Source organism: Hemicordylus capensis, chromosome 1, assembly GCF_027244095.1.
Source record: "Hemicordylus capensis ecotype Gifberg chromosome 1, rHemCap1.1.pri, whole genome shotgun sequence".
Classification (NCBI taxonomy): Eukaryota; Metazoa; Chordata; class Lepidosauria; order Squamata; family Cordylidae; genus Hemicordylus; species Hemicordylus capensis.
The window spans coordinates 88,715,183-88,978,756 of record NC_069657.1 but is presented as its reverse complement, the minus strand read 5'-3'; the positions used below and the strand labels follow the sequence as shown (position 1 = coordinate 88,978,756).

General features: G+C 43.3%; 3 protein-coding genes across 4 annotated transcripts; all 3 read left to right on the top strand.

The window, feature by feature from the left end:
- Nucleotides 1–33,676: 33,676 nt before the first annotated feature.
- On the top strand, nucleotides 33,677–159,008 carry HSD17B12 (hydroxysteroid 17-beta dehydrogenase 12). The gene is made up of 11 exons (XM_053271030.1): nucleotides 33,677–33,944; nucleotides 83,142–83,188; nucleotides 85,282–85,357; nucleotides 112,656–112,766; nucleotides 122,385–122,449; nucleotides 123,899–123,943; nucleotides 128,773–128,807; nucleotides 136,859–136,940; nucleotides 148,743–148,808; nucleotides 158,260–158,406; nucleotides 158,577–159,008. Exons 1-11 carry the CDS (start codon nucleotides 33,779–33,781, stop codon nucleotides 158,679–158,681), a joined length of 945 nt encoding a protein of 314 aa, XP_053127005.1. The 5' UTR covers nucleotides 33,677–33,778; the 3' UTR covers nucleotides 158,682–159,008.
- A 9,758-nt stretch (nucleotides 159,009–168,766) lies between these two features.
- Nucleotides 168,767–205,021, top strand: ALKBH3 (alkB homolog 3, alpha-ketoglutarate dependent dioxygenase). Of its 2 annotated transcripts, none has more exons than XM_053283094.1 (10): nucleotides 168,767–168,920; nucleotides 171,527–171,656; nucleotides 172,670–172,785; nucleotides 174,011–174,045; nucleotides 174,310–174,357; nucleotides 176,306–176,409; nucleotides 177,881–177,969; nucleotides 181,404–181,613; nucleotides 201,691–201,789; nucleotides 202,801–205,021. In XM_053283094.1, the coding sequence occupies exons 2-10, from the start codon at nucleotides 171,578–171,580 to the stop codon at nucleotides 202,891–202,893; spliced, it is 873 nt and encodes a 290-aa protein (XP_053139069.1). In that variant the 5' UTR covers nucleotides 168,767–168,920; nucleotides 171,527–171,577; the 3' UTR covers nucleotides 202,894–205,021. The 2 variants fall into 2 exon arrangements, with proteins under 2 accessions (XP_053139069.1, XP_053139070.1); XM_053283095.1 differs by having other exon boundaries at nucleotides 168,789–168,924.
- Nucleotides 205,022–231,286: 26,265 nt separating this feature from the next.
- Nucleotides 231,287–233,100, top strand: C1H11orf96 (chromosome 1 C11orf96 homolog). Its single transcript, XM_053310533.1, has one exon. The coding sequence runs from the start codon at nucleotides 232,040–232,042 to the stop codon at nucleotides 232,421–232,423; it is 384 nt and encodes a 127-aa protein (XP_053166508.1). The 5' UTR covers nucleotides 231,287–232,039; the 3' UTR covers nucleotides 232,424–233,100.
- Nucleotides 233,101–263,574: the final 30,474 nt, after the last annotated feature.

The following is a 263,574-nucleotide window of genomic DNA, read 5'->3' as shown; positions in this document are numbered from 1 at the left end:
AGTGCTCCCCTTCACAGTTTGTTTCAAAAATGGGAAGATTCATTCTAAAAGCAATGTTAACATTTGGAAAACTTGCCCCCACACCCCACAATACACCTCCTTGTGAGGAAATGATTCTAATGGATAATCCAGCCCTGCAGATGACCATTCTGACACATTAGATATATTATGAGACTTCATAGGGGACTTATACATTGTACACAATGCAAATATTTATCTATAGATCTATCTTGGGGGCCTGCCATTATGAGAGTGCCTAGGGCTTATAAAGACTTTAATCCGGCTCCAAATCAGACACTGAGGCACCCGAAAAGACTCAGGCACAAGGCTCAGACTGGGTCCGAAGGACTTCTGAGGAAGAGAGTGGGGCCAATCTGAGAGAGATACCCAAACAGACTTGGGGAAAACTAGACAGGAAAGCTCCCTAATTCTGTGGCTTCCAGCCATGGTTTGACTTCGGGGGCATGTATTCCTCCAAACAAAACCACATGGCTCTGTGATCACCAGAAGGCAACACCGACTCAACAGCACAACTTTACCTTTAAATGGAGTAGAAGCTATGTTTCTGGGCTGAGGTGCGCTGGAGAGAGGTATTCCCTGGCTTGCAAGGTGAGCGCCATGAGTGGAATGGGGGACTATTTTAAGTTAAAAGGGAGTTTAACATTCAGGGAAGGTGCTTAGCTGAGAAAGCTGGGGTCCACTGGGATTTAAAGAGATGTTGCTCAGAGGCTACTGGAGGGGGAAATTTGCCTACTTGAGGGAATTCTTGATCCTAACCTAGCTGTTTGTACCTTAAAATTCACACAAATGCACCCATTTATTCCCAGGATGGGAAGTGGGTCTTGGGGAAGAAAAACAGTAAGTTCCCAGAGTCATGGAAGGGTGTGTGTGGGTGGGCCTCCTAAATTACCTGTTTGAAGTGAAGTGCAAACAAGACAGGGTTCCAGGGAAGGACGTTGGGGAATGATGAGAAGTCCAGAAGGGCAGCAATCTTGAGAATGAATCCCAAAAATTGTGCATTTGAGGAGGGGCCAGTGTACAAGTTTTATAGGGTAAACATGGGACATTCCAGGGGCACTGAAAAAGCCTTTGGTTACTGATTATCGAACACACTTCCTGTGTAGGACAAATTTTTAAAAGCAGAGTAACAAAAGTGAAAATTGGAAACCCAAAAGTGCTAGATAGGGCATCTGCGTATACTACTATGGATATTTATATGCAGCTTTTCAACAAAAATTCTCAAAGACTTTTATACAGAAAATGCTAATTCAGGAGCCAGACAGAAATGGGAAGAGAAGTGAATGTGGAATCACAAAAACAGCCAGATGGGGAAATAGTTTTCCCAGGTGATCAAACTGTCTTCCAAAAAGTGAGACAAAAAGGTAATCTCTGAGTGACCAAACTGGTTTCTGAGGAGTGATCTGAAAGATATCCTGTTTGCCTTTGGGCTTCGGGAGATCCAGAGATGACTCACTGGAATTGCTGTCTGAAGTAGGGATGTGCATGAATCAGGATTATGCACAGATTTGCAGCACAGATTCAGCTCTTTAAAAGGGAGGAGAGCAGGTCCCTATCTGCTCCTCCACTGCTCCACACAGCTTCCTGCTGTGGCAGAACTCCTCCCAGCAGTCCTGGCATGGCAGCGGCATGCACATGGCTTCCACGCATGCACAGTGGCCATTTGCATGGCCAATAACCATGCTGGCCATGCAAATGGCTGCCATGCATGTACGGAGGCCATGTGCATGCTGCTGCCACCACCACACCAGGGCTGTTGGGGGGAGTGCCACCATAGCAAAAAGCTGCTTGGAGCAATGGAAGAGCAGGTAAGGACTTTCTCTCCCCCCTTTTAAAAGTGCTGATTGCTGATTGTGTGCTGTGAATCTGTGTACGGATCTCGATTTGTGCACATCTCTAGCCTGAAGCAGAAATGTGAAGGAATGCAGGGATGTACTGGAAATGTGCAGACAATGGAGAGTCAGGCCTCATGGGGTCTCAAGAGTGGCTACATAGAGGTGTTATACAGGGTATCTGTTTTGCTTATTGGGGAAGGCTTTTACAGACCATCACATGTGTAAAGATTTCCTCTGTTTCACTCCCTAGGCTGCACCTTTGTGTTAGTGTAAACGCAGTTTCTCATGTGCCATAATACATGGATCCACTCACCATTCTATTCCAGGCACCTCATGTATATTTGCGGGGGGGGGAGGTCCAGACAGTCAAAAAATGAACCTCCATAATGGGGGCTGTGTGTGTGTGGATAACTTTTTATATACACACAATGTCTACTGCTGTTCTGAAGTTCAGTAGCTGTTTTTGAATTGTGCTGCACATAGGACGGGTGCAGCTAGATAATTTCAGACTCTGGACCTCATGACCTTATGGGGCCCCTCTTATCCATAAAAGTTCTCAAAGCAATCAATCAATAAAAGTTCTCAAAGTTTACATAGAAAAATAAATGAGAAATTAATATATGATGAGAGTGAAGAGGGGGGTGTCTGGCCAGCTAAACTCAAGGTTGTGGCTTCGCGTGAATCTTCCATTGTGTTAGACTACCACTCCACCTCACATGCATGCCCTATCTTGCAAGTCGCAGCCAGATCTAAGAATGCTGCTGCAGCCTTTTGAAAGCCCCGCCCTTCGAGACACCAAAAGGGAGCCTAGGAGTTGTAGTTCAGAATACAGGTGAAACTCGGAAAATTAGAATGTCGTGCAAAAGTCCATTAATTTCAGTAATGCAAATTAAAAGGTGAAACTGATATATGAGACAGACGCATTACATGCAAAGCGAGATAAGTCAAGCCTTAATTTGTTATAATTGTGATGATCATGGCGTACAGCTCATGAAAACCCCAAATCCACAATCCCAGAAAATTAGAATATTATGTGGAACCAAGAAGACAAGGATTGTAGAAGAGAACAATATCGGACCTCTGAAAAGTATAAGCATGCATATGTATTCAGTACTTGGTTTGGGCCCCTTTTGCAGCAATTACTGCCTCAATGCGGCATGGCATGGATGCTATCAGCCTGTGGCACTGATGAGGTATTATGGAAGACCAGGATGCTTCATTAGTGGCCTTCAGCTCTTCTGCTTTGTTTGGTCTCATGTCTCTCATCCTTCTCTTGGCAATGCCCCATAGATTCTCTATGGGGTCAGGTCAGGCGAGTTTGCTGGCCAATCAAGCACAGTACACTGTATACTTTTTGGAGGTCCGATATTGTTCTATTCTACAATCCTTGTCTTCTTGGTTCCATGTAATATTCTAATTTTCTGGGATTGTAGATTTGGGGTTTTCATGAGCTGTATGTACACCATGATCATCACAATTATAACAAATTAAGGCTTGACTTATCTCGCTTTGCATGTAATGCGTCTGTCTCATATATCAGTTTCACCTTTTAATTTGCATTACTGAAATTAATGGACTTTTGCACGACATTCTAATTTTCCGAGTTTCACCTGTAACTGCAGGATGAGAACCAGGCACCACCTCTGACCTGCAGCTCATGCTGGCTGCTGCCTTTCAGCTTGGACTGAAGCTGGCTCTGTGGCTCAGTGGGAGAACTTTTTCAGGGGGAGAAATGTTTCAGGTGCTCACTCTGCTCCTCCAGAGACAAGCCAGGGGATCCTCCACACACTAGGGATAGGCAGAAGGCTAGGGAGAGCTCTGGACTTGTGCTTGAATGTCCAACCTTAGGGGTTCCACTAGCATAAAATGGCAAAGCTGGTGTGCTTGCTTTCACATTGCCTAAGCACAGGGAACGGCTTGCATAAGTCTTGCACAGGGATGATGCCTGAGGGAGAGGCAGACCTACCTAGTGTGGGTGTTCTTCAGGTACAAATGGATTCTTAATTTGCTAGTTGGCTGAATTATCTTTTAAGTGCAAGGTAACTTTCATTAAGCACACCCATATCTTTTGTAATTTTTAGAGAGGCTCTGGCTTCTCTCAACATGTCCCTGTGGCAAATATTGGTGTTGGGTTACTATTCCCACGTGTATTCTATTGAATTCAAGCAACTACTGGTATCTTAAGCAACTGATTCACAAGGTTATAAATAGCTTCATTTAGGAGGGAATTTATTGTTGATTTTCTTATTATATTTTGATTCTAATTGTATGTCACCTGGATGCTCCTCAAATGATCTAAATCCAGGATATTTAAATCCACATATGCCTACTGTTCCTTCACAGAAAAGCAGCAGACCCTTAGAACTGCTACAGCCATATGTGGCAAATAAAGTTGGTAGCAATAAGGAATTCCCTCTTTGATAGCAAAGCCTGAACATTTATACAGCAAGAATTCTAAAATAGTTTCATCTTGCTAGTTGGGACAGCTCCTTGTATAATTATCCCACCTGCAGTTGTGCACTCCTTACAATAATTGCCACCTCTGATTGCCTGCGTACTTAAGGGCTGGTCTACACCTTACACTCACCATGTGAAAGCAGCAGGACTGACCTGCTGAGAATTCTGACAGCAACCCCTGCATACAGTTACACTGAATGGAGCTCCCCCTCCATTGCTCCATACAGTGAACTACAGAGGAAAGCAAGGGCTGGCCGCCACCACTCTGCATTTGCTTATTCTCCTTGTTCCTTCCCCTCCCAGCTCAAGAGAAGTATTTGCTTCTAAGGAGAAATAAGCAGATTGAGAAACGTAGGCAGCAGTTCAACATTCTTTTACATGATTGTGATCTTTAGTGTTATATGCCTGTAGGTGGAGGAATTTTCAACAAGCAAAAATGGGCTGGTCTCATTTAATCAGTGTAACATGTAGCCTGGTTCTTAGAGCAATATCCTCCTCATCACCATTTGTCTGTTTCATTTGCTGTTGCATTTGTTGCCTCACGTTTCTGCCCCCACCTATACCCAATAATGTGGCTCTTCACACATGCAGCCTAACCTGGGTTAGGGATGCCCAGCCCTGGTTAGGCTGTGTGTAAGAACCACCAGGATCTGCACAGGTCCTGGCGGCATGAAGATGCCATGGAATAGAAACTGAACATAAGAGAAATCCTCATGTTCAATTTCTACTATGCACACTTACCTGAGAGAAAGCTCCCTTGACCACTGCAGGAAATATTTCTGAGTAAAGGATTGCTCTGAAGAGTTAGCTCTCTGCATTAGAAGCAAGATCAGTTGTTTTTTTTAATTGCTATAGATGCTTTCATTCTGGCAAAGAAATAAGCCTGTTTGCATAATATTTTATTTAAATGTGATGTAATTTGCTTTCTTTGATAGAATGTAATTAGTTCCCTCAGTATACATATGCTTTATGTCAACTGTTAACTAAATGTTGAGACAAATGAATGCTATTGATTACTAATGCTATCTTGTCATGATTTGTGTTCAATTCTGAATAATAAACAATAAAACAGAGATGGTAGAGTCACTTATTTGTTCCCTTTATACAGTACACACATTTTGTAGAGGACACCCAGATGTTTTTATAATCAGCCATAACAAATTACTATATAATTAAGCCAAGTTTAAATTCACCATAAAACCACTTAGTTTGTGGATATGCACTCATTTCTATAACTTGTAATATGGTTGTATTATAATTGCAACAAGCTCTCATCCAAAAGATACTCATTTGCAAGGTAAACTTAGATGGTTTGATAGGAAAGTAGGCCTGTGCATGTTCAGAACATTTTGATTCAGATCAGACAGATCTGACTTTGACAATGTCAGATTTGGATTCTATGGGCTCTGGCGATGTCAGATATTGGATCAGATTTGACTTAACTTCGGATTTCCCTCCATAGCGATCAATGGGGAAATGTAAAAAAAAATCACAAAAAATCAGGGAATGGTCCTAGGGATTAGATATTGGGCACACATGTGGATGACAAAAGGAAACATGCAATTTGAAGCAGTTTTGGTGATCTTGTAATTTATTGATTTAAAAAAATAATCTAAGAATTGCCAAAATCCCGACTTTATGGTTCCATTTTGGGTGGGGTGGGGTGGGGTGTCAGATTCTGATTTTACCGACCTTGTGCAATTTGGATAAAATCCAAATTTTGGAATCTGAGTTTGCACAAGACTACAGGTGAAACTCGGAAAATTAGAATATCGTGCAAAAGTCCATTAATTTCAGTAATGCAAATTAAAAGGTGAAACTGATATATGAGACAGACGCATTACATGCAAAGCGAGATAAGTCAAGCCTTAATTTGTTATAATTGTGATGATCATGGCGTACAGCTCATGAAAACCCCAAATCCACAATCCCAGAAAATTAGAATATTACATGGAACCAAGAAGACAAGGATTGTAGAAGAGAACAATATCAGACCTCTGAAAAGTATAAGCATGCATATGTATTCAGTACTTGGTTTGGGCCCCTTTTGCAGCAATTACTGCCTCAATGCGGCGTGGCATGGATGCTATCAGCCTGTGGCACTGATGAGGTGTTATGGAAGACCAGGATGCTTCATTAGCGGCCTTCAGCTCTTCTGCATTGTTTGGTCTCATGTCTCTCATCCTTCTCTTGGCAATGCCCCATAGATTCTCTATGGGGTCAGGTCAGGTGAGTTTGCTGGCCAATCAAGCACAGTACACTGTATACTTTTCAGAGGTCCGATATTGTTCTCTTCTACAATCCTTGTCTTCTTGGTTCCATGTAATATTCTAATTTTCTGGGATTGTGGATTTGGGGTTTTCATGAGCTGTACGCCATGATCATCACAATTATAACAAATTAAGGCTTGACTTATCTCGCTTTGCATGTAATGCGTCTGTCAGTTTCACCTTTTAATTTGCATTACTGAAATTAATGGACTTTTGCACGATATTCTAATTTTCCGAGTTTCACCTGTATAAAAAAGCAACTGCAATCAAAGCTACAGCCTTGAGGTGGTATGAAACTACTTAAATATTACTCATTAGTTATTGCAGTCTACTGCAGAGGTGTCCAGCAACTCCTCTTGTAGGATTAAGCCGGATCACTTTCAGTTTGTTAATCCTGAAGATGTGGACAAACTGCTTTGGACTGTACATCCCACCACCTGCTTTCTTGACCCTTTCCCAACTTGGCTTATTTCATCTGGCAGTCACATTATTAGAGATGGTCTGGTAAATATAAATGTTTCTCTGAGGAAGGGCAGGATGCCTCCTTGTCTTAAGGAGGCTATTATTAGACCTTATCTGAAGAAACCTTCATTGGACCCCTCAGAGTTGGCTAATTACAGACCTGTTTCTAATCTTCCTTGACTGGGCAAGGTGATTAAGCGAATGGTTGCTTCTCAGTTCCAGGCAGTTTTGGATGACACAAATTATCTAGACCCATTCCAAACTGGCTTTCAGATGGGCTATGGGGTTGAGAATGCCTTGCTAAGCCTAATGGATGATCTCTAATTGGCTATCAACAGAGGGAGTGTGACTCTGCTGATACTTTTGGATCTCTCAGCGGCTTTCGATACCATTGACCAGGGGATCCTGCTGGGTCACTTGCAGGAGGTGGGATTGGGTGGCACTGTTCTACAGTGGATCCGTTCCTACCTCTCTGTCAGATTCCAGATGGTGTCACTTGGATACTGTTATTCTGTAAAGAGAGAGCTAATGTGTCGAGTTCCTCAAGGCTCCATACTGTCTCCAATGCTTTTTAACATCTACATAAACTGCTGGGAGAGATCATCAGGAGGTTTAGTCTGGGATGTTATCAATATGCTGATGACACCCAGATCTATTTCTCCATACCAACTTCATCAGGAAATGGCATGACTCCCCTAAATGCCTGCCTGGAAGCGAAAATGGGCTGGATGAGGGATAACAGGTAGAAGTTGAATCCAAATAAGACGGAGGTAGTGTCTTTAGGGTGTCAGCACCCGAGAGATTTTATTTATTTATTTTATTTATTTTTACATTTCTATACCGCCTTTCGTTAAAAGAAAACCCCAAGGCGGTTTACAAAAATTAAAACATACAATAAAAGCAGTAAAAACATCAAGCAATAAAAACATCAAGCTAAAAACATATAAACAAGCATAAAAACACGATGATAACAGATAAAAACACAGAGAAGCCGCAGTAAAAACGATCATGTAAAAGCCTGGGTAAAAAGCCAAGTCTTTAAAAGCTTTCTAAAAGCCGTGATGGAGTCTGAGGAACGAATGGCCACCGGGAGAGCATTCCAGAGTCTAGGGGCAGCAACAGAGAAGGCCCTGTCCCGAGTGCACGAAAGCCAGGCCTCCCTCATTGTCGGCACCCGGAGCAGGGCCCCCTCAGATGTCCTTGTCAAGCGGGCAGCAACCCTTGGGAGCAGGCGGTCCCTCAAATACCCCGGGCCCAAACCGTTAAGGGCTTTAAAGGTCAAAACCAGCACCTTGAATTGGACCCAGAAACGAACCGGCAGCCAGTGCAGCTCTTTCAAAATGGGGGTGATATGTTCCCAACGGGCAGCTCCAGATAACACCCTCACTGCCGCGTTTTGCACTAGCTGCAGTTACCGGATATTCTTCAAGGGCAGCCCCACGTAGAGCTCGTTACAGTAATCCAGCCATGACGTGACTAAGGCGTGGGTAACCGTGGCCAGATCTGCCTTCTCAAGAAAGGGAAGCAGCTGGCGCACCAGCCGAAACCGTGCAAAGGCACCCCGGCCACCGCCTCCACCTGAGCTTCCAAAAGCAGAGCCGGGTCCAGTAGTACCCCCAAGCTGCGTACTTACTCCTTCAAGGGGAGTGCAACCCCATCCAGAACTGGTAAAATCTCCTCATCCCAATTGGCTCTCCTACTGACCAACAGTACCTCCGTCTTATCCGGATTCAATTTCAGTTTGTTAGCCCACTTCCACTCCATCATGGCCTCCAGCCCCTGATTCAGGACATCCACCACCTCCCTAGGATCAGATGTCAAGGAGAGATAGAGCTGAGTGTCATCCGCATATTGCTGACAACTCAGTCCAAATCCCCGGATGACCTCTCCCAGCGGCTTCATGTAGATGTTAAACAGCATGGGGGACAAGACCGATCCCTGCAGGACCCCACAGGCCAACGGCCACGGGGCCGAGCAGTAGTCCCCCAGCACCACCTTCTCGACCCTCCCCTCAAGAAAGGACCACCGCAACGCAGTGCCTCTGATTCCCGTACTTGAGAGGCGGCCCAGAAGGATACCATGGTCGATGGTATCGAACGCCGCCGAGAGATCCAGCAGAACCAACTGGGACGCACTCCCCCTGTCTAGTTCCCGGTGTAGTTCATCCACTAGAGCGACAAAAGCAGTCTCAGTCCCGTACCCGGGGCAGAAGCCAGATTGGAAAGGGTCCAGATAATCCGTATCATCCAAGACCCTCTGCAGCTGGGACGCCACCACACGCTCCATCACCTTGCCCAAAAAGGGAAGGTTAGACACAGGTCTATAGTTGTCCAGGTTGGAGGGATCAAGGGAGGGCTTTTTTAATAGTGGTCTTACCACCGCCTCCTTGAGGCACGATGGCATCCTGCCCTCCCTTAATGAAGCATTAACGATCACCTCCAACCATCTGCCTGTCCCCTCCCTGGCAGCTTTTATTAACCATGAAGGGCAAGGGTCAAGAGCGCATGAAGTCACCCGCACACTGCCCAGGATCTTGTCCACATCCTCAGGCTGCACCAACCGAAAAGAATCCAACACAACGGGACCAGATGGTACCAAAGGCACGTCTGCCGGAACTGCCAAAACTCTGGAGTCCAGGTCAGCACGGATGCAAGCGACGTTATCTGCAAAGCGACAGGCAAACCGATCACAAAGAGCTGTAGATGACTCCTCCCCCATTGTCTGGGGGGATGTGTGGAGCAAGGTTTTCACCACACGAAACAACTCTGTTTGTCTGCACTGAGCAGACGCAATGGAGGCGGAGAAAAAGCATTTCTTCACCGCCCCCCCCCCCACCACGGCATAGTCCCTAAAATGGGCTCTAGCCCGTGTTCAGTCGGATTCGTGACGACTCTTCCTCCAGTGTTGTTCCAGCCGTCGTCCGAGTTGCTTCATTGCCCTAAGCTCCGAGGAAAACCAAGGAGCCGAACGGGCTCCACCAAGCCAGAGAGGGCGTTTAGGAGCACCGTGTCAACAGCCCGGGCCATCTCTCCATTCCAGAGATCAACCAAGGCCTCGACAGGGTCACCAGCTCTGGACACTGGAAACTCCCCGAGGGCCGTCTGAAATCCGAGCGGATCCACAAGCCTCCGGGGGCAGACCATCTTAATTGGCCCACCACCCCTGCAGAGGGCAGACGGCGCAGTCAAACTAAACCCCACCAGGTGATGATCTGTCCATGACAAGGGAGTGGTCTCAAATTCCCCCACCTCCAGATCATTTATTTCCCAGTTGGCAAAAACCAGATCCAGAGTGTGTCCCGCCATGTGGGTAGGGCCCGATACCAATTGAGACAGGCCCATGGTTGCCATGGAGGCCATGAAATCCTGAGCCGCACCCACTAGGGGGGCCTCAGCGTGGACATTGAAATCCCCCCAAACAATAAGCCTGGGGGAACCTAAGGCCACCTCCGAGACCACCCCCGCCAGCTCAGGTAGGGAGACTGAAGTGCAGCGGGGTGGTCGGTACACCAGCAGAATCCCCAGCCTATCTCGGAGGCCCACCCTCAAGGACAAACACTCAAAATTCTGAGATTGCCTGACCGGGCACCTGGAAACAGGGAGAGTCTCACGAAAGATGACTGCAACGCCTCCTCCCCGACCCTCAAGGCGGGGCTGCTGCACGATCTGGAAACCTGGAGGACAAAGCTGAGAGAGACCGACCCCGCCCAGCGCATCCAACCAGGTCTCCGTCACACATACCAGGTCAGCACGCTCATCCACAATCAGATCGTGGATGAGAGATGTTTTTGCGTTAACTGACCTGGCATTCAGCAGCAGCACCCTAATCCTCGAAGGAGTGTTCTCAGAGCTCCCTAGGGTCAGAGGGTTGGGAGAAGGGCCGGAAAAAGGAACAGACCTCAATTGCCTGGACCGTTTCCCCCTGTAACGGCCTGCCCAACTCCCACCGCCATACCTCCCTCTGCCCGCTACCCGTGATATTGCCGCCCCCACTCCAGACCCACTTTTTCGCTCTCCCAGACACATCTCCCCAGACTAACCCACCACGGCCACTTGGCTTAATAAAAACCAGAACCAGGCTTATGTAAACTCCTGCTAGCTTCTCGATTAAGGGAAGACGGATCTTCAGGCAGAGGAGAGAGATCTTCTGGGCCCCCAGGCAGAGGAGAGAGATCTTCTGGGCCCCCTGGCAGCTCGCCCCACGGACGAGAGCCACAAGGACGAGAGCCACAAGGACAAGAGCCCTTGTGCTCTTGCCCTTCGGCTCACGCCAAGAGGCTCACGCCCCTGGGCCAGCCTGCCCTATATAATGGCAGAAGCCCCAGCTCAGCAGCAGCCCAGGAGATGTAACACACCTGGAGAAGAGGTGGTGTAGAAGCAAAAGACAGTCAGTGCCCCACCTAAGCTGTTCCCGTCTTCCTTCTTCTGGTTTAGATCTGCCTATTCTGGATGGGGTTTCAGTCCCCCTAAAAGATCAGGTTCGTAGTCTGAGAGGGCTCCTGGATCCTAAACTCTCCGTAGTTTCTCAGATTGAGGCAGTGGCCAGGAGTGCTTTTTATTAGGTTCAGCCGATACGCCAGGTACATCCAATTCTGGAGACAAATGATCTTAAAACAGTGGTACATATGCTGGTAACCTCTAGCCTTGACTACTGTAATGCACTCTACGTGGGACTGCCTTTTGTACATAGTTCGAAAACTACAGTGGATACAGAATGCAGCAAGATTGGTCTCTGGGTTTACCCGAAGGGATCATATAGCACCGATTTTGAAAGAACTGCACTGGCTGCCAATATGTTTCTGAGCAAAATACAAAATGCAGGTTATTACCTATAAAGCCCTCAACGGCTTGGGTTCAGGGTATTTAAGAGAGCGCCTTCTTGTGTCGTGAACCCTGTCACCTATTAAGATTATCTGGAGAGGTCTGGTTACGGCTGCCACTGACTTTGGTGGAGACTAGGACCGGGCCTGCTCTGTGGCTGCCCCAGGGCTTTGGAATGCACTCCCTACTGAAATAAGAGCATCTCCTTCCGTTTGCTTTTAGGAGGACCCTGAAGACATACCTGTTTTCTCTGGCTTTTAATTGAAATCTGAATTTTAATGTGTTTTTATTTATTGAGATTTTATCTGTTTAATGAATTTTAACAGTTTTATACTATGTTTTAATTTGTACACCACCTGGAGAATTCTGTATCTGGTGGTATAGAAATAAAATAAAATAAAATAAACTGCAGTCACGGTGCACTGAGAAAAGGAGGTGAGGAAACAGAAAAGAATCCTGCCCAAGCTACAATACCAAAGTGTAGGAAGGATATATTATGTCTCCAATATAGCCATCGATGTGCTTATTGCAAGATAGGTGATAAGAAGGGCAATTGGAAGGAGAGAGGGAGGAGTAAATGCCCCCTCCTTTGTAATGTGCAACTCTCAGTTGGGTGGACACAAGAATGAGGAGAGCTGGTCTTGTGGTAGCAAGCATGAATTTCCCCCTTTGCTAAGCAATGTTCCCCTTTGCTATCCTGGTTTGCATTTGAATGGGAGACTAATATGTGAGCACTGTAAGCTATTCCCCTTAGGGGATAGGGATGCTCTGGGAAGAGCACCTGCATGCTTGTATGCAGAAGGTTCCAAGTTCCCTCCCTGGCATCTCCATGATAGGACAAGATTTTTTTTTTATAGGACAAGATTTTTTTTATTGAACCAACAAACTACCAAAGCATACAGTACGTTGCCAAAGCACAATTATATACAAAGTGGTTGTTTGTACATGATATATCTACAAAGATTTACACACAATGATTTGGAAACCCACAAGGTTATGAAGTATATGCAGGTAGTACTGTAACTCGGGGGTGGGGGATTTCAAGGCACATCAGGTAATGGGGGGGGGTTTACATCCGACGTCCATTTCCACAATTTGTCCCATTGCTGTTTAGAAGAGATATTCTTGTCTTTTTGCACATAACCATACAAACTTTTCCAGAAGAGATTTACTGTCTCATCTGCATGAACCTCTTGGTCGCATCTTCCCTCCCTATTCCTATGCAGGAGCATTGCATAAATGACATACAGGTTTACTAACCTGATTACAAGGAGGGGAACATTCCAATTCCCTAGTATGAGGGCACCCGTTTCCTTGAAGGTTTCTTTCTGGGACCTCGAAAAGAGGTTCTATCGCTCAAACCCGATGTTAGTTCTTCCCAAGTCTGTTTTTCCAAATCAGGCCACTCTAACAGCTTGCTTACTCCCTGCCACACTCTTTTGGCTACCACACACTCTTTTAAGAAATGTGAGTGGGTTTCCCTGAATGTTTTACCTAGCTCACTAGCTTTCTGTTTGCAGGTGATTTTAGGGCACTCTTGCTGGTCCTCTGGGAGCCATGGCTTAGCCACATTAAGTGATAGTACTTGATGGTATAAGCGCCACCTTGTTTCCTATAAATGGAAAGGGACTTTTTTCTCCTTAAAGAGAGCGATAGGGTGATCGGGTTGCAACAAGTACTGTGAAGTGTGGTGTTCGTAGCGTTTATGTTCTAAATCAGGTTTTAAGAAACCCACTTCTAGAATTTCTCCATAAATTGTTTTCCTTAGCTGCTTAACTGAGGAGGATCCTTTAAATAGATCCAGTTCAACCTTCCATTTTTCAAGTGTGAATAACAAATCTCTCAAGTAGTCCGGGTGTTCTCTTTTTAATACTTGTGTGATATTACCGTTGAAAGATCCTTTCCCCCACCATGCTATGCCCCATGTGACTTGCGCCAACGCAGAGCGAAAAGCGAGACCCAGGTTTTTTGCAGGAGGTTGGACATATTATGGACATTCACGAAAATCCAGTTTCCAAAATTGTAGGACATGAATTCAGTTACAAAATAGGGTTGCAGGGCAGGTAGGCCTAGGCTTCCCCGCTCAACCTCCTTAAATGCTACTGCACGGGCCAAAGGGAAGGATGCTGTGTGCCATACTAGATGGAAGATCTGGCTTTCAACTCTCCGAAGGAGATCGAGCGGGGGAGGATAGACAACCGCCAGGTTATGCACTGGGGGTATCAGGTACGTCAGGATGTAAACCGCTTTCTGGTACATGGCAAGGCTCCATTTTTTCCACATGGTGATTTTAAGCATTACTTTTTCTTCCCAATCTGTCCAATTCCCCCCCAGACTTTTTCCTTAATCCCATATTCAATCCCCAAAATGTTTACTGTATCTACCCACTTCAGTTTGGACTCTGGGGCCCCTTCGCTTTTACATTCAGAGATGGGTAGGCACGAGAGTTGCTGGTGTCCGGGGTCCATTTTAACAAATACACTTTTGTCAGCATTTAATTCTGAGCCCGAGATCTTGCCATATTCCCAGAAGAGGTCTAGTATTACAGAGATTTCATTTTCATTCGATAACAGTAATGTAACATCATTGGCATGAGCTACAAATTTTACCCTAAACTCAGAGTGCGGTTCTGAGTGGACAGGTGGTTTGGCTATCCCCTCACTCTCCCTCCTCCTCCCTCCCGGGAAGATCTCGCAGGGCGGAGGGATAGAGACTGAGAGTCCTTGCAGATGGGGTTCTCTCTGAATCCTGATCAGGATCGGATCCAGGGCCAAAACATAAAGTAATGGGCTCAGTGGGCATCCTTGGTGGACACCCGAATGCAAAATGATCGGGTCGCCCCGCCATCCATTAATCTGTGGTGTCACCTTTGCATTAGTATAGAGCAGCTGTATCCAAGTCACGAATAGGGGTGGTATACCCTTAGCTTTCAACAATGTCCACAGATAATTGTGGTTCACTTTGTCAAAGGCCTTAACTTGATCCAATAAGAGGAGGTGACCTTTCCAACTTTCATTCTGTATAGAGTAAAAAAGTTCTCTCAGCAGACATAATGAGTCTGTCATCTTTCTTCCCGAGATAGCGCTTGTCTGCAAGCTGTGGACCAATTTAGGAGCCACTTTCGCCAATCTATTATTTAGGATTTTGGCAAAGATTCTGTAATCGATATTTGTGAGGGTTATCAGTCTCCAGTTTTGTGGTAAAGTGGTGTCACCTTTCTTGGGGGAAAAAATTAAGAGGCCGTCCCCAAAGGACCTATTTAAACGCCCATTGTCTAGGACAAAATTAAATAATTTTACTAAAACTGGTAGTAGCTGGTCTGCGTAAATCTTATAGAAAGGCTATGTCAGACCATCAGGCCCCGGGGCCAATGTGTTCTTTCCCGCTGAGATAACTGCTCTGACCTCTTCTATCGTTACAGGATGGGTCAAAGAGCTTCCCTCCCCACCCAGTGAGGGAATAGCCGAGACCATATTCATTCAGACTGCAGAACCTATCTAGATAGGATTGAATGTCCTTTACAGAAATATCCTTCAATGCATACAAGTTTGTATAAAACTGGGCCATGATCTTTAACATATCGTGGGGGTCGGCCATTAGTGGGCTACTTCCATCCGATCGCAGGCCTTGGAATGTCAAACTAGATGCATGCATCTTGTCCTTTGCCCACTCCCCCTTTTCAACTACAGACCCTTTGAAGCAATACCGCTTATTTTCTAAATGCCTGTGCCGCAGCTCATTTTGAAATGTCCGGATTGTATCTTTGTAGCGGCGGCATGATTCCACGTTGAAGGCTTCTCCCCTGTTCATCTTATCAACAATCCTCAGATGTTGGGTGATCGCTTTCTGATAATTTTTGACCCCTCTCTTATATGTCCGGCTCCATGATAGGGCTGAGAGAGACTCCTGCCTGTAATCATGGAAAAGCTGCTGCCAGTCTGTGTAGAGTAGACAATACTGATCTAGGTGGACCAATGGTCTGACTTGGCATAAGACAGCTTCCTATGTTCCTATGTAATAATCTTGTTGAATCAGACCATCTTATCTGGCATCCTGTTTTAACAGAGGTCAGCCACATGCTTCCAGCAGCTCACTAGCAGGACTCAAAGGTGATAACTCTGCCTTTCTGTTACCACTTCCAGCAGTTACTAAATTCATTCATTCATTCTTTCAATTTTCTAAATGAGTCTCATGCAGCAGCAGCTGCCTCCAAAACACTTGAGCTGGAGTGAGGACTATTGCCATCTTGTGTGTCTTCTCCCACACTACTCCCCAAGGCCTTGCTGTTACTCAAAGCTTCTATGGAGATTAAGAAATGGCAGCCAGGGGCCACATCTGCAGTCCTACAGAGGAGAAGCCCCACCCCCTGCATCTCTGTCATCTGGTGCCAAGTTCTTCTTGGTTGCCGTTTTCTTGGGGTTTATTTACATTGAGCTAGTTGCAGCTTTAAGACCAGCAGCCACAGCCAGAAACACACAAATTTAATTGTACACAAACTGCTTTGAGGAGATTTGGCCTAAAATGAAGCTCACAAATCAGTCAAATGAATAAATACTTCAGAGGCATGCGACTTCTGGATGTGGAGCACTCATGGCCAATAGTTTTTTGGTGTTTTTTTTAAAAAATCAATTTCCCTTTTAAAGGCCCTCTAAGCCAGTGGCCATGCCTGCATCTTGTAACAGTGTATTCCATAGTTCAATATGCATTGGGTGAAAAAAATTAACTATTGCTCATCTGTCCTAAATGTATTGCCAGTCAGTTAACAGGGTGACCCCAAGCTTTAGTAGAAGAAAAATAAAAAGTTATTTTATACTGTTCATAATCTTTGTCTATTTGATCCTCCTTGGGACAAAGTAAACCTGATGAGAGAGGTTAGAGCAGGGATTATTCATTTTAAAAATGTATACATCTTTCAATAAAAAAGCTCTCAAGATGGTTTATAATAGAAAACAAAGCTATGGTGGTAGGGCAGCATAGGGCAGGGCTTGACAAATCTCAGGCGCCAGGAATCATGATGCCTAGAAATGTAACCATGGTGCCTAGACTAGGATTTCAGAGGTAGAGTTCTTTAATAAAATATTTATTTGCACCAGGTAACCCTGTCTCAGTTCCTAGTATGTTGCTTGTAAAGGGATAAGGAGAAGCCCTCCACAATGTCTGTCATTAAGTCCAGTAATTTTGTCAGATGTCCATTGTCTAGCTTCCACATTTTTGGACTGGTTCCTAGATCCAAATAAAGTTTGTCAAGGGCTGGCTCAGTGAGATGATGAGTCAACATGATTTCTGGTGTACCTGCTGTTGCTGTCCTTAAAGACCTGTGGCAAGTCTAAGGAATAAAGCCCCACTCCAGAAACCATGTTGCCATTCAGCATCAGAAGACTCTTGCCTCCCACAGATCTTCATACATTAATTCCACTTAATTGGTCTTGTACAAGTGAGGATAGGATAATTGTGAATAAAGTTATAACTGCTGCAGTGATGATAGGCCCTCTTATCCAACTACAATGACCACCTGGTGGGACTGGAAATGCTTTTTATCCACCCACACATGACAATATTCCACAGATAGTAGAACAGATAGAAACTTTCTTTAAGGTTCACTGCACACCTTACACAACTTTTGTCTGTTTTTCATGATACCAGATGTATAGGTTATGTGATCACGTCTGTCCTGTGTGGTGCTCTTACAGCAGCTCTTCTATTTCTGACTGTAAAGTGGAAGTGGGGTGAGGGAACAGGCTGTCTAGACATCTTCAGAAGAGAAAAATTAATTAGAAAATCACTTCTGAGTTATCCTGCTGGGGTGGGTGGTGGAGCATAGGAATTTACTACACCTGGCACCTATTTGTCTGAAGAAGAAAACTGGGTCATCCAACATCAGCGTCATACCTTGATGCTCATCTTCAGAGATATATTGTGATATATCTCTGATGATATATATGTGGATAAAGGTGATCTGGTTGGCACAGAATACCTGAACTTCCAAAAAGCATTCAACAAAGTTCTTCATCAAAGACTCTTGAAAAATTTAGTAGTCATGGGATAAGGGGACAAATACATGTGTGGATTGATAACTGGTTGAAGGACAGGAAACAGAGGGTAGGTATAAATGGAGAGTTTTCACAATGGAGGGAAGTAAGAAATGGCATCCCCCAGGGATCTGTATGGGCTTTTTAATTTATTCATAAATTATCTAGAAGTTGGGGTAAGCAGCAAGGTGGCCAAATTTGCAGATGACATCAAACTATTTAGGGTAGTGAAATCCAAAACACATTGTGAGGAGCTCCAAAAGGATCTCTCCAAACTGGGTGAGTGGGCAACAAAATGGCAAATGCGGTTCAATATTGGCAAGTGTAAAGTGATGCACATCGGGATGAAAACCCCCAACTTCATGTATACGCTGATGGGATCTGAGCTGTCAGTGACTGACCAGGAGAGGGATCTTGGGGTCATGGTTGTGGGCAGCTCACTGAAAGTGTCGACTCAATGTGTGGCAGCAGTGAAAAAGGCCAATTTCATGCTTCAAATCATTAGGAAGGAGTTTGAAAATACAAATTTGAATATTATAATGCTCTTATATGGTGTGGTCACATCTGGAGTACTGTGTACAGTTCTGGTCACCATATCCTAAGGTGCAGAAAAGGGCAACCAAGATGATCAGGGGCCTAGAGCACTTTCCTTATGAGGCAAAGCTACAACACCTGGTACTTTTTAGTTTAGAAAAAGGACGACTGAGGGGAGACATGATAGAGGTCTATAAAATCATGCATGGTGTGGAGAAAGCAGACAGAGAAATTTTTTTCTCCCTCTCTCACGTAACACTAGAACCAGGGGTCATCCCATAAAATTGATTGCCAGGAAATTTAGGACCAACAAATGGAAGTCCTTTTTTACACAATGCATAATCCACTTGTGGAATTCTCTGCCACAAGATGTGTGGTGACAGCCAACAACCTGGATGGCTTTAAGAGGGGTTTGGATAACTTCATGGAGGAGAGGTCTATCAACAGCTACTAGTTGGAGGGCTATAGGTCACCTCCAGCCTCAGACAGGATGCCTTTGAATACCAGTTGCAGGGGAGCAACAGCAGGAGAGAGGGCATGCCCTCAACTCCTACTTGTAGGCTTCCAGCGGCATCTGGGGGCCACTGTGTGAAACACGATGCTGAACTAGATGGGCCTAGGGTCTGATCCAGCAAGGCTGTTCTTATACAAGTAGGTGAAATAGGATCAGCGTACTTGGAATTATTTTAAACAAGTTGTTCTAGTAAGAACTAATCAGCCTACTTTCCTTTCACTGTCTCTACAGCTGGACTAAATTTGGTTTAAATCAAGGTCCACAAGTTAGATCTCTTGCACCTCAAATGTTCATGCATCCACCATTTTGGGTCGGGGTGGATGGCATTATTACAAACTATACCATTGAGGTGTCCCTGTGTGTCAGTCACTCAATTCAACTTTGTCAAATTTGGTTCAGATTTGTTAGACAGTTCTCAAGTTAGTGCACTTGTGCCTTAAATGTTCACATGTCCATCATCTTGGATCGGGGTTGGTGAGATCATCACAGACTACACCATTGGGACATTTCTATGTGTCCCTACATCTGTAGCAAATTTGGTTTAAATCTTTTAAGCGGTTCACAAGTTAGCCCACTATGCCTCAAAGGTTTACGTGTCCATCATCTTGAATTGGTGTGAATGACATCATCAAACACGATTCCATTGAGGTGTTCCTGTGTGTCATTCATGCAACTGTACCTAATTTGCTTTCAATTGGTTAGACAGTCCACAAATTAGCCCACTTGCGCCTCAGACATTCACACAGCCACCATCTTGAATTGGAGTGGATGACATCATCACACACCACACCATTTGGACATCCCTATGTGTCCATGCAGCAAATTTGGTTCAAATTGGTTAAATAGTTCACAAGTTAACCCACTTGAACCTCAAAGGTTTACACATCTGCCATTTGGATAGGGGTGGATAACATCACAAACTACACCGTTGTAGGTGTCCCTATGTGTCCCTACAACTGTGCCCGATTTGGTTCATATTGGTCCAGGTGTTGCAAAGTTGATGGGGGTGGGGAGAACATGGACAAACACAGAGACAGAATGCCGGGTGATCTCATAAGCCTACTGGAAAGTAGGCTAAAAGGCTTATCCATCCCTACAGAGAGACCCTGTGGCAAAATTATTTGATGACCAGCTTCTTAATTAGTTTCAGAGGCTGTCTTGAAACACCTTCTGCTGCTAAGTTTATTTATTAGTATTTCATCTTGTTGTCTCCACCTGCTGTATTCATAACAAATGCCAACAGCAAGATGGAATACTAGCATAGAAACTGTTTATACAAAACAAACTGGGCCGCAATTAGTTTTGACAAAGGAACTTTTGAAAGAAGGGAGCAGGGAGTGACAGGTGATGTCTTCAATGCAGTGGTGGATGCTCTAGGCGATATGAATGCATTAAGGGTCAAGATAATTCTGCTGTGTCAGTCAATGAGAAATTTTTAGCAGAACCCACATGTGAGCATTAGGCAGATTGTTTTGCAAAGGAACACATGGCATGTGTCATAGCTACCTCTGGGGGTGGGGGAAAACCAGCAGTAAATAACCCTTTATCTTTTTTCAAATAATATACAGAATACATTTTTTTCAAATATAGATGATACTTTAGAACTCCTTTAAAGTGTGTTTTTAGATGGTAATGACATAGCCATCACACTGGATATAAGGAATGTTGTCTGGGAATCCCTGAGACAGAGCTGATTGCCACAGGGAAATGTGGAAAGCTCCAGGGTAGGGCTTCCCCCACTTGGGTCTTGTAGGGCTGTCCTGATCAGGCGGGGGAGGAAATACACACCAAAACACCCACATGGAGACATTGTCACTGGCTCAAGCAGGGAGGTTTGGCCTCACCATCAAAAGACGAAGAGGCCTCGCAGGATCGGGAGTGGCTCTAGCGAGATCTTGTGATGGGATCTTGCGAGACTTGCCCCAGCTGTCAAGGGCTATATAAGGGAGAAAGGAGGGCTCCTTCTGGAGAAGGGATCTGAAGTGGAAGGAGCACCGGGACTGATTGAGCAATGAGGGTAGCTAGGTTAGGGTGGGGCTGGTAAATGTAACAAGCCCTGCCCAGAAGCCTAAAAAGCTCCCCCTGGCAAGAAACTCTGAGACCACCTCAAGCCCTTGGCTCAGTCGAAAGTGTTGGAAATGGACTTCTAGTGCGTTGACCTTTTGCACCAACTATCCTAATGACCACTAGGGGCATTGGGAGTAGAGATAGTGAGTAAGGGTCTCCTTGACTGTCTCTGCTCTAACATAAGAACAGCCCTGCTGGATCAAGCCCAAGGCCCATCTAGTCCAGCATCCTGTTTCGCACAGTGGCCCATCAGATGCCGCTGGAAGCCACAGGCAGGAGTTGAGGGCATGCCCTCTCTCCTGCCATTACTCCCCTGCAACTACTCAGAGGCATCCTGCCTTTTGAGGCTGGAGGTGGTCCACAGCCCTCCAACTGGTAGCCATTGATAGACCTCTCCTCCATGAGGTCATCCAAACCCCTCTAAAAGCCATCCAGGCTGTTGGCTGTCACCACATACTGTGGCAGAGAGTTCCACAAGTGGATCACACGTTGTGTGAAAAAGTACTTCCATTTGTTGGTCCTAGACCTCCTGGCAATGAATTTCATTGAGTGACCCCTGGTTCTAGTGTTGTGTGAGAGGGAAAAGAATTTCTCTCTCTCCACTTTCTCCACACCATGCATGATTTTATAGACCTCTATCATGTCTTCCTGCAGTCGTCTTTTTTCTAAACTAAAAAGCCCCAGGTGTTGTAGTCTTGCCTCATAAGAAAGGTGCTCTAGGTCCCTGATCATCTTGGTTGCCCTATTCTGTATGTCTTCCAGTTCTACAATGTCCTTTTTAAGATGTGGTGACCAGAATTGTATGCAGTACTCCAAGTGTGGCCACACCATAGTTTTGTATAAGGGCATTATAATATTAGCAGTTTTATTTTCAGTCCCCTTCCTAATGATCCCTAGCACGGAAATGGCCTTTTTCACAGCTGCCACACACTGAGTCGACACTTTCAACGAGCTGTCCACCACGACCCCAAGATTTCTCTCCTGGACAGTCACCGACAGCTCAGGTCCCATCAGCATACACATGAAGTTGGGGTTATTCGTCCCAATGTGCATCACCTTACACTTGCTAACATTGAACCGCATTTGCCACTTTGTCGCCAACTCCCCCAGTCTGGAGAGATCCTTTTGGAGCTCCTCACAATCCGTTTTGGATTTCACTACCTGGAAGAGTTTGGTATCATCTGCAAATTTGGCCACCTCGCTGCTTATCCCTGCTTCTAGATAATTTATGAATAAATTAAAAAGCACAGTACAGATCCCAGGGGGACCCCACTTCTTACTTCCCTCCATTGTGAAAACTCTCCATTTATACCTACCCTCTGTTTCCTGTCTTTCAACCAGTTATCAATCCACACATGTATTTGTCCCCTTATCCCATGACTGCTAAGTTTCCTCAGGAGTCTTTGATGAGGAACTTTGTCGAAAGCTTTTTGGAAGTCCAGGCATACTATGTCAACTGGATCACCCTTATCCACACACTTGTTGACACTCTCAAAGAACTCTAAAAGGTTTGTGAGGCAAGATTTACCTTGTAGAAGCCATGCTGGTTCTCTCCCAACAGGTCCTGTTGTTCTATGTGCTTTACAATTTTATCCTTGAGGATGCTTTCCATCAATTTGCCTGGAACGGACGTTAGGCTAACCGGCCTGTAATTTCCCAGATCGCCCCTGGAGCCTGGATCCCTTTTTGAAAATCGGCATTACATTTGCTACTCTCCTGTCCTCTGGTACAGAGCCCGATTTCAGGGATAAATTATATATTTTAGCAAGGAGATCAGCAAGTTCACATTTGATTTCTTTGAGGACTCTTGGATGGATGCTGTCGGGCCCTGGTGATTTGTTAGCTTTCAGTTTTTCCAGACAATTTAGAACATCATCTCTTGTCACTTCTATCTGACTCAACTCTCTAGCCTCCATCCCTAAAAAGCCTAGTTCAGGAACAGGTATATATATACTCAGTATCCTCTGCCGTGAAGACAGAAGCAAGGAACTCATTCAGCTTTTCTGCAACTTCCATATCCTCCTTAATAATCCCTTTCACTCCCTCACTGTCTAATGGTCCAACCGCCTTCCTGGCAGGTTTCCTGCTTCTGATGTATTTAAAGAAGTTTTTGTTATTCCCCTTGATACTTTTGGCTAAATGTTCCTCAAGCTCTTCCCCACCCACCCCTTATTGTCACCTTGCATTTCTTTTGCCAGAGTTTGTGTTCCTTTCATTTCATTTGGACAGGCCTTCCAATTTTGGAAGGAAGTCTTCTTTCCTTCTATGGCTTCCTTGACGGTACTCGTTAGCCATGCTGGCATCCTCCTGGACTTAGTTATACCTTTCCTCCTTTTGAGTATACAATCTAACTGGGCTACTCTATGACCCCTGATCTGACTCTTCTGCACTTCCTGTGCTGAGTCACAATCCTTCTTTTCCTCCCAGTCTGAGAAGATAGAAACATCTCTCTCCCTCCTTACCTATCCATTACGTAGTCCTTTAGATTAGGTTTAGGTCTTTCCTATCCGTGTATTTAACCAATAAATATTTAGTATTTAGTTCTACAAGAATATCCTTGTGTTTTCTCTAAATAACTGCAACAACTAAACCATCCTCTGCTACCTACTCTGTAACTGGAGTGTGCGCTCATTCTTTAGTGCACTGCTTTTTTACCTATTGAAGGTAAAAATTAACAACCTCTAACAGAAAGTGGATGACCCCATACTGAAAGCCTGACAAATGTAAAACAAACATACCCAATATGAGATGAATGCATTGTACTCCTTACAAGGGGGGGGGAGAATAGCTAGGGAGAAGTTTCCCTGATAGATCAGCTCTATTGAGCCAACTAAAATTTAATGTTTACAGTAATAAGTATCAGAATGAGATCCAGATACTGTACTCATAATTTAAGAAGAGGAGGAGGAAGCGATGACATACTAATATTTTTCCTGAAGATTTTTTTCCCCTTTAATGCAAAAAGCCAAAAAGTGTTCTGGAACCTTAGAAAAGCTGATTTATTGGGGCATACGGCTTCACATTTTACATCTTTCAATACATAAAGAATAATGAGATTGATGTGAGCTTTGGTAAAGTGAAGGCTAAATAATGTAAATAAGGTGAACAATAAAGATAACAGAAATATCCAAGCCACATCTTCATGGCTGGCGGGCTGAACATGAATACAATACACAATCATTCTAAGCCAAAAATAGCTATTATAGTACTACTCTACAATTATTTTATGCAATAAGAGACCTACTTGTAATAGGAATCCTGAGAAACACAGTCAGGTTGCATGAACTCTCTTTTATATGTTCATGTTTTATGTATTTAACATTTGTATCCCATCTTTCTTCTAAGGAGCACAGGGCAGTGTACATAGTTTCCATCACTATACTTCAAGCTAGTTGGAGACAGTTCAGATGATACTCTGACTGTGCCTTCCAGACACCTGAGACACTGCTGCTTAACTGGACAAGGAGGTTTGTCCAAATTAGGCAATGGCTGCTGTGGGGTGGGGTGCCCATATTCCTCTCCCATGTGTTTTGAGGGCTGGTCAGAGTATTGTCCAAACAGGCTCAACGTCACCAAGTGAGCTTCATGGCTGAGAGGTGATTTGAATTCAGGCCTCCCAAGCTGTAGCCTGACATATTAACTACTACACCATGCTGTGCTAATTAAACTCTAAACTCATGTTCCTTCCTAAGCTCTATGAAAACAAGTTGTTCTAGTAAGATCTAATTTGTCTGCTTTCCTTTCACTATCCCTATAACTTGGCTGGTCCAAATCGTTCACAAGTTAGCCCACTTGTACCTTAAATGTTCATGTCTGCCACCATGAATTGGGTTGGATGACATAGTCACAGACTATACCATTGAGGTGTCCCTATCTGTCACTCACCACAACAGTACCAAATTTGGTTAAAATTGGTTAGACAGTCTACAAGGCCCTTGCGCTTCTAATGTTTACATCTGCCATGTTGAATTGGGGTCGATGACAGTCACAAACTCCACGGGTGAGGTGTCCCTATGTGTCCTACAACTGTACCAGCTTTGGTCCATATTGGTCCAGGCATTTTGTTAAGAACATAAGAACAGCCCTGCTGGATCAGGCACATGTCCCATCTAGTCCAGCAGCCTGTTTCACACAGTGGCCCACCAGATGCCTCTGGGGAGCCCACAGGTAAGAGCTGAGGGCATGCCCTCTCTTCTGCTGTTGCTCCCCTGCAAATGGTATTGAGAGTCATTGTGTCTCTGTGGCTGGAGATGTCCCACAGCCACCAGACTAGTAGCCCTTGATAGACCGGTACACCATGCATCTGTCTAAGCCATTTTAAAGCCATCCAAGCTGGTGGCCATCACCACATCCGATGGCAAGGAATTGCATAGATTAATTATTCACTGTGTGAAAAAGTACTTCCTCTTTTCGGTCCTAAATTTCCCAGCCTTCAGTTTCATGGGGTGACCCCTGGTTCGAGTATTGTGAGAGAAGAAGAAAAATGTCTTTGTCCACCCTCTCCACTCCATGCATAATTTTATACACCTCCATCATGTCTCCCCTTAGTTGCCTCTTTTCCAAGGTAAAGAGCCCCAGATGCTGTAGCCTAGCCTTATAAGGTGCTCCAGGCCCCTGATCATTTCGGTTGCCCTCTTCTGCACCTTTTCCAGTTCTACAATATCCTTAAGATACGGTGACCAAAGCTGTTCACAGTACTCCAGATGTGGCCTCACCATAGACGTGTATAAGGGCATTATAATATTAGCATATTTATTTTCAATCCCCTTCCTAATGATTCCTAGCATGGAATTAGCCTTTTTTACAGCTGCCACACACAGAGACAAAACTTTTAATGAGCTGTCCGCCACGACCCCAAGATCTCTCTCCTGGACAGTCAGCGACAGCTCAGATCAGCGACAGCTCAGAGCACATTAGTGTATATGCGAAGTTGGTGTTTTTTGCCTCAGTGTGTATCACTTTACACTTGTTTATACTGAACCGCATTCGCCATTTGTCGCCCACTCCCCCAGTTTGGAGAGATCTTTTTGCAGATCCACACAATCTGTGGTGGATTTGACTACCCTAAATAGTTTAGTGTCATCTGCAAGTTTGGCCACTTTGCTGGTCATCCCTACATCTAGATCTTTTATGAACAAGTTAACAAGTTTATGATCCCAGAACCAATCCCTGAGGAACCCCACTTCCTCCCTCCCTTGTGAGCACACCTTAGAGGGAACAGTGCTGGGGGACCCCACTTCTTAATTCCCTCCATTGTGAAAACTCTCCATTTATTCCTACTTTATGTTTCCTGTCCTTCAACCAGTTACCGATCTACATATGAACCTGTCCCCTTATTCCATGACTGTTAAGTTTACTTAAGAGCCTTTGGTGGGGAACTTTGTCAAAAGCTTTTTGGAAGTCGAAGTAGACTATGTCAACCGGATCACCTTTATCCATATGCCTGTTGACACTCTTGAATAACTCCAAAAGGTTAGTGAGGCAAGACTTTCCCTTGCAGAAGCTATGCTGGTTTTCCTTCAGCAAAATCTTTTCTTCTATATGCTTAACCATTTTGTCCTTAAGTATGCCCGTCACCATCAATTTACCCAGCACTGAAGTTAAGCTGATCGGCCTGTAATTTCCCTGACGCCCCCTGGATCCCTTTTTGAAAATTTGAGTCACATTGGCTACTTTCCAGTCCTCTAGTACAGACTCTGATTGTTGAGACAAGTTTTAAATTTTTGCTAGGAGATCGGCAGTTTCACATGTCAGTTCCTTCAGAACTCTTGGGAAGATGCCATCTGGCCCTAGCAATTTGTTGATTTTTAGTTTTTCAGGACAGTTTAGAACATCTTCCCTTGTCACCTCAAATTGTGACCTTCCCTTGTGACTTCTGCCTTTAAAAGCAGGGAGAATTGCTCCGGCCCGCGCTGCCCAATGCAGCGCAGGTCAATCTGCCTTCGAAATGGGGCCACATGGCCTCATTTGGGAGGGAGACCACACTCCCACGTCTGACATCAGATGCAGGGCCAGGGGCCATGGCCGAACACGGGCCACCGCCAGCCTTGCTCCGTGGCTGAGCTTTCCTGACTCTACTTGTTAGCCACACTGGTGTCCTCCTGGACTTGGTAGTACTTTTCTTCCTTCTTGGTATACATTCCAACTGTGCTTCTAGGACTGCGGTTTTAAAAAAATTCCATGCTTTCTGGAGTGATTTGACTCTCCTGACTTTCCCTTTCAGCTTCCTTCTTACCAGTCCCCTCCTCTTTGAGAAGTTTCCTCTTCTGAAGACCAACGCATCTGTGTTGGACATCCTTGATAAATCTCCACTTGCATATATGCTGAATTAGATCACATTATGGTCACTGCTACCCAATGGTTCTGCAGCTCTGACATCTCGCACCAGGTCTTGGGCACCACTGAGGATTAGCTCCAAGGTTGCCATTCCTCTGGTTGGTTCAGCAACTTTCTGTTCTAAGGCACAGTCATTTAGCATGTCTAGAAAGTTGGCTTCAATTTCCTGAATGTGAATTTACCCAGTCTATGTGTGGGTAGTTGAAGTCATGCATTATTACTGCCCTCTCTCTCTTTGACGCCTCTGTTATCAGTTTCTCTAACATCCCGTGTCCACAAATTGATAGAGGACACACACGGAATTGTGGGTGATCTCATAACCCCACCAGGTCCTGCTATGCTGCCTCATCGTGGCGGAGGTGGTGGTGTTCCTGGGAGCGATGAGTGAAATACGCCGGGGAGGTATACTCCCAGTAGGATCACCCAAAGCGCAAAGGTAATCCCAGCTGCCAAGGTAAAGCAAGCAGGCACCTATACTGGGCAGCAGTGATAGAGGAAGGTGTTGGAGATGGACGATCATTTCAGTGACAATGACATCGGCATCATTTCATACTGAGTGGGAGAAGGCAATGGTAAACCACTCCTGTATTTTACCAAGAAAACCACATGGATAGACAAAATGGAATGATTGTTGATGTAGTGCTGGATGATAGGCCCCTCAGGTTGGATGGTAGTCAACATGCTACTGAGGAAGAGCTGAGGATCTCTCACAGTACTGATGGTCTTTATGACGTGGTAAGACTAAAGCCTTTTGGACATCTAGCAGCTGATGTTGCCATGTGGGAAAAGAAAATCCGAAGACAGAATTACAATGGGAATGTGGAACGTAAGAAGCACGAATATGGGAAAGCTCGACACAGTGAAAGATGAAATGAATCGACTACAGATTGACATCTTGGGCATCAGTGAATTAAAATGGATTGGAATGGGACACTTTCAGTCAGAAAACAATACTGTTTACAACTCAGGACATGAAAACCAAAGAAGGAACAGTGTTGTTTTCATAGTCAGGAAGGATATAGCAATGCCAGTACTTGGATACAATGCAGTCAGTGACCATCTGTCTAATATCAATCAGATTTCATGGACAACCCTTTAAAATGATAGTTCTTCAAGTCTATGCCTCAGTGGCTGATGCAGAAGAAGAGGAAGTGGATGAGTTTAATGCTCAAGTCCAGTCTGAAATTGACAGAACATGCATGCAAGATGTTCTGCTGGTGGCTGAAGACTGGAATGCCAAAGTTGGAAAAGGTAAGGAGGAAAACATAGTTGGCCTATATGGCCTTGGAAACAGAAACGAAGCAGGAGAACGACTGATTAGTTTCTGCCAAGCCAATGATCTCTTCATTGCTAACACATTCTTCAAACAACCAAACTGGCGCCTAGACACATGGACGTCACCAGATGGAGTACATAGAAATCATATTGATTACATTACTGGTGCAAGGAGGTGGAAGAGCTCAGTTATAACAGCAAAGACATGCCAGGGGCTGATTGTGGAACAGATCACGAACTGCTCATGTGCAAGTTCCAAGTGAAGCCAAAGTGGAAAAACAAAGCTATCCAGCTTCCATGATATGATCTCTCTTCCATAGCGCCTGATCTTGAGAATGTACCCACCATTTTCAAGGAGAACATCAGGAACCACTTTGAAGTTCTGAACCTCATTGATAGGGAACCAGAGGAACTGTGGAATGAAATCAAAAAAGTTGTTAAGGACGGATGTGAAAGGAGACTGCCAAAGACCAAGAAACAGAAGAAAGCAAAATGAATGTCAGAACAGATGGTGGAAATTGCCCAGAAGAGGAGAGAAGCCAAAGTCAAGAAAGATAAAGGCCTCAGGAAGGAACTTAAGTTAATAGGGAATTTCAGAAAGCTGTTAGAAGAGACAAGGAGCAGTACTACAATGGCATCTGTAAAGACCTTGATGATGGAAAAAATAAGGCAAGTTTTCCAAAAGATCTCTGAACTCAGAGGGAGGTTCCAACTTCAAATTGTTATGTTAAGGGATGCCAAAGGACAGAGAGTAACTGATTCTGAGAAGATCAAATAGAGATGGAAGGAGTATACTGAAAATCTGGACAGCAGGGACGTCAACATCCAAGATACTCTAGACTAGAAGATCTACTTGCAAGAACCTCTTTACAGGAAGATGAAGTTAGGTCAGCACTCCGATCATTACCAAGTTGGAAGGCTACAGGAGCTGATGGAATAGCTACAGAAATATGGCAGGCAACAGAAGAAGAACCAGTCAAGGTTCTAACAAAACTATGCCAGTAAATTTGGAGAACAACACAGTGACCAACAGATTGGAAGAGGTTGGTCTACATACTCATACCAAAGAAAGGAGACTTAACAGATTGTGCAAACTACTGCACAATATCCTTAATTTCACATGCTAGAAAAATAATGCTCAGGATCATCCAACATAGATTAGAGCCCTACGTGGAAAGGAAAATGCCAGCTATTTGAGCTGGTTTCAGAAAAGGCCGAGGAACAAGAGATGACATTGCTGATGCATGCTGGGTAATTGAGAAAGCCAAAGAATAACAGAATGAAATCAATATGTGCTTTATTGGCTACAGAAAAGCCTTCAATTGCATCAACCATGTCAAGTTGTGGAATAGCCTTAGGAAAATGGGCATCCCAGAACACCTCATTGTTCTCATGAGAAACCTATACACAGGACAGGAAGCCACAGTCCAGACGGAACATGGTGAAACAGATTGGTTCCAGATTGGTAAAGGAGCAAGACAAGGCTTTATACGTTCTCCTTCTTTATTCAATTTATATGCTGAACATATACTGAGAGAAGCTGGATTGGAAGATGAGCGTGGTTTTAAAGTTGGAGGAACAAACATCAATAACCTGCGCTAAGCTGATGACAGCACTCTGATAGCTGAGGATGTGGATGATCTGCAAGCTCTAGTAATGAAAGTCAAGGAGCACAGTGAAAAAAATGGGACTAAAACTAAATGTAAAGAAGACTAAACTAATGACAACGGGTATAGCAACTAGACTCAAAATTGACAATGAAGACATTGAAGTGGTGGATAGCTTCTACCTTTTAGGATTGACTGTCAACAGTAAAGGATCCAGCAGTCAAGAAATACGCCACAGACTAGCACTTGGTAGGGTAGCAATGAAGGCCTTGGAATTTAGATGTTGTGACATGTCTACACCTACAAAGATTAGAATTGTTCGGACAATGGTTTTTCTCATGACACTCTATGGATGCAAAAGCTGGACTTTGAAGAAGTAAGATAGAAAAAGCATTGACGCTTTTGAATTTTGGTGCTGGAGAAGACTTTTGAGGATACCATGGACAGCCAGGAAAACAAACAAATGGATCATAGAACAAATTGTTAGAAGGGAGAGATTCTCCCTGTCACTCGTCTCTTGGTTAGGTAATTTTCACTGGACACCAGTGTCAAGTTTCAAAGATTTATTTCATGCTAGCGAAAGCTTCTGGGTATGGCTGCCTCCACTCTGGCAGTTCATTCATCTAATATACTGACCTGTAAACATCTTTCGCACCTGCATGCTGTATACAAGCCAAAGCATTACTTACCCCAAAGGTTCCGATTTGCTTCCAAGTGCGATATTTCACACTTTCTACTTCTCATGGCATCTGGCTTGTGGCCCTAGCCTGGTTCCCCTCCCCGTGGAGACATACTTTCAAACAGTGTCAAATATCCTCAAGGTGAGAGTGCTGTTGATAAGGCGTCTGTGCAAACCAAATGTGCTTTTTGGCTGTTTGAGAGCTATTTGCAAATAATATTCCAACAAAATCAATCCAGAATTTTCACTTGAAGCACAAATGACCAGGCTCAAACTATCATACTTCTGACACATTATGCGAAGATCCAACTCCCTTAAGAAATCCATAATGCTGGGTAAAGTTGAAGGAAAGAGAAGAAGAGGACGTTCAGCAGCAATGTGGATGTACTTGATTACAGCAGCAATGAATGCACCACTGAGAGACTTTAAAGGCCAAGTTGAAGACAGATCATCCTGGAGAGAATCTATCTATGTAGTAGCTAATAGGCTTGTGCCCGAAACGTTTCGGCGGCCATTGAAAAGGCCGCCGAAACGTTTCAGGTGTCGGGGCAGATTTGGTGATTCGGTGCCGGTGGGGGTAGGGCTTTAAGGGCGGGGGAGAGTGTACTCACCCCCCCCGCCGTGTTCCCCCCGCCGGCGCTCTCCGAATTTGAAGCCCCTCGGGGCGGCAGCGTTCCTCCTTGCCACCCCGTTTGCCCCGTCGGCCGGAAGTTCCGAGCGCGCGTGCGCCCGTTGTGCGCATGCGCGCACGGTGGGCGGGCGGGCACGCACAACGGGCGCACGCGTGCTCGGAACTTCCAGCCACTTCCGGCCGACGGGGCAAACGGGGCGGCAAGGAGGAACGCTGCCGCCCTGAGGGGCTTCAAATTCGGAGAGCGCCGGCGGGGGAAACGCAGCGGGGGGGGTTGAGTACACTCTCTCCCACCCTTAAAGCCCTACCCCTGCCGGCGCCGATAAATATCGTGCACATCCCTAGTAGCTAACAGTCGACACTTACTTGATAGCACTTAATCAGCCATAAGCCTACTGGAAAGTAGGCTAAAATTCAGATTTTAAAGTCATTTTTAATAAGCCATGGAAACTAAGTTAGGCTGCACTTCTATAGAGTACACAATCAGTTACTGAGAGAAGGTCAATGATAAAGTTAGTATAAAGGTTTTAGATTCAATTCCTGGCTTCTCAACTTTAAAAGTTCTCAGGCAGCAGGTCTGGAGTGATCTTTCTGTGAGACCCTGGAGAGCTGCTACTGCTTGGATTATACAACAGTGGACTAGCTGACATGTAGAAAATTCATGTAGTCCAATTTATGTTAACATTTTCTATCCTGTTTTTCTCAAGACCAGCTCAAGGAGGTATACAACAATGCAATACAGTGAAATAATAATAATATACAAAAGGGCCAGGGGTGTAACTATAATAGGGCAAGGAGAGACAGTTGTCTGGGGGCCCCCTGCCTTGGGGGGCCCCCAGAGGCAAATCACGTCTGACTCCCCCACCTTCCTTCAGTTGTATTCACCCTCCAAAACTGATGTGAGTGTTAAGACCTAGAGCTACCAGAACAGCATATCTTTCTCTAGTATCATTAAATGACTTGCATCTTCCACAAGTTACAAAACCTTTAAAAAAATAATTTAGGATGATGTTCTATTGTGGCACATAGGATATATATACACACATATAAATTTTACTATGCTTTTTGTTACCACTATTCAGCCTTGCTTAAGATTTATTTACTTCATGAGCTGAGCTTCAGTGAGTGGGGGGGGGGCATTTTAAAATCTTGTCTCTGGGCCCACTACAACCTTGCTACACCCCTGAAAAGGGCTCAACAACTAAGAACTTTGCCAGCATGTATGCCCATGTAAGAGGATGGAGGAATCTTGTAGATTTGTACAAACGAAATAGTGCAACTGGTCAGGTGAATCAGCTATCAAAATTACTAGCATGCACCCAACTCTGCCTCTGGCTCCAGCCATATGAAATTCTGTTTCCTGGGAGGTTTGGCTGGTGTCTTTTTTGGCCGCCTTGTATCGGGCCTTCCCACAGTTCTCAGAAAGTCGTCTCTTGAACCCGAGACCTATTTCAGTGGAATGCTGAAAGCAAGCAATCCCTTCTATTGCCAGCACAACTAAGCCCACTAGCTAAGTTTCCCCAACGAAGTCTACTAGCCTCACCCCTGCATAGAGCGTAACTTTACAATCTCTGCTAAAAATAGATTACGCCTGTGATTTTCTTAAGCTCAGAATCAAGCTGAAAGGGAGAGAATCTGCACAAATGCACCTCCAAGCACGCAAATGGTTGAGTAGGGAGAAATAATACCGAAGGCAACAGTTACAGCTTGGCAGAGTTCTCAATGGGGCCGTCCTCCCGTGTCCACAAAAGCAGCGTTCACGCACAGCTCGCACCCTTCTCCCAATCTAAGTCAGTGCCTTCCTCTTTTCCAGCATTCCCCGCACATTGGACTCAGCACTGTGAGCCGCTTGATTCTCCCATGCTTTCACCTTACCCACCCAAAATGTTACACTTTCGGCACAACCTGCCCGCCCCATAAACAGGTCTCAGCCAATAGGAGCCGGACACCAAGCTGCGCCCTGTGGGGCGACGGAACCACGTGCGCGCAGAGGCGACCAAGCAGGGTTTGGCTCGTTTTTCCGCGAAGTGAGGAAAGTGGGCCTTTCCCATAGGACTCCGCGAGTAGGAGCGGCCGGTGCGCCACTCAGCAGCCAATCGAAAGCGCGCGGGGGATTGAGCGAGGGGGCTTCCAGCCAATGGTGGCGCTGCAAAGGCAGCGCTTCCCTGTGGGACCGGGCCGGCGGAAGCAGCGAGGGTCCAGTCTGGCTGTAGTCTTCATCTTAGTCGCACCGTGCGAAGTGCAATGGAGGCCTCTGGGTCATCTTCGTTGTCTGGCATCCTTTATTGGGCTGGTTTGCTGACCATCGCTTACTGTGTTTATCTGCCCATTTCCTACGCAGTGAACGCCTTCCGCCTGTGGGTGCTGGGCAACCCGACATTCGTGGGCCCACACCTGGGCGCCTGGGCAGGTGAGTTCGCCCTGCTGCGTTTCTCTTCCTCCTCCTCTTCGGATTAACCAGCTGTGCATCGGACGCTCTTTCTCTCTCCTAATTACTTTGAAGCCTCCCACCAGAATAGTCCGTGCCGTCTTTATTTTTATTTTGAAGGCCTTTGTCACTGTCCGCACCTCTTGGCTGCCTTTAGGTTTTTTCTCCGCTCCTCTTGTGAAACACACGCACACACGCTGTTCTCTCCCACTTTCCATCCAGTCCACGCGTGTTCCTTCGTATGCTGGGCGTTGCCTTGAGCTTCTGCCCGGTTTGAGGCTAGACTTTCGCCAATTCTCTTCTCAGTGGAGTTTGACAAGAATTCCGAGCGGCGTACACTCAAGGTCACTTACCACAGATTAGTTGTTCACTTAATTCGCTGTCCTTTTGTAGTCTCGTAGTCTCTGTCTCTCTCACACACACACCGTAGATTGTGAAAAAGATCAAGATTCTACTTCCGTCTTTAAAATTCCCTTTTCCATGCATGTTTAAACGCATGCATTAGATCACCTAATAAGGCCATTCTGCATTTTGCATATTTCAGAAACTTTTCAATACTCTTCTGCTTGCAAACAGAATCTTTAAAAAATGGGTTTTCCACTCTTACAACGTGTGCCTTTCAGCCTAGTTTTGAATGGTGTTATTGGAGTGAGTGATGTCTGTTCTAGACATACGCAGAGTGAAAAAGGATAATGAAATATGTATTGATTCCTTTTCAGCATGGTTTGTAGGGTGATCCTTTACATTAATGTAAACAATCATGTTTACTCAGATTTATGTCCTATTGTATTCTAGTGAGTATGTTTTGGATTGCAGTTGGTAAAATGGAGTTTAATGGCTTGATTTTATGCTATATTTACACTCCATTTAAGGTTTCAGACAGTATTTCATGTTAGGGTTAAAATAATGGTAAGTATGGACTGGGAATGATACTAATATGTGGAAGGGGCTGCAACTCAGAGCATATGCTTTGCCATGCAGAGATCCCAGGGCCCGAACCTGGGTTCTTATAGGTAGGACAGGGTGGAAGAGATTTCTCCCTCTAACTATTTATCCCTTCTAATATGATATGACAAATATTTATATACCGTTTTCCAACAAAAGTTTCCCAGACGGTTTACATAGAAAAATAAATAATACTTGAATGAGATGGTCCCCTGTCCCCAAAGGACTTGCAATCTAAAAAAGAAACATAGGATAGACACCAGCAACAGCCGTTGGAGGAATGCTGTGCTGGGGATGGATATGGCCAGTTGCTGTCTCCCTGCTAAATAAAGAGAATCAGCACTTTTAAAAGGTGCATCTTTGCTCAGTTAGGATTAACATTATGAAGCAAAACTGCATTTTAAGACTTGTGATATCTTCAGTGGTACTACATTTCTTTCTGAGTTGCTTCTTGGAAGATGTGGTTTTTAAGCGTTCAGCTGCTTGGCAGTTCAGTACATTTATCTAGGAATTTTACAAGTGCTTATTGGTATGTTAATAGCTTTCCCTACAACTTACATATAAATATAACGTTGTGCCGTGTAGTTGGTGTCGACTCATATACATCTTTAGCATGAGTCTATTCATGCAAGGACGTGCAACTTAAATTGCTCTGAGGACCCCTTCTGCATCGTGCTAATTTGAGGGCTGCACTCCCGTGTTATCTCTATTTTCCCCCATCTCTTTGTGGAATGAGTTTTGTTCTGGGCGGCAGTATTAAGGCTGTGTGTGTGTGTGCGCATTGAGTGGGACCTTCCAGATTCAATCTGAGAGGGATCTAAAATAAGTGAGTGGATATCGTAAAACATGTGAGTGCGTTTGCATGCCTTGGAGAGAACATTGGCTGCACTGCTATGTTAACTACAAAAATGAATACTTTAAGCTGATATGTCTAAACACTTTTAAGCTCTATGATCTATTCCATTGCTCGCTCGCTTTCCACTCCCATCATAACTTTCCCACTTTTCTCTTGGTCCTTGATCCATCTGAACATAACAAAAACATTGTTGGATCAGACCAAAACATTGATATAGTCCAGCATTCTATTTCCAGTAGTGTTTTGCCAGGTGTCTCTAGGGAGCCAAAAATGAGCACAAAGGGAATGAGTCTCCATTTTGTATTTTCAGCTTCTGATATTTAGAGGTAAAAGGTAGTGTGTCGACTCCTGTGGTTTTCTTTGGTAGAATACAGGAGGGGTTTACCATTGCCATCTCCCACACAGTTTGAGATGTTGCCTTTCAGCATCTTCCTATATCTCTGCTGCCCGATATAGGTGTTTCCCATAGTTTGGAAACGTACCAGTGGAGATTCGAACTGGCAACCTCAGGCTTGCTAGTCATTTCCCCACTGCGCCGTTAGGTGGCTGATATTTAGAGGTATACTGCCTCAAACTGAACTTTCATATTTGAACTATTATGGCTGACAGTAATTGATAGACTTAAAAAAAAAAAAAATCCGGGTTGGTTTTAAAAGTAATATGAGGGTGTGTTTGTGAAATGTATTTTGACACAAATACTTTTTACACTTGCTTACATTGAATCTAGTCTGCCATTTTGTTGACCATCGCCCCAGTTTGGAATGATCCTTTTGGAGATATTCAGTCCTTTCCAGGTTTCAATACTTTGTCTTCTACACCCTTGGCCTCCTCGGTGCACAACCCCAGTTGCAAATAATGAGTGTCAGATGGTGCCCCTCTTCACTCTTCTTCTCTTAGCACTCTTTCAGGTCTCTAAATCCCAGGGTGGATTTGATTTAAATCAAACTGATTTAAATCATGATTTAAATCACTAGCAGGGTGGATAAAAATAAAAAAATTCCAATTTAAATCAAAAAATTCCAATTTAAATCAAAAAAATCAATTTTTTTATTTAAATCGGATTTTTTTGATTTTTATCCACCCTGCTAGTGATTTAAATCGTGATTTAAATCAGTTTGATTTAAATCAAATCCACCCTGCTAAATCCCCATCTATTAGTTCCTCTTCCTGCAAATTCTTCTTGCTTAATTTATCTTTCATTTTTCCTCCTTGTTTCTATCTCTCCTGAAAGCACATGTGACTGATTTTCCCAGCAATTGCTACAGAAAGAGACACAGATGTAGGCAGACTGTGCAGTTTGGCTGGTTGTCTGTCTGCCACAAACTAGAAAAACTGGCACAAACTGCACTGTGCACTTCTGAATCTAGGGAGTGGAGAAGTAATGCAAAATAATGCAGACATTATCCTACCCTACCCCTACAGCTATTGAGTTTGTGGGCCGCAGATGTTCTCACAAAGAAGTGGGAAAGAGCTGCAAATAGGGAGGGGAATGTGATATGTTGTACGGGCCTATATAAATGTAATGTTTCTCTTCTGTACAGTGGGTGATCTGTATAAGAATAAACCTCGGGAACTCATAAGAATAGCCTTGCTGGACTATAGCCTTGCAAGGCCTATCTAGTCCAGCATCCTGTTTCACACAGTGGCCCACCAGATTCCTCTGAGAAGCCCACAGGCAAGAAGTGAGGCCATGCCCTCTCTCCTGCGCTTGCTTCTCTGCAACCGGTATTTAGAGGCATCTTGCCTCTGAGGCCGGTGGTGGCCTATAACCAGCAGACTAGTAGCCATTGCTAGACCTGTCCTCCATGAATTTGTCTAAGCCTCTTTTAAAGCTAGTGACCATCACCACATCCTGTGGCAGAAAATTCCATAGATTAATTATCCACTATGTGAAAAAGCACCTCCTTTTGTTGGTTCTCATCTATTCATACCTTTAATGGATGTGTAGGTGGAAGGGAAAGTGCATGGTGCATGCACTTTCCCTTGAATCCTGTGAAGTTGCATACAGTAGAACCTCTGTATTCGCGGACCCACCATCTGCGGTTTTGCATATCTGCAGTCCCAACCTTGGCATATGCGATTTAAAAAGGGCAAAAAAGAGGTTAACTCTGCATATCCGCAGGTTGGAGGCAGCTGGAAAAATCTGTGGAGGTCATTTGTGGCTGCCATTTTGAGGCTTGTTTATTTGGGAAAAAAAACAAAAACTGGGAAAAATCACTGGAAAATGCTCAAATGGGTGGTTTCAGACTTCAGGGTGGCTTTACTGAATTGCTGGAGGCCCACAGAGCACAGTAGGCACTTTAATTTGCCCTTCCAACCCTTTTTTGGGCTTTCCCCCCTGATTTTTTGGGCCTCTGGCAACCTAACCCCCACAATTCCATTGCCTCAATAATCCAGAATTTAGGGTTTCCATATCTGCGGTAATAGCAGAGAATGGAACCCTGCAAATACTGAGGTTCTCCTGTATTAGATAGCACACTGCAAAAGTGCATCAGAATATTTGTTGTGGTGATAAATATTCTTATTAGGTTGTAAAACTCAAATAATGTCTTCATCATTTTAACTCTAGGGACCAGTTCAGCCACTTCTTAATCGAGATAAGTTGCATCTGGTATAGTAGGCCTTCTTATCAAATAAATAAATTAAGTAAGTAGGTGTTTTGGTGGAAATGTAAAACATTGTTTCACAAGAAACTTAATTAAAATTGATAGTGTTTCAATCAGCCTTGAAACATTCCAGCTTTCACAATACCAGTATATGTTGTGTCACAATACCAAAACCAACTGTTATACTGCCATTACTTGAGGATTGTTCAGTCAATCTAGGTGTGCTCTTACACACACCTTGGTTTACTTGCCTGACTGGACATTGCTCTTGTTACTGCTACCCACTAATGTCTTCCTGGTGCTGTTTTGCCATTCCAAGTCCCTGCCTATCTTTTGAAAGGCTTGGTCTAGCTCACACAAATGTATGTATCAAGCTAGTAAAGTGTGCCGTCAAGTTGATTTTGACTCCCGGTGCCCACAGAGCCCTGTGGTTTTCTTTGGTAGAATACAGGAGGGGTTTACCATTGCCGCCTCCTGCGAAGTATGAGATGATGCCTTTCTGCATCTTCCTATATCTCTGCTGCCTGATATAGGTGTTTCCCATAGTCTGAGAAACATACCAGTGGGAATTCGAACTGGCAACCTTCTGCTTGTTCAGCATTTTCCAGCTGCGCCACTTAAGGTGGTTTATCTGTCAAGCTAGGAATACTATAAACAGGTCGGTCCAGAGTATAGTGGCACACAACATGGTTCTGATGCATGTACACGCACCCACACCTGGCTACTAGGCGGGTGCCTTGGGTGCTTGCTGTGATAACTTTGACTGGCTCTGCAAGCTGCTTCTCATTTAATGTAGCTAATTTAGTGCCTTAGGTTGTCTCTTACAGTTGGGAGCAGTATAATGCATAATGAAGTACTTGTGTATTAATGACTCCTTTACTTGCTCCTTAGTACTTCATACATCCAGTACCAAGAAGTTAAAAAGAATCTTTCTGGATCAGGCCAAAGGCCTATCCAGCCCTGCATCTTATTTCCCACAGTTGCTATCCAGATGCTTCTTAGAAGCATCTGAAGCAGAAAATGAAGACTCCTTCTCCCACAGTTACTCCTCTGCAACTGCTATTCAGAAACACACTGCCTCTGAACTAGGGATGTGCATGGAAGCGGTTCGAAGAACCGGTGGTTCCACTGGTTCGAAGGTGGCAGGGATCTCCCTTTAAGAACGGGGGGAGGGTGCACTTATCCCTCCTGCCGCTTTCCCTCCACCGCCGTCAGTTTTTTTAAAAAGCCCATCGGGGTGGCAGCGTACTTCCCTGCCACCCCACTGCCCTTGTCTTCCAATTATGACCTGAGGTCATTGACGTGCCTGCGTGCGCCAGCAGAAGCATGCACATGTCATGCACGTGTGCCGGTACCAGCGTGTGCAGGCGTGTAGGCGACTTCTGGTCATATCTGGAAGACGAGGGCAGTGGGGTGGCAGGGAGGTATGCTGCCACCCCGATGGGCTCTTAAAAAATACTGAGGGTGGTGGGGGGAAAGCGGCGAGAGGGGTAAGTGCACCCTCCCCCTGCTCTTAAAGGGAGATCCCTGCCGCCTTCAAACCACCCTGCTGCAGTTCTGTGCACAGCTGTACTCTGAACCTAGAAGTAGTACGTAGTCATCCCAACTAATATCAATGTATGGATTTGTTCTTCGTGAATTTGTCTAATTCTCTGTTAAAACCATCTAAAGAAACATTTTTTCAGCCAGGCTTTTAGTACTCTCTGGATGTCTTAATTTTTTAGATTGCTGTTTTTAATAGTTTTATTTTGTTTTTCTTGTTTGTTTTTTGTGAGCTGCCTAGAGCCTTTGGAGTCAGGTGGTATATAAAAAATATAAATAATAAATGAATTAATGCTATCACCATATATTGTGGTAGCAAGTTCCCTAGAATACTGATATACTATTTGAAGTAGTATTTTGCCAACTAGTTTCATTGAATAACCCTGTTCCTAGTGTTGTGAGAGAGGGAGAAAAACTTCTCTCCATTCACTTTCTCCACACTGTGCATAATTTTATAAGCCACACTAAACTCTGCTCCACCCCCCCAATTAGTAGCATTTCTTTGTAAGGAAGGTCTTCCTGCCCCCTCATTATTCTGATTGCCCTCTTGTGAGCCTTTTGCATCTCTGCATTATACTTTTTGAAATGTGGTAGCCAGAACTGTGCACAGCATTCCAAATGTGTGTGTACTGCAGGTGCTGCATCCTGGGTAATCATTTTCACTGAGCTGTTCACCATGGTCCCAATAACTTGCTCTTTATTGGTTAGTTACTGACATCTCAGTCCCCATCATTATGTTATGTGAAGGTGGGATTTTTCCCCTCAGTGTGTGTGGAGATGCATTTGCCATTTTGTTCTTTATTTTATGTATTTTATATTTGATTGCTATACTGCCCTTCCAAAAATGGCCCAGGGCAGTTTACATTAAAACAAAACTAATTAACTATTAAAATCAAAAACTTAATATTAGCAGGTTGAGTAGATCAAAATCATGTTTGTAAGGTTTAAATCTATGTTTTGAATTATTATTATAGCAAGGGTTAATTCTATAGTTGGTGATTCACGAGGAGGTGTGAGCGGGAAGTCCATATTTGTTTAATGTGTTGTGAATGATTATTGTTAAAATTAATAAAAATTTAATATAAAAAAACTATTAAAATCAAACACTGTAAAAACAACACCAAACCATTATTAAAGCAATTAAAACAGTTTTTAAAGTGCTGGAGAACCAGGCCAAACATTTACGGTTTTAAAACAGTTTAAAAACCCTGGAAGGCCAGGCCAAACAGATAGTTCTTAAGGGCTCTCTTGAAGGCCAATAATGAACTCAGATTACAGATTTCTGCTATGAGTGCATTCCACAGCCCAGGAGTACCTACAGAGAAGGCCTGCCTCTGAGTCACCACCAAACGTGTTGGTGGCAACTGAAGACAGAACTCCTCAGAGGACCTTAACGTGTGGTGGGTATCGTGCAGAAGAAGGCGCTCTCTAAGATAACTTGGACCTAAGCCATTCAGGGCTTTAAAGGTAATAACTAGCACTTTGTATTTTGCCCGGAAACGTATCAGCAGCCAGTGCAACTGTTTCAAAACAGGCATAATATGGTCTCTCCGGGTTGCCCCAGAGACCAATCTGGCTGCCACACTTTGAACTAACTGAAATTTCTGAACTACATACAAAGGCAGCCCCACATAGAGTGCATTGCAATAGTCAAGCTTGGAGGTTACCAGCTGATGCACCACTGTTCTCAGGTCATCCTCTTCAAGGAATGGATGTAGCTGTTGAATCAACCAAAGCTGATAGAAAACACTCCTGGCTATAGCCCCCTACCCCCAATTCCCCCAGGCGATCCAGAAGAATACCATGGTTGAGGGTATTAAATGCCACCGAATGATCCAAAAGAACCAGCAGAGTCACACTCCCTCTGTCGATTCCCCGGTAAAGGTCATCTATCATGCCGACCAAGGCTGTCTCAACCCCATAGCCAGTTCTCATCCACTTTGGAGATATGCCTTTGGAGCTGTGCAATCCATTTTAGTTTTCATCAGTCTTAAAAGTTTTTTGAGTTATGCAAACTTGGCCATCTTGTTACTTACCCCTAACTCCAGATAATTTCAGAACAAATTAACATTCTAGCACTGCATAGTTTTCCACCATATGATACTTGGTGAAAAAGCATTAGGTCACAGAAGAAAAGCAGAGTAGTATGGAAACTCATTTCTTTACCTTCAGCTTCCCCTGTGTAGAAAGCAGAGACAGAAATTCCTTCTTCCTCTGTCAGAGTATACTGTATCTAGGAAGAGGTAAGCAGGGAGGAGTGACCTGGACCCAGATTTAAAGATGGCATAAAACTTGTGGTGAGTGATCTAAGCAGCACATGGTCATCTGAGCTTGAGTTCTGGAAAATCAAATGTGGGCCATTGGGCTTCAGTTATGGTGTAGTCTCTGCAGTCTAAAGATAATGCCTATACCTTGGAGGTAGCAAGGAGGGTGTAGCTCCTGTGCCTTCCACCTTGCTTTGCTATTGGTTTTTTTGCCCTTGCTCCTACATCTGCTATAACAATCAGGAGTCCAACTGAGCCCTTAAGGAGCAGGAAAAGAAAGTGAGCAAAGAGGCTGGTTGTTTGATTTCCAATGTAACTACAGTTACTCATAAGTGGAACATCTATGTGTGGAGGATTCCCATTGAGATCTTTGTCCTGTCAACTACCTCCACCAGGACATGTATACACGGACCATATGGGTAATAGAGGCACACACAGGCTTTTGTATTTTCCCTGAAATTGAACTCTAAATTTCACAATAAGTGGTTCAATAACTTTATAAATACATACATAAAAAATGTATGTGCTTCAGCATTGCACATACGGTGGTGAGAGCCAGCATGGTGTATTGGTTAGAGTGCTGGACTAGGACTAGGGAGACCCGAGTTCAAATCCCCATTCAGCTGTGATACTAGCAGCCTAGCCTTTTTCACAGAGCTGTTGTGAAAGAGAAACCTAAGTATGTAGTACACCGCTCTGGGCTCCTTGGAGGAAGAGCGGGATGTAAAATAATAAATAATAATAACATAATTCATTTTCAGGTGATTATACATACAGTGAGGGAAATAAGTATTTGATCCCCTGCTGATTTTGTCCGTTTGCCCTCTGACACAGAAATGACCAGGCTATAATTGGAATGGTAGGTTTATTGTAGCTGTGAGAGACAGAATAACAACAAACAAACCCTCAAAAGCCCAGTGCCCAAAAGTCAGCGATGGATTTGCATTGTAGTGAGGGAAATAAGTATTCGATCCCTTCACAAAAGATGTCTTAGTACTTGGTGGCAAAACCCTTGTTGGCAATCACAGAGTTCAGACGTTTTTTGTAGTTGGCCACCAGGTTTGCACATAACCCAGGAGGGATGTTGTCCCACTCCTCTTTGCAGATCCTCTCCAAGTCAGAAAGGTTTCGAGGCTGATGTTTGGCAACCCGAACCTTCAGCTCCCTCCACAGATTTTCTATGGGATTAAGGTCTGGAGACTGGCTGGGCCACTCCAGGACCTTCATGTGCTTCTTCTTGAACCACTCCTTTGTTGCCTTGGCTGTGTGTTTTGGGTCATTGTCATGCTGGAAGACCCATCCACGACCCATTCTCAATGCCCTGGCTGAGGGAAGGAGGTGCTCACCCAAGATCTGACGGCACATGGTCCCGTCCATCGTCCCTTCGATGCGGTGAAGGTGTCCTGTCCCCTTAGCAGAAAAACACCCCCAAAGCATAATGTGTCCACCTCCATGTTTGACGGTGGGGATGGTGTTCTTGGGCTCATAGGCAGCATTCCTCCTCCTCCACACACGGCAAGTCGAGTTGATGCCAAAGAGCTCGATTTTGGTCTCATCTGACCACAACACTTTCACCCAGTTCTCCTCTGGATCATTCAGATGTGCATTGGCAAACTGCAGACGGGCCTGTACATGTGCTGCCTTGAGCAGGGGGACCTTGCGGGCACTGCAAGATTTCAGTCCTTCACGGCATAGTGTGTTACCAATTGTTTTCTTGGTGACTATGGTTCCAGCTGCCCTGAGATCATTGACAAGTTCCCCCCGTGTAGTTCTGGGCTGCTTTGTCACCGTTCTCATGATCATTGCAACTCCACGAGGTGAGATCTTGCATGGAGCCCCAGACCGAGGGAGATTGACAGTTATTTTGTGTTTCTTCCATTTGCAAGTTATCGTGCCAACTGTAGTCACCTTCTCACCAAGCTGCTTGGCGATAGTCTTGTAGCCCAGTCCAGCCTTGTGCAGGTCTACAACCTTGTCCCTGACATCCTTTGACAGCTCTTTGGTCTTGGGCATGGTGGTGAGTTTGGAAGCTGAGTGATTGCTTGCTTCTATGGACAGGTGTCTTTTATACAGGTACTGTAACAAGCTGGGATTAGGAGCACTCCCTTACAGAGGGTGTTCCTCATCTCAGCTCGTTACCTGCATATAGTGAAAAGACACCTGGGAGCCTGAAATCTTGCTGGTTGAGAGGGTATCGAATACTTATTTCCCTCAGTACAATGCAAATCCATCGCTGACTTTTGGGCACTGGGCTTTTGAGGGTTTTTTGTTGTTATTCTGTCTCTCACAGCTACAATAAACCTACCATTCCAATTATGGCCTGGTCATTTCTGTGTCAGGGGGCAAACGGACAAAATCAGCAGGGGATCAAATACTTATTTCCCTCACTGTAAGTGTATGTATGCACACATTTTAGTTAGTTAGTTAGTTAGTACATTTCTATGCCACCCTATCCATCCAAAGGCTCTGGGCGGTGGGTTTTCTGTTAAGTTTTCCAATTCAAAAAGTCTTTTCAGATGTTTTGAGTTGCTCAGTATAACAGTTAAATCACATGAAGTGTATTTATTCCTCCCCCACCCCCGCCCTCAAATATTTCTGTTCATCTACTTAAAAAAGTTTGAGATACAAAATGAATATGGAAATGAATATGGTGGAGGTGTATTTTTACTGTATACATGGGCCAATTAACATGCCAGATCAGATCATAATATATTTAGACCATCAGGAAAATTTGTATAGTAGCCTTTTGGGGGAAAAATAATGCAAGGTTTTTGCAAATTCAGGGGAAATTTGCATGGGTAATTTTTTCCTGAAAATACCTGACCAGGTATCTCAGGTTGTGGCAGCTTGTAGGTTGATCTCTAGAACTACATATAATTGTAATGTAGTGTATTAAAATTCAAAATTTTCTTCAAGATGTACACCTCTGATTCTATTACTATCTAATATGTGAAATCTCAGATGCATTTTGGCCATTGCCCTTCAGAGGACACTCTGAGCTTGTTCACATTACACGAGTTGTGTGGGTAGAAAAGAGTTTACCCAAGCAGCCCATGTCACCTGGGATGCGGGGGTGGGTGGGTCCCAACAGCTGCTGCAGTCTCAAGTTGCCCAGATTCACTACCTGGGCAAAAGAGGAAAAGGAATCCGTTCTACTCCACTTCCTGGTCATCTGCAGCCCTGGGGCTCTGAAAAAGGCTACCAGGAGTGGCAGCCATAGAGTGTCCAGTGCAGCATGGCCAGGAAGAGGAGCCCTGCTGCACTGACAAGGGTTGCCCTTCCACTGCCCTTGTGGTGTATTGTGGGATGCGGGACGACTTCCTCCTCTCAACCCGCTTCAGGCTTCCACTGCCAGGCATGTGAGTGGTAGAGCCCCGAAGAGCCATCTGAGGGAGGGTAGGTAGGATCTTGTCTTCCTCCAAGCTTTTTCCTCTTTGGTCACGTGAAGGATCTCTCTGTCATCTTTACTAGAGGAAAACCCAGACCTAGGGCCCTTGTTTGCTTGTGTATTATTCCTTAACTTCCTCTGTGATCTGAAGGGTGATGGATATGCTCTCTTCCTGCCCTTAGCCCTGTTCATCTTGGCAGTATATGCTCACCTCCAAGAACTGTGATGCTGCGTTTCACCCTGCTACAGGGAAACGAGCATTCTGTTGCCCTGCCACCTTGTGTAGAGAGAGCTAAAAGAAAGTGAAAGGGGCAACTACTGCAAGAGGTTTACTGTGAATAGTCATGCTTCAAGAGAAACCTGAGCATTTAAATTAAAGGTAAAGTTGTGCCATCGAGTCGGTGTTCACTCCTGGTGAGCACCACAGAGCCATGTAGTTTTCTTTGGTTGAATACAGGAGGGTTTTACTATTGCCATCTCCTGCACAGTATGAGATGTTGTCTTTTAGCATCTTCCTATGTTGCTGTTGCCCGATATAGGGGCTTGAAATCTACTTCCTTTTGGTCCCATTCCTGACCCCTTTGCCACCAAGATCGATAGAAAGAAATCCATGAAGGATGCTGTAAGATGCAGTTTTAACTCCCCATTTCCAACTGGCAAAATATCAGACCTGACCAGGTATCTCAGGATGTGGTAGCTTGTAGGTTGATCTCTAGAACTACATATATTTGTAATTTAGTATATAAATGAAATGAAAATCTTATGTGCTGAATAAAAAGTACATAGTTCATTTAATTTCTTTAAATGATAAAGTGTAAAATACGATATTATGTATATTTTGGTTTCCCCAAAACATTGTTTTTTTTTTTTTTTTAAACAAACCCCAAAGGGTTTTTTTCATGACTTCAAAATTTCCAGAAACGTACATCTGTATGCAGGGTAGATATGTATTCTCTAGCCATGCTGTAGCCTGCCAGAGAGGAACCATTTTGGGCAAATGAGCTCTGAGGAAATGTCCTGGTGAAGATCTTCTCTTCATGTGTTTAGCAGGGATGAATCAAGATCTTTCAGTGTAAAAAAGATTGAAATGAAATTTTAGTATGAAATATTACTGCTGAACACAAATAGTCTATTACTTACTATTTGTGTATCAAATTATGGACTCGGCATGAGCCCACTGATAAAGTAGACTGTCACAAAGACTTCATACAAATAACATACAGTAGTCCTGTTGTATCTAGAAAAGATAAAATACCAGGCATTGTGGGATCTCAGAGCCAATAAGCAACGTGTCTGCTCTCTAAGGTTGCTGCCATTATGGCTTGCAAAAGGTGATATGTCACCAGTGTTGCCTCTTAATTTTTTTCATCTGTGCACAGAATGAGTTTTGTTCTGAGTGGCAGTATCAAGGCAGTGTGCGTGCACATGCATTCAGAATGAGGCCTTCGTGATTCAACCTGAGCGGAATCTAAAATTAACTGAGCGGACATCAAAGAACTTGTATGCGTGTGCATGCCTTAGAGGAAACGCTGTTTGTCACAATTATTTGAGATGCCAGCACCCCTAAGGTCAGACAAATGCTGGGCCCTAGACCAAGTCCTGGATTGATTTTGATGCTGAATTTCTCAATTCAGGTTTTGAAAATGTGTGAAGAGAAATATGAGCAGTGGTCAAAGGCTAGGTATCTTTGGGATGAAAGGAGGAAAACGTGCAAACCCTTGTAAATCGCAGGGCTCCTCTACATCTTCTAAAACCTAGGGAAGAACCAAAGAGATTTCTAAGAAGTATGACATAATTGTTGGTTCTGTCACAAATCCATGCATCTCCCACCACCTTTTGACTGTTTCCTTGAGTTAAACCTTGGAGAAACCTAATCAGAAGCAGTCTCAAACACTGAAGCCTGGTAATTGATCTAACTGCTTATATTTATTTATGTCATAGTATTAATATAGGTCACGTATAATTTAGGATATTTCAATTCAGTTGTTACATGGGCTGCTGGGCAGTAAACAAGGACAGTCTCCTTAAGCAGTTTTTCTATCGAAACTTGAAGGCTGGGTTCAGGTGTACAGGATGACAGCAGTTAATTGTGGCTAGGGTTACAATTTGTGCCACAGTCATTCAACAAACGCTGGCCAGCAAAACCGCAGTTGCAGAAGAGGGGAGCCCCTCCCATCCCAATCCCAGCCTCCTCTGCGTCCAGTCTGTGGGCAAAGCATCACAGTGTCAGTGGGATGGCTGTGTTTGGCTACAATCTTGAAGGGGCATGCTGAGCGTGATTGTGCATTTTCAGAGTGCTCTGCCCAACCTCGGCTGGGAAAGGACCATTCGAACCGTTTTTATGCCTGATTATTCCAGCACTGCTTCTGCCAGCCATGGCACTGCTGCCCCCGCTAAGTAGCAACACAAACTTGAATTCCTGGGGGAGGGGCCTGGGGGGGTGGAATCCTGCTTTCAGTACAGGTGTGGGGGGGGGGAACCCACATTTGCTAGAATGGGATATGCAGATGGGGGAGGACAAAGGATACGGAGTGTGTGGGTCTGTCCCACCATGACCAGTGTAGGTGGCGTGAGGGGAGACCCCGGCAGAGCATTCTAGGCAGACTCACCACAAATCCGCTTTGAGCACCTTGCTGCTCAGTGGGCTATTACTCTAATGAGAGGGCCAGTCTACTGGGAATATGCTGTGCCTGCCAAAGTGCTATCCTCACCTGTGGACTGTGAGCTCATGATTTAAGCTGCCCACTTAACCATCAATGAACCCAAGGGGGTCCCATCATCATAGGGCCTCCAACTTTCTCTGTTAAAAAATAGGAAAAAATCTCCACTACCTCCCTCTTGCCAAATCACTCTGTGGATATCATCCAGAGGCTATCCTCACAGTTGATGTACCATAGCCTGGCCACATGCACAGCTGTGGAGTGGGCCAATGGGACCACACATTTACACAAACTTTAAAATCCCGGGTCTGCTCCGTCTGTGTGCTATATGCAAATAAGCAGATGCTGGAAATTGTGGGAGAGGGCATGTCCCTCTTCTCCCCTGGCCCTGGGGCAGTGGGATCAACTGCATGGGTTGCAGGTGAGGGCACACCTGTGCACAGGTGCGGGCAACCAAGCAAGGGGACTTGTTTCCAAGGCATCTTGGCTGCCTTCCCTGGGATCAGGAAAGCAGTCTTTGGGATACCCCTGCCCACCACTTCCCAACACACATCAACACAGCTCTATTTAGAGCACCCATGGCCTGACACTCTCATGAGAGGGTGTAGTCCTCATGGGTTTTGGTAGCCAGCCTCATCACAGAGGAAGTATAGCTCCAAAACATGGAGTGATTCTGATCCTGCTGGCCCTGCTCATGAGTAAGCCTGGGTTATAAATGCCCCACCCCTGGGAAGTGGCTGGGCCCCACTTCCTCACCATTTATTTGTAAAAAAATAAATAGAACAGATCCCCCTAAACCTCCCCACCCTCCTTCCCTGTGCAGACTTCTGCTAGCACCTAGAGGACATCTAGATACTCCATGTGTCATTGCCCAGATGGGAGTGGAGTGGGAGGCACTGGGATGGACCTTTAAATGCAAGCATGATCAGTATTCTCTCTAGTTTTTCTCATCTGTGTGCGGAATGAGTTTTGTTCTGGGCGGGAACATCAAGGCAGTGTGTGTACACATGCATTCAGAATGGGGCCTGCCTGATTCAACCTGAGTGGGATCTAAAATTAACTGAGCAGACATTAAAAAAAAAACTTGTGACCACAGGCATGTGCACACGCCTTAGAGGGAGTGCTGATCATGATCCTGGGTCCTGCTCCATCTGTGCACCATACGCAGATCTGTGTGCGTGGGGAATTGCGGGAGAGGGAAGCCCCCATTCTCCAACCACTCTGGGATAGCATGGTAGCCATTCCAGGGTGCTGGCAAGGGTGCACATGTATACATGGGCAGGTGTGCTGGCAGGGGCATGGTTTCGCAGGAGCTTGTCTGAGGCGCCCAACACTAGGTGAGCAGTATCCGGGGTAACCATCCCCACAGCTTGCCTGCATATGGCAACCTGGCTCTATTCAGAGCCCCCATGGCCTGACACTCTCATGAGGGAAGTGTTGTTGGGGAAAGGGGATGTATTGCCCTTTTGATTCAGTTATGCTTTGGCCGTGCATTTCTTGCTCTGCCACCTTTCTCCCCCAGAATGGTCCTTTTCATGAGTTGTCTGAGGGTGTCCTTGCCTTTTCCTCTCATGCCTGGCCAGTGAGCCCTGAGCTGGATGGCTGTATCCTTGAAGAAGGAACTCGGTTAACCCAAGACTGACCCTGGTGACCAGCCTTGATCATGAGTAAGCCTGAGTGAGGCATGGACCCCCCCAAAGAGGAAAGGATTGGGCCCTTTTCCCCAGTCTTTCTGTGAAAATAATAGAGCTCAGTTGTTCTGGAATCTCTGCTGGGGGGCTGCCTTTCAAAGCCTGCCAATAGCACTCCCCCACCAAAAGCATGTGCATGGATAGTGCAGACATGGGGCTGTGGGACTGATCCTTACACCCGTTCAAAATTCCTGGGTCTGGCCTGGCCAGGCACTGCATGCAGATCTCCCGGCGCAGAGATTCCCAGGAGAGGAGAGCCGCAGTTTCCAGCTGCCCCAGGATGGTGGGCTCGCCCTTTGGGGCTGTGGGCAGTGGCGCACACCCACACATGGGCGCGCAGACTGGCAGGGCACAGGGTTTGACAGCGACTTGGCAGCAGTTGCCGAGACCAAGACAGCACTTGCCCAAGTGCCCTGTCTCTGCAACTGACCTGCATAGAGCATCCTCCCTCATTCCCCTTAGCCTGCCCCTTTTGTGAGAGAGCAGTCTGTGGGATGATGGGGCACTGTGCAGCATACATTGAGAATACTACCTTGTGCAACTAGAGTAGCATCTGGTAAATGTTGCATTAGTGCCCACATACTACACAAGACTTAGGGAGCAAATATCCCCACCGGGGGAAGGGCTGGGCCCCCCTTCCCCACCTAACAAATAGAACTTGGCTGCTACAGCTTCCCTGCTTGGGTCTGCCTTTTATACTCTCTTCCCCAGCCATTTGTCCCCCTCCGGGTGCCATGATGGGGTGCCCTGTTTGTGCTGCCACTTGGAGTGTTTGTGCTTGTGAACACTCCCTTATCGGGGAGCAAAGCACTGAGTGCCCATCCTGTCATCTTGTACCACTACCACTTGTCAGGTGAGGGGAGCAAGGGATGGAATGGGAAATGGGGTTGCCCCCCTGAGTGGCTGTGCGGCTTGCCAGTCTGGGATAAGGCATGGCGGTGTCCCTGTAGCCTGGCAACTCCATAGCTGACAGGAGGGGTATGGCTGGTTTTCCAAGAGGCTGCAGGCGTGAAGTGCTGAAAGCATGGAGCAGCCACATCCTCAGGCCAGACTGTTCTGTCACCTCTATGATCGCAGTTTGGAAATGGGTGTGAAACTGTGGTTATAGCTGAGTTAGCAGTCAGGCGTAATGCTTCGGTGGCAAAACTGCTATTGTTGGCGAGGCAAAAGGGAGTTGGCTTTCAGCCCGTAAGTGTGGTTTTGTGTATACTGCAGTTACAATCTTGGCCACCTATAACTGCAGTTATCCTGTAGGTCTGAACTCAGCTGAAGAGTGACCAACTTAATAAAGAAGCTGTTAATTGTCATTTCTGTTGGCAAAACATTTTGGTCTGAAATTGATTGTCCCTTTAGAGATAGTATATTTTAGCTGTAAAAGGAAGCTCTCGGTGTATTGCTAGATAGCATCCTCTGTTGGTTAACTTGTGAAATTACATCACTATTTTTATGTATACAGCTGTAAAATTCCTTTCAAATGACTGCTTTCTCTGCAGTTATATAACTTCTATCAATCAGTTCAACACAACAATGAAAGTTACTGTGGATTTCGCATTATATCTCTAATGTTGGAATTTGCACTGAATATTGCACAACTGATATTTTCAAAATATGTTGTGTTTTCTTTGCATTTTAAATTTAGCTCATGTGCCTCTGTCTTCTGAATGCAGACACTCAGAGTGGCCAAAATGATGGATCATGCATCTGGTGAGGGGAATGGTCTCCTGATGGATCAGAACAACCTACCTTGGTTGCGCTGAACACAAACTTGGTCGGCATAACTTGAGTTTTAAAGCACCTCTTTCCTTCAATCAGGTCTCTGTGGTGCATTTCCAGGATAATTTCCTAGATGGCCATGATCTTCCCATTTACTGATCTGGCATTCAGCAGGACAAGGTTGCTACTGGGGTCCGTTTGGATGGGAGAAGGGGCAAGAGCTTTAACATAGCTCACAGGCCTTCCCCTCACCTGACGAGCCTGATTACCAATCTCATCATCACATTGTCCTCTGCCAAGGAAAGTCTTGATTATGTAAACCCCCCACCCCAATAAAGGTCATTCTGCCTCCAAGACACATTTTCTCTGCACTCAGTTGGTTTCTCTGCTATTGGCCTCGCTCCTCCACATCATTTGCAGATGATAAAAGGTGCTATAGGATGATCTGATGAACATTTCAGAAACAGATGGAGTAATGGTCCTGCTTCTGCTACTTACAAATCTTTCTGTCTTCTGAGCCACAGGGAAAGAGTCCCGTGGCCCTTGCCCTTCGTCTCATGCCTAGGCAAGCTGCTGAGCTTATGAGTTGGTTGGTTTCCTGGAAGGGCTCGGCAAACACGGCACGGTCAAGCACATGCGGTTTCTCGAGACTAGGTGTTACAGCTTCTTTCCAGCAGCCCTTTGCCGTCTCTTTGCTGTATCTTATGAAATTGCTTGTACTCTGACACTGAAATACTGATTGGATTCTGAAGCTTTGTCTTAACTAATTTGAGAAGACCACTTTTATTTTATTTTCAGGTTTGTTTTGTTAATCACAGTTAAGTCTCCACTCCCCCTCCCCCCTTGAGATTAGTAATGTGAAGCAAGTATCACGAATTGACCATTCTATAATGATTGCAGAGGAGCACCGTTCATGTGTTTTGGCTGCTGGCATGAATGTGGCTTTCTCTCGGTGAGCAGCAAGACTTGGCTACATGAAGGGGTACTAGATGTGACTGAGCCTCAAAGAAAAGAGCTGTCACGTGACAAGGACACTGTCTAATGCACATGTTCCTCTCTGAGGAGGGAAATTCTGAGCATAGTATTCTGATGTGAGCATAGTATTCTGATGTCTGAGGCCTCTTTGAGTCGTCCTGCAGGGAGGTAGGATATAAATTTTTAAAATAAAATTGATGATACACTCTGGGATGGAGAGAAGTTGTTGAATCCTGAAATAACTCAAATGGTTACTGGCTCTAAGTCTGGTTCTCACTGAGATGGTAAATCTGAGTCTGGCTGTACTACTTTAAGTGGGGGGTTCATATTTATTTACTTGTACTATTTTATATATCATGTTGAGGCAAACAATAAACCCCAGTGAGGTGGTGGTGGTGGGGGCTTTCCTGCTTCTGGCTCCATCAGATAGTTTCTACAGGAGAGATTTTTCAGTCCCTCAGGTGGAAACTACCTGATGGAGCCAGAAGTTGCTCGTCCCCCCTGCCTCCCCAGGGTATATTGTTTCCCTCAGGATAGCTGGCGCTCGTGACATCTACCTGGTGAAGTCAGTGAGCTCAAGGAGGACAGAAACCTCCCATGGAATAGCCTTAGGCAGATTCAGTGGGAAATGTGAGTTTTCACTTGATTCAGTTTAGAGATTCTCAAGATCTGTCCAAAGGCTCTGTGGGATTTTGACTACTTCTCAGTGAATAATTTCTCAAAGTGGTTTACACAGAAAAAGAATAGGTTATTTCCCTTTCCCCCCAAAGGCCTTACAGTCTAAAATGAAATAAGGTAGACACCAGCAATGGCACCTAGAGGGATGCTGTACTGGAACTGAATCCATACAATTGATTGATTTGCCATACAAAAAATTTTCTGCATATAGAAAACTAAATGTCAAGGAGAAGTGTTCTAAACTAGCCTCGTGCTCAACATCTAACTGTCTCTGTTCAGGGCATGTTTTGTAGGAAGGAGCATTGTCATGTGAGCCTCCACCTGTAGTAGTCAGAAGTGGTAGAGTCCAGACACAGGCATATCACTCAAGTGAGAACTAGTGCTTACAAGTGGCTTTTGAGAACTCTGGTGGTTTGGACTAGGACCAGGAAGACCTGAGTTCAAATCCCCATTCAACCATTAAACTCACTGGGTGACTTTATTATTATTAATTTTACATTTATATCCCGCTCTTCCTCCAAGGAGCCCAGAGCAGTGGGCTCTTTGGGCCAGTCATGTATCTCTCAGCCTAACCTACCTCACAGGGTTGTTGTGAGGGTAAAAATAAGCATGTACACTACTCTGAGCTCCTCAGAATAAGAGCGGGATATAAATAACAAAGGGAGAAGTGGTAGTATTATGTATCTAAAATGTGTATGCCCAGAAATCTGAGAGAGATCTTGAAAGCCCAGTGGATACCATCTTGATAAAAATAAATGGAGAAGGAAATAAAAATATTGTAACAGACTCCAAATACAGGCCACCATATCAAGGAGAGGATGTGGATGAGGCTTTCCTGGGGGAAAAAAACCAAAAGACAGATGCTTCAAATAAGCAAGGATCAGTAGCAGTGGGGGACTTCCAGCTAACCTGATATCATTTGGAGACTAGCTTTGCTAATCATCTAATCCAGCAAATTCCTGACATGGTTTGCTTCTAGCTTGATCTTTCAGAAGGTGGAGAAAAGAATGAGCTCTGCTGTGCTCAGTCGTAAGCAATGGAGAAGTGTTAGTCAGTGAGGCTGAAGTAATGAGAACTTTGGGGGGAAAGTGACCATGTAAATACTAAAATTCACAGTCTTATAGATGCCAACAATGAATGTAGTCTAACATATCTCATAGGTTTCAGGAAGGCTAATTTTAATATTCTCAGACACACAGTCGGTAGGATTCCATGGCTGACAGGAAAAGGAACCTACAATAGGTGGGAATCCTTGACTGGCTTGAAAAGCAGAGTCACAGATAATTCCAGTGCGAGAGAGATCTTAAAGCCAATGTGGCTGCACAAAAAACTTTGAGTTTAAAATAAAATAAACCTTATAAGTATAAAAAAACTGAGGAGAAAAGAAAGCAGGGGCAGATCACCAAGGTTGAATACAGGACAGTAGCCCAGACTTGTGGGGTCACTATCGGGAAAACTAAATCTCAGAACAAACTGGGGCTGGCAAGGTATGTTAAGAGCATCAAAAAGGGCTTCTTCACAGTTGTTTGAAATGAGGAGAAGGAAACAGTCAGTCCACTGTAGTGTAAGGATGGCAAATTGTTAGCGGATGACAAAAAGGTGGAATTGCTTAACTCCTGTTCTGCCTATCCCAAATGGGGGAATATAACCCCACAAAAGCATTAATAGTGCAGGGTCTGGATTACACTTCAGAATTGATAAGAAGTTGGTCAGGAAATGCCTACTTTAAATGAGCATCTTCAGGGTTGAATGAATTGCATCTGACAGTACTAAAGAGCTTGCCTGGTAGTTCTTTATCACTTTTTAGAAATCCTGGAAAATGGGTGAGGCCTGCACTCCAAGATATCACCCATGAGCTGCTAATATTTTCCCAGTTTTCATGAAAGGGGAAATAGAAGATCCTGGAGCCTATGGACCAGTTAGACTGACTTCGATACTAAGAAGGATAGCAGATTAAAAAGCAGTCTGTCTGTAAGCACTTGATAACATTGCAATAATTAGTAGAAGTCAAGATACATTTATCAAATTCTGCTGAACTTAATCTCCACCAGGTTAACTTCCCCTCACGGTATCTCAACAGTTTTTCAAGTAGCCAAGTAGAAATTTCATAAATGAATAATTTTCCTCAGAAAACTATAGTGTGGGCATCTCTGCCTAGAGGGCAGGACTAGATCTAAGTGGCTTAAGTTGTAGAATGGTAGATTGGAAGAAGTTGCTTTAGTGCTCTGTCTTGCTAAAAGGTCTTCAAGGAGAGGTTGGACAGCCATCTGTAGCTCTCAATTTCATGCACTGAGCAGGATATTGAACTAGATATATAAGTCCCTTTCCAACTCTGATTTTATATTAGTTCAGTGTAAGAGAATAGAGTTGTAAATTTGAGGGTTCAGGCCGTAAATGTTCACATGGGAATGTGTTTATTTTTAAAATGCCACACTTTTTAGCAACACTTTCTAGAATTTGTCCTCTAGAATTTGCAAGTACACAATGTGGCTTTGCTGTTAGTGGGAAAATTATTATTTTCCTCCAATCCTTTTCTCAAGTATTTGATTTTTTTAGCTTCTCTCATCATATGGATACGTTCCTACTTGGTCTCTGGGACAAATGCCTAGGCCAATATGGTTAATTTTATCTTTTGCCTCTATTCCCTGGACAGTAGTCTAGGGACCTAAATGGATTTTTGCCTTACAAACTGACTCCTTTCCAAAAGAGAGAGCCTTAATGTTTATGACTCTCTTACAACTCTCTTTTCTTCTAAATGACTCTCTTTTCTTCTAAAAAAAAATCTATTATAGTGGAGGAGAGAATCCATTCTATGACTTACATGTTCCACATGCTCCATGTAGACACGATTCGTATCAACCAAATTTTGTCCCAGAATGCCATGGGAGTTAGACCTACCCAGTTCTGGTCTTGTTTTGTTCCTGCTAGCAGGATTTGGAAAGCGCTCCTTCTCTTTCAGGAAGTCCTATCTACTTAACTACCTTCTTTCCTGTCACTTTTCCTCCCTCTCATTGCCTTTAGTGGTTGCTTAGGGCAGGAAGGGAATCTTCACATAATGTTGGATTTTTTAAAAGGAAAGCCTTTTAAGCCTCTTAAAATCTAAGCCTTGCTTAGATTTAAGGAACAGAGAGGTCCTTTCTGAGCAGTCAGTCCAACCCAACCCTAACAGAGGCAGAGCTCGAGTTAAGTTGACTGCAGGTCAACACACCTTGCCTGTCCAGCTCTCAACCCAACAAATGAGTGCTTCCAGCAAAGCCACTGCCAAAGTGGCTGTGTGACACATGACTAAGGATTGTTCCTGACTGCCAGCCTTGATCTCTTGAGTGCTCCGTTGCTGGAACTTCTTCTGCCCAACCCAGTACACCTGTCCCAGAGGACTCCATCGCCATTGGAACCTTGGAAAGTATTGCCCAACCTGTGTCTCAGTCTCTCCCCGCAAATTCCTTAAAGAATTTCATGGGAACCTGTTGCTCTGCCCCATAGCAGAGGGTTTGCTCTGCCAGGGTTTATTTAGAGAGCCCGTGTGGTGTAGTGGTTAGAGTGCTGGACTAGGACTGGGGAGACCTGAGTTCAAATCCCTATTCAGCCATGAAACTAGCTGGGTGACTGGGCCAGTCACTTCTCTCTCAGCCTAACCTACTTCACAGGCTTGTTGTGAAAGGGAAACTCAAGTATGTAGTACACCGCTCTGGGCTCCTTGGAGGAAGAGCGGAATATAAATGTAATAATAATAATAATAATTAGGGACAGCTCAACCTAATGCCCCTTTCTCTTACTTTAACAAACTGTTACCAAATTGTTAGCCGGGGAGAGATGCAGTCTGACAAAGCCTCCACAGGCATTCTGCTGCTCCTGCTGGGAGTCCTGGCCTTTTAATCCCCCTGGGTCCAAGCAATTCCTTTCAATGCCAGTGAACTCACAGGTAGGGGTGTGCACAGAACCGGTTCCGTGCACACCAGGAAGGCAGGAGGGGGTCTTTTTAAGACACGGGGAGGGTGTTCTTACCTCCTCCGCCGCACCTCACCCTCTGGCGCTGCATCAAAAATCACTGGCGTGTATTCCTTGACGCCCTGTATTCCTTGACGCCCTGGTCAGTGTAATGCCGGAAGTGGCCACTTCTGGTATTACGCTGACCAGGGCGGCAGGAGGGAATACAGCTGCCCCGCGCCAGTGATCTTTAATGCAGCGCCAGAGGGGGAAGCGTGATGGGGAAGGTAAGAACACCCTCCCCATGCCTTAGAGACCCCTGCATTTAAACTGGTTCGAATGTGGGGGTTCTGAACGTGTTTGGCGGTCTGTGTATAGATAGCCGAACAGGTTCATGAACATCCCTACTCACAGGATGATGCACTGAATAGGTGGTCATCCCAAGCCTCTCTATTGCCTGCCCCCCCCCCATAATGGGAATAACACATTTGGCTTACTCTCCCCTCCTCCATATTTACATGGAGAAAAATTTGCTTCAGACACTCTCTACATGGATTAGGGAGCTGGTGTTGGCTGAGCTCAAAAAGCAAACAAAGGCAGGAGGCAAAAACAACAACCCTCTTCCACTTAGTAGTGTCCAGGAGCTAATAGATTCTTTGGCCACCCCCCCCGCCTGTCGCTATTATAAACCCAAGGTACCCTTCTAGCTGCAAAAGTCTATTATCTTCTGGACTTGCTCACAGAGTCATTTTCCCCACTATAAGAAGGGCCAATTTCATTCCATATCTGCCAGCTGTTAAACTGCTCCTGAGGCAACCTAAGGGGGCTAGAAGTCCCACTTCTGGTTCAGATGCAAATTCACTAGAACCTGTCCCTGTGGTTCCTGGGAGAGCTTGACCAGGTGGAATGGAGCAGTATCTTCCAGTGCATCATTCTCCAGTTTGGAACTCCAGTGCTTGGATCCCTTTGCTTCCTCAGAGAATGTCAAGTTTTTGAGGTTCTTCATCTGGTACCTATGCATCCAGGCAGTGGGAATCATTGCACTGACAGCACTCTGGCCTCCAAACCTCCAGTATGCCTTCCAAGAGGTCAAGAAGTGTTGGCTCTGTTCATCAGCCAGACAAAATATTTCACTCATCAGTTGGTTCCTCAGGCTATGTTGGTACATTACTCGTCAGGAATTTTTAAAACTCATCAGCCATCATTTTTTCATTCATCACAGACAAGTAGACTAGTGGATTTTCTGAGCCCTCCGCATTTCCTCATACAGCACTTAGTGGATATGCTATTTGAAATATAGCAGTATATAGTATACACAGTATACAATATAGCTGTTAAACTGTAACAACATTGGGAGACAGAGAAATTGGGATGGGGGTGGGGGTGAGCCAGCTCTGGCTCTGCTTTGAACCTGTACATTCAGTCTCACTCAAACTGCTGTCATGGAAGGCTCTTTTCTTTCTTTCTTCCTTTCATGGTAGGGTCATTACATCAGCACACACAATTTTGGAATTAGATGCACCCTTTAGCTTTTTTGGATGTTACTTCCTGGCACCCCTCCTCCCCCCAGCCGGGGAGCATTGTCACACTCCCCCACCATCTGGGTCGCCACTGTGCCACCTCCTCCTTCCTTCCCTACCCACCCGCCAAGCCGCCACCACCTCCAGTTCCGGCTGCAGATCTCACAGCCAGGGGAGGACAAGAGGTGGCAGTGGCTGATCCTCCCCCCACCCTGGTAGCTGCAGATGGAGCAGCCAGAGGGCAGGAGGTGGCAGTGCCCCCCCACTCCCACAGCTCAGACAGAGCCCAGAGAGACTGGAACTGTGGGGTGGGGACAGGAGGCAGTCGTGATTTCCCCTCCTCTTGTGGCTCTCTTTGTCCCCCTCCCTGGGCAGTGAGGGGAAGGGGGGGGAATTGCGTGCATGGAATTACAAGGGGTTTTGCCTTCTGAATTAATTTAGTTCTGGGCTTGATGACATAGTCCAGGCTCTTTCCCTCAGGGGTCCCAAGAGAAAAAAGTGCATGCCTTTCCCTAGATTGCTTCCTGGATTCCTGATTGATACTGAAGCACCCAACTAGAAGCACAGGAAGACACAGTCTGGATAAGACCTAGCACAACCAGGTATTTATTTAAATGATGGATCAAGGATCTCATTGCAAACAGAACTCTTCCTCCAAGATCACTGGAGGTGCAAACGAAACAGAATATCCTTCCCTGTGTCAGTGATGTCATAGTTTGTTATGTCTCTTTGGTGAATTCTGAAAAATTGAAGCACTTGAACTGGGAACCATAGGCTGCCATTTTAATCATATGGGTCAATGGAGGCAGATAGTGATCTTGGTTTCCCTTTACTGCATTGCTCACCTCTTCAGAATGTGTTTGCAGAAGAAGAATAGCAAGCCAGAAGCTAGTAGAGCTCTAGAAGAAGAACCTAGTACTGTAAATCCAAATTGCTTCTAAACTGGAATCTGTGGGATTTGCCCATCCCTCAGTAATATGTTTGCATTGCAAATGTGTTAATTGAAAGCTAAGAAATGAAACACCTTCACTTGTTTTGCCCTGCGAAACAGGCATCTGATGTTTGTGTCCAATTTGTGTGTGTGTGTGTGTGATTATAAAAATTAGAGGGAACACTGGTGATGGTCCTTCTTTGGATAATCTTGGAGGCGTTTTAAGTTATTCTTATTGGCCAGCGCTAAACTAAAGCTGACTAGGACTTTCACACAGATGCATTTCCGTTCTCTTCGTCCCCCCACCCCCCAATAGGAGCCAGACTGGAAGGGGAGAGAGACCTGAGTGCAGCACTGAGTTGATGAACCTTGTTTGTCAGTGCAGTTGGGTCTCCCCATCCATGCTTTCCTTTTGATTGATTAAGTGCTGTCAAATTGGTGTCGACTCTTAGCTACAACATAGATAGATTCTCTCCAGGATGATCTGTCTTCAACTTGGCCTTTAAGATTTCTCAGTGGTGCATTCATTGCTGTCGTAATCAAGTCCATCCACCTTGCTGCTGGTCGTCTTCTTCTCTTTCCTTCAACATTTCCCAGCATTATGGACTTCTCAAGGGAGCTAGGTCTTCACATAATGTGCCCAAGTATGATAATTTGAGCCTGGTCTTTTGTACCTTGAGTGAAAATTCTAGATTGATTTGTTCTATGATCCATTTTCTTTGTTTTCCTGGCTGTCCATGTTATCCTCAAAAGTCTTCTCCAGCACCCAAGTTCAAAAGTGTCAGTGCTTTTTCTATCTTGTTTCTTCAAAGTCCAGCTTTCACATCTATAAGGTGTCATGGGGAAAACCATTGTCCGAACGATTCTAATCTTTGTAGACATGTCACAGCATCTAAATATCCTTTCCAAGGCCTTCATTGCAACCCTACAAAGTGCTAGTCTGCGGCGTATTTCTTGACTGCTGGGTCCTTTACTGTTGACTGTTGATCCTAAAAGGCAGAAGCTATCCACCACTTCAGTGTCTTCATTGTCAGTTCTGAGGCTTGGTTGCTGTACCCATTGTCATTAGTTTAGTCTTCTTTAGATTTACAGGTGAAACTCGGAAAATTAGAATATCGTGCAAAAGTCCATTAATTTCAGTAATGCAAATTAAAAGGTGAAACTGATATATGAGACAGACGCATTACATGCAAAGCGAGATAAGTCAAGCCTTAATTTGTTATAATTGTGATGATCATGGCGTACAGCTCATGAGAACCCCAAATCCACAATCTCAGAAAATTAGAATATTACATGGAACCAAGAAGACAAGGATTGAAGAATAGAACAATATCGGACCTCTGAAAAGTATACAGTGTACTGTGCTTGATTGGCCAGCAAACTCGCCTGACCTGACCCCATAGAGAATCTATGGGGCATTGCCAAGAGAAGGATGAGAGACATGAGACCAAACAAAGCAGAAGAGCTGAAGGCCGCTAATGAAGCATCCTGGTCTTCCATAACACCTCATCAGTGCCACAGGCTGATAGCATCCATGCCACGCCGCATTGAGGCAGTAATTGCTGCAAAAGGGGCCCAAACCAAGTACTGAATACATATGCATGTTTTCATGAGCTGTACGCCATGATCATCACAATTATAACAAATTAAGGCTTGACTTATCTCGCTTTGCATGTAATGCGTCTGTCTCATATATCAGTTTCACCTTTTAATTTGCATTACTGAAATTAATGGACTTTTGCACGATATTCTAATTTTCCGAGTTTCACCTGTAGTCCCATTTTTTCACTGTGCTCCTTGACATTCATTACTAGAGCTTGCAGATCATCCACATTCTCAGCTATCAGAGTGGTGTCATCAGCGTAGTGCATGTTATTGATGTTTCTTCCTCCAACTTTAAAACCATGCTCATCTTCTTCCAATCCAGCTTCTCTTAATTGATAGCTAGGGCTATCTTTGACTCTGAGGACCAGTTGCCAGACCTAATTTTTCAGGCACGTGTCTGTGTACTTGTTTTTCATTCTTGTTTATAAATATATGGGGTACCTTTTAGAAATTTGAAGAAAAAATGAAGATATGTTAAATATAAGCAAAATATATCTAAACTAAAGTGTGTGTGTGTGTGTGTGTGTGTGTGTGTGTGTGTGTGTCCCTTCCTTAGAGGATGACTCTTGAAATGATTATACTCTGTGAGAGGAACACAAATTTAGTAGAAGAAACAGAACAGTTTTAATCCAAATGGCTTTTCCATTTTTCTGCAGTGAGCTTTAACCTACATATTTGCTATACATGGTGTCTAACTGTACTATAAAATATAAGAAGATATAGGAAAGTGACAAAATTGTTTTATGCTTTATATGTTGTCTTATATAACATATTTTAAGACTGTTTCTGGGAGTGACCTTGGCTCTTGCATCACTTTAACTAAGAATAGAGCCTCTTCTATATAAAATGACTGACTTGCAGCAAGAATAGACAGGACTAAAATAGTTTTAATGAAAGGTGTATTAGGCTGCATTACCATTTATCTTATCATTTTTTTAAATGATTGTGTGTTCTGAGTTTTAAATATAACTTAGGAAAACACTGAGATTTGTTGCTCTATAACGTGTGAAATGCAAAGAGACATTATTTTTCTTTCGTAGTATTGGGGTTTTCTGCTTAATATTAGTCTCTTTCATCTTAAAAATTAAATTGAAAACACATGCTACCTAAATCAGCCTACATTCCTTCTCTTGAATAAAATGTGTAGAATAATCTTTTCCCCCCTCCTTCATTGTAGAACTGTGGTGGCAGCTTACCAGGAAGGAATTGCGTTGATATTCTAGTAGCGTGGCTAAACCAGACAGGTCTGCAGTACACTGTTCTATTTTTAGACTGCAGGTTGCCATTTTTATCCTGTGAAAATATTCATCAGTGTCTGGGTGACAGGCCATCAGTTTCTGTAAATGTTTTAGAGACCACATTTTTTCCTCTACCTCTCCTCTACTTTATGCCTTACAGTAATCGCTCAAGGTAGGGATGGAGGGCTGGCTTTAGACTTTAGTTCATGCATTAAATTCCTCAATTCAGAGATCTCTAGCGTCACACATTTCATTCATCTTTTTCTATACGCAGCTGCTTACGCATTCTGCTTATTGTCTATTATGGGTGAACTGTTCTAATGCACAAAAATTGAAGGTTGGGGGGGCGGGGCGGGACTAGCAGGTTCAGATGCCTTGCTATAATTCTCAATCAAGTCTCTGCCTGCATGTTTCAGCCTCTCCACAAAGCACATTGAATTTAAAGATGAATTAGTACTGTGAGTAAGATTGTTCTCTCTTTTTACTCAGAGCATGTGTGTGGTCTATTCGATTATTCTAGACTTCCACTAGGCAGCCTGAAATTCAGGGGTGAACTTCTGGGTTACCTTGAGCTAGTTACACCATCAGTTTCTATCTGCCATAAAAGTAATGAATTACCTAACAGGGTGAATGTGTAGTTGCGTCTGCACTCTGGATATAGAAAATGGTTATAGAAATGATAAATAATCCTTCGACATTGGTTTGAGGAGATCTGCTGCAACAAAGGCAAAATAGTCAAAACAAGCTTGATGTTTGGCGGCTTCTGTTCAGACTCTCATAAAGGGCAGACAGAATGTTATCTAGCCCATAACATATGATATCAAGAAATGGAACAGCATCTCCCCCCCCTTTTAAGATACCATATAAACTGTTGTACAGATGGCCCTTATCCATGGTTTCAACAACTGCGGTTTTGTGTATCCACAGTCAGATCCTAGAGACACAATTTCTTTATCCACTGTATTACAAATAGGTGAAATTAGCCTACTTTTGGTTTTGAGTGGCTGGAAATGATTTGGAAACTACTTCTGATGTCATTTCCAGCTGCCATTTTACAGTGCAGAGTCATTTTGTGGCTCTTAAAAAAATTCCCACGATTTTTCGCAAAAAAGAGGCATTGAGGGTTTATGGGGGCACTGCCGGGGGCATAGAGAGCAAAATACAGTACTTATCCCCCTCACACATTTTTAGCCCTCCTTTGGGGTGCAGGAACCTAACCCCTAGATTCCCATAGGGGTCAGGTTTTGTTATTCCCACCTATAGGGGAGCATAGAACCCCTGCGAATGAGGGCCATCTGTATATTGAAATGGATGGACAGGTAGATTGAACTCATCTTATACTTGAATAGGATACATTAAACCAGAGCTGCTTAGCTTTGATCCTCCTGCAAATGTTGGCCTACAAGTCCCATCATCCCTGGCTATTGACCACTGGGGATGCTGGGAGCTGTATTTATTTATTACATTTGTATACCACTCCATCCAAAAGGCTCTGCGTGTTGCACAGCAACAACAACACCCATGAATCAATCATTTAAAAACAATCATTACAAAAATAAAATTTAAAACGGTTTAAAACCACTAAACAATTAAAAACACTTAAAAACAGTTTTAAAACCCTGGAAGGCTAAACCAAACAAATAGGCTTTAAGGCTTCTTCTGAAGGTCCACAATTAACCCAAGCTACGGATTTCTCCCAGGAGTGCATTCCACAGCCCTGGAGCGGCTACAGAGAAGGCCCAGTTTGAGTCACCACCAGACGCACTGGTGGTAACTGGAGACAAACCTCTCCAGATGACCTTAACATGCAGTGGGTATCATACAGAAGGTGCTCTCTAAGGTAACCTGGACTTAAGCCCTTCATAGCTTTAAAGGTAATAATCAGCACTTTATATTTTGCCAAGAAACATATCAGCAGCCGTTGAAGCTGTTTTAGTACAGACATAGATTTGTCACTATGGGTTATCCCAGAGACCAATCTGGCTGCCTCATTTTGAACTAACTGAAGTTTCTGAACTGCATGCAAAGGCAGCCCCAAGTATTGTGCATTGCAATGGAGTGCATTGCAACCTCAAGCCTGGAGGTTACCAGTGGATGCTCTGAGATTGTTCTTTTTAAAAGGAATGGACACAGCTGTTGAATCAGCCAAAGCTGGTGGAAAGCACTCCTGGCTATAGCCGCCACCTGAGATACCAGGTTGTGGCCTGGATCCAAGAGCACTCCCAAACTGTGTACCTGTTCCTTCCAAGTGAGTGTAATCCCATCCTCCACAGGAAGATCGAACTCATCCTTCAAACACTGAACCCCTACAATGAACACTTCTATCTTGCTTGTATAGTTTCAATTTGTTATCTCTCATTAATAATAATAATAATAATAATAATAATAATTCAATTTCTATACCGCCCTTCCAAAAATGGCTCAGGGCGGTTTACAAAGAGAAATAAGAAATAAGATGGCTCCCTGTCCCCAAAGGGCTCACATTCTAAAAAGAAACTTAAGACACACACCAGCAACAGTCACTGGAAGTACTGTGCTGGGGGTGGATAGGGTCAGTTACTCTCCCCCTGCTAAATAAGGAGAATCACCACGGTAAAAGGTGCCTCTTTGCCCATTTAGCAGGGGCAGGCATTTGGGGAGTGAATGCCATTCCATGATGATGATGATGATGATTGATGATAAGGAGGATGATGATGATAAGGAGAAATAGATTTGGGTGTCATCAGCATACTGATAACACCCTGCACCAAATTGCCTGATGACTTCACCCAGCTGTTTAATGTAGATATTAAAAAGCATAGGTGACAGAATGGAGCTCTGAGAGACTCCATATAGCAGCTCCTGTTTTGATAGCATAGCATAATCTTTATTTTGGTCTTTGACCAGCATAACAACAAAATAAAGAAAAAACAGTTAAGACAATCTACTCCTACAAAGTAATAAGAGATCTCTATAAAATTACCTAAAAACATAGAAGAAGCTATGTTTAGTTTAGAATAAGCTAAAAGTTAAGACTGTGAACATAAAACTATGTGTAAAAATTAATCAACACTGGTATCAGAAAGATAGAGAGTATAAAGGGGCAAGACAGCCAAATTGTGTGCCTAATACAGAACGGTGTTAAATCTCATTCCATATTTTATTCTATACTATGTATGGCATCAGCACATCCAACAAGTGGACGCAACATACATACAGGCATGAAAGTGTTTAGTTAAACTCTAAACAAACTTTGCTAGCTATGAGGTAGAACTTGGCCACATTGTAGGATCTAAAGTCATTCTGATCTGTCAAGAGAAAATTAAGATTAAAAAATCAGTACAGCCTGGATATGCGCTAATATATGGGGAGATAAGCTTATGCCGAATGTCACAATAATACTGACAGTACAAGAGTACACGAGCCATCGTTTCAATCTCACCGGAGACACAGGGGCAAATATGCTCTCCTTATGGGATTTTTTGTTATCTTCCTTGCATCACAGCTATGCGCAACGTATTGCATCAGACCAATGCCCGAGCTCTATGGTACTTTGGGACTGTTAACTGGTTTAAATAGTTGGCAGGGGTATAGCTCAAAATTTGATTGCTAAAAAAGACACCAACCTGATCAATTTGCCGCTCCATATCATAAACTCTTTCCCTTATTTTGACTCTGGTGCTTTCATAACCCAAGGTTAGCTGTGAGTTGGGGGGTGGGGGGCGGGAAGCCATAATGATATAGCCTTTCCTCTACCACTCCTGTTTTGATTAGCAACTGCCATCAAGCTCCACCATCTGGAAGCTACCCAAGAGAGATGGGAGCGGAACCACGGCAAAGCAGTGCCTCCTGTCTCCCAAGTGATCCAGAAGGATACCATGGTCGATGGTATCGAGTGCCACCTAGAGATCTAAAAGTACCGGCAGAGTCACACTCCCTCTGTTGATTCTCTGGTATGTTGTCCACCAGGCCTACCAAGGCTGTCTCAACCCCATAGCCAGCTCTAAAGCAAGTTTTGAAATGGGTCTAGATAATTGGTTTCCTCCAAAACCACTTGGAGCTGGTTGGCCACCACTCTCTGTCACCTTGCCCAACCATAGGAGATTGAAGACTGGCCTGTAACTATCCATCACTAAGGAATCCAGGGAAGGCTTCTTAAGAAATGGTCTAACCATTGTCTCTTTCAAACAAGGAGGCATCCTACCCTCTCTCAGCGATGCATTTATGATTTTAATTAGGCTACCTCCAACAATCTGTTTGCTAGATAGAAGCAGCCGAGTCATGCAAGGATTCAGAGAACAAGTAGTAGGCTGCACCACCCCAAGCAGTTTGTCCACATCCTCAAGAATCACAGATTACTGTAGTCCAAAAACAGCTGGAGGGCTGCAGTTGACTAGACAGTGAACATTAGAAATATTGCTTATTACTTGTGTAAGCTTAACTGTAGATTAAGATCAGTGAAGGTTGACACAACTTTGTGTATTAAAAGGTTTGTCACCTTGGCTCTTGTGAGTTTAATTATGGCTGGTGGTGGTTCCGCTGAGGAATCGGTTCTCAGACGAGAAGTAATTGGCCAGCCCATCACTTACAACAGTATTTGACAACTGGCAGCCTTGGGATGAAATTGTAACCCTTGAGTGAGTGTCATCTGGGCTCCCTTTTGCATCCAATGCCCAGCACCATACATTCTTCAGTGGATAGTGATGAGGGAATGGTGCACCCCAACTTAGAATGTGTCCCAGAATCCTCTACACTGTTACAGTGCTCTCAAGGTACACTATTACTTCATCCCAGGGGGCTGAGTGGGTTGGAAGCAGTGGCAACCCTTGTGTGAGCTTCTCTTTCGCCATGGTGGCAGCTGCTTCTGCAAAGTATTTCACACAGGCAGTAGCACTAGCCAGGCTGAAAGCAGCACATAAGCGGCATAATGTTTTCAGTCCAGCTGGCGGATCCAGGAAAACTACCTAAAAGTCCATAGTAATATACAGACTGGTTTTAGGAGTGTGTTTCAACTTCACTGACCCTCCTAGCTTCCTCTTTCCCTCCTGTTTCTGAAGGAAGTTGAGGTTGACTAGTGCAGAAGGTACTTCTGCCAACAGATGGTGATGATGGAGGAGGTAGATTTTGGCCCTTGTATCAACCATTCGAAATGGCCTGTAGCCAGAATTGGCTGCTGACTAGGAGCTTCTTGTGAAAAAAGAAAGAAAAAAGTGAGTTGTAAGCGTATTATGGTATTTACCTGCCTCTCCTAGATGTCATCTTCTGTACTTTATTACAAACTTGTAAATATAATCGAGTCACTTATCTCTCAGCCTAACCTACCTCACAGGGTTGTTGTGAGGACAAATATAATCATGTATAATGCTCTCGGCTCCTTGGAGGTAGTGCTTATTTATTGCTAAAAACAATATATAACAATTCAAAAACAAAACCAATTAAAACCAATTAAAATACTTTTTTAAAACAACACTTGTAGAGTGAGATGTAAGTGTAAAAAATAAGTGAGTGAGAGCTTCCTTAATTCTGCATATTCATATGGATCCTGCACATCGTTTTGCATTTCAGTAACATGTCATGACAGGATAAATATCCATGACTCACTCTGAGTTGCAAAGAGCTCTGATGCTGCAAAACTTTGATAGTGGGCACTGAACATAGCTGCTGCAATGATAGAGGGGTTGCACATGAATATAGGCAATGAATTTGTATTCAGCCAGTTTGGAGAAATATTTTGTAAACTTCAGCCATTAGGTTTTTAGATGCCAAGTTGACTAGACCATTTCAGTCTTTGTTCTTAGTGTCTTTCTTAAAATCCGCATAAATGAAAGTACAAATTCTAGGTAAAAGAGAGCCAAAATTACTACAGAAGTAACTAGTGAAAAGTATACAGGAGAACCCCATTAATCACGGGGGTTCTATTAATGGCTCCTGTCTTCAAAATGGCATGCAGAAATGACCACAGAGGTCATTTCCGCCCATCTCTGACGTCTGCCTGTGTGAATCTTAACCCTTGAATTGCCTAGTACTTTTGCATATACCAAGGTTGGGTGGCAATTACTGATCACAGATACGCAAAACTGTGGCTGCTGGGTCTGCAATTAACAAGGTAATGTGATCACCATTTTCTTGTCGGAAGATAAAACAAATTTAAGCAGAATCTTGTGAAGAAGCATGTAAGCACTTACATTTACATTTACATTCATTCAACTTACATTCAACTTACATTCATTCAAGATTCATTCAACTCCTCAAGCTTAGTTTTCTAGGATTCATTGTTTCTCTCTCAAACCTTCTATTTTAGCAGTACAGGAAAACCTTGGTATTCATGGGAATTCCATTCCTGGCTAGTGTCGCGGATACCGAAACTGCGAATACTGAGTAAATGGGGCAGTGGAATTGCAGGGGTTAGGTTCCTAAGGGTGGGGAAATCAGCTGAAAATAGAGTTTTGTCTCCATTTTAAAAAAAGAAAGAAATTGGCCGAAGAACAGCCCCAAAATACAACAAAAGGTACAGCAAAGTTCCCTGCCATGCTCCACAGGTCCCCAGCCGTCCTTGTGTGTCCCCCCCCCCCCGCCAATGGCTGAAAATTGCATAGTTTTTTCTGTGTTTTTTTAAAAAAGCAATGAGCCATAAAATGATTCCTGAAGTCAAAATGGTGGCCAGAAAGGACTTCTGAGGTCCTTTCCGGCCACCTGCAGATATGTGGGCTTAACCCTTTTCCTGCTTCCCCCTGCCCCGCCCGCCCCCCACATATACAGAATTCGGGTGTCCATTACCCGACCTCGGATACATGAAACCTTGGGTATTGAACCTGCTATTAACTAGGTTCACCTGTATTTGCACAACCTTTCTAAGTGACCTTAATTATCCATATTACTCAGATTCTAATAACATTTTGCATTGTCTACTGATGTTTCTTGGAACGTTGATTATAGTTGCCTCTGTCATACTGTTCTATCACATTTTGCTATATGTTCTACAGCACCACATTTCTCCTTCTTGTCAATATGAATAACTTTGGTCTACTTTATCACTTTTTTTTTTTAAAGGCAATTAAGTTTATACCCCTAATCCTGTACATTCATGTATTTGTATGCTGACTGTAATCTTTGCTTATGCAAGGATTCTAGTCTTCACTGTAGCCTTGCATTTAGCCACTTGCCTAAGTGGAATATCCATTTCTTCCAAGTAGGAAGCTTGTCATGTTCTCCCTATGGCATGCTGAGAGTTGACAAAATATGCATGCAGGTGAGAAGACTGGTAGACATTTTTAGCTGCTAAAAATATCTTACTTTCCACTTACTTACCTGCAAGACTGCTTGTTTGTAGAATAAGGTTTTGTGCTAGAAAAGGTCCCAATTAAATCTGAAGCTGTCGTGTGCAAGTTACCTCCCTTAAGGTGTCTGACTTTTCATTTACACTTGACCTATAAGAGTTTGAAGTTCATCTATAGCAAAGAAGACCAATTGTGGTTCAATAGTTAGGATTTCAAGTTGCATATTCTTTAGCAGATGCAACTTAAATGCAGTCTTGTATTTATCAAGAGAAGTACTGTTCTTAGTATTCATTGATCTTAAAGATAACTTGTGAAAATATGGCAACATTGTTGCCTACAATCACAAGGTCTTAAATCAACTGATGGAGTTTGAACTGGCCATGACAAGCCAAGAAAAGGATCCTCGGAGTTGTGGTGTGTCGTTCAACAAAAATATTAATTTGGTGTGTAATGGCAGTTGAAGACATTCTGTAGTAGAGAATATTAGGAAAAAGATTGAAAATCAAATTACCAGTATCTTAACGCTTTTAAATCTATGATGTAGCTAAATTTGGAACACTGGCTAACATCCTAACAAAGTGATTGAGAAGAACATTGTCGTGAAAACCTGTCATGCTAGCTAGTTTGCCAAGCCTGGAGCTTGTATCTGAATGTTGCACAACCACAAACATGCTTTCACAACAGTTGTGCTACCTGCAACATAGCTCATTTGTGTTAAAGGAAACATTTACACAAAAGCACAGTACTTATTGCACAATCCCTGTCATTTAATGCAACTGTGCATCAAATTGAAACAATCTGATCTGATTGGGTGCATCCCCTATTGGCAGCATTTTGCATCGTATTTTTGACGTAGTCATTGCTTTTGTGCTCTGCTGATGGGCTTCCCAAATATATTGTGAGAAATGGGATGCTGAATTAGATGGGCTTTTGGTTTTATCCAGCAGAGATGCTTTTATGTTAAGATATATATAATTTATATAAGCAAGGAGGATTATAGCAAGTCTGACATAGTAGTTGTCCTGGTTCTTCTGGGTGGTCTCTGTCAATTTCATCTGGAGAGTGAAGCCCCAATTGGGAGTTTGGAAGTTTACGCTTCCCTCCCTTGAGGGTAGCTCCTCCCCTTCATGCCTATGAGGTCACGTGGTGTATGCCAACCTCCTCAGTTTTTCGTCTGCCAAGAGTTTCGCATCTCAGCCAGTTGAAGAGTTCTTTTCACTCCTGTCTGTAAGGGGGAAAAAAACACCAATACAGGCTTATCTCCCCCTCTTCATTTTACATAGAAATATTTGTTTCCACTTTTCCTTCTTCATATAGTTTCTGCCTTTCTTGTTTTGTGTTTTGCCTCAGTTCTTCCCCCTCCACCTCAACCGTTCTTCCTCAGGGATGGAACTTCACAACGCTTCATGATTTATGGCCATGGGGACTACCTTCAAACGCTACACTAGCTGTCAGACCAAATTCTCCACTTTGGACAGGCACCAACATTGCCTTATTTGCCTCAGGGAAGTCCATATCCTGTAGTCTTGTGCACATTGCCAGAAATGTACATGGGACGCACCCCAAAATAGACTCTCTAGAGTGCAGTCTGTGCCTTTGGAGTGGACTCTGTTTCACCCAACTTCTATGGACACTGCTGGTTTTGACAGTTCTTTGAACAAACTTGCTACTAAGGAACATATAGCTATCAATTATCGCAGTGTTTCTCAACCACTGGTCCCTGGACCGCTGCCGGTCCCCGAAGGGTTGAGTGCCGGTCCCTGACTGGGAGTCAACCCCACCCCTCCAAACTGAAATCAAGGCACTCACTTCCTCAATTTTGCACATGGTACGGAAGAGGAAGAGTATCACGGAGACATGGGACCCTTCTTGTGCCTTGCCTCCACGTGCTGCTGAGATCTTCCTACAGCTATCTTATTCCCTATCTTTACAGCTTCAAACTGTATGCAGTGCGGGGGCATGGAGGAAAAAGTATGGCAGTGGGCGCCACTTGAAGGGCTGCTGGTTCTTGCATGCTCATTGTTTGCAGCCAAAGGTTGGTTGATTGAAACCCAGCTGCCTGTTGTGGTCGAGGCGCCTTGAGAGGGAACGCTGTTTCTCTCTTGCATCAGTGGGGCTTGCTTGTATGTTGTTTTCATTGGCCCCATGTAGCTTTTGGATTTTTCTAATGGCCCAACATCCCCTCTCCATTGAGTAATCACAAGCACCTCCACCCCCACCCTGCACATACTGAAGACATACTGGAGACAAATTTGTTCACCCAGGCTTTTAGATTCAGGGGTTCTCAACCTTGGGTACCCAGATGTTGGTGGACTTCTACTCCCATAATCTCCAGCCATAATGGCCAAATGCCATTGTTGTTGGGGGTTATGGGAGTTTAACTGAGGGACCCAAGGTTAAGAACCCCTAATATTCCATGTTTGCAAAAGATTCCAAATTTAATTATTTTAATGCTTATATTATTTTCATTCTAAACTGCCCAGAGATGCAAGTTTTGGGCAGTAGAGAAGTCTGATAGATAGATAGATAGATAGACTTGAAACCCCTTTACTAACTGCTGGTCTGGGAAACGGCGCATGAAGAATGTAGCGGTCCTTGAAACTCTGCACAAAGAATTTAGCGGTCCTTGACTCCAAAAAGTTTGAGAAACACTGAATTATCGGACCTTGTGAACTGAGCTAGCCCCAGCAGCACCTTCTAGTCAAGAGCCTCTGTTTAAGACGACTCTGCTTGAGCCCTTGAACCCAACTCTCTTGGGACTGGCATTTCCTTTGGCTCCATGGGCAGTGGCTGACCCCGCTGTGGTTTCTACCATGGGCAGTGGCTGTCCCTGTACCGAAACAAAAGGACCCACTCCCTTGATCAGGATGGGCCACGCAAAAAGAAGAGAGAGAAGTTGTCTCCATTTCAGTCGCCTCGAGGAGTGGCTGTTGCTGGTTCTATGGCTCAATCACAAGAGACTTGACTTCCTGTTCGTACACCTAAGAAAAGGACACACAAATCTAAGCATCTTTCATTGGTACTGAGTACACGTGCTCCAGTATCACAGCCTGCCTTGTCTTTGAGAAGCCTTCAATCTCGAAGTACTCGAGATTTCACCATGCCACAAGGCATCAGCGTTCTTTCCCCTGGCCATGAAACCTTGACTTGTTTAACAGTTTATACCACTTTTCAACAAAAGTTTCCAAAGCAGTTTACATAGAGAAATAATAAATACATAAATAAAATGGATCCCTGTCCCCCAAAGGGCTCAGAATCTAAAAATAAACATGATAGACGCTAGCAACAGCCCCTGGAGGGATGCTGTACTAGGGATGGATAGGGCCAGTTACTCTCCTCCTGCTAAATAAAGAGAATTACCATGTTAAAAAGCTCCCTCATTGCCCATTTAGCAGGGGTTTTGAGAGCTCCTTCCATCGCTTCTTTCCTTTCGGTACTGAGGCCCTGCTCCTTGTCGGTGGAGGATGACCTGCATGGGGTCGTTACAGTTGCTTGCCTTCTGGGGGTCGATACATTGTTTCTTCTCCTCGGGACCGATGCTACTCTGCCTCGTATAGGGATACTAATTATCAGTCTCTCTGCTGCCCAGATGAGTATGGCTCCTACTTCTCTCCTCAACAAAACCTGGATAATTTTGACCATTATTATTGGGAACATAATGGCACTATTAAACATCATTCTCAGCATTATGGCTTCCCAGATCCACCTGTGCCTTATGTCAGACCCCATTCAACCAGATCGCGCTCTAGATCATGCTTTCCTCACTATTGGAGGTCTACAGGTTCACCTCATTGCTGCTGTGCTATTCTTGAAGGATGTTGCCCCTGCCCTGTCTCTCCCCCCCCCCCAGCAGCATAGACATGAGGACAGGTGAGAAGCTCCTCTACCTGCTCCACAAAAATCTGTGCCTTCCTCCACTAGGGTACCAAGGGACCCAGCTCTGCCTGCAGCTCCGCTTGCTCCAAACCAGATGGTCTTGTGCTCCAGTTAAATCTACCAGGACCTATGGTCTGCGTGATTCCCTGGAAGTGTTTATTCCTGCACCACCTGAACAGATTCTCCAATCTTCCACCTCTGACCAAGGCTTGGAGGAGTCGTCAGATGCTCTGGACACACTGGATCTGACTTCTGGCTCCACATCTGAGTGGTTTGAAAAAGCCCCAGTAGTTGACACCCTGAGGCCTAGCATATGCTGGACTTGTCCAGCTGGATGTGAAGGGTCTTTGTGAAGAGAAGAAGCCAGATCTTTTAAATGTCTTATTTGCTCTTGGCTCAAAGTGGTGATCAGGTAGTCTTGTAGAATGACGTGGAAATGTGACACCAAGAGCCAGTCGTCTCTGAACAGGAAAGTCTGAACTCCCAGTTCTTATAGTTGTGCCCTCTCTACAGCCATACATTTTGTGTAGACCCTCAGGGCTGGATAGAGGCAAGAAGGCATGGCCCTGAACTAGAACTTTTGAGAGCCTACTTGGCAATGCAGGAACTTCCTATGTTGGGGGCGAATAGTGATATGGTAATGAACATTCTCTAAGTCTGTGGAAGCAAACCACATCCCTTTCAAGAGTGGATGTGGAAACTTTCATATCAGAAACTTTTGTATATCACAGCAATCATCTATATACCACTTTCCAACAAAATTTACATAGAGAAATAATAAATACATAAATAAAATGGATCCCTGTCCCCGAAGGGCTCACTGTCTAAAAAGAAACCTAGACAGACCCCAGCAACAGTAACTGGAAGTACTGTGCTGGGGGTGGATAGGGCCAGTTACTCTCCCCCTGCTAAATAAAGAGAATCACCATGTTGAAAAGGTGCCTCTTTGCCCAGTTAGCAAGCAGCCACCTGGGCCACTTCTGTCTCCATTTTTTTAGACATTATGCACTAGATGTTCGAGCTAGGAGACATTTGGCATTTGGTTGTACAGTTTTACAGCCCATCTTCTGATTTTTTTGTCTTCTGGCCTTGAGTCTCTCTGCTACCCTGTCTCCATTGATGAAGCTTGTGATGAGCCCACCTGAGTGATGAGCAGAGACTACTCAGAAAAACATCAGGTTGTTTACCTGTAACTGGGGTTCTTCTGATGGTCATCTGCCCATTCACACACTCACCCATCCTCCCTGTTGCAGGGTATATCTCCTGTGGTGGATGTCTTAACTGAGCAGTTAGGGCAGGGCAGGCCTGCACAACATAAGGACTGGGGGCTAGATCTGGTCTCGAAGGACTTTTTTGCTGGCCCACAGGGAGCAAAGTCTTGCAGCAACAGCAGGAGACAAGAAGAGCCCTTGGTCTGTTCAGTGACAAGCAGCAGCAACAGCTCAATGCATTTGTCTGCTTGAGACCAGATGTTCCTCACCTGCCTGGCTTGTCCTGTCCCTGGGCCAGAGCCCACTAACACCATCCCTCTTTTTCCTCCCACCTTTCCGATTCCAAACCTCTGCCTCTTCATTTTCTTTTTTAAAAAATAATTAATTTTAGTGTAATAATGTGCTAAAAATTGACCTCTGCCCCTGCATGTCAAGTCATCAGGACATTTGAGTTGTGCATCTCTGAGTTAGGGGTAAGCCACATGACCTCATAGGCATGAGTGGGAGGAGCTACTGCTCAAGGGAATGAGGGGGAAACTTACAAACTTCTGATTGGGCCTTCACTCTCCATATGAAGCCCAGCTGTGTGAATGGGCAGATGACACCAGAAGAACCCGTTACAGGTAAGCGACCTAATGTTCTGAAATATTTGTCATGTGACTAACAAGCAGAAGGTTGCTGGTTTGAATCCCCACTGGTATGTTTCCCAGGCTATGGGAAACACCTATATCGGGCAGCAGCAATAGAGGAAGATGTTGAAAGGCATCATCTCAAACTGTGCGGGAGGAGGCAATGGTAAACCCTTCCTGTATTCTACCAAAGAAAACCACAGGGCTCTGTGGGCGCCAGGAGTCAAAATTGACTTGACAGCACACTTTACCGTTACTTGAAAGCTACATATAAAGGATAGGTTTTTTAAAAATCTGTTTTTGTAAATTTCTAAACTTTACAATCTGCACAACTATTTATTTTTTTCTGCTTTCATGACATGGAATTAACCAAGTTAACTGCTGCTTCTATCAGTCACTAAGGAGGACTGTAGACTCTTGGGTTTTGCTTCCTGATTCTTCCATGATGATGATTATATCTCCTTCATCCTGCCTGTTGTTTCCTGTATTGTATTGCTGATCATATAAACAGATGGTTACTTTTTGGGAGCTGAACTTGCTTTTGCCTTTGGCACTTGCATAAATTTTTGCATATGAAACCCACTGTGTCTTGGTACCTTCTCATGATTTGAGAAGAGAGGCATCTTAAAAAGTGGAAACATGTACACACTAGAAGTGATCTGAGTGAAAAAGATGAGGTTTAGAAGCATGTATTTGTCATATTTTCTGCACCAGATTTTCTGTTCACTGAAAAAAGTATTGTGTTGCTGCTGCCTTATTAACTTGCAGAGTCTGCATCCTTATCTTTGTTCTTGTTAAAATGTGAGCTGGCATGTGTTAGGCTGCATTAACGTTCACTCCTAGGGACTTCAGTGGCTTCTAAATTTGGCATTGCTAAGCGGGTGCCCTGTTTGCTTGAATCAATTGGGGCTGCTATTTTTAGTAACAAAAGGGAATTGAAATAGCAATTTTCTTCCCATGTTATAGATCCCAAGAGGAATATTGATGCAAGCTCTCTGTCATTCCATATACTCCCCCCTCCCCAAAAATATTCAGACAAAGGGAACGGTCACAATTTGCAGCAGTATTAATCTTTAATCAATCGAGTGTTTTCTACATTCAGGTGTTCAGGGGGAGTGATGGGTCATGAGGAGAACCTGCCTAGAATAACTAAGCACTCTGTTTGGTGGGTAGTGGCAGGGAATAGACAGAGAAGCTAAATATAGCATTTGCTTTAAGTGTTCCTCCAGTCTATTTTTGATGCTTGATTTTGATATGGTTGATTGGGCTGTTCCTAAAAATAAGTTTCTGCCAGTCTAAAAACACAAAGTATAATATTTTTAATCAGAAAAACTTAAAATACTCTCATGGACTGCAGATAATCTTGGAGACAAGTGTTGGCCAAATGCCAGGGCTTTATATAATCTCTATTAAACAAGACACTCCTTGGTGCCAAGCTGGGCTAGCTTCTAATTCTCAAAGGGGTAGGTAGCATGACTTTTGCTCAACTCGCACAGTGTTCAGGTTTTATATTTCTACCTATTCACTATTATTGCTTTCTTTTGCATGCCTGCATTGGAATACGAATACAATGAAATATACCGCTTTTCAACCAAAGTTCCCAAAGCATTTTGCATATAAATAAATAAAATTGATTGGTTACCTTCAGCATTGGATTTAATGCAGACACTTGGAGTCTGCATAAATGGAATTTGACTTGTACATACTTGTATCCGAAGAGAGAAATATTGATCCACCCCCCCAAAAAAGAAACCCACACACATTTGAATAGTTCCTAACTTCAGTGCACTTAAAAACTGGAATTACTAACAAATATTTTGCCCTCTGTATTAGAAACAATTTTCATATATGTCACCTTGAACTGCAGTAATACATATTGTTAAAAATCTTGTTGATCTGTGGTTTTTTGTTTTGTTTTTTTTAAAGGTATGTATCATAGTCATAGTGATATAAACCCAAGTGTTAGGTAAGTGATTAATACCACTTGGGCAACAACTAGGTTGCCCAATTACCGGTTGGGCAAATTAATAACGGAAATATATGGATGTACTGAGACATGAGATGGACTAATCTGTATTGGGTCATGGAGCTATGAAAAATAGTTGAATCTTTCTGATAAGCTACCATGTAAAGTTGCGACAAAAGGGATAGAGGACATGGCCAACCCTTTCATTAGACTTTGTGAGGCAGTTACCTCCCACAGTTGACAGCCTCTTTTCCTTATCCTGTGATCCTTTCAAAGCCTGCAGGGATCAGATAGGGAGCTCCCCAATCTCATGGCAAGAGAAGGACTCAACAGCAGCTGATGCCTGCTTAAGCCTTGTCCCCTTGAAACCCTGCAAAGATTTAATCCCTGGATTTTCATCTTCCATCCCTGTCTCCTCACTTTAAGACAAGGTTGTGAGGTTGGATCTGACCTTTGCAGACTTTGAAGACTGCTCTCCCTACCTCCCTTAGACTGTAGGAGAGTAAGTGTGCTCTGGTGGAGGGTGGGGCAATGTGGGATTTAGAACCTTGTCTCAGTGCCTAAAGGTCTTTGGCTACCCTTGACAGAGAAAGGGTGCTTATGCTGCATAAACAAACGTACGTTTGGCTTTTATTAGTCCAGAATAACTAGTACCTCCTGGTTCTGTATGTTGTCGTGGTAGTAGTAAAGTTTATTTGTTAGCCACCCTATAACAAATTGTTGTCTAGGCGGCTTACAACACAGCATTAAAACATGAGATAAAAACACAACACATTAAATCATAACAGACCCCCTCCCCAAAAGGGGGGGATATAAAATACAATACAAAACAATTTAAAAGACTTTTTTAAAAAAAATCAGATTAAAAGGCCTGAGTGAACAAAAAGGTCTTTACCTGGCATCCAAAAGAACAAAGCGATGAAGCCAGGTGAACCTCACCGGGGAGACTATTCCATAAACGGGGTGCAACCACCGAAAAGGCCTTTTCGCTAAATTACTATATGGTAACATAGTGGGTAATTTTGGTTGTGAGAACATAAGAACAGCCCTGCTGGATTGGGCTGAAGGCCTATCTAGTCCAGCATCCTGTTTCACACAGTGGCTCACCAGATGCCTTTGAGAAGCCCACAAGCAAGAGGTGAGGGCATGCCCTTTCTCCTACTGCTTCTTCTTTGCAACTGATATTTAGAGGCCTCTTGCCTCTGAGGCTGGAAGTGGCCCATAGCTACCAAACTGAGAATCGTGATGAGAAATCACAGCTTAAGCCACTTATTCTTCTAGCTCTTTATCCAATGATGACTGATGCTTCACACATCTTTTAGGCTCCCCCATCCTGCTTAATTAAAATAGTTTGGGGGGCCTTGATCAGTAGTGGGAGAAGAAGCAACTTGTATGGAGGAGGTGTTTAATCCTTTGCCCTTCTAATATCGTGCTAATGACTCCTGCCCCCTAGGCGTTCCAGGAAGAAACATCCAGTAGTGCCAATGAATGGAGTCACAAGTAGAATTTAATCTTTCAGGACTAATCAGTCCCAGTACTAGACTCCACTTATTCCTTCTGTGTTGTTTTTATCTTCAGCATCCACAAATGATAACCTGATTTGTCCAAAACGTTGTAGTTGTACACAGGTGGGTTGCAAACCAACTCTTGAGCTGCAAGTTTGCAATATAATCCTAAGGATGCTTACTCAGTAGTAAAACTGAGAGCTGGTGTAGTATAGTGGTTAAAGAGATTGAACTATAAATCAAGAAGTTCTGGTTTAAGAACATAAGAACAGCCCTGCTGGATCAGGCCCAAGGCCCATCTAGTCCAGCATCCTGTTTCACACAGTGGCCCACCAGATAACACTAGAAGCCTACAGGCAGGAGTTGAATCTCCTCTCAGCAATAAATTCTCTAGGTCAGTGATTCCCAACCTGGGGACCTCCAGATGTTGCTGAACTACACCTCCCATCATCCCCAGTCACAATAAATTGATGCTGGGCCTGATGGGAGTTGTAGTTCAGCAACATATGGAGGTCCCCAGTTCGGTAACCACTGCTCTAGATGGTGTTAGGCAAGCCAGTCTCTTTTAGCTTCCATCTGCAACATGGGGATAATGTCTTATAGGGTGGAAGTAAAGTAAAGTTGTGCCGTCAAGTTGGTGTCGACTCATGAAGTGCTTTTGTCTCTCAATAGCACTACAACAGTACTTAAGAACATGGATCATCCCACCAAATTCAGCAAGGCTCATTCCAAGGCAGGCAGCTTTCCTATCTTGAAAGCAATCAGATTGCAGAACTCCCTTGCGTTCAGGTTAGATCCTTCAACTGCTACTTCCACTAGGTAGTGGAGCAGAACAGGTTGAAGTTCCTAGGCATCTTTGTGTGAAGCCACGGAGAGAGAGAGAGAGAGATCTGTATGTGTTTTAACTTGATCCCCTGAAGTTTAAGGGCCTTCATTTTTTATTTTACTAATAATTGAACACTGAAAAGTAATACTGTAGTACTAAGTTTTTGCAATTCTTACTCTCAAAAGGTGCTATAAATAGGTCCAGACAAAAGAAAGCCCTTTGCCCAACATTACCAGTGCGCTTCATGTTTGAGTGGTAACTCGAAACCAATTCTCTCCCATCCATATCCAATACTAGGTTATACTAAACTATTTTATACATTTTGATTCCAGTATGGTACTTCCAAAGTACTATTCTAATCACAACGGTCCTAAACTCTTAACATAGAGGGGGTGCCCCCCCCATGAAAGAGTGCTGTCTGTATAATGGCAGTAAAATGAAGGTTTGTTTTTGTTGTTATCTTCATGTGATTATTATTAATCCTGTTGTATTTTAATATAATTCTGTGCATGTCCATAGCACCTTAAATAGATGAGAGGACAAGTCCCTGCCCTGAAGAGTTGATAATAAATAATTATTAATAATTATTATCTTGTCAGCTGCCAACAGCAGCTAACAATAAGACAATAGTTTTTAAAAATCCAATAAAAACACACAAAACAAAACAAATTGAAAGATGATTGATTTACAGTAGAAAATGAAATAAACACTTTAAACCCCCCCCCCTTTTTAAAAAAGCCTGAATAAACAGAAAGGTCTTCACTTGGCATCTAAAAGAACAAAAGTGTCGATACCAGGCAAGTGTCACTAGGGAGGTTATTCTGTAGATGGGGTGTGCTAATGGAACTGCTTCCATGGAATTGGCAGGGACCCCAAGCAACATTTTTAGGCTTGTGGCGGGGAATTGGCTAGCTTAAAATGGAGCAGTCCCAACTTCAGGATAAATTTGTGCAGAGCTTTATTCGCAGAAAGAACTGAATGGAGACGTTAAAGTTCAAAAATAGAATAAGGTTTATTAGAGGGTTTTTAGGGGTACAGGAAGAGAAAATAACGGTTAGTGAGCAACAATATTTAAAACTAGTATTTTTCAGCCCGTTGAAATAACGGGCGCTAGTTGCCTTCTCCGCCCTTCCCCACCCCCTCCTCCCGGCTGGACCTCCTGCCTCCCGCAATGGTTTTGGGTGGAGTGGGGGCCTCCGCGGTGGTGCCGCCCGCTGATGCTGCCTTTGGCCTTCTGGGCCGGCGGTGAGTGCCGCCGCCGCCGCAAAGAGTGCTGCCTGCCGACCCGCCGGACCTGCGGCCGCCGCCTCTGTCCTTTTCGGCGGGCGGGCCAGACCCGCGGCCGCCGCCTCTCCTCTCCCTGCAGCCGGGCTGGACCCACCGCCGCTGCCTCTGCCCTCCCCGTGGCCGCCTCCAGCCTCCCCTCGGCCGGGCCAACCAACCGACCGACATGGCCGCCTGGTGCCTGTGGCTGTTTCTTCCTCGGCCGTTCTGGGCATGCGCTCCGTGCATGCCCAGAACGGCCGAGGGAGACACGGGCGCAGACACCGGAGGACACGGGCGCACACCCAGGCCCTTTATTATAGAGGATTAGCAAGACTTAAGATTAACAGGACTATTTTACAACTCACAAATAGGCAATTTGGCTTGAGTTTCTGAATTAAGTTCACTCAAGGCTGACAAGGGAGAAAGAGGGTGAGAGATTTGAGAGGAGGGGCTATATACTACCTCGATCCTTCCCAGAGGAATTCTGTGAACCCTTGTATTTTTGGTTGTTACCGAGAGGCTTCTCTCCTCTGAGGTAGGCAGGAACGGGGGAGCAGGAGCCCAGGGACCAGACAGAGGGAAGGCTTCATGTACACATTCTGGGAGAGAAGTTGCAGACATATGGAGCAGCAAGGAAAATAAGCATGGAGTTCTTGAGGGAGCAGAAGACTTGGCTGGCTGCGAGTGGTGGATCTTGAAGAGTGAAGCTCACACAGGCAGGAGTATAACAGGATATAAGAGATAAGGAGGAACAAATACATGGAGAGCTTTGAAAGGAAGAACAAGGAGCTTGCACTGAAATTGGTGGGAATAAGAACATTTATTTTATTTTTTAAAGTTGTTAAATTTCAATATACCGCTTTTCATTTTAATGAAAAATCTTAAGGAGGTGATTGAGATTGTCAATCATGGATGGCGTTCTTGGAATTGTGTTGTAAAGGGATGGGATGTTTCAGCCAACTTTTATAACCTTGCAGATTGTCACAATATCCAGATGACTATTTTATCCTATGAATTATTTTCTAGTAATATCTAGTGTTTTCTAGAAGGCAGTGATCTGGTGAGAACAATTCAAAATTGTGATTAATATTTTAAGGTAATGTTTGTATTAGATTAATATTTATATATACTGCACGGCTCTTGAATATGCTAAAATTGATGTGTTAAAAGTTCTCTGGGTCTGCATTTTCCCCTCTAAAACTGTAGTGGAATCATATGTGATTGAGTTGTTATAAATATTTTTATACTACATTTAAATATAAAGGTCCCCCCACCAGTGTTCTCTATAATTTCTCCCCCATTTGTGTGCGGAATGAGTTTTGTTCTGGGTGGCAGTATCAAAGCAGTGTGTGCATGCATGCATTGAGAGTGGAGCTTTCCTGATTCAACCTGAGCAGGATCCAAAATTAACTAAGTGGATGTAAAAAAAAAAATATGAGCACGCGTGAATGCCTTAAACATGCGCCTGAATTATCCCCTTCATACTTCAGTGGTAGAGCATCTGTTTGCATGGCAAAGGTCCCAAGTTCACTCCCTGGTATCTCCAGGTAAGGCTGGGAGAGACCACTCCCTGAAACTAGATAGACCAGTGGTCTGGCTCAGTATAAGGCAGCTTTTTGTGTTCCTAAAGCAGTTTACAGAGAAAAAGAATGAGATGTTTCCCTGTGCCCAAAGGGCTCATAATCTATAAAGAAACCCAAGGCAGATGCAAGCAGCAGCCTTTGGAAGGATGCCTTGCTGGAGTCGTAAAAGTTCAAATATCCCAATAAAACTTTCCAAACAGAGCTTTAGATTTGTTTGAATCTGTAAGCCAAGTAGTCATTGGAAAATGTTTGAGGGATTTATACAGTGCATAAAGCTAGCTATATGTACTTTCAAACTTTGGTTTACTAGATATATGTCAACCATTGAATCCTGGTCTATTTAAGGCAGCAGAAAAACTTTCTAGTTCCTTAATTTTCTGGAAAACTCTTTGTCATTGTTTAGAAGCCTGGGGTGGAGGGTGGGGGTATTGCCATGTTGTGACTTAAGTTTTTAACACAAGGCTTAACAGAACTAACACCATCTGTGTTTTCTCTCCTCCTTCCTCCTCTCCCACTTTATAGTTATCACAGGAGCTACTGATGGAATTGGAAAGGCTTATGCAGAAGAGGTAAGGTTTCAGCTTTTAAAATATGTATTTATATTTATATTTATTTTTTCTAGAGTAATTTATGATTTCACCTATAGTCTGCAAAGCTGTATTTTTGGTGCAAATATGCTTATTCTTTTCATGTAGTTCAGTTGGAAATGTCATAACACATTTTAAGGTGTCCACAAATGGATGGATGTTTGCATTCTTGACTGGTTTGGAGAACTGAGATAAGCAAAAACAATAACTACCCCCTACTTTTTTAAAAAAAGCACTTCTAATAACTTTACTAAGTCACCAATTCAAAAAGATTGGATTGAGTCTTTCATCCCCACCCCCACCCTCAGCACTGGGAATATGTGTATTCTTCTTTTTCGTTGGTTAGTTGGTCTGTTTTGGAATTGGAGGTATTTCCCTTACCATGCAACTGAGTATCTATAAACTGTATTTGAGATTGGGTTTAGTGCTTTGGCATTAAATCTAATCAGATTTATTTCCTCAAAGTCCTGCTATAGAACTGAATATTCCTTTACAAAAATCCATTTGAGTTGGTTAGATGGTGGTCAGCATTGTAACACTTAGTGCACATGTGAATCGCTTGTGTCACAGACACTGGGAGAAGAGAACTAGCAGGCTGGGTCTACTCTGTTATGCTGTCTTAGTTTGTCATGCCCTTGCTTTGTCTCAACAGTCACATAGCAAATGGATTTGTGCATATTGATTATTCGTTTATTTATTTATTGCATTTCTATACCACCTACTATAGAAATCTCTGGGCGGTGTATAGATTAAAACATAATATAAAACAAAACATTGAAAATTAGTAAAAAGAGATAAAAATCACGATAGATAAAAACACAATTTAAAATTTAAATTTCAGTTAAAAGCTTGGGAAAACAAGTACATTACATGTTGCAGGATAATCTGCTGAAACAATGCAGGCCCAGGATAACATTCTAACACCCCAGTTTAATTCTTGATTGGCATACATGCACAGTCCACTGTGTTCAGGTCAGATGTGCATCATGCCTTGGGTTTTCTGTATACAGGTTTCTGGAGGCAGGAAAATAGGTGGGAAGATTCTAGTGTCTCTATTTTGACACAGGTTTTCCCAGTACCCTACATCCTTGTCTCCTGTTTCATGGTAACAGATATTTGTTCCAAAGAATACCACCAAATACTTGTACATCCATGGTGTTCTTAGCTGTACAGCAAAAATAATTGGTAGATTCCTTGATGCAATTAAGGGCTTTTCTCTCAGCTATAGTGTAACATGCATTTTTATAATATAAAATGCTCTCATACTTGTTACCTGGGTTCATTTTTGCCTTTCATATGTGGCAGAAGTTCTGAAAGGAGTCCTGGCTTGAGTAGACCTTCAGTATGCCATTGGCATGGGCTGATGATCTTATATGCTAAATCTTGTGAATCACTTGAGTAATACACTGGACTGGTGAGCCCATTATGAGAACTTTCTGTTTGCTGGTAACTTCTTTTCATGAAAAGAGATGGATCCTGCCATGTTTACAAGACAAGAGAACTGCTATATAAACTACATGGGCATTGGCATTTGTCTAAAAAGAAAATATTTGGCTCTTGAAAACATGAGCCATCAGAGAGATTAAATAGTCAACATTACCAAATTGGCCTTGTTCAGTTGGGTGCTAGTCATAGTGCCTGCTTACATGATACTGGGATTTGAATTTGGTCAAGGCAAAGGAATATCTGTATTTCTGAATAACTGCAACTTTGAATGAATGTGTGAGCAAACACATCCATCTTCAAGAGTGGTACTGTCACTTCAGTGACAGGTTTCTGAGAGAGATTTAGAAATGTCTGTATGTCCAGCTTGAGTGCCATAATAATAGATAGAAATCTACTTGAATTAATGTCATGTACTGGTTTGTAATCTGTTCCTCTAGATGCTAAATAGAAATGTGAATAGAACTAATTTCTTAATCCTTGTATAAGTGCTGTATTTGTAATCCACTTTCTCAGATGCTGATCCGGTTTGATCCAAATGTGATTGCATTGCATGTTTAAATGCTCCTCAGTAAAATACCACCATAGACTTGTAATTGGGCCCTCTTGGATTTTTCCCACTTGTTTCTTAGTTAGCAAAGCGTGGAATGAAGGTGGTTCTTATCAGCAGATCTCAGGATAAACTGGATAAAGTTGCCGGAGAAATAAGTGAGTAGCTTTTTTCATATTCTAGAGTTGCATATGGAGAACTAAAACAAAGTTAACTTGATAACTTCCATTTAAAAAACTTGAGTGCTGATTGTTCATAATCCTTAAAGATACTAATAAGCAACTCACAATATACTCAAGCTATGTATATAGACATAGTGCTTTTTGAATATTCTGTATGAATTATCTCCAGTGCATGGCAGCCATCTCACTTGAGCTTCTTTATATTAAAATGAACTTTTATTTTAAGTAGTCTATCTTATTTTTTTTAAAAAGTGAACACCACTCTAGGTGTTGCTCCATTTAATAATATTTAGTTTTGTCGGGTGAAAATAGTATTTTTTTTATTTATTTATTTATTTATTTATTTATTTATTTATTTATTTATTTATTTATTTATTTAACATGTATTTATACCGCCCAAAACACGTTTCTGTTACATAAATTTCTTAAATCCAGTGGGTTGTAGTCTAATAAAGTTTGAATGCCTGCATCTCATTGAATTTAATTTGACTTAAGTTAGTCATGACTAATTTGTGTTCCTGATCGCAGTGGTGCTTAGTCATGACTGAGTTTCTTAGGATGCATCCGATAGAAACTGGATGTTCCCTTTGTTTGGATCTTCATCCTAAATTATCATGAGACTTTTAAAAACAACACCTTTCATTGTTACCAAATTTAACAATATCTTCTGAGGTTTGCTTGGATTTTTTAAAGTTGCAACAACTTGTACATATTTCAAGAGGTAGGACAAATAATATATGTTGAAAAGCAATTAGATCTGGATGTTCTTGTGTTTTTGTTTTTGTGGAGGAGGATGCCACTGAATGAAACTGACAAAATGAAGCAGTATTTCTACAGATTCTGAAAAAACAGTTGGGTTGGGACTTGCAACTTGTCTGAATGTGGTGGAGGGAGGCAACCCTGGTCGGGGCTGTAATGCAGACTAAAGTCCTTCACTACATATGATGTTCTAGAGTGAAGGTTGGTTGGACAGGCTAGGAACTGCATTCATATTTTCCCAGCTTCTCGCCTAGGGAGCACATTCTAACCTGTCCAACCAGTTTTCTCTCTAAAACATCATATGTAGTGAAGGTCTTTAGTCTGCATTACAGCCCCGACCAGGGTTGCCCCCTCTGCCACATTCAGAGAGATGTGGGTCTTGAGATTATATCAGGAGGTCATTCTGTTAGAAGTTGAGTTGTATTTATTGATTTATGATGATGATTATTAATAATTGTTGACTAGGGAAGGCAGAAGCTTTGGCCTAATCAAATTTTCAGGCTACAGAAGAGAATAGAGGCCTGACTCTGTCCTCTTACTATCACTGTTGCTGACAGGCATTTCCTAGCTCAAGATGTGGCAATACTGGTAGACAGGTAGCAACTGCTCAGGAAGTATTAGGCCTTACAACACAGAGGGATTATGTAGTGGGAGGATTTCCACATGGACACAGCAAAACAAGAAGCCACAGGTGGTACATAGCTGACATAAAGGAAAGCAACGTGTGTCAGGCATGTAAACAAGAGGGAGTAACCAATTAGGGGTACACAAATTGGGCTTGAGCCAGTCAAGATACTTGTCAACAAGTGATGAACAAGCTATGATGTGTTGGAAAGAGGGAGAAGGGTATATATAAGGACAGTGAGGTGGATGAAAAGAGGGTCCCCAGTTCTTTGGAGCAAGGCTGCATGCTCTCCTGAGAGCTGGTCCCCTTCCACCTATTGAAACAAGCAATTGCTCTGTTTCTGTGGCATCCTTTCTTTTATTTGTGGCAGATCCTTAATAAGTTGTATGGGAACAGTGAGGTCTGAACATTTTTTGGGGAGTCCGAGTGAATTGCTTGGGAGATTCCTAGTTTTTGAAATAAAGTGTTTCTGCTGAGATTGTGGCCACACCCAGTCAGAAACCTGTTTTTTAAGGGGCTCATCTTAAATTCAGAGTCATTTTGTATTTGGGTATATATGATTGATTCCAATATCTGTATCAACCTTTCTGTATTGTGTGATTTCCACTACTGTACCAGTTCTGGACAAATATTTAGTTTGTACCAGAATTTTCATGCATGCCTTCAAAGTAGAGCAGAGTTCCTGATGTGCAGATTATTTGCTCTTTAGCCGAAGGCAAAACTGTGGAAACACATTTGTCATCTGGACAGTGATGACAAATTCTCCTTCCTTCTATATCCTGCCACCGCCCCCCACCCCAATCCTATTTATGAGGACTGATCATTCTTTGTTCAGATAAGACATTCATACAGTAGCTCACCTAATGTTCACATCACTGGGCATCTTGCAAGTTCACACAGCAACTGGTAAACAGCTTCTCACTGCACCAAGTGGGGACTCTTGTCCTGTGCGGTGCTCATATTTACCAGCTTCTCACCTTCCTTAAGGTTCCCATCCCATTGGAAAATAGCAACAGTTACTCCTCAATCTACCCTAATGCAGCAGTTTTTCAGTTTAGAGGGATTGTTACAGCCATCGGATTCTTGAATTCTAACCAACTTTTGAATAGGTTGAAAAAAGGTCAGCTGAGATTGCCTTGTTCCCCTTCCCTGGCATGATGCTTCACACTGAAAGCCTATCTCTAGCATTGTAGTTTGGCCAAAAACAAATTAGTTTGGCCAAAAGCAATTGAGGGCGAAGCATCTTTCAGCCTTGAGACATGCAAAAGGCGTGGGGCTTCCCTGCTTGAAAGCGGGGATTACAATCTTCTCTTAAGCTTTTAGAAGTTTCTGAAATGCTGCTGTGCACAGGTGCAGATCCCATATGTGTCACTGCACAGAAGAAGAATGTACTGTTGCATATAATATTGTCAGGAGCCCTGTGAGAAACTTAGTAGCACTATTAGGAATCATGCCACTTAATCTTTGTGTTGAGTTTTTTGGGCATGGCTTTTTCTTATTCTGGTTATGATTACCAAATAATTTCTAGATACTGCCTCAGTAGTTCTGACAAGCTGGAGAAATGTTGGCAGAGGGATTCAAAATCACATTTGACTGGCTTCCCTGAATTGAGTCAACCCTAACCCTAATTTTCTGAAAAACTAGAACTTAACTTGGTAGTGAAAATTCAAGAGTGAGCTGACACATCTCACCAGGGAGAACTTTCTATAGTGTGGGTGAAACTACAGAAAGAGCTCAATCCCACGCTCTTATACTACTTGCTAAACCCCTGCTAACTTGGCAGAGAGGCACCTTTTAAACATGGTGATTCTCTTTTATTAAGTAGGGGGAGAGTAACTGGCCCTATCCACCCCTAGCACAGTACCTCCAGTGACTGTTGCTGGTGTCTATCTTACATTTCTTTTTAGATTGTGAGCCCTTTGGGGACAGGGATCCATCTAATTAATCAATTTAATTGATTGATTAATTAATTAATTAATTAATTCTCTGTGTAAACTGCCCTGAGCCATTTCGGGAAGGGTGGTATAGAAATTGAATCAATCATCATCATCATCATCATCATCATCATTATCATCTGGCTTAATTCATTATTACATACTTTAAGCTTTTCTTCACATATTTCCCCTGCCAGTATCTGACAGATGAGATCCTCCCTATCCAAGTTTGTATAAGGCCTGACTGTGCATGACAAAAGGACTGTTTCTCATGGCTGTGATTCCAATAACCTCCATTTGTAAACAAGCAACCAGGTATGCACAGTGGGGCACTTCACTGCCCAGCACGCTGCACTCCCCACACTGCATTGCCGATTGCTTTGGAGTCTTGTCCCCATTCTGAAATTCAAAAGTGACATGTCAGGTGAAGCTTCTGTTGAGAGAAAAGGAACAAATGATTTGCTGTATACATTTAATGTAACTCCCAACTGTAAATTAATTGTTACTTGTTAATATGGTTTTCTGGATTGTATCCTGTGTTCAACTGAGCACTTCCCTGATTTTTTTAAAAGCACATTTCTAACTGAAGAGTTGACTTGGTACATATATATTTATTGGTTTGATGCATAAACATATATTTTTAATGTATTGATTTCTTTATCAAATTTGTACACCGCCCCAAACTTTTTTCTCTGGGCAGTTATCAAGTTAATAAAACAAGTTAAAAAATATACAAAAAACTTAAAAACAATTTAACAATTTAAAAATAAACCAGAGATTAAAACCTAAAAAAAAAAAAAAAAAAGGAAGCTGAGAAAGCTTGGGAGAAAAGATGGGTTTTCAGGTGTTTTTTGAAAATTGCCAGAGATGGGGAGGATCGTATCTCAGCAGGGAGCACATTCCACAATCTCAGGGCAGCGACCGAGCAGGCCCATCTCTGTGTAGCCACCAAACGAGTTGGCGGTAACTGGAGACGGACCTCCTCAGATGACCTTCACTGGGCAGTGGGGCTTGTAGTGAATAAGACGCTCTCTTAGATACCCAGGGCCTAAGACATTTAGGGCTTTATAGGTTATAACTAGCCTTTGTATTTTGTCTGGAAGCCTATTGGCAGCCAGTGTAGCTCCATCAGTAAAGGAGTAGTGTGGTCTCTCCGAGATGACCCAGAGACCAACCTGGCTGCCGTGTTCTGAACCAACTGAAGTTTCCGGACTACGTACAAAGGCAGCCTCATGTAGAGCGCATTACAAAAGTCAAGTCTGGAGGTTACCAGCAGATGTACCACAGTTTTGAGGTCATTGATCTCGAGAAACGGTTGCAGCTGGCGTATCAGCAGGAGCTGATAGAAAGCACCCCTGGCCACCACCTCAACCTGAGATACCAGGGAGAGGTGTGAATCCAGAAGTACTCCCAGACTGCAAACCTGTTCCTTTTGGGGAAGTGTGACCCCGTCTAGAACAGGCAGATCAAAATCGTCTCTAGAGTTCTGACCCCACACAATAAGTACCTCCGTCTTATCTGGATTCAGCTTCAGTTTATTCTCCCTCATCCAGCCCATTACTGCTTCCAGGCAGGCATTTAGGGAGGATATGTCAGCTCCTGAAGAAGTTGACATGGAGAAGTAGATCTGGGTATCATCAGCATACTGGTAACACCCCGTTCCAAATCCCCTGATGATCTCTCCCAGCAGTTTCATGTAGATGTTAAAAAGCATTGGAGAAAGTATGGAACCTTGAGGGAGACCACACTTAAGCTCAGATTTTGAAGAGCAACAATCTCCAAGGGACACCATCTGGAATCTGTCCAAGAGGTAGGAGCGGAGCCACTGTAAAACAGTGCCTCCCATCCCCAACACCCTCAGGCGTTCCAGAAGGATACTATGGTCGATAGTATCGAAAGCCGCCGAGAGAGCCAAAAGGACCAACAGTCACACTTCCTCTGTCAATTCCCAATTGGAGATCATTCATCAGGCCGACCAAGGCAGTCTCTACCCCATAGCCTGCCCCAAAACCAATTTGAAATGGGTCTAGATAATCAGTTTCCTCCAAGCCACCAGCCTCTCAATTACCTTGCCCGGCCATGGGAGGTTGGAAACAGGCCTATAATTGCTCAACTCTGAAGGATCTAATGCAGGCTTCTTTAGGAGAGGTCTAATGATTGCCTGTTTAAGACAAGTTGGCATCCTGCCCTCCCTCAGAGAAGCATTTATGATTTCCACCAGACTGTCTACAACAGCCTCCCTGCTAGACAGAACAAGCCATGTTGGGCAAGGGTCAAGAGAACAAGTTTTAGGCCTCATCTCTCCAAGCAGCTTGTCCACATCCTAGGAGTCACAAACTGAAACCGATCTAGTCGAATCACATAAGAGGAGTCGTTGGGCACCTCCACTTCAGACATCAAATTAATTGTGGAGTCTCCATCTAGGTCGGCCTGAATCCGAGAGATTTTATCTGCGAAAAACTCTTTAAACACATCACAGTGGGTAACAGATTACTCCAAATTCTGCTTCAAGGGAGGGGGAGCAGATACTAGTCCCCTCACAACCCTGAACAACTCCGCTGGATGTGAACTTGCAGAGGCAATACGGGCAGAAAAGAACTGCCTCTTTGCCGCATGTATTGCCTGAGCATGGATGTTTAGATGTGTGCTCTATGTTGCAATCTGTCGGATTTGAGTTGAGTCTACTCAAATACTTGCGCTCCAGTTGCCTACCTTGCTGCTTCAGCCCCCGTAGATCTTCCATATACCAAGGGGCCAGTTTTGAAGTGGGTCGGAGGGGACGCTTGGGAGCAATCGTGTCTACTGCCCTGGTGAGCAAGTTGTTCCAATTCTCAACCAGAGCATCAACAGGATCACCAGCAAAGCCAACACTGAATCCTTCCAAGGCTTCTTGGAATCGTACTGGATCCAATAACCTTTTCAGGTAGACCATTTTAATAGGCCCCTCCTCCCTGCAGAGGTGGGAAGTAGCTATAAGTCCCACCTTAACCAGATGGTGGTCTGTCCATGACAATGTGGAAATCGCAGGAGTCCTCACCCACGGAACACCACCCTGATCAGAGTAAAAGACCAAATCAAGCGTATGACCTGCAATATGTGTTGGTCCAGAGAGCACTTGGGATAGGCCCATAGTTGTCATGGCCACTATGAATTCATGAGCTACCCTGGACAGATTAGTCCCGAAATGAACATTGAAGTCCCCTAGCACCAAAAGTCTGGGAGACTCCAACGCGATTTCTGCGACCAAATCCGTGAGCTCAGTAAGGGATTCCGCTGGGCAGCAGGGTGATCGGTACACCAACAGAAGTCCCAATCTATCCCTGGCCCCCAAATTCAAGTACACACATTCAATATGGTCCCATACCCTAACAGGGACCCTGGTTAGGGAAATGTTATCCATATAGACCACAGCCACTCCACCTCCCCGCCCACGTCCCCTCACCTGCTCCTCTATAGAATATCCTGGAGGGAGAAGCTGGGACCAAACTCATGGCCTCCCCCAACCAAGTCTCGGTAATACATACCAGGTTGGCCCCTTCATCCATGATCAAATCATGGATGAGTTCAGTTCTATTTTGTTCTGACCTGGCATTGCAGAGGAGAAGGGTAAGGCTATGTGGGTTGTTGGCAGTGCTCCCTGAGATCAAAGAGCTGGCAGGATTGCTGGAAGGGGAGACAGCTATTAAATTTCTGATTTCTCTTCCTCTGGAACGGCCTGCTGACCTGCCAACTTACTACTTCTATTCCCCACCACCAACGGGATAGCTGCCTCATAGTCAACGAAGGTGCCCCCTGTTCCCCCATCTCCAGATGAACCCAAACACATTACAGCAACTTCAACCCAAGTCCAAAACAGCTTGAAACTGATTCAACAGAAGCCCTCTAGCCCTCGCCCTCGTTCTCCCCCAGAGGGGCGACCCCCTTTGGTGGTGACCCCTCCACCACAAGGAGCCTTCCTGTAAAGCCCAAAACTGAGCAGGTAACCTGAGGAACAGCTGAGGAACAGCTGAGTCACTCGGGTTGGTCCCAATCCTGCCCATGCTTCCCACAGATGTTAACCTGAGGCTGCAGCTCCACAGGGGAAGGGGAAGCAGAAGCAGGCAGGCAAAAGCAGAAGGAACCCCAGCACCCACCTGGTCTCTCATTCCAGACAGCACTGGCTGGGAAGTGGATGAACTCTGCCCATCCATTAGAGCAGTGTTTCTCAAACTTTTTGGAGTCAAGGACCGCTAAATTCTTCGTGCAGAGTTTCAAGGACCGCTACATTCTTCATGTGCAGTTTCCCGGACCAGCAGTTAGTAAAGGGGTTTCAAGTCTGTCTATCTATCTATCTGTCTATCTATCAGACTTCTATACTGCCCAAAACTTGCATCTCTGGGCAGTTTAGAATGAAAATAATATAAGCATTAAAATAATTAAATTTGGAATCTTTTGCAAACATGGAATATTAGGGGTTCTTAACCTTGGGTCCCTCAGTTAAACTCCCATAACCCCCAGCAACAATGGCATTTGGCCATTATGGCTGGGGATTATGGGAGTAGAAGTCCACCAACGTCTGGGTACCCAAGGTTGAGAACCCCTGAATCTAAAAGCCTGGGTGAACAAATTTGTCTCCAGTATGTCTGGAGTGGAGGTGCTTGTGATTACTCAGTGGAGAGGGGATGTTGGGCCATTAGAAAAATTCAAAAGCTACATGGGGCCAATGAAAACAACATACAAGCAAGCCCCACTGATGCAAGAGGGAAACAGCGTTCCCTCTCAAGGCGCCTCGATCACAACAGGCAGCTGGGTTTCAATCAACCAACCTTTGGCTGCAAACAATGAGCATGCAAGAACCAGCAGCCCTTCAAGTGGCGCCCACTGCCATACTTTTTCCTCCATGCCCCCGCATCGCATACAGTTTGAAGCTGTAAAGATAGGGAATAAGATAGCTGTAGGAAGATCTCAGCAGCATGTGGAGGCAAGGCACAAGAAGGGTCCCATGCCTCCGTGATACTCTTCCTCTTCCGTGCCATGTGCAAAATTGAGTAAGTGAGTGCCTTGATTTCAGTTGGGGGGGGGGGTTTGACTCCCAGTCAGGGACCGGCACTCAACCCTTCGGGGACCGGCAGCGGTCCAGGGACCGGTGGTTGAGAAACACTGCATTAGAGGATGGAAGAGCCAGGCTTGCTTATGGTAACCAAGTGAGGTAGGAAATGGAATTGCTGCAAAATGACAAAGAGGCTTCTGTAGTAGAAGGAAGGAAGGGAACTAATGAAAGTTAGACTAGTGCCCTGTTCTAATATTACATTGCATATGCATAGAGCTGTATGCATACATACACATGTGTTTGTGTGAATGATTGTACATGCATTCATTAAAAAAGTGAACCTGAGTTCAGTCCCACTTTAAATCCAGGGGACAGATAGGAAGTGGAACACAATGTGCATTAAAAATGTGTGAATAACTGCACATACTCTGTACTCCAGATTGCATGTGAATTGAATATAACAAGAATAGGGCTTAGTGCTTGTATCTTGTGTTTATAATAGCTATAAACTGACCAACCTAGGAAGAAAACGTCCCTCAAACTAACAAATATAAGCTAGAGATTATTTGGTACTGGGAAGAAAACCGTTCATTTCAAAGCTCCCTCACAAGATTATCTTATACAGTACTGTAGTAGAGATGTACAATTCTGAAACCATTTCCCTAGAACAGGTTTGAGAACCCTATGGGTTATCAAACTGAGATGGATAAATGAATAAAGGATGACTGGAAATCTGGCACCTCTATCTTAGCCTGTTTGTGCTGGTAAGATTTCTGCTCTCTATCTTAGAAAACATTAGGCAAGTTTTGTCTTTGAGGTAACCAGTTGGTCCTATTTACTGGTAATTTTCTGTAAGAATTGCGAAGCTCACCAAACTAACTCCTTGCCACCACCATCCACCTTCACTTGGACTAGGTTGCTGCTTCTCCCCCCACCCCCATTCTCCCACTGTTACTTTCTGTCCCCGCTACAACCTATTTTTGGTTGTAACATTTTTGGTAGTGTGGTGTGGCTTTAGGCACAGGGGTTCATAAACAGAAACTACATACCATATAAGTAAATAACCAGGTTTTACTATTTTCTTCATAACACGAATGGTTCATTCCTGATATTAACTGTATACAATTTACTGTACTAAAAGCTAGTAAGCAGTTGAAGTTAGGCACCTTATGAAATAAGATGAAAGAAAAAGCAATCCAGACCTAACTCTTATACTGTCTTCCCTATCTTAACTAACTCTTTCCTAACTTTTCTTAATTTGCGGTGTTATCTCTTCAGAAAAACCCTCTCAGGTAATCAGGTTTCCCATTCTGTGTGTATTTGCCAACTTCTTACCAACTGTGCATTTTAAACTCTACCGTGCCTCTAACATTTTCTCTGCCATTCTCCTCTGAGAACTTTCTGTTTCTCTCTTGCGGTCCTGTTTGAGAAACTCAGGCTCTTCCTATTTTTCTGTGTACTTATTCTTGAATGACAGGTAGATAAACTTATGTTCATACACACATAGGAACAACTTTCACACAAATCTACATTAATTTCACCATGTTTCCCCTCTGTAGCGGTGGAAACCTTTGTGACGGAAGGTGGTGGTTGAGATAGGGTGGGCTTCTGCTGAAGGTTCAGGAAAATCTCTTGAGTAGCCTGATGAATTTTACTTCATGGTTGGAATCTGATATTTAGGGTTAGGAAAAGATTTTCTTCCAGAGCAGTCTTGCTTGGAGAGGTAGGTCTTGGAACACTTGCTAGTTCTTTAGCTAAATTACTCCAACAATCTGAAGTGTTGCTTATAGTATTCCTTGCAAAATAGGAAGAGGTTTTTTTGTATTGTTGGAGGCATTGGTAATATTGTAACCAACGGTTTTAACTCCTCTGCAAGGTGAAGTATTACCTAAGAGCTAATGATTGCTGAAGAATGTTTTTATTACTAGTGTCTCTGTTCATATTAGTTGTGGCAGACATCTTCTTTATGCTCTACTTCAACAATCTTGGTATGTGTTAGTAAATGGTTACTCATTTGTTACAAATGTTGCGGAGTCTCATTTTATGTCTTGTCTAGTTACTAATTGATTGTAGTAACAGTTGTTGAAAATGCCAGATGATAGCTTTAAAATGCAAAACTCATATATCCTGCTTTAAACCTGAATTTGGCAATCCATTAGACTTGTGTGTTTGGTGCAATCCATGCAGGAACCTCTGAGCAGGTGTCTGCCTTTCAACAAGGCTAAAAATAGCATTCATTATCATAAGCATGAGGAACACATGCAGTCATGAGCAGCATCACGGCAACCTTGTGGGAGAGCTTTGAAATGAATACAGTTCTTCCTGATGCCAAATAATTCAAACTAATACAAGCTTTTTGAATGAAATTCTCTCAACTATCAAAATCAAGTTACAAATTCCCCATATAGCTGTTTTTCAGTGGATGTAAAGTGAAGGATTCTTGTACCCCCTCACTGATATAAAGGATCTCTGCCTCAGCTCTATCCTCCTTGACAAGATGCAACATACACATGTGGCATTATTGATTTTAAAGAGATCTGCTTGTCTAGCTGAACACTTTACAGCTGAAAGTTACATTCTTTGATGTCATAAACACTACTTGGCATCGACAGAATATGGCTCCTCTCTCTTTATCCTGCTAGATTGACTTGGGAGGATGGGAGGGATTATCTCTGATCTGCAATCCAGTAAGGTAAAAAAGAGTACATCCCATTTGTGATTGGTGGAATACAGCCTTCCACTCTTAATCTTGCAGGAATTATAATATGGTGTCAGAAACCTTATGCTCCTTATGGTAAGCATTAAAATTGCCTCCAACCTAGTAGCTTTATTAATCTAAGCTAATAAACAAGCCCCAATCTCACTCCTCAGTCAAATTGCAGTTTTAGCAGAAGACCATGAAAAAGCTGAGGAAATTGCTACCATCATGTTGTCTATTCAGAAGCCAAGAGGAGAGAGATGGGTATGTTGCAGGGACTGGGTTCCAACCTGTGCAGCTATATGGGCGGGCATTCATGCAAGTCTTTATCCTGTGTTTTCCATCTAGACATGTGTAAGACAAGTTGTTATAGTAAGAACTAATCAGCCTACTTTCCTTTCACTGTCGCTACAACTGGACTAAATTTGGTTCATATCAAGGTCCACAAATTAGATCTCTTGCACCTCAAATGTTCATGCATCCACCATCTTGGATAGGGGTGGATTACATCATCACAAACTACACCATTGAGGTGTCTCTGTTTGTCACTCACTACAACTGTATCAAATTTGGTTCAAATCGGTTCGACAGTCCTCAGGTTAGTACACTTGCACCTCAAAAGTTCACATGCCCACCATCTTGGATCAAGGTGGATGACATCACCACAAACTACACCATTGGGGCATCACTATGTGTCCATACAACTGTAGCAAATTTGGTTCAAATTGGTTGGAAAGTCCTCAAGTTAGTGCACTTGCACCTCAAAAGCTTACATGTCTGCCATCTTGAACTGGGTTCAAGACATTGTCACAATCTACGCCATTGAGGTGTCCCTATGTGTCCCTACAGCTGTAGCAAATTTGGTTGAAATTGGTTAAGCTGTTCAAAAGTTAGCCCACTTGCGCCTCCAAAGTTTACACATCTGCCATCTTGAATGGGTGTGGATGACATCATCACAAACTATGCCATTGAGGTTTCCCTGTGTGTCACTTACTGCAGCTGTATGTAATCTGGTTCAAATGGGTTAGACCAGTGTTTCTCAAACTTTTTGGAGTCAAGGACCGCTAAATTCTTCGTGCAGAGTTTCAAGGACCGCTACATTCTTCATGCGCAGTTTCCCGGACCAGCAGTTAGTAAAGGGGTTTCAAGTCTGTCTGTCTATCTATCTATCAGACTTCTATACTGCCCAAAACTTGCATCTCTGGGCAGTTTAGAATGAAAATAATATAAGCATTGAAATAATTAAATTTGGAATCTTTTGCAAACATGGAATATTAGGGGTTCTTAACCTTGGGTCCCTCAGTTAAACTCCCATAACCCCCAACAACAATGGCATTTGGCCATTATGGCTGGGGATTATGGGAGTAGAAGTCCACCAACGTCTGGGTACCCAAGGTTGAGAACCCCTGAATTTAAAAGCCTGGGTGAACAAATTTGTCTCCAGTATGTCTGGAGTGGAGGTGCTTGTGATTACTCAATGGAGAGGGGATGTTGGGCCATTAGAAAAATTCAAAAGCTACATGGGGCCAATGAAAACAACATACAAGCAAGCCCCACTGATGCAAGAGGGAAACAGCGTTCCCTCTCAAGACGCCTCAACCACAACAGGCAGCTGGGTTTCAATCAACCAACCTTTGGCTGCAAACAATGAGCATGCAAGAACCAGTAGCCCTTGAAGTGGCGCCCACTGCCATACTTTTTCCTCCATGCCCCCGCACCGCATACAGTTTGAAGCTGTAAAGATAGGGAATAAGATAGCTGTAGGAAGATCTCAGCAGCACGTGGAGGCAAGGCACAAGAAGGGTCCCATGCCTCCGTGATACTCTTCCTCTTCCATGCCATGTGCAAAATTGAGTAAGTGAGTGCCTTGATTTCAGTTGGGGGGGGGGTTTGACTCCCAGTCAGGGACCGGCACTCAACCCTTCGGGGACCGGCAGCGGTCCAGGGACCGGTGGTTGAGAAACACTGGGTTAGACAGCCCACAAATTAGCCTACTTGTGCCTCAGATGTTCACATGGCTGCCATTTGATGACATCACACAACCACCCACACATAGGCATCCCTATGTGTCCCTACAGTTGTAACAAATTTGGTTCAAATCGGTTAAGTAGTTCACAAGTTAGCCCACTTGCGCTTCAAAAGTTTACGTGTTTGCCATCTTGGATTGTGGTGGATGACATCATCACAAACTACGCCATTGAGGTGTCCCTGTGTGTCCATACAACTGTACCCGATTTGGTTCATATTGGTCCAGGTGTTGCGAAGTTGATGGGGGACACACACACATGGACACAGAATGCTGGGTGATCTCATAATCCTACTGGAAAGTAGGCTAATAAATGTAAGTCTTAAAGTTCAGCACAAAGAACAGAGCTGCTGCTTAAACCGTGCATGTATTTAGAACAAACCCACACACCCCGCCAGTGTTCACTCTAAGATGTAGGCGTGTGCACGTGCTCTCACTTTTTTTAAATGCCTGCTCAGTTAATTTTAGATCCCACTCAGGTTGAATCAGGAAGGTCCCACTTTGAATCCATGTGCGTGTACACACTATATTGATACTGCTGCTCAGAACAAAACTCATTCCGCACATAGATGGAAAAAATTAGAGAGAACACTGCTCCCTGCCTCGTAAAGGTCACAAGACTGACCATTGAGTGCAAAGGATTGAACGTTGCACCCATTATGTTTCACAGGTGGGCTGCTTCTGTTTCCCCTTTGTGTATATATCCCTTTCATTGTAACATTCTCCTTGACCCTGTATAATGTATCTAGAAATAACAATGCACTACAGTGTAATATTTTCTTGTGTTGGCTTCCATCAGTTGCTTCCCTTGCAATGCATTGTTACATTGTGAAGCTATTTACCAGGTTTGGAAGTTAAAATTTTATTCAATAAGAGGATAATTACAGTCTCCCTGGGTGAGGTTGTTCACTTGATAGCTTTTTAAAAGCTGGAGATTAAGACAGTAGTAACTACCATTGGATGCTATTAGTATGCATCCAATGCTCTTCTTAATCTCTTTTCCATGACTTCTCTCCCTCTCTTCCCTACAAGTTTTATCCCTCCTAACAGATGAAGAGGTGCTTGTCACTGAGTAGTAAATGGAGTAGGGCTGACTTAGGTTGAGCTATACAAAAAAATAATCCTAGGACCATGTTAAAGCTTGTAGCCAGTCTACAGGTTACACTAGTTTGTGGCAAACTGTCAAGGTCAAGGATGGCCTTTGTTGCGAAGTGTTTCTTCAAGAAGCATTTGGTGAAGAGCCAGTAGTGGTTAGGGTACTTGGCTAGCCTGGGGAGACTTGAGCTTCTACTCAGCCATGAAGCTCTTAGGCTGTTGCTCTTTCAGCATTATTTGTGTTTTTTTTTTAACTTCACAAGGTGGTTTTGAGAATGAAATGTATGGGGAATCATGTATGCTGCTCTGAACTCCTTGGAGGAAAGGCAGGATATAAATGTAATGTACTCGTAGCATGCTGTCATCTCCAGCTGAAATGTTCTGTGCTGGTCTCAAAATACTGTATCAAGGATCTTGGCAATCCTAGATTACTAGCCAAGCATCAGCCTGTCTCCCATCACCCTGTGCAAACATCCATGGACCAAACAGCCCCTTCAGATGCTTCCAATTTCCCACACATTTCATACACACATGCACAATTTGCTTCCTAAGTATACTCCCAAATATCCCTCCCAGGTCTATAGGTGTGGAATCCAATCCTAGCATGATACTTCAGCAATATTATATGCATGTTCAAACAGATGGCAGTTTTATCAGACTGAATGAAATTATGTATTAACTCAAGCATTATCTAGAATGATCAACAACAAAACATTTATATACCGCTTTTCAACAAAGATTTCCAAAGTCATTTACATAGAGAGATAATAAACCTTTTTTTATTTCTAATCTGTGATTTCATGGTATTGAACTTTTTTTTCTTTCCCCCTTCATGTAAACGTATAATATTTGAATCTTAACATAACATTTACATTTTCAGTTTCAAAAACATAGGTATATGGAAGGTATGTACTTTGGCCAGTAAGGTGCTTATTCTAGTATAGAGAGACTCTGGTGTGTGGTATAGAAATGTAACAAACAAAATTTAAAAATACTATCTTGTCCAAGAAATATTATTTTAAAAAAGTGAAGAGTGGCATACAAGGTCTTCAGAAAGCAAGACTCCTGTAGCACTTTTAAATACGTTGGTTTTTTGGGGGGAGGGGGGGCTTGAACTATGGATTAGGGTCTGTGGCAGGTTTTTTTTTTTTTTTGTTTAAGCTGGAACATTGAAACTTTCTGCCTATAAAGCTTGGGAAAGCTAAACTCTGGGTTTTAAGTTTTATTTTATTTGGGATTCATGATGGAAGTAAACTTTTTTAGGCTTTCTGCCTACTTTTCTTAAAGAGAGTAAGCTTATGAGATTACCAGCTCTCTCTCTCTGTGTGTTTGTCTTATCAACTTTGCAATGCCTGGATTGATTTGAACCCAATTTGGTACAGTTGTACTGACACACACAGACATTTCAACAGCATAGTTTGTGATGATGTCATCCACCCCAACTGAAGATGTTGGGTGCCTGAACGTTTGAGATGCGAATGGACTAACTTGTGAAGATGGTAATTATCAATTAAGATTAGTAGTGAAAGAAAAGTGGACGGATGGGTTCTTAACAGAACTTCTTTCTGTATGTAAAATATTTCATTTAGAATTCTGGGTGGCCCAAATAGTTGTGTTAAAAGTTTTGAGGTATGATCTCAGTTGAAAAAGGGGGATCTGCTGTATTTCAGTTATAACAGTGCTAATTTCAGCTGTTCCTGTCTACAAACTTAAGATATTCTCCTAAGATTGCAATTCTGTGCAAATTTACCTGGGCATAAGCTACATTGAAATCAGCGAGACCTTAGTGATGTGCATGGTCTGGAGCAGTCCGGACCAGCACCAAAGGGGAGCCTATCTTTTAGGGCGGGGAGGGCTTGTTTACCCCTCCCGCGCCTCTTTGCCCCCGCCAGTGGCCGTAATTTACTGTAAAATTGGGGCGCTGGAAACCAGCCGCCCCAGCCGCCGCCGCTTCCGCCGCCCCCCCCCGCGAGCAAATTAGAGGGGAAAAAGGCTACTGCCTACAAGGAAGGGCTACTGCCGCCCTGCCGCCGCCACCCGCCACCCCCCCACGAGTGCTCACCAAGTTAGAAGACTTTAGAGAGGAGCTCGCGAACAGAGCTCCTCTCTTATCGAAGCCTCCGGCCCAACTGGGGCCTTGGGCGCGTGCGCACGCGCGCTAGAGCTCTTCTTCCACTAGAGCTTTTGCCGGAGGCCCGGTCTACCCGCCGGGAGGAAGCCGGGTAGACCGGGCCTCTGATCCCCGGCTTCCTCCCGGCGGGTAGACCGGGCCTCCGGCAAAAGCTCTAGTGGAAGAAGAGCTCTAGCGCGCGTGCGCACGCGCCCAAGGCCCCAGTTGGGCCGGAGGCTTCGATAAGAGAGGAGCTCTGTTCGCGAGCTCCTCTCTAAAGTCTTCTAACTTGGTGAGCACTCGTGGGGGGGTGGCGGGTGGCGGCGGCAGGGCGGCAGTAGCCCTTCCTTGTAGGCAGTAGCCTTTTTCTCCTCTAATTTGCTCGCGGGGGGGGGGGGCGGCGGAAGCGGCGGCGGCTGGGGCGGCTGGTTTCCAGTGCCCCAATTTTACAGTAAATTATGGCCACTGGCGGGGCAAAGAGGCGCGGGAGGGGTAAACAAGCCCTCCCCGCCCTTAAAGCAATACCCCCCCACCTGGACCGGACCAACCAGGGCAGAACCGGTCCGGCAGTTCGGCCATTCTATAGAATGGCCGCCGGACCGGTTCGGACACACGCCTACGAGACCTGCTTCTGAGCAAGCATGCATAGACTCAGGCTATGAAATATTCTGATTTTTGCTTAATGATGGCTCTCCTGTTAGCTGTAATGCAACCTTTGCATTCCTGTCACACTAAATAGTGCAAATAATTGTTACCATTTCTAAATGCTTGCTTATTTGGTGCTAGAAGCTCTGTTAAAGATATGGAGAGAAACACTCAGGCCCTTCATCACTCGTTTCCCCCCTGTTCATCCATCTCTCTTATTTGCAAAAGTTTACCAATCACAAAGCATGCCCCTCCATCGCTTTTTGTTTAGCATGGAACCTCAGTTAGCTCTAATTAGTAAAGGTAATATAATTGGTCCACTCCTCAAACTCCTTGAGTGTGATTTGGTCAGCTTTCTCCAAGATCCAAGTAAATAGTAAACTTTAAAATCTGTCTGCTGAGCCTCGTCATTAGTGGCTCATTGACTGTACTGTTCATTCTACTTGCTAGAGTTGGGAAGGGTAATTGCCAGAATATATGTGGAGAGTCCTTTTGTCAAACCCTGTACGTAACTATACTAATTATTGTGTGTGTTAGCCCAACCTAGACAAGTTGGAGCTACTGCCTGTGAATAGCTGGCTATCTGGCTGAAAAGTACAAGTTCTTGATGGGCTTGCACTCGTCCTGAAAGATCAGGTTCACAGTCTGGGGATGTCAATTGGTTCATCTTACCACTAGAATACCCCCTGGCTCATATAATCTTGCATGAGTTCAAACTGGTGTGCCAGCTGTGGTCCCTCCTAATCAGACGACATAAGCTGGTAATTTCTAAGACTGGATCACTTGAGTGTGGTATTCATAGAACTGTCTTTGCAAACATCTCAGACTTCAGAATATAGCAACTAGACTGCTAACTGGGACTGGCACCAAGGAACACACCATACTGATTTTCAAACAACTTCACTGGGTGCATTTCTGAGCAACAAGTGATGGGTGCCTGCTGTCGAAGTAATATATGGGTTGGGATCTAGATGCTTGAGGGGCCTCCTTTTCCCACTTGTACCTGCCCATACACTTGAGGGAATCATCTGCAAGCCTTCTGATTGTCTTCAAAATTAGGTGGATGTCAACTGGAGAGATGGTCCTTTTGACCATGGTGCTAGGAAGCTTGCCTGGCACCTGCTTCTGACTTTTGTGCCAGGTGATGATCTAGTTTATTTTCCCAAAATTCTTAAAAATATAAGCTGAATAGTTGTAACTCTTTTGTGTTAAGTTTGTTAGAATTTTCTTAGATTTTTATCCTGAGAGCACTTGGATGAAGAATGGGAAACATGATTTAATGAAACCTATGTAATAAGCCACTAAGTTTATAACAATATTAAACCAAGTTTAATAATATTGCTCCCCGCCCCCCGCTCTGCCCGATAACACTTAAATTGTTTCAGGAAAATTGACACCATTTCATGGCTTAGACTTCAGAAATTGTTATCTTAATTAGTTGGGCCAAACTGATTGATGGCCTAGACTAATGAAATAGGTCATATGGAGCATCACTATCCATAATACAGTAATCCCTTGCCAACCACGAGGGTTCCGTTCCGGGAAAACCTCGCGATTGGCAAATTCACAGTTGGAGAGCAATAGAAATACATTGGAAATGGGGTTAGGAGAATCACAGTCAGGAAAAGACAGAAAAATACAGTTTAAAATAGAAAAAAAAAATCACCCCCTCACCCCAGAAATTGTTTCCATTCTGGTAGTAAGAACATGCCTATGTATATGAGTAGGTCTCTACTGGTAGTCTGCAGGAAGGATGGATGAGAGGACAGCAAATGGATGAGGGACACATTGCCTCCAGACTTGAATGTGAATTTCTTTATCTGATTGTAATTGGGGCACAGGAGAGCTACAGATGTAGAACCCCCAGCGCTTCCAGTGCTAGAAATAGAGAAATCAGTTCGGAGGAAAACATTTTCAAGCAAATTTATCCTACTTTGAACCCCACAGCCCACAAATTCCCAGCTATGGGTAGTTCTTAGTTTTGGTGTGGTTTTTTTCCTTAAAAGCAACCAAGTATCAAACCTAGGCACTTGATATTTGTCTTAAATTCAACCAGCAGTGCAAACTTATGCATGTTTACTCAGAACAGAAGTTAGTCCCACAGCATTTTTTTCTTAGTCAGTGTGCACAGGATTGCAACCTGAGGGTATTTAATGCCAACTTCAAACTTAAAAAGTGAAATTTGATCTGTTTTGAATTCAGAACATGTCAAATTTGAATTCTGAAATGCTGCCAAATTTCGTGAAATCTCATTTTGGCTTCACCTTTACTGTTCATCACCTGCTGATGAACAGTCTGCTCTGGCAGTGGCTGACCAAGAAGGGGTCTTTCCCAGCCCTGCTCCCTTAGAACTGCTGTGCACAGACATCCCTAACTATTTAATACCAGAACTCAGCCTTGGAATGTCTAAATAGATGTGTATCCCCTGCTAACTGAGCAAAGATACACCTTTTAAAGTGGTGATTCTCTTATACTTAGTAGGGGGAGAGCAACTGGCGCTATCCAGCTCCGGCACAGCATCCCTCCAGGGGCTGTTGCTGGTGTCTATGTTTATTTTAAGATTGCGAGCCCTTTAGGGACAGGGGACCAGCCTATTTATGTATTATTTATGTGAACTGCTTTGAGAATTTTGATGAAGAGCAGTATATAAATATTCGTAGTAGTATCCCTGAGCCATGTGCAGAGTGAATAGTGTGGAGCATTCCCAAGCAGTCAGGGTTAGGAACCTTCAGGTTGGTGTTTTTCAGACATATTTGAGTGCCCTACCCTCAGTTGCTGAAACTGGTCCCAGATTCGGTCCCTGGAAGCATCTCCAGGTAGGGCTGGGAAAAACTCTTGCATGAAACCTTGGGGAGCTGCTGCCAGTCAGTGTAGACCAGAGCTGCACAACATTGCCCTCCTGCTGATGTTGGACTACAATTATTCCTGATTATCAGCCACTGTTGCCACTTGTACCATGGGTGTCCACCCTGTTGTATAGTGTTGTGTCTTTATTACCATCTCTTTTCCTCAGAATATGGATTGGTGTTGCTAATATAGTCCAGTATACTTTGGACAGGTTTCTTTTTTAAAGGGTTTTTCACAGCTTGCACATTTGCACACACAACAATGAAACTGTATTTAAAAATACAAATAATATAAAGTGGTTATTTGCTTGGTGGTTGGTCAGTTGTTGTTGTTTTTTGCATGGGGATGTGGCTGTGGGGGTTGGGCGTGGCTGGCATGGTGACTGCCCGCACTTCTGAATTTGCGACTACACCACTGCTTGTGATAACTAGAATGTTTCACGTTTGGTGGCAAAATTTTGCTAACATAATACACTAAGATTCTTTTCTTTATCAATTATATGAAAGATCCTCCTTTGTTTCATTCAGTAATGTCACTTGGCTCTAGATTGTTCCTCATAGCAGTAATTATGTAATTTGTTCCAACCAAGCCATTCATTGTGCATTAATGAATGATAAAAATAGCTATGTGTTGTATGTTTCACTAGCAGTAAAAATTACAAATCTTCTAGAATATAGAAATGAGAAGGTTTGTGGTACTGCCCATTGATACATTTCTCTGCTAATACACTGACTGCAAGATTTCAAATATGAATGTGCAGCGGTAGAGCAGATGTAGCTAAAAATAGTATGTCTCCACCTCCCTTCACAGCGATGTTGAACTTGATTTCCTTCTGACGTGATCACAAGACCACTGCTGCAGAAGAGACTTAATGCTATTTACATCGTTATTTTACATAGCAGCATATCTCTGGGGTTTTTAAAACAATGCAGCTGTTACTAGAAGATGAAATAGGAAGCAAATGCTTGAGTCTGCTATTAGTGTTATTATTTGGAGGAGGGAGAAGCAGCAAGTATCTGAATAAAATTAGTTTCATAATTCTGCATGAATGGACAAACAACCATGGGAACAGGTTTTTTCAATGGGAAGAAACCTAGGAGTAAAACTACTTTTAATCTTTTATGGCTTTCCCCCTTTAAACTGACAATCTTTATGAATCACTGGGACATTTCTTTCTTCCCAGCTTCTATTAAAACAAGTAGAAATCCCTCTGTACAATCCAGTGTATCTTTCTCATTTTAGAATGCCATCAGTTTTATTATTGCTTTGACCAGCTTTCCTAGCACTCGTTGTACTGCTTGGTGGAAGAAAAAGAAAAAAGGTCTAGTGAGAACTAATCTGCCTACTTACCTTTCACTATTCCTACAACTGGACAATTTGGTCCAAATGGGTTGGGCAGTGCACAGCTTAGCTCACTTGTGCCTCAAACGTTCATGCATCTGCCATCTTGAATCGGGATGGATTTCATCACAAACAACCCCTTTGAGGTGTTGCTATGTGTCCCTACAACCAGGGACATATAGTGACACCTATGTGTGTCCCTACAACCAGGGACATATAGTGACACCTATGGACCTGTTTGCTTCATACTGGTTCAGGCATTGCGAAGTTGACACAGGCAGGGAGGAGCACAAAATGCTGGGTAATCTCAAAAGCCAACTGGAAAGTAGGCTAAAAACTGGCAATTGAAACTTGGGGTTCATATTGCATGTTATAATTCAGCATCAAATGACTTGCACCATGAGCCTATACATACAAAATGATCAACACATACAAGATTCCTTGTGATGGTTATGGTCTGCGTATCTCAAGCAACTTGTATGGCCTGCTTCACACACTGTGACTACCCTGTCTCGGCTGTCTGACATTGCATATACAGTGGCAGCTGCTGCCATGGGACATTTTTCTGGAAAATCAATACTATTTCATGGTTTAAACTTCAGAAATTCCATATGCAATAGATTGCTGTATGTGGTGTTTGTTGTCATGTAGTTTGCTTTTCACAATGGCAAAACATTCCTGTCCATAGTTTGCAGCAGTAAAGATGTACTATGTGGCAGCAGATACAAGTCACTGAGTATGAATAACTTGCCACATGGAGAAGCTCCTAGACTCAGATGCCATTTCAGATGATCTTCATGTGATGGCTGTTCTGCATTGGAAACAGGTCTATGCAGCACTTTACCACATGGGTTTGTTTAGCTTTTACGTTGTGGCCTGTTATATGGTGATGATTATACACAAACGTGCATGGTGATTGTGAGTAATATAAATAATAAGACAAGCCTTCTTTGAATAGCTTACAATCTCCCTTTCAATAAAGGAATAGTAAGAAGGTGAGGATAACTAGGGAACAAAAAAGATGCAAGTTCAGTTGTGCATATTTAAGCTTAGTTTCAGCAGAGATGAGAACGAAGTCAAATGTTTAATGGGAAAGGTGAGTTTTTAGGAGAAACGTGAAGTGAGATAGGTAGCATGAATCAAGGCAGTTTCAGGGACTGGCCAGCAAGTGAGAATGGGTGAAGTCCATTGTTCTCTAATTCTTTCCATCTATGTGCAGAATGAGTTTCATTCTGGGCGGCAGTATCAAGGCAGTGTATGCACACATGCATTCAGAGTAGGACCTTATTGATTGAACCTGAGTGGGAACTAAAATTAACTGAGCGGACATCAAAAAATGTGTGAGTGCACGCACATGTGCACGCCTTAGAGGGAACACTGGTGAAGTCGTATAATGAACCAAGAGACCTTCAGACTGCTGAGAGCAGTGAAGGTAAGAGACAAAGGTACGTATATTGGGAAGTGAGCAGAAAGATATGATGGGCAAGGCCATAGAGATCTTTGAAGGCAAAAACAAGTAGTTTGTGTCTAAGTACAAGAGTAGAAAGGAAGACTGTGTAGTGGGACAAAACTCCATTGTCTGTGGTAATCAGCTGGGAGATGATTAGAGCACGAACTATTTGACTAAGTGGGCTCTAGTCAATGAAGGTTTGTCACAGTCCGTGTTGTCTGTAACAAGGATTCCCAGATGTTGACTACAACTCCCACAATTTCCATCCAAAGGCAATTGCAGCTGGGGATGCTGGGAGCTGTAGTCAACAACATCTGGGAATCCCTGTTACAGAGAACACTGGTCACAATACACCTGTTAGCCTTTGAGGTACTAACAAACTACCAGTTGCTGCAACAAGCTATCTCTTCCAGATAGGAACCAGCATTTTTGCCACAGGGTCAGGAAGGGCCATATTTTGCATTGTTTTGTGGGTAGCCATGGAAGTATTTGTCTAGACTACTTGGGTGACCAGGAATTATGCCCAGCTGGCATAAATGGAGGGGCGCAGCTTACTTTTATACATCTAATTCTGGCAATTGTTCTCTAAGCAAATAAGTTAAAAAATGTTGCTGGCTACTAACTTTTGAGGGCTTAATTGCAAGGCCCTTCCCTTTGCTATCATATTTTATTTATTTATTAAATTTATATACCGCCTTCATTAAAAACAATCCCAAGGCGGTTTACAAAAGTTAAAACACACATAATAAAAAATGACAGTTAAAAGTATTAAGCTAAAAATATAAAAACAAATCTGATTTAAAATATATAATAGACAAACACAAAAAACTATACATGGATAAAAACACACAGCAGCAGCAATAAAACAATCATGTAAAGGCCTGGATAAAAAGCCAAGATTTAACCAGCTTTCTAAAAACTGTGATGGAGTCTGAGGAGCGAATGGCCACTGGGAGAGCATTCCAAAGCCTGGGGGCAGCAACAGAGAAGGCCCTGTCCCGCATGCACGACAGCCGAGCCTCCCTCATTGTTGGCACCCGGAGCAGAGCCCCCTCAGATGATTTCGTCAAGCGGGCAGAAACCCTTGGGAGCAGGCAGTTCCTCAGGTATCCCGGGCCCAAACCGTTAAGGGATTTAAAGGTCAAAACCAACACCTTGAATTCAACCTGGAAACACACTGGTAACTAGTGCAGCTCTTTCAAAATAAGTGTGATGTGATCACACTGGGCAGCCCCAGACAGAACCCTAGCTGCCACATTTTGTACAAGCTGCAGTTTCTGGATATTCTTCAAGGGCAGCCCCACATAGAGTGCATTGCAGTAATCCAGCCGTTACGTGACTAAGGCGTGGGTAACTGTGGCCAGGCAATATTACAAGGCAAAAATGAAGACAAGGTTAAGGGTGAGCCTAGAGCATCTCTTCAGGGGTGGGGAGCAAATTATGACTGTCCACAACTGGAGGATTATGGAACCTCAAGGATTCCTGGTGTCTCTAGGAGAATTTCCCACAGGGATAGCTAGCAATCCCACCTGAAGATGTGGTCTCTCTCTTCAGAATAGTTAGATAATCAATGCAGTCTCTCCTAGACATCCTGCTCCAACTCATCAAGCCCATTCTGCCCCAAGGTGTATTACAAGGACTGTAATGCTCTCTGCATGGGGCTGCTTTTAAAATGGTTCTGGTATGCTGCACCTCAGATGCTCAGTGGCATTTCAGTGTGACACTGGTTCTGCACCAATGGATTTGCTGCCAGTTTGTTTCTAGGCCCAACTGAGCCAATCTTGAGCTTTTACAGCTCTACTTGGTCTGGGGATGAGTTTCCATAAAGACTGGCTCTGCCCCTATGAGCCTGCCTGACCAATCAGTCTTGCATGCCCTGCCCTCTAGCCTGTCACTGATGCAAATTTGATTGGTGAGCCCAGAGGGTTTCTTGGTGGTGGTGTTGCCACAGCTCTGGAACTCTCCCTCACCCTCTGCAATGATGTGTCAGATTTCTATCCTCCCTGCTTTCAGACAGACTCTGAAGAGCTACCTGTTCCACGAGGCCCTTAAATTATTAATTGTGGGATTTGTTGTCACTACTGGATTTTTTATTGCTGTGCTTTTATTTCTACTGCTGCTTTTTATGTTTCACTGCTGGTTTTATTGGTTGGGTTTATTGTTCTGTCTATATTGTTTGCTGCCTCATGAGGCTTTTAGCTTAAAAAGCAGGATAGAAATTTTTTAAATAAATCTTTGGGTTTGCTGAACAGGGTGAGTGGTGATGGTGAATACGAAAATTATGCAAGGCAAGGAAGATGACAGATTTTAACTTTGGGGTATTACGTTTGAGACATCCAAATAGAAACCTTCATTAGAGAGAGGCAGAATTGGATGAGGGAAAGAAAACTGGAGTAGAATTAGAGCTAGGTGTTTGTGTGTAGGTGGTCCTGAAAGTCATGGGATTTGGTAAGATCATGCAGGGACAGAGAGGATAGCAGTACATAAGAACAGCCCTGCTGGATCAGGCCCATGGCCCATCTAGTCCAGCATCCTGTTTCACACAGTGGCCCACCAAAGGCTACTGGGAGCCTACAGGCAGGAGTTGAGGACATGCCCTTTCTCCTGCTGTTACTCCCCTGCAAGTAGTTAGAAGATAATCCTGAGGAGCCCCAGCCAAGAGGGGGAGGGAGAGAAATAGTTTCCCCTGTGGAGACAGTGAATAAAGGATTCCACAGATAGAAGAACCAACTCAGGAAAATTCCATAACAGTTTGGGACATGAAGGGAATTGTTTAGTCCCTTCAGTTTCACGGTAGAGAGTCTCTGTTGTCCAATTGATACACTGTTCTTTTGGGACCTTGGAGTTAATGTTACATATAACTTCCATGATCTTGTTAAGTCTGTCCCTCGGCTAATTTCAGCCTGCAAAATGGGAATAACAGTTGCTTGTTCAGATAATGGTGATTAAACTATAAAGTGTTACAAACTCTTTTGTAAGACTGAAATCTTTTCCATGTGATGCAGCGTCCACATTGTGTACAACTGCAATTGTATATATGCTGTAACATGTGTCCCTGTGAAACCATGTTGCAAGGACGAGTGCTGTACTTGGTGAACATGCTAGAATGGCATACCTACTTACCTCCCCATGTCAGCCAACTAACATCAGGGAATGGCTTTAAGTTACTGAAACAGGCTACTGTTGGTTGGTACTTCATCACTCTGAAAGGATAAATAATTTTTGTGTTAAAATGTCAAATGTCTATATCCTATCTTTCCTGCTGGGAACTCAAGATGGCTTGCAATATATATATGCTTGTTCACATAGAGCAATGTCAGGTAAAAATAGTAGCGAAAGAAAATTTAAAAATCCAATAATTTAAAATGAACATGGCACTAGAACTAGCAGCTAAACCACTCCACCACAAAATCAGTTCCTTTCCCATCCCCTACAAAAAAATTACAACAGAAAAGCCAGATTTCAACCTGGCACCTAAAAGAGTTGAGTGTGGGGCTGTACAGGTCTCTTTTGGAACAGAAACCCACAAATTTGGTGCCGCCGCTGAAAAGGCTCTGCGTGAATGCCCACCATAATTGAGATGGCAAAGGCAACCACAGCAGTGCATCCGTGATGAATGTTAGGGTGTGGGAAGGCGCACACATAGGTGATGGTGGTTTTTTTAAGGCACCCAGAATCCATACCATTTAGAGCATTAACAATTATTGCTGCCATCTTGAATTGGGCCTGGCAACCAATACAGATCATACATAGTTATTTTTATATGCCTACTGTGTCCTGTATTATGTTGATATTCCAGAAATTGGCATTTTGTACTAACTGAAGTTTCAGCATGCTTTTCAAAAGCAGTCCCATGTAAAGCACATTAGTGGTCTGCTCTAGTGCTGAACTTGTGGATGGGATGAAGAGCTGGTCTTGCAGTATCAAACATGAATTGTCCCTTTTGCTAAGCAGGGTTCACCTTAGGTTGCATGTAGATAAATGACTATATGTGAGTGCTGTGCACTGTAATATATTCCTCTTAGGGGATGGACCTGTAGCTCAGTGGTATAGCATCTGCTTGAATGCAGAAGATTCCAGGTCCAGTCCCTGGCATCTCCAAGTAGGTCTGGGAAAGACTCCTGCCTGAAAGCTTGGAGAGCCACTGCTAGTATAGACAATACTGAGCAGATGGACCAATGGTCTGCCTTGGTATAAGGCAGTTTCCTTTGTTCCTATAAATAAACAAATGGAAAACTATACAGTTCATTCTCTCTCACAGGATGTGTTTATCTTACTTATAAATATTTATATCCACCTTTCCATTCTTGGAACTTATTTGGTCCAGTATTAAGGTAGGCTGTTTAAAACTGGTCTTAATCACTGGCAAAAGATTAGCACTTTGGTTTGGTATAAACAGCTTTAAATGGGCATCCTATGAGTTACAGATTATATTTTAACTTTTTTTGGTCTATTGGGTCCTTGATCTTCATATCAATATTTCTGTTTATAAATGAATCCAATTTTGCTAATAGTGTTATGTTTAGTTTAGAGTAGTAAACTTAAATCCTTAATTGTTTTTAAATTTAAAAAGTGCATAAACTACTAATATGAGCTGCTGTGTGATGGTGAAGAGATGTCACAGTGGTATGCTTCATTAACTTGCTACTTAATAACCTGCAAAACTATGAGACAAAAATAATTCATGCTTATGGTGTGTTTATGTTTGTTTTTAGATGAGAGGTTCAAGGTGGAAACAAAAACCATTACTGCTAACTTTGAGGACCAAGAAGCTATTTACAAGAACATAAAAGCAGGACTGGAAGGCCTTGAGATTGGTGTCCTAGGTTCGTATCTTATTCATCTAAAAATGTTGTTGTTGTTATTTATTAAACTTGATTTATTAACCACTCCATAACAATTTTTTCTGGGAGGCTCACAACACATTAAAAATCAAATAAAAACCACATAAAACACATCAAATCACAACACACAACCCCCCCTTTAATAACTTGTTTTTTTTTAAATCAATTTTTAAAAGCCTGAATGAGCAGAAAGGTCTTCGCCTGGTGTAAGTGGTGGTGCCAGGCGAACCTCACTTTGGAGGCTGTTCCGTAAATGGGGTGCTAGATGTGGGCAGTCTTGTCAAATGGGTTGTGTCCCTCTTTTAGGAGTGAACTTTTTTTTACTGTAATAGTAGAAGCCTCTCCTTTGCTCACCAGGCTAGCCTACCACATTTTGTGCAGTGGGTTCTGAGCCATACAGAGGAAACTTACTGAGATACATTTAAAAGCTAACAGTCTAGTCTATGTCCTGTCTAGCTAGAGTACTTATAGATCAGAATACACTGAGGGAAATAAGTATTTGATCCCCTGCTGATTTTGTCCGTTTGCCCTCTGACACAGAAATGACCAGGCTATAATTGGGATGGTAGGTTTATTGTAGCTGTGAGAGACAGAATAACAACAAACAAACCCTCAAAAGCCCAGTGCCCAAAAGTCAGCGATGGATTTGCATTGTACTGAGGGAAATAAGTATTCGATACCCTCTCAACCAGCAAGATTTCAGGCTCCCAGGTGTCTTTTCACTATATGCAGGTAATGAGCTGAGATGAGGAACACCCTCTGTAAGGGAGTGCTCCTAATCCCAGCTTGTTACAGTACCTGTATAAAAGACACCTGTCCATAGAAGCAAGCAATCACTCAGCTTCCAAACTCACCACCATGCCCAAGACCAAAGAGCTGTCGAAGGATGTCAGGGACAAGGTTGTAGACCTGCACAAGGCTGGACTGGGCTACAAGACTATCGCCAAGCAGCTTGGTGAGAAGGTGACTACAGTTGGCACGATAACTTGCAAATGGAAGAAACACAAAACAACTGTCAATCTCCCTCAGTCTGGGGCTCCATGCAAGATCTCACCTCGTGGAGTTGCAATGATCATGAGAACGGTGACAAAGCAGCCCAGAACTACACGGGGGGAACTTGTCAATGATCTCAGGGCAGCTGGAACCATAGTCACCAAGAAAACAATTGGTAACACACTACGCCGTGAAGGACTGAAATCTTGCAGTGCCCGCAAGGTCCCCCTGCTCAAGGCAGCACATGTACAGGCCCGTCTGCAGTTTGCCAATGCACATCTGAATGATCTAGAGGAGAACTGGGCGAAAGTGTTGTGGTCAGATGAGACCAAAATCGAGCTCTTTGGCATCAACTCGACTTGCCGTGTGTGGAGGAGGAGGAATGCTGCCTATGAGCCCAAGAACACCATCCCCACCGTCAAACATGGAGGTGGACACATTATGCTTTGGGGGTGTTTTTCTGCTAAGGGGACAGGACACCTTCACCGCATCGAAGGGACGATGGACGGGACCATGTACCGTCAGATCTTGGGTGAGCACCTCCTTCCCTCAGCCAGGGCATTGAGAATGGGTCGTGGATGGGTATTCCAGCATGACAATGAACCAAAACACCCAGCCAAGGCAACAAAGGAGTGGCTCAGGAAGAAGCACATGAAGGTCCTGGAGTGGCCCAGCCAGTCTCCAGACCTTAATCCCATAGAAAATCTGTGGAGGGAGCTGAAGGTTCGGGTTGCCAAACATCAGCCTCGAAACCTTTCTGACTTGGAGAGGATCTGCAAAGAGGAGTGGGACAACATCCCTCCTGGGTTGTGTGCAAACCTGGTGGCCAACTACAAGAAACGTCTGACCTCTGTGATTGCCAACAAGGGTTTTGCCACCAAGTACTAAGACATCTTTTGTGAAGGGATCGAATACTTATTTCCCTCACTACAATGCAAATCCATCGCTGACTTTTGGGCACTGGGCTTTTGAGGGTTTGTTTGTTGTTATTCTGTCTCTCACAGCTACAGTAAACCTACCATCCCAATTATAGCCTGGTCATTTCTGTGTCAGAGGGCAAACGGACAAAATCAGCAGGGGATCAAATACTTATTTCCCTCACTGTATCTGTTGCAGAATACTGTATGTTAAAGGAGACCCACATTATATCTCCACTCAGCAGCTAGTAGGCTAGGTTTCTACTTTTGGGAATGTACATAATGTTGCAAAATTAAGACATTGGGAGGTTTGTGTGCATTCCATCCCTCCCCCCTCTACGTGTGTGGGGGTGAGCAGGCTGGCTCGAGGCTCTGCTGGGGCCTTCTTCTATCACTCCTCAGTTGCTGGTCCTTCCTAATTGCTCTAACATTGAGCAGCTGGATAATCTGCCCCCATTGGCCTTGTGAGAGACAGCTGATGGGGCTTTCCAAACTCCTGGGCCCTTAAAAGAAGGAAGACTGTGCTGGAAGTGCAGCCACTGGTGCAGGTCTCCAGCAGGCGAGCCGCCTGCAGTGGGTTGGCCCTTGGGGGTGGAACTGAGGGCTGAGGCCTATTTATTTATCCTCTGGGACTCCTTATAGTGTCAGGTTCTCTTTTATTGCCTGGCTATTTACAGCTATGTGTCAGGGCTCTGGCATAGGTTGGGCAATGGGGGCACTTCTGGGAGTTCTGGAGTGTCTGTTACAGTAATGGTGGGGAATAGAAGATTTGGCATTGGCAGGTCAGCAGGGGAAGGGAGACCAGAAATTTATTAGCAGTTTCTCCTTCTGGCTGTCCTGACATCTCTCAGGCCTCAGTGAGCAGTACCAACCACTCTCAGAACCTGACCTTGCTCCTTTGCAATGCCAGGTCAGTTCAGAACAAGATGGAAATCATCCATGATTTGATCACGGATGAGGAAGCCGACTTGGCTAGTATAATTGAGTCCTGGGGGAGGCTAGTGACTCCAGTATGGGCTCATCTCCTCCCTTCTGAATACTCAGTGGTAGAGCAGGTTATGGGGAGGTGGGGTGGAGGTGGCTGTGATCCATCAGAATAACATCTCCCTTACCAGGATCCCTGTGAGACAATTGGACCATATTGGGTTTGTGTATTTAGGCCTGGGGACTTGGGATAGATTGGGGATTCTATTGGTGTACTGAGCACCCTGTTGCCCAGTGGAATACCTAACTGAGCTGACCGAGCTGGTTGCAGAGATGGTGTTGGAGTCACCCAGGCTTTTGGTGTTGGGTCACTTCAATATTAACTTTGAGGCTGGCTTGTCTGGTGCAGCTCGGGAGTTCATAGTGGCCATTACAACTATGGGCCTATCCCATTGGTCACGGGGCCAACACATACTCCTGGTAACACAATCGATTTGGTCTTTTTCTCAGATCAGGGTGGTGTCCCATGGGTGGAGACTCGTAGAGTGTATCCATTGTCATGGACAGACCACCATCTGGTTAAGGTAGATTTCATGGCCACAACCCACCTCTTCAGGGGTGCAGGACCTATTAGGATGGTCCGCCCAAGAAGTCTGTTGAATCCTGTGGTTTTTTAGGGCTGGTTCTGCCGGTGATTCTGTTGATGCTCTGGTGGAAACCTGGAATAGGGAGCTTACTAGGATGGTAGACACTATTGCCCCTAAGCGCCTTCTCCATTCTGCTTTGAAATTAGCTCCATGGTATACTGAACAGCTACAGGAGCTGAAACAGCAAGGGAGAAGACTAGAGCGTAAGTGGAGGAAGACTCGACTTGAATCCATTAAGACACTGCACAATGCCCATTTGAAAGCTTATTCTTTGGCAATATGTGCAGCGAAGAAGTGGTTCTGTTCTGCGTGTATTGCGTCTGCAAGTTCGCAACCAGAAGAGTTCAGAGTTGTGAGGGGATTGACTCAGGTTCCCTCTTCTCGGAACTTAGATCTGGATTTTTCATTATCCTGCTGTGATGCTTTTAACAACCCTTTTGCAAATAAAATTTCTCGCATTCGAGCCGACTTGGACTCCATGGTCATGGCAGGGTCAACTGCATAGGTGTCCAAGGCATTTATGATGTCAACTAGGCCAGGATGCCTCCATGTTTGAAGGAAGCAATTGTGAGACCTTTGCTTAAGAAGTCGGCCCTAGAGCCCTCAATGATGAATAATTATAGGCCAGTATCCAACCTCCCTTTGGTGGGCAAAGTAATTGAGAGGGGGGTGGCTGATCAACTCCAGGGAATTTTGGATGATACTGATTGTCTAAATCCATTTCAAACAGGCTTTAGAGCAGGCTATAGGGTGGAGACAGCTTTGGTTGGCCTGATGGATGGTCTCTACCAAGGAATGGACAGAGGGCGTGTGACTCTGTTGGTTCTTTAGGACCATTTTGAGGCTTTTGACCATGGTATCCTTCTGAATCGCTTGGGGGATTTGGGAATAGGTGGCACTGATTTGCAGTGGTTTCATTCCTACCTCTCAAGTAAGATTCCAGATGGTGTTGCTCTCTGAAGTGTCCCTCAGGGTTCCATCCTATCTCCAGTGTGTTTTAACATGTACATGAAACTGCTGGGTGAGATCATCAGGAGATTTGGAGCTGGGTGTTCTCAATATGCTGTTGACACCCAAATCTGTTTTTCTATCACATCATCATCACCATCACCATCATCAGGAAATGGCATAGCCCCCCAAAATGCCTGCCTACAGGCAGTAATAGACTGGATGAGGGAAACAAATTTAAGCTGAATCCAAGCAAGATGGAGGTACTCGTGGTAAGGGGTCTTATTTTGAGGGATGAGATAGATCTTCCTGTTCTGGATGGGGTTGCACTCCCTCCAAAGGAACAGGTACATAGCTTAGGAGTGCTTCTGGACCCAGCCTCACTCTGGTTTCTCAGTTTGAGGCTATGGCCAGAAGCACGTTCTATCAACTATTGGTTGATACAACAGTTGTGTCAAATCCTTGAAGATAATGATTTCAGAACTGTGGTGCACTCTCTGGTAACCTCTAGGCTTGACTATTGTAATACGCTCTACGTAGGGCTTCTTTTGTATGTAGTTCGGAAACTTCAGTTGGTTCAAAATGCAGTAGCTAGATTGGTCTCTGAGCTGTCTCGGAGAGACTATATTATGCCTGTTTAAAGCAATTGCATTGGCTGCCAATAAGTTTCCAGGCAAAATACAAAATGCTGGTAATTACCTTTTAAAGCCCTTAGCATCTAAGGACCCAGTTACTGGGAGAGTGCTTTCTTCTGCATGATCCCCACTGCACATTAAGATGATCAAGAGAGGACCAACTCCATATACCTCCACTTCCTCTGGTGGTGACTTGGGAGCGGGCCTTTTCTGTAGACACCCCTAGGCTGAGGAATGCGCTCCCCATAGACATTTGTGGTTTAACATCTTTACCAGCCTTCAAAAGAGCCCTTGACATTTTTTTAGTAATCTCTGAATATTTTTAATTTTTTAATTCCTGGTTTAATACTTGATTTTGTGTCTTAGCTGTTGTGAACTGCCTGGAGCCTTTGGAGTCAGGTGGTATATAAAGCAAACAAACAAAATGATTAAACATGAGCGATTTCAGGTTCAGGAGTCAAGTTAATTTGTTGCATTGGAATCTGCCATTGCAGAAATGGGATAGTGGCCTAGTAAATATCCATCTAATTAAAGGAGAGCAGTAGAAAAGAATTTGAACTTACTTGTACATCTCATCCCTTCTACCACAAGATCATGGAAGTGATGCAGTGGTCCCTTTCTTACATGCAGCTGTAATCAATGGGCTGAGTTAGATACCTTCATTGGTATGGTACTGGCAAAGTATTACTATGGCAATTCTTATTACTAAGAATTACTATAGCAAAGTAGCTGCAGTATAATGAGTTTTAAAACCTTGTTTGGTCACCCATAGGTAACATTTTCTTACGACGTTGATATGTAAACTGCTCTGATAACGGCTTTGTTGAAAAATGGTGTATAAATATTCTTAATAGTAATAATTAGACTAGTAACTATCTCTGCCTATCTTGTAGTGAAGATAAAATTGCTAAGCTCCATGAATGCCACTCTGAGACAAAAGGCAGGACAGAAATATAATAGAAAATATACTTTGCTTGCATGTTCTACCCTACAAAGTGATCAACACTGGTTTATGCAATTTCCCTGTTTGAAGAAGCAAGGAGATCATTTTCAAAGAGTCAGGCTGAAGAAAGGTTACTTGCTTAATTAGAGGTAACACTAACCCATTATTCTGCATTGAGTTTTAGTTTCTTCAACATGCATTCTCACTTGTGTTTTGAAAAACCTATTAAAACTTGGACAACCAGTGGAAAAAACATTCCTTCAGCTGTACATCAGTTCTGCACTGCAAGTGGCCATAGACTTGGGCCCCAATGACAACAGCTTCTTGCAATCAAACGAGGTGTTCTACAAGATGAAGACTTGGTAGAAACAGAATAAGTGTGCTTGCATGGGAGTTTCACTTTCTTGTTTGGGTACACTATTCAAAATGAAGAAGTTCATGCCCTGAAAAGAGCCAGTACGGCATGGGACCCTCTCATGTTTATACTGCATTTAGAGTATATGGATAACACTGAGTCCCCAAGGAAAGCCTTCTGAGAAATTAGACTTGAACAATGTTTACTATACTATGCTACCAATCAATTGAGGCTGACAGGAGGGTGATTTCACAGATCTGAAGTGTGTGACAACAGCATTGTGGAATGGTTAGATTTGGCAAATCCCCATATAATAGGGCCTGTATTTTTTATTTTGCACAGAAGCAAAACAAAAACACTTTTAAAAAATCTGTGCAGAAAACAGTTCAGGAAACAAAACCACAGTAATTGAAACCTTTTACCTGTGTGAATGATGGGGTTAGGTTTCTTGGTTCTTTGAAAAGTGCTAAAAATGGGATGGAAAAACGGCAATAACAGAGGTGTACAGTACTGTACCTTGGGCACTGCAGATCTCTAGCTCCTTCAGTAATAGCAATAGCAATAGCACTTACATTTATATACCGCTCTATAGCTGGAAGCTCTCTAAGCGGTTTACAATGATTTAGCATATTGCCCCCAACATTCTGGGTACTCATTTTACCGACCTCGGAAGGATGGAAGGCTGAGTCAACCTTGAGCCCCTGGTCAGGATTGAACTTGTAACCTTCTGGTTACAGGGCGGCAGTTTTACCACTGCGCCACCAGGGGCTCTTACTGGTAATGCATAATGGACCCCAAAATAAACCCATCCACATTTGGCAAAAAGAAAAAGTCGCAACATGGCTCCACATTGCCTCTAGAAGTGTCTCCAAGTTGGAAATGCCACCATAAGAGTGAAATGCATGCACAGGAGCCACAAATGGCTGAAGTTCACCCCCACAATAATCGAAACTGAGTTATATATAGCTGATCTGTGAATAGCTGAAACCACAAATCGAGAACCCATGTTAATTGAGGGTCTCCTGTATGTACTAAGATTGATTCATAAGATTTGCCCTGCACTATTCTTACTCTCCCTCCTACTCCCACCAATTCTTCACATGTGCTATCTTTAAGCAGCTGGTATACTATATATTGGTTTATGCTGCCATCTAATGTTCTGATGAAGTTCTGACGTGAATAATGCAAAAATATTTTGTTAATGTCCCATTTAAAATGCTTCCCTTTCAAATAAGTCATAAAACACCTATTCCTCTGCAGACATTGCAAATAACTAAAACCATAATGAATATATTATGTTCATTTTTATCAATTTGCAGTCTTTAGTGCTAATCATGGAAGATCATGTGTACACTTGTAAAATGTATTGTGTGAACTTTCTCTGAAGTCCACTGTTAGCTGTCACTTACTATTCATCTATAATTTGTGTGCTCTAATTATTAAATAACTGCAGATTTTTTTTCAATTGTTTAGTCGACGCTAAAAATTCTGGCTGAAGTATAAAATCTGTATGCAGTGGAGACCTTTGCATTTGAAAGGGCTGTCATTTCCCCATAAAACTAGATAAGTCATTGGTGGTTACTAGATCTTGCCTTTTTTTGGCGTGGGCGTGGTATTTACTAAAAAAAAATGGGAGGGACTGAAGTATTACAAACATTTGGAGTGATTTGGTCTTCATTTTTTAAAGAAAACAAAAGGCTTAAACCAGAAGTTGTCTCTTGTTTACTTGATTATGTGAAATAGCAACTAAAATTTCAATTTAATTCAATTTGAGCTGACTTTTTAAAATAGTATTTTAAAGTAAATAAGGGAAACACCTGGATTTAGAAATTTGTCATGTGTGTTTTGTATACGCGCGCACGCACACACTCCTAAACAGATTAGCTTTGTGTTCATACAGTTCCCTGATGCTTGATCTGACTGATTGGAGGGTAGCTCCACCAAATAAACCCCTCACAGACTTCGATCCAGAATTGAGCAAGTGGGAAACTTCCTGTGAAATGGGGCTGAAAGGGCTTTCTGATGGTTGGGATTGGGGTTTCGTTGTATGGCACAGAGTGCCTACAATGGGAGGGGAAGAATTGGCAGAAATCAATTTGGAGTGCCTTGCACAAGCTTCTCCTTGTGCAATGTGATCCACCAATTTCTCCCCTCCCATTGCAATCCTCCATGTCACATCCAGTGCTGTTCCAGGAACTTGTTGCTGCACAACTTTGGATCTAACCCAGTCAGTACAGTGAATACAATTAAAATATATCCATTTTCAGAATAAGCAAAGGCAAAAACCATGTGACCAAACTCATGGGCATTTTAAGGGGATCATGTAGCTGTAAAAAATCTGAGGGTTCTTTAGGTGACCTTTATAATTGAATGCATGTATATTCTGTTGGATACAAAGGGCATACATCCACACAAATTGAATTTTTCTCTTTTAAAATGCATACAAATTCAGATCAGATGTATAGTAATAGAAAAAAATAATTGTTTATACACAGATGATGTATGTTATATAGGGTGTGTGGGTGTGTGTGTGTGTTTTGCGCTGGAGCCACCGGAAGCCCACTGTTCTTTTTGTGCAGAAAAGCCATACTATGAAGAAAAGCTTTGCAAAATGCAGTGGAAAGAAAAGACCACAACTACTGATAACAACTAAGTGCATGGGGATACTATATGATGACACAGCAGGAAACACTGCATTTCAAAATAGCTTGAATATTGTTTCTGTGTATCATGAGACTGCAGTTCTTAGAATGGCTGGAGAAAATCAAATCAAAGATGTATAGAAGTGTAGCTTGCATGTTCATGATTAAACTGCATATTATTACTTTGGTTAGAGTATTACTGCTTAGTGGAATTGCTAAAGCCATACATTTACTTGGTTAAGAATCCTGGGACCAGTGCTGGAAAAGGAAGCTTTTGAAAGGAGAACTTTTGAAGTTCTCTTTAAAAATATTAAAGTAGTACTTTTCAGTGTCTCATTCTTTTTGTTGCTATATGGACTTTGTTTTAATTGAAGGAGTTGAGTTACTTTACCTTTTTGCTTGTCTATTGCCTTCCTTGTGCCCACATTTTGTACAATTCTAAGGAGCTCAGGAGTTATAATCTCGAGTATCAATAGTTAATGTACCCTTGGTGATGTCAAAGTGCATGCAGTTTAGTGAGTATAGTATTGTTCAGATTAAAATCAAATTGTCACACCTTCAGTCAACATATTCAGATAAAATATTTTTTTCCCCAGTAAACAACGTGGGTATTTCATATACTTACCCTGAATATTTCCTTCAGATACCAGACTTGGATAAAGTAAGTATTGTCTTGTTCCTTTAATCTGTTAAGGATTTTTTTTAAAGTTTAATTTCTTAAACCTAAGAAAAGGTGTTGATATATTAACATAGTTCAAACTCTGAACCCATAAAATTTGGGATCAGAGGTGATAGGTATTTCTTGATGACCCCATAAACAATTTAGAACCTCTATTCCAAAACAAAGGTTCACAATAACTATGTAATCTCAATGAAAAGGATTCCAGTTTTCCTATTCCTACCCTACCCCCCCCAAAAAAAATCTTATAGGCTGACATATCAAGCACAGCATTAGGAGGATGGAGCAAGAACTGCATCTTTGCAGAAAGGCTTCTTTTGAGCTTAGAGTACTACTGAGCAGCAGAGCACAGAAGGAGGGGGAGGGCAGGATTGCCAGAACCTAAGAGGTATACTCGTGGGTCAAATGGGCCATAAGCCAGATTTTGGCTTTTTAAAAGCCAAATCTGGCCACCTAGGGGGGAGTGCCTTTTGCTGATCCCCCTCCCCCCAAAACTACTTTCTGGTTTCCATAAATATGTCCCTGAAGGCTGTGCTGTCCATGGTTGACTCAAAGTGGAAGCACTTCTAGAATCTCTCACATCTGGTTAGAATGTTGCCACTTAACAGATTACACTTGGGAGGGTTAGCGGGGCATTGTTTGGTTGTGCCGTCGAATTGGTGTCAACTCCTGGCAACCACAGAGCCCACTTTATACCGATGAAAGAGATTTATTTTTATCCCAGTACCTGAAAGGTCTCAAAAGCCACTCAGTGGAGACGATTCTTACATGTTTATTAGAAGATAGGGACCCAACAACATCCTTGGCGGTTGCCAAATTCTGTTATACATTGATCAAACTAAGAGAGGCTAGAGCATAGCAATTGGTTACTGTCAAAGGTTCTTGATTTTATGTATCTGATAACATTTTAGATTTTGTTTTTGTTTTCTCTTTTTACTGAGTATATTCTGTTTCTATTGTTGTTTGATCTAAGATCATAAATAAACAACTAACTAACTATATCAAATAATGATATTAGCATATGGTTGCTTCTGATGGATACCACCTCAACCCTCTCTGTAAAGTTCCACCAAAGCCAACAGTTAGTGTTATAGCATGAATTGTCAGAAGTAAGGTAATTGACTCTATACACCTATATACCACCTCATCTTTGGGGGAAGCATTAGCTTTTTTCTTCTTCTTTACAGTTGGATGTTGAGTATAGAATTGAGTAGCTGCTCTGATAGTTGGAGACTTTTTTTGTTTAATTAAAAATGACACAAACCAGCCACCTATTTCCGTAGAGCACCTAAGTCCTCTATGGAAATAGGTGGCTGGTTTGTGTCATCCACCTGATACCAGTATAAGCAAGTTATGTCTTAATTGTGTGTATTTTCAAGAGGTTATGGTATCCTATGCAAGTCAGTTTTCTAGATTTTTTTTTTATTGCAGACAATTGACAAAATGATAAACGTTAATATCCTATCTGTATGCAAGGTAAGTGTCATTTTGAGAAGAATTCTGTGGATCACGATAATGGTTGTGTCATATGCAGAGTAACATAGCTGTTTGTCTCAAAGGTGCACATCCATCTACAATCTGCTTATAGTAGGAATGTTTGTACAACTTTTTAGTTAGTTATATCCCATTTTCCAGGTAAAACCTTACATAGCAGTGTCCATGAAAAATATTAAAACAAATATCAAGAAAACCAATAATTGGAAACCAGAAAATAAAACCATAATAAAAACATCAGCCATTTTAAAACACACTAAAATGCTTGGGCAAATAAAAAGGTCATAATGTTGTGCCAAAAAGACATCTGCCCGCCTGTGAACCTCCCTGATGAGAGCATTTCTGAGATGTCAGAAAAGTTCCTGGCAGGTTGCCTCGCTTCAGATGATAGGGCAAACCGAAGAAAGACCTCCAACTAGGAAACTAATATCTGAGTAGCCCTGTGCAGGAGTAAGCAGTCCTTGAGGTTCTGATACCAAGCCATATAGGACTTTAAAGGTTTGAACCAGCACCTTGAATTGGGCCTGAAAATGGACTGGAAGCCAGTATGGTTGTATTAAAACCAGCAAAATGTGTTCCATACTCCTGATACCAGTTAATTACCTTGTATTTTATATTAACTGTAGTTTCCGAACAGACTTCCAGAAAAGCCTCCCCATGCAATACATTCCAATAGTCCAAACAGGATGTTTCCAGAGCCTGTATGACTTGAGTCTAGATTGTCTAGGAATGGCTGCAGCAGGTGCCCAGCTTCACCTGGTAAAAAGTGTTTCATTTAAGGCTGCTTGGACCACCAAAGATAGGGCCAGATCTATTAACATCCCAGAAGGAAATCTGACCCTTAATGGGGAGTGCAATGCCAACCAGAACAGGTAATCTAAAGTCTTCCAGGTCACATGAACCACCAATAGAATCTTGGTCTTCTCAAAACTGAACTTCAATTCATTGGTCTCATCCAGTCCATTGCCATTCTTAAGCACCGGTTCAGCACTTGAATTAAATGCAAAAGAGAAATAGGTGTGAGTGTCATTAGTATATTGACAGTGCCACATCCCAAAAGCCCAGATGACCTTTCCCAGGGTTTTAAGTAGGTGCTGATATACATAAAACCTTAGGGAAGGTCATTTGGGGTGTGGTGCCATCAGTACACTGATGCCAGATTCTCCTTTACATATAGTTCAAGTAATTAGGTACATCTTAGAGCTGTGTAGTGCAACATAGTATAATTGCCATAGGGAAGAGCAACAGCCCCATGGCACCACCTTATGGAACTGACCATCTAGCCATACATGGAACTACCAGACTACAATGCCCTCAGTCCAGATCTGACAGCCAATCAAGATAGGTGTCATAGTTGGTGTTATGCAAATTCTCAGAGAGTTCTAGGAGATCACACTCCTCTTCCTCTTGGCAATGTAGAGTCAGCCAGTTTTAGTCTAAACTAGGCCAGAAACTGGATTTAAATTGATCCAGAAAATCTTGGCCTGTTCGTTAGCAAATTACAGCTGCTTCCCTGCAGAGGTAGCTTCTGCCTTTTCTCTGGTAGCCTCTAGAAGTGACTGCAGCCACAACTGATTACTAAAAGAGGCAACTCTTTCCCAGCTAAGATGTCTGTGTCCAGAGATTCCCATAATCATAGCTTAGATGCAACATGTGGCCTTCTCAATGTAGATTTTTCAGGTGGATGTGGCATGTGAAATAGTCATGAATCCTTAATTGCTGTCTTGGATTATCACTATGATTGCATGGCTCAGCCCATTACCACAAGAAAATGTTTAAACTGGAAGACTCTAAGTGGTGTTAATAAAGGCAGGAAATATTTTTATACTTGCCTCAGTCCCTTATGTATGTATTATTTTCCTTAAATAGTTGAAGAAAGAATGCATCAGTTCCTCAAAATAGAAGTTACAGCTTCTAAATAAATTAATTGTAGTGTTTAAAAAGGTGGCATTTGGAGTAGCAATTCTAATATGTAAATTGCTGTACAAGCTTGTTAATTGTTGGCACTTCTTAATTTCCATTTTACACGTTGGTGTAACTTTGAACTCATAATTCATGGTTGAGAACCTAGTACTCCTGGTTTCAAGTTAAATTGTTGGGCCACTCTAGTAACACCACATGATATGCAGCAGTCATGAGATGGTTGACCTTAAGTAGATCATTGACCTATAACAAAATATGAAAGCTAACTCTTTAAGCAAAACTCTTGGGGGAAAAGCACCCTAAGATTTGCAAGATAATTGTGTAGAATAGAATATTATGTAGATTATGAACAAAATGGCTGTCCCCAACATGCCTAGACACTTCTCTTCCACCACAACATCAGTCAATTTAGAACTGGCAAAATCCAGTACACCACTGCAGTCAGCCCACATCAGTTCATGTCAATGAGCCTTGCCTTGCCCAGGGCTCATGCTTACTGCAGGCAGCTTCTGTCAATTTCAGTAATAGTGAATTGCATCCCTTGTCCTGTTCTCACCCTTTTAGCTTTATCTGAAAGAATGTGGTAAAACCTAGGCATCTAGTTTGAACCCTACAGATCCTTAGAGAGAAAAAGAGAAGTAATATTCCAGGTAGAAACCATCTGTTTAACCTACTTTTAAAAATTATTTTACATTTCTGTAACTTTTGCCAAGCATAGTTCACAGGAGTAAGCAAAAATATTTTTTAAAATGAAACAAGATAAACATAAAGATAGGCAATAACATAATAGGAAGCATTCATTTTATATGCAAGGCATTAAATAATTGTGGCATTCACCAGCATCTGAGTCTCTGAAAGGATACTAAAGCTGCATAATTAGGGCACCAAACTGTCTTTTTCCCCCATCCTTCAAATTAGGACCTTTTCCTTAAGCTCCTTTCTTAAGGGTTTTAAAAATTCTGAGTGCTGTTAGGAAAGTACTTTCCCAACGTCCTTGTATCCATAACATAATGGTGTAACTGTCCTTGTATAATCTCTAAACTTGTATAATGCAAGTAGTTACATACTAGCTTCTTTGCCTGTTTTACAGTGTCATTAACAGTCAGCGTGACATAACATATGCCACGATGTTGACCTTTGTGCTGTGTATTATAGCAGAAACTGTATCTGTTAGTGAGCTTGTTGTTTGTGTTCAACAGCTAATGATAACTGAATGTTCTAAGCAGTTTCAGTAGAACAAACTCCATAGATCTGTAACATAGAATATGTCCCTTAAAATTTAATTCTGTAGATTATCTCTAGGTTCTTCATGCACAAAACTATTTCTCTAATATTCTGACCATTTATTTTGCAAACACGAAAGCGTTTCTATTTATTTTGAAAACACGAAAGTGTCTTCTAGATATACAAGTTGCTATATAAAGCTGGATGGAGTCTCTTGCAAATTTGAGTCAGTCTCTTGCAAATTTAAGTGTAAAAGTTAGCCCTTGGTGATTTGTAACAAAGTAATATTTATTTATTTAGCACATTTTTATACTGCCCTAACCCAAGGTCTCAGTATTACAAAGTAATATTTATTTATTATTTATTTAGCACATTTTTATACCGCCCTAATACAACCCTGGTCCTCCCTATACAATGAGAAAATATTTTTAAATCCAAATACCACACTACAGTTTATTAATTATTATACTACAGAATAGAATTGTAGTAGGTATTGCTGCTTTAATAAGAACAAATGTTGTTCATTCTGCAGCTTGCAGTTCCCTCTCCTAAAACAGGAACATGTGTGACGCAGTCATACATATTGACTTAGTGAGACTGAGAAAATGCTATATTCCTCATACTTCAACCAGAATTGCTGACTTCAGTGTTGCTGTTCATCAGATGAGATGACTTAATATTTCCCTCCAGCCAACATTTCCACATTCAATGAATGGGAATTGAATGAGCCTATAGTTGCAGCTAGCATTTGTGGGATTGTATCCACTTTCTGTATCTTACAGAGCACTCTTAGGCATATTTCCTTGAATATTCCATGTGTTCCATGGAATCTACTCCCGTGAAAGCATATACAATTGTGGCCTTAATTATCTTCCAGTGGCTAAGGGTGTTTTTCTGCCAAATTTGTGTGACCATCAGTGTGTGTAAGTATACCCTTACGTGTTTTTGGAAACTCTAGTCCAGGGCTGCACAACTCCTGCAGATGTTGGGCTACAATTCTCAACATCCTCAGGCACAGTGGCCAATAACTGGGGATTATGCCAAGATCTGCAGGAGGGCCAAAGTTACTCAGCCCTGCTCTAGAAAAATAATAGAATCGAAGGTGAAATGGGTTTAATGAGTCGTCTAACCTAACCTTCGGCCTTAAAACACAGCACTTTAAATACTTGCAGGTACTGTGTTGGTTTCACTGTCCTGCTGGCACCACTGATGTTTACATTAGTAGTGATGTTTAAATTAGGCTTCTTACACTTCTGCCATAATTCAGAAAATAATCATTGTCTTAGAATCAGTTGAGATGGGGAACCAGGACTGCAGGTATCTGATTGTAATTTTGCCATGGGCATTGCCTGGGCATTAGGAAGCCCTTGACAAACAATGGTATAGAAGAACAGCACGGGAGAGAGAGCAGACTGTACTTCTGTGTGCTATTAGAAGTGCAGATGAGTTGATCTGACTCACTGCACATGCTTTGTGGAAGAGCCAAGTTACACAAGTAGAATAAAAATATGCTGCCTCCACAAAGTAAGGCCTTCAATTCTCCTAGACTATTTTGAGGTGAAGGAAGGTTAGCTTCTTTATGAGGGGGCAGAGAAAGGCTTCCCTCAATCTGGTGTCTGCATCCTACTCAATCATGAGAATTTTTTTCTTATTTTTCCCCCCAGATGACACGATTGGTGCTGCCCGGTATGCTGGAAAGGTGAGTCACACAAACACTATCCAGACAGTCATCATTATTTATAGGGGAGAATCCTTTCTTTGAAAAATTCATTACTATGACTAATCTGCCTGGCCTCCATGTTTTAGTGGCAGAGTAATGCTGTGTGAGTCACGGTTTTGGGTGCATGAATCATCAGACGGTGGAAGCCTTTTTCCACTTGATTCCCTTTATTTTCCCTCTCCCCTTCTCAACTGTTGTGGTGATTTCTTTTTAAATGGAATTAAAAAGCCCATCTGACTCATCGGTGTGAACTCACTAACCTGCTATTCTTTGGGGGTGGCAATGGTTCCTGGGATGTTCCTGGGAATAACCTTCATAAAGCCATTTCTGAGGGTCACTGGAAGCAAAATGAGTACAGAGAATAAGCTCTAGTTATAATGGCAGATGACACATTGAAGGAAAAGTCAACTCAAAAGCAGGAGAACAGCACTCTCCTAAATGTATACTACTATGAATACTTATATACTGCTCCTCAACCAAAGTTGAAGGGAGTATAGGGTTTTTCAGTGTTGCATGAAATAGGTCATTTTTGTGATTGTGTAAATCTACCACTTTCTACCAGCTGGACAAAAAGAATAGGCTACCTCCAAGTTCAGAGGCAGGATGTCTCTGAATACAAGTTGCAGGGAAGCAATAGCAGAATAGGGAGCATGCCATGGTGTTTGGTGGGCCACTGTGGAAAACAGGGTGCTGGACTAGATAGGCTTGGGTCTGATCCAGCAAGGCTGTGCTTATGTTCTTCTGATGCAAAACAATATCCTGCCACCAGTATCTCCTTCTTGCTGCTTCAGTGCTGGCACATGACTCTTCAGCACAACACATTTTTGTTAAATTTTAAAGCTGCATTCAGCTTCCTCCAGCATTCTCATAGAAGACGGCTTCTACATGGAATTGTCATTACCTCACGATGAGGTAATTGGAAGACTAGTTCCATTGCAGTTCTTCTCACCAAGCTCATGCTTTCTCATTTCTTCATAGTGCAATTTCCACTCTCTTCCACCAGTAGAATTCCCTCCACACTCATGTACCACTAGTGATGACCCAGATTGGAGAGAATGGTTCCTAACCTTTCATAAGCTTTTGAATGTCTCTTGATCTCAGCAGTAACAATGTTACTGCAAGAAATTCAGTTCCCTTCCATGTGCTCCTGCCTGTATGTTCACAACAAGCCTCAGCCATGAGATGAATTTCTGAGTTTGCAGAAGTTCTTAGCATCTGATTAGACCTTGCCAGTCCATAGCACTGTGTCCTTCAGTTTCCACCCCACTGATCAATTGAGGAACAAACTTTAAATATTTCTGTGGTGCATTCTTCTTCATCAGCGCTTTTCACACATTATCCACCACCGTTACAATGTACAGCAGTGCAAACAAGTCCCTCCCCCAACCTGTCAGTCATCCTCATGCCCTGCTGCTCATGCTTAGAGCAGGGTTTGTCTGAACAGGGAAGCACCATAGTCATGACAGAGGGTGCTTCCATGATCCTGAAGCAGGATTGCCCCAGTCTCAGGACCACAGAAGTGCCCACAATCAGAGTCAGAGCACCTCCCTGTTCAGATAAATCATGCTCTAGGCATGAGCAGTGGAGCGCAAGGTTGACTGACGAGTCGGAGACAAGGTCTCTTCTGTCTGCCCCACTGTACATGTTTACAGTGGCACTTTATCCTGTTGTGTCCGTCCACTCACACATGTGGGATCTCTGTTTGTACAGAGCCTCATTTGGAATTTTGTAAAGTGGAGTGTCCAACCACTGTGCTCCAGTGGCTGTTCTACAACTACTATCATTTCCAGCTGCAGTGATCAATAGTCAAGGGATGATGGGAGCTGTAGGGTAACATCTGCAGGAGTGCCAAGGTTGGACACTCCTGTTCTAGTGCTTAGCCTTGAGGCAAGGCAAACCCATATTGAGCAATAGCACAAGCCCAGGTAGACATGACCCATGCCTCCTCTCTCTGTTGCAGTAGCATATAAAAGAACTTGCTCTTGACTGGCAATCCATTGTTACCAAGCCTTAAATTTAGCCTGGAGAAGAGAAGACTAAGGGGAATTATGGTAGCTGTCCTCAAATATCTGAAAGACGATCACATAGGAGGAAGAGGAGTGGGCTTGTTCTCTGTTGCTCCTAGAAGCTGGTCTAGAATCAATGTGTTGAAATTACAAGGGAGCAGATTTATTTATTTTAGTTATTGGTTGCATTCATTTATTTAACTTATTTATTTAACATATTTGTATACCGTCCAAAATACAAGTTTACAAATATTTAAATTTTATATCTCCCCTCATTAAATCTCAAAGCAGTTTACAAATATTTAGTCCAGACATTAGGAAGAGTTTCCCAACTGTAAGAGCTGTTCAGCAGTGAAACAGTTTGCTTCCTGCAGTGGTGGAACTTCCTTTGCAGGATATTTTCAAACTAAGGCTGGATGACCATCTGTCTGCAGGGGCTTGGACTAAAAGGCCTCCAAGCTCTCTTCCAACTCTACAATTATGTGATTCCCTTCTTATTTCATTTGTTACTCCTCCTTTTAGCTTTTCCAGGTAAATTTTCTATTTGTGTGTTTATTTCTACTGTGGCTGCAACTTGTCTGTTGAGGCCATGGGTCTATGGCTCTGCGGAAGTCCTTTAAGAAGTGCAAGTCTTGCAGAGAAAAGTTCCTTACTACAGCCAGAATAATTGCATTCTCTGCCTGAATGCAGAGGAGTAGGTGTCCGCATGCATTGACTGCAATGCATGCATGGTAAAATAGATTGTCTAGACTCTGTGCCATCCTTTGGGAGAAAGAGGAAGATTCTGCCTTCACCATTCTTCCACTTAGCCTTCAAGTCTATAGTCCCAGGAAACCTCCCCGCCCTCCCCCGGCAAATTTCCAGTACCCGCAAATTGTCTAGATTCTCCCTTTTTGCAATGGCCCAGGGTGTTGCTTCAGGAACTGATCCAAAAATCTCTAAACCTTTTCTGCCCACTTTCCCCAAAATACTTTGAGACAGTACCACCTCTCTCCTTGTTCATCTCCCTGCCATTTCAGTGTTTCATCTCATATTGCCTTAGGGCATGATATCCTGCCAGATAAGAGAGCTTGCTGGACTCCCATATGTGTGAATGCATAGAGAATATGAAGAGCAAGTTGCATTCCTGTAATAGATGTGTCTGTGTGGACAAATGTGTAGTCACACAATTCTCTGTCCTCCCTGCAGCAGTGACTGTTGCTTTCGTTTTGACACTCCACTGCAGCAGTCTATTTTGAACTGAGGGAGGAGGTGCAGGCCATGCCTACTTGGGTGTCTGCTATTGCTCCATTGGAGCTTGGCAGGCACTAACACTCTTGAGGCTACACTGTAGAAAGCTCTGTGCAGCTCAGATCCCCCTAGGTCTGATTGCACCTGTGATTGCACAGGTGACCTTGCCATTCAGTGCAAAGCAGTTTACAAGCCAGAATACAACATATAACAATAAAATGGTAATAAAATACCCCGCTACTAATCCCATGGTTAAAAATCGAGCCATTTAAAATGCAACAAGCCAATCTCTAGAAAAAGTTTTCTGAAAAACCAGATCTTAACTTGGTAGTGAACATTCAGGAGTGAGTTGACACATCTCACCAGGGAGAACTTTCTGTAGTGTGGGTGAAACTACAGAAAGAACTCAATCCCACGCTCTCGTACTACTTGCTCAACCGCTGCTAACTTGGCAAAGAGGCACCTTTTAATGTGGTGATTCTCTTTATTTAGCAGCGGGAGAGTAACTGGCCCTGTCCACCCCCAGCACAGTACTTCCAGTGACTGTTGCTGGTGTTGATCTTATGTTTCTTTTAGACTGTGAGCCCTTTGGGGACAGAGAGCCATCTTATTTATATATTTATTATTTCTCTGTGTAAACCGCCCTGAGCCATTTTTGAAGGGTGGTATAGAAATTGAATCAATAATAATACTTCTGCAAAGGAAGCGCTGCCTGCATATATGTATCTAAACTTCATGGAAGAAAGTCTGACTTACAGTCAGGCTTGCATCTTAAATCCTTGTTAGTATTGTTCAGCACAGTACAGAATAGGGAGTTGCTGGTTCTGAGAACATTGCAGATGATCCTAGTGTACCTCTCTTGGCTTGTGTAGTGCTGTTGCTTTTGTTGACTGCCTCCTATGGTGAAAGTAGCACATGAGCCCAGGGTTGTATATCCTAGAATCCTGTTTTGGAGGTTCTTCTGCACAATTCCAACAGGAGTGGAATTCCAGAGCCCCAAGGAGTATATCATATGCCCCTAGGAACGCTGCCTTATACCAAGTCAGACTGTTGGTCCATCTAGCTCAATATTGCCTACACAGACCGGCATCAACTTCTCCAAGGTTGCAAGCAGGAGTCTCTCTCAGCCCTATCTTGGAGATGCCAGGGAGGGAACTTGGAACCTTCAGCAAGTAGGTGCTCTTCCCAGAGTGGCCTCATCTCCTGAGGTGAATATCTTACTGTACCCATACATGTAGTCTCCCATTCAAATGCAAACCAGGATGGACCCTGCTGAGCAAAGGAGACAATTTAAGCTTGCTACCACAAGACCAGCTCTCCTCATGTTGTGCAATTTCCTGAATGTGAGTGGGAGTGGGAGACTGAGGATGTTTTCCAGTTCTGGGGTTCAGTACCTCCCTTCTGCAGTCAAGTGCTTTAAGCAAGCAGCCTACTCATATGAGCAGTATAACATGGTAGTAATTATAACCATGTTATACTATTAGTTACAAAATTGTACATTTCTGTTTGTGAATGCAAAAATGGCAAGCTGCAGATTTTCTAGTTCATGGAAGAGGAATCGTGGCAGTCTGCAGCTCCAACAATCTATCTATATCTATATAAAATGCTAAGGATGTACGTGGCAAGCCCCGCCCACACAGTGCTTTACCAATCGGGAGGTAACAGAGCAGAATCACCGTGCTGATCGGGCATTGGGGATTCCATGTGCAGATAAGGGAGGAGGAGCCTGTGATGGTTAAGGTCAGTTATTACTGGTCGGAAGATGTGCTTGATTGTAGAGGAGAGAAGAATCTCTCTATATAAAAGGATAGTGAGCAGGGGTCTCAGAAGAAAGGGTTTGTGAGGGAGTAAAGAGCCCCTTCAGGAGAAGGAGGCTGCCACTGTCCAAATTAGATGAGGGAACAAGATCTGTTGACTCAGGAAGGAAGGGAGAGAAAGAGAAAAAGAAGGGGGGGAGTGAACAGAGGAGAGAAAGAAAGGAGGGGAAGAGAGAATGAAGGAAGGGCAAGGGACAAGGAGAGAAATAAAAAAAGGGAGGGGAAGAGAGAATGAAGGAAGGTGCGAGGGATGAGCCCGGGTGGGGGGGGGATGAATGGCTATGTCAGTGGCAGCAAGGAAGGGTCTGGTCAGCTGCTGCTGCTCGGGCTACCGAAGCCATTGGCGAAGTGAGGCAGGCAGGCAAGTGAGGACAGGCCTGGGCCTGTCAGCAGCCTGAGGGGAATGAACAGCCATGGCAGCAGTGAGAAAGGGCCCAGTCAACTGCAGCTGCTGCTCCTGCGGGGAGGAGCAGGAGTGGGGCTCAGATGAGGATGGGGAGGTCTCTTGGGTTAGGGGGCTGCAGCTTGGCCAATCAACTGGCAACACTGCAGCCGCAACCCAGTGGGGTGAGGGGGATGGAAGCAATGGGATGGAGGAGTGACCAAGAAGGCTGAGGGGGTGGAGGAGGAGAAGTGCAGCTCAGGTGAGGGTGGAGAGATCTCTGAGGTGAGGGGACTGTGGCAGGGGGTGAGGGGAGCAATCAAGTACTAGCACGCAGATGCTCTGCATGGATTAAGCTAGATACTCTATTAATGTGAGTAGCCCACACGTGAACATATGCGAATGGAGCTGCCGTTCATAGTTGGAACAGATTGGTTCCGCTGAGGAGCAGATACTGTGCTTTCTTCAGTTCTCTGGTTCGTCCTAAACCTTTACTCGGGGGTGAAGGTGGGGAGATTAGCGTTCTTCATGAATCCAAGTCTAGCCCTTGTCCATCCATCATCATCCTGCACAATGTAGGTGGTGAACTGCACAGTGCAATGTCGCAGCCCTTAGCATGATTTCAGTTGGGCACTCCTGCTCTAGACAAACGTGGAACTATTGATGTTTGCCATACAAGTTGTTAATTGCATTACAGAGGCAGCTTGCTTTTACCACTTTGCATACAGCTGGAGCGGACAAGGGTTGCCATAACAACAATGGGCAAGCTAAAAATAGCATGTTTTCTACTATATTGCTTAAGGTAGAATGCTGATGAGGTGCACAGTTAAGTTTAGGCAGGAATTTTCTTTAAACATCTGTGTAATAAATCAGGTTAACAAGCTGGTGAAAGTATATAGAGCTATATAGGGAAGGGGCTGTTAATGCTCACAGAGAAGGGTGTAGCTTAGTATTATAGGAGCATTCTTGAAAAAGCTTTCAAGGGAGTGTTTCTGTATTGTTTTATGTAACCTAATGTATACAGAATAGGGCTAGGCCATTGTAGATTGCCCTGTTGTAGCCAGAAACAATTTCTAAAGACCTTTAAAAATGGCTAGTACAATTCTATCTGATATCAATAGCTTTGGATATTTGGAACCACTGGAAACTGAGCCTGGTATCTCTTAAACTCGGTATGCAAAGCAAAGCTTTTGGTTCCTGTGACTGTCTATAATGTGACTGATTTGTGGGGGGGGGGGGTTGGTGTGTTTTTTGTGCACCACCCAGAGCCATTTGGATGGGGTGGTATATAAATGCAATATAAACATACATACATACATACATACATACATACATACATACATACATACATATTCACTTGCACAGTTCCAATTATTCCAAGCTCCTGTCTGGTCTCTCTCTGACAGATGTACCTCTCTGGTGCTGAACAAAATACCTCTAGGTGTGGTTGGCTTCATAACTCTGTTCTTTTGAATTACCTCTAGCTCCTATATTTGGGTAAAAGTACATCTTTGACTTTTTCAAAGAGATGATACTTCTGGTTTGAATATACAGGTGGGCCTTGCTATATGCGGATTTGCTATTCACGGTCAGGTGATTCAAACCCGACCTCTGCATGTGCGAGAAAAACCTGGCAAATAAGTCATTAACTTCGCTTATCCATATTTTGCAGTCAGCCAGAAATGACCTTGGAAGTCATTTCCTACCACTGTTTTATGATGAGGGGCCATTTTGTGACTCCTCGTTTTAAAAAAAGAATTCCTCCTCCAGTGAATTTTCATGGAAAATTGGCTGTATTGATAAGGGGCGGGCATTGCTGGGCTCATGAACACACGCAGAGCACAGCACAATACTCACTTTTCTCTAGTTTTTGCCATTTTTCAGTCCCCCCCCCAGATGCAGGAACCTAACCCTCCTCGCCCACCCCCATAGGCATAATGACTTGGTACTTGCAGTTTTGTTATACTCAGTGGTGGGTGAGAAACTGAACCCCCACGAGTAACAAAATATGCCTGTCTCAGTTGTAGTGATATAGTCATTTATTTATCTCATACTTTAAAACATAGGCATTATTGTAAAGTGTACTAAATAAGAATCTCTTTTGATGACATGAGGTGCTTTTCCTGTAAGCAGGAATTAAAATGGGGAGAGGTGTGTGTGCGCATGCGTGCACCTGAATCTACTCATTGTGATTGCCTTCACACCTCATGGCTGGCTCTAGGAAGTGGTGAAGGTAAGGTTTGTATTTGCTTTGACCTAAAAAATGGCAATGGGCCTATTATCCTAATGGTGTCACGACTTTCATTTTGCACAGAGCTTTCAAGAAAGTCAAATGAAACATGAGATTCTAAGTTTGCTTTTTAGGAGGCGCAGTGATGGTGCCCTTTTCAAAGGCACTCAAAATCCTGAAGTTGGTTTTACATTGCATACCATTTTAGAGGATCCACTGGTAGTGTGCAGGTATCTTGATGTCTGGAGAGTGTGCCTAAAATAATTTTTTATTTTAGGGCTCTGAAATAATTTTTAAGGGTATAATCGTTTCTCACTACTGGGGTTCTGGTTCTCATTTTATATGTTATGTTCCTTACTTCTTAGGTCCAGGGGAGTAATTGTGAATATTTCCTCTTTTGCGGGACTCGATCCATGTCCCTTTATGACCCTTTACTCGGCAACCAAGGTAAACAGCATATCAGGATATCTTATGTGTGGGAGTCTTATATATAAATCTAACAAAAAGGTGACGTGATAAAGTATCTGGCATTCCTTTCTTGTAGTTTAGCTGAAGAAGTGACATCAACTTTGTAAATAGTAAATATCGCATTAAAGGAAGATGAGTCTTGAAGTGCTCCCCACCCCCGATGGTTTCTATTTGTCTGTGGGGCCTTATCTCTGTTTTAAATAGACTAATATCGTTTCCATTTTTTACAATAATTATTCACAAGTGAAGTAATGTTGTAAAAGCTAGTGTAAAATGGAAGTGTGGTGGAAAATTTTCACAGAAAAATTCCCCATACTTTATTTCCCAGGCTGGGGGGTGGGGGTGGTGTTCATTGGCTGAAATCTAGACTAGTATTGTGCACATGCATTATTACTGTGCTGTTGCTTGAGTAGGGAAAGGGAATTATTACTAATGAATTTTATGGAACAATTCTGGACATCCGGACTAGTATTATGCATGTGCAGCAGTGCATGTTTCAGACTTGAACAGGGGAAGGGGCAACTTTCACCAATTTCTCCTCCCTTCTTAAGCCCTCAGGGCATCACCAAAATATATCCCTGAAAGGTCTCATGACCCCCAGGAACATAGGTTGGTGACACACAGTGATCTTGGAGGGAAAGGAAGGAAGATTGGCAAAAACTGCCCCTTCCCCTGCTCAAGTGGAAGTCTGGAACATGGACTGCAGCACATGTATAATGCTTGCCTGGATTTCCAGAATTGTTTCATAAAATTCATTAGTAACAATGAATAGATTCCAATGCAATATTGGCCAGAGGTGCTTTTTATCAGCTTTGGCTGATATACCAGCTGCGTCCATTTCTTGAGATGAACGAACTCAGAACAGTGGTACATGCACTGGTAACCTCCAGATTTGACTACTGCCGTGCACTCTGTGTGGGGCTGCCTTTGTATGTAGTCTGGAAACTGCAACGGATACAGAATGTGGCAGCCAGGTTGGTCTCCAGGTCATCTCGAAGAGCCCGTATTACTCTTATACTAAAAGAGTTACACTGGCTGCCGATAAGTTTCCAGGCAAAGTACAAGATTCTGGTTATAACTTATGAAGCTCTAAACAGCTTAGGCCCTGGGTATTTAAGGAACGTCGTCTTCTCCGTGAGCCCCATTACCCATTGAGGTGATCTGGAGAGGTCCGCCTGCAGCTGCTATGAGCTTGTCTGGTGGCTATGTAGGGGTGAGCCTTCTCTGTTGTCTCCCCAGCACTCTGGAATGTGCTCCCTGCTGAGATGAGAGCCTCCCCATCTCTGACAACTTATAAAAAGTCATTAAAGACTGACCTTTTCACCCAAGCCTTTTAATTTAATTGTGGTTTTAAATTGTTTTAAGGTTCTACTTTGTTTTGGATTGTTTTTATATTGTTGTGAGCCGCCCAGAGATGGAAGTTTGGGGCAGCATACAAATTTGATGGATGGATAGATATTAGATAAGTCCAGTCATTTCAAGTTGTACTTCATGTTTGCTAGGTGATTAAAACTAGAATGTAATCTAGTTTTGAATTTGTTTCATTATAACAATAAAAACACATGAAATGTCTTTTTATTTCCATCTCACCCCAACCCATCGTATCAAATATTTCAATTCAGCTACTTGGCTATTTGAAAATGTACATTCTACTTACACAGATACAGGATGTAAAATGCATGCTGTATGGATGGGCTGTTTTATAGACAGGGCTGTATGTATTTTGTGCTAAATAGTTTTTCATCAAGGCAATGAAAATTCTGTAGCCTTGTAAATTAGGCACCTCAGGTAAAGTTACATATTTAAATTGTTCTGCCTTTGAGGTGTGTGGCTGTTTAGAATTGTTTATCTTGGTTCACCTAGCAATAGGACAGAGCTATTGGGGCCTTGAACCCCTATATCTTACCTTTTGGAAATCTTACTTAACCCATTCATTCATTTGAGATTTCAGTAGTCATTGCCTAGTAGTCAGTAGCTGAGGCATACTAACTATCAAGAACCCTGTGCTTTTGTGTGCAAATAAAGCCACATGCTTCCACTGACATCACCAGAAACCACATGCTTGCTGGCATCACTGGAAATGGTCAGAGGTGGGCTGGCATCACTGGAAATGGTCAGAACCAGGTCTGTGCCCAGGTATGCCCTGAAGGTGGGCATGTCACCCCACCCCCCCACAAACATGCCCCGCCACTCTGAACCAATAGGAACAGATCTTAGAGCCCAGAAAGGTTCTGGATCCAGAAAAAATCTTCCCAGAGAACCAGTATGATGAACTAGAAAAGTGACTGGGCACTGTAACACCACTTCTGCTCCTGCTGTGAAACTAAAGCCAGAGCGCCTCTTGCTTCTGCCTCCAAAAACGGATGTGTGAGTTCATCAGATCTTGAAACAGAAGCTCCTGTGAAACTGAAGCTGCATAGAAGAAAATGGGTGAAGAAAAGGCTTCATTATTGGTGTGATGACTGCTGTTGTCGCAATTGAGACAGGGACTTTTCTGTTGAGTGTGGTGCCTTTCTTAGTAGACCAAGTGCACTATAGGAGACAGAAATTCAGGCTGGTAAGGTTTCATGGGCCATGGAGGGTGCTATCCATATAGAGGACATATAAAGTAATTGTCATAATGCTTGAAATTAAAGGGTTTTTTAAAGAAAGCTGTGCTTTCACGTTAGGACTCTTTCCTGACACAGCCACCAAGGTGTTGCCTTTCCCTGCAGGCATAACATTCAACACTCCTTTTGTTTATACAGACACTGTAGGGTACCAAATAGGGGGAGACTTTTATGTCCCACCTTTGCGCTGCATTCCAGTTCATGGGCAGAACAGTGAACATGTTAATGTTGTTTATGACGAGCCACAATACTCTCCTGTGAGCAAGCACCACATTGACACCATCACTGTGGAGATGGACCAGAACAAAAATGTGCCATTCCATTTTGGCAAGGTGATTGTGAAGCTACACATTTTCCCCCAGAGAGGTCTGCAGCTTAAAAAAACAACAACCCAAAAACCCTGAAAAGATGGAAAGCCTGCCTTTTACAATAATAATTCCAGGGCTCAGGCAGGAAGTGCCCTTCCTGGCTACATGGGTGCCCTGATCATATATGGGGCAGGAATAAGTGGCATATTCCGGATCCTTTTCTGGATGGTAGTCTCTCTTTTGAGACAGGGATTAGAGATCCTTAAGCAGTAAGTTAAAACAGCAGCTCGGGGTGTTGCTTAATGATGTAGTGGGCCATGTTTCTTAAGCTGATCTGAATAAGATGGACCAGGCCTCTTCCTCACAAGGAGAATTAGGTCAGATGTATATCAAAAGAAAACAAAAAGCATCATATGTGCAATGATTAGGTCTTCCCCTCCCACCCTCATAAAAGAAAAGTTGTGAGCCAGTAGAAACACCAGAGAAGGCCTAAGGGAAAGAGGAATCACTCTGCTGGTGATAATTTTAAAGCTATTATGGCTTTTATGTACTGCAGCTCCAAAGAGTACACCAAATCTGAACTGGACTTGTTCCAAATTGTCCCTACGCAGACCACTAAGCATATATATTGATGTGCTCCTCCCATCCCGACCAATCTGACAGAGACTGCCCCCCTGGATTTCTTCATTGTTGGAACTTGGAATTTTTACCTGGATTTGAATAACACCCTTTTTAATATATGCTGTATAATTGTCAACAAGGACAGAATCAACCGTCCTTGTTGCAAGATCAAATCAATCTTTCACAAGATGCCAAAGTGGACCTAGCGAATTACCGTATTGTGGCCATATTTAGCCAGGTGAATGTGACCCTTGGAGACTGACTTGTCAGCCAGATCAGCAGCACTTACCCATTACAGGGCATTCATTGAAGCAATGGTGAATTACAGTGAGAGCACTCTCTTATCTATAAAGATACTGCAGGGCAGCATGAAGTAACTGCCCTGGATGGTGATAATCTTGACTATATTAACATAGCCAAAAGGTAGACTTGCTGAGGCATCTTCACACTGACCTATCCTCCACTCCCCCCCAAAAAATAAAAACTGCTTTTGAATGGTGTAAATGTGAAAATTAAGCTAGCATGCAACAAGAATGTGTTTTGTTAGATGGCTACTGGAGCTAACCTGCGCTACAGGCTGCAAATCTTGTTATCCTCCCGCTTTATCAAGAAATGTTCTCTGAACCTGACTGTGTGGTTAGCACAAGTGAAGACTTTGCTCACAGCCAATAAGAAATACCCAGTGGACTGTGTGAGTATGAAAGTGTTTAGCATTCTAGCTGGAAGTTGTGTTGGCAACCAGGAAAATTTATATTTAGGATAATTGTCAAAAACTGTCAACAGTTTCAGTGATAATTATTCATTTAGCGAGGCTTTCTCTAAAAACCCCATTAATTTTAAGCATTATGACATAAACTTTATATGTCCTCTTTATGGACAGCACCCTCTGTGGTCCATGAAACCTTACCAGCCTGACTTTCTGCCTCCTATAGTGGACTTGGTCCACTATAAACTCCATGTTCATAACCTCCCTCAAAAACTCCTTTTAATTTCAGAAATCCTAATGTGATCTCCTTTTCATAGCACAGAAGGCTTGGGGTTGTTTTTTTAGATAGTTTTACCATAAGCTGTTTTCCAAACAGCCAGATCATTGATGGGAGGAATGAAAGAGGAAGAAGCTGTGGATGGTGGCGTATTTACAAAACTTGAACAGCTAACTGCAATTGAGCAGCAGGACAAGCTGGTAAGACTGGTGTGTTTTTATGTTTGCTTTTCTTTTCTTTTTTAACCCTGAAGTATTGCAACATTGCTCTCTTCTGTGCAGGTCCATGCCTTTTGAGAACATGTGCCACAGGGATTCTAACATATCCTGTATCTAATGTGCTTGCACTGATGGTGACCAATAGAAGAATTTTGTTTTAAATATGCGTGTTCATACTTGTGTTAAACATTGCCATGGCAGTGCATGAGAAAATCCTAAAGAAAGGGGATTTTTAAAAGGCAAATGAATTAACACACCAGTCCTGCCAGCTTGTCCTGCTTCTTAATTGGAGTTTGCTGTTAAGGAATTGTAAATACACTGCCACCCACAGCTTCTTTCTCATCCCCACTTTCAGATGATGAAGTAACGCATACAGTCCTGCAGTAAGAGGATCTCAGGCTGCCTGAAACTGGCAGGCAATCACATGGTGACCAATCTTCACTAGACCTGCAGTACTTATTGTTGCACTGAAAATCCCAGCGCCTGCTTGACAAAAATGAATGGCAGCCACCCTCACCAGAAAAGTCCCTGTCTGAATTGCAGCAACAGTAGTTATCACACCAGTAATGATGAGGCTTCTTCTTGACCCATTTTTTCCTATGCAGGTTTCATTTCACAGGAGCTTCTGTTTCAGGATCTGATGAATTCACACTTCTGTTTTTGAGGGTAGTAGTGGGAGGCGCTTTGGCTTCAGTTTCGACAGCAGGAGCAGGGGTGGTGTTACCTTGCCTCAATCACTTTCTAGTTCATCATATTGGTTATCTGGGAAGCTTGTTCCTGGATCTGCAACCCGGCCCATGGTAAAAACAATCTCAAAAGAGTGGTTACGATCTCAAAACAGTGGTGCATCAGCCAGTAACCTCCAGGATTGATTACTGCAGTGCGCTCTACGTGGGGCTGCCTTTGTACATAGTTCGGAAACTTCAGTTCATTCAAAATGCAGCAGCCAGATTGGTCTTTGGGATCACCCAGAGATAACATCTCATGCCTGTCTTAAAACAGCTGCATTCGCTGCCGATATGTTTCCAGGCGAAACATTTAAAATATATATTTAAAATATATATCATTATTATTATTATTATTTCTTGTTTACACAGTCAGACAGGTATTATTGACTGGTTTGTTTTATCCAGACATCGAGTCCTTCCCAAGGACCTGGGATGGCTGAATTTTATCATCAATACTGTTGGTTATTATAGATATCATCGCAAAATATAGGCTGTTACCAGTAAAGTTGCTTTTTGTAATTGGCTGATGGTGATTTCTGTGGCCCCTATGGTGTTGAGGTGCTCTTCAAGTTGTTTTGGAATTGCACCTAATGTGCCAGTTACCACTGGGATTATTTTGGTCTTTTTCTGCCACAGCCTTTCAATTTCAATTTGTAGATCTTCGTATTTTGTGATTTTTTTCCTATTTCTTTTTCTTCTATTCTGCTATCCCCTGGTATTGCTATGTCGATTATTTTGACTTGTTTTTCTTTCTTCTCGGCTACAGTTATATCTGGTGTATTGTGTGGCAGATGTTTGTCTGTTTGTAATCGGAAGTCCCATAATATTTTTGCATCTTCATTTTCTACCACTTTTTCAATTGTATGGTCCCACCAATTTTTGGCTACAGGTAGCTTGTATTTTTTTGCAGATGTTCCAGTGTATCATCCCTGCTACCTTGTCATGCCTTTCTTTGTAGTCAGTCTGTGCGATCTTTTTACAGCAGCTGATTAGGTGGTCCATGGTTTCATCTGCTTCTTTACAAAGGCGGCACTTGCTGTTTGTTGTTGACTTTTTGACTTTTGCTCTTATTGCATTTGTTCTTAGTGCCTGTTCTTGTGCAGCCAGTATTAAACCCTCTGTTTCTTTCTTCAAGTTGCCATTCTTAAGCCATTGCCAGGTCTTGGTGATGTCTGATTTTCCACTTATATTGTGTAAATATTGACCATGCAGGGGCTTATTTTTCCATTTTTCTGCTCGGTTCTTGACTTGTTCTTTCTTGTAGGCCTGCTTTCTTTCATTGGTGTTGAATAGTTCCTCGTTATTGACCATTTGAAGTGCATCTTCTTCATTGTCCCTTATATATTCTTCAAGGCCTCTTTTCTCCTCCTCTGCTGTTGGAAGGACTTGCAGCATTCCTCTTCCACCTGAGCTGCGAGGGAGGTAGAGCCTATCTACATCACTGCGGGGGTGCAGAGCATGATTGATAGTCATGATTTTCCTGGTCTTACGATCTAGCGTCTCTAGCTCTGCCTGGGTCCACTCTATTATTCCTGCAGTGTATCTGATAACAGGTATAGCTCCGGTGTTTATGGCATGTGTGGTGTTCCCGCCATTGAGTTTGGACTTGAGGATTTTTCTAACTCTCCTGATGTATTCACTTCCCATTTTTCTTTTAACTTCAACATGTGCAATATTATCAGCCTGGAGAATGCCCAAGTATTTGTAAGGTTCTTTTTCTTCCAGGTTCTTGATGTTGCTTCCATTGGGCAGTTCTATTCCTTCTGTTTTTGTTATTTTTCCTCTGTTCATTATTAATACAGCACACTTGTCTAGTCCAAACTCCATTGCTATATCGCTACTGAATATACGGACAGTGTTTAGCAGTGATTCAGTTTCTGACTGGGACTTTCCATACAACTTCAGATCGTCCATGTACAGCAGATGGTTGATTTTACTTGATGTTTTAGACGTTTGGTATCCGAGGCCTGTTTTGTTTAGTATTTGTGAAAGTTGAGTCATGGCGATTACAAACAATAGAGGGGATAGTGAGTCCCCTTGGAAAATGCCTCTTCTAATGCTAACCTGTCCAAGTGTCTCACCATTGATTGTTAACTGTATACTCCACATGCTCATTGCTTTTTAAAATAAATATCTGAATGTTTTTGCTGACACCAGTTGTTTCTAAACATTTTAGTATCCATGTGTGAGGCAGTGAGTCGCAGGCTTTCTTGTAGTCAATCCATGCAACACTTAGATTTGTTTTTCTTCTCTTGCAATTTTCTAAAATCATTTTGTCAATCTGCAGCTGGTCTCTTGTGCCTCTGATGTTCGGACAATTTCCTTTCTGTTCAACTGGAAGCTGTTTTTTTTGTTAATAAGTGTTGCATCACTTCATCTGCTATTATTCCAGTTAATAATTTGAACATGGTTGGCAGGCAGGTTATGGGTCTATAATTACTTGGAACTGCCCCTTTTGCTGGGTCTTTCATGATGAGATGAGTTTTCCCAGTTGTTAGCCATTGTTCAATATCACCTCCTTGCAAAATGTGATTAAACTGTGTTGTTTATGAGGGCTTGTTCGGTGTTTAAGCCAAAAGCCATGCAGTTCATCGTCGCCTGGTGCAGTCCAATTTTTAATTTTCTTTGCTCTTTCACTTATTAATTCTCGTGTTATTATTGGATCTTGCATTTGTTGGTTACATTTTTGACCTCTTTCACCCAGCCTGCTTTTTTATTATAATCTATTGGATTGTCCCATAATTTCCCCCAAAATTGCACTGTTTCTTCTTTATTTGGTGTTTCTACGTTTCTTGCAGTTTCTCCTTCTATGCTTTGGTAGAAATGTCTCTGATTCGACTGGAATTGGAGATTCTGCCTGTGTTGTGCAATTCTGGCTTCATATCTGCTAATCTTCTTTGACACTGCTGTTATTTGCTGCTTTATGATTTCCAGGACTTCTCTAATTTTCCTTGAATCTAGGTGGTATTTTTGGATCAGATACTGTTTGGTGTTTTTATTCTTCAGCTTCTTGTCTTTCATATCTTTCAATTTACTAGCATCTGATCTAAGCCTGGAGATCTTATTTTCTAATCTAATCTTCCATTTAGGTGATGTACTGCTTTCATTTTTGATAGGTCCACTGATCTTATATCCGAGCTCTTGTGTTGTTGTTGCTGCACTGTACATTAGTTGGTTTGTTTCTTGCAAATTCTTCGTTGTTGTTTCTGCAAGTGCAACATTGACATCTTTTAATACCTGAGCAAGTTGTTTTTTGACAACTGTTTTTAGAGCTGGAAGTCGAACCCTGGTGGTTGTTTGGTTCATGTGCTCAGTTATTTTTTGCTTTAGTTCTTGTTGCTTTTCTGTTAAACGGCATTCGGGTTTTTGAGGTGAAGGCAAAGGGGAGGTTGCCTGGTTTGGATTTTGGAACAGTTCAGCAACAGTGGCATCCTCGATTTCCAACACCTCCTCCACCTGCACCTGAGCAACTGCTTCAATTGGTGGTAATTCTTCTTCCATATCTTGAGCCTGTGTTGCTCTTTGCAGTTCTTCCAGCTCAACTCCTGTAAATACTTTATTTCTTCTTATGAATCTTCTCTGGTCTGCTAGCCTTTGTTCTGTTATTTCTGTATCTGGATGCTTCTCTTTCCAAATTTGGTACATTCTTTTTAAATAACCTCTTCTAGTTGGACTAGACTTGTAAAAGCAGATCATTATTTCCTTGTTGGCGTTTTTCGTATTTTTATTTTTTTTCGGTTAAGTGACGTTTCTTCCAGTAATCTTGCAGTCTCCAGCCCTGGTTGCTCAACTGAAGATCCTGAGTCCTGTTGCCCACTTGCCACCAGATGTCCAGGGACTCCAGCACCTGGCGCAGTTCTTGTTGACCCAGGCGATGACTGATCCGGTATAGATTTATTAAAGTTACGTCTCACCATATTGTTGATGGGAGAGGCACTCTTTGTCTGACTCCTCTGGTGAGACCTGTCCAGTATGGTTGGACCTCTGGCATAGCTCTCACCTTCCTCAGAGCATGCAAGCCCCACAACCACGCCAAGGTAGTGCCTCACTGGGGGATTATCATCATCATTATTATTATTATTATTATTATTATTATTATTATTATTATTATTTCGCTGTGTAAACTGCCCTGAGCCATTTTTGGAAGGGCAGTATAGAAATCAATCAATCAAAGTGCTGGTTATTACCTTTAAAGCTCTGAACGGCTTGGTTACCTTAGAGAGCACCTTCTTCGGTATAATCCCCATTGCTCATTGAGGTCATCTGGAGAGATCCATCTCCATTTACCATCGGTACATCTGGTGGTGACTCGGAACTGGGCCTTTTCTGTAGCTGCTCCTGGTCTATGGAATGCACTCCCGGCAGATATCTGCAGTTTAGGCTCACTGTTGGCTTTCAAGAGAGTCCTAAAAACCTATTTGTTTGGCCTGGCCTTCCAAGTTTTGTAAAGTGGTGTTCTTTTTAAAAAGTATTTTAATCATTTTTGAATTGTTTTAATATTGTTTTTAGCATTGGGTTTGAATTGTGGGTTTTATGTTGTTTAAAAAAGTTGTACACCACCCATAGCCTCTGAATGGGGCAGTTTATAAATTTAATAAATAAATAAATAAAAACAATCTGAGTTTTCAGACCTGCTGGAGGGTAGGACAGGCTCTTCAGTGTCATGCACAGCCTGACTTTTCCCAGGCTTAATGTTTAAGAGTGATGGTGGCAAAGATAGGACCACAGGCCGCAGCAGAGTCCTAGCATCCTCCATGGTCTCTGCAGAACTGTGAAATAGTCTCCCCTATGCTCTCTGCCACTGGGCCTATATTTATAGGGGACACTTGATCCCACTTCAGTCAATAAAGTTGCAGAAAATGGCTGCTGCTCCATTATCACACCTGTGCAGTCATGCCTTCCTGTGCTCTAAAACCTGTTCCTATTGGTCCAGGGTGGTGGGGTGTGTTCATAGTGGAGTCACATGCCCACCTTCAGGTTATGCCCAAGCATATTCTGGGATGGTGTGGGGGATTAACTTCCAGGGTGAAGGCATGGGCCTGGATCTGACCATTTCTGGTGGTGTAGGCCGCTTTTGACAGCTCCCAATGACATCACCGGAAACCTGTGTCTTTATTTGTACACAAAAGCACATGGTTTTTGACAGCTAGTATGCGCTCCTCTTGGGGCTGGCACACTGGAGCCGCCACTTCCATTCCCCCTATTACGGCTGTGTTGAAGCATCTTTCTGAACATTGTGCAGAATTAAAATGGTAGCTTCAGTGCGCTATTAGGAAAGTGAGCAAAACAGTTGTTAAGTATCCCATGACAGTGCAGGTATCATGGTGGTGGGCTCTCCCAGAATACTGGGCCACTGCCATTTGCCCAAGGGTTCCATGTGTGGACAGCAACCCTGCCTTCTGTTTGTCAGATGAGGATGGTGCTCTTTGAAAACCAGTTAGTGGTAGTTATGAATGTGTAAGACCTGGTGGGGGTAACCTAATAAGCACTTAATGCTGGAAACTAGGCAAGTTGATCATCCTGAACAACTATGGAAGTATGCCACTGTATATCCCCCTCCCCCGGCATAAATACGGCATAGCTATTGACCAGTGCTCAATTCTTAGCAACCAAAGCCTACAACTTCAGGGGTCATGGTAATATAACAGTAAGAAGAGGGTTAGGAAATCTGCAATTACTAAATATTTTTCTATTTTAATTGTTGACTTCTGCTTTTATTGTATTAAACGAGTGTAGCTAATGATTTTCCTGCATACTCTAATATGTAGGATTTTTATTAGAATAATTTAGATCTTTATACTGGCTCAAGCTCAGTATCCATTTTGAGTCTTGTTTGTATACCTTTCAGATCATATTCCACTCTTTTAGAAATGTTAAGTAGTGTGACAAAACAATATATATGTGTTATATATATATATCTCTCTCTCTCTTAGAATCCTGGTATATATCCAAATGTGATATATAAATTAGAAAGAAATTGTGTGGCATCCAGAGCTTTAGCAGGCTGGTCTCCTTCTGTCCATGGAAGAAGTGTTGTACTCAGGCATGGGGCTCTTGAGTGAGTGAAGGGCCATGACTTGGAAGCAGCTTCTGCTGACATAGCACCACTCCATTCAACATTTTGATGCCACCCAATGACTTAGGAAATATTAATTGTAAAGTCGGGCGGCGGTTTGGGGGGGGAATGCCATCTAGGTCCAAAGGCTATGTCTTCGAGATTGGGAATTGCATCATTTTAATTGGCTTAACACATTTTAATTGTATGCATCCACATACAGTGCATTCATACCACTGTTTTCTTTGGGCATCTGTAGGCTTTTGTGGATTTCTTCTCTCGCAGTCTCGACACAGAGTACAGAAGCAAAGGTATCACTGTGCAGGTGAGTAGAACTACTTTAGATACTAGTACTACTACTACTATTTATATAGTGCTTTTCAACAAAAGTTTGCAAAGCCGTTTACATAGAAAGACAAATAAATAATAAATAAGACGATTCCCCGTCATAAAGGGCTCACATTCTAAAAGGAAACATAAGGTAGACACCAACCACTGAAGGGGTGCTGGAGTTGGATAGGGCTAGTTGCTCTCCCCCTGCTCATTAAAGAGAATCGCCACTTTGAAACATTCCTCTTTGCTCATTTAGCAGGGCTGCTTCAGATATCCCTTCCCTGCTATTGGTGTGATTATGCCAGTGACAAAAGGCAATAATGTTTGTCAAAGTTTTTCTTTGAAATGTGGTAAAATATCTTTTTAAAAGACCAGGTTACCTTTTAGAAAAGAAGTGTGTCTTGTTTAATCATGAATTTCAAATGTGTATTAATAGCAGTTAGTAGACCACCAGGGAGACCACTTCGTAGTTTTCTGCAAGTCTCTCAATATTGCATGTACCAGAATGAGGACACACTAACTGGTAGTAAAATGTTTTGCAGTTCACTATGTAGCTCCATGATGTTGCTGAGAACTGCTTTAAAGAGGAGGAGAATTGCACTAACGTGAGTTCAGTGTCTCATAGGGATGCCCCAATGGTGCAATTTGTGATGACATTCATCCCGATCCAAGATGGCAGACATGAACATTTGAGGCGCAAGAGATCTAACTTGTGGACCTCAGTTTGCACCAAATTTAGTCCAGATGTAGAGACAGTGAAAGCAAAGTAGGCTGATTAGTTCTTACTAGAACAACTTGTTTTTGCCAATTTGATACTACCCTGATTATGTGAACAATAACTACTTGTGATCTGCAAAACAGCACTTTTAACCATTTGCACCTTAGTTTCACTCACATCAAATCAAGTAACAGAAATTTTGACTCTAGGATGACATCAACAATTTCATCTAGATGACTCTGAACTGGAAGAGAGAAATCTTTGCAGCTCTTGTTAGCTTCTAGTTGCACTAGTTAAGCAAAGTACTAGTTGCACTAGTTAAGCCACAAGAAAGTGGAACTGAAGCCCTGCTTGCTCTACAGTCAGAAATTCAGTAAACAATTTGGTGCACTACAAAAACTAAAGGTCCCAAATAGGACTCAGAATGTGTTTTTACCTATGTCTGAAAGAAGTGACTATTTTAAGGCAGGTAACATTTTTCTTGCCCTTGAGTCAGTTTTCATAAAGCAAAGCAAACATTGCAAAAATGGAAGGCTGACATACCGCTCAGAGCCTTGCGGATGGAAACACAAGACACTGGTGTTCCCTCCAACCTGCATCCGTGCTGTGCTACACAGCTCAGAGAGGTTCTATGGCTGCTAAAAATGGCATCAGTGCTGAAGCAACTCTCCCATAGATATGTCGCACAGTGCAGACAGAGTTTGGACAGAGTGAGCAGGTGTGTCCCATACTTTCATTACTGGGCTCTGCGCAGTTTGTCAGCCATTGTGTTTAACATTGGTTGTTACAGTCTGCTGTGTCCCTTCACTTTCCCTATAGACTTTGCCACCTTTCCTGCCACACCTACATATGTGGACATATATTACAGTAACATGAAATAGTGGACTTTTTCTTCTTTCTTTTTTCTTTACTGTTTTTTCTTTATTTCCTTTGCAACTATTTTTTCTTTATTTCCTTTTAACAATAACTTACTTTGCTGCTAAATAGCTGCAGGATCTTCCTTCACCTTAGAGAAAATGAACACCTTAAGATGTGTTAAGATAGCTGATGAGTAAAGTATTAAATATTTAATTGGGGGAAGGATCTTCTAGAACCAGATATGCTCAAAGATATGTCAGAAACAAGAATTTAATGACCAAAAGCTGCGTTAGCTTTTAACCCACTTCTGTTTATTGGGTCATCCTTTGGCGCCATCCAGTGCTGTAGCTGAGCAGTGCAAGTTTTAAAGGGTCAAACTGCACATTACTTTAGATGCAGTGTTTGAGTTTTCTATGATAGTTGCTTAAAAAAAGATGATGGTGCACAGAGGTTGATCTGGATCAGGACCGCAGGGGAACTCTTCTCCCTAATCCCAGCAAGGTTCCAGTCTGGAGTGGAGCCCCTGTGTCTGCTGGGAGCTTTCTCCCAGGTAAATGGCACATGCAGGTGGCTTAATTGGGACCATGGTGGGGAAGAATTAGACCACGTTCGGATCTTCTGCCTTCATGCAGTTTTTGTTTTTAAAAAACAGCATGGGGGCCTTCAACTATAGGTAACTGTTTAAAGACCTTGTCTATCTGGCAATTTGAAGTCAGATCAGTGACTAATTCAGTCACATCTAACCATGTGTTTGTGATTGTATAATCTGGCACCAAGGAGTAAAGCTGAACCTGAATTCAACCCTAAAATTTTTTTATTTAATTGGAACAGAATCTGAACCATATTTAAAAATCTGTGTTGAATCTGAGCAAAAAGCTCCCCAACATCAATCCTTTAACCAAGGTTAATGGTTCAAAAATAAGAATTTGACTTAAGAAAAAAACACTGATGTATATATGCTTCACCCCACCCCCACCCCCAAAGTATAAATAATGAGAGTTGGAATATTTGGAAGGATTTTTTCACTTATTATCTAGATTTCTGTGTCCTCTGAAAAGAATAGGAAGTGATGCACAGGACAAAACTGCTACTTTACTGCTACAAGTGAACATGTTACAAATTTAGTATTAAGCATTCTAGTTATGTTTGATGCATTTTTCATGGTATTCCGCAGACACTCTGTATTGACAAATTAGACCATTAGCATGCTTCACTCTATGGACTGGAACTAACCCTGATCCAGAACTGTGTAGTGATTTGATTAGGAACAGAGAAGTAGGTTTAGATATGCCCAGACATTATGTGATACCAGCCCTGGGCTGTTTGAGTGCAGTATGACGGACACATGGCCAAGCTGAATCCATCTGCACAGACTCCCTGAGAGCTCCCTGCAAGTGGCCTCAGCTGGAGGAAAGGAGTATTTCCACTTGCATATTTTCATTTGATTTCTGTTTGTTCCAAAATGATAGCAAGTGCTATTTTCCCTACAACCCTGGAGATAGTCAGTTTCCTTCCCATATTCATAAAGCTCACTGGCTTATTCACATGCATAGAACCACTGCTCTATATGAATCAACTTCTCTCTTGTTGAAGTCTCTCTTGGTTTGTTTCCAGTATTGCCCAGATTTCAGAATCACTCAGTCCTCTTCAGCTCTCTCTCTTTTTAAGGATTTCGAGCCATGAGATCCTACCTATTTTTTTCTGTGTGCCCATTCCTAAAATTCTGAGTATATTTCTGACTTTTAGTTTATTTTTATACCGCCTGATATGTATATCTCTAGGTGGTGTACAAAATTTAAAATATTTAAAAGTCACAAATTAAAATACATGACAATAAAAACAATAAAAATTATTAAAACAAGTTTTTAAAATTATTAAATTTAATTCTAATTAAAAGCCTGAGAGAACAGGAGGATCTTGAGGTTCTTCCTGAAAACAAACAGAGAAGGAAATGCTCTTATTTCAACAGGAAGCTTATTCCAAAGCCCTGGGGCAGCCACAGAGAAAGCCCGGTCCTGGGTCACCACCAAATGAGCCGCTGGCAACCATAACTGGATCTCTCCAGAAGATCATAACAGGTGGCAGGGATTACGGCAAAGGAGGTGCTCTCTCAAATAGCCTGGACGCAAGCCATTAAGGGCTTTATAGGTGGTAACTACAGGTTGCTTACCTGTAACTTTGGTTCTTCTAGTGGTTATCTGTACTCTTACACTAATGGCCTATGCGCCTGTGCAGAGACCTCATCAGAACCTAACAAGCTCAAGTCCCCTGCTTCGGGCAGGAACCCCGCCCCCAGCCGCTATATGTGACTGCGCCACTCCTCATCCCCTCAGTCACGGAGTCAAGCTTCAGTAGACCCCTGCGGGGAGGACGGGAAGGCATGTAAAAGTACAGATGACCACTAGAAGAACCAAAATGACAGAGCGCCTTATTTTTCATGATCCCCACCGCACGTTAAGGTCATCTGAGGAGGTCCATATCCAGTTACCACCGGTTCGTTTGGTGGCAACTCAAAGGCGGACCTTCTCTGTAGCTGCTCCTGGGCTGTGGAATGCACTCCCAGCAGAAATTCGTAATCTTAATTCCTTACTGACCTTCAAGAGAGCCCTTAAAGCCCATCTGTTTTGCCTGGCCTTTCAGGGTTTTTAATTTGTTTTAACTGTTTTAATGCTTGCCCTGGTTCTCCAGGATTTTCAGCTGTTTCAATGTTTAATTGGTTTTATTCTGTTTTTATAGTTTTGATTTTAATTGTTAACTGGTTTTATTCTGTTTTTATTCTGTTGTAAACCGCCCTGAGCCATTTTGGAAGGGCGGTATATAAATCGACTGAATAAATAAATAGTTCTGTGGCGTGGTCTCTGTCTTTTGCACTAATGGGCGCATAACAAGCAAGCACCCAAGGAGGAGGGAAGAAACAGAAGCAATCTGTAACTGCCAGAAGGATTTATTTGAGAAAACAAGTACATCAACTGTAAATTGATTGCAGGACACTCCTGACAAATACAGCATCACTCCGTGCCTTGGCATCAATAGCATAATGACGGATGAACGAGTGGGTTGAAGCTCAGGTAGATGCCTAGCAGATAGCTCCCAATGGGGCCGCCCAATCAAAGGCACCAGACCGCCCATCTGGTGCTCGCCAGGATGAGCCAATCATCTAAATATGGCAGCACCTACAACCCCCTCTCATGCAGGAAAGCTACCACCGGGGCCAGACATCTTGTAAACACTCTCGGCGCCATCGTGAGGCCAAACGGCAAGGTCTTGAATTGATAGGGGATTCCCCCCGATCTGGAAGCACTGATGCTGAGAGCGTATTGAGACATGGTAATATGCGTACTTCAAGTCTAGTGAGACCATCCACATGTCCTTTTCTAGGATGGTCATAATAGTCGGTACCAACAGCATCCAGAATCGTTTGTAGACCAAGTGTCAGTTCAGGGTCCTTAGGTCCAGTATCAGATGCCAACCTCCATCTGGTTTCGGTACAATAAAGTACTGGGAATAAAAACCTGGACTCTCTGGATTGGCGACCTTCTCGATCGCATCCCACAAAAAGTGGTTATATCGAGCATTATAAGATTGATAATTGGCCACCCTCCAGTGGAGGGCCGAGGCTGAGTAGAGCCTCCTTCCAGTTTTCTGCCCTGTTTGTCACTTGATGCCGACTGGCTGTGATCTCTGTAGGGATGCCTCCATGACGATCGAATTTGGGTTGGATGATTCTTCAGAAAGGCCGTATCAACTTGCAGATGCACCCTATAAAAAATTCTCCAATTAGGCTGATAAAGAGTTGCTGGCTTTTTCCAATGACCCCGCATGACCCTCCCCCCGCAACAATGCCAACTTCAGGCGCAAAGTGGCCGGTACCTTGGCCTCTGAATTGATGAGGCTGAACAACTGGTTCCCCCTTCTGCTGCGTACCAAGGCTCACACCAAGGGCTGAAATCCTGCGGGCCACGTATGCAGAGTAGTGCTTAAGGTCCTTTGACGGGGAAACCGGTTTTGAATCAGACTGTATGTCGAGCGGGGATGACCTCCGGGAAGCACCCTCAGAGTCCTGGGAGCTAGTATCGCTTTCATATTCTGGCTCTGGAAGAGCCAGAGAGTCCTGGGCCAAGGATATCGAACCCATAGGGGAGCCCAGTTTGCTTCCTGGATTGTCCAGTACCAAAGCGGAAAGTTCTGCCGGCAGTACCTAGACAGGCACAGCAGCCTGTTGCAGTATGCGAGCCGAAGAGGGCAATTGGCATCACTCATTTCGCTCCTGAGGGGAACGTTGTGGTGAGCGGGAGCAAGGCCTGCCTTCTGAGTGTGAGGGAGGCTAACGCCAACCCTGCACGATACCAGGTCTCCCATATGTGTGACCTTCCGAATAACGAGGTCCATACTGGGGTCGAACATAGTCTGAATAGTCCGATCGATTGTCCATTTGATACCGACCGCCCGATCCAGAGTCCCGGTGCCAAGAACCATAAGAAGGCTTCACCTCACTCACTGGAGAGCGGCGCTCCGCCAACCAGTATCGATCCAGCTATGAGGGCTCACTCCGGTCCCAGGCCCAGTCTTGCCTGTAAAACAAGGAATGTTCTTCCGAGTCCCAACAGGCACCTCGGTCCCTAAGAGGAATGCGATCCTGGAGCATTCGAGTAGGCGAACAACACCTTGGCAGCCACGATGAGTCTTCTGCGGGCTTGTCTGAGGAATAGGCCTCCCCTTCCGATGAAGCATACCCAGGCGCATCTGTCGCCACAGAGAGTTATCTACTCGACTGAGTTCAATCAGGAGCCAAGTCCAACAAATCCGCAGCCAAAGGCACTCTAGGCTGTCCCGAAACTGACAACTTTGGTATAGGATAATCTGAGTCCACTTTTGGCTTCTTGGCCACTGGGGCCTCCAACACGGGAACCAATGCGGCCTCCTTCTTCTTTGGTATAGGAGGGAGATGTCAACCTGCTGACAAATCATGAGGCAACTTCGACTTGTTCTTCCTCTTCGATATCGACACCGAGGGAACCAGGGAAGACTTTGGTACTACAGAGGCAGAACGCTTAGCAGGGGTCTTCTGAGCACACCGGCTCACTCGAAGCCATTGAAGGATGAGCACTAGGAGGTGCCGAAACTGGTATCGGAGCCAGGTTGTTGGCTTCCACAGGAGCAGATGCTGAATGCTCTGACTGCACCAAATGAAGCCATTTTAATTGATTGCTTCAACAATAAGGCTTCTGAGGAACGGAGAGCCAGATCCCACAGGGCTGCACGCAGGCAAGAAGCCCTATTTTTGCAAGCCTGCTTCATAAACTTCTGACAGTGAAGACAAGGTCTCGACAATGTGGGATTCCACCAGACACAAGAGACACTCAGTATGCGTATTGGGGGAAGGGACCTTAGATTCGCAACAAACGCATTTTTTAAAGTTCGTCATACTCGGCATAAATGCTATAGGCCGGCTGGCAGCCACACTCCGTCCTGGCTGGGATCAGAGCACCGAAGTGGGGGGAACCCGCAAAAAACCAAAACACCAAGAAAATACCGCTACTACACGAAAGAAATAAAGGACAAAAATTGAAGGAAAATGAAGAAGCAGGGAGAAAAAACAAGGGGATAGATAGATCCTACTTGTTGCCGAGCTGCAGACTCCACAATGCTTACTGAAGCACAGACGACAGAAGACTGAGGGGATGAGGAGTGGTGCAGCCGCATATAGCCACTGGGGGCAGGGTTCCCGCCTGAAGCAGGAGAATTGAACTTCTTAGGTTCTGACAAGGTCTCTGCGCAGGCACATAGCCCGTTAGTGTAAAAGACAGAGACCAAGTCAAAGAACCAGCACTTCGTATTTCACCCAGAAATATATTGGCAGTCAGTTGCATTCTTTTAGAAGCGGTGTTATATTGTTCCTTTGTGTTCTCCCAGAGACCAATCTGGCTGTCGCATTCTGTACCAATTGTAGTTTCCAGACTATGTACAAAGGCAGCCCCACATAGAGCACATTACAGTAATCAAGCCTGGAGGTTACCAGCCTATGTACCACTGATTAAGGTCATTCATCTCTAGAAATGAATATAGCTGATAATCAATCGAAGCTGATAAAAAGCGCTTCTGGCCACCGCCTCAACTTGAGAAACCAAGGGAGAGCTTTGGGTCCAGGAACACTGCCAAGCTACATACCTAATCTTTCAGGGGGAGTATAACCCCATCCAGAACAGGCAGATCTGAACCATCTCTCGGGTACTGGCCCCCCACAGTCAATACCTCTGTCTTGTTTGGATTCAACTTCAGCTTGTTATCTCTCATCCAGCTCATTGCTGCCTCCATGCAGGCATTTAGGGAAGATATGCATTTCCTGATGAGGTTGGTATGGAAAAGTAAATCTGGGTGTCATCAGCATATTGATAACACCCAGCACCAAACCTCTCTCCCAGCGGTTTCATGTAGATGTTAAAGAGCATTGGAGACAGTATGGTGCCTTGTGGGACTCCACACTTTAGTTCTCACTTAGTGGAACAGTCTCCAAGCGACACTATCTGGAATCTGCCAGAGAGGTAGGAGCAGAACCACTGTAAAATAGTGCCACCCAATCTCACCTCCCTCAGGCGGTCCCGAAGAATACAAGGGTTGTTGATATCAAAAGCCACAGTGAGATCCAAAAGGATCAGCAGAGTCACACTCTCTCTGTCAATAGCAAGTTGGAGATCATCCATCAGGCCGACCAAGGCAGTCTCAACCCCATAGCCCACACGAAAGCTAGTTTGAAATGGGTCTAGATAATCTGCATCATCCAAAACTGCCTGGAGCTGAGAGGTCACCACCCGCTCAACCTCCTCGCCCAACCATGTAAGACTAGAAACAGGTCTGTAATTAGCTAATTCTGAGGGATCCAGCGTTGCCTTCTTCAAAAGTGGTCTAATAATAGTCTCCTTAAGACAAGGAGGCATCCTGCCCTCCCTCAGAGAAGTATTTATAATATTAACCAGACCCTTTCTGATAATATGATTATCAGATGAGATAAGCCAAGTTGGGCAAGGGTCAAGAGAACAGGCTGTAGGATGCACAGTCCGAAGCAGTTTGTCCACTTCCTCAGAAGTCACAAACCGAAAATGATCCAAGTGGAAGTTTTCCCTTCCATTAATGTCATGAATTCCAAGATGGCATCAGTTTTCCTGCAGGGTTTGACCTACCTTCACTTCACCAATCAGTTCTTCCCTGGAGTAAGGACGAAGCCCAGAACAGCCACCGCCACCCCCCAATTCCTCCTCCTATGTTATAAAGTTTTCAGAATGTAATAGACTCCCACATGTAGTAGAATTAAACTTTCAGCAAATGTCAGGATAGTTGAATTCTCCCAATACTACTAATACCTGCCTCCTTGAAAATTTAGTAATCTGAATAAGGAAAGTATTGTCCATGTTTTCTGTTTGGCCAAGTGGATTATAGTAAACTCCCAGTATAGAATTTGCTGCCTCGGGTGCCACGATCACAGAAACAGCCACCATCACACTTAGGGCATTCACCTCTTCAGATGAACGTCCCAAGTATGAGCAGCTCAGGGAGAAGGAGTGAGACGTCTAAGGGATAGGTCTTCTAGGAGCACTCATGATGATGTACATGAGTACACATCCCAGTTTTGAAATTTCTGAAAAGGGCTTCAGTATTACAGCTAAGTGATTTCCCTAAAATAGAAGTCTGTATTAGCTATAGATGTTGAATTAACCAAATGATCATATTTTGTCTATATAAAATATAAAGTTAATAATGAATCCTGCTTACATATTATAACTTAATATTTGACATGAGGTTTTTTGCTTCTTTACATATCAAATATCCATGTAGCCATCTTTTAAAAAGAAAAAATGCTATCTCTTTTCAGAGTGTTCAGCCATATTTTGTGGTTACAAAATTGTCTAAGGTTCGTGAAGCCACGTTTAAACCTACTCCTGAACTGTTTGTAAAATATGCCCTCAACACAGTTGGCCTAGAAGCCCAGACTTCTGGATATCCACTTCACGCCCTTGCAGTATGTATTTTTCAGAGTTTGTTTTTCATTATATGTGTTGGGTGAAAGAAAGTTATGTTTTTTTAAAATCCCTGGGGACGTCTTTGTTTTGTAGCTTGGCTTAACTTAACTAGAATGTTGAAAACTCTTTTTTCAGTGGCTTAACAAGTATGTGTTCTCCCTTTTCTTAGGCCTGGTTTAGCAGAGCCATACCCAAATGGCTTCGCATAAAGCTCTTGGTAGATGCGTCCTTAAAAGGAAGAGCTCGCTATTTGAAGAAAAACAAGGCAGACTGAACTATGTTACCTTGAAAAGGTTTTTGGTGGTTCTGTATATGGTATAAATTCTTTGAAAATTGAGGTTTTGAGGTGGGGTGGGGTGAGGGATCAGAAACCAACATGCACTAAGAGAAAACAGAAGGGGAGAAGGGAAAGGCAATGAGCAACCAGTAGACTGTTCTTGAGCTTGAATGTAACCTGAAGAATAACTACTACTAGTAGTTACTAATTCTACTGCAATACATTTTCCCCAGCAGAGCTTGAGAAATTATCAGTGTGAGGCATCTGGTAATGTATGTCGGATTGCTCTTTATATTTTATTTAATAAAAATGTGCTAATTTTTGCATTGTGAGTAATCACATGATTATTAAGAATGAATTTTGAATAAGTCACACACTCTCTCCCCCGCCCTCCACCCACATAATAGGCACAAGAGCTTTGTCTAATCAGCATGTAATGGATAATGCCTCCTTTGGGTGGAGTTGTGAGGGGGGGGAAGATGAAGAAAGATGTTTGAATTCAACCTTACCCTATTGGAGTTGAGTAAAGATGCCAGAATGGTGACATTGGCTGACATCCAGACTAAGTTACTCAATAGCACCTCTCAGAAGTTACTTTAAAGGACTACTTAATTTCTGTAGGACTTCTACTGAGTAATTTAGTTGGTATGTGGGCCAATGTGTTTACTGAAGCATTGAAAACATAAATATGGAAAATACAACATTCGTTGGAGATGCAGCCCCTTAGCTTCAGAGTACTATCCCAGGATTGTAAAATAGATTGCAGCCTGTTTCATGAAGATTAAGACAAGAGCTCAATGTGATAGCTGTGGTGTAGATTTCATACGCTGGTAGTAGGATATTACAGTACTGTTGATAGGAATACTGATTTAGTAAAATGATATGTTCAGCAGGGGGGTAGAGTTGTTATATCAAATTATTTGAAGAGAGATACTGCAGGCTGCAGTAATAGACAAACATTGCCAGTTATCTTTAATTGAAAAGCAGTATAGAACTTCCCTAAACAAATATTGATACTTGAAGTACAATTCTTGAAATTAAATACTAATTGTTAAATACTATGACACATATATAATTGACACACATACATATATATAATTGACACATATTTCATTGCAGCCAAGTGAAATGAGAAGTTGCATCTTTTGAAACAATTTTTTTTGTCGTTATCTGCATTTTTAAAGAAAGCATTTAAGTCCAAGTGTTTTCTCTACTCAAGCATAGCCAAATGTGGGTTTGGAGATAAGTAAAGTAAAATAAAAATTCTTTGACTTTAGTTGTTTTAATTACAGAAAACAAATTATCTCCAGTCAGTGGTAACATGAGCTCAGTGTTGGGAGCAGAGAATTGTAAGTGTGTGCATTGGGATCTGTTGAGACTATTAGTAGCTGAAGAACACTAATCCTGGTATGAGTGGGGAAAGTAAAAGTTGTTCTTTACTATTGCACTATATTTTAGTGTATTGAGATCAATTGCCTTTGTCAGCAATTTATGTACAGAACATAGGAAGCTGCCATATACTGAGTCAATTTGTCCATCTAGCTCAGTATTGTATACAAAGACTGGCAGCAGCTTCTCCAAGGTTGCAGGCAGGAATCTCTCTCAGCCCTATCTTGGAGACTCCAGGGAGGGAACTTGGAACCTAGATGCTCTTCCCAGAGCAGCTCCATTCTCTAAGGGGAATCTTTTACAGTGCGCACACTTCTAGTCTCCCATTCATATGCAATCAGGGTGGACCCTGCTTAGCTGAGGATACAAGTCATGCTTGCTACCACAAGACCAGCTCTCCTTGCAGAAGAATCATTCCTTTGGGTTACAGTTTGAGCACATCTCTTGATATTAGAAACTCTTGTCATCTCAGTTCCTTCTGCCCTTGGAGGAGTAGTTTTTAAGGCCCTAATTTGAAAGTAAATGTGTGTTTAAACATTATTATACATAGAAAATAATGAAAACCGATGCAATGGTGCTGATCAGGAATGAGAAATGAGTTTCGTCCCAGAATGTGCTTGCATTTTTAGTAGAGAATTATTTAAAAGGAGGTGAGTGTTGGTTGTATAAAGTTCCTCTTATAACTATTTGAAAGTGGGGTGTGGGGGAAAGACTATTTGAGATGGCTGGCATGCCTACATAGCAGTTATTTTTCTAACCCATTCTGTAAAACTTACTTTTAAAGTAAACCAAGATATATCAGAATGCTTTAACTGTTTTTATTTAACAAGAATATTATCTAGTTACAACTACAGTGCAAAATACTATTGGAGCTAAACTCTCTCTGACATAAAATTATCACTTCATTTAGTTAGCCAGGCCCTCAAGTTTTTATTTTATTTATTTTTCACATTTTATATCCCGCTCTTCCTCCAATCAGCCCAGAGCGTTGTACTACATACTTAGGTTTCTCCTCACAACAACCCTGTGAAGTAGGTTAGGCTGAAAGAGAAGTGACTGGCCCAGAGTCACCCAGCAAGTATCATGGCTGAATGGGGATTTGAACGCGGGTCTCCCCGGTCCTAGTCCAACACTCTAACCACTACACCACACTGGCGCTCTTTTGGCCATCAGTGCCATCTTGTGGGGCAAATGCTTATCCTGATATTTGGCAACATCCACCTCCCTAAAAAGCTGATAGCATTGTTGCACTTGCAGCTTTTTTTTTTAGTGTTATCACCCCTACTTTATCCCTTCCCCCAAACTATTACAGTAAAATTGTAGTCAGTTTTGGACAGAGGAAAGGGTTAGGTTAACAATGAACAAATTGTTGTACTTCCTCTGTGAAGTAATCTTTTTGCCAATTTTCATTTTCATTCCTCTGACAATTATAAAATTTTATAGTAGTTTTTGTATTTCTAAAACAGCGTTGCAAAATTAGCCACTGTAGGCCTGGTGATCAGATGCTGAAAGCTGAAAATATTGCCGTGCTATCCCCTATTTTCCATCTCTATTTTCCCTATTTTCCATTGAGAGCCAGCGTGGTGTAGTGGTTAGAATGTTGGACTAGGACTGGGGAGACCCGAGTTCAAATCCCCATTCAGCCATGAGACTTTCTGAGTAACTGGGCCAGTCACTTCTCTCTCAGCCTAACCTACTTCACAGGGTTGTTGTGAGGAGAAACCTAAGAATGTAGTATACCACTCTGGGCTTCTTGGAGGAAGAGCAGGATATAAAATGTAAAAATAATAAAAATAATAATAATCTCTAGGGGCTTAGACCTTGTAAAAAATCACAAGCAGTTATCCCCACAGATGGTGACCCACCCCAGCTGGGTCACCTACTAGATGTAGTTGAGCTTGATAATGAGCTACATTGGAGAAATAAGCATTGGATGCCATCATAATAATAATGAGAACCAAAACTAAGTGAACCTTCAGTGGCTAGATTCTAAGAAACTAGCCACAATCATACAAGCAGCACAGATTATATCTAAAGCTTGGAATATAATGTAAAGGCATTGCTGATTTCTAGTGATCCATGATGTGTGTATTTAAATTCCTAGTTCGGGTGCTTGTGGAAGAACATTTGAAAATGTATATACAAAGTATTCTAGGACTAAAGCTGGGGAAGCTAGTCTTAAGGACTAAGGCCACTCCAGAGCCTCTGAAGAAACAGCAGTGATGAAGAGGGGCTGGTGAAGAGTGAAGCTTCTATTCAGCCCAAACACCAGAACCTTCATATTGGTTCTGACACTCCCTTTGATTCTAGCATGAGCCTCATGTAGGGTCTGCTTTAGGACACACAAACCTTGTCCTATTTTCCCCACCCCACTCCCAGGCCATTTGGTGGTGATTTTGTCATCCTGAGAGATTTTAATGTAAATGGGAGAACTATCCCCCTTTTGGTTCTGACAACAGCTGGGTTATTAAAATAAATGGCTGGGGCTCTCCTACCATGAACAGACATTCACACCTCCATAATCTTGTGAACTAAAGAATGTCCCTAGTTACCCTTGCATTTGGTGTGACAGACAACTAGAGACAGATTATCTATTTTGCCATTGAAAGTTAAGAAGAAAGTAATACAGGAGGCAGTTCCTGCTCAACTTGAGTCCAAGTTGCATGTTCCACAGCTTTTGAGACCAGAGGGGTTGAATTTTTTGTTGTTGTGACATGGGACCAAAGACTGCTACAACCATGCTTTTAAGGCTGTAGATTATAAAATACATCCTTTTGTAACTAAGATTGTCAGCCTCCTGAATAATACATAAGCCAGGATATAAGTAGATTGCATTATGCTTTTTGAACATTTTCTTTTCATTTTAGTTGCCTGTAAATTGTTCCTTTGAACTTTGCTGTAATAAACTAAACTTTTTGCTTTTTAAATTATAACGGTGGTCTCAGTTGTATTTTATATTGCATTAGTCCCACTTATGTCTGCTTGGGCCATTTTGCTATTGAAAGGATCTGGGATTTGGGGTTACCTTTACGCTTCAGGGAAATAACCTCTGCTTAACACACTTGAATGATCTCTTGTGTGTGTTGAGGGGTTCAAGGACCTTTTTTAGGCATCCAGCTTGTCTGTAAAGACTGGTGGTGGTAGCAAAAACTCTTATTGGGAAAAATCTGGGGGTGCAGAGGCTTGAAAGCTAAGGAATTGCATGCCCAGGTCTCCTTCACAGCTGGCAGACAAAGGAGCCATGTGATCCATGCTGCCTGATCTCCGCTTTCTTCTGAATCACATATTCTGCAGTTCTAAGGGACAGAACCCTTCAGAAAGGGGAGATCAGTGGAAATTAGGCCCCCCGCCGGTGTGTTCTCTAATTTTTTCCTTCTCTGTGTGGAATGAGTTTTGTTCTGGGCAGCAGTATTAAGGTAGTGTGTGCATACATTCATTCATTCATTCACTCGCTTTCTATACCGCCCTTCCAAAAATGGCTCAGGGTGGTTTACACAGAGAAATAATAAATAAATACAATGGCTCCCTGTCCCAAAAGGGCTCACAATCTAAAAAGAAACATAAGACAGACACCAGCAACAGTCACTGGAGGTACTCTGCTGGGGGTGGGTGGGTAGGGCCAGTTACTTTCCCCCTGCTAAATAAAGAGAATCACCACGTTAAAAGGTTCCCCTTTGCCAAGTTAGTAGGGGATGCAGGGACATGCATTCAGAGTGGGGCCTTCCTGATTCAGCCTGTGCGGGATCTAAAATTAACTGAGCGGACATCAAAAACGTGATGAGGGAACACTGTCCCCCCACCCCCATGACTGCCCATGCTGCTTTAGTCAGAAATGCTGTATGTGCACTTTGCTAGTCTGGGTGTCAGCATTTGGAGGGCCGGGGGTTTCAATAAAAACACTTAATGTGGTTTAAAAATACTGAAACAAATTCAAAGCTTTACATGGGAATACAATTTTATTGGAGTACTTAATAAAACATGCAGTCTGTCTCACACTTCGTAGGAATAGTCATCTAAAAACATTAATTACAACTTTAAATTGCCAGGCATGTCTTATATTGCATCCATTCACTGTTAATAATTTTATAAAACAATGAATTCTTAGAACGGAATTTTTTCTATGGACAAATTCAGTATTGGGAAATTTTACATTTTGAAAAACTTTCCACAGAAAACTTTCAATTCCACATCTGAAAGGAGCTGCTGCTGAGGCCCTGAGAGCTGGAGGGATACTCGTTCACCTTTTGGAGGGGGCCAAAGCAATCTTAGCACCGGCCCGCATACGTAAACCTTCCAAGTTTATGGACAAATATGCTGACAATTCACAGCAGTAATTGGTGATAGCATTCTCCTGCCGATGCTATGTTAACTCTGTAAGGGGATAGAAATTAATTGCCCTAATCACAAATCAGAGATGTCTCACATGATTCTTCCTTTGAAGTTCCTTTGCTGAAGTATGGTTAACTTTTCAAGTCTGCAGTGGAGTATCTTGGAAGACTAAAAAGAGTCTTGTGGCACCTTAAAGATTAAGGTGAATTTCATGATGAAAATACATCACATGTTTTTGCTGTTAGTCCTCTGAAACTTAGAAGATTAAACTGTTTTTCCAGTGGCTTCTGAAATGCAACATTCCTGATGTCACATTTGTGCCCACTTATTCTTTTGCATAGAGACTGACCTCTTTGCCCTATGTAGTCAGCAGAACGGAATTGGTGGCAGATGATAGGATATCACATTGGAGAGTGAATAAGCTAATTGATTATTAAGGAGGATGAGATCGCAGAGAATGAGTTCAGTGAATGAATTCTTTACATCTGTCTTCATGGTGGAGGATACTGACCATATGTCCTCTCCAGAACTGAGCTTTTCAGGTTTAACGTCTGAAGAACTGGGTCAGTTTGAGGTACCAAGGGAAGTTAGCTAAACTCTCTTGAAAAACTAAAAAGTAATAAATCACCAGGGCCAGATGGTACCCACCTAAGAGTTCTGAAGGAGCTCAAATGTGAAATTGCTGATCCTAGCAAAAATATGTAACTTGTCCCTACAATCAGGCACTGTACCAGAAGACAGGAAAGTAGCCAATGTAACTGATTTTCAAAAAGGGATCCAGGGGGGATCTGGGAAATCACAGGCTGGTCAGATAATTTGGGTGTTAGGTAAATTGATGGAAAGCATACTTAAGGACAAAATTGTTAAACATATAGAAGAAAAAGTCTTGCTAGGGGAGAACCAGCATGGCTTCTGCAAGGGAAAGTCTTGCCTCGCCAGCCTTTTGGAGTTCTTTAAGAGTGTCAACAGGCATGTGGATAAAGGTGATCCAGTTGACATAGTATTATCAAAAGCTTTTGATAAAGTTCCCCACCAAAGGCTAATGAGTAAACTTAGCAGTCATAGAATAAGGGGACAGGTTCACATGTGGATCGGTAACTGTTTGAAGGACAGGAAACAGAGGGTAGGTATAAATGGAGAGTTTTCACAATGGAGGGGGTAGTAAGATGTGGGGTCTCCCAGGGATCGGTACTGGGACCAGTGCTCTTTAACTTGTTCATAAACGATCTAGAAGTTGAGGTGACCAGCGAAGTGGCCAAATTTGCAGATGACACTAAACTATTTAGGGTAGTGAAATCCACAACAGATTGTGAGGAGCTCCAAAAAGATTTCTCCAAACAAAATGGCAAATGTGTTTCAATGTAAACAAGGGTAAAGTGGTGCATATTGAGGCAAAGAACCCCAACTTCACATATACACTGATGGAATCTGAGCTGTTGGTGACTGACCAGGAGAGAGATCTTGGGATCGTGGTGGACAGCTCATTGAAAGTGTTGACTCAGTGCCACAGCTGTGAAAAAAGGCAAATTCCATGCTAAGAGTCATTAGGAAGGAGATTGAAAATAAATGCTGATATTATAATGCCCTTATACAACTCTATGGTGCAACCACATCTGGAATACGGCATACAGCTTTGATCACTGTATCTTAAAGATATTGTAGAACTAGAAAAGGTGAAGTGGGCAAACGACAATCGGCTTGATTGCTAGACGGCTAGACTACAGCATCTGGGGCTCTTTACTTTGGAAAAGAGATGACTTAAGTGTATAATGATTGAAGTGTATAAAATTATGCATGGAGTGGAGAGGGTGGACAGAGAAATTGCTCACACACACAACACTAGAACCATGGATCATCCCATGAATCTGAAGGTCGGGAAATTTAGGACCGACAAGAGGAAGTACTTTTTCACACAGAGTATAATTAGTCTATGGAATTCTTTGCCATGGGATGTGGTGATGGCCAGCAGCTTGGATAGCTTTAAAAGGGGCTTAGACAAATTCATGGAGAACAGGTCTATCAATAGCTACTAGTGTGGGGTCTATGGGCCACCTCCAGCCTCAGAGGCATGATGCCTCTCAATACCATTTGCAGGGGAGCAACAACAGGAGAGGGCATGCCCTCTCCTCTTGCCTTTGGGCTCCCCAGAGGCATCTAGTGGGCCTCTGTGTGAAACAGGATGCTGGACTAAATAGGCCTTGAGCTGTTCTCATGTTCTTCCTATGTTCATGTATGAAGATATAAAGCATCTAGAGGAAATACCTGTCTCTGCATTTACAGAATATTAAAAACAAAAATGTTTTAATAATCTATACTCCTGCTCCTAAGCCTTGTTCTAAGCACCCTACTATTTTCTTTCAAAATAGAAAACATGTTAAATTGCAGAGATGAATGATCAAATATGCCCACTATATACATTTTACTTTAGCTTGGTGTTTATGAAATGAATTTGTTAGAGCTGTGCACAGATGGAATTATTGATTTGATCCTGGCTGTTCTTGCTTGATGCCATCCTAAAATGCACCAGGAAAGCAACATTATGACTTGACGTCCTTTTCCTTGTGCATTGCTGGAGGGTGGGGTGGGGGTGGAACCCTGTAATGATAGGGTACACCCATTTCCACCACTCCCCTCCAGTCCTAGGATGCACCAGAAAAAGACCAGCTCTCCTCTTACAATGCCAAATGTTATTAAATAGGTTGCCAACAAATGGAGGCATTTTTTCCAGAATAGTTTCCAGGGGGGGGAATGCTATGATAGGACTTGCATTGCCTCTGACCTAGTTATCAATTTGATACGATGCACAGCGATATTGTTTATGTCTTTGAAGAGAAATGCTGAAGATCGTTTTGACAGGTTTGGTTGAGGCAGGACAAAGACACTAAGATGCATACATTTGGATAGACCTATCACTCAAAGCAAGGGATGAGGTAATCATCTAGTAGGAGCTCAGCTTGAGTGAGAATTTTTTTTCACCATTTATAACATACCTGATTGGGCTAGAGTTAGCAGGCAGCAGAATCACATAACCAGACTGAGAAACCAGGAGAGCTTCAAGAGTAGACACTGATATCACTTGGAGGCAGAAGCAGAGGGAGGAGCTGAGAGAATGTTCCCAGGGGAAAGGGCAGAGTGAGTCCGGTGCAAAGAAAAGAAATGTGATCTCAAAAGTATTATACTAGCTGAAAACGAGAATGGGTGCCAGAAGACTGGAGATGAGCAAATGTTGCCCCTGTCCTCAAAAGGGATGAAAAAGGGAAGCTGGGAAACTACAGACCTGTCAGCTTGAGCTTGATACCTAGCAAGGGCCTGGAACATATTATTAAGCAGTTTGCCTGCTAGAAGCACTTCAAAACGAATCTGCTGATCAAGTAAGCTTGATCAAAATTAATAGGATTTAAAATAAACCCTGTAATTTCTTTTATAGGATTTATTTTACTTTGGAGTAAGGATGAGATTGTAATTTAGTACAAGTTTAAGCTCAACTGAACAGAGCAGGACTACTGAGTAAACAAACATGCATAGGCTTGTGCCAAGTGCAGGCTACTTGAGAGAAGGTGAATCAAATAAGTTTATGAACACTTAATTTATATTCCTTTTTGTTCAGATCAAACCTTCAAAGTGGTTTACAATATGGGCGGGGGAAGCAAATGAATATAAATCTAAACTTTAAAACATTTAAAATAATCAAATCAATGTAAAACAAAAGTTCCATTGTAATAAGCTAGACCTGCGTTGCAATTCTGAGTAAACAGAAGTCAGAAGCCTTGTAAAAAACTCAACGAGGCTAAAAAGTCACAACATCCAATAATCTTAAAGCACGTTAAAGACTTAAATTTATTTCAGTATAAGCTGTCATAGGTTCTAGTCTGTCAGTGTGGTGTAGTGGTTCGAGTACTGGGCTACGATCTAAAAGACCCAAGTTCAAATTCCCGTACAGCCATGCCTAACCTGCCTCCACAGGCTTGGGGTAGGCAACATGACCATGTCCACCGCTCTGGGCTCCTTGGAGAAAGAGCAGGATATAAATGTAGTACATAAATAAATGCTGTGAAATACATGTATTACATACTGAGTGTTTTGCTGCAACAACAGGGCTATTCCTCCGGAGAGCCTTAATCTGTTTATTCAGAGTAAGAGCTACTCCTATTTAACCGGAAATAAAAATGCACTCTTAATTTAGTCTGAATGCAGTAGGATTGCAGCCCTGCACAACCTGCTGTCCCCCTTGTCTTCCTTGGGAGCAAAAGTTGCAGCGACACTACCTCTCGCAAGCCTCAATGGAAACCGAGAAGAGAGACGGCGCGGAGAGCATGCATCGCAATGAGAACGGAAACGGGGCGGTGCTTGCCTCGGCCTGTTTGTTCAATGGACGGCTTGATGGGAAGACGCCTCTCTTGCTTCTCCCGATTCGCGCAGAAAGCGGGAGGGGACGTCTGAAATTGCGCGCGCAGACCAGCGGGGCTCCCCCCTCTATGACGCTGTTTACCTGCGGCGGAAAACGGGCAGCTTGTGCTGGTAGGTGAGTCTGGGTTCTGCAGTGGGGCTAAAAAGGGGAAGGGGGAGAAGAAGCGTAAATAAGTAGCCGCTCAGGAGGGTGGAGCAGCACTAAAGGGCTGCCCCGAAGTAGTGAGAGAGAGATGATGATGATGATATTATTGTACCGTCTCGTTGTGGAGCTCGGGGCCTTTTTCTACGCTGACATAGGAACATAGGAAGCTGCTATATACTGAGTCAGACCATTGGTCTATCTAGCTCAGTATTGTCTTCACAGACTGGCAGCGGTTTCTCCAAGCTTGCAGGCAGGAATCTCTCTCAGCCCTGTCTTGGAGATGCCGGGGAGGGAACTTGAAACCTAGATGCTCTTCCTAGAGTGGCTCCATCCCCTGAGGGGAAGATCTTACAGTGCTCAGACATCTTGTCTCCCTTTCAAATGCAACCAGGGCAGACCCTGCTTAGATAAGGGGGAAAGTCATGCTTGCTACCACAAGACCAGCACTTTAAGGTTGGGAAGGCTCTTCCGTACACCCCTACCTTAATTTTCTTTCTTAAGAGAAAACCGTATTCTTTTACTCGGCAAACTGTCCAATCCTAAACACATTTACTCGCTGTTGCATGACAGGATTATCCCAGTATTACTTTTTCCTACTCCATTGTTGCAGGGATATAGCAAGGTTGGTGTGGGCCCTGGTACAAAAAGTGAAGTTGAGTCCCTACCACCTTCTCCCCTCACCCCACACCATGTCTTTCCTGCTGGATCTGATAAGGATCTGATAAGGATCTGTTGAAGAGCAAAACAGTTTTGATAGGCTTTTTCTCTTGCTTCTATGCAAATGACATTGCACACTCCTGATGCCTGCAAACACTTCGCACACACACTTATGTGCAAGCACTCCTCTGGATCAGAAACATTTTTGAGAGATATGCATACCACAATTCCCTTATATTCATACAAAACCAGTAATGCTGCTTTATTTGCCTGTTTATTCTCTTGCTCTTGCACACTCATGCCACAGTTTCCCATGGGAAACAGTCCCTGATTTCACCCTAGGATTTGGAATAAACTGAATCCAGTTACTAAGGAATGTGTGTGGAGGCAAAGCAGAGAAAAGGAGTATTGTTTAGTTGAGCAGGATTCAAAAAGTGTCCCTAAGCTTATTTAATTGACTAGCTTTCCAGTTTTATCTCAGGTCCAGAAGGAGAGGGGGAGAACTGTCAGGCAGCACTTTTTATTTCTCCTGTCCTCATGACTGACTGGGTGATAAGGTAAAGTTGTACCGTTGAGTCGGTGTCGATTCCTGGTCACTACAGAGCCATGTGGTTGTCTTTGGTCCCCCTGCTAACTTGGCAAAGAGGCACCTTTTAACGTGGTGATTATCTTTATTGAGCAGGGGGAGAGTAACTGGCCCTATCCACCCCCAGCACAGTACCTCCAGTGGCTATTGCTGGTGTCTGTCTTATGTTTCTTTTTAGATTGTGAGCCCTTTTGGGACAGGGAGCCATCGTATTTATTTATTATTTCTCTGTGTTAACCGCCCTGAGCCATTTTTGGAAAGGCGGTATAGAAATCGAATAAATAATAATAATGATAATGATAATAACAGATATAACTGTAGTGGAGAAGAAAGAAAAACAAGTCAAAAATAATCAACATAGCAATACCAGGGGATAGCAGAATAGAAGAAAAAGAAATAGAAAAAAATCACCCAATACAAAGATCTACAAATTGAAATTGAAAGGCTGTGGCAGAAAAAGACCAAAATCATCCCAGTGGTCATTGGCACCCTGGGTGCAGTTCCAAAAGACCTTGAAGAGCACCTCAGTACCATAGGGGCCACAGAAATCACCACCAGCCAATTACAAAAAGCAGCTTTACTGGGAACAGCCTATATTCTGCGACAGTATCTATAACAGCAGCAACAACATTGACAATAAAATTCTGGCATCCTAGGTCCTTGAGAAGGACTCGATGTCTGGATAAAACAAACAATAACACCTGTCTGACTGTGTAAAATAATAATTAATAATAATAATTTGGTAGAATGCAGGAGGGGTTTACCATTGCCATCTCCCGCACAGTGTGAGATGATGCCTTTCAGCATCTTCCTATCTCGCTGCTGCCCAGTATAGATGTTTCCCATAGTCTGAGAAACATACCAGTGGGGATTCAAACTGGCAACCTCAGCAACATTTCCTTTATTGTTGAAGCTGTCACTGGTGAACCTGAGCACTAGCCAGCCACGGGAGCAGGGGAGAAATGCTGCCTGACACTGCTCCCTACTCTCATCCTGGAGAGGAGTCTTCAGTCCGCAGCCAAAAGCATGCCAATGAATCGGAGAGGTGGAAGGGGGAGAGCAAAGTGAACTGTCACCCAGCCAGGGCCCTTCCATCAGTGGTCCAGGGATATTTGTCTCACCTGGCTTGATTATAGCTACACCCCTGGGATGGAGGCTGAAATGGATAGTTGCTTCCTTAAGGCCACGTGGCGGGTTCTCGGCTAAGTTAAGATTTAAAATGGGTTTTTTTAATTAGGCCACGCTATTAACTGCTCTGCTGCAGCAGCTCTTAGAAACTACGGGTACTCTAATGTGTGGTTGTGAGTTTCTTTCTTTCTTTTGAATCAGGAAAGAAAAACAATTTGTTACAAAAGGAATTTGAAGATACTGTGAAGAATAATGGAAAACAAAAGACAAAGAGCTAGAGTGCAGGGTGGCTGGGCTGGACAAGTTAATAACAAAGGACCATCTTGTGCAAGTAAGATTCTGTTTCATTTATTTTAATTTTTATAAATGAACTAAATGTCAAGGTTTCTGGATTCTGCTTTTTCTTCTTCTTGATTGATATAAACTTCCTACTCACTCTCATATCATAACTTTTTTGCCCAAATCATAACTTTTTTGCCCTTAGGAAAGTTCACACTCTCATCTAGTCTTGCCCCTTGTCTGAGGTAGCATGCATGATACACCTTACCAAAGTGAGGAGGAAGGAAACCCACACAGTACGTTGACTGTGGTTTAAGGGAATCTCTTCACACTTCTAACATGACTGTAAGCTTCACCAGCATCACAGAAAATGTTAATAAGTATGTTGGACTTATGGCTAAAAATGAGTAGAGCATTGGGAATTTTGGCATAGGCTGCATTTAGTGTAAATGGTTGGATCTTCCTGTGTATTTATGTGTTCATACATATACCTCTGTTCTACCAATATCTGGAGTTTTGTTTAATAAAAGCCTGTCCAATCTTTTGGAAAAATTCTCTGAAACGAAAGCTTAATTTCCTTCAGAAGCTCATTCTGACTTCTAGTTATGGTGCTTGAAGCTGTGTCTCTAAAAGTACCCTCTTGGTTAACACAGTGAAGACCCAAGTTCCAGTCTTCAACTGGCATATACCTATATATTACAGAACCAAAGCTGCATCTGTCACCCCCTTGTGTGGGAAGATCTTTACAGATGGCTGCAGATACATGGCATTTCTGCACTGGAAATTTAAACAAACTTCCGATCTATGCAATAGCCACAGCTTGCAAACATGGGAAGTTCTCTGAGAAGAGATTAGAGCTGGAGAACACTCGGTATCATCACAAACTACAGTTTTCAGTGTTCTTCAGAGCAAAGCCAGAACAGAGAAACCTTTAAAAAGTATATAGCATGAATATACTCATGTTACCAGAAATATCAATTACTGAATAATCCTGAAAGGAAACTTTCATGTTTTAAGGTTCCCAACATATTGTAAATTAATTTGTCTGATGCTCTTCACCTTTAGCTTCTAGGGCTTCCTCCAGGAATCAAGTGGTTGCAGGCACATCACAGGCCCAGCTGAGAAAAGAGATGCAGCCTCCACCAACTAAAAGACAATTTGTTTTTAAAGCACCAGAAGAGGTAAATGCTAAATAGGCTGCCTCATACATCTGTCATGATCAGTCACATTCATAGTTGACACATTAGTCATATCACATAATACATAGGTTGTAAACATACAACAATGTAGTAGTAAATATGTTATAAAACCAGTGTTATAGCAGGAAACTATATTGTCAGAATAATGTTAACAGTATTTTGCTGCAGCAGTTACAAAAGTGGATAACTTTGTGATTATGCTTCTGTTATCTACCAAATACAGTTTCCTGATATGTAACTTCATCCAGACAGCCCCGGGGATCTGTTGGTTGGGTCTGGTTGGAAGTGTCTGACCTGTCTTGGATGGAGTTGCACATCCCCTAAAAGCCCAAATAAGCAGTTTGGTGACTGTGTGCTGATGATGCCCCTATCTGGATACAGTAGTCTTGGCCTCAGTGACCCATATGCTTATTGCATCCAGGCTAGACTATTGTAATGCTCTCTATGTGGGGCTACCTTTGAAAATGGTTCACAAACTGCAACTAGTGTTGCAAATGGCTCCCGAATGTTCGGGTGGGCGGAGGGGAGAGATAGGTGTGTGTCCCATATCGCACCTATTCTGCATTGGCTGCCTGTTCACTTCCAAACCCAAATCAAAGTGCTGGCTTTAGCCTTTAAAGCCCTCCATGGTTTGGAACTAAGTTATTTTAGGAAGGTGTTTTGCTCACTTGATGGGGTGATCTTTTTTGTTGATTTCTCCCCTGTAACCCCCAAATACCTGCTCTTGAAGGTCTCCCAAACGCAAGCAAGGGTGTGTATTTGGGGACTGGAGAGGCAAGGAGGGGAATCAGTGAAAATCTCCCCTCTCTACTTTGTATGAGGTAAATGTCTTCTGTTCATGGAAGTACTAGTTGGGATGGTACCATATGTGTTAAACTGCTGGTTTTAATATTTTTTAATTGTATTGTTGTCAGCTGCCTTGTATCTGTGTTAAAAAGAATATAAACCCTTGTAACAAATATTTTACCTCTAACTAGTAGGTAGCATAAATATTTTATATTTATCTCTGCAGATAGAACAGAGAAGGAAAAATCTGCCTTCACAAAAGACTCTCATGTGCTGTCTGAAGTGACCGTTATAGATACATCTGTGAAAACCTAGACATGTTCACAGTTATTACTGGGTTTTCAAATCAGTCATCCTACACTGACATAACTGACTGTGCCTATTGTACCAAATGTTGGTGTGGTATTTTTTCCCCCCTTAGGTGGTGCGCAAAGCCCCAGATCCCATAATACTAGAGTGAGTATGGCTTGAGTATTGCCAGTGCGGAATCGGGTTGTTCTCTGGAAGTTGGTGAGATCTACTGCATCAGCATTTCACCATTTTGATATTCCCAGTGCTAGGGAAATGGTGCCAATGCCCAGTAGGTGCTGGAGCTCTCTTGTCCCATATCCCAGAGCTAGGTGCATTTGGTAAATTCCCCTTCCCAACCCTTATTGTATTTTGAATCTTGAGTGTACCTGATCAATCATACATGACTGCCTTTTCCCTCCTTGTCCACAGGAAACAAGGTATATATGAGATCAGCATATTGCCTTCGGGAGTGTCTCAGTAAGTAGCTAAAAACCTTGTTTAAAGATTGTTACAGAATAATACAGTTGGATGCTTTCACAGTGCCTGGATCAACTGAGATATTTGTTACTGCAGCAAGAGTGCTCTGTGTCATGTTGGACAATGTTGACTGTGGCTGAACAAGCTGTTGCTTCTGATTATTGAATAGTTGAGAGCAGAAATGACCAGAAAGTTCACATGATAAACACCAAGACTTCTATTTTCTTTAATCTTCTGTCCAAATTATTAATGACAGGCATGACATTGTCTATATTGGCATTCTTTATTTACAGGTTCCTTGTGACCATAGTTTAAGAAATGCTCCTCCAATATGCCTTCTGGTCCTGACTTGCAAATTGTACAGGTCTGGCAGATGTAAGGGATTAAATCAATTGCACCAAACACAAGTTCTCAGCATGCTCCAAGTGTCTTTAAAATTACTACTAAGTCATTCTTAAAACATTTCTCATCTTTAAGAGCAGCAGGGAATGTTGAAATGAATGCACAGAATTTGAATGGTCACTATTAAATTCAGATGTAGTTTCAATTCCCCGCAGTTAGAAAAATTCATTGGACTTAAACAATTCCTGCCAGTTATGTAGCCAACCACTCCTTAAAACATTTATAATTCAGGAGATGTTTATAATCACCCTAGGTTGTCCAAATATCATAAGAGTGAATAACACTTTTCTGAATGTTTCTCATATGCTTCTGTTTCTTGAATTCATTTCCTTTAATTGTATTGTCAGCTTAGCGGCCAGAGTAGTTCATAGTGTGTTTTACTTCACTATTAACAGGAGTACTAATTGCAAAGATGCTTTACAATTTTTTGTGTTGGAATTTGATGTTTGCATTAAAGGAATGGGTAAAAATTTTTAAAATGTGACATTCAGTGAATGTGTAAAATTACCAGTGAGCATATGGTGGGGAGAGAAAATTTTCAAGCGTCCCCTGTATTCAGGAGGAAACTAGCTGTTTCTTTGGTGTTTCTAGCAACCTGTATCATGAGTTGTGCTAGCATGCCATCTCTAGATTTACAATAAAGGTCTATTTTCAGTAATTTTACTTATTTATTATTCAATAGATATACCACTTTTCATTAAAATAATCTCAAAGCGGTTTATAATTATATTTATTATACAATTTATATACTGCTCTTCACTGCTATATACTGCTTTTAATTAAAATCTCAAAGCAGTTTACAATATAATTAAAACAACGCATAGTTAAAATAAAAAGGTACAGATCTCAAAAATTAAAATACATTATACAAAAGTACAGATAATATAAATATAAAAATCTCTCTATTAAAAATTAATAACCTAATCTAAAATTTTTAATAATACTCTATGTGGGGCTGACATTGTATGTAGTCTAGAAACTGCAGTTGGTACAGAATACGGCAGCCAGGTTGGTCTCTGGGTCACCTCGGAGAGACCATATTATTCCCATATTGAAAGAACTATACTGGCTACCAGTAAGTTTCCAGGCAAAATACAGGTTGCTGGTCATAACCTATAAAGCCCTAAACAGCTTAGGCCCTGAGTATTTAAGAGAACATCATATTTATTATGATCCTCATCACCCATTGAGATTATCTGGAAAGGTTCATCTGCAGTTGCCACCAGCTCGTTTGGTGGCTGTATAGGGACGGGCGTTCTCTGTTGCTGCCCTGGGATTCTGGAATGTGCTCCCTGCTGTAATAAGAGCCTCCCCATCTCTGACAACTTTTAAGAAGTCTCTAAAGACACGTTTGTTTCACCCATTTTAAAAATATTTTTATTTAAAAAAATATTTTTTAGCTAGTCTTGAAGTTTTAAGTCATTTTAAGGTTTTAATTTGTTGTATGTTGTTGTAAACTGCTCAGAGATGGAAGCTTGGGGTGGTGTACAAATATGATAGATAAATAAATACCCACATATAATTCATGTTTTTTCCTCTCTGCTAGCATTCATTTGGTTCCATGCTTCATTGACTCAAAGGAAGCAGACTGGATGTTTGAACAGCTCCTCCAAGAGATTCCCTGGAGGCAGCGAACACATGTCAGGCAGGGTAAATGCACAGTTCTCATTTAGATGCCCACAGATTTTGTTATGGCAAATTATTCTATCTAACTGTTCCCAGTTCTCACTTGGGCATTCTGATAGTGCTTTCATAGCACTCTCTCTCTGTTGTGGAGAGGTAGTGCTGTGGGAGCTCCTTGCAGTCCTGCAGCAGCATCACACCACTGATGACTGTTGGAGAGGGAGCAATCAGCAGGGGCTGGAAACATAATTGCCTTACACCATGTTGGACCATCGGTCCATCTAGTTCAGTACATTGACTGGCAGCATCTTCACAGACACAGGCAGGATTTCAGGAAGGATTATTCCCCAGCCCTAACTGGAGATGCCAGGGATTGAGCGAGGGACCTTCTGCCTGCAAGCAGATGCTCTACCACCGAGCTGTGGTCCTGTTCCACTAGGAAAGGATGTCTAGACTGAGCCCCATCAGCAGCATCATAGGGACGTTGGAAGCTGCCTTATACTATGTGAGACTATTGGTCTATCTAGCTCAGTACTGTCTACACAGACTGGCAACTTCTCCAAGGTTACAGGCAGGAATCACCCTCAGCCCTATCTTGGAGATGTCAGGGAAAGAACTTGGTACCTTCTAGCTCTTCCCAGAGTGATCCCATCCCCTAAGGGGAATAACTTAACGTGCTCACATGTAGTCTCCCATTCATATGCAAATCAGGGCAGACCCTGCTTAGCAAAGGGGACAATTCATGCTTGCTACCACAACACCAGCTCTCCTTTACATTTACAGAGGAGAGAAAAACTAGCTCAGAGTAGCAAAATGTCTTGGGCTGATCCTCCTATGGATTTAACTACAGTGACAGTTCAGCTTTTAAAAACCAGAATGGAGCTGTATAGCCTAGCTTTTAAATATGTATTCTAGGCACAGTTATAGTTGACCAATGTAACAGGCATGAGCATGCTATGCTAGTTAAGTCCACTTGGGGGCAGTTGTGCTATTTCTCACTTTCTCTGAGTTGGATTTGGAAGCAAGATTGCATAACTGGTATATAAGCGGCCTAACCTTCTCCTCAGACTTGACTGCACATGTCCAAATGATCTGTTTAAAGCCTGGTTTGCTGAGCTTTTATATAGGGAATGCATAAAGAATGGTTACAGATTGGCTAGGGATTGGGGAGGACCATCTAAAAAAGCTGTACAACTTCAACCCTCCTGCAGATGTTGGGCCTTCTGCAGATGTAGTCACAGATCATAGTACATGTAGTCTAGATGTAGTCCCTATACCCCACTGTGGCTGGGGATGGTGGCAGGTGTAGGTAGTGCAGCCCTGCTCTAGAAAACCTGTTATCAAGCCATACATCAAGCATATGGACCAAAATATACTAGCTCGTCCTTAGAATGTAAAGGGAAGTTAGGGGCAGTGTACAAATATAATAAATAAATAAAATGATTGTCCTTTTTTATTTGAGAGTCTTAAATCTTGGATTCTGCTTTTCTATTTCTAGATCTCTATTTTGAGGAGCCCAGACTCACAGCTTGGTATGGTGAACTTCCATACACTTACTCCAGGCTAACAATGCAGGCAAACGCTGATGTATGTGTACCTCTAAGCTGCTTCTCTTATGCGATTGAAATGTCAATATTGCCTTGCAAGCAGAGTTTAAACAACGATCTGCATTAGAGTAGGAAAATTGCCAGTGCTAATGTAGTTGTGTTGTTTGCTGCTTTTCCTTCATGGAGCTCAGGGTGATGCACATGGTCTCCCCACCACTACCACCCTCATCTTATTCTTGCAACAACCCTTTCTCTCATAGCTGTGCTGAGAGGTAGTGACTAGTCCAGCATTGCCCTAGTGAGTTTCTTGGCTGATGAAGACTTGAACAAGAATTGTCTTAGTTTAACACTCTAGCTACCGTACCATGCTGGCTTCAAAAGTGAAACTGTATAAAGTTTATAGATGGCATAACTGAGCTCTGAAAGAAGTATTATCTATTAACTGGAGCAAAGATCTTTTGAAAGTATATTTGTATATTTTCGGTAGAGGCCTTGCCACATTGAGCTCCAGTGTTCATCTTACACGTTTGAAGTTTTGTGGTTTACTCAGGCCACATCTTCAGCCTTCCCTTTTCTTTCTCCATCCTACACTGACCTCAAGTACTTGATTTGTAGGCATAGCCCAAGCATCTCCTATAAGAATATATTATTTCCAAGCACTTTAAAATGTGGTAACCTGGTAACTTTTTCCATAACAATTGAGCTACAATTACTCCTCAGTTACAGAATAATGTCTCATGCCTTGTGTGATTCTTTGTTAACTGAGCTCACCAAGGAACGGTGCTATAGTGAGTCAGGGAAAACCAGAGAAAATCTGGAAATGATCAAACACTGAAGTACTGGAAGAGAGTGGAGTAAGAGACACTGTCACTTCCTTTTGTATTTCTAACAATCCAATTACTTTCTCTTTTGTGTACCTACCTGTTGTTTCTTGAGAGATGAGATTAAAATTGGCCTCCCTAACAGTAGGAACACCACTGTGCTATTTACTTAAACAAGTTGAAAACGAGTATAACTTTCATGGCTTCACTCTGATCTCCTTGGAAATTGTACCTTTGAGACAATGCTGGCAGCTCTTATTTTGAGCGGTGGGGCCCTATGGATTTCCAGAACTGATTCCCAAAGATCATTGGTTGGAAGCCCTGACGGTTAGTCAGGTTTGAGACTGGTTTAAATGTTATAGTGCAGATCCTAATGTGTAGTTAGTGAGTGCTTAAGTTTGTTTTTTAAATTGGCCTTCTAATTCTCTCTGTGTCAAGGGCTCCAGGTAGTTGGTACATACACATAATAAAATATAATACATAAGATTAGAAAATGCTATTGGCATACCACTGGCTGTGAAAATATATTTTAGAATACTGAAAAGCATGCTGTTGAGAAGGATGACTTCTCTCATTATGCTGTTTTTATATGGATCAGTTAGTTGTTGGTCACAATCAGTGTTCCCTCTAACAGGGATTTCCAGATGTTGTTGACTACAACTCCCAGAATCCCCAGATATAATGGCTTTTGCTTGATAAGTATGGGAGTTATAGTCAACAATATCTGGGAATCCCTGTTAGAGGGAACACTGGTCACAAGTCAGGTTGTTGTTGATTATATGTAACTTGAGACTGGTTATGAGGAGTCGAGGCCATGAAGAGCTTTAAATCAGTACTTCTCTGAATGGAAGACTGTGTGTGTGTGTGTGTGTGTGTGTGTGTGTGTGTGTGTGTGTTAGAGAGAGAGAGAGAGAGAGAGAGAGAGAGAGAGAGATGTTTCATATCTATGATATATGGGATCAACACCTGTATAGTAAATTGCTGTGTGTTCACAGCAAGCTAATGATCCAATATAACGGAGTCTGTGGCTGACAGCTTCCAGAGCAGGCTTGCACAACATGAGATCCGGGGGCCAGATTCGGCCCGCAGGGACTATTTTACTGGGCCCAGGTATCCTGCAGCAACACAGGAGCTGAAAACTGCCTTATAGCACCATCCTGTGCATGCTTTCTCAGAAATATGCTCCATGGTGTGCCCGGTGAGGCTTACTCCCATGTAAGCATGCCTAGGATTGCAGCCTGAAACTAGCAACAACAGTTTAGGGAGAGGAGAGGACTTGGCATTTGTTTGGGGCTGGCATGCACTCTAGCAGCCCCACTGATTGAGCAGGGACAAGACCTTTTCTCTGGCCACTATCCTTGGTTGAAACTATGGGTCCATTGACAGGGAGAATACATCCACAAGTAACTAATAATATTTTTAATTTCAATTTAATAATGTGCTAAACATTGACTTTGGCCCCTGTACTCCAAGTTGTGGATGGTTCCGGCCTTCCAGGGCATTTGAGTTGTGCAGCCCTGTTCCAGAGACTGAGAGACTTCTACTTCACTATACGAAGCTGATGTGTGTGTGTGCACATTCTATTTACAAATGTACTGAATCTAACTCATCCTACTATTTTTATTGAAAGCAATACTAAAAGGATTGGCGGTAGACGCACACAACGTAACAGCATCTTCCTTTCTTCTTTGGGTGTGTCCACGCTGGCAGTTTTTTCCAAGCAATGTTTGTACAAATGGGTATTGCTGTTAGCACTGCACCCTGTGTTCTCAGCTGTTGTTGCTTTAAAGCAACAACTTTAAACTTCTGCTTTTTGAGTGAAAAACATCAAGGGGGGTATAAACCTTTTTGCTTTTGGTCTGGACAGAAATCTCATCTTGCCTCTCTTCATAGCCAAGTTACTCCTTGTGTTGGAGCAATTCTTTCTTTCTTAAAAATTTTCACAACTACACTTGCATTTTGCATTCATTGTAGAACACCTAGTGCCAGCCTAGATATGCCTTTAGCTTGTATGTGTAGAACTCATGAGCCTTTCTGCAGCCATGAGTTCCTCTAGCTGTGTTTTGTCTCTGTGCTTCTCCTTGACTATTTGACCATATTAGCTGTGGTGGCAATTTTATAAGGAGTGGCATAGCTTTGAGAGATGAAATATTAAGAACATGAGAAGCTGCCTTATACCTAGTCAGTCTATTGGTCCATCTAGATCATTATTGTCTACACTGGCTGGCAGCAACTCTTCAAGGTGTCAGGCAGGAGTCTTTCTCAACCCTACCTGGAGATGCTGCCAGGGATTGAACCTGGAGCCTTCTGCATAAAACGGAATGCTCTGCCACTGAGCTACAGCCCCACCTCTGGGCATGCTTTAGTGTCAGTGTAATGGGTGTGAACAGAGACTATACTTAAAATGAGACATGGGCAATATGAACTTCTTAGAGGCAATTTCCAAGAAATATTTCAGTATTCAGTGTTGGTGGCTAAAACCTTACAGGGATCAGTTGACTATTGACCCATTTCTGATTCCTAAAATGGTCTCTCTGATACTTTGCATTTTCCCCATCATGCCCACATCCCTCTGAATTATGTTCTGAGTTATGTCCCTCTGAGTTATGTTCCTCTCTAGGAAGAATTAACCTGCCTGCTCTTCTGTTTTTAGTGGCATCCTCTGCTGGCCATGCTGAAGGATCGCATTGAAGACTTCACAAAAAACACCTTCAACTCCCTACTTTGCAACCTGTATCGAAATGAAAAGGACAGTGTTGACTGGCATAGTGATGACGAGCCTCCCCTGGGAAGAAACCCTGTCATTGCTTCACTTAGCTTTGGTGCTACTCGGGTGTTTGAGATGAGGAAGAAGCCCTTACCTGTAAGTGTGTGGCTTTTCTATACTGTAGAGAACTGTGTGAGGATCCAGTTGCCGTGTATTTGGTGATCTTATAAAAGGTCTCTTATGAAATGTGCGATGTGTTTGGTGATCCTAAACTGCATTAATATTATGGTCCCTTCTTTCCTGCATACCTGTTACAGGCAGTAAACAGCCGCTGCACCACAGCAGCTCTTAAACCAGTTTGTAGTATTGGTAAGGAATTGGGGAGGGGTTATTGAGGATTCTTGCAACCCTTACCAGGTTTGGTAGAGATGCATTGATAATGGGTGTCTGTGTGATACAAGCATCCCTATTGTGAGTCTTGAGAGTGGTGAATAGAAATTTTAGCAAGTGATGTCTTGTCTTGTGTTTGGGGCATCAAGCAGCTTCTATTGTTAGCTCTAAAACTCCCAGTGCCAGCTGCATACTGTGGTTACTAGTCTACCTAATAAAGCAGATGACCTCTCAATGACCGCCTGCTGTGACCAGTTAGCAAGGTACTTTCATCTGTCTCTCACCCCATTTGACTTGGATGCTATATAAAATATAATAGGGTGTCCAATGCTGGTGTTTGTCCAGCTTGACTGGATCAGTTTCAGTTGGTATCTCCTGAGGATGCTGAAAGTATTATTGGAGATGTTCATCTGTCTAGCCATCTTCTCAACCCTTTCCTATCATGGCTGCTTAAATACAGCCATGAGAGATGCCTTACTAACCAAGGGAGTCCTGTTGTTGGTTCTAAAGTAAGCTGTCATTTATCAGATTATTTTAAAAAATTCTTCCGATGAAAATGGATTGAATAATTGCGCCAGTCTCTTATCTTCCATTTTTGAGAGAGGTAACCAAGTTGGTGGTGTCAGAGCAATTCCAGGCTGTCCTGATTAGAGTAGATTATGTGGACGTGTATCAGTTGGATTTTAGGTCCGAAACAACCTTGGTTGCCCCTGTTTTATCTACAGTAGAATAGGGAAGCATGTTCTGTTGATCTTTCTAGACTTTCCAGTGACTTTTGATGCATTGTAAAGACCTAAACAGCTTGGATTCTGCATGTCTAAAGGAGTGGCTTTTCTTATATAATTCTGCTGGTTCACAACAAAAGTCAGTGGAGGAAGCCCTGCTTTGAGTTCCTCATCTGAAGGTGGATTGATGAGAACTTGAAGCAGGGCACTCCCAGTAATGGCACCAACCCTGTGGAACGCACTGTCTAGAGAGGCCCATCTAGTCCTCTAGCAGTCTGCCATCTTTGTATGCTTTCCCTGCCTTGTAAAAGCTTGCAGCATAATCAAAAGCATCTCTTTAAAAGCAAGTTCAATTGGATTCTTAAGACGTATTCATTGTTTATCTGTCCTATTTCTATACCTCCTGATATATGTATCTCTAGTATTTATTATTAACATCATCATCATCATTATTATTATTACATTTATATCCCACTCTTCCTCCAAGGAGCCCAGAGCAGTGTACTACATACTTGAGTTTCTCTTTCACAACAACCCTGTGAAGTAGGTTAGGCTAAGAGAGAAGTGACTCACCCAGAATCACCCAGCTAGTTTTCATGGCTGAATGGGGATTTGAACTCGGGTCTCCCCGGTCCTAGTCCAGCACTCTAACCACTACACCACGCTGGCTTGTAGTACACCTAGCAGTACACCTAGTAGCAGGTGTTTGTAGGATTGCACCCTTAGTATATTATGTAGTTTTCTGTGGTATCTTTTTAAAGGAATGAGAGAGTGGGAATGTGTTTGCTCCTTTCCAAATCTTTGTTTTGCATTTTCTCATATTCACAACTTTGTGGGATTCCACTTCAGCCTAATATATAATTATACCTTTTGTATATCTCCACAAAGCCATCTCTGCATGCCCTGTTATTGAGCTTTGAAGCATTTGTCTATTGACAAAGAAGGGTGCAATCTTTGCATAAACGTGTGCAATGGGTTCCTTTTTGCTTTGGAGATCTCCCCACCCCACCCCCGCTTCAAATGATGTTGCATAACAATCTCCTAGACAATCTGTTCTGGTATGCCTCATTTCTCCAGTACCCTGGCCTTCAGGCTACTGACCAGCAGAGTCTGCTGGTCTGCAGAATACTTGTTTTGTTTCGTAGGCCTGTCTTTGCTGACAGCGTCCGTTTTACTGGAAAAGTACTGGAACTGTGTAAATCCTAGAAGCTGGTCACAATGGCTTCCTCACAACTACTGCTATTACTTTATGAGATCTACTGCCTGAGTGTGCAATTCATTCTGACTGGTAGCTAGTCAGTGACATTGGTTCCCTGAGAAACATAGGAACATAGGAAACTGCCATATATTGAGTCAGACCATTGGTCTATCTAGCTCAGTATTGTCTTCACAGACTGGCAGCGGCTTCTCCAAGATTGCAGGCAGGAATCTCTCTCAGCCCTATCTTGGAGAAGCCAGGGAGGGAACTTGAAACCTTCTGCTCTTCCCAGAGCGGCTCCATCCCCTGAGGGGAATATCTTGCAGTGCTCACACATCAAGTCTCCCATTCAGATGCAACCAGGGCAGACCCTGCTTACCTATGGGGACAAGTCGTGCTTGCTACCACAAGACCAGCTCTCCTCCCTTCTGCTTCAAGAAGCTTGAACTATAACGTTATAATAGGACTACAGCTGTGTGTGTGTCCCCTAAGTGTGTGCATTGGTGAAGGCTGCAATTAAGGTTGCAAAAGAGGTCTTCAGTATATATTAAATTAATCTGAGCCTCTTGCTTCAAAACTTTCCATACTTGGGGCTCTACTTAAAAGACTTTCAGATATCTGTTTGGAAAATGTATGCAGCTGCCTTTTGAGTTTGAAGTAGGTACTCTTTCACCATTCTGAAGGCAAGCAATGCTGTTTATATTTACAGTTGAAAGTGAGCAGTGCCTCAGACACTGCAGGGTCAACACTGCTTTGGAGAAAGTGTTCACATCAGTTTTCTCTCTAACAGGGATTCCCAGATGTTGTTGACTACAACTCCCACAACCCCTTGCTGCAGTGACCTTTGCTTGGACATTTTGGGAGTTGTAGTCAACAACATCTGGGAATCCCTGTTAGAGGGAACACTGGTTCACATTTTTTAGAAGTAACACTGGAATACTGAAGGTTGTTGTACTAGAAGCGCAGAAGTGTGTATAATCGACATTGCCCAGCCAGTGTGAAACACTTTAAGTCCTGTGCCCTACTTATGGGTTTCCCAGAAGCATTTGGCTGGCCACTGTGGGATATGGGATGCTAGACTAGATGGTCTATTCTGATCTATTCCAAAAAGGCTACTCTTACATTACATTCTTATTTATTTCAGCAGGAATATTAATCTCTGCTTAATTCTCTCCTGTAGAAGTCAATGATACTCTAAAGCCAGTTTGGTCAGAAGGTAGATAATGAACCACCTAGTTTGATCATTAGATTCATGCAAAGGATGCTGGACTGAGGGCATGTATGTTCAGGAAGAATGCATCCACAGAATCAGTTAACACTGATGCTGATGTAAAAGATTGTGATGGTTCACTCATGCTTTGTAAACTTAGGACCTACAAAAGTCATGCAAAACTGAAGCAAATCCACATCTGCTTTAAAGTGCTTAGCACTGGATTATGCTGATGTCCCCAGTGTCACTTATCCAGAAGAGCTACTTCTTATGGCATTCTTGGTCATTCCAGATAGCTGTCTAATGCAGAGAGCAATGGGTAACCATATCCTAAAGACGACTGAGGATATGTTGTGGGCGTTCCTGGGTTTCATGCCCAGGTAGAGTGGAGGGCCACTCATGTCTTTAACAGCAACACATTGCTCTCCCTGCTACCCAGTTCTTTTGCAAACAGTTTTTGATACTATCTGTGGAGGATCCTTATCTTTCTGAAGCTCCATTAGTACTTTTATCCTTTTATTCAAATTCTATTTTCTGTTCTGCCACACTAACTCAATAGCTGGGTAAAGTATTAGGCATGTAGGAGAACCCAATCAGGAGATTATGAGAAGAGTTAAAAGGTTTAACCGGGGGTTCTTAGTAGTTCAAAAATGAATGTGGTTACAGGTTTGGATTAAATGATCTCTTTTTACTTACTTATTGAAGTAGTCTATCTGAATTTGCTTACTCCCATCATCAGAACCTGAAACGTTTTTTGTTTTTTTAAAATTTCTAGAATCCCCTCATACCTACTGATAGCAGTAGGCTTGGCTGTAAAACACTCTTTAAATAGTTGCTTTGTATTGTATGTTGTTATGTGTTATCCGTGAAGTAGGCTCAGGCACTCTGAAGTGACTGGCCAACATCCTGACTAACAAAGTGCCAGTGCTGCATGAGAAATGGTGCTGCTGCTACTGAATTTTGGACTATCGCAGCACCAGGGACATGGGGCGTCAGGGAAGGATAAACTTCAATGACATTCCCTTTCCCTGGAAGCCTTCTGGGCCAACTGAAAATTGTCACTCACTCTGAGGCTATGTGACCCTCAAGGACACATTTTTGGGTGGCACAGAATGCTTCCAGGGGAAGGTGAGGCTGTTCATATGTGCACTGTTGCTGTCATAGTCTGGAATTAAGTAGCAGTGCCTTTACTTCTCATGTAGCATTTGGATAGCATTTTGTCCACTGTCTATCCCTCAGGAAGTTACTCTGAAGAGGCGTCTTCTCTTTTCTTCTTCTTCCTCCTCCTTACTTCCCATGTGAAAGCAGTTCTCTCTTTGGGATATTTGGCCACACAGTTTCAGTTCTTTTTTCTTTTAGCCTTGCCTCTTAGACTGCTCTTTTCTGTCAGTTCATAGCTGGCCTCTGCGCAACTTCGTCCACTGTCATTCCCAGCTGCATGCTCTTTCCCTCTTTCTCCATCTCTCTTTCAACCCAACACAGCAATCGAGCCATGCCCCTTAGCAACTGAACCTTCTTAGCAACCATAACAAACACATTAACCCTTTGTTTAACACATCTTCTGTGACTGTTCACACTCCCCCAATATTCCAAAATAGCTGGCCATGTACTAAGTCTCTGAGCCCTGTCTTTATGTATCTGGACAGTAGTGGTGCAGTTCTAATACAAGCTTTATTTTTATAGTTGAGTCCTATGCATATTTATTCAGAACTTGGGGAAACTGACTTTTTCTACTGGGGAGGTCACCGAAGCTTGGCATGGTAAAAGTAAAGTGTGCCATCGAGTCGATTTCGACTCCTGGCGCCCACAGAGCCCTGTGCACATATTCATTACTTATGCCATCATTGTGCTTCAGCAGACTCTACAGAGCTTGGGAAAATAGGTCCCTGCCCCAAGAAACTTGCCATCCAAAATATGCCACAGAAGACACAGTGGGAAGTAGGGGTAGAGGAAGGAAGGAAACAAAATGTATGCATCAGTTAATATATTTTAAGCTTAGTTGCAGTAGACACTTGTGCCAAAGACTTCACAGAAAAGGTGGGGTTTGAGAAAGGATTTGAAGCTTGTGAGACAAAAGACATCAGCTCAAGCAGCTGCTATCTCCTCTTCTCTTCTTCGCCAGCTCTTCCCCTAAGAATATCAAAGTCTAGAACTAATCATAATAATACTGTAGCGATATACCGTTGTGTGTCCAAAAGCAGACTGAAAACAGACCAGGCAATTTTTGTGCTAATGTGCGTATTTGGCCAGCTGTACAGCCTGATTCCTTTGTCTGTACTCCAGCAAGAGGAAAGCTCTCAGAATGAGCATAAGTACGCTCCATAAGTAGGCACAAAACCAGCAAGAGGAAAGCTCTCAGAATGAGCATAAGTATGCTCCATAAGTAGGCACAAAACCAGATTTATTCAATGTTCAAAATAGGCAGACAAGTTCAAAAAGCCCAACATGTTTCAAGCCACAGATGGCTCTCCATCAGGGAACTGTATATGGAGCATAACTCACTTTAACTCTTCTTTATTCAGAATATGTATTTTCTGTACACCCTCCTTCTTCTGAATCTACTGTTGGGGTGTATTGACAGATACTTCAAAGCTTATATTTTCTTGATGCACACAGTTCCCCTGATGAAAGGCCATCTATAGCCTGAAACATGCTATTGAGCTGAACTGTCTGCTTGTTTTGAATAAATCTGTCTCTGCAGCGTCTTGGGCTGTCTCTCTTGCTGTGCTGGATACTGTGGTGTTGGTAGCATGTAAAACAACTTGTTGCTGCTCCCATCTCCTGCTCATGCCAAGGCTCTGAGCTAGAGGAGCTGCCGGTGGGGGGGGGGGGGGGGCGCTGATCAGTGAAATACACAGTGTGTTAAAGCTATCGGTGTTCATTCTCTTGGACTGAAATAGAGAAAACAAGGAGGGCTCATATTAATACAGTGTTTGGTATTGTGAAAGAAACAATATAATAGTGTAAATCGCAATGTAGAAGTGCATTTTTTAAAATGCAGTGTGCTCCTACTACTCCCTATTCACTAGGCGGTTGATAATCTGGGTTATGTTAGAAGTTAATATTAGTTAGCATTTAATTTCAATTACCCTATGTAACTCCAACTTTCACCCATGACAGAGGCTTAGGCATGCATTTTCTTCTTCCCCCTTTCCTCCCCCAGGTGCTCCTTCAAGCTGTACCTTCACAGAAATGACCATCTTCAGCATGTTTCCCTGTCTGAACTCATATATTCTGCAGTGTCCCATAGATATGTGAAAATGCCCATTGCGCTTCTTCTTTCACTTGCCCTTCATCTCAAGTGGAATGAGTTCACCCCTATATCCAGAATGCACAGTATATGCTTTACTTTGTTAGTCTGTTTTATCTAAAAGGCTGATTAAATCAGTGGGAACCTTGGAAGAACTTTAATCTACTGTAGTCAGTTCCATTTCATAAGTACGGGAAAGAAATGTATGTTTAGCCCTCAATATAAGTCATTTCAACCTCTCAAATATTTTGGGCAACAATTCCAAGGTAATGCTCTCCTTTTTAGCATATATCCTATAGTTACCCATGAATTGTTGTGTCTTTGTGGAAGAAAAAATGCCAGGGATAACTTTACATTCCAATCGTGAATTTTTTACCTTTGGGATGCAAAGGTACCCCTGCTCCATTATCATAAATGGGTGAATGCCTGCTTACAGAACTTGCCTAGGCATGTTTGACCAGAGCTTGCATATTTTAGCCCAGGGAGCATTCAAAATTCCTTCACACCTTTTCAGGTGTCCTTAGTATCCTCTTGATGGTCCCATTTCACATCCTGCTTTTGCAACATTTTTGCAAGATACCCATTTGGTGAACTTTCTGTTTCCAGGATATCACGCCATTTACCTCTACCTCACCTTTGGAGAATGAAAACATAGGACGTTATGGTCCCCCCCTCCCCGCCTTTCGCATATTAATATGAGCTTTTGTGTCTCCTTTGGTACAAGTCACAATGCATAAGGAACACAGAACAGAGATAGATCTGTAGAGCAGAAGACTTCAGGGTGTAGATGTGTGAAATACCCCATGATAGCAACAGTAGTTCTTGTTTGAGAATTGACACTGAGGATTAAGATTAGGTCTATCTGCCAATTCAAGGCAAATTTTTAACAGAGTTGTTGTTATTATTTTCAAGTAGTAACACCCAGGAGCTATATTTGAGTACCTTATATACAAATTTTGAAAACTTTGATATTCTGACTACCCTGAAATTGATATTCTGAATACCCTACAATTTCCCAAAAGCCACCACTTCCTTATGCCAGGGGCTTTGCAAGCGGAGTCTTCAGGAGCTTCTGTTGGAAAGTATATGCTTGCAAAATGAGCCAACAAAGAAGTGTTTGTGATCTTTTTAATGCATTGCACACTCTTCCTTTCTTCCAGCAAAGGAGAACCTATAACATTAATCCACTTGGGACCTGATTGTTGTCGTGCTGTTGTACATTATTGGAACATAATGTGTCTACAGTCTGTACAGTGAACATTGTCATTTACACAGTAGTACACTTCTTATCAGTACTTTGCAATTGAGGGGCCTGTAAACAGATTCACATTTAAAATGAATGAACGTATAGTCATCCATACAAAAACATGTGCATGTCTATAGACACCTGTATGTATGTACAATACAAGTATGGACTAGTTTTGGAATCTCTTAACAAGATGATAATGATAATTAATGTAGCGGATTGTGGGTACTGGGAGATTCCTTTCCTAACTCCTTCCAGGTTATTGGATAATCTTCCTGACCAGTCTAAACCAGTTCTGCAAGAGAAGGAGACTTTAGTGCTGCCATCCCCTTCCTCTGCTTGAGAAGCAGACCAGCTGGCTTAAAAATCTTTAACTTTCCAAACCCAGAAAGTTAAGAAAAAGACTCTGGTAAACCCAGAGTCTTTTCGTAGTCCAAAACGCGGCCACCAAGGACTCTTAACACTTGCCTAGAACTGGACCATTGGATTGAGTGCTTTAGACCCTCTATAGCTGGGCACTGCAAAATGGACAATGCAAAAATCTTCTCCCCCTTTCTGCCAGCAAGCAAGACTAAAGAAAAACCTTTTCCTCCCATGCATTTTGCACACACGTGGAGTTAATTATTTATTGGCAAAGTTTGCCTTGAGATGTGTTCTGCACCAGAGAAATTCCCCTTCTCTCCTCTCCTCCTGGAGAGGAGAGCTGGTCTTGTGGCAGCAAGTATGACTAGTCCCCTTAGCTAAGCAGGGTCTGTCCTGGTTGCATATGAATGGGAGACTAGAAGTTTGAGCACAGTAAGATATTCCCCTCAGGGGTTGGAGCTGCTCTGGGAAGAGCAGAAGGTTTCAAGTTCCCTCCCTGGCTTCTCCAAGATACGGCTGAGAGAGATTCCTGCCTGCAACCTTGGAGAAGCTGCTGCCAGTCTGTGAAGACAATACTGAGCTAGATAGACCAATGGTTTGACAGTATATGGCAGCTTCCTATGTTCCTGTTGAGTTAATAACCAACCCGCCTAGACTTGTAAAAAGAACAGAGAGAGAAAAACTTTTATTCAGTTACTACAGACTGGTTCTGTCTGAGGCCTTTAGATTTTTAGAAACACTTCAAAAATAATTCATTGGTTACAAGAATACTTCAAAAGCGCCTTGATGATGCTGGGGTGGCACACTTTAAAATTTAGTTAATTAGTTTCAAATAACAGATATTTAGGAAATGCAAAGCACACACACAATTCAAAATAAATTTCCTGACGTAAAGTCTGGCTTCACAAACTGTTCCCTAAGCTGGGTTCCTGAAGCCACAAAGTCCTGGCTTCCCCTTTCCTTGACTCACAACTCCTGATGAGAATCACGCCTTCTGCAGATCTCTCACACCGAGAGATTATCCTGAAGCCTGTGCAGAGGCTAGCTAAGCAGTGGAGGTGGGGCATCCTCCCTTTGGGATAGTGGGTGAGCCTCTGCCACTTTGGCTTCCATCAACAAAGGACTGTTATCCTAAGGCCATTTGATATATTAGTGGGCATACAATATGAACCCTATAACATGCAAGAGAAACTTTGTTTTGTTTTTGTTTTGTTTTGTTATGTATGTATTTACTTACTTGTTTGTTTGTTTGTTTAACATACTTTTATACCACCCAAAACTTACATCTCTGGGCGGTTTACAACAGAACACAATAAATGTCAACAAAAATTAAAAAATTAGTTGTTATTATTACATTTATATCCCGCTCTTCCTCCAAGGAGCCCAGAGCGGTGTACTACACACTTGAGGGTCTCCTCACAACAACCCTGTGAAGTAGGTTAGGCTGAGAGAGAAGTGAATGGCCCAGAGTCACCCAGCTAGTATCAGGGCTGAATGGGGATTTGAACTCAGGTCTCCCCGGTCCTGGTCCAGCACTCTAACCACTACACCACGCTGGCTCTCATAGATAAATGACAAGATAAATCTCAAGATAAATGACAGCAGAAAATTAAAACATTAGAACAATTTAAAGTTTTTAAAACAACGTTAAAACTATTAAAACAGTATTTAATTAAAAGCCTGGGTGAACGGATGCATCTTTAAAGATTTTTTAAGAAATTGTCAGAGATGGGGAGGCTCTTGGCATGTGGGCCAGACTCTCGTGTCTTAATAAAGGATCTTGGCAGTTAGGGCTAACCTGTGCATAGACGTGAGTGATACAAATGGGGACAACAAGCTTCTAATGCAAAATATTCAATGTTTATTAAAAAGCAATCAAAATATACAATCTAATTAGGGAATTGGCAGGATAAATCATTTACTTGGGGAATCTGGTAAACGAGAGTCACTTGCAAGATTGCCAAGGCAATAAAACAATACTTTCAGCTATAGCAATGTAAATGAATGGGGAAACCATAGAGTTCTGGGAGGTGTGACTACTAGGTAGTCTACTTGATGTTAGAGCTAATTGCTAGCTTTCAAGGCTACTTGGGGATGATCTGTGAGACAGGCGCGGGGGGGGGGGTTAATTGAAAAGAAAAACAGAAGACCAGAGGAGCAAATTGATGGAGGGCATAAGCAAAACATGATAATGCACTGCCATAGACCAGGTGGCTTAAATCTGCAACATTGGAGCACCAGTTCATGGGGAAGCGGGCATTCTAAGCCTAGAGATGAGACGAACACGAGAGGGCAATTCTCCTAGATTGGTCGCTATGATATAGGAGGTTAGTGGAGGAAGAGAGGAGGGAAATTTCGGATAGCTTAGGTAACTTTTAGTGTAGCTGGAGAAACTGTTCATGAATAAGGATCTCCACTATGCTTGCTGAGGTAGAGCACGCAGCAGGGGCGTAACAAGGCTGGAGTGGGCCTAGAGACAAAATTTTTAAATAGGCCCCCCCCCACACACACACACTTCAGAATATATAGTCATGTGGCTTGCCTCTGGGGGGCCCCTCGAGGCGTGGGGGCCCCCAGGCAGCTGCCTCCCCTTGCCTAATTGTAGTTACGCCCCTGGCACACAGATTGCATTTGGTTCCCATGCAGACCTAAAGTTTATATTGCAGCGCCATGCCTCCTCACACAAGTAAAACTAAGGGGTCCCTGGCTGGTGACTCAGATTTTACCAGTAAACAATAGAAAAGAGACAGGAGGATAGGGGAGAAGGAATCCCTTTTTTAAAGCTGGCAACTGAAGGGAGGGGGGATATCTACCTTTCCTGTCTGCGTAGCCTTTCTGGGCTGAAACAGCTTAGTTGGAGATCTGTTTGGCAAGGGGAAGCTCCAGGGAGCTAGGTTTGAAACTCGTGCAGGAGAAAAAGACCCCAAAATAATGAAATGGGCTCTTTTGAGCCAGAGATTCTCAGGGTTGGGAATCTCTGGGACCCATCCACCAAACACATGCTCTATCTGGGCTTTAAAATGCGGTGGATGGTCAAAGTAATAAAGTTCAGCACAGCCTCAATCCTGGGAAACAGCTTCATGAATGTTGTGTTCATAGACGAATGTTGAATAGATAGGGCAGCTTCACAAATTGTACAAAATACTAGTTCTAAGTGTGGGGGTGGGGGGAGGTTCTACCTTCAAATAGAGTAGATATAACAGAAGAATTGGATGCAGCCCACCTTGCTTTCTATTCAAAGGGGGTGGAGCAAGGGGAACAATCTATTATTCCTGAGGGTTAGCAATGAAGCTATCTTTCTGGCTTTGCGCTTGAGCCTATAGTTTTGGAGACTTGGGTGAACTGAATCACTGAAGTGGTTGGAGCAGTCTAGGGTGGTTAGAGGATTTGATTAAATCACTGGTTCCTAGTCCTCAAGGCTTGAGGCTCTAGTTAATTCAATTATTAGGATATATCATTCTGTGAGTGTGAGTGAGAGAGAAATTGCTCTGGTTGAGGAATTTCTTTTCTGTGTCTACATCTAATTGACCAAGTGCATTTTAGCATAGGCATACCAAACGTAGTTGCTGTAGATCATTTCCTTTGGGATCTTAGAGAGGAGAGCTGGTCTTGTGGTAGCAAGCATGACTTGTCCCCTTAGCTAAGCAGGGTCCACCCTGGTTGCTTATGAATGGGAGACTTGATGTGTGAACACTGTAAGATGTTCCCCTTAGGGGGATGGAGCTGCTCTGGGAAGAGCAGAAGGTTCCAAGTTCCCTCCCTGGCATCTCCAAGAAAGGGCTGAGAGAGATTCCTGCCTGCAAACCTGGAGAAGCTGCTGCCAGTCTGTGTAGACAATACTGAGCTAGATGGACCTATGGTCTGACTCAGTATAAGGCAGCTTCCTATGTTCCGATCTTCCCAGGTAACTGATCTCTCAAAGACGTGTTCAGCCTTTTTTTTTAATCAAGCAAGGTATGAGGAGCAATGGGGCTCATCTTCTCCTACATTCCAGTTCAAACTGTTCTTTTTCTCTTTGGTCTCTGTACTATCAATCTGGACCCAAAAGTCCTGGTTCTGCCTGGGAGACCCACAAGCATGTAGTTTGTGCTGGAAATGGGAGTTACTCCTAACACTTCACTTGCAGGTAGATGCTGCTGGATTTCAGAATCACCCTGCAGCTTGTGTACATGTGCACGCACACACTGTATGTTCAGCTCAAACATGGTGTGGGTTCATCCTGTACATCAATAATGTGGACACTGTGACTAACTTTATATAATGTGAAAAGCAACCCCTAGTTTCAGAAGGAACCTGGCATATATGGTACATCTTGGTTTAATTGCGTGGTGGCGCAGTGGTAAAACTGCCGCCCTGTAACCAGAAGGTTACAAGTTCAATCCTGACCAGGGGCTCAAGGTTGACTCAGCCTTCCATCCTTCCGAGGTCGGTAAAATGAGTACCCAGAATGTTGGGGGCAATATGCTAAATCATTGTAAACCGCTTAGAGAGCTTTGGCTATAGAGCAGTATATAAATGTAAGTGCTATTGCTATTGCTAAGTGCTAATTGGTAGGTCCTAGGTTTTGCAGAACATCCCTGCTCCACCAAAGATGACTTACTGCAGAGCCCTGCATTTGCTTGAGGAATTAGTTCAATGCAGGTAACCTGCTAGCTTTAAATCTACACTGCTGTGTAAGCTGCAAAACTGAACTGTAATAGCTAGTTGACAAGCAACAGTTCTGCTGCGTAACTTGTAACCAAGGAGACTGAAAGCTTAGGGAGTGGGGATGGAAGGAAGAAGAGTGTGTGCGGCGGGAGAATGGGAATGGGATAATCGTGATGCTCTGGAGATCTGAATAACAAACAATGCAAACCCAGCCTCCAAATAAATTTCTCTCTCATATAAGACACTGAGCAACACCATACGCTTTCTTTTGACAAATGCTAAAAATTCCTCTTTATGAAGGTATAATGCAGTGCTTAGAGCAGGACTGCACAACTTCAGCCATCCACTATGTGAAACAGGATGCTAGACTAGATGGGCCTTGGGCCTGATCCAGCAAGGCTGTTCTTATGTTCTTAAGCTCAACACTCTAAGCCTGGGCTGCAGAACTTCAGACCTCCAGCTGTTGTTGGACTAGTACTCCCATAATCCCCAGTTGGCCACTGTGGGTGGAGATGATGGGAATTTTAGTCCAACAACAGCTGGAGGTCTGAAGTTCTGCAGCCCAGGCTTAGAGGGTTGCTCTTGCCCATGGCCCATCTAGTCCAGCATCCTGTTTCACACAGTGGCCCACCAGATGCCACTGGGAGCCTACAGGCAGGAGTTGAGGGCGTGCCCTCTCTCTTGCTGTTACTCCTCTACAACTGGTGTAGGGGGGTAACTTGGGTCAAGGAAACTTGGGATTCAAATCCCCACCTGGCCAAAAAGTTCATTGGATAACCTTGGGCCAATGATTGTTGCAAGAGAGTGTGTGTGTGTAGAAAACATCTTGGCAGAAGAGTGGGCTAAACAAACAAAAATGTTGCAGAGAGCTTTACTGCTTGTGCGTTGCAGAAAAAGGGACATATACTGTAGGTTCCCCTTATAGCAAGAAATGGAAGAGAGAGAAATCAGGCTTCTAGAATGCTCCCTTTGCTACATTCTCGTGCTCTGTCTGGCTAGGTAGATAAGCCAGTTTATCTGTGAGAATCCGAAATTAGAGAATGGTTTTTTAAAAATACAGCATTGAAATGAATAGGGTTTCAGTGCGTTTTATGGAATACTGCAGAGAGCAGTATTCATGATACAGGAGTTCAACAAAAAAGAGCTGCAGTAGTCAATGTGGTAATTTCAGCAGAGATGAGAGCTTCCTGGTAATGCTGCAGAAAGAACAGGCGAGCCAACTTGAGAGAAAAAGTTATTTTTAAAAGCTGGTATGCCTGTAAGACAAGTTACAAAGGTGCCTTAATTTAATTTAGGGGAAAGTTTGTTTAGTCAGACTTTGTGTCAGGGAAGTTATATTTCTTTGGTGTGTGTGCTTTTGCATATTCCTGATACTGTTCTATTATTGTTTACCTGTAATGTAATTGAAATAAGAAACAGTAGCCTACGCCCATCCTACCTAGGGCGTTGCAAAAGGCTATAAACATGCATTAAGGCGTAAAGCTATAAAGCGTGCATTAAGACAACCTATTTTTGTAACTTAATAAGTATTTTTAACTGTATTTAAAATCTGAGAAAGCCTCAGATGGAAGCTGTCTGTAGTAATTGAATAAAAGTTGTTGTTTTTTAGTTCTTTTCTTTTTTACAAGCCTCTCTTAGTTGGTTTTTAACTCAGGAAAAGGGGAGGTGAAGCGGGATTTTTCTCTGGTGCAAACACGTCCTCAGATGTTCAGCAGCTATCAGTTTTTTCTCATGCCGTGTAAGCTTACACAAACCTTCTGCATGTATTTGCCCAGTACCCAGTTACAGAGGGACCTTGGAATTACAATACCCAATCCACTGGTCTGATTCTTTGCAAGTTTTAGAGTGCTTGGTGGCAGCACTTTAAACCTACAGATAATACGGAATAGTTTTAGGAGAAACCTAGCCAGGCAGCTTGGCAGGGATGATTCAGCATTTCTTTCCCTCATGTGAGCTTGCTCTGAGACAAAGGCTTTAATCCACTACAGAAAGATTGCCATGTTGACTTGGTTTAGAATAGTTTACCCTGGTAGGAATGAAGGAAACAGGAATGGTGTGATACAGTTTATTAAAGAGTATATCCCGACATCTTTTGAGTAAAACTCTTCTTCAGGGAAGTGCTTTACAGGGCACACTACTTGACTTCTAAACAGTTAAGCTGTTTAGAAGTTTTACTCGAAAAATGTCGGGATCTAAAAAAACGGTATTGCACCGTTCCCATTTCCTTTCTGCCTGTCTGTTGGTGTGGTGCTTTCCCCGCCTATGTCCTTCCACCCTGGTAGGAACCATCTTAAATCATGATTTAATTGTCAAGAAAAAGCAGTTTTAATTTTTTTTTAATCCATTAATTTGGACATTTCCTAAATAAAAGTGCATACCAGCTGTCTGCATAATAATAGAAACATTTTAATTTAATATTACTCCACTCTGACTTCCTGGCTTTGCATCTCTTTGCACTCTGTCTTTACCACATTTCCTTTTTTCTCCCAAAGGGATTTTGTTTCTTCAAAATATTATCACATGGTCTCTCACAATCTGCAATCATGACAGGTTTTTGTAATAGTTGCTGGTTAGAATTGACAGGAAAAGGTGCTTCTTTTTGTGTTAGCATGCTGATTCTACTTTGTTATGTAATGAGAGACAGCGTGGTGTAGTGGCTAGAGTGCTGGACTAGAACCGGGGAGACCCGAGTTCAAATCCTCATTCAGCCATGAAACTAGCTGGGTGTCTCTGAGCTAGTCACTTCCCTCTCAGCCTAACCTACCTCACAGGGTTGTTGTGAGGAGAAACCTAAGTATGTAGTACACTGCTCTGGGCTCCTTGCAGGAAGAGTGGGATATAAAATGTAAATAATAATAATAATGGCCCTGCTCTTCTCGCTGCCACTCTCCCCCCTCCCCGTGCAAAGTTAATGAACAGATCAATGTTCTCTGTAAATGTCCATGTTCTTTCATAGGCAGAGCCTATAGGCAGAGCCTTTTCGTGTGCTGACTCCAAGCCAGCTGAAGAGATAAGATAGTTACTAGTCATAAAATGGGAGTAAAAGGTCACCCAGATGGATCAGTGGTTAACACCTGTGGTGACTTGCCAGTAGTCCCTGGTTCCCAGTATCCAGCAATAATAGAAGTACACAAACTATTTACACTGTATGACTGGCAAAGATATATTCTCCCCAGTCCTTTCTTTACAAAGAGAAGCAGCCTTCCAGAAGTCCAATTTTAATATATTAAATTGTATTTTAAAAGAGAAACTTACTGTAACGTAAAACTTAAGTTGGATTTTTAATTTTTTTATCAGCCCTGGTTTCTGGAAGGCTACATTTCAAGCATAGTAGCTGCATTTTTGCAGTAAACTGCATTGTCTGACCCAATTTTCTGTATTAACTGATATACATTTCCAATTATTTGTGCATTTCTATCATAAAATCCTATCATTTTCCCTACATCCTGCAAATGGCATGCAGATCATGTAAGCACCAGAGGAACAACATTTTTATGTTTAGAGGAGATAAGTGGTCTTTGAAATCTTTCCCAGAATTCCAGCAAAACCCACCATCGCCTCCAAAACATCCCTGTAAGCAGCCTCTATGAAGGGCTCTATGTTTACATACTGGATGTCAGTTCCAGATAGTTTTCTTATGGTACGAAACTGTGAAAACCCAAAATCCAAGTAGTTTAAATTATTGAGTGTTTCCCCCCAAAATGGCATCTTTTTGGAATGCAATTTACTAGTAATGGTATTACTAACATTGATTAATCTTTGTAAATAAGCACCATCTTTGGATGAGGACCTGGCCACTTTACTACCATTTCTTTGTACTTCACAACTGCAGAAAAATCAGGGAGAAATTAGATCTTCTAACATTCTGGATTTGCAAATGCAGTTCTCTTGCTGATAAATGGCCATTTTTCTTTGGCTACAAGCTATGTAGAATTTTATTCCAAGTATTCCTTCCCCAATCTGAATCATTCCACTCTCTGGCTGGCCACTATGGTTTCCGCTTGTCTTGAAGATGACATGAGCCTCTCATTGCTTTCTCTTCTGGGTTAGCTATTCCCCTTTGCTCTGATCCATCAGGGTAAGAATGTCCTTTCTTGACCCACTCCAGACTTATGGCCAGCTTGAGCAGGAGCTGAAATGTTTTCAAATTGCCCATTATCCACAAAGTGGTACAGCACACATGAATTTATTGTGACTTTGGAGTGTACCAGCCAAAAAATGAGAGGAGACTTCTCTGTGATCAAATGTTCCTCACTTGCAAGCGCTCACTGTCTTCATATCCAATAGATTCTTAGTAACTTGGAAGTAAACTAAACTTGGGAAAGACCCTACAGTCACAATTTGCACTGCATCTGATCACCTTTTCAAATAACCAACATTAAAGCCTGTGGGTTTGTAGCTCAGTTTTTGAAATGAAACCAACCTTCTCTAGTTCATGAGTTTTGAAGGTGTCCTCAACTTCCATCTTTTTGACAGATAAGCAATGTATAAAATATAGTGATTGAAGTTTCAGTCTTAATAGAATTGCTCCATTAAATCTCTTTAGCACCGTCTTCAGGAAAGATGTAAATGTGAAAGAAGCAGTTGGTCCCAGTAGTTGAAGGGGATGGATTGTTGGAGCTCTAAAGGTTGTGATCTTCCTCCTCATTATTTAGATCCTAAGTAAGGGCCTGTCTAGATCATAAATCCTTCTTTGCAATATACTTGTGTGAGGGCTTGGCCTCAGCTGGCCATTAGTCTAAACATCCACTGCCACCAGTATAAGATTTTTAGCATTTTTTGACTAGTTTCAATCCCAGTCACTGAACCCGCTGTCACTCAAAAACATTTCAAAAACTCAGTACTGTGGTGGATAAAGTGGGCAAGTCAGCTGGGGGGGGGGGACGACGGACGACAACAGACACACCAGTAAAATGGTGGAAAAACAAGAATAGGCTTACTACAATAAAGTCTTCAAAAAGCTAAAAAAAAGTACGGGAACAAACAGGGTGTTGGAATATTATCCACAATAGCTCTCAACAGCCAAAATGCACGGTTGGTTTGCACAGCACTTAGCTAACTATGATACATGCCTTATCAATGAAGCTTGTGGCTGTTGGTAGATAACCCCCACGCCTTGAGGATATTTTATGATGGCACTGCTTAAGGGTATGTCTCAACAGGGAGGGAAAACCAAGGCCGCAAGCCAGATGACTTAAGAGTGTAAATGGAAAATATAACACTTGTAGGCAAATCGGAACCTTTGGGGTTAAAGTAACACTTTAGCTTGTATGCGATGCGCAGGTGCAAAAGTTGTTTACTCCAGGGTATAAAAAGGGGGTGGGCTACCAGACCAGGCAAGTGGCCGCACCCAAAGTTTTTGCTAGTACTGAAATAAAGCTTTGTTTGAAACTTTGATACTGGTGTCTGGTGAGATACCTAACCAAGAGCGGATACAGGAAGTAATTTCCCTTCTAACAAGGGGGAAATACAGTTAGGCAAGAGTACAGTTTAAAAATATAAAACAAGCAAGCTTGCTTAGGCTTAGCTGGTTGTTCCAGTAGGCCTTGCTTCCTCACTGCCACTTCCCCTGCAGCTTCTACTTCCACAGAACCTACTCTGCTGGTGTTTCAGCCTTCCAGCTCACACAGCACTGTGCTCCTTAGCAGCCTCCTCTTCTCTCCAACTTTGTCTCTTTTAACCAGTTCCTTCCCCCGCTCCCCTGATGTGGATCTCTCATCATCCAGTCAGGGAGATTCTTCTCTGACAGCCAGAGCCTTCTGTCTCTGCCTGGAGACAGCCAGTCAGAACACTTCGTTACATTCCCTCCAAAACTCTGCAGCAGACAACTTGCTACCTCAGACTTGGCTGTCAATCAGAGGTTGCAACTTTATAAAACCTGCAAGGAACACATAACAAACCAAAGAAACATTCACAAAACATAAAGAGAGGGAGTTATTCCTTCACAAATTGTGTCATCCTGATCCAGTAATAGTAGCAAAACAGTCATCCCTTGCCAACCGCGGGTTTCTCAATCGCGGTTTTGAGTATACACAACTGGGGGTGCGCATGGAACCGGCTGGGCCGGTTCAGTCTAGCCCCCCATCAAACCCCCCCCCAGTCCGGTTCGCGAATTTTTTTTTATTAAGTTAATGTAAACTACCTTTAGCCCCTTCGCGGGGCTTGCTGAGGCCACGCAGGGGGTCCACGTGGGTTCCCTCTCCCCTCACTGGCCATCCTTATCACTGCCGCGGCCCGGGAATTCATTTTCTGCCCTTTCGGGCCTCCGTATGAGCGCGTTTCCCCAGAATGGAACCCTCACAGTTGGCAAGGGATGACTGTATTGGAAACATAGGAAGCTGCCTTATACCGCATCAGATTATTGGTCCATCTAGCTCAGTATTGTCTAGACTGAGTGGCAGTAGCTCTCCAAGATTTCAGATAGGAGTCTGTTCCAGCCTTACCTGAAGATATCAGGGAGTGAACTGAAGCCTTCTGCATGCAAGCATGCTCTACTACTGAACTTCGGCCATCCCTAAAGGGGAATATCTTACAGCACTCACATGTCACTCATTCAAATGCACACCAAGGTGGACCCTGTTTAGCAAAGGCTTGCTACCACAAGACCAGCTCTCCTCCCCTGTCCATATAATGAATGGTTAGAAAGCCTCTGTGTGTGTGTGTGTGTGTGTGCACGCGCGCGCACGTGAGCGTGTAATGGGACATATGTTCTATAGTGCTGAAGACTAGGGGAATACTTGGTTCAAATGTCCCAAAATTACAGGACATTTCTCTGCACACAGAGGGATTTGCCATGTTTTCCTTCCCTTTGTAAAGGCCTAGTTATTGTACTTAAGTGCTACAACAGCCAAATATTCAGCCTTAGAAATAACACTTCAAAACAAAACAAAAAAAGGATGAAGTGAGGGCCCAGCCCTTTATAGTAATTCAAGTGATTCTCATGGAGCTGCATGCCACATGTTAACTGCAAAAGCAGGGGAGACTGCTTTTTTGTTTTTGTTTCCCAGAAGCAAAATGTTACTGTTCTGAGTATTTGGGAAATGCCCCATTCCAGCTTCAGAAGTGTAGCTTGGTAAGATGAGTTGTCCTCTCCTGCTGCAGCAAGGGTTGCTAGTTTATGCTACAAAGTTGTTTGTATAACAAGGCCTTTTCTATGTACTTGCTGATACATATTCATGACACTTGCTTGACTGTTCTCATTCAGGAAGAAAATGGGGACTATACTTATGTTCAAAGAGTACGTATACCATTGGATCATGGAACCCTGCTAATGATGGAAGGAGCTACTCAAGAAGACTGGCAGGTGAGGCTCCATTTGCATTATCCATGCCTAGTTAGAGATGTGAAGGCCTGTGGCGGGGAAACTCAGGGAGACACTGTGTTTCCGGGGTTTCCCCTGCCCCAGGCCTTCACCTCTCTAGGTAGAAACAATGCTGACCCAAATGCATTCAACCCTGGTGCTTTCCCCAAAAGTGAACTTTTCCATTATTTTGGTGGGGGATTAGAGTTTAAAACCTTTGTCACTTTGAGAGTGGCACAAAAGCTACAAGGGTGGGATGAACAGCTTACCTGCAGTGGTAGCATTTTTCTTACCTTGGACTGAAAAAGCTGCTGCTTCCATGGACAGAAGCAGAACTGGAAGCACTGCTTGTCTCTCTGAAGTGTGACTCCTGTCAGCTGCCACTTTCTTTCCCATTATGCATCTGGGGAATGATACATAGCATTGCTCCCTAGTGTCTTGTAAGAAGGAACAGGATGGCCTTCAAGAGTTGGCCACCAGGGTGACAAGCAGCACTAGTAGTGTTGCTTCTAACACCTGCATAAGCTTTTTTCAATTAAAGGGGGAAACAATTGCTAATGCAGGTGAGCCACTTAGCCCCCAAATTATCAAAATATTTGCGGGGCCCTCACATGACAAAATGCCCACCTCCACTTTTACCACCTATAAGTATCTGTGGAAATTGGGAGGGGGGAGAGTTGTGGGCCAGCACTGGTAGAAACCATATATCACTTCACTGGAATTACATTGCACAGTGAACTGAAATGACCAAATAAGAATATCTGAATGAAAATAGGAGGGGCAGTTTTCAGAAAACAGGGCAAAACAATGCTGGGATTTGGCCTTCTATTGATGCTAGTATATCATAACTTAAATAAGAAGTGTAAGCTTTAACTGGTAAGAATAAACAGCCTTTTGGAAATGGTGAAGTTTATGCAAAAAAGCCAGCTAGAATTTGGTACTAGTATGTTATACAACAGTTTTGTTTACATATACTATATGCTCCTTTTTGTTCTGGTTCTCTGAATGTTCTAGCATCGTGTATCCAAGGAGTACCACTCTAGGGAAGCACGGATAAATCTGACATTTAGGACAATGTATCCAGACTCCACAGCAATGAACACATGAATGAAGACATTTATGGTACTTTAGCTGCTGAGCCCACAAGCTAATGCTGGTTTGAGGGGAACCAGCCCTGTTGGATTTAGAGTATTGGTGCTCAGTGTCTGAAGGAAAGAAGAGAGAGACTGCTATAATGGAAGTCTGCAAGTATACAAGAATGAGCAATGCCTTTTTTCTTTAAGATTGTTTGCAAATGTGTAATGCTATGTTTTGCTGAAAAGCAGCAAATTTCAGTGTAACTGTTTGAATCAAAGATCTGAGGATTTGCTAATCTGTTAACACCACCTTTCACTAGTTTTACCCAAGAGGGTTTTGCTGGCAGAGAAGAATGACTGCATTCTTTTTTGTTTATATTCTGCTACATAAAATTGCATTTGTCTTTTTATTTACGAATCAGAATATTGCCATTTAATCCCTGGGGAACTCTCCTAACACAGCCTGCAGCAGCATATATAAGTCCAGCTCAGATTAGAGTTACTAACAAAAGTGCAAATGAACATAAGGAGGACACACAAACTGAGGTAAAGGAGAGTCACAATATGAAGTGACCTGCCAGCAATTAATAAGTCAGAAACAATCCCTGTCTTCAGAGCCCCATGCTTTAGCCATGGGTGCTCTCTTGTGTTACTGATTTAGTACAGCCTTGAACAATATCTGCAAAACCTAGAAAAACTCTGTTGTTGGGAAAGTAAAGGCCTAAAGCAATTGGCCATTACCCTACACCCTGAATATCTCAAATAGACTCCTATGTCCATCTTATTGAGGTTTTTGGGAGACGGGGAATGAATAGTTCTTCATACTGTGCTCTCAGGAGCAGAATTTGGGCCCTTAAGATTGGTGCATTTCTCCAAAGGATCACACACTATCTGTAATAAGCTCCACCAGTCTCTGGCCAAATTGCATAGAGTTATTGCCTCTTAAAAAATTAGTCTTTCCCAAGTTGGTGACCCACAGTCCCTGGCTGCTGTCCTAACATGGCTTTCCAGTTGATGAGCTTGTATAATGTTACGAATACGTATTCTCAAAATGAATTGCATTAATTCAACCTACTCCAGACAACATATCCATACCACCAAGGCTTTGTTTTTACTACCACTGCATGTATCAATTTGTTGCAAGTGGTAGTTCACCAGATTTATCTCGCATAAGATGTGGAATACATCTGGTGAGTTATTGACAATAACTGAAGGTCTTCTATAAACTAGGTAGACCTTAAACTGGGTTAGACTAAAAGCCAGTTAGACTAGGTCCTTTATAAACTAGTACATAACCAAACAAGTGTTTTCTCACTGACTCCCAACAGGTAAGTTCACAAGCAGTGAAAGAAACTTATCAGTTTCCATCCTTTTGAGTCAATCCTTAGAAAAAGCCAGCCCCTTCCACACTGCTGCTCCTCTTCTGGACTCTGTGCCCTCCTGCACCACTCTGCAGCTATTTCTGGCCCAAAGCACTCTAAGGCTCTGTGCATGGAAACAGACTTCTTGTGTTGTGGTCTGCTGCCAAACATCTGGGCAAGAAACTTGATCCCCCTTTACTGCTCTCTGTATCAATACCCACTCACTGGCTCAGAATTTCTTTTATCTTATTCAAATGCTAGCTCTTGCCTGAAGCAGACTAAGGTACTGTGCATGGACATGCTTGTTATAATTGCATCTTCATGTGTTGATTACATAAATCTGCCCTGACCGGAGATTGGCCAATCTGCAGACTCCAAACATTTTATTTCAAACAGTATTTGCAGCTGTTGCCATGGCAAGTTCTTAACAAAACTTTGTTGACAGTGGTTTGAAAGAATCCTTCCATAAATCACACTGTCCAACTGCTGGACCAATTGCACATGATTGTGCTAGGGTGAATGTTCTAACTGCGAAAATAAAAGAGTTGGTTGTCTATGGGTATTTCTACAAGGAGCTTGATGAGAGAGAAAAATCGGAGAAGTGCAGCTAGCATTGGTTCAACATGAAAGTCTTTTAGTGCTGTGGGCATGTTGCTGAGGTTTCATACAGCATTCATTGTAGCACATCATCAGGCAGTGATGCCTTTCTCGGTGGCCCAGATCCTTCTGTAATATTTACTAGTAAGTAAGTGCCATTTAGCAGAGATCTCGAGCAACATTAAAGTTTTCTCCTTTGTGGCTTCTGCCTGTTTTATTGCTTTTTGTCCAGTGTGAATTTCAGGAGCATTTGTGATGAATTACCCCTATAGTTTCTGATCCCTCAGGGTGGAAAGGGGCAATTCAGTTACTGATTTCCTTTCATTTACTTCTGGAGTTTTATTATTAGTGCTGTTTTGCTGTGGGAGAAAGGAAGTGGGGAGGAGAGACAGTAGAAGGAAACCAGGAAGCAACTAAGGAGCAATTTATCTCTATCCCTTATCTGAACAAGAAGCAATAAGCCAGGCATAATCTCTAAACAGGAAGCACTTGATTCAAGGTACAGTAGCCCTGAAAAATCTCTAGTGGTTTGACTGCTGTACTTGACAGGCTGGAGCTGCAGTTTCATTGAATAGCAACCATTTTTAAAAGTCTCAAAGCAGGTCTGAAAACACACATAGCCCTGGAGGGCAACAGATTGAGCTTAGTCAGTTTTGTATGTATTTCTCCAAATAAGGATGACAATTCAAGAGAAAAAGGGGATGGAAGCAGCCTCTTTAAGGGTGTGAGGGAAGGTGCAAGTAAGGCTAGCTAGTGATCATCCAAGCACTCTAAGTGTGTGTCATTGTTCATTGTCTCAAATGTCACAACATATTATTTGGTTGCACACCACAACTATTCTGTCTGCTCAAAGTGTATAGTACTTGTTTAGCCCTTCAACCAGGAAAGAGGTTACCTGAAGTTCTGTCCCACTCCAGAGCTGGACCACATGAAAATATGTTCTAGGCATAGTGACCCCACTATTTCTGCAGGTCTGCAGGATATGGATTGAATATGGAATCAGTGCAGTTTGTGTGACCTGCAGAAATTGGTTGTGTTGAAATGGAACCTTTGAACCACCAATAAAAGTCATGTATGGATGTTACCAGTTGTCAAGAGGCAGCAAAGCCCACTTGAAATAACAAGTCAGGAGTGGCTAGTTTCACTCATGGTTTCAGTGACTGAAAACTACAAGTGGGGGCACAGTGGTCTTAGAAGTAGTAGATCCATTCCCCCACCCCCACACTTTGCTTTCCCTTACCATTACTGCCTTCCTTGTCCTTTTGCTTTTGAAACATTTCTGTGTTAAGATGTCTCCACTTTGATGGAAATGCATGAGTAATTTCATCAAACTGCCAGGTTGGCACCATTCCATCCATTTCTGTTATCCTCTTTCAGAGAAGCAGCTTGAGTGATCCATTTGGCCAAGTCACCTGATTCCTGCTGGGTGTGTACATTGCCAAAGATGTACTAATGGCTGAAAAGTCATGAGGCTGTGGTGTACACTAAAGTGCAAACTGACTTGTCTAGAGCAACATGTTATTCTCCAGGGGTGATGGATGACAGATGATGGGTGCTTGTGCAGCCCAAAATATCTCCTCGTCAAGTACTGGCACAATTTACTTTAACTAAACACATTTATCACCCACTTTGCCTTTTCTGGTCATAAACATTTTGAGCTTGAAAATAGAAGCTGGGTTATCAGTGTAGTTTTGTGGTGTGTGTGTGTGTGTGTGTTCTACTTCTAAATGTCTGTTTCTTTAGCAACAAATTTCATTTGCTTGGATTGTAGACTGTTGGCAACACCCTCTCAAGACCAAGCCTCTTCAGTGAACATCTAGATTTCATTAGCTACTTCGGGGGCATTTTGCTGTATTTGTTGCCCCTTTAGCAAAGACTTTGCCATCCAGACTTCACCTTTCTGCAGTTCCCTCTGGAAAGTATCAGGCTACTAGATGTCTATGTGCTGGCCTTACTAGATGCCAGCACACAGATGGCCGCTACTAGATGCCTTACTAGATGGCCGCTACTAGATGCCTGTGTGCTGGCCAGTATGTGGGAGGTCTTTGTTTTTTTAACTTGGAAGCACCACTTGGAAGCAACCACAGGCATCCCCAAAGTGGATCAAAGCAGCAACCCTGGAAGAGGTGCCTTCCTTCCTCCCTGTGCCATTTTCCCTTTATTGCCCCCACCACAAGCCACTTTTTGCCCTGTTTGGGTGGGTGGAAGTACAGGTATAATGAAGCTTCTTCGCCATTAGTGTTCTCAGGCATCTCTCTCTGCTTTTTCCCATACAACTGAATGATTCTCATTTGCTCCTATGGAGGTAGCCACCTAATGGTGCAGTGGGGAAATGACTTGATTAGCAAGCCAGAGGTTGCTGGTTTGAATCCCCGCTGATATGTTTCCCAGACTATGGGAAACACCTATATTGGGCAGCAGCGATATAGGAAGATGCTGAAAGGCATCATCTCACTGTGTGGGAGGAGGCAATGGTAAACCCCTCTTGTATCCTACCTAAAGACAACCACAGGGCTCTGTGGTCGCCAGGAGTCGAAACCAACTTGATGGCACACTTTACCTGTGGAGGTAAGTGTAGTGCTGCTTTTGGAAACAATATTATGTGGGGGCAGTCTATTTTTGACCCTTGACTATGAATGGCTTAACTTCCTAAGATCCCATGGTAGGGGGTGCAATGTGTGTCTGTGTTTAGGGGAGTACACAAGTGTGCTGCACCCTCCCCATCAACTTTAGTCTTTCTAGTATACAAAACCCTACCTCCACACGTCTTACCCACTCTAAAGGTGGGTGTTTTGCCATTTGTAATAATGTGCAGAACCACAAAGCTTTCCCCAACCCTCTGTTTCCAGACTAGGAAATGGACTTCCTATTGATTTCTGCCTGTGCTGTGCCTATAAAGGCAGGAGGGAGGAAAGCAGCATAGTGCTATGGACTGAGCGTCATGTGAGAGGGTAAGTGCTGTATCCCCTTGAAAGTACCGGAGCTCTTTAAAGGAAGACAAATTTCACACTCTAAGAATGGAGAAATTGAGTCAGTGTGGATTAGTGGGCTGGGCAGAGCTGGACATGGAAACCCAAATTTGGTGGCCTTTGGCTCACGACATTCTTTCTTAGCTTCCATTCTCAGTATATAAAATGGGAGCTTTAATGGCCTGTTCTATAGAGGTATAATAATGAGAATTAATGAAAAATGCAGATTACAGGACCAATGGTGACCAACCCCTGTTCTGGAATAAGTATACCCTCCATTTCCATAATGTAGAGTGTATCCATTTATTGAATATAGTTTCATATACCAATTTCTTGCTTTTATAGTGCTGTTTTAGCATGCACTAGCAAGAATCAAAACCATGGAACAAATCCCTTATGTGACATAGTGTCTTCTGGAAGGGAAGTGGTGGGCAGAGCTAGGCTGTCAACATTGCATAATCAGAGTCCGTGCACCCGCCTACTTATCTGAGTGGAAGAGGGGGAGGCAGCACATGAGAGTAGGGAGGCATTTGACAAGCTTTGCACACAATTGACTTCAGCAAGGATGGCATTTGCCCAAAGCTGGCAAGGCCAAACCACCGGCTAGTATGTTTTTTCAGACAGGCTGACAAGACAGCAGGATGAAAATAGTTCCAGACAATAGCACAAGGCAACTCCTTTGTCTGCTGCATACAGGGGCAAGCTGTCCCCTCTGTCAGTCTAGTTGTGTTTTGCAGGTGAAGCTGAAAGTACAAAGGGTTTATTCCATCTTGATAAACTTTTCTCAGTGGTCTGCACTGGTTAAACTGAGCATAAGTTGGTCTCTTACTGTCACATCTCCAGCCAGCTACTGGGTCTGCTACCACAGAGATAAGGGCACCTTATTTGATCAAAATAAATGTTACAAAAATCACTTTGGACCTTAGAGAGCAATATACTTTCTGAACAAGGTGTTTTGGTTTTTACTTCCCAGCATTAGCATTACACTAGATTCTCTCAGGCAGAGCTCAGCTTGTCTGAGTTATTTGCTTTTTATTTATAGAGGACTTTGTTTCCACAACATTCTAAAGAATGAAGTTCAGCTGTAGCCTTTGAGAGCAGATTTCTTACAGCACCTGACATTCAAGGTTGTCTTTATAAGTTATGCTAAAGATTATATTCCAATGCTTTTCTGTGTCCCTTAATATTTTTCCAATTGCATTTAAAAGTTAAAGCTTGTAATGTTAAACCTGATCCTAAATTAGAAGCATAAAGGTATGAGGCTGGATTTACAATTAAGCATACTGTTTTTCAGAATAATTTAAAATATTGTGGGTTCTTTTATCATTTTCAATTGTAATTGTAGGTTGCTTTATGAATGGAAATTTTAAAAAACATAATTCCTCATCTTGTGCCTGTCTTCAAACATGACTACCCATCTTTGCCCACATCACTTGTGTGTATTTGACATGTTTTGTTATGAAATACTTGTATTTCTATTGTGTGTTGTCCTAGCAAGACCACTGAGGACATTCCAGACACTAAGCAGGTCATGGGGAAGGGCATGACAACTGCCCCTCAAGGACTACTAAACTGGCTGAAAGATTTGGCTGCAACTACATTCTAGTCTGAAATCAACAGTATTCTGAATTAGCATTCACAGTGGTGATGGGAATAATATTAAAGCGTATGGAGGACAAGTTGGGTAATGGTGCCTGGTGTGAAACGAGCATCCATAGCTGCAAGGCAAGATATTCTGTACAACTTAATGGGTATATGCACAACACTATTGACCATTGGTCAGGAAGGGAGCTGACACACCTCAGTTTTAGTCACTGAGAGTGCTTTATTTTTCCTTCTTAGACGAGGTAATAACAACCTCTTGTGTGAAATATAGCCCTAAAAATATTCTTATGGTATTCCAACTGATTATCTATACAAAACAAACATTGGGCTATTCCATGCAAAGGTATGATAAAGAATTTTCTTGCAGTTCTGCTTCAGCTTTGGTTGCTAGAAGCAAGACCATAAGTCCCTGAGAAGAAATGAGAGAAGAGCTGGTCTTGTGGTAGCAAGCATGAAATGTCCCCTTTACTAAGCAGGGTATGCTCTGGTTTGCATTTGGAGTGGATTTTACATGTGAGCATTGTAAGATATTCCCCCTAGGGGATGCGGCCATAGCTCAGTGGAAGAGCATCTGCATGCAGAAGGTCTTAGGTTCAATCCCTGGCATCTCCAGGTAGGGCTGGGAAAGGCTCTTGCCTGAAACCTTTGAAAGCTGCTGCCGGTCAGTATAGACAAAGCTGAGCTAGATGGACCACGGGCCTGACTTGGTTTAAGGCAGCTTCCTTCCTATAATGTGGCATATGGTGTTAATCCTGCAGTTATCTGGATAATGACTGTGTTGCATCTATTATTTTCTCTCAACAGCTACATGTGGTTAATGTCAGCTGAGAGCACATGCAATATAGACTAAAGGTCTGATGTGCCTCAATTGCACTTTCAGCCTATGGAAAAATAATCCACCCAAGTACACTCCTACAGGTGCCCTCACACAGAAGAACCTGAGAACGTAGTAGAATCTTTAACACCATTTTCTACAAATTGCCTTCTTATGCTGAAGTATAAAGTTGGCTGTGCTTTTTTACTTCTCTGCTGGAAAAACTGCAAAAGGCATGGCACTGTCATTGCCTAGGAAGTTATCTAAGGCCAACTTCTGAGTTGCTGCTTAGTTGTGTTAATGCAGTCCCCTCATAGGAGGGCATCAGCCCAATCCTAACTGCACAGGATCAGCAGTAAGCATGCTTTGTAATTTAATTCTGTCGATAATAAAACTAAATTGCATGTTTTTCTAAAACTCCAGTTAACTTGGAACTGGAATTCTGACTTAAAGCATTAAATGGAGATGAAATGTTTCCCAGAATGCCACCATATTTTGTCTGCTCTACAGGAACTGACCTCTTGCACACTGTTGATTGAAACCTTCTCTTGTTGCCGTTGGATTTTCTTTGTACCTTTTTATTCTTTCTGCACTACAGGGCAAAAGAAATGTGTAATTTTGGCTATTCTAGAAGAGTCTTGAAATTGGCTCCTAATTATAAAACTCTGGAGTCCAACAAAGCATTGCTGGAGAATGAGTTGGCTGTATATAGTGCAGTTCTTCTGCTGAAACCAAGCAGGTTTTGTCCTTAAATTATCTGGAGAGAAGACCACCTGCGAATCATATGCAAGCTGCTCCAAGTTCTTCATAGCAAAAGCTGGAATATAAGCATAATAAATGAATGAGGCTGATAAAAATCTTTCGTGCATGTCCATATAAACAAGGCAAATAAGTTAATCCAAATTAAAAAGGAATCATTTTGTGTAACTTGTTCTAGTTTTGTTCAAAAATATGCATGTACAAATAGGCTGATAGTTTTCAATACATGCCAATTGTTTCTGATTTGGTGGAGAAAAGCTCTACTATATTCCCTAAATTAATGAGACTGCAGCATGGCATTTATGGTTTAATGGAAAGGCTGCTACTCACTCTGACATTGATCAGGACCATGAACTGAAATGCATCAGTCTCTTCTTGTCCCCTGCTAACTGAGCAAAGAGACACATTTTTAAAGTGGTGATTCTCTTTATCTGGTGGCGCAGTGGTAAAACTGCCGCCCTGTAACCAGAAGGTTACAAGTTCGATCCTGACCAGGGGCTCAGGGTTGACTCAGCCTTCCATCCTTCCGAGGTCGGTAAAATGAGTACCCAGAATGTTTGGGGCAATATGCTAAATCATTGTAAACCGCTTAGAGAGCTCCGGCTATAGAGCGGTATATAAATGTAAGTGCTATTGCTATTGCTAGTGCTGCTATCTAGCAGGGGAAGAGCAACTGGCCCTATCCATCCCCAGCACAGCATCCCTCCAGTGGCTGTTGCTGGTGTCTATCATATTTATTTATTTATTACTTGTCACATTTGTATATTCTTGGTGTTTGACTTATGCTGAAACACCTAATTTGGCTCATTTGTTGCTTTAGAAACACACATTCCAGTTTTCTCTTTGTACTTACCTGTACTACATACAGACTGTTTCCCTGCTACTGATACTTTATACATGCTGAGTGAGTGTTAAAGTTGCTAAAGAAGAATATAGACTTTGTTATCAATTACTAGACATACAAATACCACATAGTGTCTAGTTTGCCACTGATCGCTTTGGGTGGCTTTGTGGAAGCGGTTAATTATAGAATGAAAGAGTTGGGAGGCAGGTAATGCGCCTAAGGCACTCTCTAGTGTACATCAGTTCACAACCACCCCTCATATGAATCACCTGTTTTCCCATCTTGCTTCCAAATACAGCCAATATAGAGAACATGCTAAATGCAGAGAAGCTGCTCTCTGTGGTTCTCCAAAGCTGCTTTCTGTGTGGCCCAGGCCATGCAGAGGCCAATTGCACAGGCACACGGCCTCCAAACTGGGTGCCGCGCCAAGGGGAGAAGGCCAAAAACTGGCCAAAGAGCCGGCTGAACCAGCCAGAGGGGGGCTTATAGAAAGCCAGCGGGGGGAGGGGGAACCTCCACGGACACCCTCACCCACCGCCTCCTCCAGAAACTCCCCTGAGAGGGATAGGGTTTAAAAAAAAACAACGAAAAAAGGTCTGCGAACCCCCGGAACATTTGGGGGTGTTCAGTCCGGGGTTGGACTGAACAGGGGGGTGGTTCGGTTCCAAGTTAAGACGGTTCGACTTAAGTCACAGTTTTCAGGAACCAATTGTGTCATAAATCTGAGGACTTCCTGTATGACTGGGACTCCCTCAACCTATAATAATGTTTTGGAGAACATAATGAAGACTAATGGAGAGCCCATTCTATAACTCAATTTGGAACTTCTCATTTTACCTCCAGACTGGAATTTTCCCCAGTGAAAATGGCTAAGGAAGACACAGTAAGACTGTTATTGAAAATTGGTAGTGCTTGGATCTGGAAAATTGATAAGTTTTTCTAAGGCAAACAGCATTTTAATAGAGCAAAGCATTTTATAGCCTAGGAACATGACATTATTTCTGTCTGCTGGAATATTTTTGAGCAGCTCTGCTGCAATGTTAACAGGATCTAATTATATGGAAAGCTTTCTGGGTTGCTTGCATTTTAATGTCAGCCTGTCTATCAGAGTTGGGTTCTTGGCACTGATTACTTTTTATGGAGAAATGAAAGCATTGGTGAAGGGATAACTAAAAACGATGAAAATACAAGAGTATACAAAACCATGTTACCTTTGAGGCAGATTAACCTTGAACATGTTCTACAACAAGCAGATAGCAAATAAACAGGACAAATACCCCCTGGAATTAATCCACTAATTTGAGTAGAATTACACCAAAATATTGAATTGCCATGCTGAGTTTCTAAGCTGGAGCTGTCACTAATTATGCTACATTTGAGAAAATTATATATTTGCTTATGAAAAATGCAAATATCTCAAAAAGGGTTTTTGAGGTGTTGGCAAACTGAAATGGGTTTGTATTACAACTTTTTGAATAACAACAGAGTGATTTGGTGGTGAAGCCTCTTTGTGATGACTGAGCTACTCTAATTCCACAGAGGTCTGAATATTTCTGGCTGAACTGCTCAGATTCTAAAGACGGGGAGGACAGGCCTTTGGAAAGGAGGTAGAATCAATAGAGGCCTAGGAAATGAGGCAAAGGGGGCCTAGGAAAGGGGAATTCAGGCTGGAAAAAGAAGTGGTCCAGAGGAATGAGGAGGAGGACAGGGGAGTGGGGTGGCAGTCAGAAAGGAAGTACAGAACAAACAGTAAAGTTGAATGCATACAGCCAGAAGTACAGAGGTGATGAAAGCTTCAGTTCCAGACACTTTTGGAGGAAATTGATTATCTAGACAGAGGTGCTCTAACGCCCAGACTTTGAGGCCCCACTCTGTGGCCTCCAAGGTCTGGTGAGGCCTCCAAATAGCTGGGGGGGGCCCTCCTACAGCCACCCTGCGCCTGCCCACTGTGGATAACCTACATGGCGGTTTTTTCCAAAGCTGCCACACAGCCAAGGGGTTGCTGCCGGTGGGGGTGGTGAGCCGAGTAGTCGACCTCCCCCCGCCCCGCGGTGGCAGAGGAGAGCGGCCACTGGGCATGTCCTCTCGGCCCAGCGACTGTTGTGAACTGTGAGGTGCACCTGTAGGGTTCAGTTCTTTCCCCCATGCTGTTTAACATTTACATGATGATGAAACTGCTGGGAGAGGTCATACAGAGGTTTGGCTTGAGGTGTCATCAGTATGTGGATGACATACTCAGCAGCAGCCTGAGTCATCCCTTCTCTTCTCTTGCCCGAAAGAAAATGTCGGCTTCTTTCCAAAAGATCGAGTCGAGGATTGGTAGTAACCCACTCAGAAGTTCTGGGTTGGCGCCTCCTTCCTCGCTCACTCCGCACCACTCTGAGAAATGTAGCGAAGCTCGCAGTGGCTACGGCTGTATTCATTCAAACCCAACCCCTGCCTGACTGCAGGTCTGCCATGTAGCCCTGCAATGCCTGGAGAGATCACTCAGTGTGCACACACCCCTCTTTCCCCCCTCAGGAGGGGATCCCTCATCGAGGTCAAAGTGGGAAGGGGCAGCAGGTGAAGGGACCCCAGAGACAACCTCCCCTGTGCCAAAGAGCGGTCCATGGAGAATTGTTTTCACAGGCTGACACGGAGATTGGATGCCCCACAAGAACACGCTGAGCATGCTCTGGCACTCCAGCACATGTGCTGCAAAGGGAAAGGTAGGTGGATGACAGAGATGTGGGAGCAAAGTCCCCCCCGCCCCAGCTCAGTGGCAGTTGAGGTTGCAGTAGCAGAGGGAGCAGGAGAAAAAGGTGACTCTCCTGGACAACGTGGAGCTGCTGCGGCCAGATGAACTGGAATGACTAGCTGGCTGTGAGGACGATGAGACATGCTGGTGAGATATGGGGAGGGAAAGGTTTGGATGGGTTAGGTTGTCAGAGGTCTTGGAAATGGGCTTCTGTCTCACTGTTGTACTCTAAAGGCTGTATTTTTAATTTTGAAGGCTTAGGACTGACTTGCCCCAAATTGCCCCACCCCCTTGCATCTGGTGTCAGGTGCAGGGGGTGTGGCTTGGGGCACACACATGCAATGGAAAAACAGGGAGGCTCCCTGACTGCACTTTGTCCCCCTTCGCTGGGAAGTTTGGTATGCCACTGACTACACAATGATTGCAAACCCTTTCTCCATGCTCCTAATGATCAAATTACCCACCACTAGGAGTGCTCCAACCCCAAAGAAGTATTCTCTATGAGAGAATAAGATTCATCTTTCAAGGAATAAATCCCTTATAAAAGAGCATTTCCCTCTTCCTTGGAATTATGTCTTTCTCCCTAAGACCCTCATTCTTGGTCACAGCAGAATACCTGTTGGCTAGGGAGTAGGACTCCTCTATCACATCTAGGAACATCTCAGCTACATACTTCTTTCCTTCTTTGAGGTTATCAACATCAGCTACTTTGGCTTCATGGAAACTTCCTTGTTCTCTGAGAGCCAGGAGCTCATTGTGCTGAGCAAACGCTAAGGATGTGCACAAAACCGGCTGGCCTGGTTGGGTTGGACTGGACCAGTTTGGTCTGGTGCCCCCTCAACACCCCCCCCCGGCCATTTGGTTCGGTCCAAGGGGAGTTCATGAACAAATTAAAAACCATTTTTAGGTGCTTACCCCCTCTGGGGGGCTTCTCTGAGGTTGCAGGGGTGTGTGTCTCCAGAGGTTCCCCCTCTCCCCACCAGCCTTCGTTATGCACCCAATCACCCTGTTTGGGCAGTCTTCAGCCTCACCCCCATCATGGCTGCCATTGTGGAGGCTGCAGTGCATGCCCAATGGGCCTCTGTGTGGCTGGGTCATGACCCAGGCCACACAGAGGGCCATTGGGCATGCGCGGCGGCCTCCAGAATGGCCACCGTGATGGGGGTGAGGCTGAAGACCACCCAAACAGGGTGTTTGGCTATATAATGGAGGGCTGAGAGAGATTCCTGCCTGCAACCTTGGAGAAGCTGCTGGCAGTCTGTGAAGACAATACTGAGCTAGATAGACCAATGGTCTGACTCAGTATATGGCAGCTTCCTATGTTGAGGGGAAACATCTGGAGACACCACCTCCTGTGGCCTTGGGGAAGTCCCCTGGAGGGGATAAGTACCTAAATTTTTTTTATTTTTTTAAAAGAAATTTGTTTGTGAACCCACCCTGAATGGCCGGGGGGTGGTGGTGGTTCTGGTCCATTGCTGAACTGAAATAGGGGGTGGGGTTGGTTTGACACCAGACCAAACAGGTTCTACATCGAACCTGTTTGCACATCCCTAGCAGACACCCATGACTTCTGCCCAGCAGGCAAATAGTTGTAAATGCAACACACTATGTAATTCACTGGATAGAACCCATTCACCTGCTGGATTTCTACCTTTATAACTTGTTCTTGTTGGTTTGTTTGGGTTTTGTTTTGTTTTGTTTTTGTTTTAACTTATCTACTTGGAAACTAGACTTTAGCTGTAACTGCTGGTTAATTAACTAATTAAATTACTCTTACATAATTAAAGGGTTGTACTTGCCTTCCCCTTGCACAGGTCCTTAATGTGCTTTGATCTTTCATCACAGGGGCTTCCTTGTGCTTATAAGGGAAATATTTATGAATTCCCCTGCATACTTCCCAGCTTAACTCCCACACAAAACTCCTCTGCCCCTGTTTAGCATCCCTGTTCACAACTCTAATTGCAAATTCTCCTCAGTTATGTCTCTTCCTAAAGGGAGATGGCCTCAAACCAACTCTTTCCTATCAGTAACTAAATTTACTGCTTCCTTATAATATGAATCTACATGCACATGAAACAAAAGGGGGGGCACAAAGTCAAAGTCCAATTAGCTCCACATCCAGCTTGATGCATGCTTGCTTAGAACTAGGGATGTTTGAGCCAGCTTGATTCAAACAGTAGGTGGTCTGAGTTCAGTTTGGGCAGTCCGAGTTCGAAGCAGGGCACCCAACAAAGGAGGGCACCAAATTTGAACTGGCCAGGCCCCCGGTTCTGAGAACCGTGCATGGACCAGTTTGGATATACTTCTGGAGGGGAGTCCAGCAAGGATTCCCCTTTAAAGTAAAGGGGGATTCCCTAACAAAAGGAGTGAGGGTGGGTGGGGAGTAAACGTACCTTTTATTTTAAGCCTGCAGCAGCGAAAAGTCTCCGGAGGTGATGGGTGGCAGTGGTGCGGGCTCCTTCAAGCCCTCCACTGGACTCCCAAATGACAGTCCGGGTTAGAACCGAACAGGTTCCATGCACATCCCTTCTTAGAAGTAAATCTCACTGAGCTCAATAGAACTTTATTCTAAAGTAAGTATGCATGGGATAGCACACATGTGCCCATCAAAGTTTGCAATCCCACTTGGTTTACGTGTCCCTCTCTTCTGGATTGTGACCCCAGCTGCCATTGCATTCTCATCTGCTTTCTGTCTTGGTAAATGTAGTCTTCTATGACTGAGCCAGAAGAGATGGGGCAATTTTCATGCACAAGACTGGCTGTCAAAAAGCACCCTTCCACACACACACTAGTTTTATTTACTTACTTATTTAATATTCCACATCATATATATCAATATTCCAAGTGTTCAATTCAGAAAGCATTGCATTCATTTTGAAATTGTGTCATTTTCCTTCAGTGACCTAATTATGACATAGCCAAATCTGTAGCATTGTGATGTGATCCCTTATGGGCTGAAATTGATAATATGACTATTCCCAGGAAGCAGACAATCCAGTTACTGTCAGAGGCAGATTAACCTCTCTGCCGCCTAGAGGCATAGAGGATGTGGCTGCCGCGAGGAAGTGGGGTACAAGGGAAATCCCCCCTTTTGCCTATAAAAATTGCTGCTTCCGTGGCGGAATTGGGCACAGTGTTGGTGGCTAGCTGCAAGGAGGATGATGTTGGAAGTGAAGTACTATGCGCTGTCTCTTGGCTCAATGACATAGGAGGACAGACTAGTGAGTCAGAGGGCTAGAGAGTCAAAACCTTGGTCATCCCTTCTCTACTACTCTGACACTATTCCTTTGATATGTAGATTGCTATTCTTAGGGACTTCCTTCCTTCCTTCCTGCCACTTCCTGTCCCTTCTTCCCTTCCTTCTCCCTTGCAATATGCAAGCTCCTCTCTCTCTGCACCATGTGTGCAGAGATGAAGAATCCATCTGCATCCAGCTAGACAGATAGGAAAGTGAGGAGATAGGATCTCTAATCTATCTAGAATGGAGTTCTCTAATAAATACTCCTTATATTGATTTGAAACTATGAACTGGCTCCAAGTTATTTTACTCTCAGCATACATGCATGTCTAACCAAATTCCGCTGTGTTGTGCCTCTGTGCACTCTGCTATAATGAAAAAGGGTTTCTCTTACCAGAGAGAATTCCCAAAGGACGGAGGGGGCAAGGAGAGAAGAGCACCCCTTTTTCTTTATCTTTTAAAGTGCCATATAGATAACTCCTCCCTGGCAGTAGCCAGTGGCACCCTGGTGGCTCCTCTCCTCCAGTAACAGTATCCCTCACAAAGGGGGCAGGCTCACCTCTCAGCTCCGAAGCCAAGCGAGCTCTCCTCGCCCCCTCATTTCAGGCAGCAAACGGAGAGCTCTCATGGGCTCTCTAGAGCTCGAGGCCACACCCCTGTGTGTGTGATGTCACACACAAAGGGGGCATGGCCCCGGGCTCCAGAGAGCCCGTGTGAGCTCTCCTCCTCATTTCAGGTTGCCGCTTGCTGCCTGAACAGCGTTTATTTCACTTTCTCTCCCTCGCTGGAGGGAGAGGAAGCAAAATAAATGCTGTTCAGGCAGCAAACGCAGCCTGAAATGAGGAGGAGAGCTCGCTCAGCTTTGGAGCTGAGTGGTGAGCCAGGTGATGCCCCCTTTGTGAGGGATAATGTTACTGGAAGAGAGGGGCCACCGGACCACCGCTGGCCACCACCACAGGAGGAGTTATCTATATGGCACTTTAAAAGGTAAAGAAATGTCGGTACTCTTCCCTCCTCGCCCCACTCCACCCTCCTTGCAGCCAGCCACCAATACTGTGCCCCAGTCTGCTGCAGCTGCAGTGATTTTTATAGGCAAAGGGGGGGATTTCCCCTTGCGCCTCCCTCCCCACAGCTACCACTGCCCCCAGAGAGGCGTGACAAAATTTGAGGACTGGCAAGTTGCCGCTCCTCAAATTTTTGCCTCCATAGGCAGACACCTCCACTGCTTATGCCTTAATCCGCCCATGGTTATTGTAAGGGGGGGAAATAGTGCTTGAAGCTACAGAAGATTGGGGGAACAATAGGAGTGAACAGGTTTGAGGAAAAAGCAATCATCTGAACAATTTGGGGGGTATACTCTATGTGTTATTTGTTCCATCTATCATCACATTTACTGTACAATTTATTGTAAGCCTTGTGGTTCTGTATTGTTACAGAAGAAGTGGGGAATACATCCTTTAAAATGAATTTTAAAAAACTTCTGCCCTACTGAAGGCACTACTTTCAGTATGACATGGAAACTGACATGGGAGAAAATGCCATGTAACCCCAATCACCAATAAACAGCTGTTTTCCAGTTGCTTCAGATAAAGTTATCTATCTGAAATAAAGCTTTTGATGTGTGCTGCAGTGTTATTGATACTGACTTAAGCCATTCCATTAAAAACATTATGGAGTTAAACATACAAGGCAGCAAGGTGTCATGGCTTAAAGTAAAGGTTGTGTCTTTAGCTTTCCCAATGAAGAGCATATGCTAAAATCTCAGCAGTGTGCATAACTCACATGAATGGTCACTCAAATGGTATTGCATGATTTGTGCATGCCCTTTTGAGCTCTCTCTCTATCTCCACACACACAGAGTAAAAAGAACAAAACAGAAATTTCTCCTGAATATATTGTTACTAGCAATGCTTTTCTGCTGGCTCCCAGCAGCCCCCCTCGTTTGTGTTTGAGTTTCCAGGCTTGGAGATCTCATTTTTGACATGCTCGGGAACCTCACAGCATTGTGAGCACTCTGTTTATAGCACATGGGGATGGGTCACTTAGTGATAGTGGGCCAGTCACCCCTAGATTTGGCTCCTAACAAGCAAATTGGAAATGGGAGGTAGATGCACACACTCCCTATGCTGGGGTACCCTAAGTAGACCCCAGAAGTTAACTAAAAGCAGGTTAACTCTCTGCCAAGGCCACTCTGCACTCAGAGTGAATCGCCTCCCCATCCTCTCCCTTCACAAAGGATAGCAGCAAGTTAATGTGCCAATTAACTCAGCAGGAAAGAACACAGATAAGCCTTGTGGAGGTAAATCTCCCCCTTCACAAAAGAGGTTGAGTCAGTGATAAAGACCTGGAGATGCACCCATGAAAAGTACGGATTCGATTATTGGACCTTCCATCCATGCAGATTTCTTCTCCTCATGTCTATACTCTCTGTTTCCATGACAAAAGCCTTGGCATACCTCAGCAATTCCTGCATTGTTACATGAAGGAAGAGAGATCAGCAACAATTGAATCCTTGCCAATTCCACCCAACACACCTATCGAACAAGAAAGGTCAACTGGAATGAGCCCCAAAGGATATGTTTTTGGGTATAAGAAGTACCAATTTCATGATCCAATGTGCTCTTTGTGTGCCATTCACCTTGGAGTAACCAGCTGTTGCTTGGGCAATTTACTGTTCATGGGGCATGCCAGACTGTGTTCACTTCTTTGTACTACCCTTCAGATCAGCTTTGTTGCCTAGCCTGATCTGCCTAGTCTTCCTCTCTAACATAGGAACCTGGTTCCATGGAGGAAACACACTCATGGATTCATCTCTACCGACTAATCTCTCCAACCTTCTTGCACCCGTCTTTGCCTGAGCTGTCCCTGAGGAACGAGGTCCCTTGGTGGTTCCAGGAGCCTTGAGATCCCTTCATCCAGATCATTTGACACTCACTGGGCCCAATTCTATCTCTATTCTCCTTTCTTATATACAACCACCTCTCTCCCTCTCTTCTTTTTCTTGCCTGCCTTTGAACTTATACAATTAGGATTTTAAGCTAAAACGCCTTATTGCCGTTAAACATATTTTTGATAGTAATATTGATATAGCCACACATTTCTTTCCACTGTACCCCTCCCTACAATAAATACTCTCTTTTGATTTTTAAACTTAAATCTTGTCTCAGTCCAGTCATTTCCTGAGTCCACAACTTTGTGCAAATTAAATCTGATGTGAAACTGTCCTTTTAGGGAGCTAATGGGGAGCTAATTTCCCCATGTAAGCCCGAACATAGATTTAGGGGTGTTTACCAATTATCCTGGGGCAGTTTCATTGACAATATGTTGAGATTTGATCTACAAAGCAGCCAGAAATTCTAACACCTTGTGACTAGTTTTATTTAACATGGAGCAGATACAGCACTTCAAACCTTACCAGATATAGACAAGAGGTGAATGCTTGTTTCTTCCAGTCCTGGACAACTATTGACTGTATGGATATGCTATATTGAATTTTCTCTATGCAAAGAATATAGTTAGTTAGAGCAGCCACATGATATGGAATATCACTCATCCATATGTCAGGTGTCACATTTCAGATACCATGAGGGACCTAGATTAAAGCAATGACTTAAGCCAGGGGAACAAATATAGATATTAAAGCACTTTGCAAGCCCAGAAAGGGGGATTACATCACTGCACATTTTAATGGAATTGTCTCATCAGATCTTTAGGCTTCCTTGGGCAAAACTCACTGGAGTCAGCTGCTGTGCAACTTCTGCTTGATTTCAATGTGGCTTAGAGGGGATTCCTGCACAGGCTGTTGAAATAAACAGAGGTTGTGTAGTACTGCTGCTTGGTGGATTGCATCCCTTATTATATGGATACTGATAGTGACTCAACGGGAAATTATCCAAAGCCATTTGTGATTACAGTGGTCAAGCAAGAGTGTTCATTCAAGAAGAAGTGAAAATAGTTGTTCTGTGATGCAGAACTCTTTGTTCCTAAAATTAGGCCAGGAGAGGAATAAGAATGCACATTTGATATGTTCTTAATTATGGGTTAGCAATCACATATTCTTTGTACTGTGCCTATGCTTCTTTCCTGATAGGTCAGTTGCTAAGGCAGATCAAAAATCTGTTTATATAAGACAAAAATTGCTCCCTTCAAGCTCTCTGTCTCTCTTTCCTCTGTTAGTAGCTTATTTTCAACATGGAATAATTACTCCTTTGTGTTTAAATAATAGGGTTTGCTCTTCAAAAGCAAACTTTGTTACATCTATGCATTGACAAATCTGGCCAATGATGATTTATCCCCCAACCCCGAAAGAGATGTAACTTGTATGAAAAATTGTTTGACCCTCAAGGCAGATTTAATCAGTATAGTGTGTGTGTGTGTGTGTGTGTGTGTGTGTGTGTGTGTGTGTGTGTAAATGAATAATAAAGCACACAGTATACATACAATCTAGATACACCATGGTAATTACTAATAAGAACAATACAAAAATGTTATACCTTACATTTTACCATCATTTATAAACTTCTTCAGTTCTCAGTCCCCCACACCCTCAATCCTGCTATGCTGCCTCATCGTGGTGGTGGGAGTGATGAGTGAAGTATGCCAGGTGCTATACTCCCAGTAGGGTCACTCAAAGCACAAAGGTCATCCCAGCTGCCCAGCTAGAGCAAGCAGGCACCTATATTAGGCAACTGCGATATAGGAAGGTATTGGAGGCAGACGATCACTTCAGTGACAACAAAGGCATCATTTCATACTGCGTGGGAGAAGGCAATGGTAAACCACTCCTGTATTGTACCAAGAAAAGCACATGGATAGACAAAATAGAATGATTGTCGATGTAGTGCCGGCTGATGGGCCCCTCAGGTCGGATGGTAGTCAACATGCTACTGAAGAAGGGCTGAGGATCTCTCACAGTACTGATGGTGTTTATGATGTGGTTAGACTAAAGCCTTTTGGACATCTAGCAGCTGATGTTGCCATGTGGAAAAAGAAAATCCGAAGCTGCAAAGACAGAATTACAATGGGAACATGGAATGTAAGAAGCATGAACATGGGAAAGCTCAACACAGTCAAAGATGAAAAGAATCTACTACAGATTGACATCTTGGACATCAGTGAATTAAAATGGATTGGAATGGGACACTTTCAGTCAGAAAATCATACCGTTTACTACTCAGGACACGAAAACCAAAGAAGGAACAGTATTGCTTTCATAGTCAGGAAGGATAGAGCAATGCCAGTACTTGGATACAATGCAGTCAGTGACCATCCGTCTAATATCAATCAGATTTCATGGACAACCCTTTAACATGATTGTTCTTCAAGTCTATGCCCCAACAACTGATGCAGAAGAAGAGGAAGTTGATGAGTTTTATGCTCAAGTCCAGTCTGAAATTGACAGAACATGCATGCAAGATGTTCTGCTGATGGCTGGAGACTGGAATGCCAAAGTTGGAAATGGTAAGGAGGGAAACACAGTTGGCCTATATGGCCTAGGAAACAGAAATGAAGCAGGAGAATGACTGATTAGTTTCTACCAAGCCAATGATCTCTTCATTGCTAACACATTCTTCAAACAACCAAAGCAGCACCTGGACACATGGACGTCACCAGATGGAGTACATAGAAATCAAATTGATTACATTACTGGTGCAAGGAGGTGGAAGATCTCAGTTATAACAGCAAAGACATGGCCAGGGGCCTATTGTGGAACAGATCACGAACTGCTCGTGTGCAAGTTCCAAGTCAAGCTAAAGTGGAAAAACAAAGCTATCCAGCTTCCACAATATGATTTTGAGAATGTACTCACCATTTTCAAGGAGAACATCAGGAACCGCTTTGAAGTTCTGAACCTCATTGATAGGGAATCAGAGGAACTGTGGAATGAAATCAAAGAAGTTGTTAAGGATGAATGTGAAAAGAGACTGCCAAAGATCAAGAAACAGAAGAAAGCAAAATGGATGTCAGAACAGATGGTGAAAATTGCCAAGAGGAGAGAAGCCAAAGTCAAGAAAGACAAAGACCTTAGGAAGGAACTTAATAGGGAAGAGACAAGGAGCAGTACTATAATGACATCTGTAAAGACCTTGAGGATGGACATAGACACGGAAAAACAAGGACATTTCCCCAAAAGATCTCTGAACTCAGAGTTTCCAACCTCAAATTGGTATGTTAAGGTATGCCAAAGGGATGCCTACTTGCAGATGCATAATTAGGGTGGGGCAGGCAGGGCATGTGCCCTAGGCACCAGTTGCAGGGGGGCACAAAGTGCCTGCCATGCCCCACCCCAGCCACAGTTTTTTTAAAATGGTTTTTTTTTTTTAAAAGGAAAATCCCACCCCCTGCCACTAGGCGGCCACTGCCGCCCCCACTCATGAGTCACGTGGCAAAGATCTGAGTCTGGGGCAGAGAACATGTGTAGCACGGTGTGGTGTGGTGTGGTGTGGTACGGTGTGGTACACACACACCCTGAGCCTCCCTGAACACTGAGTTGCCGATTATTTTCAGGGAGCATTTGCTGCCTGAAAGCATCTATTCCCCTTTCTCTCCCTCCAAAGAGGGAGAGAAAGGGAAAAAAGATGCTTTCAGGCAGCAAGCTCGCTCTGGCTCTTGAAGAGCGCAAAGCCATGCCCCCTTTGCATGTGATGTCATCATGTGACACATCACATGTAAAGGGGGCATGGCCTCAAGCTCTAAAGAGCCAGAGGGAGCTCTTCACTCTCATTTCAGGGCAGGCTTGCTGCCTGAAAGCATCTCTTCAATCCCAAGGTGCGCTCCTTATTCCTTAAACATCTTTCAGTTCTTCAGGCAACCCCTCTCCCCATCTCACTCAAATCCAATCTTTCTTTCTTTGGGTGGGCTTTTCTCTATGCTTTGTTGTTGTTGGAAGAGGTTAGATGGGAGGGGAGGGGAGTAGGCACTTAGCTGTGCTGGCTTGCCCTTCCAGCAGCTCATGGGCACATGAATTTGATTGTTGCAAAAGGATAAATGAAATCTCTCTTCCTCTGTTGTTTACTCTGATTTATTGGAAGGGGAAAGGAGGGAACAGTTTGATTAACATTCCAGAAGTGTTCATAAGTGTACCCCTTATGAATTAATTTGTTAGTTTCTCTCTCTTCCTTGCTCTAACCTTGAGATTCCCCAGCAATAGCCCTGCCTGCTCATTTTGTATACCTTACTCTTTTTGTTTGTTTTATTGCATGTTGTAGCTGTATGTGCATGTAGGCTGACTTGTGTTTTGGAGGAGGCACTGAGGCTGTAAGACAACCCATGCTATGCAGTAACATCAAAGCTGATGAGCATTGCCAAAGCAACAGGCAAGGGGGAGCGGAGGGTGGTTGCCTTAGCAGACAAAGGTAGAGTGTTTTCTACTGACCACTGCACTCTCCACATCTGTGCCTTTTTTTAAAAAAGCTAATAGCTAGTGATACTTCCTTAATAGGCACCAGTGGCTACCTGTAGAAGATAGCTGTGTAATTTAGCATTGAGGACTTGTGGTTACTAGGTCCTGACAGCCCACATGCTCAGGGGTGGGCTGGAGAGAGATAGTTTGGCAGCTGAAGTGCTGGACTAAGACCAGGGAGACCTGAATTCAAATCCCCATTCAGCCATGAGACTTGCTGGGTGACTCTGGGCCAGTCACTTCTCTCTCAGCCTAACCTACTCCACAGGGTAGTTGTGAGGAGAAACTTAAGTATGTACCCTGCTCTGGTCTCCTTGGAGGAAGAGCGGGATATAAAAAATGTGAATGTTGCTGCTTGCTGGCAGATAGCAGTGGGCGGGGGGGGGGGCAGGGGGTTGCTAATACACACTGCTGGATTTGGAATGCAATAAACATGCTGATCAGGGAATGTAACCAGTCTCCAGTACCTCTCTGAATAGCTGATAGGTGTGATTCCTGCTTTCTGAAGGAGGCTGTATCTGTGCTGCCTCAGCAGTTTGCATCGGTGAAAGCAAGTAAGGTGCAGTTATAATTTTCAGGTAGTGCCATAATTTGTTAATTAAAAGATTAACAAGCTTGACTTTTATTTTTGAGTTGATATTATGGTGAAGTTATCTGAAAGATGGGTGTCAGATATTTGTGGGGGGGGGCACAATTTCAGTGTTTCAGTGGAACGTGGTGAAACAGACTGGTTCCAGATCAGCAAAGGTGTAAGACAAGGCTGTATACTTTCTCCTTATTTATTCTGTTCATATGCTGAACATATACTGAGAGAAGCTGGATTGGAAGAAGATGAGTGTGGTTTTAAATTTGGAGGAAGAAACATCAATAACCTGTGCTACGCTGATGATACCGCTCTAATAGCTGAGAATGTGGATGATAGCTCTAGTAATGAAAGTCAAGGAGCACAGTGAAAAAATGGGACTACAACTAAATGTAAAGAAGACTAAACTAATGACAACGGGTACAGCAACCAAGCCTCAGAATTGACAATGAAGACACTGAAGTGGTGGATAGCTTCTGCCTTTTAGGATCAACCGTCAACAGTAAAGGAGCCAGCCGTCAAGAAATATGCAGCAGACTAGCACTTCGTAGGGTTGCAATGAAGGCCTTGGACAGGATATTTAGATGCCATGACGTGTCTACACCTACAAAGATTAGAATCATTCGGACAATGGTTTTCCCCATGACACCTTATGGATGTGAAAGCTGGACTCTGAAGAAGCAAGATGGAAAAAGCATTGACACTTTTGAACTTTGATGCTGGAGAAGACTTTTGAGGTTACCGTGGACAGCCAGGAAAACAAACAAATGGATCATCGAACACACTGATCCAGAATTTTCACTCAAGGCACAAATGACCAGGCTCAAACTATCATACTTCAGACACATTATGAGAAGATCCAGCTCCCTTGAGAAGTCCATAATGCTGGGAAAAGTTGAAGGAAAGAGAAGGAGAGGACGGCCAGCAGTAAGGTGGATGGACTTGATTATGACAGCAGTGAATGCAACTCTGAGAGACCTTAAAGGCCAAGTTGAAGACAGATCATCCTGGAGAGAATCAATCTATGTGGTTGCTAATAGTGGACACTGATTTGACGGTACTTACCGTAATCAATCAGTCAATCAATCAGTTCTCAGTAAGACCAAAACAAACAAAAAACCCACACACACAAACAAAAACCATTTAAAAAGTGGATAGCACATAACCTACTGTACTATAATAAACTATTACCAACCTTAATATCAGGTTCTATAATATAGATGTTACCATTCATTTAACTTTGATAAAACTGTCAAAGAATATCTATAATATTAAAACAATGTTATTGCTGTCATAAATAATAGTTCATACTGATTTAACTGGCTTATTAAGAATGAAGGCAAGTAGGGTCCTCTACTTAAGTCTAATAATCTGAGGGCATCTCTGTAGGATAAGAACATAAAAGCAGTCCGGCTAGATCAGGCCCAAGTCTATCTAGTCTAGCATCTTGTTCCACTCAGTGGTCTTGTTTCAATCAGAAGTCCACAGGCAAGAGGTGAGGGCATGTCCTCTCTCCTGCTGTTGCTCAGCTGCAAATGGTATTTAGAGGCATCCTGCCTCTGAGCCTGGGGGCAACCTATAGCCATCAAGACTAGTAGCCAGTGATAGACCTGTCCTCCATGAATTTATCTAATAGTGCCATGAATTTGTCTGATAGTGACTATTAGTCATTATAACAACAACAAAACACCATAAACTGTGTTGAGATGACAATTTGTTGTTTGTAAGAGACATTAGTATGATTTAACTGGTATATAAATGTAATAAATAAATAAATAAATAATCAGACTGCTAAATGCTGGGAACAAACAATAACAGATGACTATCACCATCTTCTCTGACTTGTGAGCTTATCTGGGAAACATCTGGCTGGTTGCTCCTGAAGCCAGAACCTGGTCAGTCTGTTTATCTGATGCAACACAGCAATTTTATGTTGGAGTAGAGATGTTTGGATTCAAACAACCACATGACTAATTCTGTATGCCCAAAGTGGTTCTAGTCTTCTGCATCTTGAGCAATTCTTCATTTCCTGCATAGCAAATCTATTTTACTATGAGATATGAAATCTATTTGCTATGAAACTGATAGAAGTGATAGCTGTGGGGGAGACTGCAGTTCCGAGGAAAAAGACAGACCTTGAGCATATCTGAAATAGTTATTTGGTTCTCAATCTATATTTGAATTCCTTAATAAAACAATGGTTTTTCTTAAAGCCCTGGAAGAAAGACTACTGAGGAATTGTCTGTTGTGTGTTGGTATACCTGTCTTCATTTATCATCTAGATATGATTATTTGAAGCAATATAAAAATGTAACTTGTATGTGTGTGTATTTGTGTGTGTACTGCCAAAGATGTTTGTCTCATGGACTTTACCTTGACACAAGAAATTAAACTTCTGCCCCATTTATAGATATACCTGTGTTTCTAATTCCTATGAAAAATCAGTAGAATTCACTCAGAGGTAAAATGCCATTTGGGGCAAACAGAATTATTTCATTTTGAAAAGAATGTAGAATCATTCTCTCATTAACTGCAGCATCCAACAAAAATAGCTTTTCATTGATCTTGGCCTTGGAAATGCTTTTCAAAGCCAAGGAGCTGGGAGGCTCTAGGAGCTAATGTAACATGCATGCTTCTAGAAATATACTGGTAAGAAGATGGTTGTAATCACCTCTCTCTCCAATGGAAGGCTTTTGTTTTATTTGTCAGTAGACTGTGCATAAAAGAGAAAATGGAATTTCAATAATCATGATCATCAATACCATAAGAAAAAAGAGTACAGTGAACTATATTTCTGCTCTAGGTAGCAACAGGGCTCTCTCTAGTTTTTGTGGGGGTTCCTTATGGACTGTGCCCTTGTGGAAGTGGAAATATTGAGACAGTTGGCCATGTGCTTGTTCTTTCTATCGTGAGCTGTATCCCAAATATATTGCTCCTCTCATTCTTAGATACCCTGACAATTTGGATGAATTTTATATAAATTTCTTTCTTTCTGATAAACACACTTATGTCTCGCACTCAGTAGCCAAATTCTGTATGGCTGTGATTAAAATTCGCTCATGGTGTGTCAGAAATGGTCAATTAATCACCCCTCCTTTTTAAAAAAATTTGTTTTATCCTTTCTTGTTTAATCTCAATCTTCTATGTAACTGATTTTTAATATGTATATGCATGTATGTGTTTATATTGATATCTACCTTCAAGGTAGATTTATTTGATCTGGATTGTGCATTTGATCAAAGGTCACAATGAACTGAACTGAACTATTTTTTGTGGGGCCAAGGGCAAAAATAGTTTGCAGGGGTCCCCATGATGAATCATTGTTGTCCCTCATGATGAATTCATATTGTTCTGGCCAGAACTAGAAGAGTCTCTATTGCTGTGCTGCAGTGTGAGGCCTAATAGACCCTGGGCATCTGCCCCCTTCATCTACCCCTTCAGACAATCTCTCTTTAATTTAAGGTGTTTCCCACTAGTTAAAGGGCGATTAGTCCTATATGAAATATATTTGACTCACTGGGTGACTAGCAGACAGTCCCTTGTCTTTGATAAGGCTGAATCTGAACATATGAATATAAGATTGAATTTGCAGAGTAGCAGCAGCAGCTTTTTGGGGGGTGGGGGTGGGGGTGAAGTGCATTTACAGTGCTGGGCAAATTGATGCCTTAAGTTGGAACTAGCATTATGCATCCAGGTGTGCATGCTTCTGTACCCCTATTGTACTTGCTCATCCTATATGTTCATAAATAGATAATAAAGACACTTACTTCCACTCTAAGCATGATGGAAAACACAACATGTAAGAACCTGCCTGCCTCTATTCTTAGATCAACTGATATCCTGCTCTATTTCAGTTTGTCTCAGAAGTAGTGTGGGTGGGCACTAGGAGCAGGGTCAAGGAACACAAGCAACTAATAATTAGCAGGGGTGTAGTGGGGGGGGGATGCGCAGGCACTGAGCGCAGGCACTTCATGGCTTCTCTGGTTGTTGAGGTGGGCATGGCCATAGGGGCTGTCAGGGAGAGGAGCACCTGCACTTCTCAGTTTGTAACAACATCACTGGTAATTAGAACACTGAATGTCCTTGACTGTTTATAAAACAAATACATAGCAGTTAAAGTGTGTGTGTGTGAGAGAGAGAAAATGCCCTTGGTGAGCAACAAGTATAAAACGGGTTATGCTCATTATCTACACCCACACTGGATTTAGATTCAAGGGTGAAGTTTCATTAAGTTTCTGTAATGTGCAGATAGGTAATAGCATGATAATTACTTAAAGTGAAGCAAAAAATTGCCAGAATATAGAGTTAGCATATTTGCATGTCTCTAGGGAAAGAAAAAATAGGTCTCCTTTCTGCAGTGTGAATATATTAAGGGGAGTGCTGAATTCTCAGATTTCAGCACCGGGGAGATCCCTGTTACAGGGGAAGCCAATTTAAGTTGCACATAATGAGATGGTGAGATTTACAACGAACAGCAACCTAGACGAGAAATTCTGGCTTCTTTCCAGGATACTTCCGTTTGTCCGATTTGTAAAGTTCACCATCTTACCAGGCTTCACGATGAGGTGCCCTCTTCACTCACGACATCACAGGCAACCGGTCCGGGAGTCTATGCAAATAAAGCCAATCCTCTATCTATGCTGGCCTGGCGGTAGGGAGCAGGGAAAAGCCGCACTTTGCCTTTTGTGATGACCCCCCTTAAATAACTACTGTTTTCAGAAACCTACGGACTACATGATTTCGCTAAAACTGGGGGAGTAAAGTAGTGGGTTTTTTGGAGTCCATTAAGGTCCCGCCATAATTGCTCCAAGTATTTCCTCTCGATGGCATTTTGTCTTTGTTTGGGATTCACCCATTAATCCCGGATCCTGCTTTTTTTAACCCATCCCCATACCTTGGCCGCCGCGAAGATGCGCAGTGGCCCAGTGGACTCCATCTACTACTTATGCGCTCCTGTCCCGTTCGGGGATTCCCGTGGAAAAATAAACGATGAGGTGGTGGACGTAGGAGATTAATCGCCAAAAGAGCCACCGTAACGTCACCCTCGCCACACAAATCGGTTGAACATCAGCAGCACTGATTAAGAGCCAACAAGTGTGAATCAGCCATGTGGATTTATGTTGTCGTGCGTGTCGCCCTGTTTGCATGGTGTTTATCAGGCCTGTATTCTTTTTCCCTAGTGGGGCTAACAGCATCAGGAAAGGAGAGCGGAAACCCAGCGCCCTTGAGAAGTCCGTAATACTGGGAAAAGTTGAAGGAAAGAGAAGGACGACCAGCAGCAAGGTGGATGGACTCGATGACGACAGGAATGAATGCACCACTGCGAGACCTTAAAGGCCAAGTTGAAGACAGATTATCTTGGGGAGAATCTATCTATATGGTCGCTAAGAGTCGACACCGACTTGACGGCAATCAATCAACCAACCAACCAATCAATCAACGTACAGTGCGGTTAAAACTCTCTCCCCAGTGCAGCTGCTCCAATCAAAATTAAACAACACCCACAAAATCCCGGGAATCCCACCAAGCATCTCTCCCGGTTTATGCTCGAGCGCCTCGGGGTTTGTGTTTTTGTTCAGAGAGCGCCTCTGGCTGTCTCTTGGCGCGTGGGCTTTCTTTTCCCTCCACGCAGCCGGTCGCGTAGTAGGTTTATTCGCCAGGAAACCCCCGGGCGCTGGGGCTGATGCATTAGCGCCTCCCGTCCCTCCTCCCCCTCGCTCTCTGGAGTCTTTCTTCCCGCGCCTCTGCAGCTGATTATCGCGGGGATGTCATCGTTACTTTAATAATAATATTGGAAAGACAGGAAGAAAGGGGGGGCGGGGACGAGGGAGAGCCCTAGACGTCAGGCGGAAGGGAAACGGCCTCATCTTCTTTAAATGGTATTGCTTGTCATCTGAGCATGCTCCTATGTGGGCAGGCGAGGGGTATATAACAGCTCGGACGCGGCACGGAGAGCACAAGCAAGCAACAGAAGCGGCTTGGTTGGGAGGAGCGCCAAAGCAGCGCGTGCCGCCAGCTGTTAGGCTGCCCTCTCTGCTGACAGGATTATTCAGCAGGCACTTTAGACTGGGACGCGCGACTGAGTCTGCAGAACTAGGAAGACAGTCCAGGGGGCTTTCCCGCGCTTTTCGCTCCTTCGCTTCTCTCGCCCCTGTGGGGGAAACTCCAACCACAAGCCGGAGAGGAGCCCTCCACGTCGTCCAGTCCCAGCAGGTGCCAAGCGCCGCGCGCCTCCTTCTCTCAAGCGTTTCTTTGGCCTCGGGCTAGCATGATGGCAGCCGCCGCAGCCGCCGCCAAGCCTGCCGAGCTGATGGGCATCTGCTCAAGCTACCAGGCGGTCATGCCGCACTTCGTGTGCATCGCCGAGGAGTTCCCTCAGCCCATGCGGCCCGCCAAGCCGTCCAAGGGCAAGCTCCGCAGACCTCGGCAGTCCCGCTTCAAGACGCAGCCGGTGACCTTCGACGAGATCCAAGAAGTGGAGGAGGAAGGGGTCTCCCCCATGGAGGAGGAGAAAGCCAAGAAGTCTTTCCTGCAGTCCCTCGAGTGCCTGCGCAGGAGCACCCAGAACCTCAGCCTGCAGAGGGAGAAGCTCAGCAGCTGCAGCAGGCTGAGGAACAGCCTCGACTCCAGCGACTCCGACTCGGCCCTCTGAAGGGACGGCTTGACTCGGACTGGGAGGCAGCGCCTTGCACACACAAACCCCCCTTCCCCAGCGGGAGGAGAAGCGGACTGGCTGGACAGCCCCTTCCTTAACCCCGGCGCTGTGCTTCATAATGAAGCTGGCAAATATTAAACTGTGGGGAACTTCATAGAGTATATTTTTTAAATCGAAAGGGACTATTTCTGAAGACGTTTGGTTTTTATTTCTCCAATAAATGGCCATTGGGCACTGGCTCGCTTTAGTTTGTATCATAGATCCAAATCATAACAGACAGGATGGCAGAGAGTTGGAAGGGTAAACTTGGAAGGATGGAGTTCCTTCCCCAGCAACTCTTCTTCTTCTTCTTTTTAAACCCTGATAAAGATCTAGTGTGAGTGTTGTAGATTTCCAAGAGCAGTTTGCAAGTGACAGGGTTCTTTCTTCTTCTTTTTTTTAAGAACGTGCTTGTATGTATGTTTCTATATTGCCTGTTGTATTTTTTCTTTAAGAAAAGGGGAAAACATAAAAATTGCACATCTTTTTTCTAACTGTTTTATGGATGCAATCAGCTGCTGGACTTTATATTTATTTTTGCATTTAAACTCTTGACTGCATTAATTTAATATGTTTCTACCTGAATGTGTGTAATTTCCACAACAGAGAAATAAAACTGATATATTTGCACAATGCGCTTGGACTACTTGATACTGCAGCTTGCTCTCTTCTGGTTTTTCACCTTCTGTGGCAGTATTGCACAGAAATAGTAGTCTTGGGATATGGAAAATTAACATTGTGTGCTGTAGCATGTTGAAAAGATAAGGGAGTAATTGCAATAAGGATTTAAAGTCCACTTCCACCTTGCAGAAATTGATTTTTAATGTCTTTCAAAATTCCATTCAGAGTGAATATGAAGTTAAAAACTTTCTCCTCAATTTAGTGCAAGTGGGAGTATAATATTCTGATTAAGTCTATTGACTGAGTTCTCAGGGGGTTTGGAGTTGCTTGCATTTTTTCCTTCTTCCCACAAGTCAAATGCATTGTTGATCTTTGAGGCTGGATAAAGTAATATTGTTTATTTTGCTTAAGGGAGAGAAACCAGCACATATTTCTGTACTATGGAAGAGGCTTTTTCGTCCCCATTTTTGTAAAGACTAAGGCCACCTATGTCTACCTTCCTATCCACAAATGAATTTGCAGTTTTTATACCTCTCATTTCAAACTGCTGCATTTGTGTAGGAACCACTTACTGAAGAGGAAAGTGCTGAGACTTAGAGAGAACTACCGCTACTGTTCCCAGAATCAGAATGCTGATCATGTTCTGCCTCCCCCTTCACCCTGACCTTTAATTTCTACCAGCAAAGCATTAGGCTATGTCCACTTACTAGATACTATCAGATGAGCTTCTGGAGGCCCAGCACAGTTTGGGTGATTCTCTAGTAGCAAGAAGTCTTGGAGAAGAAGAGATACTGTGGAAAGGCTTTTACATCTCTAGAAGCTTATTATTAGGAATAGGATTATCTCTGAAAAGGGAAAGGTTTAATTTTGTAGCGATTAGGAGAGGAGACAAGTGAAATAGCAATAGCAGGGCAAATCCAGCTCACTTGTAACATCAAAGGATCAGTTTCTGGGAAGAAATAAAACCTGGGATTGGGGTTAGAAAATCAAGGCAGGAATATGAGATACTAGAGACACTGAAGTGTGTAGGGCCAGTTAAGAGGTGATGCTGCAGAACATGGTGCATCTTGGAGCCTAGAATGGAACAATACTAAATGTTGCAGATCAGGACAGAAGCATGGTGTGTAGGAAGCCCAGGAGTCCCTGTGAGGGGAAATGCTGCTGGACTGCAGAGCAGTATTTGGAAGTTTGCCCTTTGGCTACAGCTGTCCCAAATGTAACTTTTACAAAGTACAAGAAACCTTTGAAGTCCCCATTCCAAAAACAAAACAAACAAATGACACCCCACTATTGGTAACTGAACATGTAAGGGAATGAGTCTGAGACAAACCCTTTCTTGACAGTAATATATTAAAACGCCTCTCAAATCTAGCAAGGCCATCTTATGAGAGCCAGATTTTTCACTCCCATTTGCAGTAAACTTTATTGCATATACACACTCACCATCTATGAATCCAGAAGGCAAAGATTTCATGCTAACCTGAAAGCTAGTCATTCATCTCCAGTGCCAGCAGTCTCTCACATGCAAGTTCTTTTAAAATCAATAACCCGTTACTAGATATCAAAGTGCCACCACCCCCAGCAAATTGCCAGAATTAATTGAACTCTGGGAAACTCATTTTTAGTGAGATAATTTGAAGGTTCAGGATTGCCGCTTCAGCCATAGCTCTTAAGTTCAGCATTATAAGTCTGCAGCAGGGGATGGTTGTTCATAGCATTTTGTGATAGAGGGAATGATTCAAACTGCTGCATCCTTCTTGGTCCCTCAAGCAATGTGGCTGTGCAAGTTTGTCTGTGTTAAAGCCAAGGTAAATACTTCATTGCCTTATATAAAAACTAGAACCAAGAGAGGAGATATGTCTGCTTGCAGGATGATAAAGCCTCCCCTCCTTTTGCTTTCCATTCTGCTTAGAAAGTGGGCATTAAAAGGACTCTGTTTACTCTCACGTCTTCCACTGCTGTGTTTGTGTGCAGCTGGGATGCCATCAGCTTAGTGGGAAAGGCTGCAGACAGGGAAGGAACACACACAGTAGGCACTGACATCCCCTGCAGGAATTTTTAAAAAAACATTTGCTTTATACCTCCAAGAATGCAGTCGAGGATCTAGGGAAGGAGAGAGAGAGAGAGAGAGAGAGAGAGAGAGAAACTTATATTAAACATCTCCATATTTCATGCAAGAGGCAAACTACATTGCATAATTACATATTATTATTCCTTGAGACAGCCTCTTTTAGAATAAAAATAAGACAATTGTTTAGTGGCATATGTTTATTGAAATACATACAAATATAATTATTTATGTATTTCAGGAGGGATTAGAACATGATATTAAAAACAACCTAGCTAGGTTGGTATAAAACTGGGGGAGAGGGTGATCTTCCAAACACAAAATGCAGATGATCAGATACACTTGCCAGCATCTCTTCTGGGTGGATGTGCCTATGATTGCAAGCATCTGCTTAGCATAGGGAACATTTGATACTAGGTACAGCTTTTTCCAGTGTCCCTGCACTGCGATGAAAGTAACTTCATGGGAGTAGTAGAATCCTAAAACTGAAGGGTCCTTGTAGGCCATCTAGTCCAAGCCCCTGCTCAGTGCAGGAAATCCAGAGCGAGAGCATCTCCAACAGATAAGTTTTAATATTTAGCCTCTACCTGAAGATCTCCAGTGAAGGAGAGTCCACCTCCATCCCCAAATAAAATTGGTTCCATTGCTAAATTGCTTTTAATGTTAAGTACTTTCTCCTAATGATCAATCTTCCTGTAACATAAACCCATCAAATCTGTTACTGCTCTCTGGGGCAGCAGAAGATAAGTCTTTGCCCACTCCCGTGTGCCAGTCCTTCAGGTATTTGAAATGGGGTTGAACGTCATTGAATAATGGAGTTTTAGAAATAGAAGGGACCTTGGAAGTCTTCTAGTCTAACCCGCTACTCAGAGCAGAAAACCTGAAGTATCCCTGGCAGATGACCTCTCTTTGAAACCCTCTAGGGAAGGGGAGTTCACTGCTGCACATGGCAGACTGTTCAGAATGTCTCCCTCAGCAAAATGTCTTCTTCTGTCTTCTTCAGGCTAAATATACCCAGTTCCTTCAACCTTTCCTCATAGGACTTGTTTGCCACATTCCTGACCATCATTGTTGCCCTTCTCTGAACTTGTTCCAGTTTGTTTACATCCTGCTTAAAGTGTGGCATCCAGAACTGAACACAATACTCTAGGTGAGGTCTGCTAAGTGCAGAATAAAGTGAAACTATTATTTCTTGTGACTTTGAAGCTATGGTTCTATGAATGCAGCCTAAAATTACCTTAGTGTTTTTGCAGCTACATCATACTGCTCTGTGATGTTCTGCTTGTGATTGAATGAAATTCTAATATCCTTGTCACATGTACTACTGTTGTCAGTATAACTTCCTCCATACCTGTGCATTTCATTTCATTTATTTATGCATGCCTTAGTCCAGTCTTAGCCCACATTTGATCAGTTAGTTAACCAAAATATCATGAGGAAATTTGTGAAATGATCTGCTGGAATGAGGATAAAATACATCCACAGCACTCCCTCTATCCACTATGTTAGTAACCTGATCAAAAAAGATAGAAGATTATTTTGGCAGGATTTATTTTTGAAAACATCATGCAAGCTTCTAGTAATCATTGCATTGTTAACAAGATGTCCTGGTATCAAAATCAGATGGACTGATCTGTAGTTTCCCATATCAGTAGTTTCCCAGATCCTCCTTTTCTTCCTTTTAAAAAACTGGAACAATATTAACCCCTCTCCAGTGGCACCTCATCTGTTCTCCAGGATTTCTCAGAGATAATAGTCCTCAACCTTTACCTGCAATGAGCCTATTAAAAGGACTCTTAGGGAAGAAGTTCATGATCCCATGGCCAAAACGTTATCCAGCTCACAGAATTTAAGCATTCCAGGTAGCTGTAGAATATGGACTGTTACCTACACAGAAGCAATGCATATTACTATCTGTATGCTGCATCAGAATGAAGGCACTGTATCCATTTCTAATTTTTGAAAGAATAGAAAATTAGAATTTTCTCTAATCTGAAAGCAAGGGTTGTGCTGGTAATGTTTGGTGTGGTAGTTTTGTCTATGCTCAGATGGAGACATACCAAAGTTATTTCCTTGGGAAGCTCCTTTAAACAACCTTCTGAATTCCCCTTTAGCTCTGTACTTATGATAATGTTGCAGCAGGAGCACAATATCCTATCTGCATATAATGGATAGTGTGAGGAAACATCTGTCCACTGCAAACAAATTAACACAAACCCTTAGTCATTGTGCTCTCCAGTCCTCCTCCTCCTCCTCTGGAGGAAGATAAATGAATTGCTCTAAATAATAATAGAGGCTTGTCTAATAAGATAGAAGGCTACATGAACACTCCTGCACTTAAATGGAATGGCAGAGTACTCAGAAGCAAAAAAAAAAGAAAAAGTCTTTTAAACAGTCATCATGGAACAGGAGAAAGTTATAGGGCTCATCTTCATTGATGGCATGGCCACTATTCAATAGTTCTACACAGCACTTAAAATAATGATGGCCCTGCTGGTTGAAAAATAATTGCATTTTCCCAGGGACAATCTCTCTCTCTATATATAATTCTCTAAGATGTACCCATCACTAATCCCATGTGTAGCAGCTTTCACAAAAGTTCATGAGCAAGCTGCCGGAAGGGGGAGAGGAAAGTGGCAGCAAGGGGAGAAGAAAGCAGTGGGGTGGGGGGTGGGGAGAAAGTGGCAGGTGGACGCAAAAAAAGGTGAGTGGGTGGGTGGGCGGGGAGAGGAAGCAGTGGGCAGCGGCAGTGGTTGGCCAGGCGGAGAGAGAAAATGGCAGGCAGCCCGACCACAGCCGCCGTCCTTGCAAGGAGACCGGCCAAGCAGGGTATGGAGGGGGGGCGGTGCAACCTCCCTCTCTGGGCCCACCTGCTGGCCAAATGACAGGTTGGTCTGCACTAGGGCCGAATGAGGCCTCTCTGCACCTGCACAGAGAGGCAAGGAGATGGCCGAGCAGGCAGTGGAGAGGGTGGCGCAGCCTCTTTCTCCGGGCCCGCCTGCCAGCCAAATGGCATTGAATGGGCCCCAGTGCGACCCCAGACCCTCAGCTGCTGGGTGAGAGGGTGGGTGGGACGAATGACTGAGCGGCAGGTGGGTGGGGGGTGAATGGCTGAGCAGGGGGGAGGAACAGGCGAGCGAGTGGGTGGGGGGAGGAATGGGCAAATGGGGGTGGGAAGGAACTGGTAGGTGGGGGTTGAGTGTAGTAGTGCACAGATGCTCTGTGCGGGATCAGTTAGTATATAAGAAATCTTCAAAACAGAAGTGCTTTCTTTGTGGGAAGATATCTTAATTCTTGGCAAATGAGCAAGGACTGGTTGTTCCCTGTGTTTTTCTCCCCTCCCCTCCCTTCATACTTGTATCTCACTCTTCCGCCAAGAGACTGAGTGGTGCAGATGGAGCCTGAACCATGCAGATGTTCACTGAGTTATGGCCTTTCTTGGTGGAAACATCCTCCCTCTCACCAGTAGACATCAAAGTATTCGGAGTCTAGGAGAAACTCCTTGATACTGTATGTTAATTGAAGGGACTCTCTACTTATCTGATTAGGCATATCAGTACAGTTGCACTGGGAAACGTGTTAATAAATTTTTGAAGTAGCTTGTTCTGTTTTGGATTGTGTAGGTAATCGTATGAATGCAATGCTGTGTCAGTCAAGTTCCAAAAATGTGCAAATGAACTTACAATTTAGTCCTAATCTCAGATATCAGGTACACTAATCACACACCTCAACAAACTTAATTCTTAGCAGTGCTACACATTATTACTTGTTCTCAAATGTTATATACAGACAAATTCATAAAGGGTTTGTATAAAATCGGTATAAATCCATACTCAATATCTAAGAAAAGAGAGCACTGCCATATGCATTTGATTTTATCTGTGTGCCTTTGTGTTTTCTTCACTCCCCCTTCCTTGTAGTTTATCTTCCACATAGCAGTTCAGCTGTAAGCTTTCAGAAGAGATCTGTTCTATGTAATCTTTTAAAACACCATGTACATTTGTGATGCTGTGTTAAATAATATGCAATAGCAATAGTAATAAAGTACACTTTGGCTTCACTATGGCCACTACAGTTATTTTTATACAGTTTGGATTTAAGCTATGGTTGCAATCAGTTTTTCCAGTCTCCGTTATGAGGCATAACAACCAGAAAGCTGTGTAGATCTGTAGATATTTACATGTGGTGCAGATGGCAAAACTCCACTGAAACAATAACCAGGAAGAAGTTTCAGTGCTTTGAAGCATTAGCCTAATCCTGAAATGCCATAGAACCTTTTCAGATGATAGTTTTTTGTACAATAATTTCTGCTTTGAGTGGGGAATTGGTCTGGAAGGCCCCTTGCAGCACTAGAATAATATTATTAATTTGCTGTGTGAGATTCAGACACCACTTCTCAAGGAAAATGTTCTATTTCAAGGCCTTTGTAGTTTTCCTAGGGCTTGAACTATATGTTGTTGCTGGGGGGAAGAGCAATCCCTGGCTAGGTTGGCCATTGTGATTTTGAATGTTGTCTAAAATGTGGTTGTATGACTAGTCTAGGCACCTATTGGTTAATGCTTGTGACATAGCTGATGACAGATTGTTCAGCTGCTCAATGCCCCACGTAAACTGGATTCCTATGTAACCTTCCTATGATCTTTCAGAGGCTAAAATGCAGGAGGAACACAAACATTAAAGTGATCAGCTGGATAAGCCTTTATGGAACATGGTAGAAGGAATAAAACAATCAGGGTTAATAATTTATTTGGCATTTATAGTCTGTGTTTGATTGAATACACCGTAGGCTCTTCTCTGTTTCCATTTTTCAAACCCAGACAGATTGAGCCTGAGACTGTGTTCAAAGAAAACAAGATCTTCCTTAGTAATTTATTACTCTCTTTTGAATGATGACTGTCTCTTCCCCCCAAATATTTGCATGGAGGAGGCTGAGGTTATTTATTGGGATTTGGCGAAAGGGGATATTTTCTCTCTGTCTGGTTTAAAACTCTGTTTGTATTTAATCCATGTGAAGAAAACTACCTTTCTTGGGAGGGAAGTGAGAAAGGGAAATGGGAGGAGAGGAGAGAGAACATAACATGTTTGTCAAATTACTCTTGGGTTATTGAAAACTGCTCAAAGGATATTATTTATTTGCTTATTACTGTTGATTTTGGGTCCTGGCAATTGTGCCTCTGCAAACTTTATGAGGTTCTAACCTAACCGCTTGTAATCATCCAAGAGAGCTGCACAGGAACAACAAGCTTCTCAGCAGGATTATATGCTTCTCAGAACAGTTTTCAAGACATTAGTGATAAGAAAGTAGTATTTCTACATCAGAGAGAGAGAGAGAGAGAGAGAGAGAGAGAGAGAGAGAGAGAGTGTGTGTCAGTCCTCTGCTGGGTAGCTTTTCTGCTTCATATTAACCCTCATCCAGAGTAATGATTTTTACACACAAGTAGAACTTCCTACTCCTGAGTAGTCCTATTGGTGACATTGGATGCCCCCCAACTTCTTCAGGTCATAGAACGCACAATAATATAACTTTTCACTCCAGAAGAGTGCAGTGGTGACTCTCACATCCCAACCATGGGCCTTGTGTGATTGCACACTACTCACTGAGAATGTGAGCTTTTAGTAAACAAAAATGAACATTTTAAACCCCACACTAATGAGGATCCATATGTCAACAGCTCAATTCTCAGCATTTCCGCTGAATAAACACATTGTAACTGACCTAAAGACAATCTGGGAGCTCGTCAAGTACATTCTACAGGCCAGTCACCCACATTCATGACATTTTTTGCTTGGTTTCTTGTCAGCTGTCCTGGGCACAAACTTCCTGGATACAAACAATACCAACGTCTTCTGTCCATCCAAGCCAAACACAGATTACAGTGCTTCCCTTTGTGAATGTGGTTGTGGATATGAATGTTGAATCTCTGGGGGTATGTCTAGCTTGTTGTATCTCATAGTGCCCACACAGGCCACCCCCTTGCTCAAGAGAGCCTCTGCCAGCTATACATTGGGGGGGGGGGAGTTATCCCTCACCACAATTCTCTGAGGGCAGGTTCAGATGAATATCGCACTGCACATGAGAGAACATCTGGTCTGTGGCAAGAACACACCTCTCCTGATGTCACTGTGGATGTGCCAATGCACTATTGGCATATCCTTTAATCACGTGAGAGGGATGCTTATCTGAACAACCCCTCTACATGCACTTCAACAAGTGGCCCCAAGTGTTCTTCAATGGCTATACACATTGCTGCATATCTTGCAGACCTACATGTCTTTGTTGCAGTCCTCCAGCTTGCTTCCCAAGGTCAACATCTCCTGTTATTGGGTAGGATGTTCCTGCATCACAGCACCATCATATTTTCAAACTGTACTTCTTTCGCTTGCTTGGCATGTGTCGCCAGAAGGGAAAGCACATCAGAAACTTGACTGGCACTGGCTCTCTAAGACAGGCATCCCCAAACTGCAGCCCTCCAGATGTTGCTGAACTACAACTCCCAGCATACCCAGCCACAAAAATTGTGTCTAGGGATGCTGGGAGTTGTAGTTCAGCAACATCTGGAGGGCCGCAGTTTGGGGATGCCTGCTCTAAGACTTCAGGCCATATTTGGATTCAACATGACCCCTGTTGGAAGTGAAGGACTATGCGCTGTCTCTTGTTTCAAAGACAGTGGAGGACAGACTAGTGAGTCAGAGGGCTAGAGGGTCAAGACATTGGTCATCCCTTCTCTACTGCTCTGACACTATCCCTTTGGAATGTAGATTGCTACTCTTAGGGACTAACTTCCTTCCTTCCTGCTTTGCACTTCCTCTTCCCTTCTCTTCCTGTTCCTTCTACCTTGCAACATGCAAACTCTTCTCCCTACACCATGTGTGTAGAGATGCAGAATCCATCTGCATCCAACTAGCTAGATAGATTAGAGATCCTAACTCCTCACTTTCCTGTCTAGAATGGAGTTCTCTAATAAATACCATATATATTGATTTGAAACTATGAACTGGCTCCAAGTTACTTTACTCTTAGCATACACGCATGCCTAACCAAATTCTTCTGTGTTGTGCCTCTGTGCACTCTGCTATAATGAAAAAGGGTTTCTCTTACCAGAGAGAATTCAGGGAAAGCACCTCAGAAACTTGACTGGCACTGGCTCTCCAAGACTTCAGGCAGTATTTGGATTCAACATGCCCCCCACCCGCCTCTCCAGATTGCAGGGGAGGGAGTTACTTCACTTACTACCTTCTCCTGCCAGACTAAACTCCTCTTGGTCTGGTCTCTTAGTGGAGGACCCAGAAACTACCTCAGCACTGTTCATGCACATGCCTCATCACTGATATACACATGCCTAAATACCTCTATTTCATCCACACATCACTTGAAAGGCCTTCCTCCTCCACTTCCTGTCTCCATCCCTGTCCTTCACTGATGAACCGCCTTGCCCACCCTCCTTTCACTGTTTCCAGAGCCTAGAACCTCACATCCCAGGGCCATGTGTCAGAAGCCCTGCCTCATTGCCATTGTGCATGCCAGCTGCTAGCTACACCAGCATCTGGTGGTCCATTCTGTTGTCCAGCTTCCTCCCATTGCATGACCAGCACCATTCATTCTGGCCAGGGCTTTGAGGCATGTCAGGATCCCACACCACTCCTATGTCTCCAGATGTTGCTTCCCCCTTTCTGGGTGAGTAAGGCAGAGGGTGAGGTGTGAGGAACCGGTGGTGTCCCTGATTGTTCTACATGCTATCCCTGTGTACTCATGTATGATGGACTGGTTTGACAGTGATGGACTGGTTTTAGATCACCTTTTGCCATTTCTGCTTGTCATATAACTCATTATCTCACTACCTTCACTGGCAGGTGAGTAAGGTTCAGTCGACTGTTCATGTCAACTGCCATGCACCCTACCTCTACATCTTCCCACATTCTCCACCTGGAACCAAGCTCCAATCCGCTCTTCCTCTTTCTGGCTCTATCCCACTAGGAGAAAGGAGAAAGACCAGAGATGTACTGTGGATGGTTGATCCACTGATGATCCACAGCTTACTGAGGCTGGTTGCTGCTGTTGTGATCTCTGTGTCTTTATTCTGCTGGCAAAACCCCTGCTTCTGTGATGGTTAGAATTAGGGTGAGATCAGATGATTCTGAATGATTTACATGTTCCTGATACTAGGTCTGATATTGTGGGAGGGGCTGGTTTCATCTTCCTGAACTCAGGAGTTCAGAACTATGCAGCCCCTCAGACTATTTTTCAGACACTATCATCTTTCAAGGTCAATTGAGCTTGCAAGGGGAAGCAAAACTGAAGTTTCCAAAGAGAAACCGGGTGCTCTTTCCCATTCCAAATGGCTTAAAATGGGCATCAGACAGAAACCACCCCACCATAGAAAGTCCATTCATTTTGGGGTAGTTTTCTGCCCTGTGTCATATTTTAATTAATAACATAATGTCATAGATTGTGTGCCAGAGTCCAGGTAAGAGCTTGACAACAAGAACATAGCTGAGCGTGCAGTGGTTTGCTTGTTTATATAGCTTTATGCAGCTGTGGGTGGAAATCTACCTCAAAAGCCAGATGAGGGTTAAACAGCCTATATCCAGATGTGGCTATATTTGCTTAATGCCCTATGGCAACTGTGTAGTATACCAAGTCATCTCAATATTTATATCATTCATCCTCCTAATAATTCCCATGTGGCATTATTATTTTCATTGTACAGAAGTAAATTTGAGGCTAGAAATTGCAACTTTAAAAACCCAGCCAGTTCTTCAATGAGCACATGTGGGAGTCCAGATCTTTTAGAGATAAGGAGATAACTTTCCTAGGTAAGTAAACATGCATTGGACCATACTGCATGCGATGAAATGGTGCAGGACTACTTTTATGCAAATTGGTTTAGAACTCATTGGAGATGTCAATCATAAGATCATAAGATATAAGATGTCAATCAAAATAATCATATTTTGATTGTTTTTAATGTTGTTTTAGAATATTGTTTTAAAAATTGTAAAGTGTGTTTTATATTTCTTGTTTTTATTTTTAATTAATGTTTTAATGTTGTGTTTATCTTGTTGTAAACCACCCAGAGATGTAAGTTTTGGGCGGTATAAGAATAAAATAAAATAAAATAAAATAAATAAATAAGAGGCTATTATTATTATTACATTTATATCCTGCTCTTCCTCCAAGGAGCCCAGAGTGGTGTACTACATACTTGAGTTTCTCTTTCACAACAACCCTGTGAAGTAGGTTAGGCTGAGAGAGAAGTGACTGGCCCAGAGTCACCCAGCTAGTTTCATGGCTGAATGGGGATTTGAACTCGGGTTTCCCCGGTCCTAGTCCAGCACTCTAACCACTATACCACGCTGGCTTTCAGTTAGAGAGGGACAGTTAGAAGTTGAAAGTAAAGTTTAGTTAGAGTGGGGATTTGCGTCTGGGTAGGAAGGAACAGTCTCAAAGAGGGGTTGTTCTGAGGCTCAAAGGTTGTTCTGAGACTTTTTTTAGACTGAGACAGTCTTAAAAAAATAAAGGACTGGGTAATTAGGACAGTCTGTAATAAAGACTGGGTTCACTCCTAATCAGTAGTGAAACAAACAAACCTCAGATAATGTCCTTAAATTAATATTCTTCTTGTTTTGTTTTAAAGTACATCCGACTGAGCCTCCCAATGGCGCAGTGAGGAAGTAACTTGCCTACGGAGCAAGAGGCTGCTGGTTTGAATCCCCACTGGTATGTTATCCAGACTATGAGAAACACCTATATTGGGCAGCAGTGATATAGGAAGATGCTGAAAGGCATCATCTCATACTGCGTGGGAGATGGCAATGGTAAACCCCTCCTGTATTTTACTAAAGACAACCACAGAAGTCAACATCAACTCGATGGCACAACTTTACTAATTTACATCTGACTTAGTGATTTCTGTAACAAACCCTCCTCACATCTTCAAAGCCATGTTATCAGGGTAAAGAAACCAACACAGTTACAGAGGCTGTATTTGCATGTAACGTGGACCCATGATTCCGCTCCCCACCCCTCCCTCTCTCCTATCTGCATTCACATGTAATGGACAGGAGGTGAACTGCAGCCATGGAGACTGCAGAGCGGAGGGGGAACTGGCTGTGTGGACTTACTTCTAGACTGAAGGGCAGTCCCAGCAGCCAATGACAGCCAGAGCGAGGCAGGAGCTTCCTCTCTTAACTCTGGTTGCCGATGAGTGAGACTTCTGTGCCACGTTCAGACATAACGTTGGCACCACAGAACCAGAGTTAAGCGTTGCAAAACTAACTACAAACTGAAGGTACAAACTGCAGACTGGAAGGGGAAACCATGGGTTCATTTTCATCTGAACTGCAGTTGCACTCATTTGGATGTACTCAAATTTCAACCAGAGGACTCTTTAACTCCGGTTTAGTGTTACTTGTGAATACAGCCAGAGGATTCATCGTATAATTGGTGGCAGCGGGAATATAAGTATACAAGCCAAAGTAACATCTAGGGTGAAAAACAACTGAAAAGGAACTTTACACACATCCCTGACTCAGACCAAATGCCACATAGCACATTAAAAATACATTCAAGGTTGGACATAATATGTTGTCTCGAATAATGGCTACAAAAGAGTTGCCAGCTGACCAGAGGAAAAATGGTCTAGCCTTCTCTTGTGCATTTAACAGCAGCTTAGCAGGGAAATGCTTGACTAACAAGCAGAAGGTTGCCGGTTCGAATCCCTGCTGGTACTATATTGGGCAGCAGTGGTATAGGAAGATGCTGAAAGGCATCATCTTATACTGCGCAGGAGGAGGCAATGGTAAACCCCTCCTGTATTCTACCAAAGAAAACCACAGGGCTCTGTGGGCACTAGGAGTCAAAATTGACTTGATGGCACACTTTACTTACTTAATATGAAGGGCGGGTGGGACAGGTGAAGCTGATGACAGAATAGCTTAACACTAGCTCTTTAAACATGTTTCATTTGAAGACATGGAGGTTGAGAGCAGGGACTGTGTGTGTAATCTCCCTTTCTCCTTCATGTGTTCAATAGAACACATGGAAAGGGTGAGAATGAAAATTATCACCTGCTAATGCCTACACATCAAGCAGCAGACATAGCTAGGGAAGCAGGGTGAAGAGTGGGCAAGCTTTGCCTATAATATCTGGGACAGAAGGGGCTAATGTTGGGTAATGGTTTGTAGAGTGTCAAGAGACCTTGAGCTTTTCAGTAAACAAACAAGGACATAAATCAGAGCAGGCCAGATAATGCTATTTTAAAACCCCAGAAATCCAAAGAACCAAAGCATGAGAAAACTATAAATTTGCCTGTTGTTAATGACACTCCTGGGACTGAGAGTCCCCTAGGAATAGTATTGCAGGAGAGCAGAGTAAAAAGAAATCAAAGAGAAAATAAAATACAATGAGGCTGCCCTCACACACGCACCCTAAAAAGCGCTCATCTGGAGGGAAGGTGAGTTCAAGCAGCTTCCCCCCTGCCCGACCACCGCCCTGCCTACCTAGTCGTGTGAATGACTTCAATAAGAAAAATAGAGGTTTTTACTGAGTAAAGCTCCAAATAAATAATTCCGAGTAAAGCTTTCCCTAAATTGAGAGAAATAAGAAGTGGGGTCCCCTAGGGATCTGTACTAGGACCAGTGCTTTTTAATGTATTCATAAATGTTCTAGAAGTTGGGGTGATCAGTGAGGTGGCCAAATTTGCAGATGACACCAAACTATTTAGGATGTGAAATCCAAAACAGATTGTGAGGAGCTCCAAAAGGATCTCTTCCAACTGGGTGAATGGGCAACAAAATGGCAAATTCTCATATACTCTGATGGGGTCTGAGCTGTTGGTGACTGACCAGGAAAGGGATCTTGGGGTCATGGTGGACAGCTTGTTGAAAGTGTCAACTCAATGTGCAGCAGCTGTAAAAAAGGCCAGTTTCATGCTTGGAATAATTATGAAGGGGGATTGAAAATAAAACTGCTAATAGTATAATGCCCTTATACAAAACTATGGTGTGGCCATATTTGGATTACCATGTACAGTTTTGGTCACCATACCTCAAAGAGGACATTATAGAACTGGAGAAGGTACAGAAGAGGACAGACAAGATGATCAGTGGCCTAGAGCACCTTCCTTATGAGGTAAGGCCCCTGGGGCTTTTGAGTTTAGAAAAAGGACGACTGAGGGGTGACATGATAGAGATCTATAAAATTATGCATGGTCTGGAGAGAGTGGCTAGAGATAAATTGTACTCCCTCTTGCATAACACTAGAACCAGGGGTCATCCCATGAAATTGATTGCCAAATTCATGGAGTATAAGTCTATCAATGGCTACTAGTCTTAGGGCTATAGGCTACCTCCAGCCTCTGAGGCAAGACACCTTTAAATACCATTTGTAGGGGAGTAACAGCAGGAGAGAGGGCATGCCTTCAATTCTTGCCTGAGGGCTTCCCAGAGGCATCTGATGAGCCACTGTGTGAAACAGGATGCTAGACTAGATAGGCCTTGGGCCTGATCCAGCAGGGCTGTTCTGATGAATTATTCAGTTTTTATATGTACTGAAAACACAAATATCACATCTTTGTAAAATGTTACCTACATTAATCTTTATTTCACATAGAGCTAGCTGATGTTTAGCAGCCCACTTTCTAAACACAGGACAAAGGGGTTATTATTAGGATCATAGGACTAGTGAAAGGTATATGTATAACTGAGTAGCAGCTGTTTCTCAGTAGGGATGTGCAAGAAGCATTTCGTGCAGCCGCAGTGGGGGTGGGGAGGAGTGGAGAGCGGTAGCTTTAAAAAGAGCATGTGTGACAGCCATGTACGTGCTGACGCCCCACGCAGGCTGCTGGGAGCCAGGCTCGGGCTGGCCCACAGGGCAACAGGGCGTATTCCTGGTGTGCCCCACCCGCGGGGCGCCCCTGCGCCCTGCTGCACTCGGCAGCACTGAATACTCCCACCCTTAAGCACCCACTATTCTGCTCAAAACCCAGCGCCCTCCCCACATGCATTCCACCGCCCTCTCAGTGCCCCCAGTCCGGCCCTGCTGGGAGCACCATTACAGCCCTGTGGCGCAGCTTTTTAGAACCAGCTGCATGGCGGGGGGCAGTGGAGGAGGAGCAGGTAAGATCCATGCGCCTCCTTTTAAAGCTAGTGTCGTCCCCTGCCAAAAGGACTCGGCTGCGGCAGCTCGAATGCTTTCAGTGACCCTAATGAGGCGCCGGTTCGGGCACAGTCTTAGTTCTCAGCTCACAAGCTTTCTCAGCTTGCTTTGCCTCTTACCTTATTTGCCTTCACTCTCAGAATGAATGGCTATTTACCCCTCTCGGTTCCTGCATCTTGGAATTACTCAAGCATAGAACTTGTAGGCACTCAAATCTCCCTGGATCAGAGAGATTCTTCTGAAGTGCTTGGATGATCAAGTGCAGTGGGAAACACTGCTGTACTATTCTTCAGGCATTGTTATGGGACCATATTATTTACGTATTTTTCTTTGTAAATTGCTTTGTGAACTTTGGTTGAAGAGCGGTATATAAATATTTGTTGTAGTAGTAGTAGTAGTAGTAGTAGTAGTAGTAGTAATAGCTGAAAAAACGTCAAGCCCCACTAAAATATAAAAAATGAAAAGTTCCAACACATCTGCTCCCCATTCCATGTTGTTTCTAGTTTTCCCTCAGGAATGAAATAAAAAGATCTAGTTTTCCTAGTACAGCTGCCAACCTTTGATTTCTAAAATGCTGCCACTTTATTCAGCAAAGTTCTTGTCCCCTGACGGCGGGGGGGTGGGGGTGGAGAGGGAGTGGATATGCAAGGAGCTATGTCTTTGTGAAGAGTATTATCCCTTCCTATTTCCCAAACTGTCTAAAAATATCATGAAATCTGGGGCTCCTGTCCCTTCCCTTCATCCTGCATTCCTCCCCACCTATGGTATGGTTGAGCAGCAGCAGCAACAACAAATATTTACCGATTTTCAACAAAAGCTTCACGTGGACAGGATAACAGGACAGGAGCAGCATGTGGACAGGATAAAAGTCAGTTTCTTGATGGAGAAGTGTGTGTTCTGTTCTGAACGGCCTAGATAGCCTGCTGCATCCAGACTTAGCATTCCTGGCAATGCTGGTAGGAAGGGCAGGAGACCTTGTGATCCGTGAGCAAGGTGTTGTGCAACCCTGGTGTTAAAAACAGGACCCCGAGCTGACATCAGCACAAAGAAGGGATGGGGAGCTGTGTTGGTGTGTGTGGAATGAAAGATGAAATAAATGGTTGCTTTTTCTGCTAGGTGAAGGGAATGCGGCTGAAGAGACAGGCCTTGAACAAGCTGCTCTGCGATCAGAAGCCAGAGTTTATATAACAGGTACATTGAAAAATCACCTGCTGCCCTGAATAGTAAGCTGCAGGGGAATCTGTGGACAGACTATCTTTATTATGCTCAGGTTTCACCCGTATGGAATTGGAGTGGCACAGACCAAGAGTAGGATGTTCCAACTATATCAGATCCAAGCGATACACTTCTGCGGCTTACCGGCAACTGTGAAGTGGCTATAGAGAACCTGATTTTATACATTAGTTTTGGATGATTCAACACAAATAGTTTGGCTTGCAGAAACTACAGTTTAATCGTAACTCTTGTGGGTTGTGGTGGTGATGGGGATATTGTGTTCTGCCCCCCACTTTCCTTGAAACCCCTTAGTACTAAGCGGCAGGGGCAGCAGCACAAATGTTTTGCCTCCTTACACTTACACTGGGACTTGTGTATTCAGTCATCCTATCGGCTAATTGGGCCAGTAGGCTAGCAGTCAGACACATACACTTGGATCCCTTAAAATCCTTGGACTTCTTCCAGTTCGATATGTTTAGCAAAAACATCATCAGGCTTTGAGGAAGACCCCCGGAGCTTGTTTTCAAAACCTTCTTGGGTTTCCAGCCTGGGGAAATTGCTGAATGATATTCACACTCTAGAAAGCAGAAAGCTAACAGAAAGCTAAGCCACACCTAACTAAACACAACCTAATCTTAAAGAGACAGGACATATATACTGCAATTGTTATATGGAATCCGTGGTGATTTGCTTCTGTTGCAGGTAAACTTCATTTTTCATTTTTGTTTGTTTTTAAATAGTTTTTATTGGTGGAAAATTACATTTCCTCATGCACAGCCAGGGGCATATCTAGGGCAGGGCATGCAGGGCACGTGCCCTGGGCGCCACTTGAAGGGGGGGCACAATTTCTTAAAATAAAATAAAAATTTAAAAATGGCTGCCAAAAACAAAATGGCCACTGCACATGCTCAAATGGCCTCTATGAGGCCCTAGGCCATTTCAGGCCTTGCAGAGGCCATTTGAGCATGTGCGGTGGCCATTTTGTTTTCAGTGGCCATTTTTTAAAAAAACAATTATTTTAAAAAATGGCCACTGCACATGTTCAAAAGGTCCCTGTGAGGCCCTAGAGGCCTGTGGAGGAAAGGGTAACCTTTGCAGTCTCCCCCCCACCCACAGCCTATAGGAATCGCCCCGAAAGGGCTACAGGTAAAAAATATTAGTCACTGTATACATATTCAGTTTGGCACTATGTACAGAGAATCAGGGCTTGTGAATACTGAGCTGAAGCTTATGATCTAGGATTGTATTCATTTGTTCTTACTTTGCTTCTTGTGATAAGTGTGTATGTATGTATTGGTTTATTTTGGCCCAAGGCCAGCATAAATACAAGAAAAAGAAGGGAAACAACAACTACTACTACTTGTGATAAGTGAGTTAAATGTGATGTCTTAATAATATGGCTATTAATGGTGAGTTTGTCTTTGAATCAGTGTGAAATCCTTAGTATTAAGGCCCACTGGGAGTTTCTTGCTCTCTTTCTCTCATTTTAACTGTCTTTCTGAAATACTAGAATCTATTCCAAGCAGTGACACAGTTTACTCTGCATATCCTTTAATTATTTTCGAAGTATCTGGGAAAAGGCAAATTCTCCATTTATTTTTAAAACTTATGTAATAGTGATGCTACAATGCATAGTAGAGAATTAGACAGGCACTTCTGTTTAATTTTCCAAGTACACCTCCACATAGTATTTGGGTATTTCATGAGCCCCAGCATTCTGAAATTTGTAGTTTTCCAGCATTTTTTGGTCTGGCTACATCCACTGCTAAATAGTTTTTGAAATTTTAAAAGATTTACGAGCTTGACTTGTATTTTTGAGCTGATATTATGGTAAAGTTATCTGAAAGATGGGTGTCAGATGTTTGGACAGGGGGTGCAATTTCAGTGCTTGCCCTACGCGCTATTTTCCCTAGATATGCCTCTGTGCACAGCTGTTTCATTTTTGAATGCTTTTGTGAAAAGACATATACATATATGGTGGTATTAAAATATGATAAATGAATAATACGTAAATATCTTGTGCACCTATTGGATAGTGTCTGCTACATCACTGATAAAAAGCAACACAACCTCTGCCCGTGCCATTGTCTGTTCAGAGAGTGAGTGCTCTGCTGCTGCACCAAAGAAGTGTGGAAGAATTAATGAACTCATAAGAACACAAGAACATAAGAACAGCCCTGCTGGATCAGGCCCAAGGCCCATCTAGTCCAGCATCCTGTTTTGCACAGTGGCCCACTAGATACTGCTAGAAGCCACAGGCAGGAGTTGAGGGCATGCCCTCTCTCCTGCTGTTACTCCCCTGGAGTTGCTTAAGCAACTCCTTTAAAAATGAAACAGCGTTGCTATACTGTTGTCCGAATCATGTCTAGTCCCTCCTCCCATGCCAATATGCAACCTGCCTGTGCTATATCAGCAACCCATTTTGGCTTAGTAATGAAGCAGTTTTGAATGTGTTGTAAGTCCATGCAGAAATGGCTGCCATTTCTCTGGAGTAGAATAGGAATTTTCCTCTTGGAAGGAATATGGAGTACACATCTGGTATCTAAAAACGTTACTGTTGAAGGACAAACTAGACACTATATGAGTGAGAGTTCAATAACTGGAGCTCTCTGTGCCTTTTCCTTTTCCAAAAAGCAGCCCTAGTTCGGATTAGGACCGTGGCATGAGGGGAGAATGACTGAGCCATGCTGATTCCCTGCTGCAAATCCTCACCAAGGCTGCTGTTGGCCTTGGAGGGAAAAGCATAGAGGCACCCATGTTTGCCTATCTGTTTTTCTTTCCATGCTAACAGTACAGGACTGGCTCCAAGTTCCAGAGAGTAATCAGCAAACTGCCCTCCATAGGTCCCATCATCCTTAGGTGGGCTCTGAGAGAGTTGCTCTGCTACCACCACATGAAATTTTGGGAACAAGGTTGTTTTTTCAGCAATCAATATTGGGCCCTTAGTAGCTGCCCAGCTATGCTGATCCCGGATGCTGGTCCTGTAACAGGAGCATGTGGGAAGCATTTATATTGAGGAATCTGTGTGTGGAACAATACCCGCAAACAAACAAGAATTACTGCTTATATAGAGTCTGCAGGAGTACAAGAGGAAACTTTGCTCTTTGTGGGTTTCTTGGCTAGCAGCCAACACTAGCTTTACAGCACAGAAGAAGAAAAATAACATATCCCCTTTCTGATCTTCAGCAGAGAGCTCAGTTTAGTGGGAAGGCAGCAAAAGAACAGCAGCTGTGTGAGAGGTTCTCTCCTTTGTCTTAAGAGGGGAACTTTAAAATGCCAGTTGTAGAAAACAGGCATATAAAACAGATGGGGGACTTCACTGACAATACCCAATGTGATGGCTGCATTTGCATGTAACGTGAAACCAGAGGTTGCCAAAGCCACAGTTAATTTTTCAAACTGTGGATCACATCACAGACGTTTGTCCAACTGCAGTCCAGCAAGCTCCATTTTTCAGGGCAGGGGAGCCCCTCCCTTTCCCAAGGCCACATCCCAACAAGTTCTGTAGAGCTCACATCGCTGGATGATGAGCAAGGCGTCATCACATCTCCAGGGCAGCAGCCATTGGCCACAATCTTCAAGGGGGCATGCCGAGCGCAATTATGCCTTTTCACAATGGTCCACCCACCCTTGGCAGGGAAAGGGCATTTAAAGCCCTTTAAATGCCATGACATGCCAGCCATGCCAGCCCTTCTTCTGACAGTGCTTGCACTGCCACCCTTGTAAGGGCCCCGAAACAAAACTGTCTCACATAAGCACAATTTCGGGGTGTGTGTGTGTGGGGGGGGGTGAGGCACTATTTTACTGTTACTTAGGAAAGGGAAGGAAACATGATGACTTCCTAAGAGGGAATATGTATATGAGGGAGGGAAAAGGATCCTGGGTTCTGGCCTGCTGTGACCAAGGATGCTCTTGTGAGCGCTTATCCCAGCAAAGCAGTGAATGGAGACCAAACCACACTCATAAGAACATAAGAACAGCCTTGCTGGATCAGGCCCAAGGCCCATCTAGTCCAGCATCCTGTTTCACACAGTGGCCCACCAGATGCCGCTGGAAGCCACAGACAGGTGTTGAGGGCATGTCCTCTCTCCTGCTGTGACTCCCCTGCAACTGGTACTCAGAGGCATCCTGCCTTTGAGGCTGGAGGTGGCCCACAGCCCTCCGACTAGTAGCCATTGATAGACCTCTTCTCCATGAAGTCCAGGAGCCTGAAGCTGTTCCAGGCTCCTGCCCCCGTGGCGGATGGCCACCAGGGGATTAGTATGAGAGGGCAAGTCTACTGGGGAGGACCTTAAGCTTGTAAAGGGCTTCGGTCTTCTGTTGGACTGCACACTCATGCATTGAGCTAACCGCAAAAGGGGCCGGGGCCACTTACATGGGGCCCCTGCTCTTTCTGGTTAATGATGGATGTTTTGCACAGTGACACCCTCCTCTCTAGGGAGACTTTCACACACCCAAATGAGAATTCGATGGTCCATGTGTTTGGGCATTGCCGGGTGGGCAGACTGTGGGAACACTGGGACCAGGGTTAAATCTTAACTCTCATTCAAATTTCCCGGGTTCGACTGGTGTTGTGCTGTATACAGATCTGCTGCTGTGGGGAATCACGGGAGAGGGGAGCCTGATGTCTAGGAGAGTGGGGTTGCTGTTCCACGCAAAAACAAAGATGGACATGTTCAAATGGGTGGATGGGCTGGCAGAAGGCACTGTTTGACAGCTTCTTTGTGGCAGTTGCCAAGACAGGGAGAGTTGTTGCTGGGGTACCTGTTGTTGGATGTTGTTAATTTTTACCCTCAGTAGGTAAAACAGCAGCGCACTAAGGAATGAGCACACACTCCAGTTACAAAGTAGGTAGCAAAGGATGGTTTAGTTGTTGCAGCTATTTAAAGAAAACACATGGAGATCCTTGTAGAACTAAATACTAAGTATTTATTGGTTAGGTACACTTGGATAGGAAAGACCGAAACCTAATCTAAAGAACTATATAATGAATAGGTAAGGAGGGAGAGAGATGTTTCCATCTTCTCTCTAGAAGGAAAGGGAGGATTGTGACCCAGCACAGGAAGTGCAGAAGAATCAGATCAGGGGTTATAGAGTAGAAACAAGTAGAACAGTTAGGGAGACCTTTACTCACTGTCTCTACTCCCAGTGCCCCTAGTGGTCATTAGGCTAGTTGGTGCAGAAGGTTGATGCACTGGAACGCAATCCCCAACACCCCTTCTCATCACCTGTTGCAGTGCATCAAGACTCCCATCTTCTCACGAAGCATCTGGAATGTGTCTCTGGACAATGGCTTGGTTAATCCATCTGCTAGCATCTCTTCTGTAGGGCAGTACTTCAACGGGACCACCCCTTTCTCTTGCATGTCTCAAACATTGTGGTGCTCTATGGGAATGTGCTTAGGTCGAGACTTTATCTTCTCCATTTGGGAGATCTGGATACAACTTTGGTTATCCTCAAACATCACTGTGGGCTTTGGTTCCTCAGTCCCGACGTCTGATAGTAGCTGATGTATCCGTAGTACTTCTTCGCACGCTTCACTTATTGAAATGTACTCTGCTTCTGTAGATAACTGCGCAACAAGTGACTGCTTGCTGCTACTCCAATTTATGGCTCCACCTCCATACAAGAACAGGTGTCCACTTGTGGACTTGCAGTCTGTCTTCACCCCAGTCTGCGGTCTGTCTTCACCCCAGTCTGCATCCATGTACCCCACTAGTTTGAGATTGCTGCTTGCTGGAATCTCCAGTACATAGTGTGCATTATCTTTCAGGTATCTTCCCAGTCTTTTGACTGCCTCACTTACTTTTCTGCTCAGGATTACCACTGCTGAGGCAATAGCTGGCCTTGTCACTATACTGTGGCTATGTACAAAAGCTTTCCAATTGTCTTTCTGTATTGATTGTTGGTTGGTAAAGCTGTCTCCATCTTGCTTCCAGAAATTAGCATCCATTGGTGTACTGACTTCATTGGCATCTGTCAGTCCCAGGCATTCTAGAAGATCCTTTACCTTCTGCTTTTGGTTGAGAAGGAATGTCCAATTCTCTTCTCTTTCTATTTGGATGCCAAGTTAATAGGAGATGCTTCCGAGTTCCTTCACCTCTATTTCCTTGTTCAGGTGCTGTACAATCTCAAGATTGTCTTGCTTATTCTCATGTGCAAGAATCAAGTTATCAACATGAGTCAGGATGTAAGTCCATCTCTTGTCTCTGAATCTAGAATATAGGCAGGGGTCAGCCTCTCCTTGCATGAATCCTCCTTAAGTAGCAGTTGATTCAGCTTCTCATTCCATGCTTTGGCTGCTTGTTTTAAGCCACAGATGCAGTATTGCGGTTTGCACACTAGCCCTTTCTTTCCAGGTTCCTTGAAGCCTGGTGCGCTGTTTCATGTAGATGTCTTCCTTGGTTTCCCCATGTATGAAGGCAGTCCTTACATCCAAGTGTTCAACTTGCATCCTTTTGGCTGCTGCAATGCTGAGCAATCTTCTGACAGAAGTGTGGTTTACAACTGGCACAAGAGCTACATCAGTTGGCATCCTCTCCATGTCTTCCCATGTGGTGGGTTCTTGCATCTCTCCTCCTTTGGCCATGAGTGAGTCTTTTGGGTGGAACCCCTTTGTTAGGCCTCTGTGAGCACCTCAGTTTGGGTTTAGGTTGTGCAGCCCCATCTGAATTTCTGGTAAAATTTCTGAGACTTCATCTTTCTTTGGCCTTTGTCTTTCATCAAAATACACTGCATTGCAAATTTTGATCTTTCCACTTTTTGGATCAAGGATTCTGTATCCACTAGATTCATATCCAACAAAAACTCCCAGTTCATGTCTGCAATTGAGCTTGGTTCTTTTTGCCTTAGGAACATACGCATAAGCTTTTGAGCCAAACACTGTGATGTGTCTTAGGGAATGTTTTCTGTCATGCCAAAGTTCAAATGGTGTTTTATCTATTGCCTTGGTTGACAATCTGTTTTGCAAGTAGTTTGCGGTCATCACTGCTTCTTCCCAGAACTTGTCTGCTAAATTAGCATCATGCAACAGACGTTTGGTCATTTCTAGTAGAGAGCGGTTCTTTTTCTCAGCTGTCCCATTAAGTTATGGGGTAAATGTGGGAATAGTGTCATGCAAAATTCCATTTGACTTCATAAATTCTTTCATCTGGTTTGACATATATTCCCTTCCATTGTCTGACCTCAAACACAGGGGTTTTCTTCCAGATTTGTTATTCACCAGTGCAACTATAAGAAGGGAGAGAGCTGTTTCCATCTTCTCTCTAGGAGGAAAGGAAGGATTGTGACTCAGCACAGGAAGTGCGGAAGAGTCAGATCAGGGGTCATAGAATAGAGACAGGTAAAACAGTTAGGGAAACCCTTACTCACTATCTCTACTCCCAATGCCCCTAGTGGTCATTAGGAGAGTTGGTGCAAAAGGTCGATGCACTGGAACTCTATCCCCAACACATGTATCAGTGTCTTGCCTGTATAGAGCAATCTAGCTTGGCAGCTGTCCGGCCCCTATGGCCTGACATCATGATCATGATCATGATCATGATCATGATCATCATCATCATCATCATCATCAGAGAGCGGTCCATGGGAGAAGGGGATGTTGTCACACATTATTAGCAATTCTGCCTGACACTCATGTCCCCACAGACTGTTCTCATGAGTTGTGAAGGGGTATCCCTATGGCCTTACACTCTCAAGAGTGAGCCGTCCACTCAGGAACAGCATCCATCCTCATCACTTATCAGGGATTGCTCCTTTCACTGTGGCAATGCTGATCCTGTTGCCTGGCTGTTCTCATGAGTAAGCCTAGGGACTGCAACATTCTCCCAGGGAGAAAGGGGCCCCCTTCCCCAACATCACTGTACAAAAAATAGACCTGAAGCATTCGATAATTCCTGCTTGGGGCTGCCTTTTAAACCTGACCCTGGGTATTGCTGCCCTGCTATATGCTGCCATCCCAGCACTCTGATGGGGTTGCCCTGCTTATGTTGCCACTTCAAGTGCATGTTCTTATGAACATACAGGTGAAACTCGGAAAATTAGAATATCGTGCAGAAGTCCATTAATTTCAGTAATGCAAATTAAAAGGTGAAACTGATACATGAGACAGACACATTACATGCAAAGCGAGATAAGTCAAGCCTTAATTTGTTATAATTGTGATGATCATGGCGTACAGCTCATGAAAACCCCAAATCCACAATCCCAGAAAATTAGAATATGACATGGAACCAAGAAGACAAGGATTGTAGAATAGAACAATATCGGACCTTTTTTTTTGCACGATATTCTAATTTTCCGAGTTTCACCTGTAGATCTTTGTTGCTTCATTTTCAGAGAGCAAAGCTTGTAATGCCTGTCTTGCCATCCTGCCCCCTTTCTCTCCTGATTGCCAGGAAGGGGAAGCAAGGGACAGAGTGGGAAGAGGGCATGCCCCTTTGTGACTTTGCTGTTTGATAGGCTGACAAGCTTCGGATGGGACATTGCAGTGTCCCTATTGCTGGGCAACTGCTTTGTTTGATGGAAGACAGGGGGTGGGGTGAGTGCTTGGAGAGGCGGGCAGCGAGAAGCACCACAGGCATGGAGCGGGTACAATTCCAAGTAGATCTGAGCTGCTGTCTTTATGATTACGGCTTCAGAAAGTGAATGAAACCACAGTTGTGGCGCTGTCCATGTTCGGACACAACGATGACACTGAAAAACCTCAGGTTACGGTGAAGTGAAGAGGCTACATATGTGTCCCCTGCCCCCAGGTAAAGGAGAGAAAGGAGGAGAGGGCAGGGTGAGGGTGAGGGTTCTGGCAGATATGTCATTTCTCTGACTGGCCCAAACCCAACATAAGCAACACAACAGTTGGAATCGGCCATGGCCCCTCCTGATAGTCTTGCAGTCGGGTCAAAACCTGGCATTTGGGGGCATGCACAGACCTATTACTAGCTTTCTTTTTGACCCCCTGCCTATCCCAGCTGCCCAATGCCAGGAGATGGAATGCAGTTGGTGGAGGCATAGTCACAGATTTTTTCTTCAGTATTAGTACAGGTGTCGGTGGCCTGTCTATCAACCCCACACCACCACCTGGGGAGAATCTTGAGTTAATTGGGTTGCTATTCAGATGAATGAGAACAGTTCAGAACATTCCACACCAATGGTGAAACTATTATTAATATTGCTATTCATCCTTCAGTTACTTAACACAAATTTGTTTTAAGAGTTTACCACATAGTGAGTCATGCTGTAATTACAAATGCTACCTATAATAACTTGTTACCTCCTTTAGTCTTGTGTTTTCCATTCCCCATTCCACTGAGCAGTTGAGTGTTTTCAGGGAGCCTTTCGCAGGATCAATTCCCAAGCAAGGCATTTGTTTATTATGTAAGTGGAGCAGAAGAGATCATGTGGCCATCTGGACAGAAAGTGCTAGTTTTTAAAGGAGGATCAGTTCCCCCAAAGCAACAACATGCCCTTGGAGTCCTTAAGCATCTCCCTTGTTAGTCAGGCCACAAAACTCACATGGCTGCCTGCTTCTCTAGTTAGAGTTGATATTGTCTCTTCCCTCTGTCTGCTTGCCACCCATGCATATAACAGGCAGAACACTGATTTTAGCAACCTACCCTGCAGGTAGATGTGACAAGCATTTCTGACTCCGAGCATGTCAACTAGCCTTCTGTGCTATTTAAACCAGTCTCTTGAAAAAGCACAATGTCATCATTCTTTTACAAGATTCAGGGCTCATTTCAAGCTGATGCAGTACAGTGGCTGAGAGAGTGAGTTGTGAGCCTCCAGTCCAACTCTTGCCTCCGTCATAAGCCCACTTAGGAACATAGGAAGCAGCCTTCTACTGAGCCACTGGGCTATCTTACCATCTTACTGGCAGCAGGTCCCTGTGGTTTCAGGCAGGAGTCTTTCCCAGCCCTATTCAGAGAAGCCAGAGTTTGAACCTGGGACCTCCTGCATGCAGAGCAGATGGGCCCCATCCTCTTGGTGGCTGTAGGCAACGGCTGTCTCTCTGACTCAATTTCCCAACTGCCTTATAGACATAATAATACTATACTTTTGGAAAGATTACAGAGCTAATGATGCACTTTGAATACCCAAAAGCACAGAATATGTATCATATTAAAACTACTAATTTCTATTTACATGCAAGAAAAGGAACTGTCTTCCTTCTGCTTGGAAAAAACATTACTCTCTGTGGTTTATAGTAATACATTAAATTCTGGCTGAGTCAATCTGTATTAAATTATGAGGGGAGGGATAAGCCATTTGATGCAGATGTATAATGACCTGTTGGAAAGAGAAATTGGAACTATTGATCTCTACTCAGGTTTTATTTCCTAACAGTCCAGTTCAAAGGATGCAGCAACATGCTCCAAATTCTGTCTGTGGTTCCAATTACCAAGTTGGTCTCAACTTAGTCATACCAGGTATGAATGGCACATATGGGAGGTGGTGAGCCCATATGGTGACCCCATAGATCAGGACTGATGTACATCATTAAGGATGAGTCAAGGCTGGGGACCTGAATTCAGCTGCTTGGTACAGGAACTATACTCCATGGAGCAATAGCCATTACAATCTGTAACTACTTTCCCACACACTAGTGGTCAATATATGTGACTTTATTTATGCTAAGAATAAATGTGACTTTACTCATGCTAAGAGCATCTCTGATGACAGAGATTCTTAGGCCCAGTTCATACGTAACACCAAACTGGAGGTAGATGAACCCGCAGTTTAAATTTGAAACTCCTAATCACTCTGCAGACATCTGTCAAACTGCAGCCTGCCGAACTCCAGTTCCTGGAGAGGAGAGCCCCTCCCTGCTGCTTGGCCTCCGAGACAGATCCTAGCAAGCTACATGCCCAGACTGTGGGCAAAGTGTCACCATGCCAGCAGAGCGGGCGTGATTGACCACAATCTTGAAGGGGGTGTGCCGAGTGTGATCATGCATTTTCAGAGCACTCTGTCCACCTTTGTCATGGAAAGGGCATTTAAATGTCCTGCAATGACCTTCCATGCCATGCCATGCCATGACAGTGCTTATTCTGCAAGCAATGGCACTGCTGCCCTCCAAGAAGCCCCGCATCCTCATAGTCCTGCACAAGCACAAATTCTGGGGGTGCAGATGGGGGTTGGTATTCCGCTGTTACTAAGGGAGGGGAGAGGAACATGGAGATGTCCTACGAGGGGATATGCAGATGAGGGATGGCAAAGGATGCTGTGGGGTCTGTTCCACCATAACCTGGGAAGAGGTCATGAGGGGTAGTCCTGGCAAAGCTGTCCATGCAGACCCAGCTGAAAACCTTCTGTCTAGCAGCCTGCTGATGAGTGGGCTTGCCCTCTCATGAGAGGGCCAGTCTTCTGGGGAAGACTATGCCCTTGTAAAGGCGTTGCCCCACCAACGGACTGCAAGCTCATGAGTTGAACCAGACCACACACCCAAGGGCATGTTTTTGCAGCAGCTTGGTGGCAGCCACCAAGACAAGGAAAGCAGCCTCTGGGGTCCCCCTTCCCACGGCTTCCCTCCACACCACAATCTGGCTCTATTTAGAACCCCAGTGGCCTGACACTATCATGCTGGAGCTGTCCATGAGAGAAGGGGATGTTTTATTGTCACATGTGATTAGAGATTATGCTTGGCAATTCATTCCCCTCCCCTCTTCTTCTCATGAGTTGTGTGTGGGTATCCTCATGGCCTGGCACTCTTTTGAGCGAGCGCGGTCCACCCTGGGTTGATATTCATCCTCATCACATAGGAGGAATCACTCCTTTCATTGGATCCTACTGCCTGACTCTGCTCATGAGTAAGCCTAGGAAGTGAACATCCCTGTCATGGGCATGCTGGAAGACTCAGAGGAGGAGTTGGAGATAGAGACAGAGCTGACAGCAGAGGAGGGTGGGCAAGGACCAGAGGTGGCAAAGGAGAGTGGGTCTGAAGCACAGGGAGTCGAAGATGAGTTACAGCCGGGTGAGGCAGCTTTTGTGGAGGAGTCGCGACCAGTCTCAGCTGTGGAGAGGCGCCGATCCAAGAGACAGCAAGGACTAAGACGCATGTGTATAACAGGCAAAGCTGCTGACTCAGCAACTCTTAATTAACAGCACCGGGGGACTCAGCCTATTTAAGATGCCTGGAACATGCCTTCCCTGCTGATAGCAACAACAGTTTCTTGCATGCTAATCGGCTGTGTTCCTGTATTGCCTTGACTGTGTTTGGACCATGGACTGTGTTGACCTTGCCTGTGGATTTCACGTTGGACTCCGTTGGATTCTTGGACTGACTTGGACTGGACCTGGTTTGGAGAATTTATTCCTGTTGAACTTTGTAGTGCTGCTTCTGTCCCCATTGCACTTCATCTGACTAGCCTGACAGATTTACAACAATCCCTTCCAGTGAAGGGGCTGGGCCCCATTCCCCCAAACCTTATGTGGAAAAAAATAGAACCTGGCAGCTCCACAATCCCTGCTTGTGGCAGCCTCTGAAACCCAGACAGGAACAACGCCTCAAACCATTTGCTCCACGCCCAGGGAGAGGTTGCCCTGCTCCTGTTGGCTATCCCTGTCATGAGGGGGCCATGTGTCAGGGCATGCTTGTGTGTGTGGATGGTGGAGACACTGGGTTCCTTGATGTCCCTGAACTCATAATTCTCAGGTCCAACATGGCACTGTGTCATATGCAGATCTCCCAGCACGGGATTAGTGGGAGAAGGGCGCCCTCACTTCCAGTGGCCCCAAACATGCAGGGTCACCATTTAGGGCTGTGGGCAAGGATAGGCATCTCAACGTGGGTGCAAGTGCTGGCAGGGTGCACCGATTGCTACATGGGTTCATGTCGTGCATGTCGTGCATGTCGACTGCTACATGGCGGCAGTCGACAAGACTGTGACAGCAGTTGCCCAAGTACCAGCAGGGTCATGCCACAAGGGCATTTCAGAGTACCTTCTTCTTTTTCCTCCCAGATGGCCCTTCTCATGAGTAAGCCTTGGGACTGATAACCCCCAAGGAGAAGGGGTTGGGCCCCCCTTCCCCAACCTTTCTGTTAAAAAAACGAGAACTTGGCTGCTCAAGAATCCCTGCCTGCTGTTGCCTTTTGGAGCTGACTCTGTGCATTCCCCCTGCCCTATGCTCCCCTCCCGGTGCTGTGATGGAGTGCCCTGCTTATGTTGCCACCTGGAGTGTTTGTGCTTGAAGACATACACTATTGTCACATCCTTATTGGGGAGCAAAGAACTTGTGCCCATCCTGTCATCCCATCCCCTTTCTCTCCTGCTTGCCAACTCTGGAGAGCAAAGGACAGAGTTGGGACAGGGAATGCCCATTGAGGGAATGGCAAGGCTGCAATGGGGCATCTATGCAATCATAGCTGCATAGCTGACAGGTGTGGTGTGATTCTCTGAGAGGTGGCCAGTGAGAAGTGCCGAAGGCATGGAGCAGCCATGTCCTTGGGTGGATTTGTGCTGCTGTCTCTATGATTGTGGTTTGGAAACCCCTGCCAACTTGGCAAAGAGGCACCTTTTAACGTGGTGATTCTCTTTTATTTAGCAGTGAGAGAGTAACTGGCCCTATCCACCCCCAGCACAGTACCTCCAGTGACTGTTGCTGGTGTCTACCTTGTGTTTCTTTTTAGATTGTGAGCCTTTTGAGGACAGGGATCCATCTTATTTCTTTATTATTTCTCTGTGTAAACTGCCCTCAGCCATTTTTGGAAAGGCGGTATAGAAATAGAATGAATGAATGAAATTGGCATGAAACTATGGTTACGTTGGAGTCAGACGTAACACCTTGGCAGCCAAACCTTAGGTCTCAGTAGCAAACCTTTGTGCAAACTGAAGGTTCAAACTGGAGTTTGGCGAGGCAAACTGGAGGTTGCTTTCGGCCTCAAACCGCAATTTCACGCATTTGGATGTACTGCAATTCCAACCTCTGCCCCTTTTAACTCCAGCTTGGTGTTATGTATGAACCCGGCCTACTGTCTGTCTGGACTGTATCCTCAAGCAGAATAAGAGTTTCAGTTATGAAATATCTATGTGCATTTGCAGATATTTGAATATT

Bases quoted from the DNA above. Each gene is read 5' to 3' on its own strand.
- HSD17B12 (XM_053271030.1), top strand. From the start codon at position 33,779: ATGGAGGCCTCTGGGTCATCTTCGTTGTCTGGCATCCTTTATTGGGCT. The intron at 83,189-85,281 runs GTAAGGTTTCAG...CTTGTTTCTTAG, and splicing joins GAAAGGCTTATGCAGAAGAG to TTAGCAAAGCGTGGAATGAA. The intron at 85,358-112,655 runs GTGAGTAGCTTT...GTTTGTTTTTAG, and splicing joins TAAAGTTGCCGGAGAAATAA to ATGAGAGGTTCAAGGTGGAA.
- ALKBH3 (XM_053283094.1), top strand. From the start codon at position 171,578: ATGGAAAACAAAAGACAAAGAGCTAGAGTGCAGGGTGGCTGGGCTGGA. The intron at 172,786-174,010 runs GTAAATGCTAAA...TTCCCCCCTTAG, and splicing joins TTTTTAAAGCACCAGAAGAG to GTGGTGCGCAAAGCCCCAGA. The intron at 201,790-202,800 runs GTGAGGCTCCAT...TGAATGTTCTAG, and splicing joins CTACTCAAGAAGACTGGCAG to CATCGTGTATCCAAGGAGTA.
- C1H11orf96 (XM_053310533.1), top strand. From the start codon at position 232,040: ATGATGGCAGCCGCCGCAGCCGCCGCCAAGCCTGCCGAGCTGATGGGC.